The sequence below is a fragment of the Canis aureus genome, chromosome X (genome assembly GCF_053574225.1).
Source record: "Canis aureus isolate CA01 chromosome X, VMU_Caureus_v.1.0, whole genome shotgun sequence".
Classification (NCBI taxonomy): Eukaryota; Metazoa; Chordata; class Mammalia; order Carnivora; family Canidae; genus Canis; species Canis aureus.
In genome coordinates, this window is record NC_135649.1 from 22,956,576 (window position 1) to 23,244,933 (window position 288,358).

Consider the following 288,358-nt stretch of genomic DNA (forward strand, 5'->3'; position numbering starts at 1 on the left):
GTCATTTAAAGCTTTTTACGAAGCAATTGATTTAAGGACATTCTGGTTAAAGGTGGGATTCCTACTAAAATTTGTTTTATATCCTTGGTGGGTGTCTTCTAATTTTATCTACTTCTGAACACTTTCGGGACTTTTTAGCCAGTTTGCCTTTTTCGAAAATCATTGTTTCCTGCAATAAGTACACTTGGTAATGACTTTGTATGTATCATTTTATGTTTCACAATATAGAGCTGCTTGATGAATGAGAAAGTCTGAAAAATAAAACGCAAGGAGTTCAATACAATTCTGCCCCATCTGTCTCACTTCTTCATGTTTGCTATCGAAAGGCCAGTATCTTGCCGAACAGAGAGGAGCATGGGCACATGCTAATTTGGTTAATCAACTCATTAGGTGCACACAGTCATACACAATGCAGAGTACAACCCGGTGAGGAGACATAATCATCAAAAAGGTGCATTTGATAAATCTTGTGGGATATTCTACAGATTTGACAAGTATTTGGGGCTAGAAAGACATAATTTAAAAAAATATATAAAGACATAATTTTAAGGAAAGGTCTGCAGACAAACTTGCCAAAAAGCCATAAAACTGCTCAATAGGAAATAAAATAGAAAAAACAACTCACAAGCATACAAAATAATCTCATCATTGACAAAATGCTGCAGATTGCAACATATGATTTAAAAATATGACATTATGCTGGAAGTGCCTCTTAGGAAAATTGGTACAAAATGCCTTCTTTCAAAATTACTACTTTGACTTTCAGGCAAACTAGTCGTCAGAGTGACTGGTTAGGCAAAGAGGTTTTAGGTGGGCTGGCTTCATGCTGATTGGTCTGTTACCTCCCTAATCACCCCCAAAGCTCTAATTTTCCATGAAACCAAGGAGAAGGGGGGTGGTGGCAGGGCCGGAGAACTTAATACTGACCCAGGAGTGTGCAACCCTTCAATAGCTTTCAGAGCTCTTTTTTTTAATAAGGAAATATATATTTTAATTTTTATTTATTTATGATAGAGAGAGAGAGAGAGGCAGAGACACAGGCAGAGGGAGAAGCAGGCTCCATGCACCGGGAGCCCAACGTGGGATTCGATCCCGGGTCTCCAGGATTGCGCCCTGGGCCAAAGGCAGGCGCCAAACCGCTGCGCCACCCAGGGATCCCTCAGAGCTCTTTTTAAAAATAACTCATTTTATCATCCTAATGACTGGATGACACAGTCCCCCAACTCCTGTTTCACAAGTGAGAAATGAGAAAATGGGCTCAGAGAGGTGAAGCCAGCAAGTGAACCTAGAATCTGGACTTTGAATTCTAGAAGGCAAATTCTTTCTATGGCACTATAGAAGTTTCCCCAATTACAGGGAAGACTTAAGTACAAAATGTGTTTGGTATTCTCAGTTTAAGTGCAGAAGAAGTAGGTGGCATGGTGTAGACTGGTGGCATCACTCACACTGCCTCCAGAGGTCCAATCGCATTTGCATAAGTTGGCAGGAGGACAGTGGGCAGTGGAGGTGAGGACAGGACAGGGAGCAGCCACCTGGGTCCTCTGGGCATAGGTAACCCACTGGATGCTGGTCACAGATGACTGCCAGTCTGATCTTCTTGGGGCAGAGAATGAGGGAAAGGTGAGCTGATAGCCTTCTGGGAAGGTAATTAGACATCAAATCAAAAGAAAGCAGGACATATGGGTTGCCACCCTTTGGCAATATCTTGACCAAATAAACACAGCAAAATCAGAATAGAGGGTTGTTTTGAAAATGCAGAGGTAAAGAGAAAAAGGCACTCATTTAACTGTTCCTGGACCATGAGTCCTAGACGAGGAGGTTGAAGGGTGGGGGTGGGGGACAGACAACTTGAGAAACAACAGTACTTCAAGTCTCCCTGGAAATGAGGTGGCTTCCAAAGTGCCAGAGATTCGGGGGGCAAACAGACCCAGGCCCAGACACACGACTTCTTAGGCACCCAGAGGTGGTGTCAAATGAGCCAGAGCCCTCCAAAGCCTAACTTCTCAGACTCTCCCACAAGCCCTGGCTGACTCAGTACCACCAACTGGGGCTGGGCTCACCCACTGTGGAGGGAGCTATGGGGCCTGGCCCATAGCAGCCATTCTGAAGTACTTCTATAACTTTATTGTTCGGGCCCAAAAGTTCTTCAACTGAATTGCTCAATCCAACGTTTCTTTCTGACCAGCGTGAGCTCAGGCCAGCTAACCATGAAAGGCAACAGCAGAGAAGACTCACTATGTTCCGCAACCCTAGAAGGGGCTGCAGACTCAGCCAGCATTTCCCTGGAACCCCCAAATGGAAGGCCTCTCCAGAGCCCCTTTGAAAAAGCCATTTTTCCTGATATAACTGGCCAGTGCCCACAAAAGGAGCCCAGCAAGGGGCTTCCCTCCTAATGGCCCCCCGAGGTCTTTAGGCAACGACCAGAGCCGTATCCAGAACATGTCGTTGAATGTTTCAAATCAGGGGTCAGCAGACTTTTTCTGTAAAAGGCCAGGTAGCATTTTCGACTTTGTGGGGGCCATTCCATCTCGGGCTCGACTACCCCAGTGAGCAGTGCTAAAGCAACCACGGACAAAATGTAAATGAATAGATGTAGCTGTGTTTCAACCAAACTTTATTTATTTTTTTTCCAAACTTTATTTATAAAAACAGGTGGCAGGTCACAGTTGGCCAAATCCTGTCTCAACTCTGCCCTTGAACCTTTGCCTGGGGCCTGAAGAGAAGACTTACATTCTCCAGTAGGATCTAGAATGAAGGGAATTTCATAAACTGATTATGAGCTGGCCTCTGCGCCATGCTAATCTGATAATAATCGTACTGACAAAGGGCTTTCAGTGGAAGGGGAAGTCTGGGTCAGATCAGGGTTCAAATCCCAGTGCCATTGTTCACTTATCTGTGAGAACTTAAAAGGCAGTGTCTTGATCTCCATGAGCCCTGTTTCCAAATCTGGCAGGATGCTCTGCCTACTTTTCAAGGCAGTGGTCAAGTTTGAATGAAATGATGCGGGGAAAGTGTTGGGCAGCGTGCCCGGCCCATGGTACAAGCTCACTAGCAGGATCTAATGTTATCTCTGCTAAACCTGCCTCTAAACCTGAGAAGTGGACAGGGCAGTCATCATTATCTCCAATTTATAGAGGGGGGAAACGGGCTCAGGGAGGTCAAGTCACTTGCTCAAATTCACAGAGCCACTAATTGACCAGTCAAGCCTCAAATCTGGCTCTGTTCTCAGCTGGGGTCAGCTGTCACGCTCTCACTAGGGGTCTGCTTCCCCACTGTGAGTGTGCCTCGGCCCCTGGAAGCTTCTGGTGTCCCAGACAACACATCGGGCCTCCCTAGGGACAGACTGGGCCCTCAGCACTTTCCTCTGTGGCAGTGATAGTTCTTGAAGCACTTGGGATAGGATTTCAAAGCCAGGCTCATTCTCTGGGAGGCTGACCTGGCCCTTTCATTCCTCTCTACACAAGGCCAGGGGCCCAGAAACCCAAGTCCCAGTTTTGAATCTGCTTCCGCCCAGGGTTTGTTGGGTAGCTTGGCAAAGTCTCTCCTTTGCCTTTTCTGGGCCTCTACCTCCTCACCTGCCCTTGAAGTGAGGTCTCCTTGAAATGAGAAGCACCTGCTTGTTGGGTCCCAGCAAACAGCGAGGATGCTTCAAGCCACTCTCCAGAGGGAATCCAGGGCCTGGCTCAAGGACCTGTACTGGGGAGCTCTTGGAGATGAAATGGACATATAGCAGGAAATGGGAACCTTGGCCAGTGAGGAAGGCCACCATGGTGTTATGCAGGTCCGTACAACCTTCCCTTGGTCCCAAAGGCTGCCATAAAGTCCATTTTGTACTTTCTTTAGAATGAAAGCAAAATGCTTTCTAATCTCCCCTGGGTGCAGCCTAGCCAGCCCAATGGCCTGAAACTAGAGGTTTAGCACTCTGGAGCCTAACATCATCTTGGCCAGTAACTGGCTGTGTGGCCCTTAACAGGTTAGTTCATCTTTAGGGAGGCTCCCAGTCCCCCCTCATCACCTATTATCATAGCTCAACAATCTCTGCTTACCCTACCTCAGACACACAGAATCCTAGAAGAACAAAGCTGGCAGGCAACTGGGAGGTCATTCAGTCCCCCAGTGGGACTCAGAAAACGAAAGTGGCTCATTTAAGGGCCACAGATAGGTGGTGCAAGCAAACATGCTGGAGCACTTCCTACGGGCCAAGCCCTGTTGGGACATCACCTGTCCTGACTTCATCTCCATCACAAGTCGATTTTCTAGCTGAGGAGAACCTAAGTCTATCTGAGGATCCTCTGTGGTGTGTATAAACGAAAGAGAAGGCACTTTATTTTTTTTTTGATACTTTATTTATTCATTCATGAGGCACACAGAGAGAGGCAGAGGGAGAAGCAGGCTCCCCATGGGGAGCCCGATGCCAGACCGGATCCTAGGATGCAGGGACCACGTCCTGAGCCCTGAGCCGAAGGCAGATGCTCAAGCACTGAGCCACCCGGGTGCCCCAGGTGGCTTTATTTATTTATTTTTTGTATATTTTGTATTGGAGTTCTATTTGCCAACATATAGCAAAACACCCAGTGCTCATCCCGTCAAGTGTCCCACTCAGTGCCTGTCACCCAGTCACCCCAACCCCCCGCCCACCTCCCTTTCCACTATCCCTTGTTCGTTTCCCACAGTTAGGAGTCTCTCATGTTCTGTCACCCTCTCTGACATTTCCCACTCAAAGGCAGTGTTGAAATGCAAAGCATTCAGTCAAGGGCGGCTGTCACCTGTCACCTCTGGGGAGGACTTCACTCTAGCGCCCCCAGGCCCTGGACAGCAGAAGTGCTGCATATGCAGGACCAGGGGAGATGTGCCTCCTCCCAAGTCCAGGTTTCCATAAAGGCAGTCTCTGGCTCCTTCCCCAGCAAGTGTGGGGACAGGGGCCAGTGGTTGGGACACAGTGATGAGGTTTCATCCCCTGTCTGTAGGCATCCAACCTTGCTCAGAGCCTAGAGTTCTCTCACCTCCTTCAGAGAACTCCCAACTCCTCGGGTGTGGGCAGGGTGGGAAGCTAAGGAGAGATACACAAAGCAGAGGCAAGGATCCCATGGGTTAGAGAGAAGCTGGAGGAGGGGTCTTGGTGAGGGGGCTGGTGAGGGAAGCTCACCACTCAGCCCCTTCGCCTCCACCAGAGATCTCAGACACTGCTTCAGCCAGAGTCCCAGGCTGATTTCCCTCCTTCCCCACCTGACTGTGGACCACCTCCCACCTCAGCTCCATCTCCTTCCCTGCCCCATCCCCTCTCCCAAACTGCCAACAAGCTTCAGGTCCCATGGCTTGTGCAAGTTTCCCCTCAACTGAGGCTAACGTTTTCAGAACTCAAGCATAAGAAAAGCCCATCTTTCATCTTGCCTGCCCTTATCCTGTGTGAGTGTGAGTGATCGTTGAGGAGGGACAATAGAGGAGACTTGCTCCTCTCTTTGTCCCTGGAAGGCTGAGGGGAAAGATGCGTGGGGTAGTGTGACAGCCCTTGCTGCCTGTGGCTTCCACTGTGCCCTCTGTACCCCTTGCTGCACCCTTGGCTCCAGCATTTGCTGTGCAGGAGTGGGTTTTCACCCACAACTTTCAGGAAGCAGAAACTGCGAAGGTCTCAGCCTAAGGTACCTCTTTCCCCTTTCTTGGAACTCTTCTAGTCTATCCAGGCTTCCCTTCCCTAGCCACCCCCCACCTGCCTCTCCAAATCCTCCAGGTGCCAGCCAAGTCAGCCTCCCCCAGGAAATCTTACAGGATGCTCCTCTACTCTGAAGGTCATGGCAGGTGATGCCCGGATGGGAAGCTAGGTGTGTCTCCCTCCTAATCCTGTGTGCTTGCCAACCATATTCTTGCCAGACTGCTCATGGCTGTAACCACAGTGGAGGTGACAATGCCCACAGTGATGATGACCAGGGAATATAATGGTTGTGCCTTCCAGCATGGTATCTGGAAAAAAAAAAAAACAGCAAACCCTGGCTCCTCTAAGTACTAAGCCTGGGCCAGTTGTATTGTATCTAAAATAGAAATTGTTTGACACTCAACTCTATGGTCAACTAATATTCGACAAAGCAGGAAAGACTATCCACTGGAAAAAAGATAGTCTCTTCAAGAAATGGTGCTGGGAAAACTGGATATCCACATGCAGAAGAATAAAACTAGACCATTCTCTTACACCAGACACAAAGATAAACTTAAAATGGATGAAAGATCTCAATGTGAGACAAGAATCCATCAAAATCCTAGAGGAGAACACAGGCAACACCCTTTTTGAACTTGGCCACAGCAACTACTTGCAAGATACATCCAAGAAGGCAAGGGAAACAAAAGCAAAAATGAATTATTGGGACTTCATCAAGATAAAAAGCTTCTGCACAGCAAAAGGAACAGTCAACAAAACTAAAAGACAACCTACAGAATGGGAGAAGATATCTGCAAATGACCTATCAGATAAAGGGCTAGTTTCCAAGATCTATAAAGAAGTTATTAAACTCAACACAAAGAAACAAACAATCCAATCATGAAATGGGCAAAAGACATGAAGAGAAATCTCATAGAGGAAGACATAGACATGGCCAACATGCACATGAGAAAATGCTCCGCATCCCTTGCCATCAGGGAAATACAAATCAAAACCACAATGAGATACCACCTCACACCAGTGAGAATGGGGAAAATTAACAAGACAGGAAACAACAAAGGTTGGAGAGGATGTGGAGAAAGGGGAACCTTCTTGCACTGTTGGTGGGAATGTGAACTGGTGCAGCCACTCTGGAAAACTGTGTGGAGGTTCCTCAAAGTGTTAAAAATAGACCTGCCCTATGACCCAGCAATTGCACTGTTGGGGATTTACCCCAAAGATACAGATGCAGTGAAACGCCGGGACACCTGCACCCCAATGTTTCTAGCAGCAATGTCCACAATCGCCAAACTGTGGAAGGAGCCTCGGTGTCCATTGAAAGATGAATGGATAAAGAAGATGTGGTCTATGTACACAATGGAATATTACTCAGCCATTAGAAATGACAAATACCCACCATTCACTTCGACGTAGATGGAACTGGAGGGTATTATGCTGAGTGAAATTAGTCAATCAGAAAAGGACAAATATTATATGGTCTCATTCATTTGGGGAATATAAAAATTAGTGAAAGGGAATAAAGGGAAAAGAGAGGAAATGAGTGAAAATATCAGTGAGGGTGACAAAACATGAGAGACCTAACTCTGGGAAATGAACAGGGGTAGTGGTAGGGGAGGTGAGCGGGAGGTTGGGGTGACTGGGTGATGGGCACTGAGGGGAGCACTTGGTGGGATGAGCACTGGGTGTTATGCTATATGTTGGCAAATTGAACTCCAATTAAAAAAAGAAAAAATAATAATAAAATAAAATAAAATAGAAATCGTGAGGCTCTTGGGTGGCTCAGTTGGTTAAGCATCTGCCTTCAGCTCAGGTCATGATCTTGGGGTCCTGGGATCAAGTCCTGAGTGGGGCTCCCTGCTTGATGGGGAGCCTGCTTCTCCCTCTCCCTCTGCCATTCCCCCGCTTGTGCTGTCTCACTCTTGTTCTCTTTCAAATAAATAAATGGATAAAATCTTTAAAATAAAAATAAATAAAATAGAAATCATAATCCATAGCTTCCTCACAGGCTTGTAGTAAAGCTCAAGTGAAGTTAAAATGAAGTTAAAATGTTTGGTACACTGAAGAGTGCCATATTTGTGTGAACTGGGAGAAAAATGCACACTTTCCAGTTTGCCCAGGAAAGTGCTTTGTCACATGCAAAGTGCCATAGAAATTCATTTCCCAACATTCAACAAATGATTGAGTGCCTACTATGTGCCGCTTTTCTTACAATCTGGTGAGGAAGATCGATGTTATTAAAAAATCACAAGGAATTTCTGACTGTAGCTGTGGTAAAGGCTCCGGGAGAAAGCACAGGGCTCCAGGAAAGTTTAGTATAGAGAGACCTCTAAGTCTAGTGTGGGGAGGGGGTTCAGAGAGGCTTTCTTGAGGAGAAGTGGCAGCTGAGACCTCAGGGTGAGTAGAGGGTAAGCAGAAGAATGGGAATTTCTGGCGGAGGGAGCCTGCGCCTGAATCCAAGCGCCAAAAAGGGAGTGAGCAGGGGTGATTTATTCTTAAACCCATTTCACAGACAGGGCGTGGGTCCTGGCAGGGGCTATGACTCGAAGAATGAGAGGTTCCATTGAACTCCTTTGTGCCCGCTGATTCTCTTCCAGGCCTTGGGCAGAGCTAGAGCAGGGGCCTGCCATGGCACCTAAGACGTCCTCTTCCAATAACTTGCCCAATGCTCTCTCAGGTTCACCAGCTGGATGGGAGGGACCGAAGCTCCCACCCACAGAAGCGGGTGGCTAGGTGCACCTGGGCCAGCTTGCAGGCTAGAGAGGCACTTTGAAAACTTCTTAGACGCCCCACTTTCCCTTCTCTCTGCCTCCCTTTCTCCTCCAGTTAGTTCCCTTAGTCTCTGGGTGAAATTCATGGGGAGAGAGCATGAGAGGCTGCCCCCTGCTGGCCGATACTGGGGACTGCAGGGACTTCTTTCTGCCTGAGCCGGGCCTTGATCTGGACCATTGAAGGGAAAGAAGCTCCTGAGGTCAGCTCATCTGTACTATTCTGCAGGAGCTGTGAGAACAAGCAGACCGAGGTGGGTGCAGAGGGGAGGCTGATCGAAGTTATTCGAAGCTAACTCTCATAGTTGCCTCCGCTGCATAATTCTGAGTGTGAATGATCTTCTGGGTGTGAATGTATGTGTCATGACTTAAGAGATCGTTCGGGTGCAAGGGTGTGTCTACATCATGAGTGTAGATGGGCTATGTGTGTGTGTGTGTGTGTGTGTACACTGACTGGGGCAGGTACACATCTTTGCTCCAAGATGTGTACTGTATTACAGTGTGTGTACACGTTAACTATGGTTGTGCATGACGTATGGTGTGTGTGGGGGGAGAAGTTGCCAACCAAGGGTACCAGGGGTGAAGTTATCCAGCTTGTGGTTGAAAAAGGCAGCAGCTGTTCCTCTAAATCCAAGCCAGGCTCTCTTTGCATCTGTACCAGACGGTCCTAGGCTATCTGGCTCTTGGGCTGTTCCAAGGAATATTTTTTGTCCCAGCCAGAGTGCCTTGCTAGCAGGTACACACCTACATCCTCACAGCTACTGGGGGAAATCTTGCTGCTTTTGGAGGCAATAAACAAATTTGATTTCTGCATGTGCTCATGGGAGAGGCTTGAAGTGATAGTGCAGGCTTCCTGGATATTTTTGGCCTGCAAACATTCTGATCAGTCAGTGCTGATCATGCCATCCTGCTTCTTAAAGATTTTTAATGGCACCCCTGTCCACTCCCCACATTGCCAATATACATATATATTTTTTAATCTGGAGCTTCAGGAGACCATGACTTGGGGTATTTCTCTAGTTCTCAAGCCTGACAGGAGGGTGTTTTAAGCCCTTCTTCCTAACCCCTCCAAATGTCAAGAAAATGTTAGTTCACCTTAGTAGACTCAGCAGGCAAAATTCCTTGGTGAGGCCATCAGCCATCAGTTAAATACTGGAGTCATTAGGTTGGGTTCAGAAGTATCAGATCAGAGTCTAATGACTCCCTTGGGCTTTACCCAAAGGCCCAGCTTTCTGAGTAAGCTCAGAAGTAAGGAAGCTCTGGAGGATTCAAGTTCAGGTTCAAGTGAATGCTCAGGAGCAGGCCTAGCCTTGTCCTTTGTCCATGGGTGAGGCACACTGGCCACACCCACAACATTTCTAGGAAACACCTTCTTCTGCTCCCTGGGCTTTGGCCTCAGCTCTTCCTGAGAGAAATGCAAACTGGGGGAGCCGATTTCCGATTTCCGCAGGTGACTGCTGGGCGGAACCCCTCCTCTGTGGCCAGCTGGTGACTTGCCCTTTCCACCTTCTGTCCTCCCCATATGCCCTAAGGATTGCTTGATGTATGATCCAGGGGAAGCTGCCCTCCCAGTTCTACCACTTGGTAGCTGCCTCACTCTCCCCCTGTAAGCTTCACCTCCCTTATCTATAACATGGGGGTGATAATTGTATCTCCTGAGTTGTCTTGAGGCTCAATTAAGACACTGAATCCCAAAGCGCTTGGGAAAAAAAAAAAAACATTGCTGGAAGCATGCAAGGGATGAATGCAAAGCTCTAAGGTGCTCTCCTCAGTCAGCTCCCCAGTGGGGCAGTCTCACTCTTGCCAGAATCCCTGTTTTCACCTCCAGCGTGCTCAGGTAGATTTGCAAACAGCAATCATATAGGATTCCAGTGTTGGCAAGAACCTCTGTTGAGCCATCATTAGATCCGATAAGCTAATATTTGTTGAGGACTTATTATATGCTAGGTACTGTTCAAAGTGTGTTACATATATTATTATACTCACTTAATTCCCACAACCCCATGAACTAGAAACTCTTATTATCCTCATTTTATAGATGAGAAAACCAAGGCTCAATAAGCTTCAGTAAACTGTCCAGTCACGTAGCTAGTCAATTGGGCCAAGATTTGAAGCCTGGAAGTCTGGCTCCAGAATCCATGCTCTTAATCATTGTGCTCCATGAATTCTATGCGGTCTTCACTGAGCAGTTGTTTTTGCCTCTGCTTGCATACCTCCAGTGGTGGGGCGCTCATCACTTCTCAAGGTAGCCTGTTCTAGCTGTGGCTGCTAGAATCTTCTTGCAAGCCTTTGGTGATCCAGACCACACAAAGATCTCAATTCCCTGAAGACTCAAGCAGGAGGAAGGCTACAGACAGAAGACTACAGAAAGCAAATATTCTTCCTGTACCCCAACACACCCAGACCCTCTGATCCCATTTCCTTTGGCTTGCCCACACCTTCTCCTCAAATGGAGATTGAAGCAGGAAGTAAGGTGGTTCCCTTCGCCTCACTATCCATCTTTCAGTTGAGGAGAGTGAGTGAAGTATAGGCATTCCTATACTTAGAGCCCAGGACATACACAGTGCTCATTGTATTAATAGGCAGTCAATAAGGGGTGCCTGGGTGGCTCAGGTTAAGCATCTGCCTTTGGCTTGGGTCCTGAGATCAAGCCCCACGTCAAGCAGGGAGCCTGCTTCTCCCTCTCCTTCTGCCTGCTGCTCCCCCTGCTTGTACTCTCTCTTACTCTCTCTGTCAAATGAATAAATAAAATCTTTTAAAAAACAGGTGGTCAATAAATCCTGAATGAATAAGTGGACAAGTGATGAAGAACAGATTCACAGCCTCCTTTCCTGCCAACCTCAAGCTCCTGGAAGAGTTACTTTTGCATTGTGCTTTGAGATCCTTAAAAGCAGCATTTCCATGGTAACGAGGCATAGCTTGCCACTCTTCAGGGCCAAATTCTTTCCTGTCTCATTGACTCTGAACTCGCTCCAGAAAAGATCCTAAAACTACCTTCGGTGTCTGTGGAGTGGGTCACTATCAAGTGGAAGACCTGCAGAGTGTGCACTGCCATGGGTGGATCCCCCAGTGCACATCTCCTCCGGGAAGTTCTGGGCTGATCAACCTTGGGGGGGGGCGGGGGGGGCGGGGGGGCGGAGGGGGGTTCCATGGTAACAACACTAGGGTAATGGGTTTCCAGGGTGATGGTGTTCTACTGCTAAGATTGCACGGGACGGGACCACACAGGGCCAGTGAGTTGAAAAGATGCTAATAACACCTTTCTGAGTCTCCATGACAACAACATTCAAGCACCAGGGTAGGCTTTGTCCCAAATGCAGATTAGACCCCACCATCCATACTCAGCAAGAACACCCTGGGAGGCAGGCCACTGGCCCAGTGTTCTGCTGTTCCCTCCCAAGACTGAGCACTAGCCAGGGCTTATTCCCCCATCCAAGCCCCCCTCGCCATACTGTTCTTCATGGTGTTTGGTTGAAGCAATCTGAGTTCAGGCAGTTAAGACTGTCGGGGAGAAGGGGTGGGTAGGAAGAGGGCTCGGGCTGGTTGGCATGGAATAAAATGGAACTTTGGGGCCACTTTAGGGTCAGGAAAATCTCTTGATAGGGATGCTCCCAGGCCACAGGGCTCATGCACTCTGGAGCTGAGGAAGAAGCCAGGGGCCACCTCCCCCTAGCAAAGCCAGAAGCATGGGGCCAGAGTTTTCAAATCAAACTACTTTTAAAGCTGTGGCACATATGAATTCCATCAAAGCAGTGTCTGGAGGCCTGGAGTTTCATCCATTCAGTCTTATCCCTCTCCCTACCAGTGTCTCCCAAAGCCCTAGCCTTCTGTGAAGCACAATCTGAAAAACCTCTGGCCTAGGCCAGTCCCTCACAGTCAGGACGTAGAGGCTAACTGGGGACCAGAGGGGACAGGAGACTTGCCCAATGCCCCACAGCCAGTCACTAGTATAGCCAGCGCTAAAATCCAGGACTCACGCTGGTGGGGTCACTCCCCATAAACCAGGAAGTTATGAACCTTCCGAGTGGTGTCTAACTTGGGCTCTTCGAATTCCCAAAGGCCACTAGGGTTTCTGTCTTCCTACCTATTCATGGGAGGCTATGATAAGGATCTGGAGAGGAGAGGATACATTGTAGGGGCAGGCAAAATGTTTAGAATGGACCCTCCAGATTGACATATTTGAGCACCTACTATGTGTCAGACATTTGGTTAGAACATGCATTCTGTGCTAGACATCATCCTATTTCTTCCTCGTAACAAGCTATTTAGATAGGCATAATGACCTTCATTTAGCAGGCAGGAAAATGGAAGCTTTGAGGGTTATCTGAAGCTTGGATCTACTAAACATTGAGCATCTCTTCAGCAGAGATGCCTCCTTACTGATCCAGCAGGAGATTCTGGGATAAATGCTGACCCATAACCTATCTCTGGTGACGTTGAGCTGAAGCAGATGGATGAATTGGAAACATTAGAGACCCCTTCCTGGCTACCCACCCCCACTAATATCCATATCTAATTGCCCCATCAGAGACGACTGAAGGGTAAATTCAATCTTGAAGGCCAGGCGTGTGATTTCTTCACAACACAATGGGCAGAACATCTTGAATTGTGATGGGGCAGGGTGGAGGGGTGATTCCTAGTTGCCATGAAAACTCAGGGAAAGGTGTGAGGGACACCACATCTGTCATGTGGAAAGTCTAGGGCTGCAGCATACAAAGCTCCGTCCCCAGGTGGTGGGCCTGGTGGGGGTGGTCGTACTTTGGCCACCCCCAGGAACTGGCCAAGTGTGTGGGCTTGGGTGAAAAGCTTGCCAGGACTTCACTGGGACTCAGGGGGCACTGAGCTCCCTCAGGTCGCTCCTCTCTCTAGACATCTTTCCCCTCCTTTAGAATCCACCTCCTGTGGGATCCCTTTCCTTCTCAGCCTGCTTGCCTCACACCTTTCCTCCATTGCACCACCTCCTGCCTCCACTGGAGCTTCTTTGTCTTTACTTGGTCTGCTGCAGTGGGAAGTGCCTGTGACAAGGAGTCCAAGTGCTGACCCTGGCTCCTAGCTCAGTGACTCATTTACTTCACTGGGCCTCAGTTGTCTTCTCCGTAAACTAGGCTGTGGCAAGGATCGGGCAAGACATCCACTGAAAGAGTTAAGTTCTCGGGAAGACTATCCCTGGCATCCTAGACCAGTTTGGATTAAATGTCAATTTGGGCTCTTTTTGGGCCTCCCCAGGCCTCTGGCCGCCCCCTCGATGGCCCCCATGACATGGAAGAGTAACCGTTCACTAGTTGCTCTCCTTCCTTAGACTCTGTGGGCTGTGTGACTGCAGAGGGCAAGCCCCCCACCGGGCCCCCAGCATGCCCACAGAGTAGGTGGCTAGGAAGTATTAAAGGAACAGAGATGGCGACAGGTGGCCGGGTCCACTCTTTCTCCTTTGCTTTTGGAACTTTCCTACCCTAGTATAGTTTCCTTAGGGCCCCTCAGACACCTGCAGAGGTCTGAGAGACTTGAGTCAAGGCCCCCATTGGGCCAATGGCCTAACAGGCCTTTGTTGGAGCGCCTCTGGCCCCATGGCACGTACAGGCCATGTGGAATCACATGGGACTTTGGCAACCCCAACTGGTGCCCTGTGATGCCACCGCCAGGCCAAGGTGGCTTTGAATGAGCGGTCTTTGGCTGGCAGGGCCAGTGGCTCCACTCTGAGCTGCCCTTCTCAGACAGAAGGCAGGGTAGTCTCATGGTTAGGAGCACAGACTTTCGAGTCAGATGGCCGCTTCTCAGCTGTGACTATGGGCGAGCTACTGAACTTATCAGAGCCAGTTCCCTGATCTGTAAAATGGATGTGTTGATGGCGTCTGCCTCATAGGGATCTTGTATGCCGGTCCTCTGAGCGTGTGTGTGTGTGTGTGTGTGTGTGTGTGTGTGTGTGTTTCTAATACTGCTTGGCACCAAGGAAACATGAGTAAGAATTGAAGAGGAAAGTAAGGGGGAAGTCTCCATCCCAAGTGACGGTGGGGCTTCCCTCCTTCTAATACCCCCTCATCGCCACCACCCCAGTGTCTTGTCAGAGTTAAGTCCCATGGGAAGAAAGCTTAGTCTTTCTGGGCTATTCCAGTCTCACTGATTTGGAATCAGGGAGACCCTGAGCAGGGCAGCGTTTTCTACCCCCATGGCATGGTCCTTCCCCCATCTCTCCAGGAGCAATCACTTTCACTTATTTACAATGCGTTTGTTAAGCACTCATTGCATGCCACTCCCATGCCTTCTCAAGCGTGGGTTCATCAGTTCCTTAAAAGAAGTTCTGCATCAGCTGCCTAGCCATCCTTTCTTCCTTAGCTTCGAGTCTCCTTCAAACCGTGGTCCTCCCCCTCCCCCTCTCAGTAGCTCTGTGACCTTGGATCAAACTCTTCCTTATTCTGCTCCTTAATTTCCCTATATAAAAAATTAGGCCCAGGATGCCTGGGTGGCTCTGTCTGTTAAACCTCTGCCTTCAGCTCAGGTCAAGATCTCAGATCCTGGGATTAAGCCTCACATCGGACTCCCTACTCAGTGTGGAGCCCGCTTCTCCTTCTCCCTCTGCTTGCCGCGCCCCCTGCTTGTGTTCTCTTTCTCTTTTTGTCAAATAAATAAAATCCTTTTTTAAAAAATGAGGCTCTAGAAGGTCTCTGAGAACCCTTATAGCTCAGGTGGTTCCAGATGACCGGTCATCATTGTTTCCTTGTCCCAGGGTCAGGGTGAGTTGTGTGTGTCCTGGGCTCACGAATGGCAGGGCTTGGGTTCCCTGCCAGCTGGAAGAGACACAGCCCCTAGTGGTGGGGTGCTCCTGTTCTCCTGGGGAAGGGCTAAGGCTGTGGTGAGGGAGAGGGTGTGGCCGGAGACAGGGATTCCCAGAGGAAGGCTGCCACCTCTCCAGTGAGTTCCCAAATGTTGCCTAAAGCTGGCCAGGCTCCAGCTGAAAAAGGGGAGGATGGGCGTTGGCAAAGCTCGATAAAAGCAGCTACTCCCTGGTCTCTACAGGTGGTTGGAGAGCCGGTGGCATGGAGGGGCTAGAAGAGGAATTCATGGGGACAGCTCCTCCACAGTGAGGGATGGCTCCCTGAGCCATGAGCCTCCCCCAAGGGCCTTTGCTTGGCCCATATAGACTCAGCATCTCTCCTGCATGTGCTGCCTCACTGGGCCTGATCAGAGTCCTGTGGACCGTGATGCATACACCTCACCAGACTACTGAACAGGGGCTTCCCCATGGCCCCCTCCTCCAAAGTCACTCAATTTGAGCTACAGCCCCTTGACAGTCAAGGAATTCTCACTCCTTTCCAGCTGTAGTCTGCCTTGCTTTAACTGAAACTGTAGCCCCTCATTTAGTTCCCTTGGGGTGAAGAGAAGTTCCTCAACTTTACAGGCACACGGGAGCCAAGGTTGATTCTGGAGCAGTGGAATAGCATGCTACAAGTGCTGGGGCTTACTGAGGAGCCAGCCCCGGACTTGAAACACTTGGAGATGGAATACCCGACTCTTAGTCCTGACTCAGACTCTTACTGGCTGTATGACCTTGGGAAAGTTACTTCCCCTTCTCTGTACCTGTTTCTTCATCTGTAAAATGGGGATGATACCATAACCTGCTCTGCCAACCTCACTGGGCGGGTGTGAGGATCAAATGAGAATGTGTATATTGAAGTACATGTTATATAAATGCTCAGTGGTGGATGAGAAGATGCCCTGCCTCTTTCACCAGGAGTCCGGCTCCATGCTTTACCTTTCCCCTCTACTACCTGTAACGTTCACCTCCCTGCTGGCTCTGGCTCCTTGCCTTCCCCTTGGCTTTCCTACGTCCTCGGAGCTTCTGTCCACTGACATACAGCAGTGAAGTTGTGAGACAAATGGTCTCTGCCAGCTGCCTTTATCTTCTGTCCATAGCCCATCCTCCTGCTCCTGCTCTCTGCTTTCCACCCTCCACCCACTTCACCCTTCATCCTCCTTGATGTTGCTGCAGACATTTGATCCCACTGATCCTTCACCCATCTAAGTCCTCTGGCTTCTGTGGTAGGCAGCTTCATGATGGTCCCCATGATCCCTGCCTCCTGGTATCCCCACCCTCATTCAATCACTCCCTGAGTGTGTGGTGACACCTAGTGACTCGCTTCTCATGGACAGAATGTGGCAAATGTGATAGGCTATCATTTCCAAGGTTAGATCCTAAGACTTTAACTCCTGTCTTTCTCACACTCTCTCTTAGCATCTGTAGCTTGCTTGCACTGAGGAAACTGGCCACCATGTTGTGACCTGCCCTGTGGAGCATTACACATGGCCAGGAACTGAGGGTGGCTGACAGCAGGATCCTTGTACTTGCTACTTCTTATCCCAGAATGTTCTTCTCCTGAATATCAGCATGGTCTAGTCCCTCACAAACTTCAATATTTGCTTAAATGCCACCATCTCCATAAACTTCCCCCCCCAAACAATGTTCTACCTTTGACTTGTTTATTTATTGCTCTCCTCTCTGCATGCTAGAATGTAAACTCCAGGAGGGCAGGGGTTTTGTCTGGTGTATTCTATAAGCCTGGCAAGTGGGGGCAGATTCCATCCAGAAAAGTGTACCTATCATCAAGGAAGAGTTCTGGAAAAGTCTCGCTCCACACCCACAGCAAAAGTAGTTTCTGATTCTGTCCCATATGATATCTTCCCTGGAAAAATGGGCTGCGTGCGGGCCTATGTATGAGAGCATGTGTGGAACTATGTGGAAGTGGGTAGGATTGGGAATAGGGAGTGTATGTGTGTGTTAACTGTGGAGTAACTGTGTATGTGCTCAGGAGGGAGGGGGAAGATGACCTCCTGGGGCTTTTAGGGCGAGTCCAAGCCCCCCCAGATTCCATCTCTGACCTCCAGCAGGTGTGCTTATGGTACAGCCAGCCTGGCCAGACTCTTTCAAGAGTGTCCCTTGAGGAGCCAAGAATGGAGGTGACTATTTGGCCAAGCATCTCGGAGGAGGTGGGGGGAAGCTTCAGGCATTTCCCCTCCTGAGCCAAAGGAATGCCGGAGAAGTCCTGAGAACAATGGGGAGCGGACAGCCGCTCAGCGGACCTGTGACGTGCGGACCCCCGAGAGGGTGCACAGCTGCCTGCCAGAACCTGGGGCATGGGGGGTGGGTGGGTGGGGATCCGTGAAGGAGGAAGCCGGAAGCAGCTGGGGATGACACCAAGAGGCATTTCCCGCCTCAGGATGCCCTCCCGCTTTCTTCACTGCCGCTGCAGCTGCAAAAGCAAAAACTGCAGCTTCCCTCTGGCTCCTAGTGGCTGTCCTACAGGTTGGGAGCCCCGGGCCCCTGGCCGCCTCACTCCCAGCTGCCATCCCTGTCCCTGAGGGAGGCAGGCAGCTCCCCTAAGCCATAGTGAATGGGACCTAATGGGGCCCTTTGTGAGTTTAAGGTGATTGTCTAGAGCTCTCTCCCTGCCGACCCCAGGCTTATAATGAGAGAAGCTGGGGCTGAGGGCACTGGGGTCTGGAAGATCGCACCGGGCCCCAGATAAGTTGAGGCCGCTCTTTGGAGAGCCCATCCCACCACCAGAAGTTCCAGAACTTCTCAAACTTCTTTGCACCACGACACACTCTAAATGTGCTCCCATTGCCATCCTCAGATTGCAATAACAACTACTTCTCCACCCCGGATTTGTAAGACGCACGGCCACATGTCTTAGGGATGCTTCATGGCAACTCCAGGGTTCTGCCTGGGGGAGACAGGCCAGGCGGGGGCCATGTGCCATCCCTGCATGAAGCTAGAACCTCACCCTTCGTCTCCCATTTAAGGCCTGCTGGAGTGAAAACGACCTTGTCCTAGGGTAACCCAACTCCGTTGTTATATGTAAGAATAATCCTGAATTCAACCTTGTTTATAATAAAAAGTCACTCATTGGCAGACTTTATTATTAGTAATATACCTCATAACCGATCTGCCATAACTCTGTGGTCGACAGAAATGGCTCCCTCCAGAGCCGGCTCTGGAATCGATTGCCTAAGAGGGGCTCCAGGCAGTGGCCCCCTTTGGAATGTCTCAGTCAGGATGGGGAGGACTGTGGGTCCAGATGGCAGGCTGCAGTAGGGTCCAGATGGCAGGCTCCAGTAAGTTCCTGGGCTGTGCACACAGCAGCAGCACTTGGTTCCTGCCACCTTGAGCAGCCTGCTCACCACACCCTAGGTACACAGTGCACAGCCCAAAGACTTAGGGACAGAAACACTGTAGTCCCTGAAGACCGAAGGTGACGACACACTTCAAGAAATGCACGGGAAAGGTGCAGACATGGGGAGCCCTTCAGTAAGAGAGAGGGAAGGGTGCTGAGACATCCTATGGAGCTCCACTGTCAGCAATGGTCACCAGCAGCCCCATGTCACTATGGAGCCCTTGAAATGGAGCTATTGCAAAACAAGACACGTTGTCAGTGTAAAACGCATTGGAATTGAAAACTTCACATAAAAAAAAGGATATCAAATAGCTCATTAATAACTTTCATGTTGAACTTATATATAAATGGCAATATTTTTGATATAGTGAGTCACAAAATATATTATTAAACATATCTTTACAAAGGGCACAAAGACACTATCTGGATCATGGGGAGGGTTTCACAGATGTATGTATATGTCAAAACTTTAACTGTACACCTTACATATGTTGCAGTCATGTCAATGACTCCTCAAAAATGCTGTTAAAATTTAAAAATGGGTAGCTCCCCCATTGCTACCCCAGAGGATAAAAAGAACAATTTCACTTGTTTATTTTTTAATGTGGCTATTAGAAAATGTATTTATTTATTTTTAAAGATTTTATTTATTCATTTATTTATTCATTTGTGAGAGGGAGACAGAGGGAGAGCACACAGGCAAGGGGAGGGGCAGAGTGAGAAAAATCTCAAGCAGACTTCCCTCAGAGTGCAGAGCCTAATGTAGGGCTCAATCCCACAACCCAGAGAGCGTGACCTAAGCCAAAACCAAGAGTCAGACGCTTAACTGATTAAGCCTCCTAGGCACCCCAGAAAAATTATAATTACATGTGTGGCTTGCATTATATTTTTATTGGACAAGACTGATCTAGTGGTTATAGTCCATTTTACAGACCATGAAACTGAGGCCCAGAGAGGGGAAGGAGCTTGCTCATGTAATGAGGTAGAGAAAATTTCCTTACTTAGTGGCAGGAATCCACAGGGCAAGAACTACCTATGTTGGTAAAAAGGACTCAGATAGGTTCTTGAGGAAAGTGATCCCTACCCCTGACCTTCACATACTTACTAGGCACCAAGGCTTCAGAAGTGGGGGATGAATTTGTAGTAACCTCAGAAACCTTTAAGGGAAAGGGTAAGCAGTGGAGGGGAAGAGGGACAGAGGAGTCAAAGAGGTGAAGAAAGTCTGTGATCTGCGTGTGATATCACTTCTTCCCCGGGAGTCCACCCACCACAGACCTTCAGCAAATTCTACTCTCCTTTACTTGGTGAAAACTGAGGAAGGGTCAAGTTTTTTCATGCATTGGTCAATGCAGTGTAAGTACAGATCATGGCCCAAGCCACAGAAATCTAGGTGGCAGAGGAAGCTACAAGGTTATAAATCTTCCGGGGTGCCTGGCTGGCTCAGTCAGTAGAGCATGTGACTCTTGAGCTCAGGGGTTGTGAGTTCAAGCCCCGGGCTGGGTGTGGAGCTGACTTAAAAAAAAAAGAATATAAATCTTCCCTATTCCTCCACCCCAAGAAATTTACCAATACCTTGGACAGGGTTCTTGACTTGCACAAATCATGGGGCAGGGGTGGAGGCAGCTCATAATAATGTCATTTAGATCTCAAGGGTCATGCAGGACTCTGGTAATTCATGGATCCACTAGCATGATCAGAGTGACTGTAGTTTTATTTCCCTCCTCCCACCCTTTAATTCAGCAACTGAACCAAATAGGATTAAGGAAGCCTCTAGTACATGCAAGGCCAACTTCCACCCAGCCATGCTAGGTGCTGTGAAATATACAAAGAAGCTATGGTCACTTGAAGCCCAAAGAGAAATCACTTCAGCAAGAGGTGGGTAGGCAAAGAACAAATCAGAGAGTAGAGTAGTTAAAAGTATATAAGGGTGCTTGGGGTATCAAGGAAATAGCTCAGTACCCCAGTAGGACTCTTTTATGGGCCTGACTCAAGGAAGTGCTGGATATGTCCATAATCCCTGTCAAGGAGGGCAGGAAAATGGGCAGACTCTGGAGGTCCAAGGTCAGCAGAAACCAGGTCAATCATATGGGAAGAGGAGCAGCGAGCTGCATTTTGGGGGAAGGAAATATGTGGCATTTTGCTCTGAGTTCTGGATTGACAGAGAATACCAGGATCAGAGTGGGCATAAAGCAGAGCCCAGATCTGATCCAGTGTGTTTCATGGCTACTGTCAGGGGACAACATGGAGGCAGCTTGGTGCATCCCTTTGCTCTGTCCCATTGACTGAATCCCAGCTTTACCAATGCTCACAAGGAAGGCCTGATCAGGCGGTAGAGGTGGATCCATAAGAGCTGGCCCATTGTTATGCACATGACTGGCTGGCAATGGGTCTCTCACCCTCCCCTAGGGAAGCCAACCATGGCTGAAGAGCAGCTGTACTATCCCTCTGGATCCTTCTCAGCTCCATTCAATCATTCACCAAGCATCTACTGAGCACCTGCTGAGTGTAAGGCCCTGTGGAAGTTACAGAATGGGTGCCAGCCCTCCGGTAGCTGATACCTGTGCATACATTGTTACAACACCCACTAGTTAAGTTTCCAGGACAGAATCAGCTAAAAAGCTATGGAAAGTTAGAGGAGGGAGAGAGAATTTCCACTTGGATGGTCAGGAAGACTTCATGAAGGAGGTGGCATTTGAATTGAACTTTGAAAGAGGGTAGGATTTGGATTTCAGTTCCTAACACTTTATACAGTGCTCACTATGTACCAGATATTCCTCCAAGTGCACTAAAAATAGTAACTCATTTGGGCTAACCATTATCTTATGAAGTAAGGGCCATCACCACCCCCATATAACATTATGGAGATGGAGGCACAGAGAAATTGATTTGCCCAAGGCCACACAGATAGTGAGTGATGGAGCCCAGAATCAAACCTAGATAGTCATGCTCATAACCACATACTCATAATCCATAGAAACGTAGGGGCCCAGTGATCCAAGGAATAGAATGAGCAGAGAGTCAGGGATGTAAGAAAACATGGCCTCCTCATGGAGAGCAGAGATGAGTCTGTTAGGGCTAGAGTATTTGGTGTATGGAGATTGAGTAGTCCAAGGTGAGGTAGAAAAGGAAGGTGGTTTCAAACAAGATTTTCAGGCCCTGAGGATAATGGGTCTTGGGGAGCTTTGGGGTGCAGTAGCAGCCGTCACCCTGGGCCTGACTAGTGAAGGGAGGCATGACCCTCTGAATCCAGGCCCAGCTGAGGCAGTGCTGCCTGTTTCCAGGGGGCTCGCTGAGCCCCCACTGGCAGCGATGAAGCTACAAGGTGGGTGTTCATTCTGGGACAAGAATGGAAAATCCATCCTGTTCACCACAGGAAATAACACTGCATCAAGAGCCACCCCCCTTGGGAGGCAGGTCTCATTCCTGTTTTGTTTGTTTGGGGACTGAATGTTGTTATTCCCTGCTCAGCCTGTGTTTATGTTTATGTCAGGGAACATTTGCTATCAAAAAACAAAGTCCAGGCAGCGCCCCTACCAAGGCAACAACCACAGAGCCCTTCACTCCGGCATTTCCGGGCTTGCTCCCACCTGATGGATTTCTTGATTGAACAACATCAAAGACCTCCTCTTTTGGTTTCCCTCTCATCTTAAAGGGACTGGTGCTGAGAGGAAGTCATTTGACTCTGGAAGAAAAGCAATTTCTAGACTTGGCATCCTTGTCTGTCTCTAACCTGGGTGCAAAGTGAAACAGGCTTGTTCCCCAAACCCCAGCATGCAGGAGCAGAGGACCCCAGGCCTGGCTCTTCATGCCTCTCCACCACGGGGACACATCCGCAGAGCCTGCAGGGCTCAGGCCTGGGAGAACAGCCCTAAGGAAGCAGGTCTTACTAATCAAATTTAACTACAGAAAGCAGGAGAGGTCATACCAGAAGCCTCTAATATGAGCACCTTTATTGTGCAGATGAAATAACTAAGACTCGAAGAAGGGAGGACAGTGATGACAAGAAGAGAAGGGAGAGAAGGCAGGGGCAGTGGCACAGAAAATCATTCCTTCAAGCCTGAGTCCTACATCCTGTGCTGTGGTCCTCACTGCTCTTCCCTTCTTTGATGGCATAAAGTACAGTAAAGTGCAGTATGGGCTGCATAGTTTCACACTGGGCTATGTATGCAATACCCCATGGGCTCCTTCCCTCCCTCCTGCACAAGATGACACTCTCCATCAGTCAGGGTGGAGACCGAGGACTCATCTCTCCCCTCCCTTCCCCTCCTCTCCTCTTCCCCAAAACACCCAACAATGGGCCATGTCCTGTGGGCCAGTAAGACATATTGATATGATCCAGCAAGCCTCCTCATCGACATGAAGGATCCACTGATCACTGAGGCCAGTAGTGACTGAGGACAGGAATTGGAGAGTGGGCAGGTGGTGAAAGGAAAAAGACACAAAAGATAATAGGCAGAGTCCCTGACAAGGAGGGGAAGCCATTTCTCAAGAAAAGGGAGAGACTCGTGACACATTGCCAATGGCCAAAAAGCTGAGGAGGGGAAGCAGAAAATTGGTGATCCAGTCATGATCTCCACAGCGCTGGCACCCTACTCTGTGTCTTACGTTGCCCTGCTGCTGGCCTTGAACTGGCACTCAGCTGTGGCATGGGTGTGGGAAATGTTAGTGTGATTCGTGCATTGAGCCGGTGACACACTCTGGCCTGGACCTTGTGGGATGCACAGCAGGTGCTCACACATCCGGCTGCAAGGTCTCATGCCTGAGGCAGCTGGATTGGGGGCTAGGTGAGGAACAGAGCTAAGTTGGCCCTTGTCTGACTCATTTTTAAATTCCTCCTCCACACTCTCCTGCGCCTAGCACAGTGTCTGGCACACACTGCATGCTCAGCGAGGCCTCGCTAGTTAACAGTAATAACAGCTGCCATTTACAGAACACCTGTTATGTGCCAGGGACTGTGCTAGGCACCTGACAAAGATGATCTCATTTTGTCTTGACAATCCTATGAGGAAGATGCTGCTTTTTTAGCCCCATTTTATTTTATTTTATTTTTTTTAGCCCCATTTTATAAATGAGAAAATGCATGCTCAGAGAGGTTAAAAGTGACTTGTCTGAGGTCGCAGAACAAGTGTATGGTTGGACTAGTACACAAGTCCAAGTCTATCTCATGCTAGACACAGGCTCTTAACTGTATGATAAACTCGTGAATGAAAGAAACCAGAACCTACAACTATGACCTCATTAGTACTATGCTGAAGCAAAAGACACGAATCAATGAAATGTGAGGGTTCTGAGACACATCCCTCCTTGCAGTGCATACACCCACACCCAGGCTTTGAGAACATCTCTTTAGTGCAAATGTTACGATCTCCAACAGGGAAGTGATTCTGTGGAGCATAGGCTGCTGAGGGTTTGGGGGAAGGGGGAGAGGGCCTATCCCAGGGCTGCTCTCACACTAACAGTACAAAGGCAAGAGGACAGATAGCAACTGAGGTCTTCAGCAGGGAACCAATAAAATGCTAGGGAAAGGGTTTGCCCCTTTGAGACTTTGGGGGGCCTCAGGGTTGTCCAGATGTCCCTTCGGTGGAAGGAGGGGCATGGGGGCAGGGTTATTTTAGCATAACAGCCTCTGAAGGCCTGGCTGGGTGGACAGGTGGGTGATCTTGGTCTGAGCTGCTTATGCCAAGCTCCACTCGACAAATGGAGAACACAGGAACAGACTTGAAAAGAGTAGATCCAGGAGCACCTGGGTGGCTCGGTCAGTTAAGCGTCCAATTTGTGATTTCAGCTCAGGTCACATTCTTAGGATCCTCAGATCATGATCTCAGGGTCCTGGATTCAGCCCCATGTCAGGTTCCTGCTCAGTGCAGAGCCTGCTCGAGGATTTTGTCTCCCTCTCCCTCTCCCCACTGGGCTCTGTCTCTCCCTGAAATAAATAAATGAAAATAAAAGAGGAGCTCCATCTCCAAGGCCTTGGCAAGTCCCAATCCCAATGATGTCCAGGATTTTGTATATACGAGGGCATTGGGCTAGTCTCCAGGAAACAGGAATTGCCCCACCCCTCTCAGGTCTCTGCTCACTGGTCGCTTGCTCAGTGAGGCCTCCCTTGGCCACTCTCTTTAGAATTGCACCCATCCCCAGCTCTCCATATTCCCCTTCTAATGCTTTCTTTTTCTCTGGTAGCATCTATCATCAAATGACTTTTTTTTTTTTTTTACTTATTCATCTTTGCTGTCTAGCACATGATATGGACAATAGAGATGGGGGTTGGGAGGTGTTGGCTGTTTTGCTTACTGCTGTGTCCCAGTACCAAAAATAGTCCTTGAGAAGAATTTGTTGAATGAATGAATACACTGATTTCAATTCTTTTTGAGCACTATGTAAAACGTGATATTTCCATTGTCATGCATTCTCAGCCATCCCTGAGCGGAAGGCATGGCATTTGGGAGCACAGCCATTAAACTGGCCAGTGTGAGATCCTAACTTAGAACAAAGAAAAACTTGTATAAACATGACTTCCCTGCCAAGATCGGTTACTGCAACAGTCACTCTTGAGGAAGGGCCTCAGTGACTGAGGTTCAAAGCTATTCAATCGCATACAAAATCAATGAGAAAATTCAGTAGTGCTCTGGGTGCACACAGGTCTCCTATAGCATTGTTTGTTTACCATGACTATCAGCAGATGGGATCTAAACTGCAGTAGGGGTTGATGTAGTGCTTCCTAAGCAACCTGGTTCAACAATGACCACAACAGAAACAGGGTAATTCCCCAGCTACTGACTAATAACTCATTTCACACTCAAAGGCTGTGTGACCTTGAGCAACTGACTTGACCTCTCTGAGCCTCAGTGTCCTTTTTTGTAAAAATGGGAATTATTAGAGTGCCTGTCGCATGGGGCCACTGTAAAGTGTAAATGAGTTAATAGACGTAAGGTACTTGGAACAAGGCATGGCACAAAATAAGCACTATATAAGTGTCACTTATTATTTGTATTGTTAGTTCTAGATGGTGAGCATTTCTAGGAGAGGATCTGTTTCCCCATCCCCCCATGAACAGAACAAAATATGTAAGCACATTACAAGTGTCAGCTCTTACTACTGACATCAGGATGATGATGATGATGATGATGATTAGGAGTAGGACTGGTGTAATTACTTGATTTGTCTGTCTTCCATAAGAACTGTGAGCTCCATGAGTCAGGCAGAAACAGTGACTTTCTAGAGTCCTAGAACATAGTGAGTACTAAAATTATACACAGTAGGTGCTCCAGTTGACTCTCATGCGACTTTCACCCAGGGCTTGGGTAACTCATATGCTACTTTAGGACTCAAATATTCTTAAATACGAGTCAGCAGGGCCCCTCCCTCCTGTGGGGTTGGGGGGAAGAAGGATATAGAGACCGCAGTCCCTATTTTCCCTGAGGAAATCCAGTCTAGTTGGTCTCGCCCTCAGAAATCATGTCCAGGTCATTCATAAGCAAGTAACTGAAACAGATAGGTGCAGATTGTGACCACTGTTACCAAAGAAATAAACTGGGTGATGATAAAGAGTATATGTATATATGGGTGGCCAGGGGAGACGAGGGGAAACTTTATGACTTTAAACAACTAGTAAGACTTCTGTGAAGTGGTGGCATTTTAGCAGAGACCTGAAAGATGGAAAGGAAGCAGACTGCAGTGATCTAGGAGAACATTTTAGGCAGCAGAAACAGCAAGTGCAAAAGCCCTGAGACAGTAAAGGGCTTGGGGTCTATTAGAACCCAATGAGGGCCAGCAGGCCTGGGCCATTAAACAAGGGGTGAAGTCACAGAGGCAGGTGTGGGCGTAAGCCACAGTAAGAAAAGCCATTGGAGAATAATTCCAGATGATTGATGCAGAGCTTTCCCTAAAACAACCTGTCAAAACATATTGCACAATCATCCACATTTTATTGGAAAAGAGGAATGATGTGGTGCCCAGTCACGTCACGCATTTCCTCATCGTGGTTATAGACATTTCAGAGCAGCAAACCCTATCTATTTTGGAATTCACCAATTCAAACTTTGAACTAGTCCACATGGAGGCTGGGCTATGAGGTAGTGGGTTTGCTATACTGCCTCCCAAATGCCACCAAATGAAGCAGAGCTGATCTGTTTAAAAGAACAGACTCTCCAGCAAATTAGAAATCAACTATGGCTGTGCAGCTCACAGAGCAGGCTTATCTAGTCATTAAAGCAGGTTTCTGAAGACTCTGACTTGGCCGTACGTTGTCATCCTTTTTCTTATTGACATGTAGTGGAAAATGATTTTTTTTTGGGGGGGGGGCGGTTTAAGTAGGCTCCATGCCCAGCGTGGAGCTCAACATGAGGCTTGAGCTCACAACCCTGAGATCAAGACCTGAACCGAGATCAAGAGTTGGATGCTTAACCAACTGAGCCGCCTAGAGGACCCCCAAATGATTTTAAAAAATAAAAAACAGCTTTGGTGGGAGGGCATTCAATATATCAATTTTTAAAATTGAATCAAGGGATGCCTGGGTGGCTCAGTGGTTGAGCGTCTGCCTTGGGCTCAGGTCATGATCCCAGGGTTCCAGGATCGAGTCCCACATCGGACTCCCTGCATGGAGCCTGCTTCTCCCTCTGCCTGTGTCTCTGTGTCTCGCATGAATGAATAAATGAAATACTTTTTAAAAATTGAATCAAAGCTTGCTCTCTGCCCAGTTCATAACTTCCAGAGCATCTATTGATATATCTGTGATGAGACATTTTGTTCACATCCTGGGCAGGACATAGTAAAGCTCAAAATATACCAAGCAAGGCACAAGCTTCCTACCTACCCTCTCCTGCCCAACCCCCAAAATCCTATTCAGAATCTTGGCTCTTTGAACCTGCCTGGTAGACAGTCCCAGCCATGTGCTTTCCCTCCTTATATCTCAGAGCTGTTCTGACCTTCAAGACTTTCTTTTTCCAGCAAAGCTCAGCCCAGAAGAGTGTGTCAAAGATTGTGCTCAACAAATACACATTTGCTGCTCTACATCCCCAGCCTCCCTGACAGTTAAGTGTGAGCCACATAACTAATTCTGACCAAGGGGGATTTATCAGAAGTATTGTGCACCATTTCTGGGCTAAGGTTGTTATGAGGTGGTATGTGCTCAGACTGAACTGCATCCCCTCCCCGAAGTTCATCTGTTGCAGCCCTAATATCCAGTCCCCAATGTGGCTGTATTTATGTTAAGGAAGTAATTAAGACCAAATGAGGTCATGAAAGTGATCTGTCTCTCTCTCTCTCTCTCCCTTCCTCTCCCCCCCTTCGCCTCCCCCGCTCCCCCACCCCCCTGCCATGAGGATGCTATGAGAAGGTGACAGTTTGCAAGCCAGGAATACATTCCTGTTGTTTAAGCCACTGCATCTGTGGTATTTTGTCATGGCAGCCCAACCTAAGACACATCCTTCTTCATCCCTCTTTCCCTGCTATGATGATCTCAAAGATCACATGTTCCAGATAGCTTGGCTTGTTGTGTGAGCCAGAAATAAGCCTGTCCTGTGTTAAAGGTCTCTGTGTTACTACAGCATAACCTAGCTCACCTAACCAATGCACGGTGGCAGAGAAAAGGACATGTATATATCATGTTTATCCAAACAAGGGCCAAAGCAGATGAGTACCACCAGCACCAGTGACTCCTAGATATTCAGACAGATGCAAACTGTGCTTCCTGGGTTGTGGGATTCAGCCCACGATGAAGATGTAAACAGCTCAAGGAATCCATTGAGGTTTCACATAAGAAAGCAAGAGCTCCAGCTGCAAAACAGCTGGGAAACGTGAGCGATAAGGCATTGTCTCCAGGAAGCCCCCACTGAAACACATACCAGTTCCCTGCAAGGGCTCACTCATTCATCCTCTGACAACCAAAGGGCACTTTCTTCTTTTTATGGTGAAAAATTTATATTTAGATTTAGCCAGCTGGACTCAGTTTAGATGATCCCAATTTTGTTGGCAACATCCAAAGCATCACAGGGGCTAAACACATGCCTTCTTTTCTCCATCGGGCCTGATTGGGGTGTTGATCTTGGCCACGTCAATGTCATAGAGCTTCTTTACAGCCTGTTTGATCTGGTGCTTAATTGGCCTTGAAATCCACAACGAACACTAGTGTGTTGCTGTCTTCTATTTTCTTCATGGTTGAGTCGGTAGTTGAGGGAACTTGATGGTGGCATGGTGGTCAGGTTTGTTTCTCCTCCAGGTGCTCTTTGGAGGATATTTGGGCCGCCTTCAGGAATGTAGTGTCATGGGCCATTGGAAGATAGGTGATGTGCGGATCTTCTTTTTTTGTGTGACTGTGGATGCCTTTCAGCAGCACTTTCTTGGCCTTCAAAGCCTTTATTTTGGTTTCAGCTTTGGGAGAGACTGGGGCTTCCTTCTTTGCCTTTGGCAACATCTTAATGAAAAAAGGAGGGGGTACTTTCTTAAGGATTGATTTCTCAGGGAAAGGGACAGGCCTGGGGGTCTCAGGGCCATCCCAAGTCACAAATCGGAGACAGACTACACAGCTTGGCCCAGGGTTATCCATCCTCTGTCCGTGAGGGGATTTGAATTTCATCAGGAGCAGAAGGGTCATCTCACTCCTCCCGTTTCCCTATGACTTCTCCCTGGTATGCCCCTCTTGGTGTGGGCTACCCGTAGGACCATTTCTGTAAACCATCTAGGAGAGGGGATGGAAGTGAACTTTGGTGTCTTGGCTTTTTTTTTTTTAATGCTTGGCAAGCCTTACCTACAAGTATCTTTACAAGTATCTTTTCCCATCTGACCTCCCAAATTCTCCTTTTGCAAAGCCAAGCTCAAGCCTAATCTCTCCCATGAAAACTTCCCTGACACCCCTTCCCACCATCATGCTTGCTGATCTTTTAATAATAACTATAACATTTATTATTATACCACGATGTACTAATCCCTCCTGTAGCTCATATTTCTTGTGTGGTATCTCATCTGATCCTCCTACATCCCTAATTTACACCCAGGAAAACCGAGGTTCAGAGAGGGGAAGTGACCTACCCAAAGTCCCACAGCTCCTACGTGGCAAAGCTGGAACCCAGGCCTATCAGATTCTAAGACCCCCTCCTGCTCTAACCACTGATATCTCCTGCTCCTGACAGCTCAGCCTCCATTATCATAGATTTTGAATTGCTCTCCAATCCCCACAAGCTCTTTGAGGGTAGAAAGTGTTTCCTCTAACTGGTTAATAATTAGTGTTTTTCTTTTGACCAGCACTTCACAGTCTATATAGGGCTTCCACATACTTGGTGTCACCTGATCTTTCCTCCATCCCTGAGACATCTGTGTTATTCTCAGTGTACAGGTGAAACTGAGACTCAGAGAGGTCCACGAGTTACACAAGGCATGTATCCAATGAATGACAACCAGTCACTTTTTTGCTACCCTAAGGTGCCTCTCACTGGTGAATTGGGCACTACCTAATCCCTCTTTCCTCTCTTGGAGGTGTTCTATGCCTCATTTCTGCCCAGTTGAGAATATCTGGGACTGATAAAGTCACTCATTTGATTTCTGATCCTGGGTCGCTGAAACAGGTGTACAGAGTCACATAGTTGACATTCAACAGAGGATGTGAGTGGGACCTCTCTTGCAGCTCTAGGGCTGGGAACTAGGGCCTAAAGCTGAGGTCAGACGCCAGATGAGAACTGCTAAGGGACTTCTACCAGTGGGGGGCCAGCATGCTCTGTAGAGTTTCTCAAGAGCCTACCAAACAGGCTCCACTGCTCCCAGTCCCCCCACCCCATCTATGTAAGCAAAAGGGGGGGCATCATTGGGATCCGGAAGTTTTGGACTGGTGCTGTAGCTTCTCTCTCTCTCCCAGGCCCCCAGCCAGGTAAGGAGCTTCCAAGAGAATGCCATCAAGATGGGGGGGCACCTAGGTGGCTCAGCAGTTGAGCATCTGCCTTCAGCTAAGGTTGTGATCCCAGGGTCTTGGGATTGAGTCCTGCATCGGGCTCCCCACAGGGAGTCTGCTTCTCCCTCTGCCTGTGTCTCTGCTTCTCTCTGTGTATCTCGCATGAAAAAAATAAATAAAAATCTTTTAAAAAAAGATTGGGGGGCCCACAAGGAGAGCAGAATGGCATCTCATTCCTGGTTGGACAACTGCTTGCGTGGCAGACTCGTGGCTCTTTCCTCAGGTCAGGTGGATGCCTCAGAAGGTAGTGAGGTTTGAGTTGTTTTACCTTATACTACCCAAGATGACTGGCCACTGGGTGAGGGGACCCTGGGAGCAAAGGCTTTTGGCAATACACTGGCAGCAAGTGTGTAGAAGTGTGGGCATGAGGGCAGGGGGCTTGCTTGGAAAAAGCAGTGGCTCAATAGCTTCTCCCACATCAGGGAATTCTGGAGTGGGGAGGCCTCCAGACCCCTCCCAAGTTGGGGATAGTGACTGAAGAAGAAAATCATGGTATGTGTGGACCCCGCTGAGTTAAGATCCAATGAACCAGTTATGCAGCATGGAACGCTGTCCCCAAACACCTGCCATCCATCTGCCCTGCCTTCAAAGAGCTCCCATGGCCCTTGCCTCCTTGTGGCTCCTCTGGGGTCAGGCGGGCTTGGCAGCTGGATGGAGATCAAGGTCTCTGTTTTGAAGCTGTGCCCAGGACTGGGGCACAAACTGTCAGGAGGTACTCACTGTCCAGCCCTGATCTGGCTGGGTGAGCCAGACCCTGCAGTGGGTGAGCACCTTCCTCAATTTTGCACCCTAGGCACCTCACCTGCCTCACCTTCATCCCAGTCCTGCTTGTAGCTGCCATGGGGCTTGGGCCAGGGCCCAGCGGTTTTCTGGGATTCACAGAACCTTTCAGGTCCACGAGGATAGTCTAGCCTTGGGTGCTGAGGATCTAGGGATCTGCGGCTAGCACGGCACCGTCCTTGACTGGGATGGACAGGCCCAGATCAGACAGGCTCTCCCATAGGGGAGAGGGAGCCACCAATGCCAGTGAGGCGGCTTTCTGTACCACTCCCCAACAAGCCAAACAAAACTAAGGCAATTCTGCCCCCTGGTGTCTCCTTCTGTCACTGCAGTCACTGCCACTGGTCCATCTAGGTTTCAGATTTAGTAGCATTTACGTTCATTCACTCACCATTTATTCATGCCCCACACGTTTACTAAGTGCCCCACTCTGGGCTAAGCGCTGTGCCATACACAGTGGCTACAAACATGAATAGTACAGAGACCCATCCTTGAAGGGTGCTGTAGTCTAGTGGGGCAGATAAACACACAAAAAGATCATTTTGATGCATTTAAATAAGGTCGTTTATTTTGTTAAAGGTCATTACGTGGCAAAAGAGGGACTTCTTGGCTTAGGTGAGGCAGGGGACATGTCGGGAAGAGCGTGGCAAGATGAGGTGGTGGTTGAGTTTGGTTGATTGACTTTGAGTTCTTTAGGAGGGAAAGGTCTTCTGGACAGAGATGGGTATATGTGAAGGCTTGGGGACACATGTAAGGCCTGTAGAATGTTTTGTTTGCTGCAGCCATAGTGTGCATCTGGAGAGACAGCAGGAGATGAACTTAAGAGACGGCTGGTGGTCAGGTCTTGGAGGGCCTTGCGTGCCATGTGGAGGGCTTTGACCTGATCTCTAGGTCATCAGGAATCCTTGAAAGGCTTTGAGCGGGGTAGTGACATTGTTAGATTTGAATTTTTGCGAGTTTCTTCTGGCCACTTTGTAGAGAATGAGTTGTAGAAGGGTAAGCCTGGGGGAGGCTCTTGGGTGGGTTGCCAGATGTAGAAACAAAAGAAAACAAACAAACAAAAGAAAGAAAACAGGATATCCACTGGATTGGCATTTCAGATACACAAGTTTTACTATAAGTCTATCCCAAATATTGTATGAGATATACTAAAATTTATTCTTTGTGTATTCAAAATTCAAATTTAACTGGGCATCCCATATCTTATCTGGCAACCTTATCTTAGAGCCATCAAGGAGAGATGATGGGGACTTGGACTAGAGTGGAGGTAGTGTGGTTGGATAGAAGTAGAAAAATTCAAAGGGTATTCAGGAGATAGAAATGGAAGAAGTTGGAGATGACATGGATGAGAAAAAGCAAGAGGGAGGTGTCAAACATAACACGAAATCTCCTGTTTGGACTGCTTATTCTGTGTTGGGTCCTCTAACTGCACCTCACCCAGTTAACACATAACCTGAGGTCAAAGATCTTTCCTAAAACACCCCAGAGAACCTCTGAACCCAGGAGCCAGGACAGCCTCCATACCCCTGTCCTCCCCTGCTCTGGCTGGCCTCCTACCTGGCTCCTTTTGGTTCTACACCTGCTTGCTTCTGCATTTTGATCTTACCCCTTACTCGGTCCAGCTAATTGGTCAAGGTCTGGTGCCTGGAATCAAGCTATGGCGCTTTAGGCCTCTGTTCTTTGCCTCACCTTTTGCAACAGCTAGCATGAGATGCTCAGGACAGGCCTCCATGACTGACTAGAACAGATCCTTCCTGGCAGGGAGGAAAATCCCAAACATTCCCAGAACACCACAGGTTTCCCTAGGGGCTTTTTCACCTCCAGAAGGCTGGGGCTAGGAGGTGGCCTGGTTTCTCAGAGCTTTTGTGACCCAACAGTGCCGCCTAGTGGTCACACAGCACACTGCAGGCCACGGTGAGATGTGAGACTGGTGTGCAGACCACTGGAAGAGCTTTACATTCCTCTCTCTCCCCTGGCAGGGCACATGGGTCCTGCTTCTGCTGGTGGCTATCCATCCATGATACTCCTCGGCTCTTATGAATCTGAACAACACATCTGTGTGGTGGATCTGCTGGTAGAGAGGTGGCCCAAGATGGCATCCAAAGAACTAAACAACTAGGCCTTGAGGTCTCTGTTCTTGGTTGAACTCAGGAAGTTGGGCTCCAGGTTGAACTGGCCATAGTCTTCAAAATTCCCAGCCTTCCATATCTGGTAGATACACTCCTGATATCTATCTAAAAGTAGTTGTGTTTGAGGTCCATTCCACAACGGCTTGTGGACATTCCCACTCAGAAAACTAGAGTGGGTCTCATAACTGCACTCCCCATGGTAGACATGTTGCTAGCCAAACAGTGGACCTGGGCACTCTCCAGCATGCCATTACCTTCTCTGGGGTTATAGCCAGAGAGAACCTACCTAGTCAGAAAGAACCTACCAAGTGCCCCACCCTCTCTGCCCTCCACACCAGAGCTTGTGAGTGTGTGGCCAGAGCCCACATTCTATGCCCTAATCTGGGGAGCTGAGAGACATCAGATGATCCTGTGCTGTAGCATGAGGCTGGCCTGGAGTAATTGAAAATGTCTTCTAAGGACACTGGCTCAGGAAATATAGCCCCCTTCCTTGCCTTCTGACTCCAGGAACTTGCCATGAGGGTCTTCAGACACCCCAGGCTGTATCCTTGATGCTGAGGTGATCACTGACCCACTCCTGGTGTCTCCTGCACCGTCTGGCTAGAGATGGTGAGCTATCCCCAAGAAATGGCATTCCCTCCCAGCAGGGTTTAGCCATCAGCCTTTGTCATGGCTCCTGGGGGCCATGGACTCTATTGTCCTGGGTCTATGACTTTGAAGAAATCTACAATTTATCATGTGTCTCATCTGTAAAATGGGAATAATAATAACACTCACCTCATAGAGTGGTCACCCAGGCTACATGAGTTAATATACATAAAATGCTTCGTTGTTTGTTTGTAAAGATTTTATTTGAGAGACAGAGAGAGCACACGAGTAGGGGGTGGGGCAGAGTAAGAGGGAGAAGCTGAGTTCCCACTGAGCAGGGAGTCTGATGCGGGGCTCAATCCCAGGATCCTGGAATCATGAGCTGAGCTGAAAGCAGACACTTAACTGACTGAGCCACCCAGGTGCCCCTAAAGTGTTTTGTTGTTTGTTGTGATTAATACTTCTCAGGGTCTGAGATTGAGCCCCTGCAAGGATATTGATGTGGCTTGGGTACAAAGTGACTCAACTTTCTCCCTTTCCTTTCCCCTTTGAGTCTCCGGTTGTCGACTTGAAACAGGAATTGCTTCATCTTTTGCATGGGCTGTGGCTCTTCCAGAATGAGGACCTCTGGAGGTTCTGTGGATCAAGGTAGGTTGGGCAGTTGGAGAGACCAATCATCATGGTCATTAAGTTGTGCAGGACTCCAGCAATCTTTTGGTAACTAATGAACAAGAATTTGCCTGACTTCCTGGGCTGAAGGGCTATGGTCTACTTAGGACAACAAGATATGCTCCTGAGGCCAAACTTTACATGAGCCACCGGCCTGCTCCATCCTAGACTGTCTGCTATAGCCCTACTTCCTGGCTGTCGCTGAGACATACACATTTGAGAAGCCCAGGTGGGTGTTTTCTGTCCAGCCAACGGCTCCACCTGCTGCAGACCAGCTCCATAATACCCAAATTCCTTGCAGTCTCTGAGTTGCGAGGTGTGCAACCCGACCATCCTGCCAGTGGCCTCCTTGGGCAGGGGAGGAGTTTCTCAGTCCCTGATTAAGGGGCATTTGCCTTGTCTAAATGTAAGCTTTGGATCCAACTATATTTTCTTCTGGAGTTGTCTCAATGTGGTTCGTTGAAGAATAAACAGTCGAATCACACCCAACACAGGCAGATGCTCATGCAGGGAAAAGCACGTAGGGACAGCGACTGAGGGAACAGCCAATTCACAACCCCCATGAAGCTCATGCTCTTTTTAGGTATGTGCTCGTTTAGTGGTAGGAGACCTAAATCCCTGCACTAAATCATCTTTTTATCTTATTTTTGGTTCTGAGCATATACATATATTCTAAATTATACATAAATTCCTAAAAGTTAAGTTACATGATATGTACTTACTATCAAGGCCAACCTCCAGGTTTGTGGGTGCTCTGTTTTAAGGAGCCCAGCCTCCGTTCACGGGAGGTTCATACTACCAGCCTAGAGCAGGGGTCAGCAAACTTTTTCTGTGAAGGACCAGATAGTAAATATATTAGACTTTGCAGGCCATATGGTCTCTGTTGCAAACATTTTTGTGTGGCGAAAGCAGCCATTGACAACATGTAAAGAAGTAAGTATGGCTGTGTTCCAATAAACTGTATTTACAAAAACAGATGGTGGGCCATAGTTTCCCAACCCCTGAGAACACCTGAGACATAATTCTACAAGACTTCTCCAAAGGCAAATTACACATCAATCACACAGGACAGTGCCATATCAAACATACGGTCATTGAGAGTCTTCATGGACATCTTAATTAGAGCCTTACTGGCTGGGTAGGTGGACAAGGCATTTGGCTTAGGTTCCTCAATAGTATGTCCTGTGCCAACCCTCATAGAGCAGGCCATCCTGGCATCCTGGGTCTCCTAGATTATCACTGAATTAAGTCTAAATCTCAACCAAGACCACTACACATAGGTATTGGTCCATTGCCTGCACCAAACCATTTGTGTTAGCTCACTGGCTGATGCCAAGCACACCACCAGTCAACCTGGGCCACCCCTTTCCCTGCCTAAAGACAGAAAGGACGTGAGGATTGCGAGTGGGATAGTGCTGCCATTCATTGCAAACACAGAAGATAAGGAGGTTTATAGGGGTACAGTGACTTTGGTTTGGGCTATGTTGAGTTTAATATGGCTGTGGGATGTCCCAATGGAGATGTCCAGGAGGTGGTTTCACACAAGCACTTGATTTACCTGAATTCAAGTCTACTCATGCTGCCAAAAAAAAAAAAGAAAAGATGACGACAGAAAGTATTCTAGTGATCCCACCTGCCCTTTGGCTAAGTAAGCCTAGACTCTGGAATAAAGTGAGACAAAGAAGTGGGTCTGCTGCTCCTTCAGTGAGTCTGTTCTTCCATTCCCGCCATGGTATGACCATCTCTTTGGGTTGACAGGGGTCACGTATTTAAAACTGTTATTGTGGGGTGCCCAGTCAGCTCAGTTGGTAGAGCATGTAACTCGATGTTGGGGTTATAAGGTCAAGCACCATATTGAGTAGAGAGATTACGTAAAATCTTTATAAAAAAATAAAGCTTCTCCGGCAGCCCCGGTGGCGCAGCGGTTTACCGCCGCCTGCAGCCCAGGGCGTGATCCTGGAGACCCTGGATCAAGTCCCACGTCAGGCTCTCTGCATGGAGCCTGCTTCTCCCTCTGCCTGTGTCTCTGCCTCTCATTGTCTCTCTGTGTCTCTATGAATAAATAAATAAAATCTTTAAAAAAATAAAGCTTCTCGGGGCACCTGGGTGGCTCAGTGGTTGAGCATCTGTCTTAAGCTCAAGGCGTGATCTCAGAGTCCTGGGATCAAGTCCTGCATCAGGCTCCCCAGAGGGAGCCTGCTTCTCCCTCTGCCTATGTCTCTACTTCTCTGTGTCTCTCATGAATAAATAAATAAAATCTTTTTTAAAAAAGAGGAAAAAATAAAGCTGTTCGTGTATGTGTGTGTGTGTGTGAGAGAGAGAGAGAGAGAGAGAGAGAGACATACTTCCCGGGAGCATTATTTCACTTTGGGGGTACTTAAGGGATTTTTCTGGGTATATTCAATTTTTGCCTGAAGTAATTGTAGAGTGTATCCTGAATGGGATATGATGCCACTGTAAATGTGTCTGAAGTAGAAGGCAGTAGAGAGGGACACTGCTTCAGAGTTTTGGGATTCACTAGTGGCTAGGTGGCAACAGCAGACAGAAGAGTGAGTGGGGTTTACGGAGCAAGTATAGAGTATGAAGAGAAGTGGCCCAAGCCAGAGGCCTAGGGGCTAGGATGTGCTGTCATTTAGCGATAGGACCAGGGAAGAAGATGAGCCTGAGACAGAATGGTGGGTGAAGTGGGAGAGAAAGCAGGAGGAGTTTGGGCCCTGGCAGCCTAGCGGAGGGGGTGTTCCAGAAATGGTGAAGTGCTGAGAAGTTACAGAAGGTGAGGGCTAAGAAATGACCTTTGGCTTTGGAAACAGGGAGGTTGCCAGTGAATGTGACAAAGTGGGGACAGTAAGTGGAGACAACTCTTTTGAGAAGTATGGCTGTGGGAGACAGATTGGTAGAGCAGGAAGGCTTCTCTCAGTCAGCCATCACCCCTTCAGACCAGGGCATACAGTCCTGGGGGCGAGCAAAGCAATTCCACCATTTTCTGCCATCATCCCAGTTTTCCTAGAACCTTGTCCCCAAGAGCCTAGTTTTCAAGGGCTACCATAACAAAGTACCACAGACTGGGTGACTTCAGCAACAGACAGTTATTCTCTCACAGTTCTAGAAACCAGAAGTTCAAGATCAAGGTTGGCAGGGTTGGTGCCTCCTTAGAGTTGCAAGGGAGACTCTGTTCCAGGCCTCTCCTCTGGCTTCTAGTCATTTGCTGGAAGTCTTTGGTGTTCCTTGACTTGTAGATGCATCACCCAGATCTCTACCTTGGTCTTCACATGAGCTTCCCCCTGTGTATGTGCATCTCTATCGAAATTCCCCCCCCTTTTAAGATTTTATTTATTTATTCATGAGACACACACACAGAAGCAGAGACACAGGCAGAGGGAGAAGCAGGCTCCACGCATGGACTCGATCCTGGGTCTCCAGGATCAGGCCCTGGGCCGAAGGCAGCACTAAACTGCTGAGCCACTTGGGCTGCCCCGAAATTTCCCCTTTCTATGAGGCCATCAGTCATACAGGATTAGGGCACACCCTACTCCAAAATAACCTCATTTTACCTCACTAATTGCATCTACAATGATGTTATTTCCAAATAAGGTCACAGCTAAGGTACTGGAGGTTAGGACCCTAACATATTTTTGGGGGGGTGGGGGGAATCCCTGGGTGGCTCAGCGGTTTGGCCCCTGCCTTCGGCCCAGGGAGTGACCCTGGAGTCCCGGGATCGAGTCCCACATCGGGCTCCCTGCATGGAGCCTGCTTCTCCCTCTGCCTGTGTCTCTGCCTCTCTCTCTCTCTCTGTGTTTCTCATGAATAAATAAATAAAATCTTTAATAATAATAATAATTTTTTTTGGGGGGGGAGCACAATTCAACTTATAAGAAGCCTTTTGGTCTCTTTTCTTTCCACTTCGTTTCCAGTTGTCTGGCCAGGGATTGATTATTCTGTTCTTTCCCATTCACATCAGTGCCTCCCCCTCCTCTAGCTGCCTCATCACTTCCATCCCTCCTTCCCTGCTTACCATTCTCCGGAGAAGATCTAACTCATCAACTTTTTGCAGCAATATGACCTCCCACCTTTGTTGAAACTTTCCAAATAACCTGCAACATTTGAGGGATGGTGAAGGAAGCAAGAAAGGAAAATGTTTTTTAATTCTGCCTGTTTTCACTGAGAACGGGCTGAAAGTTCCATGGCCTTTAGATAATTTCCAAAAAATGGTTTTTGTTTTTGCTGACTTTTTAGGCCGTAAGTAAGAGATTGTAAGGGGAACAGTCCATAAAGTTCCTCAAAATAGAAATAAATCACGAAACCAGAAAACTGCGGCTTTAAATATGTTTTGCAACTGGGAACTCTCCTCTGCCACCTACTGGCCACAGCTACAATCAATAAATGACCCTTGCTCTTTCCAACCAGGGTGACTCACCACTGGAGGTAGAGGAGTGGCCCATGGTCACCAAATGGCCCTTGCAAGTGTGCTTTGTGTCGGGTTGTGGCTTGGAGCATCATGCCCCAGAGAGCTGCGAGGCTGGCGGGAGAGCCCCAAGGCTGCCGGGGGTGTGCTGCTCTGCCTGCAGAAGCCAGAGAGGAGAAGCTTGCAGACGCTAGGGACAGAGCCGGTCTGGGATGTGACGGAGTGGTGTGGGGTGGGCCGGGCTCCGTGCCCGAGAGGCCCTCTCCAGCTGCCTACAAGCCTGAGCAGGACACTGTGTCTGTTCATTCCAAAACACAGACGTTTCTTTCTTTTATGAAATAATGTTTTTTTAAATCTTTTTCTGAGATAAAAAGTAGTGCATGCTCATTGTAAAATATTTAGAGAAGCAGGCAAATATGAAGGTAAAAAAACAATTTAGGTTGGCATCAGAGGGTGGCTTGGGGGCTTTACCTTAACCCCTAGCAGCACCCCCAAAGAAATTCCAAATATATATGCAATTTAAGGAAAAACTCTGCTTGCTATGCAAATACAGCTTGCAGTTTCAAGACAAAGTTTCTAGCCTCCTTCTGAATGGCTTCTAAACTTTCCTTTATAGACATTCTGGAGCCAGGGCTGCCCACAATGGTGGCCCACAGGGGTGACTGCTATTTACATAATGCAGCATCGACTTCCACTATTTTTGTGTCTGTTATCTTTTTAAATTTTTACCTTTTTATTGAGATATAACTGATATATAACATTATATTAGTTTCAGGTGTACAACATAATTCAGTATTTGTATATATTATGAAATGATTACAGTGAGTGTAGTTAACCTCCATCACCAGAGAGTTACACATTTTTTTCTTGTGAGGGGAAACTTTTAAGATCTACTCTTTTAGTGAGGCAAACCATAAAAGACTCTTAATGATACAGAACAAACTGAAGGTTGTCAGAGGGGAGGTGGGTTCGGGAATGGGCTAGATGGGTGATGGGCATTAAGGAGGGCACTCGTGATGAGTACTGGCTGTTATATATGTGATGAATCCCCAAATTCCACTGTTGAAACCAACATTACACTATATGTTAACTAATTTGAATTTAAATAAAAACTTGGGGAAAAAATCTACTCTCTTAGCAGTTTTCAAATATATTATACAGTATTATTGATTATATTCACCATGCTATATACATTGCATGTTTATCTTTATGTATTGTCTTTATATCTGACTTCTTAAATTAGGGACATTTGGTACAGACCAACTTAGAAGCCTGCTTTTTTCGCTCAATGTTACCTCAGCATTTTCCCTGTCACCATTCCTCAGCAACACTATTTGTAAAGGCTGCATGATTTTTTGTCCATAAAATATATAATGTATTTACCCATCTTCTGGTCCTGAAGGGTATGTAGATTGTTGCCAGGTTTTTGCTCTAATGAATAATGCTAGGATGAACTTCTGTGGATTTACCCTTTTTGCTCCTCTAGGGTCATCTCCTAGAAGCAAAATTGCTACTATGAGTGTTTCTAGGCTCTTGATACATATGACCATATTGCTTCTAGAAAGGTGACACTCATTTACCCTTCAACAAGCAGCAGACACACGTTTTCCCTTGCCTCTACAAACACTGAAGTCGTGGATGACACAAATTACTGGGTGCCAGACCGTAGGCTAGGCGCTGGGAATACCATAGTAAGGGAAATAAACCATGGTCTCTGCCTCCACGGTTCCTGACCCAATGGGAGAACGGCCTGATCTAATAATGAATAAGTACACATTGTGATGATGCTCCGGGGGACAGCGTAGCATGGGAGGAGTTGGCTCTGTGGTGAGAAGAAGCTGAGAGCAGTCAAGGAACAAGTCCCGTGTAGCTGAAGCAGAGAGTGGAGGTGGCAGGATGTGGGAGGAGGGTTGAGTCAGTGGTACTCAGATCTACAGGGCCTTATGAGTCCCAGTTCTGGGAAGCCACTAAATGGCTTTAAACAGAGGGGTGATGTGATTAAATTTGCCCTTTGAGAATCACTTTTTAAAAAAAATTTGGGACACCTGGGTAGCTCAGCGGTTGAGCGTCTGCCTTTGGCTCAGGGTGTGATCCCAGGGTCGAGGATCATGTCCCATATCCGGGATCGAGTCCCGCATCTGCTCCCCGCAGGGAGCCTGCTTCTCCCTCTGCTTATGTCTCTGCCTATCTCTCTCTTTGTGTCTCTCGTGAATAAATAAATAAAATATTTAAAAAACCCATTTTAATTCTTAAAATTGCGGTAAAAAGGTAACAAAATGTACCACTATAGCCATTTTTAAGTGTATGATCAGTAGTGTGAAATATATCCATATTGTTGTGCAACAGATCCCCAAAATGTTTCCATCTTACGAAACTGAAACTCTATACCCATTAAACAACAACTTCCCATTTCTCCCTCCCCCCAGCCCCTGGTAACTACCATCTACTTGCTGTCTATAAATCTGACAATGCTAGGCACCTCATGTAAGTGGGATCATACAGTACTTGTCTTTTTGTGACTGGCTTATTTCACTGAGCATAATGTCCTCAAGGCTCTTCTGTGCTATAACATGTGTCAGAATTTCCTTCATTTTTAAGGCTGAGTGATACACCACTGCATGCAGATACCACATTTTGTTTCTCCATTCAATTGTCAACGGACACTTGGGCTGCGTCCACATTTTAGTTATTGTGAATAACACTGCTAAAAGTGGGTGTGCAGATATCTGTTCGAGTCCCTGTTTTCGATTCTTTTGGGTCCTATATCCAGAAGTGTGATTGCTGGATCATACGGTAGTTCTATTTTTAATTTTTTTTGAGGAACCTTGAGCATTCACTTTTAAAAAGCAAATTCAACAAGGCCGATTTTGTTGGCTACAAAACAATAGAAAATAGTATTGGATGGCTGTGAAAAGCTATTAACTTCTTGGATGCCATTAATATAATTTACTAAGTACATACACGCACAAGTGAACTCCTCTAAATAGAGCTCAGTGTGAATAATTAAATGTATTCACATTTCAGAAATACCTATTTTATACAGGCTTGTGTCTTTAAGTGCTTTGAAGGACAATCTTTATTTATTAACCAAATATTGTTGAGTACCTACTCGGTCTGAGGTATTATGGGAAAATCCAAAATATGCCCAGCTTGGTTCCCACTCTCATGATGCTTCTAGCCCTGCTTCTAGTCCCAGATGGGCTAGAAGCATCACTTTGTACCACTACTTTTAGGTTTTAAGAGTTCAGAGGAAGCAGGAAGTGTTAAAATAGTGGTACAAAGGGAAGGTTCTAAGAGTTCAGAGGAAGTGAGAGTTGTGGGAAAAGACTTCCTGGAGGAGGTAACATTTGGTTTTGATAGGGTTTGGGCAGGTGGAGTAGTAGGGGCCAGGGAGTTCCAAGTGGCTGATGCAGACTGAGCCCAAGTGGAGTGTATGTGAGTTTAGGGAAGGTAAGGGCATGACAAGGTCAAGAGTGGGAGTTTTGGCCAGAAAGGCGGGCAGAAGACTCTAAGGAGAGCTCTACTATGAGGCTGGACTATCTTACTGGAATTTCTGTGGTAAGTGGAGACTCAGGACTCTGAGGGGTTTTGATTAGGGGGATGACATCAAAGCTGTGCACTGAGAGGATTAGCATGGCAGTGACGTGAGTAGAATACACTGAAAGGGAGCTGAAAAATTAGTTGGAAAGGGATTAAACAGAATATGCCAGGCCTGAGGTAATGAGGGTTTGAATTTGGTGGTAGGGCGTGGGAAGTGGGCAGTGGAAAGGAGGGGCCAGATAGACGAGACCATGAATGACCTGAATTTGGCCCCCTTTCTGACAATGTCCCATCACATCTTTTCTGCCCTCTTCTCCCTCTTCCTTCCTTTCCTTTCTTTTTCCCCCTCTCTCCTTTTCCTTCCCTATTTTCTTCCTCCTTCTTTATAAAAAATATTATGTATGCCTTATGATGTTCAGCGTTACTCATTTTTATTTCCTTCAGAACCTTGCATAGTGGCCTGCACTTAGCAGGTACTCCATAAATATTTGTTCAACTGCAATTGGTGACTGATTAGAGGTGGGGCAAGGACCAAAAATAAGCAAAGGTCAACCAATCAAGCCTGGCTGATGGGAGAGAGGAAGATGCCAAGAGAAGCTGGTGAGGGTTAATGTTAGGTTAACTAGAGCTTCTGGCAGGTTATCTAGTTAACCTGAAATCTTGGGGTGTAGCCTAAAGAGAGAGTCCAAGGAGCACTCCCATTTTTATCCCCACTCCAACTTGGGAGATGCTGGCTATATGAAAGAGCACAAATTTTGGTCTGGGGTTATGGTCTAGTTGGCCACTAACCGAGTACCAAGTTAAGTAGTCTCTCTGAGCCTGTTTTATACACCTATGAAAGGGGGATGAAAGTAGTACTTAATAAAGTGGTTGTCAAGGCTGAAAGTGAGGTTCAATATATTAGTTACAGAGTCTGGGGTAAATGATAGCTGTAGGTATTAGTGACTATTACTAAGATTAGGAGAAGCATAAATTATGTCATTTCCAAGTAAAGTCATCCACAGCTTCTTGTTGCATGTGGCATAAAAGGCAGCCTCCTTCCCCGGGTTCCACAGGCCTGATTGGCCTCTTGTCCAGCAGCCCTACCCCTGCCCCCTGGGTTCTGCCTGGCTGTTCCCTAAACCAGCAAGCTGCTTTGGTGCCTTAAGGTCTTTGCATTTGCACTTTCCTTTGCTTGGAATGTTCTTTGCCTGGGACACCTGGGTGGCTCAGCGGTTGAGCACCTGCCTTTGACGCAGGGAGTGATCCTGCAGTTCCAGGATCGAGTCCCGCATCGGGCTTCCTGCATGGAGCCTGCTTCTCTCTCTGCCTATGTCTCTGCCTCTCTCTCTGTGTGTCTCTCGTGAGTAAATAAATAGAATCCTTTTTTCTTTTTTTAAGGAATGTTCTTTGCCAGATCTGGTATAGCTGCCTTTTCAGGGGGAGGCAGGGGCATATATACTGTATGATCATCATTCAAATCAAGATATGGGAAATTCTGGCCTCCTGAAATTTAGGTCTCAGCAAACGTCATCTCCTCAAAGCAACCTTCCCCTGACCGAGTCTGTTTGCTGGGCACATTGCCCTACTTTATTCTCTCCAGACTGTTTGTCATGCTCTCTAGTTACCCTGTGCACTATTTCTGTCTGCTTATCCCACCCCACCCCACCCTCCTAGTGAAAGCACTGTGGCACCTCTATCATCAGCACCGTGAACAGCGCCTGTCACACAGGAGGCCTCGATAAATACCAGTTGAGTGAATGGCTGATATTGAAGATGCAATGTGGGGTGGTGGCAGTGATAAATGATGGGAGCAAGTCCACTGAGGGTGGGAAGAAATGGGCCCAAAGCACAGTGGAAGAATTAGCCTAGGTAAGAAGGAAGACCACTTATTTCTGACACAGACAGGAAGGAGAGGGATGAGGTAAATCTGTGACATTTTGATTTGTGGAGCAGGGCTTTGAGGACTGCTCCTTCTACCGATTTGAGATTTCCACAAAGTAAAGTGTGTGGCCACCTCCTAAGAGCCAAAGGGCTGAGATAGAGAGGCCTGGGCCTGAGGCCAGTGGAAGGTTTTGGAATAATTATACTCGCTGCCATTTGTTTAGCACTTACACACCAGGCACTGTTCCCGGCCCTTGAAACGTACTAGCTGATACCATCTCATGACGATCCTATGAGGAAAGGTACTATTATTACTTCCATTTTAAGATGTGGTAACTGTGGCTCCTGGGTGGCTCAGTTGGTTGAGTGTCCAACTCTTTATTATTTTTTTAAAAGATTTTATTTATTCATGAGAGATACAGAGAGAGAGGCAGAGACACAGGCAGAGGGAGAAGCAGGCTCCATGCAGGGAGCCCGACATGGGACTTGATCCCGGGATAACGCCCTGAGCTGAAGGCAACCGCTCAACCGCTGAGCCACCCAGGCGCCCCTGTCCGACTCTTTATTTCAGCTCAGTTCGTGATCTCAGGGTTGTGAGATGGAGCCCTGAGTTGGGCTCTGTGCTTAGAGTCTGCTTGGGATTTTCTCTCTCCCTCTCTCTTTGCCCCTGCTCTGTCTCTCAAATAAATAAATAAGATGTAGTAACTGAGGCCTAGAGAGGTCAATTAACTTTTGTCCAAGGCTAGACATCGAGAAGTGGCAGAGCTGGGATTTGAACTCAGGCAATCTCGCTGTTGGAGCCTATGCAAAGAAACACAGCAATTTCTTGCCTCTCAATCCCTGAGGTGCAAGTCTATGAAGGGTAAGAGAGGAAGAGGAGGACTGTGGAATGAATGATATATGCAGCCCTAGGAGCAGTCAGCCAGTCACCAGGCTATGCCAGGAAGCCCAGGAATGGGAGCAAAAAAAAAAAAAAAAAAATGAGATGGAGGTGCCAGGGGTGGTGGTGACTTTGTTAGGCATGGCAAAGATGGAAGCTGAGCTATTCCAAGTGCACGAGAGAGGTGGTTTCTGGGTAGAGGAAAACAGCATGTGCAAAGGCCCTGAGGTGGGGGAAGAGCTTAGCTAATTGGAAGGAGTGAAAGGACAGTGTCAGAGTATAGTGGTGGAGGCAGGCAAGCATTACTGGTGAGCATTCAAACACTCTAAGGGGGATCCCTGGGTGGCGCAGCGGTTTGGCGCCTGCCTTTGGCCTAGGGCGCGATCCTGGAGACCCAGGATCGAATCCCACATCGGGCTCCCGGTGCATGGAGCCTGCTTCTCCCTCTGCCTGTGTCTCTGCCCCTCTCTCTCTCTCTGTGACTATCATAAATAAATAAAAAAAATTAAAAAAAAAAAACACTCTAAGGTAGGGTGTGTAGGCACTGGTATTTTTTTTTAAACCTTACGTCATGTGGCCAGGGTTAAGAACCACTGATTTAGACCAGTTTCCAGGTGATACTCATTTGGGGACTGCACTTTGAGAAACATGCTCTAGATGATTCTGAGTAGCCAGGGTTGAAAATCACTCATCTAAATTGAAGATAGGCTATTAAATGGCAGAAAAACCACCACTTCAAAGTGTGACTGAAAGAAAAGGCAAACCCCTCTTCTCCACTTGGGGAGCTAGGGGATGGGAGGAGCTTCCACGGGACAGGCGAAAGAGAAGGTAAGTAGCATCAGCTGGGTAAGAACCAATTCGGGTAGGAGCAGCTAAGGTGGAAACTAGCAGGCAGTGGATTTATCTACAAGGCAGAGAGAGGAAAGAAGGGCTAGGAACCAGGCACAGAAGCACAGGAAAGAGCAAAAGGAGCCTGCTGGTGGGGATGGGCAGAAGAAAGGGGGTGTGGTTCCTGGGGCTCAACAACAGCCAGGTGTTACATGCTGGTGATGGCATCTCATTATTCATCCTTCAATGTACACCTCACCCCTACTCCCCAAACACAGAAGTGCAGCAGAAGGGCAAAATAGAGAAGTGCAGAAGGTGGCATGGTGGTGAGTCTGTGCTGGGGGAAGGATGGCAGTGGAGTAAGCTGAGCATGGGGTCTGATGGTGTCTAGTTGACAAGGCTAACATCAAATGAAAGCCAGAAAGCCTCTGGCAGCGCAAGAGAGTCCATGAAATATAGGGAAGAGCTAAGGGGCACAGGGCATAGGCTAACATCTACATAGCAGCCACTACGTGCCAGGTACTGTGCCTGCCACTTCGTTTCTTTCTCATTTAGTAATGCAGGGCTTGCTAGGCCATGGGAAGTGTGGAGTTCCTTCTAAAGGCACTGGGAAGTCACTGGGGAGTTTTTAAGAGGGAAGTGAGATGTAGTTAAGTCATCCAAGTGCGGTACTATGCCCGTTCAATTTTATAGGCCAGGAAACTACAGGGTAGCCGGTGCGGGGTCACACACGAGGAAGTGGCGGAATCCAGACTGAAGATCAGGCCTCTCTGAGATGAACGGTGGCAAAATGTTAACAGGTGGCGAGTTAAGGGTACCGGGTGTTCACTTTACCCTTGTGACTTTTCTACATGTTTGAAAGATTTTGAAACAAAAAGTTGGAAAAAAGAACTAGGTCTAACACCAAAGTTTAGACTCGATTTTTCCACTCTGTCATGCTGTGTCCCTGACCTGGGTGACCTTGAATCCCTCATTGCCCCCTTGAGCCTGACTGCCCATAGGAACAATGAGATTGGATTAGATCATCACTAAGGTTGTCTCCCTAACACTTGGTAATCCCACTCTGGCAGTGCATAGCTTTTAATTATTAGGATACACCAAGAGCAAGGGCTTCCACTTGCCCTGCGGTCTGGAAGACCCTAGTGGTTGTCCTGTAGCAGCAGCCACGGAGGCGTTTGTAACCTCTGGAAAGGTAATCACTGAGGCTATTCTGCTACACTGCCTGTTCTGTGTAAAAGCTGCTGGGTGTCAGTCTCCATCCACTGGGGGGAATCTCTCTCACAAGGAAACACCTTCTTCTGCCAAGGCTTCGGGTGGGGCTAAAAAAACTGTTCATGACAACACTGAATCAGCACATTCATCAGGGCCAAGCTCATAGTTAGGCGGAACTGGAAGAGGGCCCTGGTTGCAAAGAAAGCTCTAGCTCAGGCCTCTTCGGCCTCAAAGGGAATTAAACCAAAATGGAGACCGGCAGCAGAATAAAAGGCACCATGCTCAAATTAGGGGTTTCCTCTTAAAATACTAGAGTTCAAATCAGACCCCTCCAAAAGTACTGAATTTATGGACTTCATCCCCTCAAGAGGTAGTAAAAGTTCAAAACTGGCTTTCAAAAGTTGTCAAATGAATCCTGTGGAAACAGGCTCTTTGTGGGGGCATGTCTAAACTGCTAAGGCTACACTGGCAAGAACACTGGGTCCTCTCAAGATGTGTATGTTGGGGTTTGTCGGATTTCTGGGGGTGGGATGATCATGGATCTGACACAGTGTGACATTTGCATGCATAAAGAATCAACATCTCTTTTCCTAACAGTGTTATTTTGTTGCCTGGATCCCCAGGGTTACAGTAAGAATCCTGTGCTGGCCTCTGGAAACATGTGACTTCTTTCTGAGCCTCTGAAAATACGTGGCTTCTTCTCCCCTCCAAGGGCAAATATAGTGAGAATTCTTATATTTTATTGTTAAGACAGGAAATGACAGTATAGTTGCATCTGTGAGGACTACAGTCAAGGGGGACTCAGTGACATAAGCCTCCCCCCTCAGTTCCTCCTTACCAAGATCACACTTATTTTTCACACAACATATATTTATTCAGAAAAATTGCAATAAATTATAATAAAAAAGATGACACAAAATACAGAATCCCACTAGCAGCTTTGCTTAGTGACCAAGACATTTCTGGGAAATATAACAATTACAGAATAAGAATCAGAAAACAGTGAAAGGGAAACTAATGCAATATCACCACATGGGTTCAAACCATTTCTTCCCTAAAACAATATAGATGCAGAGTTCTTCTCTATCAGATGGATCTGAACTCCTTACTTCAGAGGAGCTATGAAATAAATAGCACATTAGAGTTACTCAGGAATTGGAGGTTGGCGTGATGGAGTAGGCACAGTGGGGGAGCAGACTTCTTACATCTACTCTATTTCTATCTCCCCTACCTAGAGATTGTCTCAAACCCTTAATGCTGTGTACATCCCAGGACCAGAGCTGGAAAAATGTAGAGGCAGTAAACAAATTTAATGCATTTGCTTTATGAACAAAGAGCTAGGATGCTGCATACATTCCCTACCAACCCTATCCTTGACAACCCAAAGGTCCCAGGTTGCAACATACTAGACAATGTGCCCGGGACAGGCATCTCCCTGTCTCTGTGTCATGACCTTGCCCCTGCTTCTATAATCTGCCTCTTCTATGATCAATTTCTGGCCTAGTGGAGATGGCAAAAGCAGTCTTCTCATAATCTTCCATTAACGAAGTTCTGATCTAGCAGATCTGCAACTATTTGGCACTAAGACCTAGACTCTTCGTTCTAGAACTCCCAATCAGGAAAGGATTTAACCAGTATATCACAGGATACATACCTTTTCTTCCCCCACAGAACTCAACTTACGAGAGATGGGGGGAACCGAAGAACCATTCAGCAGTTGTGTTTCCCCTGGCCCTCTCCTTCAATATGTTAGAGGAGTCAGGAGTCAATACCCAAGACCAGACACAGAGTCCATATGTTAGGCTCCTTGGATTTAATGTTAACAGTCAAGAACGAGTTGACTTAGTGTGGTTTTAATGAAAGAAACCCAGGAAGAAGCCAACTGCAGCAGGCAGTTTTGCAGTCAATGGCTGGTGGCTGGTTTGCCGACCAACACACAGAATGATTTAAAAAAAGAATGCTGCCCCACAGAACTTGAGTAAATGAAAAGCTCAGAGGGTTGTCTTGGGTGGGAGAGAAAGGAGCTTCGTTGGTCCCACTGCACAGTCTCTTTTATATAACACTGGGTAAGGTGACTAGGAGCCAAGGGGAGCTGGTCATAGAACCCAGAGCCAGCCCTGATGAGGGAGGGGGCATCATCTACCCCCTGGTATTTCAGGAGACCAGAGAGGGTGTTCTAAGGATTATCCACAATACCCTGCTGGGGGAAGAAGCAGAATCACCAGAAAGGCCCAACTGAGGTCCAGACTGCCTTTCTGACTGTGATGGAGGTGGATTTTGCTCTGGAGGTGGATTTCTAAGTGGGGAATGGATCCTCCAGACAACTAGTATTAGTTCTCACGTGAAATTTGAATAAGAACAGAAAGGGATGGTAGAAAGCAAGACCTGTCAAACATAAATATTCTCACTTTTAAAATGCTCAAAGTGCTTCCACTCTGATCATGATTCTCTCACATCAATGGGATGTCATCTCTAGTAATCTCTAAAGTTCTGCTAGTAAACATGGTCTGAGACAAAAGAATACGGTTCCACCCAGTGCAGATCCATGAAAAGGCCAATGTTACAGAGACATACAAATGCCACTGTAGTAGAAATGCACAAATGCATGTCACAACCACATGAAGATGGTAAACTCACTGTTGGGGACATCCGAATAGTTACTAGCTTCACTCAGACTTCCTTCGATGTAATAGAGTTAGTCGAGTAGAGTGCAAAGGGGTGATATGGGAGGGGGTCGGGCAAAAGTGCTTTAGACGAAGGACTACAGACAAGTCTGAGCTACAGCACGTAGTGCATGTAGGCCTAGAATAGGAACATCTCAGAATCTAGGCCTAGGTGCTAAGGACAATCATGACAGCTGGGGAGGAGGGCAACAAACACATCCCCAGATAAAGGAGTGTAAATACAGATCTCTTTGCCTTATAAAGAGAGAACACAAAACCACCAAAATATGGTACCTTTGGCTTGGCAATATAAGTCTAAAAGTATTTTGCTGTGTAGGATATGGTAAGGGAGGGATTAGGAAACTCTCTTCCTCTTGTACTAGAAATAACCTTTTCATGCCAAAAGCCTCAAAATTCTGCAACTGACCCTTCTCGTGGCATGACTTTTCATTTCATTCTGAAATACTTAGTGCCCAAGATTTTCCACCTCTAGAATCTCGGAGAGTAGTAAGAGGAAAAGGCTTATTAGTCTTCATCACTCTCAAGAAACCCCAGAAGAAACTGGATAGCACGCTGACGGTCACTTGGAGTCTGTCTTGCCATAAGGTTGGGTGGAGGCCTTAGGAGAAGACTAGTGAAGAGAGTAGCTAGAGGGTGAGAAAAAGGAAAGGGGAAAACCCTTTGTCAGATACAATCTATGCAAAACTTCAGGAATGGGAACTGGGGGACCACTGGATGAGGGCAGTAGGCCATGCACCTGGACAGGAAGGCTGTCCCAACCAGCCCACCCTCCTGCTCATGCTGTCGTTTTAATGAAGTACTCTTACCGATCATGTTTTCGCTGACATTGTTGTACTTAGAGAATTTTAAGAGTTCTCGAAGGAATGCCATCAAGTAATGGAAAACATTTTTATGGCATCTTGGAAGCTGGGAAATCACCTGTTTTTAAGAAAAGGGGGGTGGGCAGTAAGGAGAACAAGTGAAAGAAGGGAGTAAGAAGAGCTCATAGCTGCCACAGTACTTTATAATTCAACCCATACAGGACCCCATTTATCTGACACGACTCTCTTTTATTTCCTCATGATTAACAGAGTACATGCCAAATGATAACTTCCAAGTCAGAATGGTCATACTGTTTGGCCCCTGTCCACTCAAAGACCAGGCCATATTCACATGTGTGATGTGGTCATCACACATTTACACAAACACATCCCACCTTACAAGCAGGTTACTATTAATCTGGTCTTTTTCAGTCTCCTCAGACAGGTAGCCATGGCATCTGCCAAGCTCAATGGTTTTCTCTGCAATGTCATTTAACATAGATGGGAGCTCCTCCCAATACTCACTAGTCTGACTGAGAGGTATTCTTAGCTACTGTGCATCAAAATTATTTCAGAATTAAAAACAAACACCGGGACACCTGGGTAGCTCAGCGGTTGAGCGTCTGCCTTCGGCTCAGGGTGTGATCCTGGGGTCCCAGGATCGAGTCCCACATCGGGCTCCCTGCATGAAGCCTGCTTCTCCCTCAGCCTGTCTCTGCCCCTCTTTCTCTGTATCTCTCATGAATAAATAAAAATCTTTAAAAATTAAAAAAAATAAAAGAAAAACAAACACCAAGGATGCCTGGGTGGCTTAATTGTTGAGCATCTGCTTTTGGCTCAGGTCTATTCCTGAGATCTAGTCCTAGTTAGGGTTAGGTCTAGTCCTGGGATCGAGTCTCTACCTATATCTCTGCCTCTCTCTGTGTCTCTCATGAATAAATAAATTTTTAAAATCTTAAAAAAAAAAACACCAAGAAGGGACACCTGGTTGGCTCAGTCAGTGGAGTGTGCAACTCCTGATCTCCGGGTTGTGGGTTCGAGCCCCACATTGGGTGTAGATTATGTAGAAATAAAATCTTTAAAAAACACCAAGGGGGCGCCTGGGTGGCTCAGTCAGTTAAGCAAGCATCTGTCTTTGGCGCAGGTCATGATCTCAGGGTCCTGGGATAGAGCCCTGTGGCAGGCTCCCCACTCAGCAGGCGGTCTGCTTCTCTCTCTCTCTCCTTCTGCCCTTCCCCATCAGTCATGTGCACATGGTCTCTCTCTCTCTCTCTCAAATAAATAAATAAAATCTAAAAAACCGCCAAACCAAACCAAACCAAACCAAAAAACACCAAGAAGACAAAAAGGAGAAAGGCTTACAAGCATCACTGACCCTTTCTGGTAATTCAGCCAGAATTCTATATATGATCAGCTTCACCAATCCTATGCCAGAGCAGAGGTATCTGCCCTATTCAATAGGCCAACTAGAAAAGTGTGGCAAATATAACAGGAAATAACACAACCTAAAATTTAAAAGTCCCAACTCTCAATGCTGGTGTCCTGTCATGAATAACAGATTCAGATCCACCCTACCACACAGCTAGATATACACCTGGCCTTGTTAAATTGATTTCTCTATGGGGGCACTTGCCTCAGACACACAGGACAGTAAAACTCACCTGTCGGCAGTTCTGGGGATCCTGAGCAGAGTCAAGGCATCGCTGATACAGCTCATAACATATGACAGGCTCTGGCAGGGCTTCCAGGAAAATGAGCAGTGCTTCAGCCACAGAGTGATTACTGCCAGCTGGGTTACCTTAAGTCAAGGGAATGTGGCTCCAGGAAAAAAACCACACAGAGACCCGATTTGTTTTCTTCCTCCAGCTCCCTCAGGGACAGTTTCCTTCCTATTATTCAGGGCAGACTAATCCTAATTGGGGTTTGATATTTTAGTGGTCCAGGTATGCAGCTGAGCTGTTACAGAATTTATCAACCTCTTGGGAGGTTTGGCTCAACGTGTGAGAATCAGGGGAATATGGCATATAGAATGATGTTCACACTTGATCAGTCCTTTAAACTAGTCACCAATGTTTCCCATCCTCTTCTGTGTCCTAGTGACAACACATGTGGTGGCAGGAGTGATCAATGGCCTGAAGCAAAACAGTGCCAGTGCTGTGGGTCCTATGTTCCATGTTTATTAAAAGTCGTTGTTACCTACCCCTTGATTCCTTTCAGTATGAGTCTGATACAGAGAGAAGTCAAAAGTTCCTAAAAGGAATTGAAAAACAACTGCAGAGTCAATGATTACCTTATAATAGAAGACAGAACGAAAGTAAAGACGGAAACACAAAACTCAAATGCAGGTGGAAAGGAAAGTTTGGTAAAGAATTTATCCGGCTTCCTAATAAGCCTTTGTCAAAAAGGATACGGATTGTCTCGGGAATGCTAGTATCCAGACAATCAATGATCTGCTGTAACTCCTCCTGCATTCCAGGGGTTTGGAACAGGTCCTCCTACCAGAGAGGTCACAATGAATGGAACAAGGCAAGATAATCGGCCCTACAGTTCTGAAGACCACCCAGGGATCGAAAGAGTAGCAGGATGCAAATGGAAGGGTAATATGCATACTTGTGATTAGGAACGGAGGTATGACAATGGCATCTTTTCCATTTATCATCTGTAAAATCCGCGTGAAATTTTATTTCAAGCCAGAAAATGATCTTCAAAGCTTTTACCCTATACCTTAGATGGCAGAAGACCAGCTGTCTAGGGAGATGAGGTGTTCCCACTTCTAGCTTCCTGACAAGTAGAAGGCAGAGTCCAAACAGCTGAATCATGCTCAGATACTGATACTAGGGAATGCTAGGGCAGGAATAAATGGCATGCCCACACCAAACCTTGCTTTCAAGTTCTATTACTCTTCAGTAGGTAAGAAAACATTTTCCTTCAATTTAGTTCCAGGAATTTCTCTATCTGGGGAGTTGGGTTGGAGGAAGCTAGCATTTTAGATAGGATTAAAAAATGAAAATCAAATTAAAGAAGTGGGCTTGAAGTTTGCTTTGGACTTAAAATCTTCAATGTCTATGTGAGACTGAAAGCAGGCATTATAGACTGAGGTACACAGTAGTCCAGGGGAAAATGTGGTAGCCAGGAAACAGGCATGCTCAGTTTGGGCCTCACTCCACCATTACACTTAGGCTGTGGTATTAGCTGAATCACTTAGTTTGCAGGCTTCAATTCTCCTATCTGTAAAATAGGGATACTTCCATCTGCCAGATAACCTGATAGTGTTGCTCTGTGAATGTAGCTTGGGAAAGTTATAAGCCCTATTACTGACATGAAGTATTATTATTTCCCACTGGATTCACACACCTTCCAAGTTGCAAGGCAGGCCACAGTTACTTACCTGGTGACAGGCATATTTGAATAAGTGATCTACCAGGAGCCAGATCTCCTTGGGGACCTGAAGGGGTCTTTCACTGGCACCTTCATCCAAGGGAACCATCTGCAGAAGGGATTTCTCCTAATAGATAAAAAAGGAGGAGAATCAAAGCGGTCTCAATAAAAACTTGTGTGTAATTTAATCTCCTTCATATTCTGCTTATGTAGGTACAATTTGGTCTTCATCTTTTAGGATTTTTTTTCCTTTTTTTCTTACTGGAGACACCCCTGGTCAGAAGGCACTTGATACCGATTGTCACAGTTAAGGCAGATCGCCTTCCTCTTCCAAATGCTTCACTTAATAGTTAAGCACTCCATTTGGGATCATTCTGTTTACCACATGGATGCACTGTGTGTTGTAAATCCTTTCAGGGGTGATACTGAGAACCAGTGCTGCAGTAGCATGGTCACATGCCACTCGAAATCTGGGGACTATTCCAGTACAATGGACTATATGATCCTCTGAGAGGGCAGCGTCTACTTAGGATTCAGTTGACTTTTAACTTACTATTCTGTCAGGTCTTACCACAAATATTACAGTTTTCACTGCTGATTTAAGTGAAGGCTCTCTGGTCCTCAGAAACTGAAGGCAATTCTCCACATTATACCTACGTTTGCAAATATTTTGGGCTCAACAGAAGACCTAATCTTAAGGCTCTAAAACTCATAACAATTAAGATTCAAAATTAGTAAACCAGATACAGCATACCAAGGGCCAGAAATACTGTGAGAAGTTCAGGGTCTGAGTCCAGAAGTTATTCTTTATATTAATAACCCAGCAGAGATTTCTCAGGGCTGTGACCCCTTTCATATTATCTTTCTACTCTGTTAGATTCTCCTGAAAGTATCTCAGGGAAAAACCCAAAAGTGACAATGACTAAATCTGAACTTGTAAATAGCTGGGGAAATAAACTCAATTATCTTATGTTTATATAGTCAAATAGAAATTATATCAAAAAGGTGCCTGAAACAAATTAAAAGTCATATGAAGGCAGCCTACAGAAAAATCCCAGTGTCGAAAACAGTGACCCAGTTTTTCATTTTCCTCACTTCTCCACTTCCAGCTTAAGGTTATATATATATTGTGTACTTTCAACTTTAGGAAGTTCTATAGATTCCATCCCAAACCCCAGCCATGTTGCTTCATGGGAAAGAAAAGAAGTGTTTCACTACTTCCAGAGACTGTACACTAGAGCCAAGCTGAGGGCTCTGCTTAACATTATGTTCTTCAATAAGCACTGGTGACCTTTTAAAGTCACTGTACCTTTCTAAGAGAATAAGGAAAAGAGCATGACAGTTGATTACCATTTCAAATCTCATTTCTTCACATTCATTTTGCTTTCTCTCTTTCTTTCCCTGGGATTCTATCATTTGATATTCATGTTCCCTATAGCTGCCAGAATTTCTATCAGTGGCTCATCCACTAACTTCTTTCCAGTTGCAAGTGTTAAATCCAGGCATCCACATGGTATCTGAACCAAAGCACTGTCTATAATGCACTCTGCTCACTTTCTGAACCAAACACATGTATAGATTTAGCAGATGCCTCCAAACTTACCACATATAAATTATTCAGCACTGATTCATGTACTTTTTTAAAAATTTGACATCCAACTGGCGCTTTTCCTGTACTAAGGCATTACAGCAACACAAGTCACTGTCTGAGATGAAAAGACAACATGGCCTGCTATTAACAAGGAAGGGCTGGGAAGCAGAACCGTCCCAATCCTTAGTGGTTTAAAAAGGTTAATAAAATGTCAGTAGGTTATATACATCATCCACTATCCATTTTCAAATTCATGTGTGATCATACGAAATGTCATACTTGTGTCTCTGAAGTCTAGAGAAAGATCATGCACAAGAAACAATACTTTCTCAAAAGTCCACAAATTATCCTGAACTCTAATTATCAAAGGGAAATCAGGCACACTTTGTTTTCTTTTAATGAGACACATCTGGTGCCTGATAAGCCCACACTTTGCAACCTTAGTGCTGATAACTAATACAGAAAACAGTACATCATTCCATCAAAATGCATTAAACTCCACCAAAATGGGGAGATCACATTACACAGTATGACAGTGCTTTAAGAACGTTTCTCAAGCCCACGTTTCTCTACTTGAGAGCCATGTATGGAGTCAGACACCCTCCAGTTTGAAGATGGAAGGTGGCCAAGCACTGCAGGAGTGCTTTACTAGGTTCCTTCACTAGATATTCAGAAGAACTGGGTTCTAGTCCCTTCTGTCCCACACCTCTGATATCAGGAGCAGTATGACTTTAGTGAGTGTTTCAACCTTCTCGGGCCTTGGTTATCTTGTCTATTAGAATGGAGAAAACACCTTACCCTGTATGAAGGCAGAGTGCTAGAACAGATGACCCCTTATGATCTCGTTCAGCATGATAATTCTATGTTCTATTTCTTAACCATATATCTATGCATTCGTTCGGTAATCAATATGGTCACTAACCCCAACTTACTCTTAAAGCAACAGAAATCCACTTCAGGTTTTACTATCATTGGAAATGTAGGACAGCTGAACAGTACCCTCCTCCACCTCATGAGCTTTCAGATAAATCAAAGTAGCTCTTTAGTTACTTCTCATTTCAAAAATACAAATCTGGAACCTTGAGTACTATTGCTTTTATGTACTAGGTCTCAATGATGACCAGTACAACAAATACTTTTCCATACTTCAGACACGCTTAAAAACAGCTGGCAGGACATTGGTAGATTCTCATGGAGTCAGAGGTATCTGATACGGGAAAGACTAGGGACAAATTCCAGGGACCAGTTAAGTCTTAATCAGGCACATGAAACACATAACCACCAATTAATTGTATTACCTTTTCTAGGAAGCTGTCTTCTTCCTGAGAGCAGAGCAGGAAAAGAAAGTCATTGACAGACAGAAAATTATTAGAATTTACAGAATTAGAAACAGATCAGTATTAATAGAACTCACTAGCTTACTAGATACATCCACTTTAAACAGCTTTATATTTTTCAAGTAAATCATTATTGTTGAAAACGCAACATGTTCTCATTTGCAAAGTTCTCTATTGTACATATTAATTTTCATGCAGTTTATTTATTGAGATTATTACTCAAGAAACATACATGTGTAGTCCTAGACTTCTGTGTCCTTTGGCAGCTGCCAGCTGACCTGGCCAAATGCCCAGTGACGGATCCATGTTGCTTGGAGGCAGGCTGTGCTGCTACACTCTGTAGCTTCCTACCTCATCCTAATGCCACCTGATGGGCGAATGTGAGTCTGATAGTGGCCATTCAAAAGGAGACGACTGGCTTCTCCCCTCTCTACTGCAATTCCTCTCACCCTAGTTGGCCCCCTAAGCAGTATCTCACACTCTTTGCCCTTGCCCCATACCCACTCACCTCTTCAAAGGACCCTAGAGTCCCCAAATATGGAGTCCCCACTGAAATGTAAATTTATTTCATTCCAGACCTTTGTAGACCAGAATACCCATCATTATCACCTATTGTGTTATATATGGTATAATGGGAAAAGGAGAAGCAAGGGAGAGGGAAGAAGGCACCTTCTTAATGGTCTCTGTCTTTTGTGCTCTTATTAAAATCCAGTAACAACCACCACAACAATAACTACTGACATCATTTAGCATATACCATGTAGTGGAAACCATGTAAAGTGCTCATATACAGTGTTATTCAGTCTGCACAAGTGTGTAACGTAAATATTATTCCCATTTACAGATGAGGAAGCTGAGGCACTGAGAGGTGAAACTGTTTGCCCTAGGTCACACTATTAGGCATTAAGTGGCAGGATCAGGATCAGAACTCAGGTCTGAGACTACAGAAATTACCACTATAGTCCCCTAGACAACTCAAAAAGTACAATCTGGCTGTTTCCTGGACAAAGGCAGGGAAAAACTGAAAAAGACAGTGAGAAACAAAGCACCATGGTTAGCAGGAGAGAGCACAGGCAGTGGTGGTAGACAGACCTGGTACAAATCTTTGTTCTGCTTCTGTACAGACATTAGGAAAGTTACTAAACTTTGTAAAGTCTCAGCTTCTTCATTTCCAAAACAGAGAGAATAATATCTACTTTGTAAGGTCAAGGAAGCAGCCTAAAATCCAGGCATGGTAGGGCAGTGGTAGTATAGCATGCAAGCACCTCCCCAGCAACTCCCAACTGGAATCCTCCCAATTCTGCCATGGGCCACCAAGAACCTGAGTATAAATCATACTTCTCAGGTCTGATAGTAAAAGGAGAAGTCCTATCTTACTATGAAATATGTGCAGGAGGCTGGAGGCGGAGGAGTGTGTTCCCTCATGTTTCAAATAGCAATGCTAAATGCATTTCCTATAAATGACTCTTATATATATGGTGGATAGATTTTTTAGTATTATTACATTTTGAATTAAATAGGCTCTTGTAGGTTTATTTACACTTTTATATATAACATAGGAAATGAAATAAAAATAATCAGAGTAATATTGCTTTACGAAGTATACAATATTTATAGTATTGTAATTACAATATTTTTTAATTTAAAAGTTAAATTCTGAGCACCAAACATCTAATTTAACACAATTTTGGAGTATGACCTTTTTTAAAATTTAGGACTACTTATTATTAAGAAATAGTAGAAGGCAGCCTGGGTGGCTCAGCAGTTTAGTGCCACCTTCAGCCTAGGGCCTGATCCTGGAGACCTGGAATCGAGTCCCATGTCAGGCTCCCTGCATGGAGCCTGCTTCTCCCTCTGCCTGTGTCTCTGCCTCTCTCTCTCTGTGTCTCTCATGAATAAATAAATAAAATCTTAAAAAAAAGAAATAGTAGAACCTGCTTGCCTAACAGACTTCTCTATTTTTCCTTCCATGAATAAATGCCACATGACACGATGAATAAAACTAGGTAGAGTTTTCATATACTAACCTATCAAACCAGGCCCTCAAGGAAGTTTTCTTCAGTGGCCATCTACTAGTAGTGCAAAGCATGCCTTTGGGGAGTGTTGGGGTGGAGGATGAAAATGAGGCTATATAGAAGAAACAATATGGTCCCTGACTCGGGTTTGCAATTGAGTTGGAGTAAGAAGTCTCAGAATTTATAGCCTGATATTGTTATAATTCACACATATGGGTTCTCAGTAAATGGCTAATAGGGAAAACAAACAAAACTGGGGTTCAAAGGAAGAAGATGGCTTTCAGCTGGGGCTATCAGGGGACTTTTCACAATAGAAATGGGACCTAACTAGCCTTTAAAAGATTCATAGGATTTTAAAGGAGTAGAGATGGGATGGGCACACTACAAGTGGAAGGGGCCAAAATAAATAAAGGTTCAGAGAAGGTAAATCCCAAGATGAGAGTAGAGAAAAGTGGTCATCTATTCTGCAGGGAGCATGGGAGGATGTTGAGAAAACTATTGGGAAATAGAGGTGCCTGAGTGGCTCAGTCAGTTAAACGTTTGTCTTCGGCTCAGGTCATGATCTCAGGGTCCTGGGGTCAAGCCCCACATTGGGCTCCCTACTCAGTGGGGAATCTGCTTCTCCCTCTGTTTCTGCCCTTCCCTCTGCTCCCTCTCTCTCTCTCTCAAATAAAAAAATAAAAAAATAAATAAATAAAATCTTTTAAAATAAGTAATGGGAAATAAATATGAAAAGGAATGTTGAAGTCAGACTTTGGGGGAACTTGAATGACAGGTAAAGCAATCCAGATTATATTTAGTAGGCATGGGGGAGCCACACACTACCTTTAAGGAAGTGATAGGCCCAAAAGCTGTATTACAGAAAGATCAGTCTGACAGCCCTGAAGAGGAAAAATGAAAGGGTAGTGATAGAGTCAAAGGGAATTGTTAAAAGGCTATCAAGGTAGGTCAAAAAGGAGAACACTTTAATGATGGGAAAATAATATTTTTTAAATGAATGGATAAAAGAAAACAAAAAAGAATCAAAAGGACTTTGATTAGATACTGATGGAGGAGCAGCACATTTACATTGAGAGTTTACTTCTCTGGCTACAGGCATATAGTAGATGTAAATATTTATTTTTAACAGTAGGCTGGATTCTGAAAATAAAAACACCACTTAGCCTCCACTAATAAACAGCATACTCCTAAGGTAGTCCTAAGGTTGCTGATAATCACTTAGTTCAACTGACTTGCCTACTCTGCAAAAGGCTGTGTGTTGATCACATTCAAAAAGGGAACCTAATTCAGGATTCCCTGGTGGAGCAACATAGGTATGCTACAAATGCACTGCAAATCATTATTCACTCCAACATTCATCCATAAGAAATTTTGCCAGTAGTAAGTGCAGTTAAAATAATGTAAAAGAGTCATTTAGAGGCAGATTCAAATTTAAAAATAAAAAACAGAAAACTGAATGAATATCAAAGTTCTAGAAAGGATTAGTTCATGTGAACTATAAAGAGAAGAAACACAAACCATACACCTAACAGGATAAGAAATGAGTGGTTGGATCAGTAAGATGAAGTAAATACTTAGTGAAAAGATCACTGGGGACGAATTAATCACCAAGCTGTTATTTTTGTTATTTCAAACTTTGATATCATCTTGAAATAAACAGGTCTCCAAGCAAATATAGTCTGTCCACCCATCCCTCAACCTCTTTTTTTGTTCCTGTATCTACCAGCAAAACCTTTAACCAGATCTGGTAAATTCAAACCTGGCCTCTCCATTAGGTCCAATCTATAAGCAACACTAGACTATTCCTTCAAATGTCAATTTACAACCTCATACTACTCATAAAAGCCTTCTGATAGTTGTTGATGCCTCTGGATTTGGCACAAACTCATCTGTTGACTTCAAGACTCTCTATCCTTGCTCCTAACCTACCCAATCAGCCTCACATACTCTTTTTTTCCTTAATCTTCACTCTTCCTAGGGAAATCTTAAAATTTTTCAAACATGGTCTTTTTTACTTTCACCTAGCCTTTATTCATTATGTCCCTTATACCTGGAAGAACCTGCTCACCCAATATGTTAATACATATTTCTTGAGTACTTGGACTTGACTCAAAACACTTCTATGATGAACCCCAAATCACTTTTCTAGTCCACTTTATTCTTATGTGCTGAATTTGTTTCTAGTTGTTAATGTTACATAAAACAAATATTCAAAAAGCCAAAATAGGCTGGTTCTGAGGTTGATTGTTACAGAAATTAGCTGGTCAATAAGCTTTTATAGCATATAAGGCTTGAGTAAACAAGCACAGGAATCTATTGTTAATACAAATTACAAGCTCCACGACTCTCATTCTAAATGCCTTTCCAAAATACTGACTTACCAAACACATTGGACATTAGCCAGTAAAAGTAGTTATATGTTTAGATTACCTTTAACCAAATTCCCTATTAACTTTGATTTAGAATTCAGCCACACTGTATATATAAGTAAACTTTTATCACCACTAAATTCCAGGAACCCACATAAACTCCATAATACTTTGTATTCAATGTGTAATGAATAAATATTGATGATTATGTGCTGGTTAATATGCTAGTTAACAACCAGAAAAATCAATCTTTATTCTGGAAAAGAATAAAGATAATTGCAAACAAATTCTCCTCTGCTCACCACTTGTGCTAATTCCAACTATTCTAATAATGGCAAAGTCACTGTCATTGAGAAGGACAAGAAGAATGAAAAGGACATATGCCAATTATTTCACTCCACATTTGGTGGGAAGATGGTGTTACATAACAATCTTTCTCAAACAGTACATGGAAAGTCAACATAGGCACTGAACTCATTTCTGGTTTCACCAAAATTTTAGAATGAATAATGCAATCAAGGATAACAGGTATCATTATTAATAGCATCATCTCATGGTATCTGAAATACCATTTTAGGTCTTGGAACAAATATGAACAAATGTAATAAAGCATTGCAGAAAGTCAATATCAAGTCAAAACAGAGTGAGAAGATATTATAAATGGCATACAGATAATCTTTGATTTCTTGTTTATTGCCCTATGCTAATATGGATAACTTCCTCATCAATGAGATACAAGAATTTAGTAATACTAAAATGTGACAGGCTTTGGAAAAAATCAGAACCCTATACCCTACCGATAATAGCTTAGTTTAAAAGAATCAATGATGACCACAAACGTACAATTTAATAAGAACTCAGCAATTTCATAATGAAAAATTATCAGGGTTCTATTTTTTAAACCTTCAATCATTTGTGCACAAAAAAGGAAAGAAAAGCGCTTCCTACAGATCCATTCTACTAACTCCATTAAGGATTTTGGCTACTTCCTATTCATGGTCAAACATTGAATTATCTGATAATATTTCAAATGAAATGAAACGTTTTCACACTGGTTGAGCCTCCTTCCAATCACTCTAATTAATACAGAACAATTACAATAAAGGGTATCATAATGCCTCTGCCAACTCTGACCAAAAATAAAACTAGTTTCCAGTTTACAGGAAATAAAGCGGATGGAAGGAGTATGAAAGGATTAAATTTAAACAGTTACCAAGAGGAAACAGGCAATGTTAGGAAACAGGATCCTTCACTGGGCAACTATTCTGGATTCTTAAAAAGTCAATGTCATTAAAGAAATAAAAGATGAGAACTGTTTTACTCTAAAAGAGACTGCAGAGTGGCATCTGGGTGACTCAGTCGGTGAAGCATCGGCCTTCAGCTCAGGTCGATCTAGGGGTCTTGGGATGGAGCCCCGTGTCAGGCTCCTTGCTCAGAGAGGAGTCTGCTTCTCTCCCTGCCCTCCCCCCACTCATGCTCTCTCTCTCTCTCAAATAAATAAAATCTTTAAAAATAAATAAATAAATAAATAAAAGAGACTGCAGAGACCTCGCCAAAGGTATTACATGAATCCAGATGAGATTTTGGCTTCAAAAAGCTATCAAAAAATTCCTAGGACAACTGGAAAAATTGAAATATGGAGTGGCTAGTTTTCTTAGGCATAATAATGGTATTGTGATAATACAGAAATTGTCTTTTTTCTTGAGAGGCAGGCTAACATGTTCACCAGTGAAATAACTTATCACTACTTCATTGCAAATAGTATAGCAAGAAAAAAGATACACGTCTATATATGTAAGGCATATAGGAGTTCATTGTACTGTTATTTTCCACTTTTCTGCATATTTGCCACTTTCATAATTAAAATTTGGGAAAAAGAAAGCTGGAAAATGGTGTTTAGGATGGAGGGATGGGGGTAGGGAAAAAAAGGAAACTTCATTTAGAATATATCCTAAATGGTGAAATAGTAAATTTGAAAGACAGAATATAGTGGTAAGAGAAAAAAAAAAGTATAAAAATAATAGAATGTAAGGATGTGAATTTCTGAAGAAAATGGTTCTCTTTTAAATAGAGGTAATACACCCAGTCATGAGGGCTCTAGGGAAACAAGTATAGTTCCAAGAAAGAATGCTGGGACTGGACTCAAGTGTTTTAATCTGCCATTTGAGTCATAGCTAAAACAATTCCATGGCAACAGAACAGATCACTCTCAGACGAGCCAGCAGCTTACCCGCTGGTCTAGCCCTCCTTGCTAGATGATAAAGTCACTGCTCTGGTGAGGCTGAAAGGATCAACATGAATACTAATACTAATGATAAAGTATGGCTGTCACATCACCTCATTTTCTTTGGTAAAAGACCAAAGAGTATGCTTTTATAGCTCAAAGAGGTCCACATACAAACCCAGCAATGTTTTCATTTAGAGGAAAAGTTCTTAATAGAATGAACTTGTTACTCAATCAGTTTATGTTACTGAAGATAATAAGCATTTCTTCCCTAAGGACACTGATATTAGAGGTTGGTGTCAGGGAGGGGAAATCCTACTCCTTCCCTTTTTAAGTGAGTCCCATTAAACATGCAGCAAACTTCAGTGCACATTATAATAATCTGGGATGCTGATAAAATGCAGGATCCTAAGCCCTGCACCCCAAGACTGTGATTCCATTGCCAGAGGTGAGCAGGGGGAGGGGGAAGGATCTGTACTTGTCCAAAGACCCCTGGGGGATTCTGACACAGGTACTCTGAGGTTCACTTACAGGTCTGGGCTACAACATGCAGCCAAGTTTGGGATTAGATATGATGAGTACTCTGAGGTTCACTTACAAGTCTGGGCTGCAACATGCAGCCAAGTTTGGGATTAGATATGATGATACAGTGAGGAGTTGACTGGGAATCAGAAAGTCTGGGGACAGGGCAACCCCGGTGGCTCAGTGGTTTAGTGCTGCCCTCAGCCCAGGGCCTGATCCTGGGGACCCTGGATCGAGTCCCACATCGGGCTCCCTGCATGGAGCCTGCTTCTCCCTCTGCCTGTGCCTCTCTCTCTCTGTGTCTCTCATGATTAAATAAATAAAATCTTTAAAAAAAAGAAAAAAAAAGAAAGTCTGGGGACAGTTTTGTCACTAACTTATTCCACTTTGGGCAAGTTACCGTCTCCATGCCTCAGCTTTCTGATGTGTTTAATGAGGATAATATTGCCCCCTGCCACTTACTGTTCCTTGCATACATGCTAATTTTTACAAAAGTATGAAGAGCATAACAAATAAGCATTAGACCTTTGAGAAGGGAGCCTTTAATTCAGTGAACTTAGTATTATATATTATATTCCTGACAACAGCCAATTACAGATCACTCTCCTCTTTCCTTTTAGGCTTAATCTAATGAAAGTAATGCTAGAGTAAAGCAACATTCTTGCTATTATTCACCTGACAATTCCCCCCACCCTGACAAAAGAGAAAAAAGCACAGAGACAATGAGGACATTCCTTAAGTATTGTGAAAATTACATCCAGAGGAGGTTCCATGTCTTAGGATGTTTCTTACCAAGTCTATGAGTTTGGTGACGGGAACTTCTCTGATCGGTCTTTTCATTCGGCACAAGGCCTCCAAGGATGTACCAAAACAACTTGGGAGGTAATTTCCACTAATGGTCAAGAAGTAATCTTTGCCTCGGTCCAGGTGAAGGACTAGAATATCTTCAATCTTATCTTCCCCTGAATTCAGGATGGTCACAGAGTCTTTACTGACATACACATCAAGGGAAATGTCCACTGTCTCATCTGAAATGTAAGAAATGACACATGGTAACAGAAACTTCTGGTGGAAAAGGAAAAGGGAGAGAAGCACCAACAGAAGTAGTGTCCTCTAAAAATCACCAAGTGATGGAAGAGAGACTGGACACACAAAAGATATCTCCCCAATATAATGACAGTGAAGGTAAGAGACATGTGGTTAGAAAACAAGAAGTTAAAAAAGGGAGGGATGGGAGTCATGGGGAGATGGAACGTTGCAAGCAGAGACAATGGTAAAGGGACAACTCACTTGGCTCCAAGTAGCCCTCAAAAGGTTCAGCCCGAAGCCATGGCTTGCAGTACTGGCTGTCATTAAGTTTAGGGATGAAAGAAAAATGGCAGGGAACCTGTCCATTGTTGCTGATCTGGAACTTCTCCTTTTGTAGTTGCCGAAACTTCACATTCTCAAACACAAACTGGGGAATAACAGACAGACACAAACATGCATCACTAGTAGGGGAGGTATGTCAGTTGGATTATTCCATAGAGAATATGAATAAAGAATAAGGTAATTATTAACCAGGTGTGCAATTGCTATATGCATTCACCAACTGAGCCAGCTGTACACCATGCCCTTTCATTTATTACTGTATTCACACCAGCAGAGACGGAATTTGGCAGCTCTTGCTACTTCTCTGACTGTTCCTGAGATCCTAAGAGGGTAACTGAACCTTAGGGTTCAGGACATTCATCCCATGACCAAGTCCTAGTTCCTGAAATATGAATTAACCAGCAAGTCTGAAATATTAAATAAGAGCTGCTAACATCTGAGGGCTTTGTATCAGGAGCTGTTTTAAGAGCTTCACATATATTAACTCATGTAATCCTCACAACCACCCCTTTAACCAGAAAAGGACACTGTGGCTCTGAGAGAGTCAGACATGTACCTGTGATCACACATCTACTAAATGACAGTGCTAGAATCAGAATGGAGGCAGTCTGACTTCAGCACACATGGTTTTTACCATTTTGTTGTGCTGCCTCCTCTAACAAACATGATTTCCCCTGTACTAAACATGATGGCCAGTAAATGGGGAAGCCATGTATTTTTGCTCACCTCCCTCCTGCTGAGTTCTAAGGAAGGAAGGAAGTCATTTTCCATCCTGTCCATAATGCGTACAATATCCTCAAACACTTTCCGATACCTCCGTTCATCCACAACCTTCACCTGAAAGAAAACAAACCCTCTTTTCAGTCTTATATGTTCCTAGCTCATCTTTTTTTGAGATTACCTAACAATTTAAAATGGGTTGTTACAACAGTCATTTAAAATAAACTGTGGTGTAAATAACATCCTCAAATACTCTCTTAAATATCATTCCATACATAACTTTTACCTCAAAGAAAACAGATCCTTATTTTAGTCTTGTGTGCTCTCAGCCTGAATCTCTAAGAGTCTAACAATTTTTAAAATGTCACTAAAACAAATATAAATTAAAGTAAATATTACAGCATTACTCACTTTATGGTAAAGGTAAGGTTAATTGGGTAACATCCTGGGAAAGTTAAACCTCTGTGCTAGCTTGGCAGTCATATTTGGGAAGAATATTATCTTGATCCAATGTTAAGTTATTTAGTGGTGGGGGAAATGTGACAATTGTGGTAAAAATTATTTCCTGCATTGCACAAAGTAAGTGTCAAAACATACCTGATACCATTTCTAACACTGAACACAAAGCATTGAAACAGCAGAAAAAAATGATTAAAGTATTAAATTCTATTAGCTGCTATGCATAATGCCAAAAATCATAATGTCAATGCACAGATTATATAATGATAAAAGCATGTTAGTAAATAGATCCTGTGGCCATTTTAGAAAACAGCCAATACAAAATGCCCTAGATTAGAGTAAAAGTATGACAACGGACAAATCATTTCAACTAATAGATCAAAAACATCTCCCATCTGACACAGCACTTTCAGCTTCCCGATATAGCTGTGGTTTTTTCACTATTAAAGCTTCATACAGATCAATGCAAAAAAAGGGTCATAATTAACATAGCATTTTAACTTATTGAAATCCCAGTTTCTTTTGTGAAAAGGAAACTTCACAAATTCAATGCCAAAAGAAAAGGACTGATGCATTTAGAAGAGGTTGTAAATCAAATGTGGAAAATAAGAGTATCAAAGCTGAGCCAAATATCTCAAAGATTGGAAAGGTTTTTACATATCTAAACCATAATGCCTGGAGAACTGAGAAGTAAGCAATCACTAGTGTCATGAGAGTCTATACTATAGTGTTAGGTTATAAGAAGAATTTTATACTTTCAAGTATTTTTATAAAATTTTGCAACTTGTGGGACGCCTGGGTGGCTCAGCAGTTGAGTGTCTGCCTTTGGCTCAGGTAGTGATCCCGGAGTCCCGGGATCAAGTCCCACATTGGGCTTCCTGCATGGAGCCTGCTTCTCCCTCTGCCTATGTCTCTGCCCCTCTCTCTCTGTGTCTCTCATGAATAAATAAATAAAATTTTTAAAAAATTTTGCAACTTGTGTTTTTTTTTTTAAGATTTTTTGGGACTCCTGGGTGGCTCAGGAGGTTGAGCATCTGCCTTTGGCTCGGAGATGATCCCTGGGTCCCAAGATCAAGTCCTGCATCGGGCTCTCTGCAAGGAGCCTGCTTCTCTCCCTGCCTGTGTCTCTGCCTCTCTGTTTCTAATGAATAAATAAATAAAATCTTTAAAAAAATAGATTTTTTATTTATTCATGAGAGATGCAGAGAGATAGAGAGGCAGAGACACAGGTAGAGGGAGAAGCAGGCTCCATGCAGGGAGCCCGACATGGAACTCGATCCCAGGTCTCCAGGATCACACCCTGGGCTGAAGGCGGTGCTAAACTGCTAAGCCACCCAGGCTGCCCAAGAACTTGTGTTTTCATAAAGTATTTTACATGTGTCATCTTTTCACAAGAACCTGCAAAGCTACCAAAGCTACCAACGATTTCTTCTGATTGTTGAAAATATCAAGATACAAATAGATCAACTAAGTTGCTCACTGCCACAGTTAATACCAGAAGTTGTATCTGGACCTCTAGTACAAGATCCAAAATACCAGGTACACAACAGGATTAATTCAAGTAGGCAATACAGATGACTTGGCCTACTGCATTTTTTAAAAGCTCTCTAGGCAATTTCTATGTCTACCAAAGTCTGAGAACCAATGCAACAGATCCTATTATCAAGTACTGGGGTGGAAACTCTATCTCAGCTTAATCTCAGCCACCCCACAGAAAGTCTTCTAAAGTTAATTGGCCATTGAACATTTGGTCTCTTTTTTAACAGTCACTGATGACAATGGTGGTAAAAATATAATGTGATTTTTAAAACCTCTAATCATAGCATGCCAAAGAGACCAAAATATGGGGTGGTTACTCAATAAACTCAAAGCCTTTTCTCAATGGATTATCAAGATCACACTCCTTAATGGTACATCAAGGATAATGAAGGGGAAAAACACCATAGAATGTCACTACCTGATATAACCCTTTAAAAAAGGAAATTACCAACAAAATTAGTATTTAAAAATGAGCTAGATGATCAATGAACTAGATCTTTTTTTAATGAGCTAGATATTTATGTAATAACATGGATAGTTCTCCAAGCCACACCACTGAATTTTTTTTAAAAATGCAAGCTGCAGACCAATACATACAGTACGAGACCATTTATAATATATGCACCAAAACACAGAACAATACTCTAATGTGTATGGCGCAACAGAAAAGCATATGCAAAAGTCTAGAACTGTGTTGTTCATGATAATAGCCAGAAGCCACATAATGTACATTTAAATTTACACTACTTCAAATTAAATAGAAAATTCAGCTCTCTTGGATACACTAGCCACACTTCAAGTGATTAAGAGCCACCTAAAGCTAGTAGTATTATACTGGACAGGACAGACCTATAACATTTCCATCATCACAGAAAGACCTATTCCTATTGGACTGTTGGTCTAGAGAGACATAAATTCATAACGGTAGTCGGCCTGGCTGGGAAGTAGGGGTTTGGGACAAAGGTGGGAGTGGGGGACAGAACAGGGATTAAAGAACTCCAGCCTTATCTGTAGATTTTGCTTACATTTTTATTTTAAAGAAGCAATTTTGAATTCCTAAGGAATTTAAATAGTATTAAAAACTAGAAAGGTAGACCTTTATCAAAGATATACAAAAATACACAGGAAACATGAAAATTTTTTAAATATCCTGCTAGGAGCTCTAGATTAATATGTAATATTACAAACATTCCAAGGTTCTGAAAAGAAATACAAACAAAAAAGCCAAGCATAGCTGATTAAACCAAAATGGTTAGTGTCTGGGGAAAGACATCCTTTTAAAAATGGATTAAGAGAACTCAAATGAAGAATACAGGGCAGCCCGCCAGTACAAATGAGAAATTAGGTGGGCTAAAATTAGTATCTAAAGGTTTATCTAGCCTATAAGTTCTTTGGATCTTATAGAGGCATTATAAGGTTGGTGGAAAGAACCTCAATAGGCTTAGGAGTTATTCAAGATTTGAATCTAAGCTCTCCTTCTAGTTGAATGCTTGTAAAGAAGTTATTTAAACTCATTGGTTTTCCATTTGCTCATCTGTTAAATGAGAAATATTTAACCCAAAGCACTGCTGCAAGGAGTAAATGAGATGTGTATAAATTCTCTATCACCATCTCTGGTACATACTAGCTATTATTTGAGAAACAGTATTATTTACAATTCTTTTAAAATTTCAAAATGGACAAAAGTCATGATTGCCTCGGTAAAATTTAGATTGTATTCTAAGACTAAGACCTACTTTTGTAAATAAAGGAAATACCCCAAAGTCATCCCCCTTTAAGACAGGAATAGCACAAGATATATCGGCGAAAATCTATCTGAAAAGCCAAAAGAATCAACACATACACCTAATACGTTCTTTGCATGTCTTACCTCATTAATCCTCATAAGTGGTACCATTGTCATCCCCATTTTATAGAGGAGGAAACTGAAGCACGGGGCTGTTACATAAATTTCCCATGGTTACATAGTTAGAAAGTGGTTGAACTGGGATGCAAGCAGTCTATCAAGTCCACCTTATTAAGCACTATATAGATTCTGACAGATTACATGACTGTTGGTCTGGAAAATCTACACAAAATAATCTAAATGGGGGATCCCTGGGTGGTTCAGCGGTTTAGTGCCTGCCTTCAGGCCAGGGTGTAATCCTGGAGTCCCAAGATCAAGTCCTGTGTTGGGCTCCCTGCATGGAGCCTGCTTCTCCCTCTGCCTGCGTCTCTGCCTCTCTCTCTCTCTCTCTCATGAATAAATAAAATCTTTAAAAAAAACCAAAATAATCTGAATATACTAGCTGTAATAAATCAATAAGATCTCAAGACATAACCTGCATACTATTAACATACTATTAATATGTAGCTAGAATATACAATGTGAAAACGAAAACTACTCACAACAGACACATAAAAATTCAGTAACTGGCCATCAATCCAGCCCAGGATGAAACAAAGTTAAAGAAAAATTTAAAACTTGTACTCTCGGGGGCACCTGGGTGGCACAGTCGGTTGTGTCTGACTCTTGGTTTTGGTTCTGGTCAGGATCTGAGATTGAGCCCCACATCAAGCTCCACACACTCAGTGTGAGATCTGCTTGGGATTCTCTCTCCCTCTCCTTCTGCCCCTCCTGCTCATGTGTGCACGTGCTCTCTCTCTCTAAAATAAATAAATCTTAAAATAAATTTTAAACTTATGCTCCAGGACAGGAAAATTTCACTAAAATTACGGCTAACAACATGCCTTTTTATTTTTTTAAAGCTTTTATTTATTCATGAAAGACAGAAAGGGAGAGGCAGAGACATAAGCAGAGGAAGAAGCAGGCTCCCTATGGGGAGCCCAATGTGAGACTCAATACCATGACCCTAGGATCATGATTTGAGCTAAAGGCAGATGCCCAACCACTGAGCCACCCAGGCACCCCAACAGCATGCCTTTTAAGGTAAGATACAGATTTGGTTGTATGTTCATCAGTCTATGCCTTTACTCCTGCTGTCCCCACCCCTCCACCTGAAACCTCTCTCCCAGAGCTTCCCCTCCTTACTATTTATCTAATGAGAGGCTACTCATTCTTTAAAACCTAGCTTCTAGGGGCACCTGGGTGGCTCAGTGGTTGAGCATCTTCCTTTGGCTCAGGTTGTAATCCTGGAGTCCTGGGATTGAATCCCATGTTCAGGCTCCCCGCAGGGAGTCTGCTTGTCCCTCTGCCTATGTCTCTGCCTCTCTCTCTGTGCCCCTCATGAATAAATAAAATCTTTTAAAAAATTAAAAATAAAAAAAGTAAAACCTAGCTTCTAATTATTCCTTATGTATAACAACTTTAGTAGGCTAAGGTTACCACCCAGCCATTATGCAACATGAGAAACATCTGTGTCATTAAAAGGCTTAGCACATTAAGAACCATATGGACAGCGTTTGGGAGGTTTCTCATTTCTCAATGTTGCAAATGATTATTTGGTTATGGTAACATTTATGGCTCAGTGAACTACTGATCTGAGTCTAAATGATGTTCTAAGAATACTTAACACACAAATAAATGAACAAACAAGTGTTTACCCCAATATGGAAGAGGGCGCTAACAGGCTTGTGGTCACTGGTTTTTAGTTCCATGTGACTCCGGTAATGAAGCTGATTAACATTTGTTCCTCTCCAAAGAATCCGGTCACACCAGGCTGGAACCCGACATTTCCCACTGCAAATAAAGAAAGGAAGTATAAAGGGAACATACCATACAAGAATGTAATACCTACCATACTGATTCAGACTGGGTTAGGCTATCTTTTATATGCTTCTTCCCTAATGATTCCAACTATAATATTCCCTACTATATTTAAGAAAGGATCTGTGTCTGCTTGTTTGCCACTGAATTCCCAACCCCTAGCACATTATCTTGGGCAAAGTAGGTGCTCAATGAATAGATATCTAATGAATGAATAAACAATGCTCCCAAAATTAGCATTACATCTTTAACAACATTGCCCCAGGGAAAATATAATAGCCCCTTCTTAAAATATCCTCAGAAGGTCAGGATTATATTCAGCACACTTTGCTCAATGAACTGCAATGACATTTCACAACAGACAGACAACTAATAAATAATCTAAATATCCAGGCAGCCTGGGTGGCTCAGCGGTTTAGTGCCTGCCTTCAGCCCAGGGTGTGATCCTGGAGACCTGGTATCAAGCCCCATGTCAGGCTCCCTGCTTCTCCCTCTGCCTATGTCTCTGCCTCTCTTTGTGTGTCTCTCATGAATAAATAAATAAATAAATCTTTTTAAAAAATCTAAAAATCCAATCCTATATTCCTAGACTGGGCTTAATTTCTGGAAATAATAATAGAGATTTCTCCTTTACACCTGGACTTTCATGACCAGTCTAGCTTCTTTAAATAGAGATGAACTAACATTTAAACAGCATGCAAATCTGAACATATAACAGCCCATAGATTACTAAGGTAGGGTAAAAAGCCTATTCATCATTCTATTAAAATAAGCAATACCCTGTACACCTGATCCAGAAGGTGACACAAATAAGTTCTTATCAGTAGCTCTTCAAGTGACTCTCAAGTCAGGTGATGGAAGAAATAAGGTGAAGTGTACAAGATATATCAGTGTCATTTTTCACTTGCTGGCCAACCAGCTCCCTCAGGCATAGGGACACAGACTCCTCTCCACCCCCACCCCAGTGCTCCGAGTCTAAAGAAGTTGAACATGCCCAGAGATTTTCTTTCTCTTTCAAGCTTCTGGGCTCAACCAGCTAGGACACCATAGGAAACAAGAGATAGTAGGTACAAGACTGTTACTAGGAACATACTGACAGGGGTGCTTTACTAGGGGTAATTAAGAAATCAAAGCCCCCCACCCTTAGAGAGTGGTTCTTAGCTTTCTCTGGCAGTTGAGAGGTTGGGCCCAGGCATCAGTATTTTTTAAGAGTCCCCCAAGAGATTCTAATGTGTAGTTAGGATTGAGAACCACTGTGCTGGAAGAACCTTTCTTGGATCACTTTCTGGTGTTCTGAGTTAAAGAGTTGCAAAGCAATTTGGAAAAAACAATCAGAACAGGATAATTGGTAAGGAAATAGGGATGGGATCAGGAAAGTAAAAACCTAAGTAAGTCTATTGAGATGATAGAAATAAGGCATTGCAGGCAGTCCATAAAACTTCAGTATAATTAATCACATAAGTAATACTTTCTTAAGATAAGCTCACCTTTAGTACACATGAATTAAAAACTCTTCTGTAATAGCACTGAGCCATTAAGTTTATGTCTCCTTCTAGCATGACTGAAAAAATTCCTAGCCCTTTACCAACACAGAGGGAAAGAAATAAGACCAGGCCTGAATCCACTCCAGAAGGAGGTTTTTGTTACTTTACCTGGAATCCCATCGGTCTGTTTTAGAATCATATTTATAAGTGGGGATAAACTTGATTTCACCTTCAGTGAAGTCAACAAAAGCTTTTTTCTGTGTGCGCTGAATATTTAGCTAGAGATAGAAAGAAGCATCATGTAAGCAGGGTAACACCATCTTAATACAAGTGATAATCAAGTTGATCAGCCATTTCTAACTATCTAGTTCCATAGCTTTTGCAAATGTCAGAATACATAAATAAAATCTCCGTACCTTATGAATTAAAATCTTGCCATTCCCAAGGCATCTAACTCATTCACAGATAGGATGCTCATTATAAGCACACTGCTAATTTTTTATTGCTAATAGTCATTGGGTAAAATGGAAAAATGAAATATGAATAATTGTACATTCTCCAAATTTGGGCAGAAATCATCGAGCACAATTTTAATTAAAAAAAAAACAGGGATCCCTGGGTGGCGCAGCGGTTTGGCGCCTGCCTTTGGCCCAGGGCGCGATCCTGGAGACGCGGGATCGAATCCCACGTCAGGCTCCCGGTGCATGGAGCCTGCTTCTCCCTCTGCCTGTGTCTCTGCCTCTCTCTCTCTCTCTCTCTCTCTGTGACTATCATAAATAAATAATAAAATCTTTAAAAAAAAAAAAAAAAAAAACAACACACAAATGTTGAATGGATAATTCCAAAAGCCAAATTCAGTGAATTATTACGGATCGTTCTGAAAGTTATGCTCACTCAAATACTTTGCTAAAATTACCTAAACTCAGAATTTATTGCAACTGTACCCCCTTTGGAAGCATGACAGAAGAAGAAATGAAAAGAAATCCACCAGCCAACCTCAATATGAAGAAAGATACAGCCAAAAAAGGCTCACTATGAAAAACCATTCTAGTGCAAAACTCCTAAATTTTTACCATGTCTGAAGGTCAAAAAGGCTTACATAAGGATTTAAAGACATTAAAATCAAGTTGAAACATTTTCTTCCCTTAAGAAGCATTCACTTTTAGCAACTAGTATGCACAAGCTGAAGTAAAAATTCAAGTCATGTGCCAGGTTCCAAAGCAAATTTACAGAAAACTAGGTTCCTGAATATCAAGTTTTATATAAATGTTACCTAATCAATGCTTTCCCCACAGGTTTTAACATCTATAAGCCATATATCCCCAACTTCTTAATCAGTTCCCATTAGGCCACAGTCTGTGTTATTTGCCCCACACTTCTCTTCTGTTCTTCCCAATCCCCTCCCAGGGCCTCCCTCTGTTACCTTCATCCACACTGCTGCTAAGCCTGCCAAGTAATCACAGAGCAACTTTCCCTGTTCCATCTGCCAAACCACATCAACATAGCTGAAGGCCCACTTCCTCCAGGAAGTATTCTCCAATTAACCCCACCCATTCTCCAATTTATTGGATATAGATCTCTGGAACCTTCTTGAAAAAGACAATGAATAAATATTATATTTACTTTTTATCTCCCCTATTTCTATACAAGCACTTAATAAAAGCACTACAAACCTTGTGTGTATTCACTGCATCACCAGTCACACTGTTTTCCCAGGACAATGAGACCTTTCCATCTATTCCTAGAGTAAGACACAGCTCCCACACACATATTTCATAAACCTAACAATTTTATCTGCTATCTAGGAAAGTACCTATAACATGAAATTTACTCACCTGGTCAAATTTCAAGAGTCTCTGAAGGTCATTCTTGTTAATAAGACTCTTTACTTCATTGGCATCAGGCATGCAAAGTCTATAGTTCAAATCTCCCAACCAGATGACAACACTGAAAAATCAAGAAAAACATGAACAAAGTAGCAATAATTAGCATAAAAAGTCAATCAGGGAAAATGGAGAGAAGAGAACTAGGTATATTATTGATAACGATTTATTTATCACTGAGACAAGGGGTTTAAGCTGTAATTTACCCTTCAGAGGGAAGTACTATCAACACATGAGAAAGACTAGGGATTACCAAATAGGTGGGAAGATAGGCACTCCATACATAAAGAACAAAGACAGGGAAATACAGCATATGTGTGGGATTCAGAAGCTAAGGAGTTAATTGCCTAAAAGAAGCATGTAGTTTATTTGCTGAACTAGTGCCAAAATTTTGTCTGGCTGCCTGCCAGGTCTCCAGGGGAAGAGAATCTGAACATTTTCTGCCTCTTTGAGCCCAGACATTCTGCAGGCTCTCTAATAAGGTCCGTGTGGTCTGAGTGACAGCTCTTCCCAGTCAGGACCCTAGCAAGCCAAACTAGGTCCACAGCTCTCTACTATAGCCAATCTCCCTACCCCTGTCCCAGATCCACAGTCCAAGTCCCAGGCAGGAAGGAGACTGGCTTGCCCCAGGATTCTTAGGCTCCCAATCAAAGCAACAGGCCCCTAGATGTCTTGAGAACCCCCATAGGGAAGACCCTGAAATTACTACACTAAAAGGGTTTCTCCTTGTGAGCTCTCTCAAGTTTTGAATGGGTCTCTTTGCTCATTTTAACTGCAACACGAAATTTCTGGAATTCTGAGGAAACAAATTTAAGGAATTTCAGGGCAACTTTATGACCATTAATGTCAAGGCCTTGACTTTGCTACCATGAAAGAGAATTGTACATGATCCTAATTGTTGAGACAATATGGTAACAGGCCAATATTACTACCCTTCCATACTCTTTCCTCAATTACCCTACTCTACTGATTCTAATATTCTAAACTATCTTTTGTTTTCCTACTAATTGTCATCTCAAACCACTCTCAGAATTTCAATTATGAGTATTAATTTCTTGACAACTAATCATTTTCTTCCACCCAACCCATCCCTCAACTGATTTCTGCTTCTATCCTTATTAAGTCCTATTCTCCATGAACCTTTCATATTATTCTATTGATCCATCATTGTCTAAATCTCCATTGCCCCTATTATTAATGACAGCCACTAAAAAGAATATAGATATATATAATATATATACATAATATATACACTAATATATGTAATATAGTACACACACACACACACACACACACAGGCTTGAAAAGAGATCCACAATAGGATAATATAGTCCTATATAGTAAAGTGCATGTGTTTGTATGCATATAGAGAAAGGTCTAGAACAGCACTATTCAAAGGAAATAAAAAGCACATCACAAACGTAATTTTAAATTTTTTAGTAGGTACATTTAAAAAGTAAAAGAAACAAGTGAAAATCACTTTAATGATAAATTTCATTTAACTCAATATATCCAGATTATCATTTCAACATGTAATCAATATTGAAAAGCTGAGATATTTTAATTTTCCCACCAAGTCTCTGAAATCCAATGCACAGTTTATGTTTATAGCACATCTCAATTTGGACTAGCTACTTTTTTTAAAAAAAAGATTTTATTTATTTATTCATGATAGTCACACAGAGAGAGAGAGAGAGAGAGAGAGAGAGAGAGAGAGGCAGAGACATAGGCAGAGGGAGAAGCAGGCTCCACGCAGGGAGCTCGACGTGGTATTCGATACCGGGTCTCCAGGATCGCGCCCTGGGCCAAAGGCAGGCGCTAAACTGCTGCGCCACCCAGGGATCCCCTACTTTCAAGTATCCAATAGCCACCTATGGCTACTAACTGTTACATTGGACAGCATAGTTCCAGGATACACAGAGAACTAACAGGTTCCTTTGAGGGACTGGCTGGGGAGAGCAGAGTAATTTCTACATTTATCTTTTATTATGTTTACAATGAACATTTCTATTTTATAATAAAAAACAATAAAACCGACTCCAGTTGACAGGCACCTCCAGCATTACTCTCTGGTGCCCACTAAGAGAACTTATCTTACCTCCGATAACAAATCTGATTTCTCTGCCTCAAGGAATCCGCTATTCCCCCAAAACCCTCTTTGTGACCACAATCCTTAAATGGTAATCCTTCACTCTTCACAGTTCTATAATTTCCTATTTAATCTCTTCTCAACCCCACTATTCAAAGGCCAAAGGAGAGTTAACCACTCACTCATGTTTCATGATGTTCAGCTGTGGGAGGGTCTGATTTGGGACCACAAAACTCATGCGTGCACAGATGTCCTTATAATCTTGATTCCTTCTCTCAAAGTCCTCCACATGGGCAGCCAGGTGGGAATTGACAATGCAAAAGGTAGTGTTGTGAAACACAAATCTCACTGCTACCCCACCTTTGTTTCCCTGTTAGCAAGAGTAATTATTCACGGTTAGTACAAAGATGCAACTAGCAGTTGAACTTCACATGGACATAAATAATAAACAAGCTCATTTCCAAAGTAACTTGCCATTTTCCCCATGATTCCAGTGCCAACTGTTTCTGTAGCAACATCGCGGATATATCGCCACTGGTCCTTTCTGGCAAATATGAGAAGCATCATCCCAACAAGGCGGACTAGTTGAACCTATGAGTTTCAGGGAGTTAGAAAAGGTTCATGTTAATACCACTCTTTGCCACACATCTAATCCCACAACTAATTTTCCACCAAGAAGATATTAATAAGGTTCAAATCTGAGTCCAAATTCTCTAATTTCCTAGTGGACCCTATACAAAGGAAATAAAATCTCTCTGGGGAAGCTCTTATCTGACTCTGACCAGTAGAAGTTAAAAGTCTTTGGGGACAAGTTCTACACTCAGCTTTAGGATCCATTATTTTAATCACGTCTTTTTTTTTTTAATTTTTTTTTTAATTTTTATTTATTTATGATAGTCACAGAGAGAGAGAGAGAGGGGCAGAGACACAGGCAGAGGGAGAAGCAGGCTCCATGCACCGGGAGCCCGATGTGGGATTCGATCCCAGGTCTCCAGGATCGCGCCCTGGGCCAAAGGCAGGCGCCAAACTGCTGCGCCACCCAGGGATCCCAATTATTTTAATCACGTCTAAACCTACCAGGATATACTACCTCTATCCCAGCTTGCTCCTTTTGCCTTTCCTTCCTAGTTTCTGATTTCCAATTTCTCAAGAAATTAAAATTTATAAAATAGCAATCTTTTTTTAACTTTGACTATTTTAAGTCTGAGAACTAGAGCTAGAAATATGTCTGAAATATGTGTTAGTCAGGGACCTTTATGAGAGTAACACCTTCAGGATTTTTATTACCCATATCCACTGTTAGAAGAAGTAGATGAAAATTATTCAGATGACTGCTTTTAATGGGCTTACTACGGTAGCCATGTAATTAAAATAACTCTTCTGGAAACTTCTATCACATGCTTTCTAAAGACCAGCAAACTGGCCCACCTTACTAAAGTCAACCCTACTTTTAATTTAAAACAAATTTTAGAACTCATTTAAATTCTACAATACTTCTTGCTTATTCTACAGCATACCCTATGCACCCACATGCTTCAAACTGCTTTTCCATAAAGCATCTCATTCTGACCATGTCAGTGAACAATTCCAATCTTAAACTCTTAATGTTACCTTACAAGTAATTATTTTAAGCTAATTGTCATTCTGAGAGTAAAATTTTTTTCTCCTAAAAGCTACCTAAGCAATGAAAATATAGGATCAGAAAGCTCAGGAAAATTTTTTTTCTAGAAAATAGGTATAAAGGATTAGTCTGGCCTATTGCAGTATTACACACAGGGAAGAAGTCAATTAAACCATTCTTTTGGAATAAGTTCTAGATAACAAAATAACTTCTAGTGAGTTCTATTTAGGTGTCTATTTAAAAAGATAATTAAATGCAGCTTACTTTCTTATACTTGGCTTTGGAATGCAAACTCCTCTCCACAGCCATGGACCACTCTTGTTCTTTCACAGATTCAAAGTAGAAAAAGGCTTCCGTGCTCAAGTCTAGCTCTTGGAATCTGCAAAAAAGCAAAACAAGAAAATGTGAGATCTATACATATCCCATAATTACCTCTGACTACCTCCCATTTTCAGAGACATTAGGTGAAAAGGAAATGGAAAAAGAGATAAAATTTTATAGAACTGCTCTATTGACCCAGATGATCAGTAAGGACAAGCAGGTGTCTTATTTAAAAGACCTTCTATAAGTATATGCACATGTTATGCAAAATAAATCTTTAAAAAGTGGGGGAGAGGCACCTGGGTGGTTCAGTCAGTTGAGAGGCTAAATCTTGATTTTGGCTCAGGTCATGATCTCAGGGTCCTGGGATCCCTGCTCAGTGGACAGCCAATTCAAACATTTTTCCTCTCCCTGCCCCTCCCCCTACTCAGGCACTCTCATTATCTCTCAAATAAATAAATCTTTTAAAAAAGCATATGCACAGACTATGCAAAACATAAACAAAAAAAAAACAAATAAAAAACCTCCACAAATGATAACAGTGGAGCTTTTTTAATATATCCTAGGAACAGTCACTGTTGCAATTGACCTCAAGTCTCAGTTTGTATTAAGAATGCAGTTTTCTTTGCATTTTGAGAGGACTAGATGTTTCTTTTCACCATTGCAGGTATCATTCCTTTCTTACCTCACAAATTTGATCCACAAGTAAATTCTCACATATAGTCTTACAGTGGCTTTTTACCAAATAGATAAAAAAGAAAAAAAGGAGGGCAAAATGTCATATAAACTAATACCAAACATACAGCCAAAGGAAATTCCAGATGTATTCTTTACCCAATGCAGTAGATATCAGGAGGATTTGAATCACAGTTCAGCCAAGGTTCCAACTCACTATCTGGAGACTGGCCATTCACATTCCACGTTCCAACAAAAAATCTAATACACAATACCAAAAAACTATTTTAAAATGAAGCTCAAGTATGAACCAATGAAGTTCTCTCTTCACTTTTATACAAGGGTATGTTCACAATAAGCCAACATAATTTCTCAAAATGTTTTGCTATGCACATAAGAAAAACCACTTGCATGTAGAACACAAAGGCAGTAGGCTTATTCTCTAAATTTTACATTAGGTGAATCCACAAAAAGGACCAAGTCTCCATTCAAAAAATACAAAGTTGATGGTTCCACCCAAACTTATACTTGAAGGGAGAGCTTGTAGATGGGAAAAAGGTATCTTCATGCTGTAAATATACCTAATGTGGATAACTGTTCCATAAGGAGCTATAGTTGAATCCAAAAACTCATTTCCTGAAGGATTACAAGGACATCTGTGTAGGAAATTCTGTTGAGGCAGATATAGTATTAAGGGGGAAAGCAGAAGGGAAAACTCATAATTGTCTTAACTGTTTACATACAAAAATAAGCATCATGGGGAATATAAGGAACTACAGGTTTTAACATAGGGATATAATTACAATTGAATTAGAACAAATGAGGCATAATGGGATAGCAAGCAGATGGGGCTGGAATCTTAGACTATTAAGGGTACATGCTGTTCACAAATAACAAAGAGAAGTGTTGCTGCTTTGCACACCGGAATATGCGCCATGCCACACCGCACACACCTGGTCCAGAAAAGATGCAAGAAGTAAAGGTGAAATGAAAAATATGATACAAAGAATCTAAGATCTCTCAATCAAGAGGACTGGGTAAAATTTTCTGTACTAAGTCAGTTAAGCTAGTGGTAATGGCAGACATTAATCTTCCAATATTAGTAAAAAAAATTCAGCAGACCAGAAAGATAAACACACTTGCTTAAGGAATGTGCTAGGAGACAATTCTCTAATCCATGTGAGCTTGATTTAGTTCTGAGTGGCTAGTACCATTAGTAGACACAGTATCATTAGTAGATAGAAAATCCAAGGGAAATTGTAGCATTTGCATTATGTTGAATATGTATATTATTGACCAATATAGAGACAGGGGCTTGAGCTAGTTGACCATTCCTATTATTAAGCTTTGATTCTTAATTAAGCTAATTAAATACCTTGAATAACAAATGGCCATTGTTTGCCATACCTCAGTAGGTAGAAAAGAGACTAACCTGAAAGTCTGAATGTTGACATACTCTTTCTCTCGCTTTGCCAGGATATGTTTGATGAGACCCTCCCGCTGCCCAGCCTGGGTATTTGGTACAAAGAGCTTTCTCATGGTGTTGGTCACTTTGGGTTGTTCCTTGTTAGAACCTTCTTTGTCACGTGGAAGCCTAGCAAATAAATGAGAATTTCAAAAGTGAAACTGCCTTATAATAAAAAGGTCTCCAAAATGAGAAATATGTTTTGACATAGGACTTACATTCTGTTCACTGAAGGGGGTGGGGGCGGGGGTTCCCGATGAATTGCTGTAGGATGATTTTGTGAAATAATTTTCTTGTCCAAATTCATAGATGAAAAATTATCCTCAAATCCAAGAAGCCCTAAAGTACACATAACCCAGAGTCGAAGGGGGAAAAATAAAAATAATATTCAACTTATTCAAGATAGACAGAGCTTTACTTTGATCAGTGGTTTTATTTGATCACTATTTGCTCAATGGCATTACCAAATATAAGGATATCCTGAAGGACTTGACATATTAACTAGAACAATAGCAAGTTACATAAATTCGTAATCTGAATAATAACAGCTAACATTTATTGAAAACTTAGCATAATGACTGATAATAAGGGATTTTATCATTATCTCTTTTAATCATCACAAAGACCCCACAAGGCCAGCATTATTAAAAAATCTTCCCAAGTTACAGAAAAAGACATGGAAGCTCAGCATTGTTGAGTAAATTGACCAAGGTCATACATAACTAGCAAGTTGTAGAATTGGGGTTTAAACCCAAGCAGTTAGGCCCTGGAGCCTGCAATTTTTACCACACTGCTAAGCAGGCTCCTGAGGAGCTAACATGCCACAGAAATGATCAGAAATGAACAGTAGTCAGTGGGCATGGACTCAGTAAAACCACTTAACAGGAGAAGGTGTCTAGGATTGACATTAATCCATTTTATCTTATCTGTCTAGATAAAATCTATTTACTCTTCAATGATCATAGCAACCAGGCAAAAGAGAATCGTCCCAGTACCTGAAAAAACAGGTTTGTCCTTAGTGTCTAATTTCTGGTACCAGCTAGATGAGTCCTTTTGCTCTGGAACAAGAAGTTGTGACTGAGCTAGAGAGATAAGAGTCATTGTCAGAAACAGGGGAGCCCTTCACTGAATGGAATTTACCATAACCAAAATTCACTCAGCACTCCTCAAATGCAGGGGCCAGCAGCATTCTTTCTTTTTTTTTAAGATTTTATTTATTTATTCATGATAGTCACACACACAGAGAGAGAGAGGCAGAGACACAGGCAGAGGGAGAAGCAGGCTCCATGCACCGGGAGCCCGATGTGGGATTCAATCCCGGGTCTCCAGGATCGCGCCCTGGGCCAAAGGCAGGCGCCAAACCGCTGCGCCACCCAGGGATCCCCCAGGAGCATTCTTGAATATAAAGGAAGAGACTAAGAAAATGAGGGCAACTCTGGGATCATCTGGGATCATATAGTCTTCAGTAAGTTGTCCATGCCATGACACTGAAGATTCTGGAAAATGGCTCAGTGTCCTTATAGCTGAGTAGACTTGTTTCCTAACCTAATCCTGGGTTCATTCCTGAAGGCAGAAAGTTCAGCACCGAAGACTGAAGGGGTAATGTACTTTGTTAATGGCTGCTTGCCTTTGTGTCAGCATGTCAGCATTTCACTGCCACTCAAAGAACAGAAAGAAAACTGCTGAGTCTTGAGTTACCTTCCTGAGCAGCAAGGACCTCTGAGAGGAACTTCAAGCAGTGTTCCTCATCAGGAATTTCAAAGCACCGCTCTCTGATCCGGTCCCCCTGAATCCGAATTTTGCAGCCACCTAAAAAGAAGTGAAATTCACACACATATATCTATGGAATACATACTTTCTTGGGGTCATACTCTCAACTTATCAGTTTAACAGGAAAAGGTCCAGATCACAAATATTCTAAGATCTCTAATGTAGGAAATACGTCTACAGGATCAGGGGATTTGGTGTGGGGGTGGTGGAGGACACAATACAGGGAGAAAAATCTAAAGGGCTGATGAACTGGGTCAAGGAGCTGCCCAATTAGAGTGGTATGATACATACTAAAATCAGTGTTCCTATGTTCTGATATCTTTCTCCAATGTCAATGTAGGGACTAAATTCTAACAAAAAGGCAATTCCCCAACCATCATCCTCCCATCTCCTAGCTGGATATTCCTACCATTTCAAATCCAGATCACATAGTAAGAGTATCTGAAGCATAAAGGAAATAAAGAAAACAAGATGGTTTGCTCCTAGGTACAGACTGTATGTAAGCAATTGAATTTACAAACTAATTTAAAAAGAAAAGAATGGTGGGATTGTTTTGAGTTATTCTTTTTTTTTGTTGTTTTTTTGTTTTTTTGTTTTTTTTTTTTGTTTGTTTGTTTTGAGTTATTCTAAAAAGAAGCATCTATACCTCATTACCTCAAGTAAAAAATGCATGTCTTGGAAAAATGTACAAAAGCAATATAACGACCTATGATCAGGAGTGGTCTGGTTCAAGCACAGCCAATTGGAAAACAGTGGAATTAGCAGCAAAGTGATCTAGGACTTTAGTTTGTTATGTATATAACATACTGTATTCCTTTTTCTGATGCCCTAGTTATGATTTGTATCAATCATCTGGATATGGTGATCCAGGAAACCTACATACTTGTTTACATTCTTTTTTTTTTTACCGACTTAGTACCTATATTGCTTTCTCATGCCCCTGGAAACCATAAGCTCCTTGAGAGCAAGAGCAAGAGGCAGGCTGCACATACAGGTAATCCAACACAATACTTTTGATGATCTCCCAGGGTTGTCTGGGACTGAAGGGCTTCTCAGGACTTGGGACTTTCAAAGCTAAGACTGGAAAGTCCCAGGCAAACCAGGATGGTTGGTGACTTTACTGGTGACAATGCTGTCAGACTTCACAGACAGAAGGCATTTAATAGGCGACTGCTGAACCGGACTCCCTCACACTTGAAATGACAAAGAGATGAGAAAATGAAATGAAAATCCTAATTTCTTATGGTGGAAATCAACTTCTGAATCTCTCTTCGTCCTTTGCATTTCCTTATGTTTCTACCTTCACAGATTTAATGATTAGAAGAGAAGAGATAAAAAAAATAGAGAAAAATATGAAAAATACGGCACTCAGGTAGATCACAGATAAGAAAATTAGTGAGGGAGAAGAAAAAAACGAAGGGCATAAATAAAGGCTGTCAATTATCACAGCCTTGAAGATACAGGGAAAACCTCCTTCATGGTACAAGTAGTCCTCCCTTTCTCAGATAACTTACATTAAAAAGAAAAGAAAAGATCAGTTTCTGATAGAAACTTAAACAAGAACACATATTCTCTTTCTCCCACAATCCTTGAAAGATATATTTTAGCAAATATAAAAAATACACTGACTCATTTAAAGGAAAATTCCAGAAATTGCTTACAAAATAACACTGGATGTTCTCTCACCATGCTGTGTGGGAAAGAGGACAAATTACTCCATGACCCAACTTTCTACTATTCTTCCTTCCAAAACCCCCTAGCCTCTTTGTGATCAGCAAACACTCCTATATCCTCAAACTTCTCTGATCATTCCCTGCATCTCTCAGTAATTGTCAACTATGAGTGTATTAGAATTATCAGAGGCATTTTTAGGAAATAGACATTTGGGTCCCACCCCAGCCCAATAAAGCAAAATCTCAGGGGGTGAGGCCCAAGTACTGGTAATTTTTAAAATACTCCGCAGGTGATTCTAATGTGCATCCAAACTGAAAATCAAAAAGCCACCTGTCAAGTGGCTGGTCCCTGGATGCTGTTTATGGTCTCTCACACCCGATGGAACTGAAGACTGGTGTCCTTATTTGTCCTAATGCCATCTCCAGACCATTCTCTTCTCCTCCCTCAGGACAAATCCTTTCTCCTTTTAGGTTCATCCATTGGGCTATACTGGCTTCTTCCCTTCCCTCCTTCCATGAGATCAGTACCATCTTCCCTAAAACTTCTGAATCCAGGATTCTATACCTGACTCATAAGACTTCCTCTCTACTCAAACTCTTGCCTTAAATTTGGGTCCCTTCCAAATTAGCACAGAAAACACAGTCAACATCTTAAACTTCCTCATCCAATGACCCTGCCCCACCATCTCAGCCACTAAGACCTGCAATCCCTACTGGGATTCCCTTAGATATACCCTGAACCTTTTCATCACAGAAACACCATCACCTCATAAATCTCTAATCCAAATATCCCACTCTGACTTGTTACTTCCAGCTTATTTTCCCATATGGGAACCTCCAGCCCATTGATCCCTCTACTTTCTCAGTATCCATTTGCTCACTCCTGCTTTCACTTCATATTCTGTCAAACAGATGTCATCATTAAACTCTGCTGCAAAAGCCCAGAAGTGCCTTATCACCCTACCATTCCTCCACAGTGCCTACCTGGTTAACTTTCAACCCTCAGAAATCCAGCTTACTCCAGAGGGAGTACACACACACACACACACACACACACACACACACCTATTATTATAAACTGATTATAAACTTCAATTGGGCCCTCTATGATAGAAAGTCATCTAAGTTTCTACAGTCAACTAGTCTCCCACTACTATCTGGAACAACCATTTCCCATCTCCTCATTTATCCTCAATTTTTGGATCTCTCTTCTCAAATCCTCTCATTCCAAGTGGATTGTTTCACTTCATGCTTCAGAAAAAATGGAAGCCATCACATGGAAACCTACCTGTATTTGTTCTCAACTTCTCCTTTCCCTTTTGATATAAGGAAGAGGAGTCCTTCTATGAAAGGCCACCACCTCTTTGACTTATAACCCCTCCGATTATTTCAGGAATCTTAAAATCATAATCATTCCCTAGACACCTCCTTTCAGTATCTTTAACCTCTCCTTTTCACAGACTCCTTCCCATTAGCATTAAATTAAATTGTGGTCTAAATCTTCCCTATTTTAGGGGTACCTAGGTGGCTGAGTCAGTTAAGTTGTTGCCTTCAGCTTGGGTCATGATCCCAGGGTCCTTGGATTGAGCCCAACATCAGGCTCTCTGCTCAACAGGGAGTCTGTTTCTCCTTCTCCCTCTGCCCCTCCACGCACTTGTGTGTTCACTCACTCTCTTTCTCTCTCTCAAATAAAAAATAAATAATAAATCTTCCCTATTTAAAAACAAAAAACCTTCCTAGATCCCATATTTCCTTCCAACTCCAGTCCATCTCTACATACCCCTCCACGGTAAAGCTTTTTTAAGAAAAACAGTCACTACTTACCTCCCATTTCTCTCGTTAATCTATTCCAACATGACTTGGCTCCCATAACCCTTCTAAAATATCTTTGTTTTGGGATCCCTGGGTGGCGCAGCGGTTTAGCGCCTGCCTTTGGCCCAGGGCGCGATCCTGGAGACACGGGATCGAATCCCACGTCAGGCTCCCGGTGCGTGGAGCCTGCTTCTCCCTCTGCCTATGTCTCTGCCTCTCTCTCTGTGTGTGTGACTATCATAAATAAATTTTTAAAAAAAACTGTTTAAAATATCTTTGTTTTTTAAATTTTTTAAAGTATTTATTTATTTATTATTTATGCTAGACATAGAGAGAGAGAAAGGCAGAGACACAGGAGGAGGGAGAAGCAGGTTCCATGCCAGGAGCCTGACGCAGGACTCGATCCTGGGACTCCAGGATCGTGCCCTGGGCCAAAGGCAGGCGCTAAACCACTGAGCCACCCAGGGATCCCCTGTTTTTTAAAATTTTTAAAAAGATTTTATTTATTTATCCATGAGAGACACAGAGAGGTGCAGAGAGAGAGGCAGAGACACAAGCAGAAGGAGAAGCAGGCTCCATGCAGGGAGCCCAACCTGAGACTCGATCCCAGGTCTCCAGGATCACGCCGTGGGCTGAAGGTGGCGCTAAACCGCTGAGCCACCTGGGATGCCCTAAAATATCTTTGTTAAGGTCACCAATAACCTCCAAGTTGCTAAATCCAACGGATCCTCTTCAGTCATCTTAGACCTATCAGCAGAAATCAATTGTTGACCACTTCTTGAATAATCTTTCCTGAAAGCTTCTATGATATTGTACTTATTTAGTTTGCCTCTCTCTTTGATCACTAATTTTTTAGTGCCCTTTGAGGTATCTTCTCCTCTAGCTAACCTTTAAAAAGCAGGGTTCCTTACAATTCAATCTAAAACCTTTTACTCACTTGGTATCAGCATTGTCCAATATGGTAACCAATAACCATACGTGCCTAATGAGTACTTGAAATGTGACTAGTGTGACTAAAGAAGTGAACTTCTAATTTTATTTCTAATTAACTTAAACAGGCACATGGAACTAGTAACTACCATATCTGATGCCACAGCTCTATTTTCTTTTTTTAAAATATTTTATTTATTTATTCATAAGAGAGCAGCTGAGACACAGGCAGATGGAGAAGCAGGCTCCCTGCAGGGAGCCTGATGTGTGGCTGGATCCCCAGACATGGGATCCAAGATCATGCCCTGAGCCAAAGGCAGACACTCAACTGCTGAGCCACCCAGGGGCCCCAGCACAGCTCTATTTTCAATCACTTCATTTTTCATGGTTTTAAATACCATCTATGCGCTAGTGGCCCAGACTTTTCTTCTGAGTTTCAAATGCATACATTCAACTGCCAATTTATTATCTACATTCAAATGTCTCAAAGCAATCTCAAACTAAACATAGCCAAAACTGAATTCATGACTCCTTCAAAGGAAAACTCATTCTTCCTGCAATGTTCTTATTTTTGCAAATAGTACCATCATCCACATTCATGCCAGTAACCTAAGATTCACCTCTGACACTTCTCTTAAACTCACTCTCATGTCTAAACCAATCCATTGATTTAACCTACAAAAACATTTATCAAATCTATCCATTTCTCTCCATTTATACTGCCACCATACCCCTATTCTCTAGCTTAAACATTTTTAAAAAAAAAAATTTATTTATATTATAGAGAATGAGAGAGAGTGTGTGCACAAGCTGGGGGGAGGCAGAGGGAGAGAGAGAGAATCTCCAGCAGACTCCCCACTGAGCCCACAGGCTATGCAGCCAGATCCTGCTACCCTGAGATCACAACCTGAGCCAAAATCAAGGGTTAGACACCCAACTGACTGAGCCACTTCGATGCCCCCCTAGCTTAAACTTCTGACAGCCTCCTAACTGGCTTCCATGCAAATGATGACATCCTGGTATAAAATCCTTCATATTCTTCCCATTTTTTAAATGTAAAAATCGAGGTTCCTTAACATGGCTTATAAGATCCCACTGGATCTGGCCTTAGCCCATCCTAACTTGATGCCTAAGCTTTGTTCCAACCACCCTGACCTTCTTTCATTTCAAAGAAAGTACCAACATCTTTACCCAATTTGGGATCTTTATACATGTGTTTCCTTTTACCCGGCATAGTTTTCTCTCCCCCCATTTTTACCTCTCTCTTACTTAGCCCCTCTGGTCTCAATTTAAATGTCACTTAAAGAGGCCTTCCCTGACCACCATCTTACAAACTGTATTTCTCTTTGATAGCATTTACCAAAACTGCAATTATGTAAGAATCTATGCCTATCCGTTCAAAGCCTGTTTACTGAACTGATTCATGATGTAACATGACTACATTGCTTTCTGATATATGCCTAGAGCCTAGCACAGTGCCTAGTATATAAAAAGTATTTATATTTTATAGTATTAATTAATGGATTATAGACATCTAGTACCAAACAGCACAGAAGCAAGAACAAAAGCAGGAGCATCAATCTTATTTATGTTGTTCTCTACTGATTTTGCAGCACTTAGAACAGTCCCGGCAAAAAAGGCACTCAACAAATCCTTGTTAAGTAATGAATAAATAATGAAGGATTTAATATTAGGAAATTAGTATAATACATTCTATCAACAGGTCAAATAAGGAATAATAATATAACCATCTCTATAAATAGTGCAAAGACATCTAATAAAATTGAATATACATTTATGATTTTAAAAACCACACAAATTAGAAATAAATGCAGTTTCTGAATATGGTTCTTAAAATACTCTACCAAATCAACAAGCAATCATGTCCTCAACAATGAAGCATCACCTGAGGCATTCTTACTGAAAATAGGAGCTAAACAAGGATTATCATCAATATTTAATACTGGTCTTAAAATTCTCATTGGTATAATGAAACATGAAACAAAATTAACAGTTATAGGTACTAGAAAGGGACAAAATTATTATTTGCAGATGACTAGGGCTGTCTATCAAAACCAAAAAACAAACAGCACCCCCAAAATTTAAAAATATAATTCTATAAAGTGGCTGGATAAAAGATAAATATCTAAAACTCAAGGACTATGAGTAAGTTAGTAGACCATGTTCCTTGACAGTGTCTTAATTTTATAAAGGCCTTAATTTGGCACATACCTATGGTGAAATATTAGTCATTAAAAATTATGTTTTTAGGGACGCCTGGGTGGCTCAGCGGTTAAGCACATCTGCCTTAGGCTCAGGGTGTGATCCTGGAATCCCAGGATCGAGTCCCACATTGGGCTCCCTGCATGGAGCCTACTTCTCCCTCTGCCTGTGTCTCTGCCTTTCTCTGTGTCTCTCATGAATAAATAAATAAAATCTCTTAAAAATCATGTTTTTAAATAATTTTAAATTACATGGAAAAAGGTCACAATATAATGTTAAATGAAAATATAGCACAAAAGTTACATATAAAGATTCCAAACATATAAAAATATAAATAAAAGACTTGAAGGAGATATGTAATAATGTTAACTACAGTAGTGGTCTCTAGATTACAGGAGCTTAATTTTAATTTGATACTTCAAACTTTTCTCAATTTTCCAAATTATATATAATGAAGATATATTTATTACATCAATAATCAGAAAAAAAAATTTAATGTTTAATATCAAGATCCACACAAAAGAAAACACATATTTACATTAAAATCAGGCCTGCCTAGCAAACCCAGGGCCTTCCTCCTGCAACATATCATGTGCTTTAAAGGTTTATGTATGAAAAAAAAAGGTTTATGTATGAAGCCCCAGGATCCAGATAAAATCTGGTTTCACTGCAACCATTACTAAATGGGGAGAAATAACAAAGGATTGTATTCAAGTGGCTACTCAACTATTAACCTGCTATGATCCAGTAACTCAAACTCTGGCCAATTTCTATGTAGTAGAGACCAATAGAACTAATGCCATAAATAGGTGTTTATAAGAGAAAAGGCACAGCTCAGTTTAACTTTTCGGCTCTGGATCAAATATCCATTTCTAGAGCAAGAACAGGACATTTTGGCATCTTATTTCGACAGCAATGTCAGTCACCACTGAACTGCTGGGGCTCAAATTCTGCTTTTTCAGTGCTGTTTCTGCCTTCTTTCTAAGCACAGTAAGACATAGATAATAGCAAGTTATTTGCTCTCTTGGATACCTGCACAAGGCAGCAGCTGGGTTTATTTAGCTTTTCAGAATCAACCCTTAAGACTTCAAGAATCCATGAGCAAAGAAAAGAATAATAAGACCCAAACCAGAAAAATCCTACCTAAACTGTTAAATATAAATGAATGGTGGCAAGGATAGGGACTGTTTCTAAACAAAATTATGTATAACCCTTGGCCCCAAGCTAAGGGCTACACCCCACTCATCCAAGGACTCAACCAAGAGATAAGCAAGCAGTTTGATTTACATTCATGTGGTCACAAACTCTTTTCCATAGCAACTACCAAGTAGTCAAGGTAGCATTCAAGTGCCCATTTTCTCCTCTCTGTAATGCAGTACAATTAGATGATAAACAGAGAACAGCTTGCACAAAAAGTCAATAATGATTTGCTTCAAACAGATAAAAAATAAGAAAACTGAAACAGCGAGAAAGACCATGTTCTGTCACCATGCCTGAGGTGACAGAGTTAAATAAAAGACCAAAATTATTTTAAGGAAAAAAAAGTAGTCTAAGATAAGCAAGGCATCTCTAGTACAAGAGGGACTCTATAGCCTCCCAAAATGATATAATGAATAAAGGAAAACATTATGATTTAATATGCAAAAATAAAAAGTGAGTGAGAAAAAAATTTAAATATAACAGTTTTTAAAAAACATAAAACCACTCATAAACCTTATGTGCTTTCAACATTTTCTGGCCCTTCCTACAATTTCAATTCCACAGCAATGATTTAACTAATGGCAAAAATACTGATGGCTCAAAGAAGTTCAGCTTTAGAGAAGCAGATCACATCTTCAACTTCTAAAGGTTCTTGCCAGCCACCTGCTTTTTCTTATGTTTAGTCTAAATGTTTTGGGGGGACAAAGTTAATTTGTATGGCTGCCTTAAGAAAATGAAGAATACAGGATAAGATGGTAAAATAAAAACGTGCCAAAAGAGTTCTTAAATATAGTGGGTATTCAATTAAATATGTGTTGAGTGAAAATAAATTCCATTCAGAATAGTACTCACTGTTTGAAGCTATATCAATCAAAAGAGTTTCTTCTGCTTCTGAGGGAAAAGAAGAAAGACCAGAATCAGGGAAGAGAAAACCACTCATTACAACTAAAAGAAGTATATGCCTAAGTAAATAACTGCTTCTCTCAGTCACCAGTCCTAGGTCTTAGAAAACATTTAAAAAATCCTTTCCTTTTTTCTTTAGCATTTTTAAAAATGGATTTTGAAAGTACTGGCTTCTAAAGATTAGGAGCAATTCAACTATAAGAAAACTAAACTGAACGAATAACCAAATGGAATACCTCAAAGCAAATCAAGGAATGACAATAGTAGGCAATGTAAGAAGATGTTAATCCAAGTGAAGGTGAGTTTAATTCCCCTCAACTATAATATACTGATTTAATATAGTCTAGCTGTGTCATTTAGTTAACTCTTAAAAAAAAAGATTTTGGGATGCCTGGGTGGCTCAGCAGTTGAGCATCTGCCTTAGGCTCAGGGCATGATCCCAGGATCTGGGATCAAGTCCCACATTGGGTGGGCCCTCTGTAAGGAGTCTGCTTCTCCCTCTGCCTATATCTCTGCTTCTCTCTCTGTGTGTCTCTCATGAATAAAAAAATAAATCTTTTAAGAAAATATTTTATTTTTAAGTAATCTCTACACCCAACATGAGGCTCGAATTATAATACCTAGGGACGCCTGGGTGGCTTAGTGGTTGACTATCTGCCTTTGGCTCAGGGCGTGATCCTGGAGTCCTGGGATCAAGTCCCGCATCGGGCTCCCTGCATGGAGCCTGCTTCTCCCTCTGCCTGTGTCTATGCCTGCCTCTTTCTCTCGATCTCTCTCTCTCTCTCTCTCTGTCTCATGAATAAATAGATAAAATCTTTAAAAAAAGGAATTATAACACCAATATCAAGAGTCACATGCTCTACCGACTAAGCCAGCCAAGTGCCCCTAGATAATTCTGAAAGAAAGCCACGGGGCATCTGGGTGGCTCAGCTGGTTGAGCATCCAACTGTTGATTTCAGCTCAGGTCATGATTTCAGGGGCATGAGACAGAGCCCAGCCAGCATCCAGCTCCACACATAGGGCTCCCTCCCTTTCTGCCCCCTCCTTTAAAAATGAATAAATTTTTAAAATCTAAAACAATAAAAGCCAAGGGAAGTGACCCCAAAGGCCCAGAGGTGAATTACTTTCTTAACTCCAGATCTCGTCTCTGAAAACTGCCCAGTGATCTCATTTCCTCTGCCTCTGCCCTGTTTAGGATCAGAGAATACCTAAACTTCTTGACCTTCAGGTTACGATTAATATGTGAGGTCGGGCCTATCACACCTAACACGGAAGCATAAAACAGGGCAAAGCACAGTCTCTGAGCTCAGAGTTCTCTTTTCTCCCAGCTGGCTCTCCTGGACTACCTTCCTTACCTCCAGTGTCTACATGCAACCCATCTCTTCCTCTCTGACTTCCCTGAATTTGGCCAACAGCACCTGTACGACCCTCCTGGCCAGATGAACTATGGGTACTGGCTCATTAGGATTAGCCTGGATCTACCAGATGGAGTAGTCTCAACCTTTTCTACCTCCCTCACAAGCCTGGATTGTATATTTGGCCCCATTATTCAGTTACTACAGTAGCAACTGGCAAGGAGTTAAATTGTCTAATATTTAAAAATAGCCTCAATATTCTCACTAGCATGATGAAGCAAGGGACAACAGTGCATCAGTACATAAGTACTATAAGTTCCCTACTGTTCTTCAGTAACTTTAATTCTTTAAAACCCAAGTATTTATAGACTTATCAAAATAGATGCACAGGTTGAGAAACAGAAAGGATGTGAAAATTCAAGGAAGTAAAAAAAAAAAAAAAAAGAAAATTCAAGGAAGTAACCATTTCTTTTGTTATGAGGAACTACTATATGTACACACATTTTCTTAGATTACAATCTAACAATCACTATCTATTTCTTATTAAAAAGAATACTAAGAGAAATAGGGTAAAGGAGACTGTAGAAATAGTACAAAAAGGTATAGTTAATAGTATACTAAAACCTAAGGTTGTGTTCTTTGGCTTTTCTCTTTCTTAAAGAGCTAGTATGTAATAAAGGGTGCTACCACCATGAAAAGTGAAATGACCACAGCAACTTACTATGGCATGCAGGTGCCTCATTCAACATGTCCCTTTCACACAGGGGAAGCTAAATGGCTATAATCTCATTCTTCTATAAATGTGGATGCTATTCATTACAAGTATTTTAAATTCTTAATATATATTGTATTAAAAAGTCATACCCATTTAGCATTTCTACTTACAGGAATAAATCTTAACGAGAGATGTGCAAGAAGATTTATGTATAGAGATATTCATCACATTACTATTTAAACTAGCAAAAAAAAAACCCAAATGTCAAACACAGGAATAACTATATTATGGACTATTCATAAAATGGCATAATATATGCCTATCAATAGCATGGAAAAGCAATCATAATATGAGGGCATGCAGAACACACAAAAAACTGCATATTGTGAGTTCTACCTGCCCTAAAAGTTACATGTGTAGAAAAAAGGAAAATGTTCAGTGTTTACCTCTGAAGGATGGGAATGTACTTATTTTCTTTATACTTTTTCTGTTCTTTCCAAACCTTCTACAGATATATGTATTACTTTTGTGATAAAAAAAAGTTCAATGTAAAAAAAAAAAAGTCTAATGTAAATTAACAAAAAATCCACACAAGGTAAGATTCAAGTTTTTCAAGAAGCTACAGCTGATACAGAATGTTTCTTTCTGATGAAGCCAATGAACCCACTAGAAACATAATGCATTTGTTCTCCAATTATCAATTCCCTTCTAGAGCAATGTGAGATAACAGAAGCAATACCTCCTACACAAACCTCCCAAATTTTGAGTCTCATTGTAGCAGATGAAACAACAGATTTTCTGTTCTTTGTCCCCAAATTTGGGGGCAGGAAGCCAAGTATTTCCTCCTTGGAGTCTATTTTCTTATGATTCACCAATGTCAAGGTCTGAGAATCAGCACAATTGAGTGTAAGGTATTAAAAGCTAGTAAAACTTGTTGCCAAATGTTTTAATTTCAAATAGTGTGGGGAGAAAATGCTGAATGTGTATGAATCCAAGTGACCTTGATACTTTACAATGAGCAGTGTGTTTGTTAAACCCAAGAATGTCATTTAAATCCACATTAGGTCCATAAGCATAAAAGACAACCTAGACAGATAATAGACTACATACATCTCTAACTCCCAGTCGGGGAAGTAGATGAGACTATATACATATTTCAATGCAACGCTTCAACACTTACAAAGCATTTACCATCTTCTCAATGGTAGCTTAGTATTGTAATCATTTTATGCAAAGGGTAATACATTTCATGTTATGTGCAGTGACAAATTTAAATATGTATGGTATTACATAATGTAATAATGACCAAGGAAAAACACTGTAAAACTAGCTAGGCAATTAAAGCTAGTACCTTGAACACATTTGAAGTTGCTATTTATAGGAATGACCTCTTGAACACGCTGTTCCTTCTCGTGCAACTGGATTATTAGCCTAGGAAACAGAAGAATGCATCAACGAATAGCTACTGAAAAACTCAAACATTTAGCAACAAAATATATTGCTGTGTTGTTACACATATCTAGTCCATATTCATTAGACTTACTGTATCTCATTCCCTGGATCTGAGCATCATGACAGCTAGAAATTACTCTAAATCTAAGAGGATATTAGTAATGATCAATATCTGAATACCGACATTGTCCTATGCCATATATAGCAGTCTATGTCCTAAACAGTTTATGATCTTAAAAGCAAGAATTACAGTGCATTCATCTTTAGAGTATGCATACCAGAGTGAAGCGTAGTTAAGTGTGAACTCCATGAGGGCAGACTACAGTTGTCTTTTCACCATAGTATTTCTAGCACCTAACACAGTGCCTGACACTTAGCACTCACTAAAGTTTGTTGAATAAATGAATTAGAAATTTCATAAATTAGTTTTCAGATTATATTCCCATGACTTTTACCAAAAAATGATTCTATCTCTTCAAACAAGTATAGAGGTTCATGGAGAAGTAAGAAGAGGGTGCCTGGGTGGCTCAGTGGTTGAGCGTCTGCCTTCAGCTCAGGTCGTGTTCCTGGGGTCCTGGGATCGAGTCCCACATCAGGTTCCCCGGAGGGAGCCTGCTTCTCCTTTTGCCTCTCTCTCTGTGTCTCTCATGAATAAATAAAATCCAAGAGTGTCTATTCTTTAAAAAGAGAGAGAGAGAGAAGTAAGAAGAGGTGCACAGCCAGCTGGATCAGTTACAATAACCCATGACCAACAAGGTAGCAGATATCATAACTAGTGCCTTTATATTCCTTGTGTTTTTACTCTGGTTTCCAACTTCATGCTGGTATTTCTAGGTAAACATGACTGAATTTGCCCTCCCCACACAGTATGAAATAAAAGACTTCTAAATTCCTATGTACTCCTGAAATAATTTTTTAAAACATTTTATTTATTTATGAGACAGAGAGAGAGAGAGAGAGAGAGAGAGGAGAGAGGAGAGAGGGGAGAGGGGAGAGGGGAGAGGGGAGAGAGGAGAGAGGGGAGAGGGGAGAGGGGGAGGGGAGGGGGGGTGGGGAGGAAGAGAGAGAGAGAGAGAGAGAGACATAGAGGGAGAAACAGGCTCCTAGCAGGGAGCCCCATGTGGGACTCAATTCCCGGACCCGGAATCACGCAGAGCCAAAAGGCAGATGCTCAACCATTGAGCCACCAAGGGATCCCATGAAATATTAATTTTCATTTAGTACTTATCCTTAGTGGCCCAGATTCGAGATATGACCTACTGGTAAACAACCATTCTGAACATCTCCTAGCTCCCCCAAATCAAGCAGTCTTCAGGTGGTTCTTTTTGCCAGGAACACTCTTCTTTTCTCCCTGAGACCTAGCTCAAATATCACCTCCTCTTAGCAGCTTCTCCTAATTCCCCAAAGAGGAACCAGTACCCTGATCCTCTTTGTTTGCCCCTTTAATAGAGTATTTATACCCTCCATTGCAGTTATACTTATTTCCCTCACTGATTTGAGCTCCTTGAAAACAAAGACCCTACTATACTGTTTTGCCTCCTGCTAATAGATGCTTGATAAATATTGGTTGAATAAATGAGCCAGTTTAAACTATAAAGAGATAAATTTCTTAACATAATTTGTTCAATCTGACATTAAAAAATGTCACTGTTTGAAGGGTTTTATTTCTAGTTTGTTGTCTATAAACTTCCAGTTATAAAATAAATAAGTCATGGGTGATTAAAATAAATAAATAAGCACGGTGATTACTGTCAATAACACTGTATTGTATATTTGAAAGGTGCTAAGAGAATAGATTTTACAAATTCTTACCACAAGAAAAAATTTGTAACTGTGTGGTGATGGATGTTAACTAGATTTATTGTGATCATTTCACAATATATATATTTATGAATGAATTTTTATGAATTATTTATTTAATAATTTTTTCAGCTTTATGAATTTTAGCTTAATGAATTTTTTCAAATGTGTTAACTTTAAAGGAGATATCATGGAGAAAGTAATTGCTTAGACAAACTAAGGGAAATAAAAATATTAATGCTGTCCTTCTGCTCTGATTCTGCTTATCTAATTTGCATGAGTTCATATTTTTAGGTGACTAGAAGAATATGGGGCAGGCTCCTTTTTTAAAAGATTTATTTATTTATTTTAGAGAGAACATGTGCACATGAGTTGGAGGAGGGGCAGAGGGAAAGAAAGAGAGAGAATCTCAAGCAGATTCCCCCGCTGAGGGCAGAGCTGGACATGGAACTCAATCTCAGGACCCATGAAATCATGACCTGAGCTGAAATCAAGAGTTAGATGCTTAACCAACTGAACCACCCAGGAGCCCTTGGGCAGGTTCCTTTCAGCCCACAAAGTTCATGAGTTGAGCAAAAAGTTCTATAAACCCAGATGAATATCAGAAACGAGATAAAGACTGACAAGGCAAGAGTGAAGGAAGAAGAGCTTACTTTGGAGAAAAAGAACACAAAACAATATAAATCTCAAAGAAATGAATATGAGAAATACAGTATTGGACATTAGCAGTAAAACATCGACTGGATTGTACTGTTAAAAGCCATCATGACGGATGCCTAGGTGGCTCAGCAGTTGAGTGTCTGCCTTTGGCTCAGGGCGTGATCCTGGAGTCCTGGGATCAAGTCCTGCATCGAGCTTCCTGCGTGGAGCCTCCTTCTCCCTCTGCCTGTGTCTCTGCCTCTCTCTCTCTCTCTCATGAATAAATGTATAAAATCTTTAAAAAATAAATAAATAAAATAAAATAAATAAAAATAAAAGCCATCATGAAACAGACAACATGGATGGACCTTGAGGACATTATTCTTAGTGAAATGTGTCAGTGAAAGACAAATACCATATGATCTCACTTATATGTAGAATTTAAGAACAAAAACAAAATCCCTGAAATCACAGATACAGAGAACAGATCAGTGGTTGTCAGGGGGGGATGGGTTAAATGGATGAAAGAGGTCAAAAGGTGCAAAATTCCAATTATAAAATAAATAAATCATGGGGATATAATATGCAGCATAGTGACAACGGCCAATAACACTGTATTGTATATTTGAAAGGTGCTAAGAGAGTAGATTTTTAAAATTCTTACCATAAGAAAAAAATTGTAACTGTGTGGTAATGGATGTTAACTAGATTTATTGTGATCACTTTACAATATATACAAATATTAAATCATTATGTTGTACACCTGAAACTAATATGTCAATTATGCCTCAATTTAAAAATGCAACTTCCCCAAAATCCATCACAAAACAAAGATAAACTTGGAATTTAAGTCAATTCCCTAATTTCTGCTATGTGTTAGTCACCAAATAAATTGCAACAAGAATAGGGCTAAAAATAAGTATAAAAATTCTTCCTAAATGTAATCATTACTTTCAGAACAGGAAGATGAAAAATAATAGGTATATGGCAAAAAAAATAGAAGTTAGAATTTGGTAGTTGTTAAACAGAAAAGAGTAACAAATTGTGAACGCGGACTCAGCATTATCCATAAGAAATACTTTACTTTGTTCAAGGAATGTTAAAGATGAAACAACAGGTGGCATCAAAATCCATTTTCCTTAGAAAAAATGAATACTGTTTGACTCTCTATCTCAAAAAAACCCTTATTTTTAATTATAATTTTATTCCCTCAACCAAATTTCTCCAATGGTTGACAGCAGGAACTACAGAACCAAAGATTATAACAGGCTTCAATTTCTGGGATAAAAAGACCAAAAGTAAAAAAAGTTCTGAGAAGAACCCAAATCAGGGAAGGTATCCATGAGACAAGAATCTGAGGATTATAGACAGTATGACAGTATTAGGTGTCCCCAACAAATTATTTCAAAAGAAACTTCTCAGTGTAATTCTGAAATTTTACATGGCTTCGAATCTCAAGTATGCTACTTCCTGTGAACAAGTGACTTAATCTCTCTGTGCCTCAATTCCTATATCTAGAAAAGGGGGATGATGATGAGAATATTATAATTTCACAGTAACCCTCACAGGAGAGTTAAATGAAGTGCTTAGAAGCAAGTGCTTAGGGATCCCTGGGTGGCGCAGCGGTTTGGCGCCTGCCTTTGGCCCAGGGCGCGATCCTGGAGACCCGGGATCGAATCCCACGTCGGGTTCCCGGTGCATGGAGCCTGCTTCTCCCTCTGCCTGTGTCTCTGCGCCTCTCTCTCTCTCTCTCTCTCTCTCTGTGACTATCATAAATAAATAAAAATTTAAAAAAAAAAAAAAAAAAGAAGCAAGTGCTTAGAAGAGTACCTGGCAGATACCAAAGCCATTAAGTCTTAGTAGTTGATATACCCTCGTGCCTTAAGCAGAAATGGAACATAAGATTTTGATTTCTTTGTGAAGAGGACACAAATAAGAGAGCTACCACTCCAAGTTTAAAAGTTCTCCAAGTACAGGAGGCCAGATAGAACCAAGCATTTATCTCAATGCCAGCTGCTCACTTCTGTAATAGCTAACTAGAGCTCTAAACCTATCAAATCAAGGAACCACATCCTAGGCTGCGGTCTTCTCAACCACAGAATTTTATTTAATACTCCTCGTTTTGTTTTTACAGAAGAGGAAACCAAGGTGCAAAAAATTTACTGATTTATCCAAGGGTCACATCTCTCCATCTCATTCTAGCCTTTGGAAGTGGCATTGGTATTCCACTTTTCAATTCACTTTTCTGTTGCATTTACTATTAAACCAGTCTTCCAGGGTTTGATGAAATCTGGGGAAAACAACATGAATTTACCACGCTAACAACTGACAGAACAGGACCTAGGGAAGAGCTACTTCATAGGCCCAATTGGCGTCCAGGTAGAGTCGGATCAAGAGTCTCAGAAAAGGGCAGGCTAGGTTAGTTAGTTAGGAATTTCTTCTGTGTTAATTAGACAGCATAGACACACTCAGTCTGGACGATCTAAAAGCAGAGACTGAGAACAATTGCTTTTAGGCCGAATCCAACGTTGGGAGAAGACGGGATATAAATGAACAACGATTTTTAAACTCTGATGTCGAGAAATCAATCAACAACCAAGGCAGGTGGCTTGGGCACACAGGAATAGGGTCTGTGATATGTAAGTGGTCACCATGGATACTTTCAGGATAAGGCATTAGTGGAAAGGGAGTGAGATCAGCAGCTAAAGTGATAGCCTTTCAAAATAATCTTTTATTCAATCAGTCAACAGTATTTACTGAGCTTCTGTATGCAAGGCAGAGTGGAAGATAACACACACTGATAAAGTGCCAAAGGTTGTTTATATTTCTACACATTTCATTACTTTTTCTATCAGTCAAGTCAGTAAGTGAGGCAGTTACTGGCCTACACTAAACCATTACTGAATTAATATAAATGCCTTCAAGCAAGTGTAATAAGGGGGTGGGGAGACTGGAGGAACCAGTTGAATGGGGTTAAGGCACTTCTGTAAGGTTAACAACCAAGGGTTTCTATAATACTTTTACTTTTTGCAAACCACTTTTGCATTTCTTATTCTTCCAGTTAAAACTTCAAAGCCTGTTAAGTCAAAGGCAGTTAATGTTTTTATTTAACTGATGAGGACACCAAGGCCCGAAAGCATTACTGACTTGCCCAAGGTTACACAACACATGTCAGTTGCAGAGACAGGAACTAAAAACCCAGGCTTCCTGCTTCAACGCCCGCCTGTTGAGTCCTTCCACTGAGCCACACTGCCAGGAGAGATCTGGCGACTTGGAAGTTGGGGACAAAAACCCCAAGGCTACAGCACTCGCACTTCACACCTGTGCCTGAACCTGTTGCCCACAAGGCTTCAGGGGGAGGAGGATGGGTGGCTTGTCGCGGTTTGGGGTTGGGAGGTAATGGCAGGCTCCCCTCCTCCGTGGGAATCAGGTGGTTACTTACTCATATTGCCCGTTCCTTTGGGCTAGCGTCAGGGCGCAGGGCTCCCGGAGAGTACCCTTCATCTCCATACCCTCGATAGTATGCAGGCACTAGTCAAGGGTCTCCTCCAGATGCGCGGCCAGGGAGAAGTGGCGCGGTGCGGGGTAGAGGGAGGCTCCCACCCCCCTGCCTGCCCTCCCCACTGCCCAAGGCATCGCCTCCCGCGCTGGCCCCCTTCCCCCGCTCGGCTGGTCCTCTGGGCCCGACCGCCCCCTAATCACTCCACCACGTTCTGCACTTCCCCCCGACCCCCACTCCACCACCACCACCCCACCTTGCTAGCTTCCCCTCCCCCTTCCCTTAGGCGGATACTGCAAGGGGCTGGGCTCCAACCGAGAGCGGCGGCTCCATCCCTGCGGACTCCGGGCTCGGTGGGGCTGCGGACTGCGGGCGGATCCGACGACTCTGCCTCCAGCGTCCTCACCCACCGTCCTCGGCTGCGCGTCGTTTGGGGGAACAGCTCCGCGCAGAGCAACGGGAGCCTGGAGCCGGGAGCGGAGCCGAGAGCCTAGAGCCCGACCCGAGAGAGAGCGGCGCCTCGCGCCCGCGCCGGTTTTCCAGGCCGCCGCAGATTTCGCCCCCTGCGGCCAACCTGCGGAACTGCAGGGAGAGACCCGACGGACCGGGGGCGTCTCGACCACGTCCAAGGAGGAGTGCGTTTTAAATGCTACCCTGTGACACCAGAATTGTTCTGTGGGCTTCGAAGATTGCCACAGAAACAAAACACAGCCATACCTATGAGAGAACTCAAATGTTTTGGGTCAATAGGACCCACATCATACGGAAAAAAAAAAAAGTCCTTATTAAAGTTATAACCTACCGTACTGGTTATCCTACCTCTCAGATGTTTTCCCCTTCTTCTTCCTTCCACCAAGTAAATAGAAAAATCCCCAAAGCTCAGATCTTTGCTCTTCCTTTGTGCCCCCCCCCCAGGTCCTCTCTAAGCAGACAACGACCAACTACACTTCCCAGGCCCAGCCCCCTTGCTTAACATATCCCACTGTGAACACAATCCTGAATGACAAAACTAACTCATCATTTACCACAGCCACTCAGGCTTGAAACTTCGAAGCCATGTGCTTTCTTCCTTTCTCCGAATTTATCTGTATCTAATTGGTCAACAAACGTTATTAATATTTTCTTCAGAATTACTTCCAGATTCCCTGTTTTCTCTCCATTTGCACCCCCATCACTTTACTGGTAGCCCTTGTGATCTCTCCTTTGACCATTTTGCTCTGTTGATAATCATAAGAACATTCTTCTCATAGTAATGTTTCAATTGTGTTTTTTACTTGCACGAGAATCTACAGTGGACTAGAAAGCAAGACTTCTTTCAGAAGAAAATAGAAGAATATGCTTATGAACTTGGAATAAGGAATAAGAATGACTACTTAAGACACCAGACAGTAGGAACAATAAAGGAATTGATAGATACATTTAACTACATTAAATTTCAAAATGCATGTACTTCAAGACAATGCAAAAAAGTTAAAAAACAAGCCATAGATTGAGAGAAGATATTTTTGATGCATTTAACTGATGAAGGATAACTTATGAGGTTCTACACTTCTAGCTGTCATCACCTTACAGAATTCTCTCCCACCACTCTTGGCAACTCACTCTGCGTAGTCACACTGCTCCTTGTTATTCCTAGAACTTTCTAGGCACACTCTTGCTTCAGGTCCTTTGCATTTGCTGTTTACCTGTATTCTCTCCACCTTTGGGTCTTTGCTCAAATGTCACTTTCTCAGTGAGGTCTCCCTAGACAACTTTATTTAAAATTGCAATTCAGGGCAGCCCAGATGGCTTAACCTTTTAGTGCCGCCTTCAGCCCAGGGCCTGATCCTGGAGACCTGGGATCAAGTCCCATGTCTGGCTCCCTGCATGGAGCCTGCTTCTCCCTCTGCCTCTGCCTCTGCCTCTGCCTCTGCCTCTGCCTCTGCCTCTTTCTCTCTTTCCGTGTCTCTCATGAATAAATAAATAAAATCTTTAAAAAATAAAATAAAATAAAAATAAAATTGCAATTCAAAAAAATGCAATTCAACAATTTCCTTATCCACTTCCATAAAAACATGCCTCTTCATTCATCTTCCATGTTCATTTTTTCCCATAGGATCTATTACTCTCTATTGTTTTATTTATTTTACTTATTAATTTTGTCTATTGTTTACCTTCCCCCACTAGAATGTAAATTCCATGAGGGCAGAAATTTTGTCTGTTTTGTTCATAGCTGCATTCCCAGCACGTACAATCATTCTTGCAACTAAGTATATTGATTTGTTAAATCCAATTTAATCAATATTAAAAATATTGATTGAATTAACAAATGAATTAGTGTCCAGAATATATAAGAACTCCTATAAACTAGTGAGAAAAAGGAAGAAATCTAGTTTAAAAATTGACAAAATACGTGAATATTTTGAATAAGCAGTTCATAGTCAAAGAAACCCAAATGACCAATAAAGACATGAAAAGATGGGGGCACCTGGCTGGCTCAATCTGAAGAGTATGTGACTCTTGATCTCAGGAGTCATGAGTTCAAGCCCTGTGAGCCCCATGGTGGGTGTAAAGATTACTTAAATAAATAAAAACTTTAAAAAAAGACAAGAAAGGATGTTTCACTTCATTACTATTTGAAGAAACTGAAAACTAAAAGGATGAGATAGTTGTGGTGATTTCACAACTATTGGTTTGGCAAAATTTTAAAATTCAGATAACACCAAGTGTTGTTGAGGATGTAGAACTGATGAAACTGATCTGCTGCTAAAAGGAGCATAAGCTGTTAGAACTGCTATGAAGAGAAATTTGACATTGCCTAATAAAGTTGAATATGTAATATGCTTCAACCCAGAAATTCCATTTCTAGGTATAGACCCGGGCAAAACTCTAAACTTGATGCACAAGAAGACATGTAAAAGAATGTTCATTGCAGGGGCACCTGGGTGAATCAGTAGGTTGGGCAAAGGCCCTTGGTTTCAGCTCAATTGTGATCTCAGGGTCAGGATCTCAGGGTTGTGGGATCGATCCCCACATCAGGCTCCACACTCAGTGCAGAGTCTGCTTGGGATTCTTTCTCCCTCTGCCCCTCCCTGATCGCTCCCCCCAATTGTGTACATGCACACACACACACACACACACACACACACACTATCTCTCAAATTTTAAAAAAAGAATGTTCATTATAGCACTACTTTCAAAAAAGGGAAGCAAATTAAATGTCCATCAGCAGGTGAATGAATAAATAAATCACAGTATTCATGAAGTTAAATACTATTTGGAAACTAAAATGAATAATTTGAACTATGTATTAACAGAGTTACATCTCAAAATATAATGTTGAGCAAAAAAAGGAGAACATGTGCAGTAGACTACTTATATAAAGTCTGAAAATATTATCTGTTGCTTATGGCTACATAGATATAATAGTAATAGTATATAAAACATGAAAGGGCATAATCATCACCAAATTCGAGGGAGGGAGTAGATTGAGACTAGGGAGGGGCAGACAGGGTATATCAACTATATCTATAATATTTATTTCTTTAAACAATCTGAAAGTTGATGTTGTAAGATTTGATAGAACTGGGTGGTGGGTATATATATTGGTTATATTATTTTATGCAGCTGTCTGAATTTGAAATTGTAATTGATGAAAATGAAAAAGAAAGAAGTAATATGTAGGGGAGGGTTAGCAGTGTCAACTGCTGCATGGAAAAATGAGGATGAAGAGTCTTTTTGGATGTGTCAAGGAAGTCACTGGAGACCACTAAGCAAGTAGTTTCAGTAAGTAGTGAGGATGGAAACAAGATGACAGGGAATTGAGAAGGGACTGTATTGTGAGGAAATGGAAACAAGATCCCATGTACTGAAGTGGCTTGGAAATACAAAGGAGTGAAATACAATTTTAATTAAATTAATTAAAAGAGTCAAACAGAAATTCTTGACAAAACTTGAAGTCATTTATTTTATTTATTTATTTATTTATTTATTCATTCATTCATTCATTCATTCATTCATTTATGTATTCATAAAAGACGGAGAGAGAGAAAGAGGCAGAGGGAAAAGCAGGCTCCATGCCAGGAGCCTGATGTGGGACTCGATCCCGGGACTCCGGGACTCCAGGACTCCAGGATCATGCCCTGGGACAAAGGCAGGCGCCAAACCGCTGAGCCACTCAGGGACCCCCCTTTAAGCTATTTTAAAGCAAAGGGTAAGGAGCCAGAGAAGAGGGAGACATTTAAGATACTAGAAGAGAAGCTGAAAAGTTACAAGAAAAATCCCCCAGGGGTGCCTGGGTGGCTCAGTCTGTGATGCATCTGCCTCTGGCTCAGGTCATGATCTCAGAGTACTGGGATCAAGTCCCTGTTCTCCCTCCCTCTCTCTCTTTCTTTCTCTCTCTCTCTGCCCACCCCCCACTTGTGCTCCCTCTCCCTCAAATAAAGAAATAAAATCTTTAAAAAAGAAAAATCCCCTAATGATTGGGAAGGATAAGGATCCACAGATGGAGGAATCAACTTTAGGGAGGAGGAGAGAGATTTCTTCCTCATCATCTAAAACAGTGCTCGGCACATAGTGTGGTACTCAGATATTTGTTGTAAAGAATAAGAAGTTGTGAAGAAATGGAAATATATTGAAGTGAGGACACTAAAACTGGTTTCTCACAAGGGGGATGATGAATTTCTCCAGAAAAAGTAATAAGTGGATATTACAATAGGAATTTAACAGTAATAATCTTGTGGTTAGGGACACCTGGTGGCTCAGCTGTTGAGTGTCTGCCTTTGGCTCGGGGCGCGATCCCAGAGTCCCAGGATCGAGTTCTGCATTGGGCTCCCCATAGAGAGTCTGCTTCTCCCTCTGCCTGTATCTCTGCCTCTCTCTGTGTGTCTCTCATGAATAAATAAATAAAACCTTTTTAAAAAATCCTGGTGGTTAATGTTGAATATTCATATGACAGACACTCTCTGCATGGATTTACATACATACTTTCATTTAATCCTCACTAAATCCCTGTAAAGTAGTAATATTATTGTTTTCCATTTTAAAGGTTAGAAAATTGAGACTTGGAGAGGGTAAGCAACTTGCCCATTAACTAGTAAATGTCAAAATCAAGATTCAAACTTAATGTTTGTCTGAGTTCAAAGTCGAACTATTTGACCAAACACATTATGCTGTTCATTCAGTATTAACAGTACCAACAGTGTTTATCAAGAACCCTCTTTGTGTCAGGCATTATGGTAATTGCCTTACCTGAATTATCACATTTAATTTGATGAAACTGAAGTTGAGAGAGAGGGCTTGGGAACTTGAATAAGGTGGAGAAGGAAGGAACAGGTACTACTGAATCCAGAAAAGTTAAGGGATTTTTTAAAAGATTTTATTTATTTATTCATGAGACAGAGAGAGGGAGGGAAAGAGGCAGAGACACAGGAGAGGGAGAAGCAGGCTCCATGCAGGGAGCCTGACGTGGGACTGGATCCCTAGTCTCCAGGATCTGGCCCCAGGCTGAAGGCGGCGCTAAACCGCTAAACTACTGGGGCTGCCCAAAAGTAAAGGGAATTTTAGAGGAGCGCCTGGGTGGCTGTCTGTTAAGTGTCTGACTTCAGCTAAGGTCCTGATCTTGGGGTCCTGGGATTGAGCCTCATGTTCAGCTACCCACTTATTGGGGAGTCTGTTTCTCCTTCTCCCTTTACCCCTCTCCCCACTAACGCTCACTCACTCTCTCTCTCTCAAATGAATAAATACAATCTTTTTAAAAAATAAGGGGTTTGAGAGGAACAGAGAGAGTCCAGTTGGAGGCAGATAACATGAATTTCTATGGCTGTCCAAATCAGCAAAGGTCTGTTATTTTCTTTGTCAATGCTTGGGAGATGAAAAGCAAGACTAGAGAAAATATACCAAGAAGGTACAATAAGCTTGGGAATTAGTATAGCAGGCAAAACAGAAGTCGTGGGGTGAGGGAGTCTAAAGTAGCAGTTGTGATACATTGGAATAGCTGATCCTGGAATCAAAGTTAGGTAAACACATGTATCTCTTCAGCCTAGGGCCAGCAGAAAGAATGAAGTCAAGCTTAACCAATGTGATCATTCCCTATGTCTGATCCTGCAACAAATTATTGTATTTTTTTAAGAATCACTTCAGGGACTGTGCTGATGTGCTTCTGTAGGTGTTAAGTAATTTTTGTAACTTGGTTAAAATCATAATTTTTTTATAGATTTCTTTTTTATTGGTGTTCAATTTGCCAACATATAGAATAACACCCAGTGCTCATCCCATCGAGTGCCCCCCTCAGTGCCTGTCACTTTTAAAAAAGATTTTACTTATTTATTCACAAGAGACACACAGAGAGAAGCAAAGACATAGGCAGAGGGAGGAGAAGCGGGCTCCATGCAGAGAGCCCAGTGTGGGACTCAATCCTGGGACCCAGGGACCACACCCTGTGCCAAAGGCAGATGCTCAACCGCTGAGCCACCCAGGTGTCCCTAAAATCATTATTTCATCTACAACCACCTTCTGACTTAGCTATGGTTATGAATAATACCACTGTTTAGTCACCCCAATTTGAAACTTCAGGTTTATTGGTGAACTGCTCACCTTCATCGATAGTATTCAAGAACTCCAGTTTTGTTAGTTCTATAGTAAATTCCTTAATGTATATCCTTGATCATTCTCACCTATCATCATCAGCCAGCATTTTGCCTAACTAAATAAAAGTCTTATGCCTTATGCTTTTATTTACATACTAGAAACATCCAACGCAAAGAGTTAAATCAGGTTGTTAAACAAAATTCAAATAAATGAAATTCTAGCTTCAAGAAAACATGAGTCTCACAATCTTCACCACCATCACAAACAAACATACACCACACACACACACACACACACACACAAATCAGTGCTCAGTGCCTATCTTTTATCTATTAGGCAACTGTAACTAAGAGCTTAGAATGTATAGGCTTTTTAGAGACAAAATAGTGAGACCTTAAGAAGAAAGTATAAAATACTAAATGAAAATGGGAAAGCTCAAAAATAATAATTTAATTAAATGGCTACAAAATATAACATATCATGTTCATTAATTATTAAAATTTCTATTTATTAAAAAAATCCACTGTCTTCAAAAACAATTTTTAGGTTAGATCTTCTCACTTCCCAAGAATTTCTGAGTATGCATAATGATTATGGAATAATCACAGTCATTATAAATTGAATTAGTTATGCACAGGCAAATAATTTCAAGAGCAAAATTACAAAAGCTCTTTCAAAAATTTATAGCAAAAATATAAATATTTAATGAAGGACATGGATGCATTTTAATATGTTTAATATGATACTGGCTGAAGCCTTGACAAGTAAAAGAGCTTAGGGCCTGCAAAGGCAGAAACAGGCCTGCTTAACATAAATTGAGGCTGGGAAAGATTTCGCATAGGTGAGTCAGCAGCCAGAGGCTGAAAGGCAGGCTGAGCAGAAATATAAATGATTCACAGATTTTTAAATCACCACTAGTTGAAAAGCCTCACTCTTCATATACACAAATCCAACATAGATACTGCTTTTCAGACAAAGCAGCACAAGAAGAACTCATTTTTATTTACATATTTCCATTTATACTTTTCATTCCTTACAGAATTTGGTACTTGCTGATTAATTCCCACCCTAGCTGGTTTCATTTCCTTTGCCCACCACCCCTATTTCATTCTCTAAGTCCAGACTGTCTTTTCTGCTTTGAGAATCCCATAGCCAGGTCTGGCATTGCCCACCCAGGCCTATTTTCCTTCTCCCCTCAGAAACTGGAGATGCTGAACTGAAAGAATATGAAATTAGCCTGGCATTTAAGGTTCCAAGGATTCTGTCCTGAACATATCTTTCCAGTTACTTCCCAAGACCACTCTTTACAAATCTTATGTTCTACAGGATTTTCCTTAAGAACGGAACATGTGCAGCAGTTAGTGGCAATCAGATGGGTGTACTCATGATTCAGGGATTCCATTGATCATTCAGCTGAATATTGCTAATTTGTCATCTTGGTCTTGACCTTTATAGAGTGTTAAATTTTTTTAATGGTAATAAGCTGTTTAATATATATCCATAAAAAAATCAAAGAGATGTTGATGTTGAAATACAGACCATAAAAATGATAAAAATTCTACAAATTTGCAAGGTGATACTCATCAGACCCATAAACTGCATTTATCTGATCAAAATTCTTACATGGCATGTAAAGCTTTCTCTTTAGTACATACTTCAAAAACTATAAAAGAGAAAACAGAGTTATGGCTAAACTCAACTGAGTTTTTGTCTATTTGTGACATTTAATCTACACTATGATAGATGTAGTGCGATGATCTATGGAGATTACCTAAACTCCCTTCTATCCTCAACCCTGTGACCCTCCTCGAGGCAGGGCAATGACACATGAGGCTGGTCTCACTTCCAACACAGGTGTCATGAAAGAAGGGCAGAGCATACTCTTGGTTTTTAGGTTATTGTTTTATGTCTCAGTCTAAGGTATAAGAGATTTAGGAAGAACACTTGCTGGGCAAGATGTGTTATGTTACTCCATCCCTCCACCCTAGTATATTAGAGCCTCAGAACTGAGAAAAAGGCAAGTAGTAAAAAGAAACTTAGAAGATGGGATCTTCTGGCTACTATGAGAGTAAGCAGCATCGGGTAGCAGTAGGGACTATTCCACTAGAGGCCTGATGGGGAGTTGGCCACCTTAATAAACAGCAGTAGGGATGGATAAGAGGGTGACTGTATATCCCAAGGAAAGCTGGTGCAGAAAATATCAAGAGCCCAAGAAGTAGACATCTCCTCCCCACCATTACTATTTCAATCTTGCATAAATTCTGGAGTTCCAAATCAACATGAGGGCCATAAAAAGGGAAGAGGTAACTTTTAAAAAATTATTTATTTATTTATTTATTCATGGGAGACACAGAGAGAGAGGCAGAGACATAGGCAGAGGGAGAAGCAGGCTCCATGCAAGGATCCCAATGTGGGACTCAATCCCGGAACTCCAGGATTACACCCTGAACCGAAGACAGACACTCAACTACTGAGCCACCCAGGTGTCCAGAAAAGGTAACTTTTAAATCTGATTGAGTTTAACATGAAATCATATACACACACACATACACACACACACACACACACACACAAAACATTGAATTTCATTTACATGAATAAGGCTAGATTGTTTTCTGCTCTCAGGAAGAATGATGCCTTAGAAAGAAATTAAGTCCAGATACAGGCAGTGTTAGCTCTAGAATCTTGTCTATCTTGGTATAACTGTGTACCCAGCACCTAGCACCAAGCTCAGTAGCTATTTAATAGGTATCTGTGAAACGTATAATTATCCCTTGCAGAAAATAACGGGTGATTTAGAATTTTCCTGAGGGTGTTAAGCATCAAAACAAGTTGTGAAGTGCTGCCTTAATCAATTTGGCTATTTAATTTCTTATTAATGGTGTCTTTTCCCCAACTTTCTTTGCAACTATACCTGCTGGAATCCTATTTATTCTTCAATGCTTACCTCAAATGGTCCTTCCTTTTTGAAGCTTTTCCCCTGTCACCCTTCAGCTGGAAAAGAATACTCCTTCTTCTCAACAACAGTGTCTCTGTGTACCTCTTATAGAACTTCTTGGAACTTTTCAAGGCTTATCATGTATCATAATGTTACAGGACAAATAAGCACAGGATGAGTGCTAATAATTTTTATCTTCACTCCCCCACTATCTCTGCAGCACGTTGCAGTTATACTTTTTTAAGTAAATGTTTATAAAACATGTAGTTACATTTTCCATAGAATGCCTATTTCTCTTTCTTTAATGAGCATAAAACATATATGTACAGGTTAACAAATGATTATAAAGTGAACGCCCATGTAACTTCTAACCAGGTCAAAAAATCAAACACTGTCGGGGGGGCCTCACTGGCTCAGTTGGTAGATCATGTGACTCTTGATCTCAGGGTTATGAGTTTGAGCCCTATTTTGGGTATAGAGATTACTTAAAAATAAAACCTTTAATAAAAAAAGGAAAGCAAATATTGTTAGCACTTTGGAAGATGCCCCCAAAGCAGATGCCTCTCTCTCTGACCACCCTTTCTTCTTCCACCCAGAATTAAACAAGGGTTGGTAGTGAGCCAACATACTCTGATGAGGTGTAAAAGCTTCTGTCTATTTGGATTAGTCAAGGCTTGTGCCATACCAGCTAAAATTTTTGAAGATCACCCCTGTACGTAGGTAGCCACTATCTTGACTTCTGTCATAATAATTTTGTTGCTTTTCTTTATAGTTTTCACACTTACAGATGCAGCCATAAATGCCTTTGCCTGTTTTTGAACTTTCTATGAATGACATAATACAGTATTCACTCTTTTGTGTCTTGCTCATTTCACTCAATATAATGTCCTGTATGTAGCTGTATATAACTGCCATTTCCATTGATGTATAATATTCCATTGTATGAATACATCATAATTCATTCATTCTCCTGTTGATGGACATTGGAATGGTTTCAAGTATTTGGCTATGTAAATAAAACCTGCTATGGACATTTTTGTATATGGATTTTGGTGTACATAAGAATGATTATTTTCTAGGATATATTATCCTGGTAGAATCACTAGGACAAAGGTGTTGCAAGTTGGGCTCTCCAGAAGCAAAAGCTGAGATAGAGTATTGAGTGCAAGATGTTTATTAGGCACTAACACTTGTGAAAGAAAGGTGAAGGAAGTAGGATTGAGCAGAAGAAGAAGATAAACTGTGATACAAGTAAGACAAAGCTTGAGCTGACTTGACTTGGAGCTTTGGAACAAGTAGTGTCCATCCATGTGTTCTGTGTCAAACCTCTCTCAGTTACTCTCCTGCCTTGATCACTCACCCTGGGATGAGCATGACCTTGGGCAAAGCAACTCTCTATAGCTAAGGTAGACTCTCAAGGAATTGGCAGCTGGAGGCTATTTGTTGTTCCATTCCCCATACCTATGCAGAATGTCCTTCCTTGAAGGGCAATCTGGGTGACATATCTCTGCTTCTCCACCACAACCTGTGATAGGGTACATAAGTGTTCAGTTCTAGGTAATTATATTAAACTGGTTTCCAAAGTGGTTGTACAATTTACACTTTCACCTGTTCTATATGAGAGTTTCTATTGCTTCTCATCCTCATCAACTCTTGGTATTGTTAATCTTTAAAACATTTTAGCCATTCTAATGGATGTGTAACAGTATCTCATTGTGGCTTCAATTTGCATTTTCCTGATGACTATTGAAGTTAAACACCTTCTCATACATTTACTGCTTTGTTATGTCTCTTTCTTCCATTTCTCTTCCTTAGATAATGAGCGTTTTTCAGGTAGGAATCAGTGAGCACAGCCTGATGCCAATATTTGTATGCCCCTCAACCTAATGATAGTTTCCATATTTTTAAATTGTTCAAAAAAATCAAAAGAGTAATACTATTTCATTATATGAAATTCAAATTTTAGTGTCCATAAATAAAGCTTTATTGGAACCCAATCATACTCATGTGTTTACCTATTGTCTATGGCTGCTTTCATGCTACCACAACAGAGGTTATTGTGACAAAGACCTCAAGGGCCATGAAGTCTGAAATATTTACTATCTGGCCTTTTACAGAAAAAGTTGGCTGATCTCTATTCTAGGTCACTGGTTCTAAGTTGTTGTCCCTGGGCCAGCAGCTTCATTATCACCTGGGAACTTGTTAGAAAGGCAAATTCCTAGCCATACCCCAAACCTATTGATTCAGAAACTCTGGGAGTGGGGCAACCCACCTGTGTTTTGACAAGCCCTCGAGGTGATGCTGATGTGTTAAAGTTTGAGACCACTGGTCTAGGCGCTGGACAAAGATCTAATCCATTTTCTTTGAGAGCCATCATAGTCTTTCACATTTTGTTCTACTCGTGGTGGGTAAGCTGTAAAAGAGCCTTCAAAAGTGTTCTATAAATATATTTTTATGCGTGTGAAATCTGGCCAAAAGAGACACCTAGGTCAAAATTAGAGGAGGAAAAGTGGGAGAAACCACAGAGGGCAACATAAAATCTGAAGGATATATGTGGAGGGTGGAGGGCACAGTGAAGGCTGGGGAGCCAGCCACTTAGCCCTCTTCCTTCCACTTCATTTCATGTAGCCTTTTATTTCTTATTTTTTTAAAAGATTTTATTTATTTATTCATGAGAGATGCGGAGGGAGAAGCATACTTCATGCAGGGAGCCTGATGGTGAGACTCAATCCCAGATCCAGGGATCATACCCTGAACCAAAGGTAGATGCTCAACTGCTGAGCCACCCTCAGGCATCCCTCATGTAGCCTTTTAACAAAGGCGAATCAGACATGGTCCCTGTCCTCAAGGAGGTCATATTCTATGTAGAAAAGTGTCCTGATCCTCTTCTCCCTCATTTGCTGCTTCTCTTCAAATCTTATCTTTGAGGAAGTGTAATTGACCCTAATAAATGATAATGAACAAAAAAAAATTAACTTGGTAAACAACAGTTTTGCTTTATTCTCACTTTAGTTCCGGACTTACTTTCTTATGTTCTGGCTTTTCCCTTGGCTCAGTCTGATGCTCAATGCATCATCTTGCTTTTTATCTTTTTGTTAACTACCATCCATTGAGTGCATATTACATGCTGAGACAATGCTAAATGTTTTACATTAAATCCTTATAAAGCCACTCTGAGTTAGTTTTTTTTTTTAAAGATTTTATTTATTTATTCATGAGAGACACAGAGAAAGAGAGGCAGAGACACAGGCAGAGGGAGAAACAGGCTCCATGCAGGGAGCCCAACGTGGGACTCCATCGATCCCCGGTCTCCAGGATCACGCCCTGGGCTGAAGGCGGCGCTAAACTGCTGAGCCACCCGGGCTGCCCTGAGTTAGGTTTTTTTTTTTTTTTAATTGTTATTTTAATTCCAGTTAGTTCTGAGTTAAGTATTATATCCATTTTACAGATGCAAATCTGAGGCTTAGAGAGGTTAAATAATCTGGTAGCATCTGAACTCCAAGTCTTTCTGACTCTAGAGCCCAAGTTGGTAATAATTATGCTGCTCTGACTCTAATAATATTCACAATGTTCTTTTAGCAAACCCAATTCAGAGTACTTACATGTGTTACATGCTTTAGGGCACACTTTGGTGTGTAGAATTCCGGGGTGGGAAGTGTTTAAAAAACTGGCTATATCTTTTTTTCACAAATAGTCTTTTTTTTTAATTTTTATTTATTTATGATAGTCACAGAGAGAGAGAGAGAGAGAGGCAGAGACACAGGCAGAGGGAGAAGCAGGCTCCATGCACCGGGAGCCCAACGTGGGACTCGATCCTGGGTCTCCAGGATCGCACCCTGGGCCAAAGGCAGGCGCCAAACCGCTGCGCCACCCAGGGATCCCTCTTTTTTTCAGAGGTAGGATTTGTGTGATAATTTTTAAAAGTAGAAAAATCCTTTTATATACACCTTAAAATGATAATGTCTAAAATGGCTCCTTAACCAGGTAACATTATTGTAAACAGACCAGTAATTTATATTTCTTCTCTTATTTTACATATTAAATGACTGCATTGTCTCTTTAGTATGAAACTGTTCTTTCCCTTTTTTGGCTCATCCTGTCTACTAGCTCCTACTCCATCTGTTAGGGATTATCTCAACCTGTCTAGTTTTGAGCAATACTTTTCAATTAATCTTTTAAAATGCTATGTATTCATTATATAAGTATAAACACCTTCATCAAGGAAAATTAGAAATAATAGAGGGCTAAAAATAAAAAAGTCACTCATAATCCCATTACCTTCCTACAACTACTATTAACGTTTGGAGTAGAACCTTTGAGATCTTTTCCTTTGTGGAAATCTATTTATGTAAACAGTTTCTTTCTTTATTCCTCTCTCTTTCTTTTAAAAAATAGGATCATTCTATTTTTGTTTGCCTTTTTTCATCCAACAATATATTAGGAGCTTCTGTGATCATGACTGCAACGGAACAGGGAACAAGAAGGTCACAAATTGGCTCTTACACAGTTGGCCTAGGAGTGAGACATCTATTCTACTTTTATCTTATTAAGCGGAATTTGTTATATTGACTTGCCTTGACGAAAACGACCTAGGAAATGAAGGAAGACACATGATTATATAATGAACTAAAAAATATCTGAGAAAGACTACTAATCTAATTCTCCACTACATGTGGAGAATATGGCATAGTCACGTTTTGGGTGTAAAAATGGGAAATACAACTGAAAAGAATATTGAAGTGCCTACTGGTTAGGGGCAGGAAAAAGATAAGGCAGTGTTTAGCAGAAGTTCTCTGAGTATATATTTTAACATAATCTCAACTGTTGAGACTCAAATACTTTATATACATGTAATGAAACAAATAAAAAAACTTGAAAAGTGGAAAAGAACTATATCTATTAGCAGCATATTTCTAGGCCAACAGGTGCATCCTTCCATAATCATTGATAAAGATTGCATAGTATTCCATTTATGAATGTTTTGTACAACATTTTGCAAACCCTTCCTCTTGCACATTTACATTGTTTCATTTAGGTTTTCCCCCACCCTGCACTCTAACTGTCCTGAGTCCCATTACCCTTCTGAAAATTTACTTTGGGCACATGCCATGCAAGAATCCCAAATTATCCTCTAACCTCCAACTTATAACAACTTTATGTGGAGCTAAAGCAATTATCTAGCCGTGCATACTACCAGAGCCTTAAGAGTGACAGTGTCTTCTCATAAATCCAAAAGGAACACAATGGAGATAGATGGCAGAAATATTTTTCAATAATTTTCTCAATATGATTTCTACTGTCAAGGAGGAAGCCCTGTGAAGAACAAAGAACTTAATAAAGGTGAAGTGGAAAGATGAAGTTTGGAGCCAGACAGTCTGGGATTTGAATCTGGCTTTTGTCACTCATTAGTTGGGAGACCTTAGATGAATTATGTTGTCTCCATTTTCTGATCTGTAAAATAGGGATCACAACATTTATTCCATAAAATTACCAGGAGGATTAGCAATATCATATGTCAGGAACCTAGCACAGTGCTTGATTCAATAGTGTGCGTTCAAGAAATGGTTGATGCATACTAGCCATTATGATGACCTTTTCCTCAATATATGGAGCACTGAGGAAATACCACATTTTCAAAAATGCCACCAACTTAAATGTCTTCAAGAAGAGTGATGAGAGGGGCGGCAGGGTGGCTCAGTTAGTTAAGTGTCTTCCTTTGGTTGGGATCTTGATCTTGGGGTCCTGGGATCAAGTCCCCCATTGGGCTCCTTGCTCCACGGGGCGATGGGGAGCCTGCTTCTCCCTCTCCCTCTGCCTGCTGCTCCCCTTGCTTGTGCTCTCTCATGCTCTCTCTCTCTCTTTCTTTCAAATAAATACATTCTTTAAAAAAAAAAAGAATGGTGAGAAAGCTTACTGCTATGAACAGAATGGTTACTATAGTTGTAAGTGAGATACTGTGACCAGAATCCTTTGTACCGGCTTCTGAAGAACGTTGATCATGGGATCACAATGTAGTTTTAAGTCATATTGTGGCTTCAATGATAAATTACAGATACAGGATAAGAGAATGAACATCAAGTCTTTGACCTTGCCTTCATGAACTTTATAAACGTACTTAATAACACCATTGGACATGCCTTCTGGCAGCTACTGAACAAGTTTGGCTACATAAAAATGACTATTGGATAACTTCTGCAATATTCACAATCTGCCAAAATGGATGTATTGTTCAGTAGACTAAGATTAGTCTTGAAGTTTCCAAATATGGCCCCAAGTTCCTCCATAAAAGTTTGCTTTGTTCTTCTACCTTACTGGAGTATATCAATTAAAGACCATTTCAAATGAAAAGACAAAACAGGAGGAAGTAGTAGCAGATAGAGCAAGGTGTTGAGAAGGCTCAGAAACGAAGTGACTCTTGTTGAACAAAGTCTACAGATCATGAATTTTAGGCAGATTTGCAAATAAGGATAGCACATGCTCTGTAAATAGCAGCTGTTGCCACAAGCCAAAGGGCAATATTTACATGAATCCTGAAGCAAGGTCTATGGACCAAGCATTGACCTTTCCAGCCAAACTCATTACTTGGTAGCACTTTCAGCCATGCCATTCTGAAAAAGGAAATATCACATTATATATACATGGAAAATTGCCAGTGTCCAAACATATTCTGTCCCCCAAATTAATTTCTAGATTATTTTTTGGAACTTGGAATACGTTTCCACAGAAAAAGTGTCATAAAGGGATGTGAGTTTCCCAGATGTCCTCACAAAATTGCATTTATCCCATGACATAACTGAAATACTGGACATTGGCAACGAGAAATACAATGTAACAAAGTATCTTCACAAGCAGGAACACACCAACAGCTAACAAATATTTACTGACCTCTTTTCCTTTGAAGCCCCAGACAAGGAAAGAGGAATTCTATCCTCCTATAGCTACAGTTTGGTGAAAAAGAAATCTTCCATTCAGCTTGTCTAGAAGGATCGTTTTTAAGTCAGGTGGATGCATGCATTGCAGCATCCTTCTCTTTCACTGCTTCCTGAACTTCCCCACCAAACAACTTTTAGTGACTGAGAAGATAGAACAGGTGGTAGGGAAGGGATAGGATGTGTAACCAGGAGTCTCAAGCTTTTCTTTGGAGACAGTTCAAAATCTGTAGCTCATTCCTTAGTATGTCTGCACGTTTAATAGAAATAAATGGTGTTTCAAATGATCACTTAAGTGCCTTAAGTCTGTCCCACTTTTTGACTAAGCTTGATGCTCCAGAAATATGAACCATTGTTATACTGAGACTCCCTATACCTACTGCATAGTACACAGGTTGTACTTCAGGATGAGAAACAAGGGCAAATGATAAGCACATAATGAAAGTAAAATCAGAGCAAAGCTAGCACCACCAGTCTCAGTGGCACAATCACCTGTGTCTTGCTCTTTTCCTCTATAAACTTGTAAGTCTCTATGTAAAACCAGTCTCTGGACAGGATCTCACAATCCTTCGCAGAAAGGTGTAAATGACCAATACTAGCTAAAATGTCACAAGGATTTTGCATACTAATGAGTGGCAGCTTAAAACAAAAAGGAATCTAGGCTATTATCCCCAGGAAAAAGAGGTATCTTTGGGGGGCCATTGTGTGCCTTCCTTCCATTCACAAAAATCACTTGATTTTAGTTGGTAATTTAGGAAGGTGTGTTGAGGGAAATTAATCATGATTTCTTTACATTCTCAAAAGCATTTGCTTCATTTTGGAAATCGCAGATTTTGTGATTGTAGTTTGGAATACTATTTTTGGTATGTTTTGCTGACTTTCCTCCCTAATGACTGAAATTTAAAAACTAAGATGTAAATCTTCCCGTTATTGATCAAAATAAGTGGTAAGAAATAGAGACAATAATATTTAATGATTGACATTGTATGCAGTTCCAACCTTTACAGAATGCTTTTATATCCACGATCATGCACATTACTGGTGTTTAATTACTACTTAATAACAGAGGTACAAAAAGAACACGCTCCAAAAAACTCACAGTAATTCAATCCAATTACTAATATTGGGTACCGACCAAGATTAGCCTTAGGTTCTGTGAGGCCCTTGACCTCGTCCTCCTGAAGGAGTTTTAAAATCCAGTGATGAAGGCAAAAGAAGGGCCCCTGCACATTGGCCATCCGAGAAGTACCAGAGTTGCAAATAGAGCAAATATACATACAGCCCAAGAGTCACGCTTTGCCTTGTAAGAGAATGTTTGCAGCCGCAATCAAGAGATTCAAGGAGTGCTTCTCCTTCTGCAGAATTTGCAAAGGTGCAAAGAGCACTACCAATTCCCCTTCGGGACCTGGGAAAGGGCAGTCCCCAGAGGGGTTCTGAGCTTTGCAAATGGTGAGAAAGACCTTTCACAGTGCAGTTACAGGCAGAGGAAAAGTTCTTTGTGCAAGAAGGGGAGAGCGCCCCGAGGTACAAAGAGCAGATTTAAGGGAAAGAGGATTCCTTCTGCACACATCTGCGAGGGGAGCTCAGGCTGACTGTTGGGGGCGTGTGGGAAAGGAGATTTTTTAGGGAGCCGCGGGCTTGTGGGTTCCCGCCTCCACCCTGGTCCGCGCCCCACACTCAGGCAACAGTTGGTCGTGCGGGGCCGGCCCGGGCTCTGGGTGGGGAGGGGGAGTCTCGCGATCGTTGAGGGGGGGGTGGAGGAAGGGGGGAGGGTGACGGGGGGAGGCCATGACGTAGGGTGGGTGGACGGAAGTGGGGCAGGGTTGAGGGTTATTTAAAGAAGGGGGGGCTGAGCGAAGGGGTTGGAAGCGGAGTGATTCCCCACCCTGCTCCATCTAGCTCTTTCCAGTGCAGCCACTGCCGCCGCCCAGGAGCCCTCGTCCCCTTCCTCGTCCCCCTTCTCGTTCCCGCTCCAACGCCATGGAGCCGGACTCCGCTGCAGTGGCAGCCACCGTGGCAGCCGCTAATGCGACCGCCACAATCGTGGTCATAGAGGACGAGCAGCCGGGGCCATCCACCTCTAAGGAGGAGGGAGCGGCCGCCGCGGCCACCGAAGCCACCGTGGCCACAGAGAAGGGCGAGAAGAAGAAGGAGGTAAATAGGAAGGGGGTGTGTGTATGGTGAACAAATCCTGAGCCGGGCCCCTCTGAGGGGCCCAAGCCCTGACCTTTCGGCGCCGACAGGTACCGGTGGAGCTCCGCGGGGCTGGGGGCCGAGGGCGCGCTGGGGGGTGGGGGCGGCGAACAGTCTAGCACTGGTTCCCCTCCCCCTTTCCTCCGGGCCGCCTGGAGGGCGGGGGCGGGGCTGGGCGCGGGCGCGGCGCGGGGTGGAGGGTGCCCGTTATCCCGGGGATTGGGGGTTTTGGAGCCCCTAGACAGCCCCCGGCCCCATTCACATTCCCGGAACTGGGGTAACGGGGTGGGGGATGGGGCTGTGCAGGAAAAAGCCTCCGCCTCTCCCTCTCCTCTCGCTCGCTCCCTCTCCCCCCCTTCCCGTCGGCCTCTGCCTGGGAAATCTGGGCCCTTCAATCCCACACCCGCGCAAAAGGGGTTCTGATTGGGCTTTTTTTTTTTAATTTGAATTTCGAGGTGCTGATAGTTGGGAGGCGGAGGACGATAGGAGAGACTTTTGTTTTTTTGAATGACAATGTCGACCTTTTAGGTGGCAGCAAAAAAAAAACAAAAACAAAAACAAAAAAACATCCCTTGTTCGTTTGGTCCCCTCCTGCTGAAGCGGGGGTGTCACCCCGAGAAAATGAGCTCTCCGCGTCCTACTCGCCCCCCCGCCCCGGCCGCAATCCAAACCCCAAACTGTGGAACCGTGGACGCTGGCTTAGGAAAATTTCCAACGTGTGCACCCTCACCCGCTCCTGCCCCGCCCCCGACGGTATAGTGTTTCACTCCAGGGCCACCCAAATGGTCCCCCAGTCCGGCCCCAAGCCTTCCAGGCTTCCGCCTCCCTCTCCTAGTGGGCGCTGCTGGCTCCTGGACACACGCAGGGTTTTTATTTTTTTATTTTTTATTTTTCTTTAACCCAGCGTCGCTAGGATGAGCTGCTGCTAACATACATAAGGAGACCTCTCAGGCACCTTATTGAAACCAAATCCAGAAAATATGTATTCTCTCCATAAGGCACATTTCATATGGACGAGGACATGCAAATAAAACGAAGAATTTGAAATAAAAAATAGGATGGGGTATAAGGATTCTTGATGTATAATAAAATTGTAGAATGGATCATTTATGGGTGGATTTGTTTCCGTGTACCAGTAGGCATATCACAATTAAAAAACGGTAGGTAATTAAAATTACGCTTTAGATATCTCAAGTGGCTTTGTCTGAATCATTATCGGATATGATACGACCAAATTAAAAGCTTTTGAAGGAAATTAACACCTTTTTGCCGTGAATTAGCGTAATTGTAAATGCAGCAGTTGTTTAAGTGACATCTTTTACTGTTTCAAGATTGACTAAACAGGAAGACAATTGTAGTGGAAGTGAAAACCATAGAAAACATGCAATTTTTAAGATCTATACAGTACTTGGATCAGTAAGACAATATTGTGAAGATGGGTCAAATACCAAGTATCAATATAAAATCAATTAGTGAGGAATTCAGAAATGAATCTAGGTGTCTTTTATTTCCTAGACTGGGCAAATGTAAGGGCTAAACTGTCTTTTGTATGGCAGTACAGGTTGCTGAATTTACAGATTCTGTAAATTTTTTGAATTGTGAAAAGATTCAGAATCAATGAAAAACTTATGTAACAAACATTGACTTGATATCTATCTATTCCTGAATTCTGTATCCTCATCAGAAATTCCCCTAAAAGTACCTGATTTGTTTGCTCAGCATAGGGAAATGAGGTGTTGCATGGCAGGAACTTTTTGAATACCAGAAGTTTTTTACTCTAGTCACTACATCTTTTTAATTTTTCCTGAAAAAATCTAAAGAGGACCAAAACATCCACTTAAGTTCTTCTGTTTGTTTCATTCCTTCAAATAAAGTTATTTGGCACCCCTCCAAACCTAAATAGATAGCTCACTCCCTTGCCTCCTTTAAGTGATGTACTGAAAGTACAGATTAACCTGTTCCTCATGTTCCTCAGTTATGCTCTGCAAATGATACAAAGGCATTTGAGATGCAGGAGACTGTTTCTCCTCAGTTTAATAACCACTTCTCAGACATTTCCAGTATTGTGTTGATTTTTTAAATGATATTTATCCCTCCTGCCTCAATTGTCAGGCTATTAGCTATCATTTTTTAGACACTTAATCTACTTCCATCAGAAATAATTTAGGATAGAGGATATAGATGTTACAAAACCGTAAGACCATTTACAATGACTATGAAAATACAACCCCCCCCCCCAAAGTACAAGTAATGCAGTGGGCAGAGGGAAATAATTACACCTGAATAGTAAGCAAAAGAGATGTTGCTGCAGAGAGACTCATGTCTTATCCTGGGCTTCTGCCATCCTTTCTTTGTGTTATTTTTGTGACTTCTAATGGTCTTTCTCATGTCATTTGCTGCTGCTTTTATTCTCCGTAGTATGGCAAGCCAGATTATCAAACTTGCTAGAATTGTGTATCAAATAAAAGAAAATAGGCCCTGAATAAGAGCATTTTGTGATGCATAAAATAGATGAGAGTAGATTGACTTGTGACATTTAGCTGTAGAAAGATACTTTGGCTTATCTTTTGGTTCTTGAACTTACTTGGTTTAAGTGATAATTGGATAACCTGATGCTGGAAGTTGGAGTTGGTGTATTTGGTAATGAAAACATCAGAAAAAGGGTCATGGTCTTTAAGACAAGGCATCTTGATGATCTTGTGCTGTATGCTCATGGCATCTAAACTACCAGATGATAAAATCCATAAGAAATTAGAATATCTTAGTCACCTTTTATCTTTTCTTGTATGAGAAGTGTATTTTTGAAAATCTACAAAGGAGGTTTAGAAGGTAGGTATTTTAAAATTTGTTGTGGAAGATAGTGCCAATTAAGTAATTACCCACAGCTTTTAATAGCACTGCTCAAGATTAGGAATTTTAATTAGCATATAATTAAATTTTATGGTATTCTACCACAAGGTAGGCAAGAGTATTGAGTGAAATTTTTTCTAATTCAAGCTTTAATTTTTCTGTAAGTGAAATCTATGTCCCACATTATTAGATATATACTTGTGCATATGAAGTGAAGTAATTTTCACTGTTTTGAAAGTTGAAAACTAGACTTCATGTAGCTTTTCAAGTAATGATAAAAGTGATTTTTTTAAACACAGTTTTAACTTGTTGCTTTGAAAATAAAAGTGGATTTATAGTATATGTGATAGTTTGAAAGTATGGGGTTGAGGGGATTTTAGCACTTTTCTTGTCCATCCAGGATTATATCAAAACATCTCACATAGATGATACATACATATGACATGCTTAAAACAAGATGTCTATTATTTAAGAATAACTGAACAGTATCTGATCAGTGCTTCAAAGTATAACCCTGACCAGGGTCAAATTCCATAATCTTAGTTTGGATTTTCTCAAAATAGAAATTTCAGTAAATGTTGGAAGACCTATTAATTAACTATTGGAGTCATGTCTTTCTTAGGTTTAAGATCACATTCTGTTGTTGATTTAGGACCTATGTTTTCAGGAACTGGTTGACAAAAGCTATTATAAAATGGACATGATTTCTTTAGTTTTCACCAACAGATTTGAGTTTTGACTAACACGAAGTCTGTGTTAAAACAGAAATACTCAAAAAAAAAAAAAAACAGAAATACTCTTGGCTCGAGTGCTAAGGGGTATATTTGTGTTTTTATTATTTCTCCATTTCTTAGAGAGAAGGAGGTGTATTTTATATACCTATTTAAATTTACATGTACAAGCTTATCTTTACAAAGGATGGCATGCATGAAATATAACCCTCCAGATAATTTCATTATTTTTAAGAAGCTGATTTATATTCATTTTAATTAAATTACAACTTTTTACATATCAAAAGTTAATAATAGTTGATAGCTTGAGAAACTGCTTCCACAAAATGTTTCTGTGATATGGTTTAAAATTCTTTTCATTCCAGTTGGAGAAAATTAGCATAAACCAAAAATTTAAAACTGTACTGTTTTATTATTTAAATAGAAATGAACACATTGCATTACACTAAAAAGTTTAAATGTTCAGATTAGAATATGGAAACAATGAAAAGTGTCTTTTCAGGAACAAAAACCACAGTCTTCTTCCGAAAATCTGGCTTGTTTCCATTACATAAAGAAGTGTTTCTGAGAATTATTATTTACTTTCCTTGGGTTTTTTGGTTTGTGGTTGATAATATTAACATATTCTAGATTTTAAATCTATTCAATGGTTATATCTTCTTTATACTTTAAATTAAAAAATAGGTGAAAAGGCTCAATGTCTCACCTTTTGGTGTTCATTTGAATTAATGTTATTTCTCTGGCTTTCACAATTCAGATTTTTTGTTGGACCTCAGGTGCACAGAACTGGACTAATTATAAGCCCTGCTTCATGACATGCTCTCATCATTGGTTTATGTGTGGCTCATGTTCATTTATTCATTTAGTATTTAATTACTTTTTACTTTTTTCAAATGAGAATGCTGACTACTTTTAAGATCTTGCTTTGTAATTTGATAGCTTATTTTTTTGAAATTCTAGAAAAATGTTTCTTCATTTCAACTCAAACTTGCTGCTAAAGCTTCCAAATCTGAGAAGGAAATGGACCCAGAATATGAAGAGAAAATGGTAAATATATTCTTGGGTAGGACAGTGAATACTATAGTTGATGTTTTTGATATTGAAATATAGTTGATACTCAGTCTTACATTAGTTTCACCATAATTGATTTTTATAGAGGAGATGTGAAAGAGTGAAAAAATACATGTGTATATATAATGAATATTGGATCATAGATTTTACAGTTGGGAAGTAATTTAAGATATAATTCATCATAATAGGTTTTAAAAAAATTATTTATTTGAGAGAGAGGCAAAGAGAGAGCACAAGCTCCAGGGAGGAGCAGAGACAGAGTCAGAGGGAGAGTAACTCAAGAAGACTTCCCACTGAGTGGGGAGCCTGACTCTGGGCTTGATCCAGGACCTTGAGATCATGACTTGAGCCAGTCAGACGTCCAACCGACTTAGCCACCCAGGTGCCCCCCTCCAATCATAAAAGATGTTTGTTGAATAAATGAATCTTCTTGTTTTCAGATGAGAGAATAAGGATCAGAGAAATTTTATGCAATAGTTGGGAACAGACATCCTATCTCTTCACTTTTGTTCTGTGCCCTTTAACCCATAATAAGATTTTTTTAAAGGTTTTATTAATTTATTTAAGAGAGAGACAGCTTGAGAGAGAGTGTTGGGGAGAGCCAGAAGCAGACTCCCCCGCTGAGCAGGGATTCCCTACCCTGGCTCAATCTCAGGACCCTGGGATCATGTCCTGAGCCAAAGGCAGACAATAACTGAGCCACCCAGGTGCCCCTAAGATTTTTTAAAAGATTTATTTATTTATTTGAGAGACAGAGACAGGAGAGACAGCGTGTGTGTGAGAGCTTGAGTGAGCAAGTGGTGGGGATGGAGGTGGTGGGGTGGGCAGAGTTAGAAGGAGAGAATCCTCAAGCAGGGGCTCCAAACCAGGACCCTGAGATCTTGACCTGAACTGAAATCAAAAGTCAGATGCTTAACTGACTGAGCCACCCAGGCTCCTCAGATGATTTTTAAAAAAGATTTATCAATTTATTAGAGAGAGAGAGAGAGAGAGAGCAAGAGCATGCACTCATGCACAAGCAAGCTGGGGGGGGGCAAAAGGAGAGGGAAAGAATCCTTAAGCAGACGCCCCACTGAGTGCAGAGCCCAAACTTCAGTGGAGGGGTGGCTGTATCCCAGGACCTCGAGATCACGACCCAAGTGAAAACCAAGAGTCAGATGCTCAACTGATTGAGCTGCCCAGCTGCCCCCACGTAAGATGTTTTATGCTATAGATACTGTATCCACTAAGTGAAAGTATCAGTGGCAACATCAGTATGGCTGAAAGAAAGCAGGTTACAAAGTAAGACTGATATATTTTTTTCTCCTCTTCTTGCTTTGGATATATTAATTAATGTTACATATTGTGAAATGTAGCATAGTAATACATTTTCTGAAGGAAAGGACATTTGCCCAGTACATGGAAATATTACATATTTAAGCAGTATAATCTCAGTTATGCCCACCTACTGCTTTGTCATATATTTAATTTAATTTTTATACACCAAAGTTCATATCTTAGCTTTCATTTTAACTAGACTTCTATGCCTTGGGATCTTTCAAAACTAGTGAATTTGGTTAACTCAAAAGAGAAATTAACAGGTAGTTGGAACTGATCTTTTTTTTGAGGGGTTGTTTTTGCAGGAACATTATAAAAATAAGTAGAGATGAAGGATATTTTTTAGTTGTTCATAGTGATTTTACCAAACTCCCTGCCTAAATGTCTAAGGTCACATCTAACGTAGACAGTTAATGTTTTAACAACTCTAAAAACAACATTCCAGTGAGGATAACATAAAATGGAAAGGTTTTGGCCTCCTTCCAGCTTCTGGTCTGAATATATTTGTCTAATTCTTGTGTTTATGTTAATGAACCCTTGTACATTTCTGGTGTTATTAATTATGCATCCTTCATTAGCAATCAAATATTCTCTACCCTGTGGTCAGAAAGTGATTGGGAATTAAAAAATCATTCTCATTTTTTTAAATCTAAAATGATGTATATATCTTTTGACCTTCTAAGGTTCTATAGTGAAGTTTTATTTTATTATTATGGTACAAGTTATATGCCCTTTTACAATTTATTGAGAAATTATTATATGTGCTGCCGAAGTGAGCAGAATTGAGAAATTATATAATACATACCAATTTTTAGTAGTTAATATATATTAACTATTGTACTTATATGTGTATGTGTATGTTTTTCCCCCAAATCCTGCTTGCTTTGAAGACAAACTTTTTATGTTATTAGCATAAGGTGCAGTTTTCCAGGGGCACCTGGGTGGCTCAGTCAGTTAAGCATCTGACTTTGCCTGACATCATGATATTGGGGCCTAGGGATCAAGCCCCATATTGGGCTCTTTGCTTGGCAGGGATTATGCAAGTCCCTCTGCCCCTCTCCCCACTCTTGTGTGCTCTTTCTCTCTCAAATAAGTAAAATCTTTTTAAAACGTGTGATTTGGGATGCCTGGGTGACTCAGCGGTTGAGCATCTGCCTTTGGCTCAGGGGTCCCAGATTGAGTCCCGCATCAGGCTCCTTGCAGGGAGCCTGTTTCTCCCTCTGCCTGTGTCTCTATCTCTGTGTGTCTCTCATGAATAAAAATCCTTAAATAAATAAAAAAGTGCAATTTTCCAGATCATTGTAATTGAAGAGAGAAATATTTATTACATTATTGTACCATGCATTGACAATATTTATAGACAAGATGACACTGTATTCTAAGGTGTTAATTGTATCTAGATGCAATTTGAAAATTCTAAGAGTTCAGTTAATGGTATATGTATATCATAGCTAATAATTTATATTTCTGTATTTAGGATATATCGTATGTTATGATGCTTTATTTTGTTCACTTGGGAGAAGAAAATCATTACATTTTACTTATTTATTTAAAGATTTATTTATTTATTCATGAGAGACACACAGAGAGAGGCAGAAACACAGGCAAAGGGAGAAGCAGGCTCTTCGCAGGAGCCTGATGCGGCGGGACTTGATCCCGGATCCTGGGATCACGACCTGAGCCGAAGACCGCCGTCTAACCGCTGAGCCATCCAGGCATCTCCAAATCATTACGTTTTAGAAAAAGTTTTTGCTTTTTGACCCTGACTCTTTAAGCAGGGTACTGCTTGTTGGGGCATTTACTACTGTTAGATCATTTGGCTTCTATTCAAATTATCTGAAAATGCCATTTTTGAATTCTGCTGTTTACTAGCTATGAGAATTTGGACAAGTTAGTTACTCTCTCCATATTTTACTTTTATCATCTGTAAAATGTAGATAATATTAGTACCTACCTCATAAGTTTATTAAGACCATTAAATGAGTTAATATGTTGAAAGTGTTGAGAACATAGTACAAAGTAAGGGCAATATAAGTATTTGTTAAATAACTTTGAGTAAAAAAGAAAATCATTATTTTTTCTTTTGTTTTGTATGTTAGAAAGCAGACCGAGCAAAGAGATTTGAATTTTTATTAAAGCAGACAGAACTTTTTGCACATTTTATTCAACCTTCAGCACAGAAATCTCCAACCTCTCCTCTGAACATGAAGTTGGGACGTCCTCGAATAAAGAAAGATGACAAGCAAAGCTTAATTTCTGCTGGAGAGTATGTTGGCATCTCTCTCTACTTTATTCCCTCTTTTTTCCCTCCCTTCCTTCTGTCCCCACTTCTCCCTCTCCTCTCATTCCCTCTTTGCTTACTGAGTATAATTTTGTATTAAAAATGGGGTTATTGTCAATGTAAATAAGTTTTGGAGGCAACAATTTTTTCTCACTAGGAATCAGTAAAAATGCAGGCTGGTTCTACCAACTTCTAAGCAAGACCTTAGATAACTCATTTTTTTCATGACAGATATACTGACTTAATTGATAGCTTAGTATTTGAGTTGAGTATAAAGATATTTCTTTTCAATTCAGCTACCGTCACAGGCGCACAGAACAAGAAGAAGATGAAGAGCTCCTCTCAGAGAGTCGGAAAACATCTAATGTCTGTGTTAGATTCGAGGTATCACCTTCATGTAAGTATCTCATTGCGTTGGTGTTTTTTTTCAATTAGGTTTTAGAAAAATATTCTTGATTGTATTAACAAAAGTATGAAACGCCTTGATCTCTTTTTCAGATGTGAAAGGAGGACCACTGAGAGATTATCAGATTCGAGGGCTGAACTGGTTGATCTCTCTGTATGAAAATGGAGTCAATGGTATCTTGGCAGATGAAATGGTAAGGAGTTGATAGCTAAAAACACAATCTTAGTAATGATTTTTATGTAAATTTGAAATACCTGAGCTGTATTGCCTTAGGCTTAGAGTCTAATTGCTTTATTTAGTTAGAATGTAAAGGGCATTTGTAAACTCTAGAACTGTTTCTTTAAATAACCTTGAGAACATATACTTTCACAGGCTACAAAATTCTTAGTGTGATTTGCTTATAGGTTTAAAAAACCTCCCTGTAATTTTGATTTTGTTTGCACTTTGGCTTCCAGGAAACTCAGAGCCAGAATTAATGCCAAAATCGAGCCCCTGTGGAATGTAATGGCAGGCCCATTGTGTCTTTTGTGCCTTTTTCTATTCTATATCTTCTAATCTTTTCTTGGCCCTTCTTTATTTCTATTTTACCATTAATTTATCTTCCATGTTTTCATTGTAGGCTACCTGAAACATATTTTCTTTGTAGGTGACCTGAAATCCTTTTGGTAGTAAAGTGGGGGTATATAAAGCAAATACTAAATGTGTGAATGAATAAATCGAACAATAAATGATGAAAGCATGAATCAATGAATGTAAGAACCTCAATGCGTGAGCAGTCAGAAAGTGAATAGATAGATTAATGAAAAAAAAGTAAAGAGCAATGTTGAGTCCTGATGTAGCATAGTGCCAGATAGAACCTGAGAAGTAAGCTAAGGAATGATGGTCATATAAATAAAATGACCAAATAAAGAAAGAAAGGCTATTTAAGATGCTAATTCCACCAGATCAGGGAGTATATGAAGGCTTAGATTGGTATTTTAAGACCAAATGAATAAGATAGGATTTAAGAGAGGGCAGGGGGGCAGTTCTAGATCTTTATGACCCAGTGATATTCATATTTATGTGACTCTGGAGCCATATTTGCTATCACTCTTACCCAGAAGAGCCACATGACTATTTATGTTCTATAACATGTAGTGTAGTAGTTGGTCCCATAGATGCTGGGCAACCGTTAGCTGTGTGGCAAGAGGTCCTTTATTTTTTTTTTTAATTTTTTTTTATTTATTTATTTATGATAGTCACACAGAGAGAGCGAGAAAGGCAGAGACACAGGCAGAGGGAGAAACAGGCTCCATGCACCGGGAGCCCGATGTGGGATTCGATCCCGGGTCTCCAGGATCGCGCCCTGGGCCAAAGGCAGGCGCCAAACCGCTGCGCCACCCAGGGATCCCAAGAGGTCCTTTAAATCAAGGGTCTGTAGCTCCTTATATTTAGTATTCTGGGCTGGAGACTACAGTTAACTCAGAGGGGGAGGAGCTTGGTTAATTGGATAACAGAAAGATCAGGAGGATTATTGGCCCCAAGCTCCTCTTGGCTGCAGCCTAAATATGAAGGATTTAAAGATCCTTCATATTGAATTTGTGCTGACACCAGATACTTTTTAATTATTAAAAAAGGGAAAGATACTTTAAGGAGTGTAGAAAATCTGGAAAAAAGTCAAGGAAAAATTGGAAGTATTTTTTTTAATTTTTTAAAATTTATTTATGATAGTTACAGAGAGAGAGAGAGAGGCAGAGACACAGGCAGAGGGAGAAGCAGGCTCCATGCACCGGGAGCCCGATGTGGGATTCGATCCCGGGTCTCCAGGATCGCGCCCTGGGCCAAAGGCAGGCGCCAAACCGCTGCACCACCCAGGGATCCCGAAAAATTGAAAGTAAATTGTAATTCTGCTACCTAGAAATAACCATAGTTGACATTTTGGTATATTTCATTTTAGTATTTTAACTCCAGATGTATTTATTTTACATAGCTGAGATCATATTGTACATATAAGTTGGTATTCTGATTTCTTCACATTCATACTTATTTTCTACATAATTCAAATATTTATTTATTTATTTTTATTTTTTTAATTCAAATATTTATAAAATAATTACTGTGTAATAATTAATCTGGGGGAATTACCATAATTCATTTCCTCCCTTATTGCGGGTCATTTGGGTTGATGTGTAGTATATATATAGTACATATTGTGTGTATTTAGCATATATGGGTTGGTATATGTGTGTATTTGGTACATAATAATACTGTTTTGAGAACACTTGTAATTTACTTTTTCTGCACCTTTCCAGTTATTTCCATAGGATTCCTAAAAATGGAATTACTTAAAAGAAATTTTAAGTATTTTAAGTTTTTTTTTAAAGATTTTATTTAAAAAAATTTTATTTATTCATGAGAGACACAGAGAGAGAGAGAGAGAGACAGAGACACAGGCAGAGGGAGAAGCAGGCTCCATGCAGAGACCCCGATGTGGGACTCGATCCCGATCCTGGGGCTCCAGGATCACACCCTGGGCTGAAGGCAGCGCTAAACCACTGAGCCACCAGGGCTGCCCTATTTTAAGGTTTGGTGCATCTCCTTAAATGAAATATTAGGATAAACCCTATATAATAGTTTAAACCTAGGCTTATCAAAGCAAATATATAGCTTGCATAGAGATAAAGCCAGAAACTCTTTTAAAAGCCACACAGTATAGGATATCTCTTGTTGGTTAGGTGGCAAGTTCATGGTGTTCAATATGTTATTTTTTAAAAAGTTCACCAGACCGGTTGATCTCTAAGGCCCCTTCTGGCTGCAGAGTTCTTTTATGTTCTGGTTCTTTTATGGTTCTGTAGGTCTTCAAGGGTGTGAGATGCAAGTACAGAGAGCCACAAGTCCCTTGAGATGCATAGTCTGAATATTTCATGCCTGGGCTGTAATAATGTTGGGGACAGTGGGAAATAAAGATCAGTGTCTGAGCAGGCTGGTAAAGGGAATGAGTGTGAAACACATACATACAAAAGTACTAATTTTGCCGCTAGAAGAAATGATAAAGTAGACTGCTTGTTCCTTTAAGAGGAGCAACATGGGCAGCCCAGGTGGCTCAGTGGTTTAGCACTGCCTTTAGCCCAGGGCCTGATCCTGGAGACCTGGGATTGAGTCCCAGGTCGGGCTCCCTGCATGGAGCCCGCTTCTTCCTCTGCCTGTGTCTCTGCCTCTTTGTCTTTCATGAATAAATAAAATCTTAAATTAAAAAGGAGGAGCAACAAAGCAGCTTTCTACTTGCAAGTTCCTGGTTTCTTTTTGTGCACACAGTAAGTACGAATTGCAATGGTTATTCACTTAAAAAAACAAAACAAAACAAACAAAAAAAAACAAAAACAAAAAAAACAAAGATCTTTAAATTTTTCCCTATGTGACATAGTTGGCAAATGTCTTTTGTAATGTTACCACTAACAAAATGTTTCATTAAATAAATGTTTATGGATTTTTTTCTTTGTAATGGTAATGCAGGGTCTTGGTAAGACTTTACAAACGATTGCTTTGCTTGGTTACCTGAAACATTACCGAAACATTCCTGGACCTCACATGGTTTTAGTTCCAAAGTCTACTTTATACAACTGGATGAATGAATTTAAGCGATGGGTCCCATCTCTCCGTGTTATTTGTTTCGTTGGAGACAAGGATGCGAGAGTAAGTAATAGGTTTAAAGAGGCCATCAAGAACAACATAATTTATAGGGTTAAGTTGCATACTATTACCTTAAAAGGCATTGATGTTGACTGCTACTAGTAAATAACTCTATGTTAGGCTCTGTTTTAAGTGCCTTTTATATATTAATTAATTCTCACAACACTTCTGTGAAGTAGATATGTTACTTATTAATAACAGACGATCCGTTACTATGCTTATCTGCATTTAATTTCAACTAGGTCATTAACCTCAGTATTTTTGAGTTGCATTTTAAATCACTTTTTATAAAAAAGTCTTTATTAAAAAAAAAGTCTTTATTGACAGTATATCTTTTCCATGACACTATCAGTTATGCTGTTTGACACCAAAAATATGTAAATTTGCATGACAATATTTTTGTTTAAATTTTTTACTTTGGACTTTGACTTCGTATACGTGTACACACACATGAATGGAACCTTTTCTATTACTATGGAGAGCCTTCTGTTTTGTGTTTATGCATAGACACAGCTTTCAGTTTTGGTCTTTGAATAAAAAAATACATATCTGCATACATTCTTAGATATTAGAAGCTCTGGGCTCTTGCTTAAATTAGCCATTTGTCAATCTAGTAGGCTACAGTTACTTAGGACTGTAGAATTAATCTAAAAGAAATAAATTATGCAAAAATGTAAAAATGAATAATCAGCTTAGAAAGCATATTATTAAACTTTGCCTTTATTTTGCCTCCAGAGGACATAGTTTAGAGTAAAGATTTATTCTATTTTACATATTTAGATAGGTTATCAAAAGATATCCTCAAAAGAATGGTAGCATAATGAATTATGTAATTTTATTCTTATCATTTTGCTTGAAGAAAAATTACATAAATTTATTTAAATTTAACTTATAAATAATTTAAATGTTGAAATACTGAACTCATAAATTTCGAATTACAGACTTGATTCTTCCATATGCCTGGTATTTCCCAGTGGCAAATTAGTCATTTAGAACTCTTTCTTACCACTGTTCTTTTCTTTATTTTAAGGTTTTATTTATTTATTTATTAGAAGGAGAGAGAGAGTGCATTTGCAGTGGGGATGGGCAGAGAGGGACAAGCAGACTTCCCGCTAAGCAGGGAGCCGGACAAGGGGCTCTATCCCAGGACCCAGGGATCATGACGTGAGCCGAAGGCAGTAGACGCTGAATGGACTGAGCCACCCAGGCACCCCTCACTGCTGTTCTTTAATATAATACCACTCTTTATAAAACTTTGCATTTCTAAAGTATTGATTTTTGGCTGAAATTATTTCTTGAAGATCATAAGCAAAGAAGAAATATGTATGCTTGCATTTTCTTATGTCTCAGTAAAACTGTCAGTGGTTTTCCACTATATTATATGGAATCCAAGGATTTCATGAAGTATATCTGGGAGTTTTAAAGAAAGAGTAGATGTATTTAATTTGTGACAACCTTATCTCTACCCCATGGAAGTTGGGATTCTACTGGTGGCTTCAAAACTGTTTTAATCTTGGGGCACCTGGGTGGCTCAGTCATTAAGCGTCTGCGTTCAGCTCAGGTCATGATCTCAGGATGCTGGGATCAAGCCCTGTGTCGGGCTCCCTGCTCAGCTGGGAGCCTGCTTCTCCCTCTGCCTGCTGCTCCCCTCTGCTTGTGTGTGTGCATGCACTCTCTCTCCGTCAAATAAATAAGATCTTTAAGAAAAAATTTTAAAATCTTGAAAACCAATCTTCAAAGTCCGTGTTCTTCATATTGGCAGTCATTAATACTGGGAATTCATGTTGGTGGTGATTTTAATTTTTTAAAACATTGAGATAGGGATCCCTGGGTGGCGCAGCGGTTTGGCGCCTGCCTTTGGCCCAGGGCGCGATCCTGGAGACCCAGGATCGAATCCCACATCAGGCTCCCGGTGCGTGGAGCCTGCTTCTCCCTCTGCCTGTGTCTCTGCCTCCCTCTCTCTCTCTGTGTGACTATCATAAATAAATAAAAATTTAAAAAAAAAAAAAAAAAAACATTGAGATATAGTAGAATGGAAAATAGAGTTTTTCACACATGGTGGGGATATGTATTACTCCTTTTTTTTAAGGATTACAATCTAAACTATAATTTTACTGTGAGCCATGGGCAATAGAATTTGCAAACTGGTAATTATTAGTAATATGAGTAATGTACTATATTCAACACTTAATTGACTTGATTGATGTCAGTATGTATAGAGAAAATCCAGATCATTACTCCTAGACGGATTTGAACCTTGGTATCATATGGGATAGATATATTGGGTCTTTATGGTTTCCTGGCCTTTTGTAAACATTTTATGAGGTCAATGTGTTATCTAAGAATTTGATTTAGATTATATCAGATACTTGTTTGAGTTGGGAAATTCTCAGTGATAGTCTGGATCCAGTTTGATGCTAATGTAGTCCTGGAGTATATAGAAATGTGAATCCCAAGTAAGGTTTTTTAGTTGTCTTTTTTTTAAAGATTTTATTTATTTATTTATTTATTTATTTATTTATTTATTTATTTATTTATTTATGAGAGAGAGAGAGAGAGAGAGAGAGAGAGGCAGAGACACAGGCAGAGGGAGGAGCAGGCTCCCTGCATGGAGCCTGACATGGGACTTGATCCCGAGTCTGCAGGATCATACCCTGGGCTGAAGGCGGCGCTAAACCGCTGAGCCACCTGGGCTGCCCTAGTTGTCTTTTTTTAAGTAAGCTCTGCACCCAACCTGGGATTTGATTTCACGACTCTGAGATCAAGAGTTGCATGCTCTACTGACTGAGCCAGCCAGGTGCCCCACCAAACTTGATTTTTTGACCCCTTCTTTTTCCACTCCAGAGGCATCAAAGATCTTGGACATGGGAACGGGAGATCTGGTTTTAGTTCTAGATTTGCTATTGACTCTGTGATGTTGAGTGACTTTTGAAGGGCCTTAATTTTGTCAACTATAAAGTGAGAGCTTTTGGATTATGTGATATTCAATATTCTGTTACACAAATTTCAAAGTAGGGCTAATTTTAATTGAAAAATATGCATATGTTTCATGAAACTGCAGGAGAAATCATTAAACTTAGTGTTTCATAAAATCAAAGATAGGGTGTTTGTGAGACCAAATGGGGTCTGGCACCCTGGTTCTCTTTATGTTGCCTCTAGTTCCCTAATGTTTTAATTAACTTTTTAAATATGACCACTTTCCAGAGTGCCACTGAAATCTCTACAAAGGACTTTTTTCTGTCTTCTATTTTAGTTCAGGCAATTCTTTTATACATATGGGCACTTGGTAAATATTTGTTGAATGAGTAACAGTGTGTTTGGTCCATAACTGAGAATTTATGAAATAATGAGTTTGCAGTTAACAATTACTTTGTTTATGCTTGTAATTTTAGATTTACAGTGCTAATTAGAACCTTCTCAATATAGATTTGGCTGCTCCCTGTAACTTCTATGGTTTTATTTTGACCTGTAACACCTAAAATTCAGTTCATTCAAATTAAAAATGCTCTCCGTAAGCTTGGCAAGTATGTTGGCCACTGCCTGTGAAGATTTAAAAATAGTTCTAAATAGTCTCACTGTTTTAAATAGCCTCCTGTACTAGATAGAGCAAGTCCCCTTTATCAAATCATATTTGTAGCCTCACATCAACATCAAGAAGTTCACAAAAACATGAATAGGCTTTTCATGACCCCTTAACAAAATATGTGACTCATTCCTACTAGAAAGGGAAGGAACATATTAAGAGATCCCAAAAGTTGAAATCATTCATGTATAATGATTTCTTTTCATTTGGTAAAACTGTGTTTATAATAGTTGGTAATGCTTGGATCTTGGTAAGAATATAGTTTTCAGAAAGTAGTTATCTCACCTATGTCTTTTGGGATCATTTGTCTTATGAAGAGAGCTTAGTGATATAGTCATCTAGTGATAAGAACTTCGGTTTATTGGATATACTGTATGTGTTTAAGGGAAGCCTTTGCTTCTCTTTTGTTGATGAATATATTAACATGTCATCCAGATAACTGCTCACAAATGTGTCTTTGGGCCTTGGTTTTCCTATCTTTGAAATGGATGAGACTAAATGATTCCCAGGTCTCTTAGAATTATTGATATTCTCTTGATGTTTTAATTCTGTGACCATCTTGTTAGTGTATTCTAATATAAGGAACTTTATTTTGCATTAGGCTGCTTTTATTCGTGATGAAATGATGCCAGGAGAATGGGATGTTTGTGTTACTTCTTATGAGATGGTAATTAAAGAAAAATCTGTATTTAAAAAGTTTCATTGGCGATACCTAGTCATTGATGAGGCTCACAGAATAAAGAATGAAAAATCCAAGGTAAGCCAATTTTCAATGTCATTGTTTTCTTTTAACTACCATGTCTGTTTACCTTTGTGTATTCAAGATAAAAATGGGTTAGAAGGTTGTGATTTTATTCACAGAATGTAAATGAAAATCAGTTCTAAAAATGGTTTTAGGGGGATGCCTGGGTGGCTCAGCAGTTAAAGCATCTGCCTTCTGTTCAGGGTGTGATCCTGGGGTCCTGGGATTGAGTCCCACATCAGACTCCCTGCATGGAGCCTGCTTCTTCCTCTGCCTGTGTCTCCGCCTCTCTCTCTCATGAATAAATAAAATCTTTAAAAAATAAAAATGGTTTTAAAGTTTAAATTGTTGAATATGAGACAAATGAAAATTGAACAGTTTTTAATATAAAGAAAATTAAGTGTTCATTTGCTATACCTGTTGCAGCCTGACTCTGTTATGCTACAGTATTTAAATATTTTGGTAATATTTAATATACAAAAGTCATTTGCATTGATTTGTCTTTTATTGAGGAGCCTGCCAGCTTATGTGTGTTCATAAGGATTAGAAAAAATCATTTCCTGGAATTATCTGACTTGTGTGAATTAGAGTGTGGTATTAACTTTGAAAAATATCAATATTTCTTGCCATTCAACTCCATCAACAGTAGGAAAAGCATCAATTATTATGATGAACCTCTCTTTGGATCACTGGGCTACTTTGGGAGAAACAGGGACAGAACTGGAGCAAAACCACCAGGTGGATCATACTAATTTCAGTTTGAAACTAATACCCAATAAAAAAAGACGCATGTTAGAGAATAATTATTTAAGAGTATTATAAAAACATGCATTTTTATTGACAAAGGTTACTGTTCTTTTATCCTTTTGTGCTTTAATTTTTATAGTCTTATATTTAGAAAGTTAATACAAGATAGGAAAAATGGGTGCAACTCTCATGCTTAGAAATTGTCACCAGGCCAAGTTAGAACTTGGCTAGGTATGTAGATGAACATGATTAGCAGGGAGAAAGAGATATTAGTATGTACAGTGATTAGCCTGGATTCCATGGAGTTCTGACTGTTTCTGTGGACCCAAAATGGAGAAAATAAGTTTTTTTGAAGTGAGGGAGGAGTCTCAGGTATGACTGTAATTTGCATTCTTGTAAGCGTAGAAATGCCTAGAAGATTTTATTTAGTTGTGATTCACTGTGGCAATATCACCTGAGCTAGGATATTTTTCTATAGAAAAATAATTTTCAAGTTTTATTTTACTCAAAACATGTATTGGTTGGATAAAGAGCTGAATTTTGAGCATTCTGATGAATAAAGCAATGTTAACATAACTATTATTTTTCCAGCTTTCAGAGATCGTTCGTGAATTCAAGTCAACTAACCGCTTACTCCTAACTGGAACACCTTTGCAGAATAACCTGCATGAACTCTGGGCATTACTCAACTTCTTATTGCCTGATGTCTTTAATTCTGCAGATGTAAGTTTAAGTCATATGTTTTAAATGTAATTTTCTTATGTTCACAGACATCTGTTTTCAAAGCATAGAATGTAGTTTGAAATTTATAATTCTTTTTCATTTGTAATTCTTTGTGTATTTTGGTTTTCTCAGAAAAAAGTTCTTAAGTGCACAGTTTTCAAATGGGGATATTTAGAGAAATGATTCTTTTCTTTGAGATTATTCTGCCTGTTAAACTTTGCCAATATTGCATTGTTGTCAAGAACTTATGATATGAGATAGACTGAGTTCACGATTGTAAATTCAAAATTTTCTTCTAATTAAATTGGAAGGGCTTTCTACATACTAGTTTGGCAAGTGGAGTCTTTAAAATGGTGTTTGATTATTATAGTCATTAATATTTGGTAAGTACTAAAGACCTCATGATGTGTGATTCGAAAAACAACTTATTTTGTGAATGTATGATTTACATTGTTTTTATCATTAACACAAGGTTATGCTAGTGCAGCAAACTGAATTGAATGATTTAAGGACATTGGAGCTTGATTTTTCTCATTCCTGAAATTAATTGATAATAAAAAGTACCAAGTTCAGCTATCCATTGGTTTGTATACCTTATCTTGCTTTTGCTTATTTTTATTATTTAGAATTTTCATTATCATTATGTGCTTTCAATTTTATATTCTGACTCTTACTCTACCTCTTAACTGGATGTAATGCTACCATGGTATGAGGAAGCCTAATAAAAGTCTTTTAAGGAAACACTGCTGGTGGAGTTCAAATTTTAACTCCTCTGGTATTTTAGCTATTTTGAAAAGTAAATAATATTGACCATCACAGTGAACACATTTTTGAAAGTGCTTTAAAAATGAATTACTGCTGTATCATTGGATAAGAATTTATATGACATAGAGTTTATTAAAAAAAAAAGCCAACCACCTGTGTGCTTACTGCAGAATTTTCACCCCTCTACAGGACTTTGACTCTTGGTTTGACACTAAAAATTGTCTTGGTGATCAAAAACTTGTGGAAAGACTTCACGCAGTAAGTAATAGACAAGAAAATTTAATAATTAAATACACATACTGAACCAGAAAACAAAATGCCATAGAATCTGTTTGAACTTGTTGGTTTTACCTCTTGGCTCAGTGATACTGTTTCTCCCTCCCAGTCTTTCTAGCAGCACCTTTGGGAAATCAACTCAACTCTGTTCTCAGCCTGTCTAGGGAATAGCGTTTTGCTTTGGCTCTCCTGCATGGATAGTGTGGTCCTCTCCAGTAGAAGCTGTTCATACTCCCATACCCCACAGGTCCTTAAGATGGCATCAGGATTTTCTGGTTCCCTAGTGCCATTTCTAAGCCACTATTTCTCCACCCTCGTGTATAGAGTATAGAACTCTTTCTTTAAGGTGAAGTTATCTTGCAAGTTCATCTTCCACCCATTCTCTTCTCTGTTATCCACTCATCACCAGATAACTCCCTCACATTCATTAAATACCAGTCTTCCATTCTTTGATAACAACTTCTTATACCTTTTTTTCTTAGCTCTTTCACTTATGTTACTCCTTCTCTACTTATTCTGTTACCTTACAGAGATCTCCAGTCCTTGGATCCCTGATTTTTCTCATCCATCACTTCATTTCTGTTGTTACTTTTTTCTTTAAAAAAATACTTTATTTTTAAGTAATCTCTACATTCCACATGGGTTCAACTCATAACCCTATTATCAAGAGTGTGTAGGCTCTACTGACAGAGCCAGCCAGGTGCCCCTGTTGTTACTTTTTTCTGTGTCAAACAATAAGCCCATTTTTTTGTCACTTAAACCACCGTTTTTATTTTTTATTTTTTTAAAAGGTTTTATTTATTTATTCATGAGAGACAGAGAGAGAGGGGGGGGCAGAGACACAGGCAGAGGGAGGAGAGAGAGAGAGAGAGAGAGAGAGAGAGAGGCAGAGACACAGGCAGAGGGAGAAGTAGGCTCCATGCAGGGAGCCCAATGTGGGACTTGATCCCAGGACTCCAGGATCATGCCCTGGGCCAAAGGCAGGCACTAAACCCGCTGAGCCACCCAGGGATCCCCCTTCAACCACCTTTTACCAATACTTCAAACTCCTTCTTTCTTGTCCCATCTGCCATTTCTGCCCTGGAAGCCCTAAACTGGAATAGTATAACTGTCTCTGTCTTTGGGTTTGAACTCTGCTTCTACCACTTATTTTCAGAGTGACTTGCTCTGTACTGGGGCTGTTCAATAGTGATAAAGAAGGTTATACAACTGTTCAAATTGGAACAACTCCAATTTCATGTTCTGTAACATAAGCTGAGATTTGATGATGTCAGTAGTCCTTCAACATGGCCTTGTATAGCATTCCTTTCCATTTCCTATAACAGCTATTTCAGACTTTCACTAATCTCCCTAAGACTTCCATTCCAGATACTGCCTGATCTCCTCCTTTCTCAGCAAGTAACATCATTATTTTCTCAAAGAGAACAGAGAAGTTGTTAGATAGGAACTCCTTCAAGGACATCCAGCTTCCAAGGATATCTGCATCTGTGTTACAGATGTTTTTCCTCTGAAATGAATGGAAGAGACTTAGCCTCTGGTCAGTGGCTAAGTCTTCCAACATGAACCCTGGATCTCATCTCTCCCTGTTTCCTTATGGATCTTTCTCCATAATTTATCCTTTATATTGACTGAATTTTCTTTTTTTTTAATTTTTATTTATTTATGATAGTCACAGAGAGAGAGAGAGAGGCAGAGACACAGGCAGAGGGAGAAGCAGGCTCCATGCACCGGGAGCCCGACGTGGGATTTGATCCCGGGTCTCCAGGATCGCGCCCTGGGCCAAAGGCAGGCGCTAAACCACTGCGCCACCCAGGGATCCCTATTGACTGAATTTTCTCTCTCTCACTCTGTATTGGCTCTTTTTCCTAACATGGAAACATGCTCAAGTATCTTCCTTCTTAAAATCCAAACCCACACCCCTTATGCACCCACCCTCACACATAAACAAAATAATACTCTCTCAACACTGTATAACTGTAGCTGTGATTCTAATTTCTTCCCTTGATAGCTAAGCTTCTTGAGAAAGTGGTTTATTTTCTCCATCTCTACTACCTAATCTCCTGTTTACTCTTGAATCCATTGACCACTGGCTTCTATCCATTTTACACAACTGAAACTTACCTTGTAAGGTCTTCAGTCATTTTCCAGTTGCTGAATTCAGGGTACACCTTTTGCTCAGTATTTGGCTTCTCTGTACTGCTTAGCACTCCTAACCACTCCTGCATAAAAACCTTTCCTACCTGGTTTCTGGGGGTACAGAATGGATTTTCTTTCTTTCTTTTTTTTTTTAAAGATTTATTTATTCATTCATTCAGAGAGAGCGAAGAGAGAGGCAGAGACACACAGGCAGAGGGAGAAGCAGGCTCCATGCAGGAAGCCTGATGTGGGACTCGATCCCGGGTCCCCAGGATCACACCCCAGGCTGCAGGCGGCGCTAAACCGCTGAGCCACTGGGGCTGCCCCAGAATGGATTTTCTCTTACCATTTTGGCCACTCCTTATCAGTCCCTTTTATGGTCTTTTCTTTCTCAGTCTGTTCCTGAGAGTTTAGTATTTTGTAGGACTTTGTCTTTGACTTTATTTTTTATATGTGCTCTCTTTGGGGACCCGCTCCTGTGTTTTCAGCTACCTCTTATCTACTTATAACTCCCAAATTTATCTTTCTAGATTTCTTACCCAGTTCCTGCATATCCCACTGCCTTCTGAGTCTTTCTGTATAAATGTCTCACAGGCAGTTGAAACTCTTAAGAATCTGTCTCAGACAATTTTTTAAAGATTTTATTTATTCATGAGAGGCAGGGAGAGGCAGAGACACAGGCAAAGGGAAAAGCAAGCTCCATGCAGGTAGCCCGACGTGGGATTTGATTCCTGGTCTCCAGGATCATGCCCTGGGCTGAAGGCGGCGGTAAACCGCTGAGCCACTCAGGCTGCCCTGTCTTAGACAATTTTAAGAGGCTCAAACCAGAGGCCAGAAGTTGTCTTTTACTCTTTCCTTTTCCTTAACTCCCATAAATCTCTAATAGTAATAGCTGTTGTTTACTAGTGTCTGCTGTGGTTAAGCTCTACACAAGTACTACCATAAATTTTCACAGCAGCTTTGGAAATAGGTTTCATTATCCTTATTTTAAAATGCTTGTCTTGTACATATACCATAGTTTTCTTTGATGAATGGATGAGGAAACAGGCTCAGAAAAGTTAAGGAACTGGTCCAGGCTTACAATAGCTGATCAGAGGCCGAGGTGATTGTAGAATCAGCTTGATCTGGGTTTGAATTTGGCTTCTACCACTTACTAGCAAAATAACTTCAGTTAAGTTAATAAAACTGAAGGCCAACTGGGTGGCTTGGTTGGTAGGGCATCTGGCTGTTCGTTTCAGCTCAGATTTCATATTTGAGGGTTGTGAGATGGAGCCCCGAGTTGGGCTCTGTGCTCAGATAGAATCTACTTGGGATTCTCTCTTTCCCTTTCTCTGTTCCTCCCCCTGCTCTCTCTCTCTCTCTCTCTCTCATAAATAAATAAATAAATAAATAAATAAATAAATAAATAAATAAATAAATAAGTGTGGTAACCGAGGGCTAGCTGGGTGGCTCAGTTGGTTGGGCATCTGGTTCTTGATTTCAGCTCAGGTCATGATCTCAGGGTTGTAAGATCAAGCCACTAAGTGCCAAGTGTGATGGATGGACTCCATGCTGACACAGAATCCACTTGAGATTCTATGCCTCTCCCTCTGCCTGTGCTATTTCTCTCTAAAATGAATAAAATCTTTTTTTAAAAGAAATTAAAATAATCACATTTCCCTTAAAGATTTATTGTAACGATTTTTAAGAGATTTTATTTATTTATTCATGAGAGACACACAGACACAGAGAGGCAGAGACATAGGCAGAGGGAGAAGTAGGCTTCCCTTGGGAAGACCGATGTGGGGCTCAAATCCAGGACCCCAGGATCACACCCCGAGCCAAAGGCAGATGCTTAACCACTGAGCTACTCAGGTGTCCCTATTGTAAGGATTTGGTACTCTTTGTTTTAAAGTTCATGGTGCACTGTCTGGCACATTACGAGTACTCTATAGATGATGGTAGCACTATTATTTCTTTGTGATAGAATCTGTCTTGCAGGTATACACTGATTATTTCAATTATTTTCTCCCTTTGTCCATATATTCCTTAACATTGAACCATTTTCTCTTCATTCATATATTTAACTGTTTCGAAATGGCCTGCATTTTTATCTCACTTATAGAGAGTCTCTGATCCATACTTTGAATTAAGATTTTATCTAAGATTTAAAAATCTTGTTTCTGGGACACCTGGGTGGCTCAGTGATTGAGCATCTGCCTTTGGCTCAGGGTGTGATCCCAGAGTCAGGGGATTGAGTCCCACATTGGGCTTCCTACATGGATCCTGCTTCTCCCTCTGCCTGGGTCTCTGCCTCCCTCTCTGTGTGTGTGTCTCATGAATAAATAAATAAAATCTTAAAAAAAATCTTGTTGTTTCACATAGTGTAATACCTTCTAGGTCCATTCATGTTGTCACAGATGAGAAGATCTCATCCTTCTTTTATGACTGAGTAACATTCCATGGTGTGTCTGTGTGTGTGTATGAGAGAGAGAGAGAGAGGGAGAAAGAGAGTATAGACCACATCTTCATTATCCATTCATTTATCAATGGACACCTAAGTGTTGCTTCTGTAACTTGGTTATTGTAAATAATACTGCAATAAACATAGGGGTTCATATATCTTTTCAAATTAGTGTTTTCATTTTCTGTGGGTAAATACCCAGTAGCAGAATTAGTGGATCATGTGGCATTTCTATTCTTATTTTTTTGAGGAACTTCCATACTGTTTTCCACAGTGGCTACATCAACTTATATTCCTACCAATGTTGTATGAAGGTTCCTTTTTCTCCATATCCTTGCCAACACTTGATAATTCTTGTCTTTTTGGTACTGGCCATTCTGATAGGTGTGAGGTGATGTCTTATTGTAGTTTTGATTTGCATTTCCCTGATGAATGATATTGAGCATCTTTTCATGTGTTTGTTGGTCATCTGTATGTCTTTTCTGAAAAAATGCCTATTTATCACCATCAAAATTTATTCCTATACAGAATAAAAAAACAAATGTATTAAAGCAGCTTTTTAAAAATAAAAGATTGGGGCAGCCCAGGTGGCTCAGCGGTTTAGTGCCGGCTTCAGCCCAGGGCCTGGTCCTGGAGACCCAGGATTGAGTCCCACATCAGACTCCCTGCATGGAGCCTGCTTCTCCCTCTGCCTGTGTCTCTGCACCCCCCCCCCCGTGTCTCTTATGAATAAATAAATAAAATCTTTAAAAAAATAAAAATAAAAGATTGTTTCATGCTTATTCAAAAGTCTGTGATCTTGTTATCTTATTTTTTAATGTATTTTGTGCCATCAAATAATGAATATCTAATTTAGGTCCCCTATTCTGATTTTTTTTTTTTTTAGTGTATGTGTTGCTGAAGTGAGCACTATTCTGACTTTTTAATGGGCCATTACTTTGTTTTTACTGAAAAGATGGCAACTGGCATTGGTAGTGTTTTTCAGGTTATGCATTGGGAAGTAAATTTCACATTAGGGTGTTGTCAGTGAAAGATTTGGTTTACAATATTAAATATTTTATAAACTTTTGTAAAAACTATCACTTTTTAGGTTTTAAAACCATTTTTGTTACGTCGTATAAAAACTGATGTAGAGAAGAGTCTGCCTCCTAAAAAGGAAATAAAGATTTACTTGGGACTGAGCAAAATGCAACGAGAATGGTGAGCTATTTATTTAGAATAAATAAATTTATTAGAATATTATTGGAATTTATTTACATATAAAGATTTATTAAAATTTAGCTTTGTAGTGGTTCAGTTATGCCTTTATTTTTTCAGTTATGCCTTTATATTATAATCTACATTTTATGTTTAAGTGGCAAGTTAAGTAGTTCAAATGTTTTAATAGAAAATTGATGAATATTTTTGTAGCCTTTGGGAAAGAACATGGGCCTTGAGTCTATAGATCCGTATTTGAATCCCATGCTTTGCCTCTTAGCAGCTATTTAGCTTGGGTAAATTATATAACCTCAGTTTCCCTTCTGTAAAATGGGGATAATAGTATTTAGCTTATGAGTTGATGAGAGGGTTAAAGAGGCTAATGTCACTTACATATTTGTTTGTTATTCTTGCTTTTTTCATCAGTGAAAACAGTAATAACAGTAATAAGTAATAATAAGATGGATGAGAATAGTGATTGTGAATATTAAATAAAAGCTGAATTGGTTTGATAAAGACAAGCAAAGCAGGAAATTGACAAGAAGTCACAAGGAATCATAAATTGGACATACTTAATGTAATCATGCTGCTTAGAGAAGCAAAATGTTGTGGGGCATCATTTTGCCCACAAGTGGTTCAGTAGGTTAGGCATCTGACTCCATCTCAGCTTAGGTTTTGATCTCAGGGTCATGAGTTCTAGCTCTGTGTTGAGCCCACTTAAAAGAAAAAGCAAAATGTTGCTTATATAAATAAAGTTAATAATATATAATATAATATATAATATATATAATATATATAAAAAGATATATATAATATATAATGACTTCTCTACTACTGAAATCAGTATAGGGTAGTGGTGAAGAGTACATTTCTCTATTTTGAAATATAAGATCAAATTCTGACTGTCCCTTTTTGTGGCCCTGAGTAGGTTGTTTTCAATTCTCTTAGCCACGTGAATTTCCATTTGTAAAGTGGGGGTGATTCTAGTACATACCTCAGAATTTTTGTGAAGATTTAACAAGATGATTTATATAAAGCCTTTCACATGATACCTGGCACTTTCACTCAATACAAGCTGGCTGTTATAATTACATATTAATTACTGTTCAAGCGGATACATAGGTCTATATTCACCTGGTAAAGGTCAACAAAAGATAATTAAGAATGTTTACAGATCAGAAAAAAAATGCCTTAGGAAGATTAGGTATAAGAAATCATGATTGTTTTTAGCTCAAACAAGTAAAAGTTGGATGCCAGCTTTTAGCAAATATTGTAGTTATTGAATAATTATAATAGTTATCTGGATAGTTTTCAGCTGATGGCAATTTGTAGCAATGGCTAAAGCAGGAGGAAACATGTTTGTCGGCAGCATAAATTTAAAATCTTCAAAAGTTTCTTGTTTTTGCTAATCAGATTTAGTCTCAAAATTGAGTTTGTTGTTTATCTTTAAATAGGACTCTATGCTGGTCACCAAAGGGATGTTGCTTGATGGCATTAAACTCTTTTTTTCGGTAGTTTTAAGTTTTTGTTATTACAAACAGTGCTGTGATGAACACTATTCCACATATATTGCTATCCACAATGGACAAAATTGCAGATGTAGAATATTCACATTTTAAAACTTCTCTATCTTGTCAGATTGTCCTTCAGAAAGAGTGTACTAACATATCCATATCAGTTTATAAGATCCTTCTATTTCATCACATATTCACCAAAATTGAGTATTTTTTATTTTTTTCTTTTCAAAATTTTATTTAAATTCTAATTAATTAGCATATAGTGTAATACTGGTTTCAGGAGTAGAGTTTACTGATTCATCAATTACATATAATAAATGACTAATTATAGTTAAAAATTTTAGGTATACAAAAATCCTGATGAAAGATATTGATGTGTTAAACTCTGCTGGCAAGATGGACAAGATGCGACTCTTAAACATTCTGATGCAGCTTCGAAAGTGTTGTAATCATCCTTACTTGTTTGATGGTGCTGAACCTGGTCCACCTTATACCACTGATGAGCACATTGTCAGCAACAGTGGTAAAATGGTAGTTCTTGATAAACTATTGGCCAAACTCAAAGAACAGGGTGAGTTACAAATCTATACATTAACATAAAATGACTTTATTTTAGTGACTTGTGTATGAAAAACATTTTACATCTTTGCTCACCATTCATTCATTCACTCATTCAGCAAACACTGTTGAGTACTTCTTATTTGCCAGGAATTGTTCTATGGGCTGGGTATACAAAGATGCATAAAACAACAGTCTTTGCCTTGGACAAACAGTATAATGAAGAGGGATAGTTGCAGTTCATTTTGATAAGTGCTATGATATGTTGAGAAACTGGGAGTTGGGGAAATCTTCACAAAGGTGACATTTGAAGTGAGCACTGGAGAATGTCTAGAAGTAAATCACGGGAAAAAGGAGAGGGAAGCATTTTACAATGAAACAGAAGTGTGAAGAACGGGAATGGAGAGCTTATAGTATTTGGGTTAGAGTGGCAATTGATGAATCTGGAAAGTTGAATGGGGCCAGATTATGAAAGGCCTTTTACACATGCTTAAAGGAGTTTGGACTATTTGGAAGGCAGAGAGGGAGGTGTGTCATAGAAAATTTTGCTGTGTCAGCTGACACAATCAGACTTGTGCGTTTGGAGGAGAACCTTTGAAGCAGTATGGGGGCTCTACTGAGGGATGAGAAATGAGAAACAACACTAGTTGGGAGACTATTGCAGTGGTCTAGTGAAAGGTTGTAGGGACCCATCACTCATCCTTAGGACAGAGTAAAGGCAGACTTTAAATCTTCTCAATATGTGTGGAGGGCTTTGAAGTTCTTAAATATGTATAATTCAGCAGTGCATAATTCTGTATAGCATTCCTTGAAAGTGTATGTGTGTGTGTTTCATGAAGGGTTCATGTACTGTATATTACATGTGATGTTTACTTATATTTTTGTAACTTTCAAATTAGTTTTACACAAGTTGAATAACTTGCTTTTTGGGGGAAATGTTTTAGGTTCAAGGGTTCTCATTTTTAGCCAGATGACTCGCTTGCTGGACATTTTGGAGGATTATTGTATGTGGCGTGGTTATGAGTATTGTCGATTGGATGGACAAACCCCACATGAAGAAAGAGAGGTGAGGAAAATAAAACAAAACAAAACTTCAAAAATCAGAGTTCAGTTAAGCCATGTTTTTCATCATTAGGTAGTTTTGAACTTTGGCCTTTTTTAATAGCTTGTTGCATAAATTCCTCACTAACACCTCTCTGTCTCTCTGAGATCTTCAGTTTGGCTTGTATTACAGTGGCTCCTTACAAAGCATCCTTTTCAAGGTCTTTAAAGACATCCTCACTTATCTAAAGGATACTTTACCATTACACACTTACCTCCTCTAACCACTGCTCTCTCTGACCTTCTGATTACTGTTTCTCATCCTACTCTTTAATCTCTGATTCTGCCATTTTCTTCTCTTGATTTACTTCCTACAGTAGACCCTCGCCATTTGTGGAGTTTAACAGTTGAGATATTTCCAGTTTATGAGCAATCCTAAAGACTCATGAAACATAGTAATTGCTAAAGGGAATAATCTCCATGTTAGATTATTGTAAAACTGAAATTGAACAACATAGGTGTAGGTGCTTATGCATTTGGATCTTAGAATACTAAAAGGTTGGTGTATGGGAATGAGTTACTTAGCTAGTGAGGAAGCTTACCTAGCACCCAGTGTTTTTCTCAAATTTAGGAATTCTTACAGATCTTTAGATTAGCCCTCACGAATGTCATGGGTCTAATGTATTTTAAACCCTTTAAATACTTTTTTTGAGGGGAGGGCTTTGCCAATTTATCTTCTCTTTTCTGTGGTCATCAAGGCTCTGTCTTTGGTTGCTCTTAAGTCTTTTCTCATGCTCTGGGCGGAGATTGTGATTTCATGGTATAGTGGAAAATGCATTGAACTTGGTTTCAGAAGACCTAAATTTTAGCACCAACTCCACCATTTTTAGTGTATGCAAGCTGTTTAATTCTCTGAGCCTCAGTATCTTTAACTGTATTATTGGCATAATATTAATACCTAGGATTTTTTTTCTGACAATGTTGTGAGGATCCTTGGATATGATAGATATGAATGTGGTTTTTAAGCTGTGCAGTGCAGAATATATTATGTGTCATGAAATTACACACAGGCCACAAAGACTTTTAGTCCATGTTCCTGTCCATCCATAGATTCTGTGAGTGCTCTGTCCCTTGTGTGCTTCCTTATTGAAGTTTGGCTGTAGCATAGGATAGGGTCCATAGCAGGCACACAGGCCCTTTTCATATTAAGGGTTTACCTGCCACCCAAAAAGGCAGGGAAACCTTTTTGATAACGTTTATAAATATGAGGATGTTTCAAAGTTTACACTGGCCTCTACTCTATAATAGTTGACTTTTTCTGAAGTGGTAAATTGAAGCTTTATTGGGCTTTTGCTGCTTTATTCCTCAGAATGGGTTTCTTCAAATCCACATTAAGCATAAGCCATATAGTGCTATTCAAAATGACCCTTTTCCCTGGAATGAAGATGATACTAAGGCAGAAAAGTAGGTGCTTTCTGACCTCAGATAGCCAATTTGCATTTCTTAGTGCTCTCCCTGATTATGAACAGTGTGGACTTTACCTAATTATACCCAAAATATTCTGGTTTCTTAAAATTTCAAGTAATTTCTCCCTTCAGAGGCTTTGAATTACATGTTGACTTTAGATACAACAAAGAACTGTTCTGTTCTTTTGTTTTTGTTTTTGTTTTTTTTTGGCAATGTCCCACTTTCCCATTATACAGTTTGTTCACATAATCATTTCATCTATTTTCCTAGTAAGAAGGGAAAGCCACATTTGATTCTTTATTCTAATTATTTGCCGGCTGTTAATAAATAATTCTTTTTCTGTAGTTCTCAGATTTGCCATTTCTTCATTCCTGCAGCTAAATTCAGCTAGCTGGTCTCTGGTCATCCTCTGACTCAGTTTCTATATAACCTTTACTTAATTGGCCTTCTTACTTTTATAGGGAAAGGATCTAACATTTGTTAAGCAACTACTCTAGGCTAAGCGATGTATAGTTCCAACAGAGTTCTTTTAGCAGCCCAGTAAAGTATAATTTACTGGTATAATTTTCTCCACTTGAAACTGTCTCAGAGAGGTTATATGCTTGCTTAGAAACACATATGTAACAAATGGTAATGATTCACACCAGGTTTTTGCTATTTCCTCTACGCCAAATTGCCTCTCACTACACCATGCTGCTTTCTATACTGCCCCCTCTACATGCTATATGGACCGCAGTAGTGAGTGTCCCCTTCTCTACTGCAACTTTTGATCATGCCATTCCATTAATTAAAAATATAACTTCCTGTATTTTCTGATTATAAAAGTCATATATGATTGCTGAAGGAAATTTACAAAATAAAAGTATTTCTGGTCAGTATCTTTTTGTATATATAATTTATATAAGTAATTGATATTATATTATATATAAAGTTTGGTAACATTTTTACTCAGCATTATGTTGTAGTTTCCTATATCAGTAATTCATTGTAAAAATAATTTAAGTATAATATTACATCCAGTGGACGTACTATAAATAATTTATCTCCCAATTGTTGATCATTTAAGGTTGTTTCCAGTTTTTCACTATTATAAACAATGCTAAAGCAAAAGTCCTTATACATAAATCTTTGTGCACATTTCTGATTATTTCCTTAGGATAAATTCCTAGAAGTGGAATTACTGGGTCAAAGGGTATGAACATTTTTAAGACTCTTGATGCATATTGCCAAATTGCTTTCCAGAAAGGTTGTACCAATTTCCATTCCCTGCAGCAATGTATGAGAGTGCCCGTCTCACCGCCCCCTCGTCAACATTGAGTATTATCATTTTATTAATCTTCAAAAAATGGTATTATGTTTTAATTTGCATTTACTTGATTTTACTAGTGAGGTTGAACATTATTTTTGTATTTATTAGCCATTCATATTTGTTCTGTGAATTGTCTGTTCTTTTTCTCTTTTTTTTGGCTCATTTTCTATTGGGGTCTTAGTGTTTCTTTCTAATTAATTTGTATGAGATCTTTATATAGGAAGGATATTAACATCCCATTAATTTTTAAGACTCTTGACTAAATATCCCTGGATTACCTTACCGAATTTCCTCATTACTTCCCTGTTTGCTCCTTGTCACCATATGGAAATAAATCTACTCAACCTCTCCTTTATCCATTGCTCTCATTCACATTACTGAACTTTTTTCTCTCTTGGTCTTCCACACTATACCTTCTTTGTTACTCCTATCTAAACTAATGGGAATGAAGTTGAGATAGCTGACATTTTACCTCCTAGATATTTTTCAGCTCTCACTCAAAACATTTTCACCATTGTTGCTTTAAACGATTTAAACAATTTATTGCTTGCCTAGTTAAATTTGTGTATGTGATTGCTCTAAGTTTGTCTCTATTGATGTAAGCTTCTAAAGACTAGGAACTGTATGTAATATGTTTTCTACAGCAATTCACACAGTACAGTATATAGGTATATGCTTAAGTATTTTTGAGATGGAAGAATATCATAAAGTGGGCTTTTGAATATGCATGTTAAAAATACTTATTTCTTAAGGACTCTGGTAATACAGTTTTATTTTTCTCTCTTTTTTCCATATTCTGTGTCATTTAAAAAAAGGAAGCAATAGAGGCCTTTAATGCTCCTAATAGTAGCAAATTCATCTTTATGCTGAGTACCAGAGCTGGAGGTCTTGGAATTAACCTGGCAAGTGCTGATGTGGTTATACTATATGATTCAGACTGGAATCCACAGGTTGATCTACAAGCTATGGTTAGTAATCTTTAATGATGTCAGAAATTTATCTTAGCTAGGAATACTGTTGTTATTTATGCAGCACAGATGTAATTTGTGAAAAAAGGGCAACAACAACTTTTGGGAGGTTTTCTAAATGTTATAATAGATTACCTTGGAAAACAAAGATACTGTGCTAATTGCAAAAACAGAAAAAACAAAAACAAACACACACACCCCAATCCTTATTCCTGAATATTGAAGAAGACATATGTCTTAATGAGAAAGGTTAAAAAGTTAATCTGTTGATATTAATTTTTGTGAACAACTAAATATATTAAGATCCTTAGCACTGAAATTGGGGGAGGTATGTTTTCGACTTTTGTAATAAGATATTTGGGGTGAGGAGGTAAAAAGGTAACAAAGAAATATTCTAGGAAAACGTTTGATACCTAAGGACACATTGGAAACTATCCTACTGTTTTAAAAAAGAATTCAAGGAGCCATTTCTTTTATCTGTCATGATGTTGTCATTTACTGAGTTATTGCTACAACTTCTGGCAGTATGACTCACATTTTAAGATAATGTAGTCTCAGAAGTACAAATATGCAAAATAGCTATGCACTCAAAATCCTAGTAAATTACTGGATAATTTGCTATATTTGGAAGCAATTAAAGTCATATGTCAATGAGGCTTAGCTTAGAAGTCCTTCCTTTTTTAAAGATTTTATATGTTTATATTTTTTGGTGCTGAAACCTGAGAGTGAACTCACCACCTTCTGTTTTAAATTTTTTTTATAACAGAGAACTGAAACATATTGACTATCAGGGCATTTTTATTTTTATTTTTTTTTAAGATTTATATTTTTAGGGGCAGAGGGAGAGACTTTCAAGCAGGCTCCCTGCTAAGCATGAAGCCTGATGCGGGGCTTGATCTCATGACCAATGAGCCTCATGATTAATGAGATCATGACCTAAGTGGACACCAAAGAGTCAGGCACCCCAGGATGTTTTTAGATTGAAATGCTTTTTTATCATCACTTTAGCATGGTACTGAGCTACCTGTTTGATATGAGCTACCTGTTTGATATGACTCCATAGGAGTGAGCCCCAGTAACTTACAGGGTTATTAAACTGGGAAACCTGTTGATAACACTTCTTTTCCTTAAAATTGTGATACTATAGCTGATCTTTCATGATTGACTGATTTGAGTTTGAAATTTTAAGTTTGTATAGGGGTGTTGTATTCTCATTCAATGTGCTTTGTTGAAATTGTTGCTGAACTCTAGTGTTTTTATATTTAATTCAAGGGCTGTTTTGAATCTTGTTTCTTTGATTTTTCTCGACTGCCCTCCTCCCTTCACCTGTTTGCTCTAGCAGCTTCAGTGTTCTAAAGATAATTACCCTGGCTGTTTTTATATTGTTGGAACTTGCCATCTGTCACCTTTACTAACTATAAACCATAGGACCAATCCTAGACCACTGTATAGTAAGGATATTAATATACCACTAATTTTTATTACCTTTTATTACACATCCTTGAATTGCCTCCATAAGCAGAAAGAACTGCTTGATCATGAAATAAAAGTGACTTGCCACCATAGCAACCATTGCTAACTACTTTGGCCCTCACAAAACTACTTTCTAGTGTGGAAGGTGTTTGCATCTAGTGACTTAATGTTACTTAATAAACTCTGTATAGTCCTCATCTTAAAAGGGCTTTGACTTCTGTCCATTAATGGGACAGTATAATAATATGGGCAGATATTTTTGGTCCCAGAGACCTCTAGATATATATTTTTTAAGATTTTATTTATTAGAGAGAGAGAGAGCACGAGCAAGGGGAAGGGCAGAGGGAGAGAGAGATAGAGAGAAGCAGACTCTCCACTGAGCCGAGAGCCCAACATGGGGCTCAATCCCAGGGCCCTGAGATCATGATTTGAGCCAAAGGCAGACGCTTAACCAATTGAGCCACCAAGGCGCCCCATAGATATTCTTAATACTCATCATCTTCCTTTAAAAAGTGGCAGGTCTAGAGAACTCAAAAACTAATTTAATATTCAGAATTTTATAGCATATGGTGGCTGTACTATATATTTTATCCAGAATACCCAATATATCTTATATTAGGATTCTTTCTTCTAGGATCGAGCACATCGTATTGGTCAAAAGAAGCCAGTACGTGTGTTCCGTCTCATCACTGATAACACCGTTGAAGAAAGAATTGTAGAAAGAGCAGAGATAAAACTGAGACTTGACTCCATTGTTATACAACAAGGTAAACTTGTAAACTTAATTAGGTGTTTTTTTTTAATGCAATTATCTTTAAAGGAGATTACTTTTAATGTTGACTAAAATTCATAGACTTACAGGAAAGAAGCCATTTTAAAAAATGCTAATTTAAAAAAAATGCTAATTTAAATCTATTTAATTTAAATCCTTGCAATCAATATATAGAGTAAATCTAGTTGAACATCACTAGCTTATAGTTGAATGCAAGTGGCAGTCTTCTGAAGTACCTGATATTATTTAGCAGTTCAAATGTCTAGTTAAAATTTTCTTAAAAATATTTCTTGACTTTATTTATTTATGAGAGATAGAGCGAGCATGCGCACAGGTTCATGAGGTGGGGAGGGGAACTGCCGAAGGAGAGGGAGGAAGCGGGCTCCCTGCTGAGCAGAGATAGATTCAGGGCTCCATCCCAGGACCCTGGGATCATGACCTGAGCTGAAGGCAGACACAACCGACTGAGCCACCCAGGCGCCCCTAAACGTTTTGTAAATGCATATTGGAGAGTGCCTGTTGATACAAAGAAATTTGAACTGAAAAATGAAGTTTGAAAAATGAATAAAATGTTTCTGTTTTTCTGAGTTTTAACTGAGTTTTACAGAAGAAAACTCATTGAAATAGAAGGTATGGTAGAAGAAAAACTTGTAGGTGTGTTCATTAATATAACTGTAAAGCTTTACTTACAGTTAAATGTACTAGTGTCTGATTAAAACTATTATGCTATGCTTTCTCTGGAATATAATTGAATATACAAAACTTCTATTATTATTATCTTTATTATTATTAGGAAGACTCATTGACCAGCAATCTAACAAGCTGGCAAAAGAGGAAATGTTGCAGATGATACGTCATGGAGCCACCCATGTTTTCGCTTCTAAAGAAAGTGAGCTGACAGATGAAGATATTACAACTCTTCTGGAAAGAGGAGAAAAGAAGGTTAGTTAAAATGTCATTTGTTTTCATGATGAATTGCTTTAAAATCAACATACTTCAGCATGCTTAATTGGATTTGTGTTGTTTCACATGACTCATGTTCTCTCTAAGGATTTGTGGATTTATATCCAGAGGTAGTTTAGGGTTTTTTAGTTTAATTTTTGTTAAGAACGACTAAGAACTAGAGTTTAAAAATGAGTGATCTTACATCTCACGTTTATTGAAAATAATGTTGGTATTTACTTAAAAGCCAAATAAATTTCATGTTTAGTCACATATCAGGACTACATTTTTGCAACCTTTTTCTTGCACTGGATTGGAAATTATTTTCTCACACATTGTGTTAAGTGAAAACCTTTTGTGAACATTTCATGAAATATTAAAGCATTATTTGTTAAAGTCTAATAAACTATTTCAGAATATTGCAATTTTGTGTTGAATTTACCTTTTTTGGTGGGGTTCTGAAATAGTTCTATTCTAGTCCTACCTTCTTTTTTTACAAATTACTTTGGACAATTTCAAATACACATAAAAATAGGTATTATATGACTACATCTTCACTGATAAAAGACTTTAAAGAAAGCCTGAGAATACTTGAATACCTATTTAAATATTTAAAGTACTTGGAGCAAGTAGAATTTATATTCATTTAGTATTAGCATTGCATTCTTACCGTGTAAATTAACAGATTGGATATTTCATGTCAAACCTGACTTTTAAAAAGCTAGAGAGCCCACAGATTTTTTTATAAGTAATTCAGCAATAATTTTCTAATTTCAATGCATTGAACTGTAGACTGCAGAGATGAATGAACGCTTGCAGAAAATGGGAGAGTCTTCTCTGAGAAATTTTAGAATGGATACTGAACAAAGTTTGTACAAGTTTGAAGGAGAAGATTATAGAGAAAAACAGAAGGTAACTTTTTATTCTCAGCCATTAGCCTCTCAAATTAGCATTTCTTCCCGTAACCATTATTAAAAAACACTGACGGGGTGCCTGGCTGGCTCAGTCTGTAGAGTGGTGACTCTTGATCTTGGGGTCGTGAGTTCAAGTCCCATGTTGGGTGTAGGGATTACTTAAAAATATAAAGAAATAAAATTAAAACAATAATAAAATTTAAAAGACCCTACTGACACTCTCCTATTACAATGCTCTGCTATGGAGTGAAATTTGATGTAGGTCAAATCTCCTGCAAGTGCTATGTTTAATAAACTTAAACTTAAGCTGGATGATGATGATTGCCATCATGCTCATCATCATTTTTGCTGCTTTTGATACTGTTGTTTTCAAGAAGCAGTACAGTACTGTGGTGGAGTTCCTGAATTCTGAAGCTGAAATCCCAACTGTATCACTAATTCAGTAACTTTGGGCACTTATTTTTCTCCTGTCAGATGGAGGGTATAGTAATATATGGCATGGACAGCAAAAGTCCTTTGAGGAAATAGAGGAGTTTTATTTATTTTGTTTCAAGTTATGGCTATAACTAAAAATTTTTAGATTTAGAAATGATTTGTACAAAAAATATAGAGTTCTCATATATCTTTCAGCTAGCTTCCCTTAATATTAACAATTTACATAATCATAGTACAATGATCAAATCCAGGAAATTAACACATTTTCTCCTTAATGTTCTTTCTCTTTTCCGGGGGATACAAACCAGGATCTCACATTGCAATTTGAAAAATCTCTATTTTTAAGATCACTTTTAGATTCACCACAAAATCAAGTGAAAAATACAGAGTTCCCATATTCTGCCTCTCCCAAACATCGCCTACTACACTATCAATATCTCACATCACAGTGGTACATTTGTTACATTTGAACCTACACTGACACATCATTATCATCCAAAGTCCATCTTTTATGTTAAGGTTCACTTTTTGTATTGTACATTCTGTGGATTCAGATAAATGTGTAATGACACGTATCCACCATTATAGTATCATACAGAGGAAATTCACTGCCCCCTAAAAGCCCTCTGTGTTCTGCCTATTCATTTCTCCCTCCTTCTGTAGCCTCTGGCAACAACTAATCTTTGTACTACCTCCATAGTTTTGCTTTTTCCAGAATATCGTATAGTTGGAGTCCTATAGTACATAGCTTTTTCATATGGGCTTCTTTCATTTAGTCCTTTGCCTTTAAGATGCCTTTGTGTTTTTTCATGGCTTCATAGTTCATTTCTTTTTTAGTACTGAGTAATACTCCATTGTCTGGATGTATCACAATTTATTTATTCATTCATCTACCAGAAGACATCTTGGTTGTCTGTAAGTTTTGGCAGTTCTGAATAAAGCTGTCAAAATCTTTGTGCAGGTTTTTGAGTGTACATAAATTTTCAGCTCTTTTGGGTAGATGCCAAGGAGCATGACTGCTAGAGCATATGGTAAGCTTATGTTTAGTTTTGTAAGAAGCTGCTAACCCTTCTTCCAAAGTGGCCATACCATTTTGCATTCCCATGACCAATGAATGAGAATTCCTGTTGCTCCATATCCTCACTAGCATTTGGTGTTCAGTGTTCTGGATTTGGCCTAATAGGTGTGTAGTAGTATCTCATTCTAATTTGCATTTCACTGACATAAGATGTTGAGCACCTTTTCATTTATTTCTATCTGTATATCTTCTTTGGTGAGACATCTATTCAGGTTTTTTGCCCATTTGTAAAACAGGTTGTTTTCTTAGTGTTGAATTATAAGTTTTTTGTATATTTTGGATAACAGTCCTTTATAAGATGTGTCTTGCAAGTATTCTTTATGTGCATTTTTCTTATTCTCTTGACCCACATTGCATTTTTTTGCTGTGTCTTTTTAGGTTCCTTAATTTGAATTAGTCCTCAACCTTCTTTTGTCTTTCATGATCTTTACACTTTGAAGAGTATTTGTTAGTTGTTTTGTAGTTTTGGGGTTTGTTTGACATTATCTCATGATTGGATTGAGATTATGTATTCTTTGGCAAGAATGCCATGGCAGGGATATTAAGTCTTCAGTATATTTTACCAGGGAATATATGATGTTGTGTCCTATTACAGGAAATATTAACCTTGATCACTTAGTTGAGGTGGTGTCTGCTTTGTTTCTTCACTGTAGAGTTACCATTTTCCCCTTTTACTTGATAAATGTCTTGGGGAATATATTCCTCAAATATATACCCACTGATTTTAGCATGTATTGGTGGAGTTTGCCTGCAACAGTTATAATTGTGTTTGTCTAATAGTAATTTTGTATTTCTTTCATTCCAGCTACATTTATTAGCTGGGATTTTTCTGTAAGGAATATCTGTTCCTTCTCATTTGTTTTCTAATCATTTATTTATATCAGCATGGACTCATGGATAGTTAATTTCTTGAGTTATAATACAGTTTTATCATTATTTTGTTTGCTGAAATTGTTCTGTAAGCTGTTATATTTTTAACTCACAGAAATGAATTTTGTTAAAATAAGAAAGCTTATTTTTGGATATTGATTTTACTGAAGAATGAGATGTGAGCCATTTTAGTTTGCATTGCAACTAGTATGCTGATAATGTCATTATTGCTGTCATTATTTCTGGTAGTTTTTTTTTATTTCTGGTAGTTTTTAGTGTCATGACATATCTATCTGGTTGTTCTATCTATAACCTTAATTAGACTCCTTACATTTTATTCTGATGAGATGAACATGATGACTAGCATGAATAAGGTAGAAATTGTTTTTAGATCCCATTATGTGATATGAATTTTTAAAATTCTACAGTTACTTCTATGGGCTCATTGGTATTAGGGGTGTTTTATAAAGTGGAAAAATATTAAACAGCAAAGAGTCCAAATATCAGTGGAGTGTCTAATCTATATTCTTAGAGTAAAATTAGACTAGTAAAATACTTACCTATTTCTAATGCAGCAGGTTTTCTTGTGCTTCCAATTCTAGCAAAATAATGTACAAATACAGAGAAATATTAGTAGTAATTATGATTACTTATATTTTTATAGTTGAATGAGAAAGTCAGATTTTAGAAATATTCTGATTGGAGATTATCTTTTATTTCTGGATTTTCATATTTTCTAGATAGATTCTTAAAATATGTTCAAATTATCCTTTGAAGAGAATTGAAAACCTATAAGAATGTTGTTTTTACATAAATCATGGGAATTACACAATGAGATTTTCATATGTGATTCGTTGAACCAGTTGTATTACTTTACAACCATACCTGGTAAATTAAATCATTATGACTGACATTGATCCTGAAGAAATTAACCTGAATTACTTTGTATTAGTGTACTCTTATCTAAAAGAAACGAATTCAGCATGATTTACTTTTTTTGAAAGTTTGGGAATTGGCTCTTAATACTTATTCCACATTTGAATACCTAGACCTGCATATAAGTATGGGTTAAATGGCCAGTACATTACTTTTGACCAAGTTAATTTAAATTATTATTTATTTTCATTCCAATTGGGACAAATAACATACTGGTTATTTATAAAATATCTTTTCTATCAAAGGGGGAAAACAAAACTACTTTTATTGCTTTGGGTATTTCTTATGTAAACTCACATTACAGTGTCTATATCTCATAGAATTTTAGAGTTAAAAGATAACCTCAAGATCATTTAGTCTAACCTTTTTGTAATTAAGAGATCCCATTTATAGCATGTGGGGCAGTTATTCAGCCTCTATTTGAATGTGGTCGTATTGGGAATCTTCCTCTTAGGAAAGTTCATTTTACTGTTTTATATTTTTTGGTTCTCAGAAAACTTCTAATTTGACTTAAAAGCTCCTTGATGAAAGAGATTATTTTATTCATCTTTGTATCCCTGACACTGACTTGTAAATGATACATTAGGTACCTAACACATACTTGTTAATTTATATAGTTAGCAGTCTACTTTCCACATTGGTTTTAACATATGGATCAGCAGAGAACTGCATTCTTTTCTAGTTAATAAGTTTTTATGTATATGAATGCTACCATTATGTCTGTCTTTAGTCTTTACTTCTTTGGATACTGTGAGAGTTTGTAGATCTCTAGCCATCTGAGTCATCTTAGTTTAGTATCCACTTTTAACCTGTGATACCAAGGTTGGTTGGAACTCAACCCTTTGATAAGATCAAATAGAGTGGGATCATTAATTGGAGATTAATGGCTTCTTTTGTGTGCAGGCACTATGAAATCAAGAAAAACACCTGAACTGTAAAACCGTCCCTATAGATTCCAGAATTTCGTATTGTCAGTTTTGCCTATTGGCTTTTAAATTGTATTTTCTAGCTGATATTGGGGTAGAGTTTTGTAATGCTACCTAACCATCGTTCACCCAACTTTGGGTGTTTAATAATAATTTAGGTTTAACTCCTGGCAGTTCATCTAATGCCTTCACTTATATGGTCACATTAATACTCAAGGTAGGTGTTACTATTCCCACTTCACAGAAGGGGGAATTAGTTTTCCCGAAGTTATACAACTGGTAAAATGGTGGAACCTGGTTTCAAATTCAGTTCTTTGCTGATTCCACTGACTCCCCATGGCTACCTTACCAAGACCTTATTTTATTTTATGTTTTTAATATTTTATTCATTCATATGAGAGAGAGAGAGAGAGAGAGAGAGAGAGAGAGAGAGAGAAGCATGAGCAGAGGGGAGAGGCAGAGGGAGGGGGGAGAAGCAGACTTCTTACTGACCAGGGGAGCCTGATGCAGGGTTGGATCCAAGGACCCTGAAATCATGACCCGAGCAAAAGGCAGACACTTAACTGTGTGAGCCACCCAGACGCTCCATCTTACTTCATTTTAAAATTTCTCTTTATTTAAAGGGATATATGCCTATTGTGTTGATATTCATCACTTACCTCTTTCAGCTACTTTTTAATTCATACAGTTAACACAGTTACCAGAATCAATTTTAGTTTTCTATATTAGATATAAATACTATGTATTTTGACATAAAATACTAGCTCGATTGTGCAAATTCTCCTCAATTACTAAGGAAGAACTAAATTTTTTAGTGAGAACTAAACTTACTTACAAAAAGAAAGAAACCAAAAGCATTCTTTTACCCAAACGTGGCATAGACAGTTCAAGGGTTTGGAATTTGAGATGTATAATTGTGAGACTTCTAAATTGCAAGTTTTGATTCTTCTGAATGGCTGTAGTTTTCTCATGCTTCTGCAATCTTGATGTATTTGAGTTTCATAAACATTTTTGATTTTTTGATTTTGATTAATTAAATTCCTTGTTCTTGTGTATAGCTTGGGATGGTGGAATGGATTGAACCTCCTAAACGAGAACGCAAAGCAAACTACGCAGTGGATGCCTACTTTAGAGAGGCTTTACGTGTCAGCGAGCCAAAGGTTCCAAAGGTAAAACAGTATAAGACCAGTTTTTATGTTCTACAGCAGAATTCTCTTGTAACATGGTATGTAATTTACATTGGCTTGTGTCAGTGCAACAGCATTATAATCCTTAAAATATAACAACAGTGTAGAAAAGTACTTGATATGGCCCAGCCATATAAAGGCATTCCATTATATTTTTCTATATATAAAAGAAAGAGTAAAAGAAGTATGTTCACTTCATGTACTGAAAACAAATATATATGTAATCCATTTTCCCCCATAGGCTCCACGACCTCCAAAGCAGCCAAATGTTCAGGATTTTCAGTTTTTCCCACCACGTTTATTTGAGCTCTTGGAAAAGGAAATTCTTTATTACAGGAAGACAATAGGCTATAAGGTAATTTTTCAAGTTCTTGTTTATTTAACTTATTTTTATTTTTTAAAGTTCTTAGATTAGTATAATGTAATCTTTTAAGTGAATATAGTCTATTAAATTAGACTGCAAGCATTCCATTTTAATGTGAGAGAACATAAGAGTACATCAAAACAGTGGTGTTTCTAAATCCAAAGAGGAGGTTTAATTGGAAGTAAAGCATCAAACTACCAAATCACCAGCAGGATCATCACAAGATGAGATTAATGGAGAATTATTCAGTATTTCAAAAATAATGATAATAATATATATATTATTTTAATAATGCTGATGTTTGAGTGGTGAAAGAATATGTAGAAAGAACAATAGGCATATGTTTAACTAGAAGTGAATATATGAAAAAAAAAGAAGTGAATATATGCTAAATGACAGGAAGTTTTTAATCATTTTCCTTACTATGACCAAGAAATAGTTCTTTTGTATTTATTGTTCTTTGGTTGATGGAAGCCCTGTTAGTAGTTATTAGATTGTTGTCACTTAGGTGTTAAAGATAATGATAAATGTGATAACAAATTCTAACATTTTAAAATGGTCTCTTGGAAAACAAGATTCTTATTTATATAGGTAGATAGGAAGGAACCCATTTTTAGTGAGTGAAATGTTTATCACCCTATAGCTAACACACTGAGAGATTAAGCATAACTCGTTATTCTATATGCTGAAACTGACTTTCCAGAGAATGGAAAGGGATACCAAAGGTATAAAATTCAGTAGTATAAGCAAAATTATAGAAATATTAACACTATTATAATTTTATGAAGTTTTCTCTTTTATGAATTGGAAGCTATGTTTTAAAATTTATTTTGTGAATCTTTATCACAAGTGGAACTGTGGCCGATTATTTTGATCAGTAGCTGTAATGTGACTAGAAAAGCTCCATGGATAATAAGATAGTTCATTTATATTTTGGAACTACAGTGGATCCCTAGAGTATTTCCACTATTTGTCCAAAGTGAGAACATTACCATTTGAAATGGACAAAACAGGGTTTGCTTGCTATTTGTGTGCCGAATTTCAATATATATAAACAGGAACAAGAAACTGAAGGTGAATATAAGTAGTTAGTTATAATCTGACTAGGGAAATATTACATTTGAATCTATTTAACTAACATGACTGGATAAAATCTGTCTTAGGAAATTGTCAAAGAATAAAAGTACCATGGTTGAACATTCAGACCAGGAATAAAATCAGTTTCAAAGAAAGTGAAAATGGTGACATACCAAAAGAAACCGGAAATTGTAGATTCAAAATAAAAATGAAAATAGTTAAATTAATAAAGTAACAATATTTCATGAGGTAAACAAATATATCTATTATCCCAGTAAAAGTCAAAAAAGTTTAGGTTTAGATCATTATTTTGTTACTTTTGTGGACTATTATTAGTGAGACTTGAAAAATAATTGAAATGTTAAGCCCAGTTAGTAATCAGCCAAATATCTGTGTAGAGCATTTTATAATTTATGAAATGCTTTATCACATACTTTATTTGATTTCTAATAGCCCTCTGAGATAGATGTTATTATAACCTCCATGTAAGAGGTGAGGAGACTAAAGTTCTGAGAGGTCAAAAGACTCATTCAAGGTCATATAGCTAACAGAATTGCCAAGGGTGCTGGTCTCCAGTCCGGGTCCTCAGTGTTCAAATGCTATGCTCTTTCCACTCAGACATTCTGCGCTATTTCTGCATGTGACATAACCCTGCTGCTTTTTGCAGCCCTAAATAAGGACTGTGTTTATAGTGGTGTGACATGTTGTTTGGGAGGTGAGCCAAGTGGTAGTCAAATAGCAGTAATAAAAAAAATTTATCTCTGCCAATATAAGTGTTTATACTCCTTCTTTGGAGATCCTGAGATTCTGTTCCCTGCAATAATATAAGCACCCACCACATCCTCACCACAACTCTGGTTTTGATGCAAGCAGTGCCTTTCATTACAGGCAGTTTGTGGTTAGGGGTGAGGTCTCATAATCACAGTTGGGTGGTGGCCAACTGGAAGGATATAGAGGAGAGAGAAACATTAGAGGAGGGAGGAATGAAGGGACAGCTGCAAAGAGTGATAAGAAGGAGGCAGGTGGAAGAAGGGATGACAGGGATGAATGAGGAATGGGAAGATGGCATGGAATCCATGCTATGGCACCGTACTCTTTTCCTCACCTCCCAGGGATAAATGACAGAAAGAAGTATGAGTGAAAGGAGGGTTGGTTTTCATTTAATCCATACTTGTTGAGTACTCCTCTGTGTCAGGTCCTATGCCACATATTGACAATATAGTGAATAAGACAGACAAGATCCTTCAGTCCATGCAACTTGTGTTCTAATAGAGCAGGCAGATATTAAGCTGATACCACAGAGTAATGACATTATTTGTTTTCTGTGCTTACAGAGGGTGCTACAAGGGAACACGATAAGGGTATCTAATATGGTTTGGGAGATCAGGGAGATGGTTCCTAAGGAAGTGTTACTACATTGAGATCGGAGAGATACACAGGAATTAGTCAAGTGAGGTGTGGGGGGAGAAGAGCTCAGGCAGGGAAGCCATAAGTACAGAGGTGTTGCAGTAGAGGAAGGATGACGGTTCCTTCAGAAACTGAAGGCAGGAGTGTTGGTAAGGAGGGAGAGGTGCGAGATGAAGTTGGTGAGTGAGTAGAGTCAGATCATGTGGAGCACTGAAAGTTAATTGTAGGTCACATTAATTAGGTTAAACTTTAGCTTTAGAGCAAGGAAAACCACTGAGGTGCTTTTAAGGTGGAGGGATGGGTGGGTGGTAAAATACTAATAGCAGATACTTATTTAGTCCTTACTTATGTTCCTTTCTGTTCTTAGTTCTTTTAAAAGATCAGCTCATTATCCTCATAACAGCCCTGGAACTATGCATCCCTGTTTTACAGATGGGGAAACCAAGGCACATAGAGGTCAGGTAATTTTCCCTAGGTCAAACAACTTTTAAGCGGTAGAGTATGATCAGATTTATATTTTAAAAGATCACTCTGGCTGCAATACAGAGAATGACAAGTTTTTCTAGGGAAACCAGCCAGGAGGCTGAAGTGCGAAAAGATGGTGGTGGCTTGGAGTGGTGGTGATGGTGGAAGGAAAATCCATCCCCTACCACTCTTCTAGCCTTGTCATCTCTTTAGCTTCATTTTGGATTGCCTTTGTGTATCATCTTAAGACTTGCCTTGATCCTCCATAAATGCATATTTAGCTGAGGATTTATAAGACAAATAAGAGTACATTCTGGATATTGGCTCTTTCTGAACCTTGTCTCTTCCATTCTTTACCAGGGGATGCAGACCTGAGCTAAGGTGGGTGCTTTAATTGGGTAGGTGTTGTGTTTGAGTTCAGAGTATGGACAGATGAGCATGGCATGCTAGTCATCTGCAAAAGCTGTTTTTTTTTTTTTTTTGCAAGGATGATGTGATATTGATAACTGTTATACATATCTTCTCAAAGATACCTAGCATTGTTTTTTCTTCCCTTATAGCTCCAGAAAACCTAGTAGAGCCACAAAATGAGTGGAGCAATAGCTTATTCTCAGTTGAAAAGAATTGCTACAGTGCAGTTACCTGGTATTCTCTGTGTATAGTTAGGTTCTCAGAAAGGGACTCCTTTCCTCCTTCTGCTTATAGGATTGCTAGCTCAGGGGAGAGAGGTGTAGTCTTATAGCTGAGGGTATTGTACACAGTACTGTTCTGTCCATTTTGAGTCCCCATAGTTTTACTCTGTAGTGATTTTGGGTGGGACCAGTAAGGGGCTCGGTACTTTTTTTTTCAAATATTTTATTTTTATTTATTTGAAAGAGAGAGAGAGAGACAGAGAGAGAGACAGAGAGCATGAGCAGGAGGGGCAGAGGCAGAGGGAGAAGCAGAGCTCAATCCCAGGATCCCAAGCTTATGACCTGAGCCAAAAGCAGACTCTTAAAGACCCAGCCACCCAGGTGCCTTGGGCTCTGTACTTTTGAAGCAGTTGGTAAGGAGCATTTTGCTCCAGAGCCTACTTATTTGCATTTTTATTTTCTATTTTGTTCCCCCTGCCCCCGATATTTACGACAACAAGGTCACAACAATATTGCTCATGATAAGATCTGGAATTAAAGAGTTTTGTTTTAGTTGAGACTGAGAAATACTATTTGTTTTGCCCTAACCACTTGGTGGATAGCAGTGCATTGTGTGCTAATTCTCCCTGCTGTCTAAGCTTTGACCTTGTTGCAAGTTAGACACATTCAGAAGCTTTATTGCTTTTGCAACTTAAAGGAATTACTTAATGTATTTAATCACTGTGTTCCCTGAAATCTTTTTATTGGTAGTGGATGACTTAATTGAAATTTCAATTGCAGAATTAAAAATATCCAGAGAATCTAGAAGTCTCGTTGAATCTAAGACCTGGAGTGAAAGACTTTTGCCATATTTGAAGCTGAAGAAAGCTGTAGAACATTCTAACATTTATTTTTCATAAAAAATTCTTTAGAGACAGTTACAAACATTTGACAAATGAAGGAAGTTCCATAATCTTTGTGAGTTTTGGTAATGTGCCATTGTGAGCCACCTGTTTGCAGTGGTAGAACAGTACAGTGTGCTGATTTCAGTTTGTGTGCCACCACATTTAATTCATTATTCCATATTTCTGTGAAATGCTTGCTAAAACTCAATCTAGCCAAGACCAGAATTTTTTTTTCTCACTTCTCAATGGAACACAGCTCTTAATTAAAATGCCTTAGTGTGTCTGACTAGAAATCTAAGTAATAATTGAGATGTTTCCTTTTGAAAGATAACTTTAATTAAATTGTGGCTGTATTATGTGTTACTGGGGGCCAACAGTAAGACACACAGTATGAATGCTTGGGTTAGCTTCTAGGTATCCCTTTAGTATTTTTGGTCTATAATTTGTCTACTTAATTCTTACATAGCACTTTGAAATCACTCCAGGAAGTTTAGTGCTGATAAGAACCTCATAAAGTAAAAAATGAATAGCTTTTAAAAATGATGAATATTAAGGACTTTTTTCTTATGGGAGGAGATATAAGAATGTAGGAATTTTGAGTCATTTCTAATTCTAGAAATTTTAGCAGTATTTGAATTAAATTTTATGTATTTGAATTAAAATTAGTAAACATAACATGGATGAAGTCATTCTAAAGTTGTGCTGTATTAAAAATATGAACAGTGGATATGGAAGAAGTAGTCTGCCATGGAGCCTAAAATCTAAAATCTATTGGTATAATATAATATGATTTTACTTTTATTAAAGTTCAGGTGGAAATTTTTAGTACTGGGGATATCTGCATAGGAATAAACAGTTTATTTTGTGTGGGTATGTTTCCAGGTATGTTTCCATTTTCTGGCATAAAATTTGGTGTTTATGAAATACTTTGTTAAAGTATGGTTTGTTGGACATGGAAAATTCGAAGCTATTTGATAGAGAAATGTCTTAAGATTAAAGAGGTTTTTCTTGAGTTAAAATTAAAATTTGAAGCCAAAGTAATTTCACATACCAGCAAGGATCTGTTAAACTTTTAAAGCTATATCTGTAATTTTCCCCAAACATTTTGTTATGAAAAAATTGTAAACACACAAAATATTGAAATAACTATACAATGAAGTCTGTGTACACAACCACATATATTCTCCAGTTTACATCTTGCTGTGTTTATCATCTGTTTGTCCATTTGTCCAGCCTCTAGCAAATGGATATCCAACTTATTTTTTTTATGCACTTCAAAGTTGCAGATATAAGTATATTTTACCTGGAAACACTTCAATATGCGTATCATTAATCAGAGTTCAATATTTACTCAATTCTTTTTTTAAGGTAAGATTTGCATACAATGAAATGTATAAATCTTAAGTGTTTCATTCAATTTATTTTGACAAATGTATATGCTGACATAACTGAAACCCCTATAAAAACATAGAACATTTCTGTCACTCCAGAAAGTGCCTCTTCCCAATTTCTATACTCACTTCCCAGAGGCAACCACTGTTCTGATATTATTTTCCTCCGTAGATTAGTTTTTTTCCTTAGAATTTCACATAAATGGAATCAAACATTATGTGTAAGGTGTCTTTCCCTTAGCATAATGTTTTTGAGTTGCATTCGTGTCCCATTATCAGTTACTCATTCCTTTTCATTGCTGAGTACTATTCCATTGTAAGAATATATCACAGTTTGCTTATCCATTCTCATGTTGGTGGACATCGGACTGTTTTCTGGTTTTTGGCTGCTATGAGTAAAGCTGCTGTGAACATGTGTGCAAAGGTCTTTGTATAGATATATTAGGAATGGAATCGCTGGTGTGCCTATAATTTAAAACTTGAATTTAGCTATTGTAAAAGTTATTTTTTATATTTATTTTTGATAAAAGTTACTTTTGACCATGCTTGTCACTGAAATGCATCTCATTTTTAACTTATACCTTCTTTTCTATTTCCATTTGTTACCATCCTAGGCCAGATGATCATACCTCATTTCTAGATTATGACCATTCAGCTGGTTCTTTTACCTCTAGTTGCTTCCCTCCTTCAATCCATCCATCACAAAGCTTACAAGTGAGAACACTACATTTTGGCACTTTAGTCTCTTCCTGAAAAATCTCTAATGGTTGCTGTTGTCTACTGTATAGTTTTTGTTTAAGTAGGCTCACTGCCCAGCATGGGGCCTGTCATAGGGTTTGAACTCATGACCCTGAGATCAAGACCTGAGCTGCGATTAGGAGTCACATGCTTGGCTGAGCCACCCAGGTGCCCCACTACTGTGTAGTTTCAAAAGCCCTTATAAATATATCTCAACCTGGCCTTGTTTCTTATCCCTTTTTAATATAAACCCTATATGGTCTTTCCTGGCCTTACTTTCACCACTTTTGCCCATATTGTTCCAGCCTAGAATGTTTCCCTCTTCTTCCCCATCTCCCCAAATCCTTAGAATTCAGAATTCCATAACTAGGTTGTAATCTTCCTGTAGGCAAGGACCATATCCACTACTTTTATATTTCAATGAATACCTATCATAGTGCTATGGACATAATAGACATTTATTTATTTTTAAAAGATTTTATTTATTTATTCATGAGAGACACAGAGAGAGAGAGAGGCAGAGACCTAGGCAGAGGGAGAAGCAGGCTCCCTGCAGGGATCCCGATGTGGGACTTGATCCCAAGACTCCAGGATTACGCCCTGGGCAGGCGCTAAACCGCTGAGCCGCCCAGGGATCCCCCCATAATAGACATTTAATCAGTACTTATTAATCTGATTGTCTGGTACTGATGATTGCACACGAACATGTTTTTTTTTTTTCAGTAATTCTTTTAGACCCAGTTAGTAGAGTTTACATTTAAAAAACCATTGGATGCAATTGTTTTAAGAAATACATAGTTCAAGTTACATTGCTATAGTTTTAAACTCTATGAGATATGTATAACAATTAGAAAAATACTTTGATATGTATTATAATTACATTGTAGTAAAACCATGATTATTTGATATCCCTAGTGAATGAGTTATTTATGGTAGGTGTGCATATCAAACAGTGGAAGGCTTAGTGTCAACCCTTTTCATGTTTAATGGAATGCTATAAATTGTACTTCATGTGTTATGTACCTGTCCTCTTAAATTATGGTGCTTACAGTTGTTACTGCAGGTGCACACAGACATGGTGTGAGGCTTTGGCCTGAGTGACTTAGTTTGTCACTCCATACTGTGACTGCTGCTCTATACTGCTGAACTGTCCTGTTTGTCTGTGTTCACTCTGATACCTTGAACATAGAGGCCACAGTTTTGAGGTACGAGTGAATGGCTGACTGCTTACTTCCTTGGAGAGCTGAGCTTCTTTCCTCAGTCTTTTGGACTTGAGCTCTCTGCTTAGTTGTCAGTGTATTTGTAGCTCTGTATCTAAAAGACTAGAATTTCTGTTGGTTACTGCTACTGTAACTTTTTCTCTTGACTGCAGGTTCCATCATAGCTATTTGTGTGCTCTGCTACCCATTCCCTCATATATATTCTCTACTTTTTTTGGTTCTTCATTATCCTCTCACTTCTTCCAGTCTTTGCATTTTATGTGAAGATGCTCTCCCTTTCCATACCCTGGCAGGCAGTAAAAATCACACCTTTCTTTTTGCATTTTGAACTGATCAGAGCATTGAATGCAATCTTCAGGTGCATTGTACTTCTCTACCCTGGTCTGTATTGCCAGGTGAATATGGACTATTTCTGTTTTTTTTCTGGGCTTGAGATTTTATTGTATAATGTTGATGTTGGCATAATATTATTGTTACTACCATGTATTACAGTTTTATAAGGATGTATTTTGTTCCACAGTTATGATTAAATCTAGAACATAATGTGGCATTTTAGCAAGGGGTTTAATTCTAAAATATGCAGCACATTTAAGAATGGTTTTTATTTTAGTAATATCATGGTAGTAAGAACATGGAGAGGATTATATGTCATTCTGGTATGACTTTAAATTGTTTACTGTTGAAATAACTCTAAGATTGATATGTGTATATACATCCTCAATTACCTTTTCCCAATAGTTTACTTATCATTCATCTCTTGGTTTATAGGTCCCAAGGAATCCTGATATTCCAAATCCAGCTGTGGCTCAAAGAGAGGAGCAAAAAAAGATTGATGGAGCTGAACCTCTTACACCAGAAGAGACTGAAGAAAAAGAAAAACTTCTCACACAAGTAAATTATTTTAAGTGCCAGAAGTGCTTCTAATTAGCTAGTAGAAAAAAGAAAAAACAGATCACATTTACCTTTTATTGTATGGGCTGATTAGACACATCAGCAACACTCAGGGCTATATTGTAAACATACATTAAGATCAGCTATTCCTATTTTTTATTGTTTTTGTAGAATACACCCATTCAGAATTGCTAGAAAATACATAAATGCAAAATATAAGTGTCAGTTATTACTAAGAAGACATGTATTTTTATCAGTCAGTTAATCCATGTATGAATCCTGATAGATAATAATTACTAGCATATCCTTGGAATTTTAAATTTATTTTATCGACTGTGAACTGTCCTCTGAAATTATACTCTACTAATATTTTATTTATGGAATAATTTCATAATTCTCAAGATGCCTTTCATTCTTTCTTGGAGAGAACTTTAATACAACAATGAGAGATTTCTGAAACTTTGTAAGATGATTATTGTATAATTAGAAGTTAATAGTTATTAAATAGGGAACATTTTCATTTGAACAAAATATTAATACTTTCTGGTCATCGTTGCTTTAATGAGTTTAATGAGTGTAGAAACAATATACAAATAATTTATAAAAGATGAATAACCTGTAGAAGCTAGAAAAAGTTACAGCATAAAAGATCCTTGCAAGATAATAAACAAAACGTGTACTCTATGTTACCACCTTAGTATAGAAAGTTGTCAGCAAGATTTATTTATTCAATAGATTCTTTTGAACAATATGCAAGGCACAGTGATAGGAAAGCTGCCACATTAATTACTGAAAGATAGTTTTTATATTTATATCTTATTTATTATGTAGGTCTTTTCTTTGTTATGTTGTGTAAATCTTTACAAATTATATTCATAAGCTTTTGAGCCAAATGCCTGAAAGTCATAAAGTTAAGTTTGAAAATGTAATTGCAGTTGTCTGAATATTAGGACTTAACCAAAGAATAAAATAAAACATTTAAATCTTCATGTTTTATTTTCACAATTTATTTCCTGAATGTGAAAATAAAGTTATGGTCTTAGAATGCTAATTGGTTTATAGTATATGGTGAATGTACACTATATTGTGAATATACAGTATCAATTGAGAAATTGCTTTAGTTTGTAATTAGAAGTAAAATAATTTTTTTGCCCCTTCTAATAGTTGAATTCATCTTTAAACGTCCTTCTCTGGTACCTTAGATAATTAATCTTTTTAAAAAATCATGGCAAAGAAAATGTGGAGTCACCTGAAATCTTCACCAGCTAAAGACTAGGAATAGAGTTTTGAACAGCCAGGGATATCACATTGTTACGGGTTGGGATATAAAGAGTAGAAAACAAATTCTTTGTTTTATGACATCACAGAGCTACTAATAATACCAAAGAGATTTAAAACATTGATTAGTTCAACTGTTCTGTCTTTTAATAAAGAAATTGAATGGGACCAGTAATCTATTTATAGAAATTCTATTTATGAATACAATTTTGAATAGAAATTATGTATTCACAGTATAGTTGACCCTTCAACAATGTGGGAATTAGGGGTGCTGACTCTCCATATAAGCTGAAAAATTTCCTATAACTTTTGGCTCTCCCAAAACTTACCTCCTGATTGACTGGAAGCCTTACTGCTGACATAAACGTCAGTTAACAAATATTTTGTATGTTACATATATTACATACTGTGTTCTTACAATAAAGGAAGGTAGAGAAGAGAAAATGTTATTAAGAAGATCATAAGGAAGAGAAGATACATTTATAGTACTGTACAGTATTTATCAAAAAAAAATCCATGTAGAAGGGGGCCCACACAGTTAAACACATATTATTCAAGGGTCACCTGTAGTTTGGAATGATGTAAAGACCTACAAAATTTTTTTCTACATTCTTATATTTTCCTCTCTGTTTTTTAACTAATACAATCACATTCCTTTCTTAATTTACATGGGAACAGATCTTTGGAAAAAAACTGTTGAAGTACTTGAGTATGAAGACTTCATTATTTATATTAGCATTTTTATATCATTGCATTTGTATTTTAATGTGGGCATCTGTAAAGTATAGAATTAAAAACTATACAATATCTAGGAACTAGAAATAGGTTTGTTTTACTTGGAGAGAAGTAAAGCATATCCAACCTCAGTCTCTTCATGATAGAAAAGCAGTTATTTTTAAAAAATATTTACTCATTCATTCATTCATTCATTCGAGACAGAGAGAGAGGGAGAGACACAGGCAGAGGGAGAAGCAGGCTCCATGCCCGGAGCCCAATGTGGGGCGTGATCCCCTGAGCCAAAGGCATATGCTCAACTGCTGAACCACCCAGGCGTCCGAAAAGCAGTTAGTTTTATAACATTCAACTTCTGATTCTAAAAAAACCCCTGGGATTTTGTAAGGAGGAACATTTTAAGTCTTTTAAACTGTTTTTAATGTATCATTGTATAGAAATAAGTAGAACAATAAATGGGTTTGCTAATTTAACTTGAATTGATGATGCTTAATTTCTGTTCACAGGGATTTACAAACTGGACTAAGCGAGATTTTAACCAGTTTATTAAAGCTAATGAGAAGTATGGAAGAGATGACATTGATAATATAGCTCGAGAGGTGGAGGGCAAATCCCCTGAGGAAGTTATGGAGTATTCAGGTTTGTGTATAATTTTAGAGATATTGTTTAATTGTATCCTTATTCATTTCTTTAGTGTCAATTTAATTGTATCATTGTTCAGAGATCTTTTAAACTTTTTCGAATAAAGTGTAGGTGAAAGTATAAAATATAATTGTATCTCCACAAAAAGATTATAAGATTTATCTAAAGGGACTGCTCTTGTCTTTAGTAGTTAGCTAATAGAGCCAGATAAAGCCCTAATGAAACGAGTGTAGCCATTGAATGAGCATTGACAAAATTCGTTTCCCACTTTCTCATCTCTGAAATTTTGGTCCTTTTCTCGGCAATTCAAATCTGAGACCAGGTTCGGAGGATTGAATTAGTGTCTTTCTAGGTCATCCTTGAAGTAGAAAACTCCTCTCGGGCCCTTTTATATCCTCAAACACCCTCAGGGTTCCAGTCAACTCTAGACAGGTCATGTGCATTCCATTAACTCGGGGCAAGCTGGAATAGATCTAAAAAGACTGGTTGAATAAATCTTTTGATTTGTTCTAGAATCATATCCCTTTCTTTCTCAGCTGTGTCTTTTGTCTTGAAGCATATAAAGTTAATACTAATTCCCATATCATAGCATATCCAACCTCAGGCTTCTGAAAGAAATCTTACTGGGATGCTTGGGTGGCTCAGTGGTTGAGCGTCTGCCTTTGGCTCAGGTTGTGATCTTGGGGTCCTGAGATTGATGCTTGCATTGGGCTCCCTGCAGTGAGCCTGCTTTTCCCACTGCCTGTGTCTCTGCTTCTCTCTCTCTGTGTCTCTCATGAATAAATAAATAAAATCTTAAAAAAAGAGAGAGAGAGAGAGAGAAAGAGGGACACCTGGGTGGCTCAGTGGCTGAGTGTCTGCCTTCAGCTCAGGGTGTGATCCTGGAATCCAGGATCCTGTTCTACTTTGGGCTCCCTGTGAGGAGCCTGCTTCTCCCTCTGCCTGTGTCTCTGCCTCTCTCTCTCTCTTTGTGTCTCTCATGAATAAATAAATAAATCTTTTTTTTAAAAAAGAGAAAGAAATCTTATTAAAAATATGTAATTATCTCTATCAAGTTTTCCATATGTAGAATAGTAAGTTTCTAACTTCCAAATAGATTGAACTTTCTTTTTCTTTAAAGATTTTATTTATTTGTTCATGAGAGACACAAAGAGAGAGAGAGAGGCAGAGACACAGGCAGAAGGAGAAGCAGGCTCCCTGCAGAGATCCCAATGTGGGACTCTATTCCAGGACCCCAGGGCTGAAGGCAGACGCTCAACCACTGAGCCACCCGGGCGTCCCATAGATTGAACTTTCAAATTTAGTCTCAATATGAGCTGTATCTAGAGCATTTTTTTCTTATAGAAACAATATTACAAAGTAGGTTTAGGTTTCTATGCTAACCCCTCAAAGCCTATTCAGCTTAACAACTGAAATTCTGTGTTTTTGCAGTGAAAAATAGCAGAGAGGAAACATTATAGTACTAATAAATACACCAAAAATGGATATAAACTAGAAACAGCTTTTAATTTATCTAGAGTGTTAGTGCTTAGAGAAATCCAGGTTCATTAGAGAAAAGACACTTTTTTCTTTTGGAAATCTGAAAAGAGTTTCTCTGGTGATTACCAGGGAATTTAGAGGCTGATTATATTGAGTTTTAATTTTTATTTTTATTTTTTTATTTTTTTAAAATTGTTTTTCCAAAGGTCCTGAGAAAGGAGCTTGCCTTTCTTTTTTTTTATTTTTTATTTTTTATGATAGTCACAGAGAGAGAGAGAGAGGCAGAGACACAGGCAGAGGGAGAAGCAGGCTCCATGCACCGGGAGCCCGACGTGAGATTCGATCCTGGGTCTCCAGGATCGCGCTCTGGGCCAAAGGCAGGTGCTAAACCGCTGCGCCACCCAGGGATCCCGAGTTTTTATTTTATATAATATCAGATTTATGAATTTCCTTTTCCTTGATTCCGGCATAATATCACTATTTCTCTTAAGCTTTATCACGTAAGTTTTAGAGCATTTGGGGGCTTAGGGTAAAAATAGATGAGAGAGAAAAATTCTAGCAGCATGAATAGAATGTAGAGTATAAGAGATTTTGTGCAGAGGGATTTTCTGAAGTAGAATTTTCTTCAAAATAGCATCAATGTGTATGAAATTGTGGGAAAACAAGTGATTAAAAATACAGTGTCAGGTGTTCTGGTGGCATGTCTAGCTCAGGACAGCTTAATTGGGGCCCACGTCAGAGGGTAGGGAGATGGAATGCTTTATGTAGTTTGTTACAATAAAAGAAGAAATGTATACAATTGGCTACTTGTGAGCATATTATACATAGCAGGCATTTATATGTTGAGCGAATAAGTGAGAGAATGAAAAAATGAACAAAGGTGCTTATAAAAGTCAGAGTGACAGTTTCTCATGTGATGCTGAGATGGGTGGTTAGTGTCCAGTGCAAAGAAGAAAATGGCCCACTAATGTACCTATTTGTGCTATGGGATGAATGCTTTCCCCTTAAATTCTATGTTGAGATCCTAACCCCCAACATGATGGTATTAGCAGGTGGGGCCTTTGGAAGGTGATGAGGTTGTAAGGGTGGAGCCCTCATGAATGGGATTAGTGCCCTTATAGAAGAGACCCCAGAGAGCTCCCTTACCCTTTCCACCATGTGAAGACACATTGGGAAAATGGTCATCTATGAACCAGGGTATGAGATCTCACTGGACTTGGAATCTGCCAGCACCTTGATGTTGGGACTTGCCAGCCTCCAGAACTGTGAGAAATAATGTTTGTTGTTGAAGCCCTACCCCCACAAAAATAGATAAAAATCAGCACTAACATTCCTTTTGTGATAGGCTCTAAAAATGAGAAATTTGAGAAGGTAGAATATGCCATTAAAAGGTCTTTCACTGAAGTCATAACATGTGACATAAAGCTGCCAAATTTGGGTGACTTTGTGGGTTTTTTATGTTTTTTGTTTTTAAGAGAAAAGACTGTTTCAAGTAAGTTTAGAAAACAAGATATGGGTCATTGGAAATATTGTGTGAGTGGTTCCAAAGGTAAAGTAAGAGTTTTGGTAGAAATTGCTGCTTCATAGGAAGTCTGAGTGACCTCTTGATAATGGGTTTCATTTTTGTTTTTGCGTGCTAGGGAAGCTATGTACTCAAGTTTATATGGCCACCCTCTCTTCTGTTTTACTTTATTTATGTGTATGGTCGCTTCTATATCCTGTTTCAATGAAAGCATAGCTTAAATTAACATCTGTAGTATCTTTTGAAATTCTAGTAATTTATGATTGATAATTAAATATTCCATAATATTTCACGAAAAGAGATTCACTAACCTAAAACCTTCTGAGGCCTTACTTTTAAATAAGAAGTTAAGGGTATTTGATAATTGAATATATATATATACACACACACACAGATGAATATGAATCTTAGTTTTAAATAGTATAAAGTTCACTGTATCATGTCCTGTTAATTCTTTATTCTACAGTTCCTTGGATTCATTTACTTAAGATGCTAGTACACTTATTGAAAAGTGATAATTCTGTTTTTCAGCTGTATTTTGGGAACGTTGCAATGAATTGCAGGACATTGAGAAAATCATGGCTCAAATTGAACGTGGAGAAGCAAGAATTCAACGAAGGATCAGTATCAAGAAAGCCCTGGATGCCAAAGTACTATATTTCGTAATTTTAAAATTATTATCAGGTTGTTTTAATTGACATGGTAATTAGCTTTGACTTATTGCACATTTAAAGTGGCTATTTTGTTTAAATTTGCAGATTGCAAGATACAAGGCTCCATTTCATCAGTTGCGTATTCAGTATGGGACCAGCAAAGGAAAGAACTATACTGAGGAAGAAGATAGATTCTTGATTTGTATGTTACACAAAATGGGCTTTGATAGAGAAAACGTATATGAAGAATTAAGACAGTGTGTACGGAATGCTCCTCAGTTTAGATTTGACTGGTTTATCAAGTCTAGAACTGCCATGGTATGTATTCTTTTCTTATTTTCTTCAACTTTTTATCTTGAAAAATTTCAAATATCATATATTCATTTAGATTCTCTAATTGTTAACATTTTGTCCTCTACCCATATATGCACTTGTATATACATACATAGCATCTATATATACATATAGAATTTGTATTTTGTATTCAGAAATACAGGAACATATCTATATTTAGAAATATATCTGAATCTGATATTCATAAATATATATATATATCTAGATTTCTGAGCTAATTGAAAATAAGCTGTGGACATCATGAGTATTCACCTCTAAATACCTAAGCATTTATATCCTAAAAATAAGGACCTTTACTTACATAACCACAGTACCTATATCCTACCTGAAACTGTTAACATTGATTCAGTAATGTCATCTGGTACACAGTCCATGTACAAAATTCTCCAGTTGTTCCCAGAGTGCCTCTCATAGCTCTTTTTTTAAATTGATGTTCCAGGCAGGGTTCACATATTGCATTTGATTGGTGATTCTCTTCAGTCTCTTTCAATCTACAACTTTTTGTTTTTCATGACAATGGCTTTTTAAGGTGCCTAGGCTTATTGTTTTGGAGAATCCCACATTTATCTCATTTGCTCATTGTTAGATTTAGGTTAAGCATTTTGGACAAGAATGTCACATAAGTGGTGTGTATTTGTTACTGTATCACATCAGGAGGCACATTGACCTAGGTTGTTCTAAGCTTGGTGATGATGCTAAGTTTGATCAGTTGGTTAATATGATGACCTCCAGAGCTGTCCTCTTTAAAGATACCTTTCCCTCTTTGTAATTAGTCAGGTGATATTTGAGACTGTGTGAATAACTTAAGGATTTTTAATGAGAAGGAATTGTTGCCTAACTTGAGTCTTTAAAAGAATATGATGAGACAGAGAATAATTAAGTAGAAGAGATATTTTAGCTTCATGCAATTTACTTTGTTACTTTCTAACATGAATTGTGTGTGTGTTCCTCTTAATTTCTAGTGCTTCTTGACAGTGTTCAAATTGATATTGAACACTTTTTTATTTTTATTTTTTAAAATATTTATTTATTTATTTATTTATTTATTTATTTATGATAGACATAGAGAGAGAGAGAGAGAGAGAGAGAGAGGCAGAGACACAGGAGGAGGGAGAAGCAGGCTCCATGCCGGGAGCCCGACGCGGGACTTGATCCCGGGACCCAAGGATCGCGCCCTGGGCCAAAGGCAGGCGCCAAACCGCCGAGCCACCCAGGGATCCCCTGAACACTTTTTTAAATATAACACATTTTTAATATTAGCATTGTCAGTCTTTTGTCAGCTGAGGTAATTAAGACAAAAATAGATTTATATAGCCTAAAAATTAAAAGCACCAGAAACTAACAATGCAAACAATAGACCTTTTTTTTTAAGAGATGGAGAGAGGTGATGAGAGAGCAGGGGAGAGGGAGGGAGAATCTTAAGCAGGCTCCACGTCCAGTGCAGAGCTTGATGCAGGGCATGCACTCACCACCCTGAGATAATGACTTGAGTTGAAATCAAGAGTTACTTAACTGACTGAGCCACCCCGGTACCCCCAAATAATGGACATTTTAAAGTAGTTGCTGTTTATCATAAATGTTTTCTTGACCTAAAGTGCTAATAGGGGTGTGAAGCAATGCTTAATATTTTGTTTGATTCATTTTGTATTATCAGTTCAAGCCGAATAAAAAGAAAAATCTAAAAAAAAATCTGAGTTGCTATATCGAAGACACTAATTTTGGCAGATGTTTTATAAGATCAGATATTTCTTAAAACTTTAATTTAGGGATCCCTGGGTGGCGCAGCGGTTTAGCGCCTGCCTTTGGCCCAGGGCGCGATCCTGGAGACCCGGGATCGAATCCCACGTCGGGCTCCCGGTGCATGGAGCCTGCTCCTCCCTCTGCCTGTGTCTCTGCCTCTCTCTCTCTCTCTCTCTCTGTGACTATCATAAATAACAAATAAAAAAAATAAAAAAAAGCAAAGCATCCATTTAAAAAAAAACTTTAATTTAAATTTTGAGTGTTCTTGGACTGTTAGAATGTGCCTGTCAAGTTTATGGAATACGTAATATTGGAGAGCTAGCAAATACTTTGGATCAACCCAGATTCAAAAGGAAGGAACTAGAGAAATTGGAATGATGGATTGGTTGAATTTCACAACCTGAAGCTTAGTAGAAATAAATTTAAAGTGCTGTGCTTGCACAAAAAGATATGAAGAGGTTTATATGTTAATAAGATAAAAAAGTTAAAAATAAAAATGGTAAGAATTAATCTGGAGCATGAAAGGCTTAGGTTTGAGGTAGGAAAGTTTGACAGGGTTCTTTGGATCATTGAAATATATTATTGAAGGACAATGTAAATAGCTTTTCTGTTAGCTTTGAAAATGAGATTCTGTTTTGACTCTGAAGACTTTGGCAGTGAGTTAGTTAGCCTTTTAAGGTGTCTTCTAGCTCATTGCATCTATGACCATGTTTAGCAGAGAACTCCTTTCAAAAGCCATGATTTATAAATTTTTAGCTATTTGGAGTTTTATGTGTATAATGATCTCATGTAGGGCAGCATCAACACCTTGTAAGAGACATCTGTCTACCTGCATTTGTCAGTGAATCATGTTTAAGATCATAAATGCCCGTTTATGCGATAAAGCATTTGCTGATTTTTGAGTATTATTTCAGTGGTACCTTACTAATTTTTTAAAAGGTTGAGATTTAATGCTCTTTTCAGTTTCTATAATCGTTAAACTAAAGCAGAGTATGAAACAGATTCAAAAGTGAAAGAAAAACCTTATATTATTTGTAATAAGAACATGGCTATAGAAGTCCATAACCTTATTTTAATTTCTGAGAAAAACCCGGCATATTATTAACAACCACTAGATGTCTCTGAACACCCTTGTAAAGGTTCTTATTTTCCTCCATCTTCTTTCTACAAGGCATTTACTTCTTTCTTTACCAAGAGATTTAAATCTCCGATGTATACTTTCCGAAGAGCAGATATTAACGAATTACATGATTGTGAAGTGAAACCTTTATTTTGTCTGTTAATAACGAAGATACCTCTGTTCTCCTGGGAGGTGGAATTTATGATTTCTAAAGAATCTTTAAGAACATATAGTAGTTTATTTCATATTTAAATATTTTAATCCAAAGTTTTTTGTTTGTTAACTTTTCTATCATACTGTTTTTATTTCCCTCCTAGCTAGTGGATAATTTTTGTTTATATTTCTAGATTTAGAGTATAGGTAATATATTTTAGAACATGCATATAGTTAGGCTGTCTTTTTGGAATATTTCATGGCATTATCAATCATTAGGGAATTAAAGGAATGGATTATTAATAATTTTAGGTGATCTCTTTGCCTCCTTATTTTAAATAATTGTTCTTGTATAGTGAATCACATGCACAATCTAGGAAGAAAACTTCTTGAAAAAGGCAGTTGGAGGGGGGCGCCTGGGTGGCTCAGTCTGTTGAGTGGTTGAGCATCTGCCTTCAGCTCTGGTCGTGATCCCAGGGTGCTGGGATCCAGCCCCGTGTCAGACTCCAGGGAGTCTGCTTCTCCCTCTCCCCGCTCCCATCACCCTACTTGTGCTCTCTTTCTCTAACTCTCTCTCTCTGAAATAAATAAATAAAATCTTAAAGAAAAAACTGTTGTTACTTCCAAAATTAGTTTCATTGAAAAATCCTATCTTAGAAATACAAAGGATGTAATTTGATTCATTATGTGAGTGTGTCACTGTGTTCAAATTAAAATCTTAATGAGTAAACTTTAAACTTAGCTTACTAAAGAAGCTATCTTTAAAAACATAGTTTTGTTTAAAGTTGACTTTTCTTTCCCAGAGACACCAATAAATAGTGTGAAATACTTAGGAAAAAAGTGAAAACCTTGGTAGTTATATTTTATTCAGACATTTCAAAGTGTTGGATTCATGGCTTTTGACTTAACTAACAGTCTTAAAGTGCTTAAAGGCATGAACCTCCACTTTTAAATATGCCTCAATTTGAAAGCCTTCAGCTAAAGTATGAAGATTTCTTTGAGGCTTTTCTTCATTTAAAACTGCTGGCTATACAAAAGAGGAAATGAGTTTCAGTTCTATTTCTATGTGCTAAAAAGATTGTGATTTTTTTCTCTGAGAACTTGTGTGGTCTTTAAGTAAGTAATCAGTTGCTATTGAACTACATAAACAAGTAGGAAGGATATGATCAATTTAGATTTTTAAGCTCAGAGCATGTGAATTGCCCTCTCATTTTCCTGCTAAGAAATATACCATGTAATAGGGTCTTAGTCTTAGGACATTCAAAGATGATCAGATTTTTTTTTTTTTTTAGATGATCAGATTTAAAAGGACCTTTACCAAGTGACTATAAGAGGAGATGATAATACTGTGTTTGTATAGTACCTTTTATGTAATACCTGCCAATTTGTTTACTAACATCAGCTCATTAATTTTTTGGCATTACCTTTAGGGAATGAGTTTCAGGGTATTACCTCCATTCATTTAGTGACAGACTAACGTGAGCGGGACATTTGAGAAGAATCTGAGAGATTCAAAAGATCTAGCACATTATTCAAGTTTACTGGAAAGGACATGTGGAAAATACCCAAGTTTAATCAGTAGTTCCTTAGACTTGCTTAGTTCCTTTTAAGGACTTGTAGGAGAAAAGACAGAATTTAACTTTCTAAGATAAAGGACATTTCTTGATGTAACCATTTATTGCATCCTTGGTGGGTTGCTTTGTCTCAATTTTAGTCAGAAAGCATTTTTATCTTTTAGCCTTTGAGGAACTTTTTTCTTTCCTCTCAGGCACCTCAGGAAGCTGTGTGGGCACTGCTTGTAGCCATGTACCTTGGAGTTGAATCAAAGTATTAGTAATGAATTGCTTACAATTGCCCTGCCTTAGGTAGTTAAATGAATTTTTCTGACAGCATCTCAGAGGAAGAATCGTGCACTATTGTATACAATGTAATAAAAATTCTGTGTTATCACTGTTTGTTTTTAAATCACAGCTTTATTATTAATGAAAGTCTTCCCTATTTAAAATTAAGGCAATGACATTCTTCATTAGAATTGTAGGAGAAGAAAATACTTTTTAGAAAATATTGCTATTGCTTTTTTATGATTTTATTTATTTATTCATGAGAGATGCACAGAGAGAGGCAGAGACATAGGTAGAAGGAGAAGCAGGCTCCCTGTGGGGAACCCGATGCAGGACTCGATCCCAGAACCCTGGGATCATGACTTGAGTAGAAGGCAGACACTCAACCACTGAGCCACCCAGGTGCCCCTTGCTATAGCTTTTTCTTAGCTTGCTTCACTTTTTATTGTTTTATCAGTGATAGTAAATGTTCATTAAGCTATTTGGTACAGGATATTTTATAAATCATTTGTCCAATAGAGAGGATTTTCTTTATACATACTTTAGAAAAATGAGTGTCAAATTCAAAAATTTTCAACTTACTCTATAGTCGCAATAATACTTCTGTTTGTTGTTTATGCAGCATAGTCTAGGATATTTTGTACAGAATGCTGCTTGTGATTTTTTATTTTATATATTAGTACTTAATTGTGTGATAATAGCCAATATTGTTATTTTAGAGCATTACAATGAAATGTGAAAATATGAATTAATGCAATATTGGTAAAATTGGTAAACTAAAATGTATTGATGGGTTCTTCTTGAGTATAATATTATTAAAATATTAAAAGCAAAATATTTATGCTCACAGGGATATATTTCCGGTTGCATTTAAAAGACTAAAATGTCCCTTTTCACCCTTAATTAAATTAATTAAATTAATTAATTTCAATTTAAATTCTATTTGCCAACATATAACACCCAGTGCTCATCTCATCATGTGCCCTCCTTAATGCCCATTACCCAGTTATCATATCTCCCCACCTACCTCCCCTCTGCAACCCTTTGTTTCCCAGAGGTTGGAGTCTCTTATGGTTTGTCTCCCTCTCTAGTTTTTCCCCACTTAGTTTCCCCCTCCCTATGGTCCCTTTCATTATTTATATTTCACATATGAGTAAAACCATATGATAATTGTCTGTCTCTGATTGATTTATTTCACTCAGCATAATACCCTCCAGTTCCATCCACATCAGTGTAAATGGTAGGTATTCATCCTTTCGGATTCAGCCTTCAGAGGTACGTACAGGAGACGTAGTGCTTAACTTTGCCTTGAAGGTTAGATTAGAAGAATGGCTTCCCAGAAGAGGTCCTTCTTGGATCCATGTCTTGAAAAACTAGGAGTTGGCCATGGGACTACATTCTGGGTTGTGGAAACAGCCTATGCAAGGGTATAAACAAGCACAGCATATTCAGAAATTGCAAGTAGGTTAGTATGATAGGGTGAGTAGGGAAGTACTGAGAGATAAATAAATAGCTGGCATCCAAATTATGAAGAGTCTTGTATACTGTATAGAAGTCTTCTGTCATTAGTCTATAGCAAATGAGGGGAGTCATTGAAAGACTTTAATAGGGCAGTGACAATGATAAGATTTACATTTTAGAAATACTGTTCTAAAGGGTTGTGGAAGGGGAGGTGGGTGGGGGATTGAGGTAACTGGGTGACGGGCACTGAGGAGGGCACTTGATGGGATGAGCACTGGGTGTTATACTATATGTTGGCAAATCGAACTTCAATAAAAACAAATGAAAAAAATAAATATAATACAGAACAAATTTTCAATAAAGAAAGTAAAAAAAAAGAAATACTGTTCTGTGGAAGTGGGCAAGTGTCTACCTCAGTCACCACATAAACTGATAATTCCCAAATTTATATCTATTTTTCCTCTGTTCCTCCTTTTTTCCCCTTCCCTTGGCTAAAGTATCACCATCTACCTCAGAGTCCTTTTTTTTAAAAAAAATGTTTTTTTTTTACTACTCTCTTAAACTTAAAGTGCAATTGGTTATATCTGAAGGGACCAGCATAGCACCTTGCACAAAGTAGGCATTCAGTGAATAAATGAGCATGGAACTGTAGTACTTCAGTTGGCTTCTATATCATAAACTCCTGCATTTGGATCAGATTTAGATAGAAAGCAAAGAAATGTAGCAATGAGTTTGAGTTATTTTCTTTTCATCTACCTTTTTCTAATGATAGACTTTATTTGGCTGTTATCCGTGAGGCTTTTATTTTTTCATAAGTTTGAATAGCCTGTTATAAATATCATGTGTTTTATTAGCAAATATAGTGTTGGATTTAAGACTGATCTGTTTTAATAATCTGAAATACAATACATGCACTAACAGGAGTCCATTTTATGTATTTATACTTATGTTCTATCTTGTGAGGAAGTGACAGTAACATTTTATAAATAATGCTGTTTAAGCAGTAACAGGTAAGTAAAAGTATAACATTTGATACTTGTTTGAGAAATATAGGATATAGTTATTGGAATATTAATTCCCATTTAACTGCCAATACTTGGGCTCTGAGATTCTAATATAGAATGCTGTTGCTTTTTAAAAGTATGATAGAGATTCAGAAGTGGCAAAGAACCTGGAGAATATACCACAGAATGTACAGCTGAAGGTCCTGATTCTGAAAGTAAAATATAGGGAGTTAATAAAAGAGCAAAGGAGGAAAATACCCATTTTGTTTTACTAAGAACTGTAGAAGAAATTTCTGACTTTATAGAACTACCTACAAATTTAGAGGTGCAAATGTCGAGTGCAATTTATTTTTTTGCCCTTGTTCATTCACCTGCTTTTGACTTTGAACTATAACAGGCACAGACCTTCTGTCATTCAGACTTAGATAGGCTTAATGTCTAGGATTTTAGTACATAGGAAATGTAATGTGGAGCCTCTTTAATCTCTTTCAGTAAGTCACTTCAACTCTACTGATGCTTTCTGTGCCTTTTGAGTTGATGCTTTGAAGTTGAGTATTGGGGCAAAGGATGTTTGAACTTGGTGCCTGGCATGATTGATATTCACCACACAGTAAGGGGCAGCGCTGCTCATTGCAAACATTCCATTATTTATTAAATAAAGGTAGAGATACATATCCTAGTATTCAAAACTTGAAACTTGGATGACTTTGCATTGAATAGAATCACAAACCATTTAGAAAGGTATGGAAAACCAAGGCAGCATAATTTGTTTAAAGTAAATCTAAAGACTAGTTTAAAACAGGGTTTGTCAAACTGCAGCTCCCCCCACCTGTTTTTGTATGGCCTGCAAGCCAAGAATTATTTTTATATTTTCAAATGGTTGGAAGAAAATTAAAAAGCTATTTTGTGACATGTGAAAATGATACAAAATTCAAATTTTAGTATCTGTAAGTAAGGTTTTATGGGAACACAGCCATACTCACTCATTTATATATTGTCTACAGCTGCTCTCATGCTACAGTGGCAGAGCTGAGTAGTTGTGACAGAGACTGTTCTGCAAAACTGAAAATATTTACTATCTGGCTCTTCACAGAAAAAATGTGTGCTCTGGTTAAAAGAATGTGTAGGAAAGATGGAAAGAAAGAAATTATATAACCAATGGTAGATATAAGTGCTATAATAGTCCTTTAAGAAAAGTGTTAAATGAAAGATGGGTAAAAGGAGAGATACTTTAGCCTAAAAGAGGGGTGTTTGGGAGGTCTGGTGGTGATTGTTATGGAGGCATGAGAGCTGCCTTGTAGTATTTGAAAGATTGTCGTATAGAAGAGGAAATCAGCTTGTTCTCTGTGACTACAAAAATTAGACCTAGAACCAGTTGTTGGAAATATAAGGTAGCATTGTATTAGTTAAGATTTTTAACTATTCCAAAAGTGGAATAGACAACTCTGGGAGGTAGTCTATTGGTAGTCTCATCGGAAGAATTCAGACAGGCCAGACAACTAACTAGCAAGGACCTAATAGAAGGGCTTTCAGCATCAACTCGAATGATTTTTAAAGATCCTTTCTAATCTTGAGAGTCTGTAATTTTATGAACTTGCACTATTGTGGATCTGTATCAAGGGAAGATTTCCAAGTACAAAATACACCTTTGATTACATCATCACTTCTGCTCAAAAATCCATTAATGATATCCTTTTGTCAGCTAAATTAAGTAAAATTCCTAAGTTCTTCACTGTTAGTGTCTAGGTTCTTTGTATTTTGATCTAAACTTAGCTTTATCTGTCACTCTTACCCTGCACAGCATTTCCCAAGTTGGTTTCTACCAAACATTGTTCTAGGATATGCAAATCTATGATATGCAGAACAAAGCTTCTGTGTTCAATTAGATTTGGGAAGTGCTGATACTGAATCTTGCCCTTGATGCTTCCAATTTACATTAAAGTACTAAAAGCTCTCGAGAAGTCCTGCCCTGAATAAATTTGTTTAACTTTTTAAAAATCCAGTATCTCCCACACATGTATGAACACAGAATACTTTTTTCTTTTTGCCACAGATACTAACACTGTAGACCAATTTTCCATTTGTCATTTTCTTTTTATTTGATAAAGATTTATTTATTTTAGAGACAGAGAATGAGAGAGAGAGCATGAGGGAAAGAGGAGCAGAGGGGAGAGGGAGAGGTAGAGAATCTCAAGCAGGCTCAATGTTGAGCACGGAGCCTGATGCAGGGCTTGAAGTTATGGCTCTAAGATCAGGAGCCAAAACAAAAGTTGGAGATTCAACTGATTGAGCTACCCAGGGACCCCTCTTTTTGTCATTTTCTTATTCTGTCTCTCTTCTGTTATTTACACATCCTCTCTTTTCCTCTTGTGTGCTGTTTCTCTCCTTCCAACTTCATTCCTAAATCTAGTGTTGGGAAATGGTGAAGCAGATAATTAGACCACAGAATTGTGTAAACAGTTTGAGACCACATAAAATATTCCCTATAGCCCCAGGGAAATAGGAATATAAAGAGGTACAATAATTTAGGAGAATATGAATGTGAAAGGAGAAATTATATAAGATGAAGGTGCTTTTGATATCATGAAATTTTTCATAGTCACTTAGTTATTCAAAAAGCAAATCACTTTTATTGGTAATTTGGCCTTTTGCCTTGTAATTTCTGGTTTTAGCTAGTGTTCTGTTTACGATACCATCTGTTTAGGCAGTGTTTAAGCATGTGAATAAAAAATGAGATTGCTATCTGTAGAGAAAGTGACACCACCTATTCTAGGAAGGTAATGTCCATACTCTCCCATTCCTTGGTGCCTTTCTCTAAAGACAGTATTTTTCTGTGTCTGGAGTAGTTAGTGCCATGTTAAAAGGAATGAAGGTAAGAACTTAATTATACAGTCTATTTTATAATCATTTGGAGATATTCTACTTACCTGCATATGAGACAGTCTCAAAAGTATTAGTTTTTTTCCCCTGAATCACCCATATGAACCATGAACATGTATCTAAAGATATCTGCAGTCACTGGTAACTATTACTTATTGAGAATAATAACAGCCAGAGGGTACGCTTAATGATTCAAGAATCAGCTTCACATAAAGACTCTATCTAGTCTCCCTAGAAACCAACAGTCAAATCTCATCAGGGTCAACTTAGCCCTTTTTTTATAATAGATAAATTGAATAACATGCTGTTTAATTTGTATGTGTGTTATTGAATGAAGCTATGAAGAGTATATGGTCTGCATATTAAAGATACAGCTATTGTTTTGGTAAGTAAGGTTGTTATTTTTCCTAAATTATTTAACCGTGGGTAATTGAGGGTGCAAAAGAAATTAGAATGCACCAGTGTTTTGTAAAGTTATTTTTAATAAATAGTAATATTTTCAAAACATTATGGAGGATTTGTTTTTGGTTAGATTATCTTTGGTTTTCTGCCTCTTTTTGGGCTTGAATTTTTAGGAAGTAGAAAATGCCTGGATAGTTGATCATCTTTCTGTACATATCATTTCCTATGTTATATGTCACTTTCCTGACTTTTATTTAGACAGTTAAAATATACTAAAAAACCATTTGACGTTTCTTAAAAGCATTATAGATGGCCCAGGACCTAAATGTTCATTGCAGAAAATTTGGAAGATACAGTCTAGTGTGAAAATGAAAATAAAAGTTAGCATTGGTTCTACTTTCAGAGATAACTTCCGCTGGCCACTTGTAATTGCTGTAGTTACTATTCTCTTATGTATACAGTAAGATGTGTCTGTATTCCATTTTCAAATGATCAAAAGTTTAGTTTTCAGTATTTCCCTACTAAAAATAATACTTCTCCAAAGATTCTTTTGTAAATTTTTGTATACATCTCTTATTTCCTTACATTAACTTCCTAGGAGTGGAATTGTTTGTTCAAAAGATAGGAAATTTTTAAGATGCTTCATTGATATTCTCAAATTGCTCTCTAGAAAGGTATAGTGTATTTTTTAAAAGATTTTATTTTCAAGTAACCTCTACACCCAACGTGGGGCTCAAACCCACAACCTGACAACAAGAGTCACATTCTCCACCAACTGAGCCAGCCAGGTGCTCTGAAAGGCATAGTGTATTAGTCTCCTTGGCATGCCATAACAGAATACCACAAATGAAGTGGCTTAAACAGGAGTTTTTCACAGTTTTGGAGACTGGAAATTCAAGATCACAGTGCCTGCAGGGTTGGTTTCTGGTGAGGTCTTTCTCCCTGGCTGGTAGACGGTGCCAGCTCACTGTATTCTCACGTGGCTCTTTCTCTGTACAAGTGTAGAGAGAGGCATCTCTGGTGTCTCCTCCTCTTCTTATAAGAAGACCAGTCCTGTTGGATTAGATCCCTACCCTTACAACCTCATTTAACCTTAATTACCCCCTTAAAGGCATTATCTTCAAAGATAGTAATATTGTGGAAGTGTTACGCTTCAACATGTGAATTTTGGGGTTTAGGGAACAATGCAGTTTACAGCAGGAAGTAACATTAGCATCCCATCATCAATGAATGAGAGTTCCCATATCCCCATCTTATTGCCAGCACTGGGTATGTACACCACATACACATACATGCACATATCACTGGCAATTTGATAAAGATGGCATTGTTGTACTTTGCATTTCTTTGATCATTAGTTTCAGTGGAAATTCTAAAAATATTTGGATATTTTAAATTTTTGTGAGTTTTCTATTCTTATACTTTGACCATATTTTTTGTTGGGGTTCTTAATTGCCAATAAACCTACATCTTCATTTTTGTGTTTAGCTATTTGCATGTATCATTTTTGCTTTTTACAGAAAAGAAATTATACTTTAGAATGGTATTTATCTATGATTTATCTTTATTTTATTTATTTATTTATTTAATATAATAATTTTTATTGGTGTTCAATTTACCAACATACAGAATAACACCCAGTGCTCATCCCATGATTTATCTTTAAATACAGCTGAGCATACAGAGTTAATATATGTATCTATATTAATGAATCATATGTTTAATGCTCACTATACATTCATAAAAACCATTTATAGTTTGGATGCATTGATTTGCTGGCAATGAAATATAGGTAGTGGCAAGGTTAATAAAAAATCTTTTCAGGTATTGTTTACTTTGCATTAACAAATACAGCAGTGTTTCCTGAGATACGCTCCTCAGAACTCTAATCCCTCAAGACATCCTGTGAGAAGACATTTCTCCTGGTTGAATAGCTTTGGGAACTGCTTGCATCCTCTGTCTCCCACCTAGTGCTTGACAGAGCTTATCAGGAATTTAAGTCTTTGAGAAGCCCTGGCATAGAGAAATCTGTTTGTTTGTTTGTTTGTTTGTTTGTTTATTTATTTATTTATTTAGAAATCTGTTTGACATTTGTAACCCGCATACCTCCAAAACTTATTTTGGCATAGGACAATACCCCGTTTTTTGTTTATGTGATTTTTAAAAAGATTCTATTTATTTATTCATGAGAGACACGGAGAGAGAGAGGCAGAGACATAGGCAGAGGAGAAGCAATTTCCCTACATGGAGCCCGATGTGGGACTCGATCCCGGGCCTCGGGATCATGCCCTGAGCCAAAGGCAGATGCTCAACCGCTGAGCCACCTAGGTATCCCATGTTTATGTGATTTTTGTTAACTTTTTATTTTGAAATGATTCACAGGAGGTTATAAAGAAATGTATAGGAAGGTCCCATTCACCCTTCATCAAGTTTTCCCCGATGGTAACATCTTGCATGACTATATGGCAGTGTCAGAATCAGGAAATCCATATTAGTATAGTCCATAGAGCTTATTCGAATTTCACTGGTTATATACATGTACTCGTGTGTGTGTGTCAGTGCAGTTTTACCAGATGTAGGTTTGTGTAATCAGCACCACAAGACTCCCTTATGCTAGCTCTTTATAGTCACACACACTCTCCCCCCCCCACCCTTTGCTAGCTCCCAGCCACCATTGATAAGTGCTTTATTCCTAAACTTTCATCATTTCAAGAATGTTCTATAAATGGAGTAATATGGTATGTAACCTTTTGAAATTGACTGTTTTCACTCAATGTAATTCACTTCAGGTTCATCTAGACTGTTGTGTGTACCAATAGTTCTTTCCTTTCTGTTGCTAAATAGCATTTCATGATATGGATGGACCACAGTTTGTTTATGCATTCATCCATTGAGTGATTTTTACTGCTCCCCATCTTCTTAGTGGAATCTCTTAATACCCTGTATGAATTTTGTTCTGAAGTGCACCAACTTGAGAAATTTTGTACCACAGAAATGATACCATTAAATAATTACTACTTTTTAAAGATTATACCTGAGTTGCAGAAATTAAAAATATTTTATTATTTGGTTTAGGAATTCCAGAGACGCTGTAATACTCTGATTTCATTGATTGAGAAAGAAAATATGGAAATTGAGGAAAGAGAGAGAGCAGAAAAGAAGAAACGGGCAACTAAAACTCCAATGGTAAAATTTTCAGCATTTTCCTAACTTTTAGGTAGATCTCATTTTTTTTACATAATTAAAATGCCTATATTATGTTTAATGCCACATGATACCTATTATAAAAACTGTTTTTATGAAGTGCTAATTTGTTTTTGACAGAAAAAGAATACACTACAACCGCATTCCCTATTTGTTTATAGAACATATGGTTAGGAACTCCCTCATAACAGGGCTCAGTATTTTAAAAAAGTTCCTTCATGCAGAAGTATAATGCAAGTAAAATCCTTTAAATTGAGACTCTGGTTGTCACCGGGGAATAGGAGAAAGGGTGGGTGGGATGGGATGGGATGGGGCTGAGATTGAAACTGGGAGTTCTGATTTGATCAAATAAGTTTTCTGATCTTTGTGGAACCATGAGTGCAAATGAGAACTTTGAGCAGACAGCAAAGCTTTACTTGGTTTATTTGGTAATAAATTAACTGTTGAATAATAAGGTGACTTGATATTAATCTAGTCAGGATGCCTTGTATAGCTACAATTTAAAATATTCTTTAATAGATCATATTATTTGAGTGTGGTTAAGTAAACTACCATATTTCATCAAGTCTAAGATGCTTCCTATTGTAAAACATAGCATTATTTTTTATGTTTCGCCAAGTAAAACTGCTGCCAAGTAATTAATTTTTCATCAATTGTGAAATGCATCTAGATTTCAGAGATGCTAAAGTGAAAAAAAATGCGCATCATAGAATATGTGAAATATGGTATTTTAATATCTATCATATGGTTTTAAAAAATAATACATTCATAAATAGCATTTTGCCCAGAAAACTTTAAGTAGTACGTAGTTCTTTAAAATGAGAGTACATTTATAGTACCATGTGTAAGTAGACATTTGCTGACTATTTTTGATGGGTATTTTATGTCTTTTCTTAAAAAAAATCTTTGAAGGTTATTTTACATTGGGTTATATATTTTGTTGGGCTATATAGAACATTAACTGTGAGTATAACATTTAAGTGAATATTCATGTTAAAATTTTTTTTTAATGCATTTACATCCTAGATTTAACATTGTTGGGCCATTTAAAAATGTGCATATTGGAGCAGAACATTAAATCTGTTTCCATTTTAGTCACAGAAAAGAAAAGCAGAGTCAGCTACTGAGAGCTCTGGAAAGAAGGATGTCAAGAAGGTGAAATCCTAAAGCCTAGAAATAAAGTTTTAAATGGGAAACTGCTATTTTCTTGTTCCCATCTTCAAATGCTAATTGCCAGTTCCAGTGTATTCATGGTACTCTAAGAAAAATCTCTTTGGTTTTGATTTCTTGCATATTTTATATATTTTACAATGCTTTCTACCTGAAATGTGTAGCTTTATATTTTATGCATTCTAGCAGTTTTGTGTACTGTATTTTGTGCATTTCATGTCTTCATCAGAATCCTCTCAGTCCTTGTTCCTTTGAAGCTTGTGCTGAGGTTTTAGCTTTTCTATGTTTTATATGCCGCTGCTTGGAAAGAGAACCGAGATTCTATAGCTGTATTATTGTTGTTTCATACTTTAAATTTATATGGCTGTGGAAAAATGAATTAAAATGATTTGAGGAGAAAGACTTTTTCACTTCTTTGTTGCTTTCTTTTCTATTGAGTATGGGCTTGTATGTGTTACTGCATACTGTGATTAGCATAATAATTGTTGCTTTTGAGGTCATCTAAATATTTTTTTCCGAAAGGAATAAAGGGTGAGAACAGAAAAATATTAAAAAACCCCTAATATTTGATACTGTGCTTGCTGTCAGTATGCATTACATTTAAATTATTCTCTAAATATTCAAGTGGGAAAATATAATAAAGAAATGTCTATAAGAAATTTAATTATTTCCTGTGTTTTGTGCAGTAGAAAAAGAGTTGTGTTATTGAATTGTATGGCTCACTACTATGTATTTGGTTGAAAGTTAAAGCTTTGCTTGCTGACTTGTGCGTGATCTTCTGTCCCATAGAGCTGGTTCAGAGGAGTCTGGGTATGACATGTAGATTTATTAACAACTAAGTTAAGAGTATGAAATAAGTGCTATGCATGTAGAAGAAGGGAGGGCTGGCTTCTATAGGAATACAATTATGCTCAGATAACAAACAATCTCAAAGTGTCAGAGATTTTATACACCAAGAGTTTATTTCTTGCTCACACTACAGATTCCATGCAGATCATAAGGATATGAGAATGGGAGGGGATCTGTTCCATAGTCACTCAAGATTCTGGGCTAATGGAGGCTCCAATGTAGCTATACCATTTGGGATATGTGGCCTTTGCACCTGCTGCTGTAGGAGAAAGAAAGGCTGAAGAATCTCATGTAGGTTCTTCATTACCTAAACCCAGAAATGATACATGTCCCATCCACTTATATTTCATCATCCCAAAGTAGTCACATGGTCCTGTGTATGTGAAAGGGCTGGCAAATGTAGGTGAACAAATATAATGTTTTACATTACTGCCTCTGCCACAAGGGCCTGTTGACTCAGGAAAGAACCTGTGTCTCTCACATGGAACTTAGCATGTGATTAATCAGAATTGAGGTCAGGTTATAAGGAAATAGGGAAAATGGATTGGAATCTAGTGTGAAACACATAGCAAATAAGCAAAGTTGGGAATGCAGGACGGTGATTTTAGTTACTAAAACAAGGTTTGCATCACTAAAGAGTTGTTCCCTGCCCCTACCAAAATCTTTTGCATTTCCCATCAGATTCTATCACCTGTAAAACTTAGGTAGCTGTGAAATTCACACCCTCATCTTCTCATAGGGGTTCTGAAACCTAGGAATTGATCTAGAATGACAATCCACTGTCTGTTGGACTCTTCCAAGTCTTCATTCATTGTCTAGATTTCATATTTCTTACTGCCATGCTCCTGATTGGATTCTTTTACTGTTTCTACTCTTAGGACTTAGAGTTGTGTACTATGTTGGAAGTTGGGGTGAAATTGAAGTGCTAGTAAGTGATGAAATTAGGACGATATTAAGTCAAGGGACCAAGAGATAACCCAAATCTATTCCTTGAGTTAACTACCCTTTCTGTAAGGTCCACAAAGAGGTGAAGGTAAGCAAAATAATACTTCAGTAGCTGGCGCTTTGGCTCCAGACTTCAGTCCAGTGCTCATAAGCCCAAAATAAAATCTTGGAATTTTTTACTCCAGTGGGATTTAAATGCTATAGTTACTTGGGGTAAAGAAAATGATATCTGAGAGTGTTTTACTTTTTTTTTTTAAAGATTTTTATTTATTTATTCATAGAGACACAGAGAGAGAGGCAGAGACACAGGCAGAGGGAGAAGCAGGCTCCATGCAGGGAGCCTGATGTGGGACTCGATCCCAGGTCTCTGGGATCAGGCCCTGGGCTGATCCACCTGGGCTGCCCTGAGAAGGTTTTACTGAAACTCCCACGTTTTGTGTACTGAAAAACAGCGTCCTAGACTATGATCTATCAGTTCAGCATGTCTTTTCTTAGGAAATTAAGATGCAGGGTGGGAGCAAAGTTAGGATCTTTAAAGTCAGGATCTTTAAAGTTCTTTCATGGAAATTTAACAATCTCTGCTTGTTCTTTCTCTGTTAACCCAGAGGGAGTTAATAGCTAAGCTGTATGTGACTATCTGCTTTAGGGGAAAAAATCTGCAGGTAAGTTCTGCCAGCCTTTTCATGGGGCCATTTTCCTGATCCATATTATGGCTCTTGTAAGACTTTCTAGGACCAAAGAGAAGTGAAATTCAGCTCTCCAAGATGTTCAATGAATACCTCTGGTGTCATCCTCAGAAACTTGTGAAATGTTTTTATCCAGGACATTAACTTAAAGACCACACTATATTTAGTGAAAAAATCACCACCTGCTCTATTCCTCATCTTAGATTATATACAGGATTGTTGTCGAACATAGCCTACCAAGGAGGCCCATACAGTGACCACCAGATGATAGCACAGTCCAAATAATACAATGTTGGGGGTACAAAATGCCCTCTGTCTGTATTTGAAACCTCTCTTACTGTCAGTTTTCCACAGATAAATTAAGGTATGCTAGAAAATTCAAGAGTCCTGAGAAAGAAATCCCATTTCAAACAAGGGGCTGAGTAGACTGATGGGGTAGTAGCCCTAGACCGGGCTGCCCTGTTGGGGAGAAAAAAACAGGACAATAAGTTTACCAGCTGCTTGGAGGCCAGAGGAAGCAGAGGAGTGTGCTGTTTTCATGAATACAATCTTGTAAATGCACAGTTATCTGGCCCACCAGCAAAAATGGTACAGTCAATTGACCTTACCTGATTTCTGATTTACCGAGTGTGCAAAGAGGGAAGTGAGCAGAACAGGGAGCCTGAGTGGTTTTCTTCACTCAAGACCTCTGTAGAAGATAAGAGCTGAATAGGTTTTCCAATAATCTTTGGGCTCCCACAGAGGCACTTGGAAAGCATCTGTCTGATCCATTGCATACTCAGGCTCTAATTTCCTTAGAATCAAAAGAAAGTGGTGAGCTCAGTAATCTCTCATTTACATAATGGCCATTTGTATCTCAGTCTTTATTGCACAACTCCTTTTTCTCCTGGCTCCCTGGCCTATGAGTGGTTATGCAATATGGAAAACTTGGATATGTGTTGGTATTATTACACAATTCCCCCATGAAATATGCCCTCGAATTTGGTCCATTATCTGAGACCTCCCAGTTAAGAGAAGTTATTGCAGCTATCTTAGTGGCTGGGTGTTTGGTTTGAAAAGCCTCTACTCAACTGGTGGAACTATCTACTGTCACCAAAATAAAATGCTATTGTTTCCCACATACTGACAAAGGTCCCCACTGTGGTTTATTGTTCCTCCTCTATGGTGCAGTAGCCAATGCAGCTATTTCAGATTCCTGTGTCAGTTTCGAGGCCCATGATCATGCTGATGTCCACGTTGCTTTCTCTCTAGCTGTTATCAACTCCTGAAATCCTCAAGTTTTCATAAAATTTCAAACTTCTATCAGTATTCTATTCGATGTCTCTCCTTCATTTAGTCTGCCTAAGCTACCCTCCCCCATTGACAAGGGGTAAGATTTTCCTGTGGTTGAAATACATGTAGCTAATGCTATTTGTCATGTCCCCTCTCCCTCAACCTTATCATTTCTGTGTGCTCCAGCTAATTTCTAACTGCCAGTATCTCTTTGTCTAAGGGCTTTGTCTGAGGACTTTATCAGAGGCCTTGGAAGGCTTTTCTACCCTTTGCATGATAGGCTGGGAGGGCTAGAGGGTTAACACCTCTGAGTGGCTCTCAACCAAAACCTAATTGAGGTTGGCATATAAGTACCAAAACTCACTCCTCAAGGAAGGTCTGTCTTGGGTGTGTGATCTCTATGGTTCTCCAGAATTTACTCATGGATTTAAGCTCCAGTAACTCAAAGTAGTGGCTGTGTTGATGACAATTTTTATTGACTTTATTTCTTTTCTTTTATCACTTATTCCCAGTGGGTATTTTCGGGGGTCAACTCCTAAATAATACTACTTGCATGAGAATCTTATCCCAGGGTCTGCTTCTGAGGAAACCCAATTTAAGACACTCACCTTGTATACACAGTTCTTCTTAGACCTTAGTTATGTCATTAAAATGTATAGAGTGTTTAAAGAGAGTAATGCCTGGATAGTATATCCTTGATTTGTTCTTAGAAGGTCTACCTCGCTGTGGACACTTAGTAGGTGATATGATTGCATCAGGATATTCTGCCCTGGCACAAAGTGCTGAGTTCTGATGTCTCTCCATAAACAAAGGAAACCTTCTCATATAACCAATACTTAGGGCACTGGGAATTATTAGGCAGGGTTAAAGGGTTCCCGAGGTTTTGGTAAGGCTGAAGCTAGTGCCCAAGCTGTGGTCTCTGGAAGTGTTCTCCATGCTTGTTGGTGCCCCTTTCCTGTAGCAGTGGTACATTCAGATAACTGAACCAAGTGTTGGCCTTTCTCACTGTACTGTGATATATAGCCATTACAACAGCCTGGTGATACCAGGCTTTTTCAGCTGTTGGCCTGGTCCCCTGATGATTTGTCCATTTCCTGATACACTGCTTTCCCACTGGGGAGACTTTCATCTAGGCCATTGTAGTCAGATTCAAGGTATCTATTTCCATTGGCTTTTAGCCTTGTCTTCTGTAGTGCCAAGACATGCTTGGTTAATTTCTCATCTTCTTCCCATGAGATAGATATTAGAATTTGTCCATATAGATAGGACTACGAAATTTTGTGGTCTATTTCTGAGGATCTCCATTTATCTAGGGAAGGATGATGGTGAGTACCATGTATGTGCAGTTTTTCATTTCCCATCATGACTACAGTTTTGAGCTAATGTATCTCCTTCAGTGGTAGAGACCAAAACCTGTTTGCTGTATCTAAGATAGTAATATCTTTGCATAAGGTCTTATTTTTTCTAGAATATTTGGTATCTGACCATCATCATCATCAATTGGGATTGATAACTTACTCAGTTCTCCTAGAATCAACTATAAGCCATTTAATTTTTGTATTGGCCATACGAGAGCATTGCCAAAATACGATAATTTACCCATTTTCTTTTTTTAAAAGATTTTATTTATTTATTCATGAGAGAGACCCACAGAGAGAGGCAGAGACATAGGCAGAGGGAGAAGCAGGCTCCATGCAGGGAGCCTGATGTGGGACTTGATCCCAGGACTCCGGGATCATGCCCTGAGCCAAAGGCTCAACCACTGAGCCACCCAGGCGTCCCTACCCATTTTCTTTTGATCACCAAGAGTATTCCATCTAGTGTTTCTCAGTATGTGTTAGTTATATCATTCACTGTTAGGTAGATAGCCTCCCTTACCTTCATGAGAGATCATTGCAATTAGGTCTGGGTATATCTTTGTAGGCATGTTCTTTTTTTCTTTCATAAGTCTATTCTGATTTCTAAGATCTCAAGCTTTATTCTTTCTCTTCATTTCCTAATTCTTTTCTAGCTTGCCTCCTATCACAACTAAAGCTCACAGTATCTCCTGGATAAGAGTTTTAAAATATCCTGTAATTATTGTACCTGCTAAGGGCCTTCTACTATTTCCAGGCATTTCTCAAAGCCAAGACATTCTGGGTACAGGCATTACTTAGTCTCTTCGTGACTTTTGGACTTCTCTTTTCTTTCATTAAATTTTCTCTCCACCTCAAAAATCTACTTTCCCTGTGCAGTAAAGGCCTCAGTTCTTTTCTTATTAGTGAACTCTACCTGCAGTGATTGTATCCACACTCTGAAGCCTCTGAAATCCACAACCATGATTAGACATCTGACCTTTACCCTCTTTCCACAAATTTGAAGATTAGGAATTTAGATAATGCCCAAATCAGAGTCAACATGAGAACATGGGTGGAGAAGGGACTCAGAAAACATTAGAGAAGACATATGACACCCCAGAATTTCATCTTGCCATCATTCTCTCTTTATCCTTGGATGCAAGTTAAAACAAGATGAAGAGAATTAGAGTTTGGGCCTGCCATCTAGTTTGCCACGTGACTGTTTAGATCTAACAATCGAATAGGCCAAAAATGTCACACTGCTTATTTTAGGAAGACTTAGGTCATGTTGTGGACCTTGCTGCTCTTGTAATTTGAAGCTTACCTTAGCTCCTAAAATGAATATTTGTGCCAATACCAGCACCTGCCTGTTCCACATGGGAGATTATATTCTGGGCCTACAGAAGCAATGCTTCAAGTTGGAGGACTGAATCTCAGTCTCTTTTGTGGGACTTCACTCTCCAAATGTCAGTTCCTGGGGCATATATTTGCTTTGCTGAGATGACGCCTGTGTTGGGGGTGGAGGTGAGATTCAAGTATTATTAAGGCATGAAATTAATGATGGTAATAGGCCATGGGGGGCACTCAGGAATACTTAAATTTTGCCTTGGCCTCACCACCTCTGTGTGTTCCATAAATTCCATAAGGGATGTATGTAAATAAAAGAGTGGTAAAAGAAAGCAAAGTAGCATTTTATTAACTGAGGCTTTGGTTCCAAAGCCCAGTTTAGTATGCTACTGAGTTGGGCTTGAACACAAGGAGGTTTAGGGTAGAGGCTGCCTAGAACTCAGAACCAAAGCAAGGTGAATAGTAGCATTTCCCTTAAGCCAAAATCACATCTCAAGATTTCCCATTTTCCAATGAGAAAAAAAAAAACCTTACAACACTAACTCCAGAGGGAATGAATCCAGAAAGAGGCTTTCTATCCATATGGCATTGTTTAGATTTCCATGGCTTAGAGATTCTGGTTCAAAAAGTATTTGAGAATCTTACCCATCAGTTCAGCAGTCCTCCACTACTTGTGTAGGAGGCTAGGGAGAGGACCACAGAGGAGCTTAAAAGCCCTTCCCCTGGAAGCTAATATGGACACTATGCTTACACTGCTTCAATGCTCAGCTTCTGTAGCCAGGTCAAGTCCTACAGCTTGTGGTTGATACATGTTGGTACATGGCTGGAACATTGACTAATACAAAAGGTATCACAAGAGGTACCATTACAAAATGCAAACTTGGTAACTTCTAACAATTGTATCATCTATTTGGGATTTCCTACCATAATTTGTGATTATTGATGAGATGAAGTTTATCAGTGAACAATAATTTACTGTACAACAAGACTCAACAGTATTTTGAGTCTTCTCTTCTGGGAGATGGCAACAATTGTCAGTTATAGTAGGGGAAAAAGTGGTGCTTTTCATATGCTATTATAAATGGACATTTACTGCTAAAATTTGAGTATGCATGGACTATGTTTTTAAAACATGTTTTTATTTTGTAGTTTTTTTTAAAAAAACAATGTAAACTATATGTGAATAATTTGCATGCCATAATTTTCCTCATGTGGAGATCTTCCACAATGCTAAGTAGATGCTGGAGCATACCAAGCTACACTGCCCAAGCCTCGTAGAACCATCACTAGTGATTGTATCTCCCAGGATGCAGAGTTTGGATTTCATATGCTGAAGGAAACATTTGGAATTAAATTCAGAATTGTCAGCTTCAGCCTTTGAAGAAAACTAATCTTGTGATTTGGTTTGGTTTTTTTTAGGTTCTGTATCATTTAACTTTTACTGCATAACAAACCACTCCAAAACTTGGTAACCTAAAACAACCATTTGTTTTTGTTTTTATTATTTATTTATTTATTATTATTTTTAAAAGATTTTATTTATTCATGAGAGACACACATGGAGAGAGAGAGATAGAGATAGATAGATAGATAGATAGATAGATAGATAGAGAGGCAGAGACACAGGCAGAGGGAGAAGCAGGCTCCACGCAGGGAGCCTGACATGGGACTTGATCTTGGGTCTCCAGGATCAAGCTCTGGGCTGAAGGCAGGGCTAAACCGCTGAGCCACTCAGGCTGCCCTTATTTTTATTTTTTTAAAGTAATCTCCATGCCCAACATGGGGCTCAAACTCACAACTCCGAGATCAAGAGTTGCATGTTGTACCGACTGAGCCAGCCAAGTGCCCCAAGACAACACTTTATTTAACTTGCAATTCTGTGGGTTGGCAATTTGGATTAGGCTCAGGTAGGTAGTTCTTTTGTCTTGACTGGGCTCACTCATGTGTCTTTGGTCAACTTCTGGTCAGTTAGCTGACACGGGTTGTGGTGGTTGACTGATTGTTGGCTTGGTCAATGGGGGTAACTCAGCCACATCTCTCTTATCATCTAGCAAGTTAGCTTGGGCTTGTTTACATGGTAGCTTGGCATCCAAAAGAAAGAGTAAAACTTGAAAGGTCTCTTGAGACCCAGGGTTAGATTTCACACAACTTCTACCAGATTCTATTGGTCAAAACAAATCATCAAAGCTAAACCAGATTCAAGGAGTAGAGAAATTGACTCCACTTCTAGATGGGAGATGCTGCAAAGTTACATTGCAAAAGGCCTGGATATAGGATGAACGTGGAGGTCACAAGGTCTTCCTGTTGAGGTGTCCTAATTTATAGTTAGTGTGTGCCTTACAGTCCTCTAGTTGTATCCCAAATTATAACATGAGTCGTCATGTACATAGCACAGTGGAAAGTCCAGAGTCTATCATAACTTAGAGCCTTCCTTCCTGATATGTTTGTGAAGGGTACAAAGATATTTTATTTTCAGCTGCCATTTTGAATTAGTAGTCTTTTTGATCCAGCGGTTTGGACCCTCCATCTGTTTTGTCTCCAAGAATATTTTGACTTCCTGTTTCCAAGTATAAGCATTTATATCACAATTATGTTAATAGAGACAGAGACTGCTAATTATTTTCCAATATACATCTTCTGCTTCTTGCTTAGTAATAAGAACATCTATTTTTAGCTTTTCCACACTGCCACTTGGCTAAAAGACTACATTATCCAGCTTCCTTTATAGTGAGGTATGGCCATGTGCTAAGTTTTGGCCAATGATATGTAAACAGAAGTGGCATTGCAACTCCTAGAAAGTGTCCTGGAAAGGAGCAGTTTCCTTCATCCTTTCTTCTTTCCTTCTGGTTGGGAGGTGGACTTGATGGCTAGAGTTCAAACAATCATCTTGAATTATACGGATGCACATCAGTGATGATGTAGCAACTGGTTAAGAGGAACCTGGGTCCCTGATGACCATAGAACTGCCTTCCAGCCCTGGGGTGTCCCCACTTCCAGAATTCTTTATCTTGAGAGAGAAATAGTTTTCCATCTATTTAAGCTACCGTCTTACATTTTGTTGTTATTAGTATATGGAACTGTATCCTAACACCCCAGTATTGATTATTTTATATTGAGCAAATTTTTGCTGAAACAAATTCCCTTTAAGTCAGCCAAAGTCCTTGATGAATTTTCTAAACTGTAAGATAAACCATTTCTATTTTTTCCATTTGTACTTTTATTCTACTGAACATTTTCTTTGGGATTGGTTAGTTTCATTTTAACTTTACAGTAAGGATTTATCTTTTTATAGTAAAATTTACTTGGCATTTAAAGTTTTTGATTTGTGGACATGATTTTCATCAAAGTCTAGTTTCCCTGAGTCAAATTTTACAGACCTAAATTTTTCAAGAACATGTGATTTTTCTGTAAAATTATAGCTATAACAAATTTTATCATGTGCAGTTTCACCACTTTTTATGTTTTTCTATGGTGGTTATTCCCACCAAGTTTACATTTTCTCAGGTCAGTTTTCAGAGTTGCCAATGTTACAAATGACATAGAGTTTTCAGTTTTTTAAAAAATATTTATTTATTTAAACTTATTAATGAGAGACATAGAGAGAAAGTCAGAGACATAGAGGAAGAAGCAAGCTCTTTGCAGGGAGCCCAATGTGGGACCTGATCCCCTGGACCTGGGATCACGCCCTTAGCTGAAGGCAGATGCTCAACTGCTGAGCCACCCAGGCATCCCTAATTTTTTGTTTTTCATAAATTTTACTATGTGTATTTTTTAGACCTTTACCATTTTATTTGTGTTGATTAGTTCTACCTGCTATATATTTTTTAAAGATTTAATTTATTTATTATTTAAGAGGTAGAGAGAAAGAGTGTGTGAGTGCCAGGGGGACGAATAGGGGGAGAAGGACAAGCAGACTCCACGCTGAGCTCAGAGCCTGATGCACAGCTTAATCCCAGGACCCTGAGATCATGACCTGAGCCAAAATCAAGAGTCCGATGCTTAACTGACTGCACCACCCAGGCGCCCCTCTACCTTCTATTTTTTTATGACTTTGAAATTGATACAAATTTCTTGGTGATTCCATGAGGAAATTGTGAGCAACTCCCCTCAGATGTTCCAGAATTTTCCCATTCAGACTGGATCTATGCTATTGCACATCCATCTTATGAATATAAGTGATTTGTTTATGGCAATCTTCTTTAGTGCAGATCCTCCTAAGTTAAAATTTCAATTACCATTACTTTATTTTTAAAAATATTTTATTTATTTATTCATGAGAGACACAGAGAGAGAGGCAGAGACATAGGCAGAGGGAGGGAGAAGCCAGCTCCATGCAGGGAGCTTGATGCAGGACTTGATTCCAGGGCTCCAGGATCATGCCCTGGGCCAAAGGTAGGTGCTCAACCACTGAGCCACCCAGGCATCCCAATTACCATTACTTTAAATGGGAGAAAATGTTGTATATCCCCGAGCCCCCAAAATGACACCAATTTTGTTAAAACACCACCAAATTTCCCCTAAAACAGACTCAAGTGGTTTAATAATTAATGTTACTTATCATAATACAACCTAATTAGGCAATTTCTCCTAATATAAGTATAGCTATTTACCTGTTCTCCTTAAACTCTTTGCAGCTCTTGTATGCTCTACGTGTAAAACCTTGTTACCAGACCCCCAATCATCAGTATGATTCTGAAAGTTTATGTCCTTCAACATTTTTTAAATTTTATTTTATTTATTTTTAATGTATTTATTTATTCATGAGAGACACAGACTGAGATAGAGGCAGAGACATAGGCAGAGAGAAGCAGGCTCCTCGCAGGGAGCCCAATGCGGGACTCGATCCCAGACCCCGGGATCACGACCTGAGCCGAAGGCAGGCGCCCAACTGCTGAGCCATCCAGGCGTCCCTCCTTCAACCTTTAATGCAACACACACACCCACATAACAATAAAGACAAAATAAATTAATTAAAAGAATACATTTTAGGGGCGTGCCAATGACCTTCAGCTCACGTCTACCAGAAACACCTGTATATGAACAAGTTGGGTTTATTACTTGTTGCAGGGAGAGAGAATACAAACCATGGGGAACCATGGGGTCTCTCAGTGAGAGGATAGTAGAAAGAATCTATTATGGGATTTGAGCTTTGGTTAGGTAATTGAGGGAAGGTCTAAGGAAATGAGGGTTCCTTCTAGATTGGATGCTGTCAGAAATTAGGGATGATTCTATAACTGGGTTTCTCAAAATCTTATCTATAGAGATGACAGGGTAGAGACAGAATAAAGCTATTAAATGGTAAAGAAGTAGTGGTTACTCATTTTAGCCAAGAGGTAGTAGTGTTTGATAGTTTGTTGGGGGCACAGTGACCTTGACTTGGTGCTTAAGACAAAATTATGAAGTGGATTTGTTTCATTTCACATTCTCCTGTTCTCAGTAAAATTTTTTGGAATTCATATGTGAAATTGTTAATGTCCAGTAAGAGAATAATGTGACTTAGCTGTGACCATCGGCCAGCTTTTGGATGCTTTTTTTCTTAAGCACCATACTTCAGGTTGTCATTGCTATAAACTAGCAAAACAGGAGTACTCTAAGAAGAGAACTGAATGCAATGTGTGCCAACTCTGTAACTGGGAAGATCAGCATCTTTCCTCTCATGGGCTCGGCTACTTTCAAGGTGTCAAATCCCTATTTGTACATTCAACGAAATTTCTTACAAGTTGAAGAGGTTTTAAACTAGCAAAGTTGAGTTCTTCTAATGTGAATGGCTTCACTCTGGGTGGAGAAAAGAGCAAACATGAACAGAACAAAAATGTTCTTGGGGTCAAAATAGTCAGTGAGAGCAAAGTGTTCTCTGTGTCTGCGAATGGCCCCAAGGTACTGTATGTTTATCTAGGTTCAGGGCTTGGTCCTGCTATTCCTCTCTTGGCATTGGGTCTGAACTCAGACAAGTCCTTTTGAGTCTGGAGATTTCTACCTTGGCCACCCTAAACTGTTTGCTTCAGGAAAGACTTTCATGCCACTTTACTGCCATTGAAGTTGGCAAAGTTTTTGATCCCTTGATGGCTGCTATTGTCATTGCTGTGCTGGACTGTGCATTATCAGTTGATATGACTCAATTTATGGGTCTAGGGCAGAAAGCTCCCACTCACATCACTTCTCTGGCCCCTTCCTGAAATCCCACCCAGGTATTGAGCAGAGGTGCTCTAGCAAAAACTGATCTGGAATTCAAACACTTGGGCTCTTGAGAAACATTAGCTTTTCTTCAGGACACCAGAAGAACCGAGGTATGATTGGTTACTGGGTTTGCCGCCTCACAGATCCAATCCTGTTCTTCTCTGACTACCTGGCATGGGGCAAGAGCTGGGTCACTAGTGCCATCTCTTTCTACTCTCCTAGTGATTTGATCTCAGAAACGTTGTTGCTTTCTGCCACTGGGCCTTGACCAGAGTCACCTCTGTCTGTCCTGACAAATGTCATTAACTTAATGTATTTATTTAAAATATATTTGTTATTTATTCATTTGTGCATTCATTCGTTCATTTATTCTTCATTTAATTGGACTTTAGGATAAATTCCTGGGAGAAGGGGTTGTAGCCATGACCAGTTTTCTGATAGAATGCCCTTCAAGCTTTGCATCACTAGGACTCTCATTCTCTGTCTCCTTTGATCTATATTTCTCTATCATTATCTTTGTCTCTCTCATTGACTGTGTTTCTCTCATCCTGTTAATCACCTTCACCTGCTCTTATACTCAAACTAACTTAAATAGACCCCTCAGGCATTGTAAGGACACCAGCCAGCAGGAATCCAGGCAGTTATGCTTTCCATCTCTCTTCAGGACTATATGGATGTCTCTCAATGTCCTTGTTATTGTCATTCCCTCTCAGTATCTCTACTTTTCTATGTGTAGTCTCAATGGATGGCCTACTGATTTTGTTTCTTGAAACACCATGCTGTTCAATGCATTTTGCTTTTGTTGTTACTTTGCCTTGCCATGATCCTCCAAAGATCCTTCTCTTCATGGCATTTTTGGTAAGCGAAGGTTGTCATTTCTAACTGCTACAATCTTCAGATTTTTAAGTGAGAGAATCATAGAGGTATAGATTATCTACTGCATCAGGTCACATTGTAGGTAAGTGGTTTGACTGACTTGGTTGCACCTGGTTCAGGGTACACTCTGTGGCTACAGGAACTTGGCAGCATGAGCAGCAGAGGTCACAGCAATTGATATCTCCCTATGGTCTGGTTCTTTTCCATTAGTATACTAACCTTTCTCCTGTATGCTGTACCAAATTTGTCTCTGCCTAAAACAATCTACCAATCGTGCCTCAACCACAAACACCTGCTCCCCTACTTGCAGGAGGAAGATAACCCGGTTTTATCTAGAAATAATGTGAAAAGATCACATTAAAAGCTATTTATCAGACCCAGTGTTGATTAATTTTTAGGTGGCATCTTCAAATTTTCAAATCCTAAGCCTGCCTATGGTTGTTTATTCAGAGTATATGTTGCATCCTGTAGCTGCTTGGGTATGGTGAATTATATACTGGAATCAGTAGGCATACATTATTGCACAAAAGTGCATTCCTTGGTCAGCAAATCTGACCAACTGGAGAATCTGCCTCTGGGAGAATTACCCTTGACATGCTCTAATGGCAGCAGCAGTCCACTTCCAGGTAATATTGACACTCTGGGCAAAGCCAGCTTGGAGTGGTTAGTTCTCAAATTTGAGCTTGGATTGGAATCACCTGGAGGACTTATTAAAACACAGAGTGCTGAGCTCCAACCCTAGACTTTCTGCTTCAGTGGGAATTTGCATTCTAACAGGTTACCTGGTCTAGGAACCATACTTTAAAAACCATTGTTCTAGGGTGAGTGAATCAGGCTTTGGTGGTCAAGTAGAAGTGGGGTTTTGTTGGTAGTTTCAATCCAGGAGAGTCTCTCTAGGTTATCTGTCATTTGCATTACTGGGAAACCCTCAATTTTGTTTTGGCTTTTTAAGTTTTTTTCTTTAGGTTTTAATTTTAATTCCAGTCAGTTAACACAGTGTTATATTAGTTTCAGGTGTCCAATATAGTGATTCAACAATTCCATACATCATCCACAGCTCATTGCAACAAGTACACTTCTTAATTCTCATCACCTATTTTCCCCATCCCCCTACAGCCCTCCCCTCGGGTAACCATCAGTGTGTTCTCTAGAGTTAAGATTCTGTTTCTTGATTTGCTTCTCTATCTCCCTCTTCCCCCCATGTTCATTTGTTTTGTTTCTTAAGTTCCACATATGAGTGTAATCCTATGGTATTTGTCTTTCTCTGACTTATTTGACTTAGCATTATATTCTCTAGTTCCATCTATGTTGTTGTGAATGGCAAGATTTCATTATTTTTTATGATTAATATTCCATTGTTTATATGTATGACATACTCTTTTTTTTAAAGATTTCATTTATTCATGAGAGACACACACAGAGACAGGCATAGACACGGGCAGAGGAAGAAGAAGGCTCCTCACAGGGAGCTGGATGCAGGACTCGATCCCAGGACCTCAGGATCACAATCTGATCCAAAGGAAGATGCCCAATCACTGAGCACCCAGATGCCCCTATATACCACATATTCTTTATCCAGTCATCAATCAATGGACACTTAGTCTTCTCCCATATCTTGGCTATTGTAAATAAAGCTGTAAACGTAAGGGTGCACATATTGTTTGAATTAGTATTTTTGAATTCTTTGGGTAAACAGCCAGTACTACTATTGCCAAACTGTAGGGTAGTTTTATTTTTAACTTTTTGAGGAACTTCCATACTGTTTTTCCAGAGTGGCTGCACCAGTTTGCATTCCCACCAACAGTGGAAGTGTCTGCCTTTCTTCACATCCTTGCCAACAGCTGTTATTTGCTGTGTTTTTGATTTTAGCCAGTCTGACAGATGTGAGGTGATATCTCATTGTAGTTTTGATTTGCGTTTCCCTGATGGTAAGTGATGATGAACATCTCTTCATGGGTCTGTTGGCAATATGGATATCTTATTTGGAGCGATGTCTGTTCATGTCTTCTGCCCATTTTTTAATTGGCTTATTTATTTTGTTATTGAGTTTTATAAGTTCTTTATATATTTTGGGTACTAACCTTTTATCAGAGATGTCATTTGCAAATGTCTTCTCCCATTCAGTAGATTGCCTTTTAGTTTTGTTAATTGTTTTCTTTGCTGTGCAGAAGCTTTTTACTTTGATGTAGTCCTAATAGTTTATTTTTGCTTTTGTTTCCCTTGCCTCAGGATACATATCTAGAAAAAAGTTGCTTTGATTGATGTCAAAGAAGTTCCTACCTGTGTTCTCTTCTAGGATTTTTATGGTTTCAGGTCTCACATTTAGGTCTTTAGTCCATTTTAAATTAATGTTTGTGTATAGTGTAAGAAAGTGGTCCAGTTTATTTCTTTTGTATGTGGCTATCCAGTTTTCCCAACACCATTTGTTGAAGAGACTGTCTTTTTTCCCATTGCATATTCTTTCTTGCTTTGTTGATGATTAATTGACCTTATAATTGTGGATTTACTTCTGGGTTTTCTATTCTGTGGGAATCCCTCAATTTGTAAACCCAAAACAGAGGTCTCTCTATGTTCTGTCTCTCCTGGCACCTGGATTGCCATCCTTCTTCATGTGCTGATTGTGGTATCCATACTCCCTTTTGTGATTAACCACTGCCACTTGTGTCCAACCCTAGTTTCCCCCTTCTTTTGTATTTTTAGTGATACCTTTGTTATCATATTTCCCATTCTTATTTCCTGTCAGGAAAGGACTTGCTGCTACTAGCATCAGTCTTTTTGTGTTTCTGAACTCAAAATCCTAAGACTGGGAATCTAATTGGTGGGGCTAGGTTATCTTTTTATGTTAAGCAAAAAAGGGTTGCTGGCTGGCCTATGGATTTTCAGCCTTTGGATTGTGAGTTCATACTGAGTCCTATTGGCTATGGCCTGTCTTGGTAGCTGAAGCCAGTGAATGTCTGAGTCATATGGTATATAACATGGCAGCCTAGGCAGCAGGTTTTAAGGGTAGGATAGTTAGAAAAAGGGCTTGAGTTGTGGCAGGCACTGATGGACATTTTAAGTAAAGCATATTGACTGGCAGGATTAGTTTTCAGATGGTACCTACCATACTGGTTAATTTTAATAATATAGTAATATTTAATATAATACTAAAATATAATATACATTAAAACATACTAATAATAATTATCTAATAGCTAGTACAGCTGTACTGGTTATTAAAATATTGAATACCTCTTAGTAAGTAATTCCTTTCCTGAGCCTCTTGAGTGCCTTTGCCACCCCAATTGACTTGATCTCTCTCTCAGAACCTCAAGATCTTCTTACTATCCAATAATCAAATAGTTAATTTGTGGTATAGGGGAAGACTCCAGGCTTCTGACTTAGGGTTAGGGTTAGCTTCCATTTTTATTGGCTGATGTGTGTGCCATAGTGATTGCTAAATATTTTGAATGCCACTCCTGTGACTTGCACAGAAAGAGGATTCAAAACCCAGATTACAGAAGACATATGTACAGTGTACTTGTGTCAGTATAGTTGTAAGTAACACATTTTGTAGTTTGATTTCTTCTAAAGCAATTTCAATGTGCCTTTCTATAAATTTTGCATTTTTTAAACATTTACCATTTATTCTGTAAAGAAGAAAAAATCAGGTTTTAAAAAGGCATTTTTATTTTATTTTATTTTTTTAAAAGATTTTATTTATTTATTCATGAGAGACACAGAGAGAAAGAGGCAGAGACACAGGCAGAGGGAGAAGCAGGCCCCATATAGGGAGCCCAATGCAGGACCCAATCCCAAGACCCTGGGATCATGCCTCGAGCCCAAGGCAGACGCTCAACCACTGAGCCACCTAAGTGTCCCTAAAAAGGCATTTTTAAAGTGATAATCTTTCCCTAGGTTCACTCTTCTATTGCCAGAAAAATTAATTTTGGTCACAAATCAGAATGAGTTGGTTACCTGTAAGTTGGTATTATATTCTAATAAAACTGACCTAAGGGCGGGGGGGGGGAAATCCCCTTTCCTTTACAGAGAAGAACTGATTTCATAGTAGAAACAAATTTATTAGAATCTCTTATAGAGCTGTAATGGAAAACAAGCTAAAAGTAAACCAAACATTGTTGAATGTTTTCTTTCCCAGTAGGGATTTGGCATAATATATAGTGTCTGGCCATAGTGCTATGCAATGGCTGATCCAAGGATTGAGTAAATAACAGGATCCAGAAATTAACATATGTTCATAGAGCATATGAGGCCTTAAAACAAGGTAGAGGGATCCCTGGGTGGCGCAGCGGTTTAGCGCCTGTCTTTGTCCCAGGGCGCGATCCTGGAGACCCGGAATCGAATCCCACGTCGGGCTCCCGGTGCATGGAGCCTGCTTCTCCCTCTGCCTGTGTCTCTGCCCCTCTCTCTCTCTCTCTGTGTGACTATCATAAATAAATAAATAAATAAAAATTAAAAAAAAAAAACAAGGTAGAACTCATCAACTGATACAAAAATGTGTAGGATGCAAAGCATTGTCCTGAACTTTCACAGAACAAAATTACATTTGGTGTATCTTCAGTAGTGGAAGTGTATTTGCTGAAAGGATCTCCATTGTGTAGTTCAAATTCAAAGAATACAGACTTTTAAAAATGCAAAGGGAGCCAGGAGCATTATTCAAGAATTGTCTCCTTTTGCTAGGAGACCCCTTCAATATATAAAGTAATAAAAATGTCTCACTCAGATTTATTAAGATATGAAACGTGACTCTAAAGCAACATGACTGTTGTGTGTGACTTGCGGAATGAGAGTCATTACTTTAGAGTCATAAACAATGGTTATTCCTTTTTGAGGGAGTAAGTAGTCTAGTGAATAGACATTTGAATAGACATCAGGAAACTCAGACTCAGCATCCCACATTCCTGCTGGGCTAGAGGCCAGGGAGAAGCATCATGTATAGTGGGAAGGGCATTGGTTTTGGGACTCAGACTCATTCAAGTTCTAATCCTAGCTTCTCCACTTACTAGCTATGTGCGCTTGACACATTATCTAACCTCTCTGAGTGTTAATTTGCCCATCCGTACTATGGGGCTGACATTCAGCGATACTTACCAACATGAGTGGAGCAGCTGTTTACAGCTGGGCTCTGTTCTGATTGGGCCAGTGTCCACTCTGATTGATGGATGCCTATGCTGTACTTGTTAAATATTTTGGTTATTGCTCTGAAAAAGATTTAATGGGTAGAGTTATTGGGAACATCAAATGAGATATATGTGAACTTCTTAACACACAGTTGCTGCTTATGAAATTTCAGTTTTATATTCTTTTTTTCTGTAGAACGTTTAAAAACATGTTTTTCAACCTAAATAAAGGAAGAGAAAATGCCTGACACTTGTTTTTACTGTGATGTTAAGAGATTAAGAGGAACTGTGGTTCCATTAAGGAAACATTAAATTCATACTCTATGCAGGATCCTTGAGGAGTTCACAGTCTAGGAAGAATAATAGATGAGTAAATTCTGATTTTAACCCAACAAATTTAAAAGTTAATGTGAACCTATAAGGTGTCTTTGTTCAAATTTAATTTAAAAAGACTTCCTCCAGGTGAGTACAGCTTAGCTTGGTAGCTGAACTCAGGATGGATTTCTAGTAGTAACTAGGAGTTACTCCCTCATCTCTGTGCCTTTGTGCAGTGCACAAGCTGCACAATTATACACTGTGGCCCTGAGAACTGTTATAACAGAGTATATACCAAGTGCTATATAGGCTTATACTGGTAGGAAGGACTGAGTTTTGCCAGGTGAATGTCTTTTGTCCAAATTTACAGATGAAGGAGGAAGCATTAGGGTATATATATAGAGACACAGATGTATGAAAGAGCTGGGAGGTTAGGGGAATAGTGAATGTTCCCAACAGATATTATATTTGGACTCCTTGTTTTGAAGGAAGGATGCCAATGTACGTTATATTTACAACCTCTCTAAATAGAGAGTCCATCATCATTACAATTAAATATTAGAATGACTTTATGTGTAAGTTAATGTTCCTTCATTATTCTTGGATTAGACAGCATGCTTTGTTTTATTTTTTTTATTTTCTTAAAGATTTATTTAAGTAATCTCTACACCCCATGTGAGGCTCAGACTCATGACTCTGAGATAAAGAGTCACATACTTTTCTGACTGAGCCAGCCAGGTGCTCTGCCTGCTTCCTGTTTTAAATTTTTCATTTGTATTCAAAATTTTTTTTTGTTTATGAGAACACACTGTCTTCTAGGATTAATTATTTGAGGTCCTCTAGTGCTTTTCTATTTGACTTGAGCCTAGACAGAGATCAGTGATCAAAGGAGGCTAGAAGATTCAGTGAAACATTATTTTTTTAAAAAAATCTGGAGACTTTTATCATTGAATTATGGATCTGGGGATCCCTGGGTGGCGCAGCGGTTTGGCGCCTGCCTTTGGCCCAGGGCGCGATCCTGGAGACCCGGGATCGAATCCCACGTCGGGCTTCCGATGCATGGAGCCTGCTTCTCTCTCTGCCTGTGTCTCTGCCCCTCTCTCTCTCTCTGTGACTATCATGAATAAATAAATAAAATCTTTAAAAAAAAAAAAAGAATTATGGATCTGTTTTGCTTCATACAATATTAAATTATAGACTTACAGAGCTTGGAGATTTTTGGAGTCCTTTGAGTCTGCTCTCATTTCAAAATGACTTTATTGTTCTTCTATAAATGATACATGTTCGTTAGTTACAAATTCAAGCAGTTCAAAGTAAAAAGTTGAGAGCTACAACCACCTGAATTCCCACCACCCTGATACCAACACCATTAATGTGAGGTTAACAGCATTCTAGATATCTCATTGCAGAGAGGTGACAGGTGTACAGAATTGTTTTTGTAAATAAAATTTGCATCATATTATACATATTTTAATCAAAATTACTCAATATACTATTACCAGAAATTAATGCAATAAAGAGAAAATAAGGTCAAACTGAAGAAACTACATAATTTGGAAAAATATTTATTCCCCACAAGGCATATAAGTTTCTAATAGATCCCTGTGAAGTTGAGGGGAAAAATTGATGTAAAAAACATTAAGAGGTTGTTCTTTTTTCCTTATTGTTTCAATTTTAATACTATTGATTGCTATGAAAGATGAGAAAATCCACTTCGGTTTTTTCTTCTGTCCTTCCAATTTAATGTTTTATATAATAGTTTATGACAATGTCAAAGTTTATAACATTTATTTCATGTTCTAATAATTGGTTAGAAATTGTGTTTGACTCCCAGTTAATAGAGACCTGACTATAGTGACTTAAACATATAAGGATTTAGTCTCACACCTAAAGGAAACTGAAGGTAAGAGTCAGGACATGATCAGGGCTCCGTGAACTCCTTAGGAACTCAGCTTTCTCTGTCTTCCTGCTTTACCATGTTTAGTGTGTGATTTTCATTTTCAAGGTCATAAGGTGGCTGCTGGACTTCTAGTCCTTACGTCTATACTCCAAGCAAGAAGCAGGAAGAAGAGAGAATAAGGTAAAAAAGACTTACATATGCTTTTTCATAGTCTTAATTTTTTAAAAGTAATCTGTATGTCCAACATGGGGCTTGAACTCATCAAGAGTTTAAGAGATCAAGAGTCCCATGCTCTAATGACTGAGCCAGCCAGTTGCCCCCAAAAAGACTCTTTTAGAAGCCCCAAATGCCATTTATATTTCATTGCCTGCCCCAGGCCCTGCCATCTGTAGGGGAGGCCAGGGAATATAGTTTTCACCACATCACCTAATATGGGAAGTTCCTGTAACCTCAGTTTCCATAGTTGCTTGATTTTAGTTTTATATTTATATTGATTTAATGCCTGGACTACCAGTCCATTTTATCAAACAATATCTATAAGATTTTATTTTATTTCTTGCCTGAATTTATTATATTCTTAAGTAGTTCTTTCCAGAAGAGTCTGTGGGTGTTGTATTACTTAACTTATTGCTAGCTTGGTTGCTTTCCTAATTCCCAGGCATTTGTTGCCTTTGTCATCTCCTTTGGTTGTTCAGATTTTTAAAGGATAGTATAATATCTCTTAATTCCATGAATACCTCACTCCTGGAGCACTCCACCTTACTCAATCTGACCTGATTGCTCCCAAGTTCTAAAGAACAGAAGTCATTCTAGGACTTCTCTTCACTGCAGTTCTTGGGTGGAGCCACTGGTTCTTGGATCTCAGTGTCTTTTGTTGTTGTCGTTGTTTTGGCTTAGTACTTTTTCTTGCTGGAATAGATCCTCAAGTAACTTCCTAAGAAAGAATGCATGAGATATAAACTTTCTGAATTTTAAGTATGTGAAAATGTTTTCATTCTATTCTTACACTTGTTTGATAACTTTGTAGATGTGGAAAGTCATTTGAAAGTACTTTTATTTCAGAATGTGGAGGCATGACTCAGTTGTCTTCTTCTAGCATCTGATGTTGCTGATGAAAATTATAATGTCACTCTGGTTCTTGTACCTTGGTAGATAACCAGCTTTGTAATCTTTGGAAGCATTTAGCAACTTCTCTTGATTTTTTTGCATTCTAGAATTTCATAATGATGTGGCCTGTTGTGGAATGTTTTTGATTCATTGCACCCAACACTGGGGATGGGGGTGGAATTCATTAACATAGAAACTGTGTTCTTCATGGAACTCCATAAAATTATCTTGTATCATTTGTTCTGATAATTTCTTTCCCTCTCCTTTCTCAATTCTCTTTTCTGAAGCTCCTGTTAATCAAATTTAGAATTTCTGTGTTGATTCTCTGTCTCTTGTCTTTTTGCTCAGATTTCCCATCTCTTTGTCTCTTATATTTTCTGGGAAATTTCCTCAGCTTTATGCTCAACCTTGTCAGTAAATTTTATTTTAAAAGAAGCATTTTATTTTTATTTATTTATTTTTAAATATTTGTTTATATATTTTTAGAGAGAGAAGAGAGAGTGCGCAAGAGGGAGAGGTTGTAGGAGAGGGAGAGAGAAACTCCAAGCAGACTGCACATAGTGCAGAGATTGACATGGGGCTTGATCCCACGACCCCAAGATCATGACCCGAGCCAAAACCAAGAGTCAATTAACCAACTGTGCCACCCAGGTACTCCTGGAAATAACATTTTAAGTTTATACAAGCTTTTTCTCTGATTCGTCCTTTGTCATAGCATTTTGTCCTTGTTTTAGGGAGGCAATATCTTGAATCTCTCTGAGGATGCTATTTAAAATTTTTCTTATTTCTGAAACTTCTTTTGGCTATTTGGGGTCTTTTGTGGTTCCTTGTGAATTTTGCGATTATTTTTTTCTATTTCTGTAAAAAAAATGCCATAGAGATTTTGATAGAAGTTGCATTGAATCTGTCAATTACTTTGAGTTGTTTGAACATTTAAACAATCTGAAAAACTCAGGCAAAGACATCTGAATTCTCTGGAATCCTTGGTGTCAAAATTACTTGAAATCATTGAATGAACTGAAAACAAGATTTTGCTCTGACACCATGATAAGAATTGAGGACAACACTCCCTTCCCACCAGATTCTTGTGGCTAATTTCATAACATGACTGGGTAGATTGGATTCTTGATAGGAACAGCTTGAATAGAGACGCTCAGGATTTACCATCAGATCCTCACTAGCTATAAATAATTCAAGTTCTCAGAGCCTTGTTTTTCATCATCTAAAAAATGGTGCTAAATAACACTTTACTTCACAGGGTTATTGTGTAGATGGATAGGTTTGGCACTTAGTAAGTCCTCAATAGATGTTAGCTGGTTAAACTCCAGAGCCTATATTTTAATCACTGTGTTACATTATCAGTAGGAAAAAATGGACTGTTGTGCACATTATCCCTATAGGTACTTACTACCTGGGAACATTTTTTTTTTTCAGACAGAACGTCATGTAAGTATTTTATTATTTATTTAAGGAGAAAATACTTATTACTTATTGTCATATAATGTTATATTACTTTTAGGTATACAACATATTGATTCAACAATTCTATACATTACTTAGTGCTCACCATGATAAGTACAGTCATCATCTCTCACAATACAATGTTATAACAATATTATCAATTATATTCCCTGTGCTGTATTTTTCATCTCCATGCCTTATTTATTTTGTAACTAGAAGTTTGTACCTCTTAATCCCCTTTGTCTATTTTGCCTATCTTCCCATCAATCTCCCCTCTGGCAACCATCAGTTTGTTCTCTGTATTTAAGGATCTGTTTGGGTTTTTTGTTTGTTCCTTTGTTTTATTTCTTAAATTCCACAGTCTTTTATTGAAAAGACTGACTTTTCCCAATTGTATATTATTGCCTTCTTTGTTGTAGATTAATTGACCATATAAGTGTGAGTTTATTTGTGGACTCTCTGTCCTGTTCCATTGGTCTATGCATATGTTTTAGTTCCAGTACCATACTGTTTTGATTACTGTTACTTTGTAGTATATCTTGAAATCTGGAATTAGGACACCTCCAGATTTTTCCTCCCTTCTCAAGATTGCTTTGGCTATTTGAAATCTTTTGTGGTTCCATACAAATTTTAGGATTATCTGTTCTGATTTTGTGAAAAATGCTGTTGGTAGTTTGATAGGGATTGCATTGAATCTATAGATTGCTTTAGGTTGTAAGGACATTTTAACAACATTAATTCTTTCAATCCGCAAGCATATCTTTCCATTTATGATGTCTTCAATTTGTTATTGTTGTTGTTGTTGTTATTGTCTTCAATTTCTTTCAACAGTGTCATACTTTTCAGAGTATAGGCTTTTCACCTCCTTGGTTAAGTTTATTCCTAGTTATTTTGTTCCTTTTTGTTGCAATTATAAATGGAATTATTTTATTAATTTCTCTTTATGTTACTTCATTAGTAGTATATGGAAATGCAAGAGATTTCTGTATATTAATTTTGTATCTCACAACTTTACTGTATTCATAACTCTTCTTTAAAAGTTTGGTAGAATTTACCAGTGAAACCATCTGGTCCTGGACTTTTGATTGTTGGGAGTTTTTGGATTATCAATTTGATTTCACTACTATAATTGGTCTGTTCAAATTTGCTACTTTTTTCTAGATTCAGTTTTGGAAGATTATATATTTCCAGACATTTATCCATTTCTTCTGGATTCTCCTGCTTGTTGACATATAATTTTTCATAATATTCTCATAACTATTTGTATTTCTGTAGTGATAATTATAATGTCTCCTTCATTTCTGTCTCCTTCATTTTACTAATTTGAGTCCTCTTTATCTTCTGATGACTGTGGCTAAAGGTTTATCAGAGTGCCTGGGTGGCTCAGTAAGTAAAATGTCTGCCTCTTGATTTTGGCTCAGGTCATCTCAGGGTGGTGGGATCGAGCCCCGAGTTGGGCTCTGTGCTCAGCGGGCAGTCCACTTGAGATTTTCTCCCTCTCCCTTGGCCCCTCCCCTTACTCACATGCATGCTTTCTCTCTCTCTCAAATAAATAAATGAATCTTAAAAAAAAAAAAAGGCTTGTCATGAGGCGGGGCAAGATGGCAGAAGAGTAGAGTCCCCAAGTCACCTGTCCCCACCAACTTACCTAGATAACTTTCAAATCATCCTGAAAACCTACGAATTCGGCCTGAGACTTAAAGAGAACAGCTGGAATGCTACAGTGAGAAGAGTTCGCGCTTCTATCAAGTACAACTTGTTTTTAGCCACTCTACAGTGAGCAAAAGGACTAGAAGGAAGAACTCACAACAAAAGAAAGAATCAGAAACAGTCTCCTCTCCCACAGAGTTACAGAATTTGGATTACAATTCAAAGTCAGAAAGCCAATTTGGAAGCACAATTATAAGGCTACTGGTGGCTCTAGGAAAAAACATAAAGGATTCAAGAGACTTCATGACTGCAGAATTTAGATCTAATCAGGCCAAAATTAAAAATCAATTAAAAGAGATACAATCCAAACTGGAGGTCCTAACGATGAGGGTTAACAAAGTAGAAGAACGAGTGAGTGACATAGAAGACAAGTTGATGGCAAGGAAGGAAGCTGAGGGAAAAAGAGAGAAACAATTAAAAGATCATGAGGAAAGATGAAAGGGCTAACCAGGAAATGAGAGCAGAATTAAAAAGATTCATGGAAACTAATGAGAATGAAGACACAACCGTTCAAAATCTTTGGGATACAGCAAAAGCAGTCCTGAGGGGGAAATACATCGCAATACAAGCATCCATCCAAAAACTGGAAAGAATTCAAGGGAAATAAATGACAACCTTAGAAGGAAAAATCTACTTTTAATTGGGGTTTCAGGGGGTGCCGAAAGGGACAGAGGACCAGAAAGTGTATTTGAACAAATCATAGCTGAGAACTTCCCTAATTTGGGAAGGGAAACAGGCATTCAGATCCAAGAGATAGAGAGATCCCCCCCTAAAATCAATAAAAACCGTTCAACACCCTGACATTTAATAGTGAAACTTGCAAATTCCAAAGATAAAGAGAATATCCTTAAAGCAGCTAGAGATACGAGATCCCTAATCTTTATGGGGAGAAGTACTGGGTTAACAGCAGACCTCTCCACAGAGACCTGGCAGGCCAGAAAGGGCTGGTAGGATATATTCAGGGTACTAAATGAGAAGAACATGCGGCCAAGAATACTTTATCCAGCAAGGCTCTCATTCAGAATAGAAAGAGAGATAAAGAGCCTCCAAGATAGGCAGAAACTGAAAGAATATGTGACCACAAACCAGCTCTGCAAGAAATATTAAAGGGGACTCTGTACAAAAAAAAAAGAGGAAGTCCAAGGAAACAATCCGCAAAAACAGGGACTGAAGGGACTGAATAGGTATTATGATGACACTAAATTCATATCTTTCATTTTCTTTACAAACATTTCTTTTTCTTTTTTAAGATTTTATTTATTTATTCATGAGAGACATACACAGAGAGAGAGAGAGGCAGAGACACAGGCAGAGGGAGAAGTAGACTCTACGCAGGGAGCCTGACATGGGACTCAATCCCAGGTCTCCAGGATCCCACCCTGGGCTGAAGGCGGCGCCAAACCACTGAGCCACTTGGGCTGCCCAAATTCATATCTTTCAATAGTAACTCTGAACGTGAATGGGCTTAATGATCCCATCAAAAGGCGCAGGGTTTCAGACTGGATAAAAAAGCAAGGCCCATCTATTTGCTGTCTACAAGAGACTTATTTTAGACATAAGGGACATAAGGACACCTACAGCCTGAAAATAAAAGGTTGGAGAACCATTTACTATTCCAATGGTCCTCAAATGAAAGTAGGGGTAGTCATCCTCATATAAGATAAATTAAATTTTATCCCAAAGACTGTAGTAAGAGAAGAAGAGGGACACTATATCATACTCCAAGGATCTATCCAACAAGAGGACCTAACAATCATGAATATTTATGCCCTGAATGCGGGAGCTGCCAAGTATATCAAACAATTAATAACCAAAGTTAAGACATACTTAGATAATAATACACTTATACTTGGAGACTTGAACACGGTGCTTTCTACAATTGATAGATATTCTAAGCACAAAATCTCCAAAGAAACAAAGCTTTAAATGATACACTGGACCAGATGGATTTCACAGATATCTACAGAACTTTACATCCAAACACAACTGAATACACATTCTTCTCAAGTGCACATGGAACTTTCTCCAGAATAGACCACATACTGTCACAAATCAGGTCTTAACCGATACCAAAAGATTGGGATTGTCCCCTGCATATTTTCAGACCATAATGCTTTGAAACTTGAACTAAACCACAAGAGGAAGTTTGGAAGGATCAAACACGTGGAGGTTAAGGACCATCCTGCTAAAAGATGAAAGGGTTAACCAGGAAATTAGAGAAGAATTAAAAAGATTCATGGAAACTAATGAGAATGAAGACACAACCGTTCAAAATCTTTGGGATGCAGCAAAAGCAGTCCTGAGGGGGAAATACATCGCAATACAAGCATCCATCCAAAAACTGGAAAGAATTCAAATACAAGAGCTAACCTTGCACCTAAAGGAGCTGGAGAAGGAACAGCAAATAAAACCTTCACCCAGCAGAAGAAGACAGTTAATAAAGATTGGAGCAGAACTCAATGAAATAGAGACCAGAAGAACTGTGGAACAGATCAACCCAACCAGGAGTGGGTTATTTGAAAGAATTAATAAGATAGATAAACCATTAGCCAGCCTTATTAAAAAGAAGAGAGAGAGAAGACTCAAATTAATAAAATCATGAATGAGAAAGGAGAGATCACCTCCAATACCAAGGAAATACAAACGATTTTAAAAACTTATTATGAGCAGCTATACGCCAATAAATTAGGCAATCTAGAAGAAATGGACGCATTCCTGGAAAGCCACAAACTACCAAAACTGGAATGGAAAGAAATAGAAAACCTGAACAGGCCAATAACCAGTGAGGAAATTGAAGCAGTCATCAACAACCTCCCAAGACACAAAAGTCCAGGGCCAGGTGGCTTCCCAGGTGAATTCTATCAAACGTTTAAAGAAGAAACCATACCTATTCTACTAAAGCTGTTCAGAAAGATAGAGAGACATGGAATACTTCCAAACTTGTTCTATGAGGCCAACATCACCTAAATTCCAAAACCAGACCAAGACCCCACCAAAAAGGAGAATTATAGACCAATATCCCTGATGACCACAGATGCAAAAATTCTCAACAAGATACTAGGCAATAGGATCCAGCAGTACATTAAGAAGATTTTTCACCATAACCAAGTGGAATTTACCCCCGGGATGCAAGGCTGGTTCAACACTCGTAAAACAATCAGTGTGATTCATCATATCAACAAGAGAAAAAACAAGAACCATATGATCCTCTCAATAGATGCAGAGAAAGTATTTGACAAAATACAGCATCCATTCCTGATCAAAACTCTTCAGAGTGTAGGGATAGAGGGAACATACCTCAGCATCTTAAAAGCCATCTACAAAAAGCCCACAGCAAATATCACTCTCAATGGGGAAACACTGGGAGCCTTTCTCCTAAGATCAGGAGCACGACAGGGATGTCCACTCTCACCACTGTTATTCAATATAGTACTAGAAGTCCTGGCCTCAGCAATCAGGCAACAAAAAGACATTAAAGGCATTCAAATTGGCAAAGAAAAACCAAACCCTCCCTCTTTGCAGATGACATGATACTGTACTTAGAAAACCCCAAAACTCCACCCCAAGATTGCTAGAACTCATACAGCAATTCGGCAATGTGCAGGATACAAAATCAATGCAGAGAAATCAGTGGCATTTCTCTACACTAACAATGAGTCTGAAGAAAGAGAAATTAAGGAGTCAATCCCATTTACCATTGCACCCAAAAGCATAAGATACCTAGGAATAAACCTAACCAAAGAGGTAAAGGATCTATACCCTAAAAACTATAGAACACTTCTGAAAGAAATTGAGGAAGACACAAAGAGATGGAAAAATATTCCATGCTCATGGATTGAAAGAATTAATATTGTGAAAATGTCAATGTTACCCAAGGCAATTTACACATTTTATGCAATCCCTATCAAAATACCATGGACTTTCTTCAGACAGTTGGAACAAATCATCTTAAGATTTGTGTGGAATCAGAAAATAGCCAGAGAGAGATAAAGAGAGGCAGAGACACAGACAGAGGGAGAAGCAGGCTCCATGCAGGGAGCCCGATGTGGGACTCATTCCCAGGTTTTTCAGGATCACAACCCGGCTGCAGGCCGCGAGAAACCACTGCACCACCGGGGCTTCCCTAGCCAGGGGAATATTAAAAAAGAAAACCATAGATGGAGGTGTCACAATGCCAGACTTCAGGTTGTACTACAATGCTGTTGTCATCAAGACAGTGTAGTACGGGCACAAAAACAGACACATAGATCAATGGAACAGAATAGAGAATCCAGAAGTGGACCCTCAACTTTATGGTCAACTAATATTCGACAAGGCAGGAAAGACTATCCACTGGAAGAAAGACAGTCTCTTCAATAAATGGTGCTGGGAAAATTGGACATCCACATGCAGAAGAATGAAACTAGACCACTCTCTTTCACCATACACAAAGATAAACTCAAAATGGATGAAAGATCTAAATGGGAGACAAGATTCCATCAAAATCCTAGAGGAGAACACAGGCAACACCCTTTTTGAACTTGGCCACGGCAACTTCTTGCAAGATACACCCATGAAGCCAAGGGAAACAAAAGCAAAAATGAATTATTGGGACTTCTTCAAGATAAAAAGCTTCTGCACAGCCAAAGAAACAGTCCACCAAACTAAAAGACAACCTACCGAATGGGAGAAGATATTTGCAAATGACCTATCAGATAAAGGGCTAGTACCCAAGATCTATAAAGAACTTATTATACTCAACACCCAAGAAACAAACAATCCAATCATGAAATGGGCAAAAGACATGAACAGAAATCTCACAGAGGAAGACATAGACATGGCCTACAAGCACAAGAGAAAATGCTCCACATCACTGGCCATCAGGGAAATACAAATCAAAACCACAATGAGATACCACCTCACACCAGTGAGAATGGGGAAAACTACAAGACAGGAAACAACAAATGTTGGAGAGGATGTGGAGAAAGGGGAACCCTCTTGCACTGTTGGTGGGAAAGTGAACTGGTGCAGCCACTCTGGAAAACTGTGTGGAGGTTCCTCAAAGAGTTAAAAATAGACCTGCCCTATGACCCAGCAATTGCGTTGCTGGGGATTTACCCCAAAGATACAGATGCAGTGAAATGCCGGGACACCTGCACCCCGATGTTTATAGCAGCAATGTCCACAATGGCCAAACTGTGGAAGGAGCCTCGGTGTCCATCGAAAGATGAATGGATAAAGAAGATGTGGTTTATGTATACAATGGAATATTACTCAGCCATTAGAAACGACAAATACCCACCATTTGCTTCAACGTGGATGGAACTGGAGAATATCATGCTGAGTGAAGTAAGTCAATCGGTAGAGGACAAACAGTTATGATCTCATTCATTTGGGGAATATAAAAATTAGTGAAAGGGAATAAAGGGAAAGGAGAGAAAATGAGTGAAAATATCAGTGAGGGTGACAAAACATGAGAGACACCTAACTCTGGGAAATAAATGAACAAGGGGTAGTGGCAAGTGAGGTGGGCAGGGGGTTGGGGTGACTGGGTGATGGGCACTGATGGCGGCACTTGGTGGGATGAGCACTGGGTGCTATTCTATATGTTGGCAAATTGAACTCTAATAAAAAAATTTAAAAAATTTAAAAAGGCTTATCAACATTGCTTATCTTTACAAAAAAGAATTTCTCATTTTCATTAATCTTTTCTATTTTTTTAGTCTCTGTTTCATTTATTTTGCTCCTATCTTTATTATTTCCTTTCTTCTACTAGCTTTGGGCTTTGTTGTTTTTTTCTTACACTTTTAGGCTTTTATTTGAGAGATTTTTCTTGTTTCTTGAGGTAGGTGTGTATTGCTGTAGATTTCTTTGTTAGAACTGCTTTTGCTGCATACCGAAGATTTTGGACCATTGTGTTTTCATTCTCATTTGTATCCATGTATTTTTTAATTTCCCCTTTGATTTCATCATTGACCCACTTGTTGTTCAGTAGAATGTTTAGCCTCCATGTGTTTCTGTTTTCTCCAGTTTATTTTTTCTTGCTTTTCATTTCTGTTTTCAGAATATTGTGTTTCGAAAAGATGCTTGATATGATTTTAATCTTCTTAAATTCATTGAGAGTTGTTTTGTGGCCTAATGTGTAATCTATCCTGGTAAATGTTCCATGTGTACTTAAAATGAATGCATATTCTGCTATTTTTAGATGGAATTTTCTCCGTTACGTCCATCTTGTCTAATGTGTCATTTAAAGCCACTGATTTTTTTCTTGATTTTTCTGTCTGATCTATCCATTGATGTATGGGGATGTTAAAGTTCTCTACTATTATTGTATTACTGTCAATTCCTCCTTTTATGTTTGTTAATATTTGATTTGTGTATTTAGGTGCTCTTTTTAAAAAAGATTTTATTTAATTATTTGAGAGCAAGTAAGAGAGTGAGCACAAGCATATAGGGACAGGCAGAGGAAGAGGGAGAAGCAGGGATCCCGACGCAGGGCTCAGTTCCAGGAACCTGGGATCATGACCTGACCGGAAGGCAGATGCTTAACCCAGGTGCCCCTATTTAGGAGCTGTTATGTTGGGTGTATAGATATTTAAAATTGTCATATCCTCTTGTTGGATTAATCCCTTTATCACTACAAAGTGCCCTTCTTTGTCTCTTGCCACAGTCTCTTTTGAAGTCCCTTTTGTCTGATATAAGTATTGCTTGCCTCAGCTTCTTTTTTTAAACTTTTATTTGCATGGTATATGTTTTTCTGTCCCTTCGCTTTCAGTATGTATGTGTCTTTAAGTTTGAAATGAGTCTCTTTTAGGCAACATAAAAATAGGTCTTGTTTTTTTTTTAATCAACTCAGTCACCCTATGTCTTTTGATTGGAGCAGTCAGTTCATTTACATTTAAAGTAATTATTGATAGGAATTTACTTATTGCCATTTTGTTAATTGTTTTCTGGTTGTTTTTGTAGTTCTTTTCTATTCTTTTCCTCTCTTCCCTTGTGGTTTGATGGTTTTCTTTAGTGTTATGTTTGGATTTCTTTGTCTCTCTTTTTTATATCTATTATAGGCTTCATTTGTGGTTATTATTGGGTTTATATATAACATTTTATGTGTATTAAGTGATGAATCTACTACCTTTACTTTATGTTTGCTTTTATCTATAAAATTTTTTTCCTCTCATGGTTTTCTTCTAGTTATGGACTTTTCTTTCCTTTTTTTTTTTTTTTTTTTGGACTTTTCTTTCCATTTCATGGAAGTATTTTTAAAATGCTGTATCTTTAATTTTTTTTTATTTTTTTAAGTTTTAATTCCAGTTAGTTAACATACAGTGCTATGTTAGTTTCAGGTGTACAATATAGTAATTCAGCCCTTCCATATATTACCCTGTACTCATGACAACAGGTGCACTCCTTAATCCTCATCACCTGTTTCACCCATACGCCCCCCACCCCCACCCACTCTGGTAACCATCAGTTTGTTCTCTATAGTTAAGAGTCTGTTTCTTTGCTTGTCTCTCTCTCTTTTTCTCTTATTTTTTCCCACTTGCGTTTCTTAAATTCCACATGAGTGAAATCATATGGTATTTGTTTTTCTCTGACTGACTTATTTTGCCTAGCATTATACTCTCTTCTGTCCTTGTCATTGCAAATGGTGAGATTTCATTCCTTTTTATGGCTGAGTAATATTCTATTGTATACTTCCTCCACTATTTGGAAGTGAAAATGATGTGCTCTGAAAAATTGTGTTAGGTGATGCAAAAACTGATCCAGTGAGATGAAAACAGTGATTTTATTTCACAAAATGAGAGTAGATAATCAACACATGTAACTTAAAGTTTAAATAGGCATGTATCTAAGTTAATAAGTAATATAAAGTAGCTTTTATTTTCATTGTTATTATTTTAGCCACACTATCTTTTTTTTTAATTTTTATTTATTTATGACAGTCACACAGAGAGAGAGAGGCAGAGACACAGGCAGAGGGAGAAGCAGGCTCCATGCCGGGAGCCCGACGTGGGATTCGATCCCGGGTCTCCAGGATCACGCCCTGGGCCAAAGGCAGGCGCCAAACCGCTGCGCCACCCAGGGATCCCTAGCCACACTATCTTTAAGTCCCAAACTCTTTCATTTCCAAAAAGCAGTTAACTTAAGCTATCAGACCTATAAGCAGAAACCAACTACTGTGCCCCATTGTTTTTTTAAAAAGCTTTTAATACATATACAAACATGTTTTTTAAAATGGAGTCCTATGATATAACATTTTGCTATATTTATTACATATAGTTTTTATATAGTTTTATTGGAGTATAATTTAAATGCCATGAAATTTGCCATTTTCAGTGTAGAATTCAGTGATTTACAGAGCTGTGTAACCAAAATTCAATTTTTGAACACTTATATAATTCTAACAAGTTCCCTCATGTCCATTGTAGTCACTCCCATTTCTACTGTTAGCCTCAGGCAACCATTAATTGACTACTTTTAAAAAATGTTTTAATTTAAATTCAGTTTACCAACATATAGTATAACACCCAGTGCTCATCCCACCAAGTCCCCTCCTTAATGCCCATCACCCAGTCACTCCATCACCCCACCCACCTCCCCTTCTGCAACTTTTTGTTTCCCAGAGTTAGGAGTCTCTCATGGTTTGTCTTCCTCCATAATTTTTTCCCCACTCAGTTTCCCTTCTTTCCCTTATAATACCATTCACTATTTCTTATATCTACATATAAGTGAAATCATATGATGATTGTCCTTCTCCAATTGACTTATTTCACTCAGCATAGTACCCTCCAGTTCCAACTATGTCAAAACAAATGGTGGTATTTGTCCTTTCTGATGGCTGAGTAATATTTCATTATATATATATATATAATATATGTATATAATATATATATATATAAAATATATGTATATAATATATATATCACATCTTTATTCATCTGAATTGACCACCTTTTTCTATAATTTTGCCTTCATAGATAATTTTTAAAAAGAAAAATGTTGCATGAAGCCACTTAAGACCCATTCTACTTCCACTCACTATGTCTTTCCCCTCCCTTCTTTCCTCTTCAGAGCTAATCATCTACAGGTTTGTGCTTATCCCTCTGTTTTTATGTTCTCCAACGTTATATTTGGCAGATATTTTTATTATTTTCAAGTTTTCATATTACAAACTGTGTTGTTTTCACCTTAAAACTATAATGAACATTTGTGGCAGACACAATGCTATGTATTTACCAAATTCTGTTTTATATTCTTCCTTCCTGAACAATAGAAAACTATACTTTCCAGTCTTCTTGCCAGGCTATATGACTGCCTCTGGCCAATATAATCTGAGCAAAAGTTATGTGAGCTACCTCCTGGCTAAGGCAGTGAAAAGTCCCTGTGATTCCATATTCATTTATTCACTGTCTCTCCTCCTCCCTGTCCTTTCCCTCTCCCCCTCCCCCTCCCTCCTTTTTCCCCCCTTGCATCATGGGCATGGAGTTGGCTTTAGAGCTATTGGAGCCATATGGTCATAGCAGCCTTAATTTCTAAGTCACCTTGCTGAGAAATGCTGCCTTGGTGAGTTGCTTGATCTACAGTCGACTTTTTATGAGTGAGAAATAGACTCAGTGTTAAGAAACTCAAATCTGGGGATGATTTGTTACTGCAGTGCAATGTTAGCTATTTGGATTTCGTCTTCTGGGAACTGCCTGTTTATTCCATGTCTATTTTTTTTTCATATAGGCTGTTTGTTTTTTCTTTCTGATTGGTAGGAGTTAAAAATCAAATACTGTGGGGGCGCCTGGGTGGCTCAGTTGGTAAAGCTTCTAACTCTTGATTTTGGCTCAGATCATGATCTCAACGTCATGAGATTGAGCCATGTGTGGGGCTCCATGCTCCATGGGGAGTCTGCTTGAGATTCTTTTTTTCCCTCTTCCCCTCCCTGTCACATGCACATGTGTGTGTGCTCTCTCTCTGAAATAAATAAATCTTCTTTTTATAAATCTTTAAAAAATAAAAAATACTGTGGTGGAAGGGGAGAAGGGCAGGGGGTGGGGGTGACTGAGTGGCAGGCACTGAGGGGGGAACTTGACAGGATGAGCACTGGGTGTTATTCTGTATGTTGGCAAATTGAACACCAATAAAAATAAATTTATTATTAAAAATAAATACTATGTATTAATTTATCATTAAATTCATTGTAAATGTCTTCTTCCTATCTGTAGCTTATCTTTAAAGTTTATTTAATGATGTCATTTTTCATAAAGAATATTTTTATTTGATGTAGTTAATTTTGTCAATATTTTCTTTCTTGTTTGTGCTTATTGTGTCCAGTTTAATAAGTTATTTTCTAATTTATGCAACAAAGACATTCTCCCATTTCTAATTTTAAGGTTTTAAAATTTTTTTTTGCTTTTCACACTTAGGTCTTGAATCCATTTAGAAAATATTTTTTTGCATGGTGTGAGGTAGGGATATAATTTTATTTCCCCCTACCTGTGGAAATAAACTGTTCCAACACCATTTATTGGATAGTCTATTCTTTCCCCACTAATTTATAATGCCATTTCTGTCATATACCAAGTTCCTATATGTATGTGAATCTGCTTCTGGGTACTAATTTGAAGCACTGATCTATTTCAGGGGTCAGTGAACTATATCCCTCCAGTCACATCTTGCCCATAGGCATTGGCTCAAGCCAACTAACAATGTAAGTGGTGAAGACGAAGCCTGAGCATACTCCTCTGCCCCTATTACCTTTTCCACTTCCAGTGCTTGTTTCTCCCTCTGGTGACTGCACTTCCCTGGTACCCAGAGCCCACAATTGTCTCTACCTACATGTTAGAGGCTCTGCTATTGCCAACTGCCAGCATGAAGTGGTAGAATGTCAGTTTAGTGGAATCTAAGTCTGGAAGTTGGTGACTTGGTAAGTTTCTTCACCACTGGCCACTTGCCCAAGTTAAGACAGCTGGGCTCTCTGGGAAATGTAAAGGGTGTTACTGGGGCTAAAAATATAATTGTGGTGGCTGCCACTCTTCCTTCCTCCAAGCCCATCAGGTCTTTCTCCTTTAGGCAGAGTGACCAACCATCCTGGATTTCTGGAGATGGAGGGGATTCCTAGGACATGGAATTTTCAGGGCTAAAACAAGTGCAGCCTCAGGCAAATTGGAATGGTTGGTCAATGGTCATCTTACCCCTTGGCCAGTAGCTCTTCATCTAGAGAATGTCTTCAACAGACGGCACAAAGCTTCCTCACTGCCTGGGATGGTCTATCCCAGGCAAACTGATGTATTTGTTTATTTTTGTATTAATATCACATTGTTTCAAGATTAATATAGTTTTATAATAAATTGATATTTGGTAGGGTAAATCCCCCCTCATTTTTATTCAAAATTTTCTCTTTTTTTTTGTTTATTTATTTATTTATTTATTTATTTATTTATTTTTTATTCAAAACTTTCTTGACTGTTTTTGGCCTCTTACTATTCCATATCAATTTTAGAATCAGCTTGTCAAGTTCCATGAAAATAAATACTGTTGGAATTTTGGTTGGAATAGAATTCAATAATAATTTTCTTAGTTATGATTTTACACATACTTCATTAGTTTTATCCCTAAGTGTATTATAGGTTTTGTTACAATTGTGAATGATATTTTAAAAAAATGTACAATACATTTTCTAATTGATTTTTGCTGGTACTTTGAATTTTGTATGTTGATTTGATATCCAGAAACATTGCTGAATTATCCTATTATTGACAGTAGTTTGAAGATTCTTGGGTTTTCCTATGTTGATTATATCATTTGCAAATAATGACAATTTTCTTTTTTCTTTAAAATATCCCCTTTCATTTCTTTAAAGATTTTATTTATTCATGAGAGACATAGAGAGAGAGGAAGATACATAGGCAGAGGGAGAAGCAGGCTCCCTGCAGGAAGCTCGATGTGGGACTTGATCCCTGGACCTAGGATCACACCCTGAGCTGAAGGCAGATGCTCAAGTGCTCAGCCACCTGGGAGTCCTTCCCCTCTCATTTTTTATACTCTTTTACTTTTTTTGACAGATCCCTTCAGTCTTATAGAAACAGCCATGAGGATCTTTGATTTGTTTTCTGATTCTAAAGAGTATGATTCTAATATTTCTCTATTAAGTATGATGTTTATTGCAGGTTTTTGATAGCTACCTTTTATAAAGTTAAGGAAGTTCCTTTTTGCTCTTATTTGGCTAAGAGTTGTTTTTTTTTTTAAATTTATTTTATTTTATTTTATTTATGATAGTCACAGAGAGAGAAAGAGAGAGAGGCAGAGACATAGGCAGAGGGAGAAGCAGGCTCCATGCACCGGGAGCCCGACGTGGGATTCGATCCCGGGTCTCCAGGATCGCGCCCTGGGCCAAAGGCAGGCGCCAAACCGCTGCGCCACCCAGGGATCCCGGGTTTTTAAAATATGAATAAATGTTGAATTTTACTAAATGCTTTTTTTGTGCCTAGTGAAACTCGATGAAATTTTCTCCCTTACACACTTAATTTTGTGAGTTACATGGATTTTCTAATGTTAAATTAACCTTGCATAGCTAGGATAAATACCACTTGGTCATAATATATTAAAAATTATAATACAAAAAATTATAATACAATGTTTGTTGTGTATTTAAAAAATTTTGGTTAAATTTGCCTCTAAAACCATTGCTTCTTTGGGCCTTTGGAAGCTAAATTTTTAAAAAGATTTTATTTATTTATTTGAGTGACAGCAATAGAGAGAGAGAGAGAGAGAGAGAATATGGGGAGGAGCAGAGGGAGAGGGATGGACAAGTGAACTCTGTGCTGAGCATGGAGCCTGATATGGTGCTCCATCCCACCACCCTGAGATCATGACCCTAGCTGAAACCAAGAGTCAGATGTTTAATGAACCTTGCCATCCCAGCAACTAAATGTAATCAATTATCATTTATTGTGGCTACCAATAGATTTGGGCTTTCTTTTTTTTTTTTGTTTAGTTTTTTAATAACCTATTTATTGATATAATTTGCATACTATAAAATTTGTGCTTTTAATATGTCAAATTCAGGGCAGCCCGAGTGGCTCAGTGGTTTAGCACCGTCTTCAGCCCAGGGCCTGATCCTGGGGACCGAGGATCAAGTCCCAAATCCAGCTTCCTGCATGGAGCCTGCTTTTCCCTCTACCTGTATCTCTGCCTCACTCTCTCTCTCTCTCTGTGTCTCTCATGAATAAATAAATAAAAAATCTTTAAAAATGTCAAATTCAATGGCTTTTGATATATTCAGGGATTTGTACAATTATCACCACAGTTTTTTTTCAAAGATTTTATTTATTCATGAGAGACATAGAGAGAGGCAGAGACCAGCAGAGGGAAGAAGCAGGCTCCCCACAGGGAGCCCGCTGTGGGACTCAATCCCCTGACCAGGGGTCATGCCCTGAGCCAAAGCCCAACTGCTGAGCCACCCAGGTGTCCCTCACCACAGTTTAATTTTAGAACACTTTCATCATCTACAAAAGAAACCCTGTATATATTAGCAGTAATTTATAGTCTTTTTCTTCCCACAACCCCTTGCAACTACTTATCTACGTATTGTCTCTGTGAATTTGCCTATTCTGGACATTTCATATAAATGGAATCATGAAATATGTGGCCTTTCATGTCTTGCTTCTTTGACTTACATAATGTTTTCAAGATTCATCCATGTTGTAGCATATTTCAGTACTTCACTACCTTTTATGACTAATATTCCATATATATAACATTTTGATGGACATTTGAATTGGGTTTTTTTTTTGCTACTGTGAATAATGCTGCTATGAACATAACATTTATTAAGTTTTTATGTGGACATGTTTTCAGTTCTCTTGAATATATACCTAGAAGTGGAATTCCTGGATTCTATGATAGCTTTATGTTTAACTTTTAGAGAAACTTTCAATGATGATTCTTCTTAATGATCAAATTTTCTTTATTTGTCTATCTACCCTCTACTCATTTGGAAGTCATACATGTTATTGCTACATTTTTATTTATTTTACAATTTAAATGAATATATGACCCCTTATTTGTGAATGTGACTTAACAAAGTCTAATATTAATCACTATATTTTTCTGAATAATTCAAGATCAGTAGCACAGAAATAGTTATCACCAACACCCTCTTCCATGTTATTTCCTAGTACATTAAGTAACTTTATTACTAACCACCCTCAACTATTATTATTGCTTATTTTTAAACTTGTCAACATGTTTTTCAGTTTTTCTGCTCACCATTGTTTCTTGTATCCTATACTTTCTCCTGAAATTATTGTTTTTTTCCTTACTGAAGTACATATTTTCATTGTCTTTCAGTGAGGGTTTGTGAGTGGGAAATGCTCCTAGACTTATTTATCTGAAAATGCTTTTGTTTATTCCCACTTAGTAGTAGTTTAGCCACGTATATGATTCATTGTAGCAGATATTTTTCAGTTTGAAGCTGGCATTCCATTTTATTTGAGTCTCTATTGTCAATATAATTGTCATTGCTTTGTAGGACTTTCTTGGTTAGTTTTACCTTTGGTATTCTCCTATGCCAAATCACTATAATATGTCTAGATATGCGTTTGCTTTTATAATACTGCTTAAGATCAATGTGCCTCTTTCATCTGAAGAGCTATAAAATCTGAGAATAGTTCTATAAAATTGGCAGCCATTATCTCCTCAAATATTGCCTTTTCCCCCATTCTTTTTCTTCATTTTTTAATTTTTTTTTATTTATTATTTTTTCTTCATTTTTTTAAAAAAGATTTTATTATTTATTCATGAGAGACACGGAGAGGCAGAGACATGGGAAGAGGGAGAAGCAGGCTCCATGCAGGGAACCCGATGTGGATCTTGATCCCAGGACTCTAGGATCACACCCTGGGCCAAAGGCAGCCGCTCAACCGCTGAGCCACCCAGGCATCCCTTCTTCACTTCTTTAACTCATTTTTTATCTCCTGTGATTGGGATCTTTAAAATAATAGTACCTCTTTAATTATATTTGCTTATCCTATCCCTAGGTGTTTTAATCACTCGCACCTTCCATTTATTTTTATCTTCCTGTGTTGGTAATTTTCTCAGCTTACTTCTACTATTTACAAAGTCTCTCTTTAGCTGTGTCTAGTCTGAAGGTTTACTTTTCTTTTCAGTTTGAATTTCAATGACTGTTCTATTTCTAGAAGTTCTTTTTGTTCTGCAAATTGATTTTTTCTTCAACAATCCTATTATCTTTTAAATCATTTTATTTTTTAATTTTTTAAAAATCATTTTAAACATACCTATTTTATAATCTTCAACTGTTTACTTTGTGCAGTTCTTGAGATGCTAATCCTGCTGTTTATTGTGACAGCTGACTCTTCCTCACAGTGATTGATTTTCTCATGTGGTTTGTATGTTTTTATTGCAAACTCGGGTTGTCTTTTCTTGAGTGTTTCATACCCTGGGGTGTGGAGGCATTTCTAAATAATTGGTTTGAATTCCACAAGAACCTTAGGAATCATACCAGTTCTGGACCAAGTTTTATGTTAATTTATTGTCCTAATCAATGTGAGTAATGTTTATGGGGGCACCTCCATGCAGAAATATGCCACACACTCAGAATTTGACTTCTTATGGAAGAATTAATTTTCAGTCTGTAACCCTCAGGAGCCCATTAAGTATCCTTGATGTTTCCCTGAGATGATTGGTAAAATCGTTCTAATCTCCTTTACATAGAATGGGTAGATTTTGAGGGTCCTGATTTTAAATGGGAGACTCAATTCCAGTTTTCTGTCTTAAGTGGGCTTAAGACCACATTTGTTGCTCCCCCTTAGGAATATTAATGTTCTATCCATGTTCAACTAATAGAGTCCTTATTTCAAGTAGATTCAATGTAAAATACATCAAGTTAGAGGTATCTCTTTGCCAAATAATTATTTACTTTACAGAAGGATCCACTCTAGATTTCTTCTAAATAACCACTCATCGAGAGGGAGACAAAACATGAGAGACTCCTAACTCTGGGAAACGAGCAGGGGGTAGTGGAAGGGGAGGTGAGTGGGGGGATGAGGTGACTGGGTGACAGGCACTGAGAGGGGCACTTGATGGGATGAGCCCTGGGTGTTATACTATATGTTGGCAAATCGAACTCCAATAAAAAATATACAGACAAATAAATAAGTAACCACTCATTTATTGTATTGAAATGTGGTTAAATTTGTAAAAATTGTATCTATTTATCTTTGCACAGTACTCAACAAATACTTGTTGAATGAATGAATGGCTGAATGAATGTAAAACTAACTACCCTATGATGAAATTAAAAATGCCATGTTATAAAAGCCTACAGGATAAAAAGTTTTGATACAAATTAGCAGTAGTAAGTTAGAAAATCTTAAGTTCAACACGCAGGCTATTAAATAGAAACCATAATGAGTTGCCAAAAAGCCAGTGATTGGCCTCTAGAAGAGTTTGTTATTTTGAAACTAAATTTAAAAACTGCTTTCTGAATATTCAGCCTATGAAAAAGCATTCTGCTGGTTTGTGGTGATTTAGGAAGTTAATTTAAACTTTACATGAGGCTATGTATTAAAGAAAAGACACCTTTATGGCAGGGACACAATTCAGCAACTGATGCATACTCCATTTCTTGAGCTACAAGAGTTTGCCAGTGTCAAGAGGGTCAAATGACTTTTCTTGTAAAGAGAAAGGATTACAGGAGATATTTTAAAAAGTTTAAAAAAGCAGAAAGGAAACATAAAGGAAAGCTTTTTATGTTCCAAATCTTTAAAACATAGAAAGGGGATTGCAAAACCATTTTGAACACTTTCTGTGTTGTGCAAGTATGCTGTACATTTTTAATAAGGAAGGGAAGGTCAGCATGAGATTACTTTAATGTATATCAAAACCAATGGTTTACAAACTACATAAAGCATCTTTAAATACAAGGCAGAATAAGAACTAGGACAATGCTGCTTTTTTCTTTCTTTGGTTAAATGAAGCTTAGTTGTCGGCATTACATAGGTTTTATATTAATACAATGCTGGAAAGGACGTTCTGTATTTATAAAATGTAAGAGAAAGAACAAATGGAGTTTAATTCACAACTGTATTGTGTTTTAGAAACTATGTTATGTCCCAGTTTATAGTCCCTACAAGGCTTGGGGAATGATTTCATGTTCCTATATGAATTAAGAAGAAATGGGAGTGATTTTAGTTCCAGCAAGATTTCATGATGAACAAAAGAGTTTTAAGATGGAAAAAGTTAATTTGATTATAAAATATTTCCCTAATTTATTGGTATTATTTGAATTTGGGGCCCCATGCTAACATTTTCAGAACTGTAAAACAAATCAGTTCTATTAATTGGGAATGTCCTCTTTGAGGAGACCTTAGTGATTATATAACTCAATTCCTGCATTATTTTATAAATGGGAAAATTTAGGCTCAGAGAGAGCTAGTGACTTGCCTTAAGCCATACAGTGAGTCAAGAGAGAATTGGAACAAAAAATTTAGGTCTCTTAATTCTTAATTATTTTTGAAATCTCATATAAGTTGAAACACTTTGGGTTGTTTTATTTATTTATTTTTAACAGCTGTGTTATTTGATATGGCTATCATAACAAAATCCCACAAACTGGGTGACTTAAAACAATAGCATTTTATTGTTTCACATCTCTAGAGGCTAGAAGCCTGAAATCAAGATGTCCGTGAGCCATGGTCCCTCTGAGATTCTAGCTAGAACTATCCCTTGACTCTTCCTAGCTTCTGGTGCTGGGTATCAATCCTTGGTGTTCCTTGGCTGGCAGCTGCATCACTCTAATCTCTGCTTCTGTTGCACATGGCATTTTCCCTGTGTGTCTTTGTTTAAATTCTCTTTTTTTTATAAGGACACCAGGCATATTTAATTAGGGATCAATGTAGTGACTTCATCTTAACTTGATTAAATATTGATTAAATTTATAAATAAGGTCATGTTCACCAATCCTGGGGGTTAGAGTTTTATTTTTAAAATATTTTATTTTTTATTTATTCATGAGTGACACAGAGAGGGAGAGAGAGAGAGGCAGAGACACAGGCAGAGGGAAAAGCAGGCTCCATGCAGGAAGCCCGATGTGGGACTTGATCCTGGATCTCCAGGATCACACCCTGGGCTGAAGGCGGTGCTAAACCGCTGAGCCACCTGGGCTGCCCGGGTTAGGGTTTTAATACATATTTTGGGAGATACAGTTCAACTCATATTATCAGCTTTATTCAGATATAATTCACACATCATACAACTCACCCATTTAAACTGTACATTCAATGATTGTTAGTAAATTCACAGGATTGTACAACCATCGCCACAATATAATTTTAGAATTTCTGTTCCCCCTAAAAGAAATGCCATATCCATTAGTAGCCATTCTCTACTTCCCTCTTCTCCCTGCCCCAGACCTAAGCAATCACTAATCTATAATATGCTTTCTCTGGACATTTTACATAAATGGAATCATATGGTATGTCCAATGTAACTGTTCTTTCATTTAGAAAAACGTTTTCAAGTTTGATTCATGTTATAGCATATATTAATGCTTCATTCTTTTTTGTGGCTGCATAATATCCCCTTCTATGGATATACTAATTTTGTTTATCCTTTCATAAGTTGATGAACATTTGAGTTTCCACTTTTGGGATATATGTGTAATGCTACTATGAACATTTGTTTGCAAGTGTTTGTGTGGACGTATGTTTTGGTTTCTCTTGGGTATATAATTATGAATTGCTGGGTCCTATTTAATCATTTGAAGAATTGCCAAATGGTGTTCCATAGTGGCTGCACGATTTTATATTTCCATCAGAAATGTATGAGGATTACAATTAATCCATGTCCTCCTCAACACTTGTTATTAGTTATCTTTTTTTTTCTTAAAGATTTTATTTTTAAGTAATCTCTACACCCAAGGTGGGACTTAAACTCCCAACCCCAAGATCAAGAATCATATGCTCTACCAATTGAGCCAGCCAGGTGTCCCTATTCATCTTTTTTATTATATCCATCCTAGTGGGTATGAAATGAAATCTCATGGTTTCAATTTGCATTTCCCTAGTGACTAATGATGTTGAGCACATTTTCATATGCTTCTTGGCCATTTGTGTATCTTCTTTGGAGAAATGTCTATTCAGATATTTTGACCATATTTTAAATTGAGTTATTTGTCTTTTTATTGGTGAGTTGTAAGGATTCTTTTTATAGTCTTGGATACAAGTCTTTATTCAACATATAATTTGCAGATATTTGCATTCTCTTGGTTCTCTTTTCCACTTTCATTTCATGATGCCCTTTGAAACACAAAAATTTTTAATTTTGATGAAGTCCACATTATCTATTTTTGTTGTTGGTCATGATTTTGATGTCTGGTCTAAGAATCCCCTGCAAAATCTAGGAATGAAGATTTACTTCTGTGTTTCCTAAGAGTTTTATAGTTTTAGCTCTTACATTTAGGTTTTTGGTCCATTTTGAGTTAATTTTGTGTAATATGTGGGGTAAGGGTTCAACTTCATTCTTTTGCATGACTATTCAGCTGTTCCAGCATGATTTATTGAAAAGAATATCTTTCCCAACTGAATAGTCTTGGCACCCGTATTGAAAATTAGTTGATCTTAGACACATGGTTTTTTTTTTGAACTCACAACTCTATTCTTCTGATCTATATGACTATCCCATGCTACTACCATACTTTTCTGATTACTGTTGTTTTTAGTAAAATTTTGAAATCAGGAAGTGTGAGTCCTCTTACTTTGTTCTTTTTCAAGGTGGTTTTGACTATTCTGGGGAAGTTGCAATTACATATCAATGTTAGCATAAGCTTGTCAATTACTACAAAGAAGTCATCTGGGATTCTGATAGGGATTATGTTGAATCTGCAGATTAATTTGGGGAATACTGCCATCTTTATGATATGAAATGTTCTAATCTATGAACGTAGGATGTGTCTCCATTTATTTAGATCTTTAATATCCTTCAACAGTACTTTGTGGTTTTTAGAGTTATAAGTTTTTCACTTCTAAATTTTAAAACATTTATTTATTTATTTGAGAGAGAGAAGAGATAGTGTGAGTGAATATGAGTGGGAGGGGCAGAGAGAGGGAGAGAGAAATTCAAGCAGATTCTATACCAAGCATGGAGCCTGACAGTGGGCTCAGTCACACAACCCTGAAATCATGACCTGAGCCAAAACCAAAAATCAGATCCTTAACTGACTGTACACACACCCAGGTGCCCCAGTTTTTCACTTATTTTAAAATTTGTTCCTAAGTATTTTATTCTTTTGATGCTATTGGAAATATACTTGTTTTCTTAATTTCATTTTTTGATTATTCATTGCAAATGTATAGACATACAATTGATTTTTTAAACGATTTTATTCATTTATTCATGAGACACACACACAGAGAGAGAGAGAGAGACTGAGAGAGAGGCAGAGACACAGGCAGAGGGAGAAGCAGGCTCCACACAGGGTGCCCAATGTGGGACTCGATCCTGGTTCTCCAGGATCAGGCCCTGGGCTTAAGGCAGTGCTACTGAAACCACTGAGCCACCCGGGCTGCCCTACAATTGATTTTTGTATATTGATCTTGTATCCTGCATTTTGCTGAACATGTTTATTAGTTATAATAGATTTTTAGTGGATTCCCTTTTTCTAAATATAAAATCATATCATATGCAACTAGAGATAGTTTTACTTCTTCCTTTCCAATCTGGATGCCTTTTATTTCTTTTTTCTTGCCTGATTGCCTGGGCTAGAACCATCAGTACAATGTTGAATAGAATTGGTGAAAGTGAGCATTCTTATCTTATTCCTGAAATGACAGGAAAAGCGTTCAGTCTTTTACCATTAACTATGATGTTAGCTGTGGATTTTGTTTTTAAAGATTTATTTATTTATTTATTTTAGAGAGAGAGTGAGCATATGTTGGGGGGAAGGGAGAGAGAGAGAATCACAGATGACTCCCCACTGAGCATGGAGCCTGACACAGGGCTCGATCTTATGACTCTGAATCATGACCTTAGCTGAAATCAAGAGTTGGACATTTAACTGACGGAGTTACCCAGGCACCCATATTTGTGGGTTTTGAAGCTCTCCTTCAACTTGTCTTAACTGATCTATCCAACTTTTCCCCCACTACCAACCTTTGCATGCCTTTTGCCCAACTCCACAATCCCAGCCTTGTTTACAAAGACCCAGTTATCTAAATAACTTGGATATTTTTTATGCTTTACATGCACTATTTTTTAAAAAGATTTTATTTATTTATTTGAGCGAAAACATGAGCAGGAGCAGGGGGAGGTGCAGAGGGTGAGGGAGAAGCAGACTCTCCGCTGAGCAGGGAGCCTAATGTGGGGCTCGATCCCAGGACCCCAGGATCATGACTTGGGATAAAGGCAGATGCTTAATTGACTGAGCCACCCAGGTGCCCCCTACATGCACTTTTTATTTTTGATTCTGTACTGCCTTGCTCATATAGGTACAAAGAATGCCCTATTTTCTCCAACAATCTAATTCATTTACTTCCTCTGGATAAAGCTCGACTTACCAAATCATTGTACCACCACCCCCTCAGCAGATACAAGTGGGTACACATACACTGGAGATACACACACATTGTGTGATTCCCTGACTTCCCATTTCCTTGGGTGCTTGAAGCTAATTTACATTTTGTTTCAGCTCATACCACTTTGTAACTGTTCATTTGTTATTTCAGATATCTTTGTCTTGGTTCCACCAACTGTGGATTTCTATAGAGCAAAAAGCAGAAACCTTGTATTTTAATATTGCTCACCACAGGGTGCAACACAAAGGCTTATAGGAACAAGAGGTGCTTCATAAAAGCTGTCTGACTTCAGTCAAATTTTGTTCTCCCAGAAGGACCTCCACTTCCTTGTAGGCCACTATGAAAATCAGAGACTGCCTAGATGCTACTCATACCTCTATCAATGCCCCATTTCCATTTCCAAGCTATTTCTCTTCTCCTTATATTGGCTGAGTTTCAGAAGGAGATAATTGGCTCCATCAATTTTTATACCTTAATGAAAGTCTCAACCATGTTTACCTGCTTTCCATTCAAAGTAGATGTATCACAAGCCAAGGCAAAGTCATTCCCACAGCCCTTGTTTAGAAAATATATGATTTTTTATGTTGTCCCCATTAAAGAAATATAGTCTACTAGCTATGACCTCAAACATGACCTTCTTTAGAAAAGAGTGCCTCTTAGCATGAAATATTTATTCTTAAGGCAGGCCCATGCTGGGGTTTGAAGGTTTGTAACAAATGTCCCAGATTCCTGAGCATAGTGCTTGCTGTTGTTTTCTTTCCTGTGGCATTTGCCTGTGTGTGTGTGTGTGTGTGTGTGTGTGTGTGTGCTTTACTGCAACTAAAATATTGACATCTCCCTGCCCCACCCCATTAACTATGGCAAATGCCATAGAATGGAACTCTTTTGCAATAAGCATACCACAAATATCAGAGTGTTGGGCTTAGTCTTGCTGTCTTAACACCTAAAACGGCAGGCTGCATACCAATTTTAGGATAAAAATGTTTTTTATTAGGTACTTGCTGAGCATGTAGCCTGTGTCAGGCATGGGGGGATAGGCAAGAAAATACATTGTTGCTGCTCTAGAGGAGTTTACAGTCTCACTGGGATGATAAGACTAATATACCTCAAACAGAGAGCTATTAATTTAGAGATAGTGTGTGATAATTGCTAAAACAAGGGCAGAGGAGCATATGGTCAGTGTGACTTGGAGTCAGTGAAGGCCTTGAGAGAAGGCAAGCTCTTACGTTTGACTTGGAAAGATTTCGACAGAGAGACGAATGAAAGGGAGGCAAAGGAACTAACAGGGGGTTGACAGTATAAGGAGGCTGACTAATAGAGTTGAAAATCTATATCAGGAACCATTTGGAGACAATGTAGTAAAATAAATACAGATTGAAGTACATCTTAAGTAGATAGAATCACAGAATATTAGAGCTGGAAGGGCTAATGTTGCTAATATTCCAGCTGGAGCTGGAATTCCTAGTCCAGTGTCTAGTCTCTATAGTTTTCATTAGATTCTTTTTAATCCATGGATTTTTTCTTAAAGTGGAATCTTATTTTTAAAATTAATTAATTAATTAATTAATTAATTTATTTATTTATTTATGAGAGAGAGAGAGAGAGGCAGAGACATAGGCAGAGGGAGAAGCAGGCTCCCTGTGGGGAGCCCGATGCAGAACTTGATCCTAGGACCCTGGGATCACAACCTGAGTCAAAGGCAGACATTTAACCCCTGAGCCACCTAGGTGCTCACAAATGGAATCTTATGTAAAGAAGCCCAACATGTAAAGCATATAAAAGCCAAAGCACTTTGATTGAATTGGAGTGAGACCAAGATGAACCCAATTACTATATTTTAAGAGTGAGACACCTACGATACAGAAGAGAAAATTATCTCCATGTCATTAAATCCAGTGGACACTTCTTAGTCCACATCTTACTGGCTCCTCAGCAGCATACTGCATTACTGACTACTCCCTTTTGCTCAACACATTCCCTTCTTATTCTTCTATGACACAACTTTTACATTTTCTTCTTACATCCTGGCCTCTCCTTCTCAGTCTCATTTTAAATGTTGAATTTCTTAGGACTTGAGCATCAGTCCTATTGCCCTACATTCTCTGCCTAGGCAGTCTTATTTGATAGCTTCAAGTAGAATCTAAATGATGGCAACTCTCAGGTTATATTTCCATCCCAAGCTTCTCCTCTATTACTGATTAGTTATCTCTATTGGGATATACTTACATGTACTGCAAACTCAAAATTTATGAAACTAAACTCATCTGTCATTCTCTACAGTCCTTCAAGTTTGTACCTTCTCCTGTGCATTCTTTATCTCCATGAATGGCATCACCAACCACCTAGTTTCTTATGCCCTAAATCAAAGACTTATTCTTAACCCCTTTTTTCCTCCTCTCTTACTTTCAATCACCAAGTCCTGTTCATTTTATCTCCTAAATATCTCTTGAATCTCTCCACTCTTCTGCATTTTCTTCACTGCACCAGACTACCAGTTCACTCCAGGCCACTGTTATTTCTCTGTTGAACTACTGCAATAACCTCATTGTCTCACTGCATCTACCCTTTCCCCATCCTTCAGTCAGTTCTCTACATTACAGCTGGAGTGTACTTTTTAAAAAAGATTTTATTCATTCTTTTGCCTTCGTGGATGTATCTTGCAAGAAGTTACTATGGCCGAGTTCAAAAAGGGTGTTGCCTGTGTTCTTCTCTAGGATTTTGATGGAATCTTGTCTCACATTTAGATCTTTCATCCATTTTGAGTTTATCTTTGTGTATGGTGAAAGAGAGTGGTCTAGTTTCACTGAGAGGGGTGGGCAGAGAGAAAGCACAAATGGGGAGAGGGGCAAAGGGAGAGGGAGAAGCAGATTCTCTGCTGAGCAGGGAGCCTGGCACGGGGTTCAATCCTAGGATCTCAGGATCATGACCTGAGCCAGAGCAGACGCTTAACTGACTGAGCCACTCAGGTGCTCTTGGCGTGTACTTTTTTTTTTTAATTTTTTTTTTAATTTATGATAGTCACAGAGAGAGAGAGAGAGGCAGAGACACAGGCAGAGGGAGAAGCAGGCTCCATGCACCGGGAGCCCGATGTGGGATTCGATCCCGGGTCTCCAGGATCGCGCCCTGGGCCAAAGGCAGGCACCAAACCACTGCGCCACCCAGGGATCCCCTGGAGTGTACTTTTTAAAGCATAAATCTGATCATGTCACTTCCCTGCTCAAAAGCCTTCAGTGGTTTCCCATTGCCTAAGGAAAATGTCTAAATTTATTACACATTTTAGAGAACCTTTTATGATCTGGCATCTGTCCACTTGCTCAATTTCATTTTTTGCCTTACTTCTTTCTCTTTTACAATAATAGCCTCACAGTTTTGGCCTGCTGTATGGGTTTCTACTGACCAGAACTATAATGTGCCCACATCCCGCCAGTCTAACTTATTCTTCTAATTTTAGCTAAAATTTCACCACCAGTGGAAATTCTTCCTAACTCTGTTCCCACTCCCAAGTCCAGGAAAAGTGTCTCTTCATTATAGTCTCACAGCAACTTGAAAGGTCAACCTCTTACAGAATGTACCACACATTATTTTAATTGCTGCTTTAATTGCATATCTCCTTAATTAGCCCATAAGCTCTGTGAAAGCAAGGTCTGTGTTGCCTATGACTATATCTTCAGTGTGTAGCATGGTACCTAAAATATTCTAGGTTCTTAAAAAATATCTGCTGAATGAATACATGAGTGAATGAATCACACCATACATCAGAGCTTATACTACCTTTCAAAAAGCTTAATAAGATATAGTGACAATGTTATACTTTGCCATAATTTCCCCCATTTTACTTTGTTTGATGTCTTCCTTAAGGGATATACTTTTAGATCTTGAAAAATCTTTGCAAATGCCAAAGGCATTGATGATTACATATTTGGTCAAGATGATTATGGTTGCAAGTCTTACCAATTACTCTGTAGGGAGGGCCTTCTTTTTCACTTGTAATTATGGTTACCTAACTTCTGCAAAGATTCACTGGGGAAATTAAAAAAACAAAAGATAATTTAAAAATAGAAGATGGCTCATTTTTAACTTACATAGCCAACTAAGGCAGGCTCTCCCCATTTTTGGCTTTGTCATTTATGAACCTTAAGATATTTTGCTGAGCAGGGGCTATTTTCTTTATGTTATGGACATGCTGACAGGAGTCTGAATATAGGAAGACACAGATTAGAAGTGAGAGACTATTAAAGGCCAATACAAGTGAACGTTTCAACCTCATGAACTTCTAAAATCTGTGAATTTCATTTTTAATGAAGAAGGGGAGCCAATTTCAAGCCCTGGGGAAAGAATCTTGCCTTTTCAACTGCCAGGCAGGTCAGCAGGGTTACAGGGCAGCTTTCTGGTCAGGACTCTATAGTCTCAGTCCCAACTCTTAGACAACAGCTGCTGGCTGAAAGATCTTGGATTTCTGAACCTGAAGTCTATAGTAAGGAAATCACTCAATGGCTGACAAAGAAGTGGGCATTGCCTTCATTTCTTCAGAGAAAGACAGATTGAATATCCCAACTCATTCCAGATACCTTGTCTTCAAAACTCCCTCCTACCTAATAACCAGGGTAGCCTGCTTCCCTTTAAAAGACAAAAATCAGGGGGATCCCTGGGTGTCTCAGGGGTTTAGTGCCTGCCTTTGGCCCAGGGCATGATCCTGGAGTCACGGGATTGAGTCCCGTGTCGGGCTCCTGGCATGGAGCCTGCTTCTCCCTCCTCCTGTGTCTCTGCCTCTCTCTCTCTCTCTCTCTCTCTCATAAATAAATCGTTAAAAAAAAAGACAAAAATCAGCCTCCATTCCAGTTAAACAACATGTGAGTTGAGTACTAGGTGCTTCATGATGCTAGACTGAGCAGCTTAGAAATGGGAGAGCCTGCCTCCCTCTGATGGTTTCCCTCAAGTGCCTTTCTGCTCCTAAGCAATTTTCCATTTAGATGAACAAAAAATAACACCAAAAAGGGGAAATTATGTATTATATGGCACCAGGAAGTCATCATATAGGTTCAGAAAAAGTATTTTTGGAAACACTAAGAAAATGGTCATAAGCACACTGGCTTATATAGACATATAGACATGAGTCTTCTATGAAACCAGGACCTTTATAATCCCTTCTGTTGTCCATAGCTCCTAACTTTACCTAAAGCTGACTCTCCTTAGAAGTGCCTTGTACTCTGAGTAATTTGTTACCTGCAGCAATAGAATGCTAATACACTCCTTCAAACTTCCTTATCCTATTTTCTTGAGTAGGGGACTATATTAGTTCCTTAGTGCTGTTGTAACAAAGTACCATGAACTGGGTGGCTTGGAAAAACAGAAATTTGTCTTAGTTCTGGAGGCCAGAAATCTCAAAACAAGGTGTCAGCAGGGCCATGCTTTTTCTGAAGGTGCTAGTGAAGGATTCTCTTCCAAGCTTCCCTCTTAGCTTCTGGCAGTTCCTTGGCTTGTGGCAGCAAAACTTCAGTCTTCACATTGCATTCTCCTGTGTATGTCTGTTTCTTCACTTGATGTTCTTATTAAAAGGATGCCAATCGTATTGGATTAGGGGCCCACCTGATTTCCAAATAACCTCATCCTAATCTAACTAATGACATCTGCAACAGTGCTATTTCCAGATGAGGTTATAGTCTGAGATACCAGGGAGTGGGCAACAAATAAGACTTCAACCTATGAATTTTTGAGGAATATAATTCAATCCGTAACAGGTTCTGAATAGCTCAGTAAGACAGGCAATGACTTAAAATGGTCCATTATCTCTAAGAATATTTATATTTCAATGAAAGCAGCCTTTCATTGGAAGAACTGACTGGGGAATGGTCAGGAGACCATCATTCTAGAGATTTGGGAACCTGGGGGCCGCCCCGTCTAGAGAACTCCAGAGATAGTAGGTGTCCTTGGAGACAAAGGCTTGGTATTTTTAGGCAGGGAAGAAGGAATTTCAGGAAAAAGAGACTCCACAATGGGGAAGTATTGTTTAATGAGTACAGAGTTTCAGATTGGGATGTTAAAAAAAAAAAAACTCCATTCTGGAGTTGAATGGTGGAGATGGTTGCACAACAGTGTGAATGTACTTAATGTCACTGTGCTGTGTACTTAAAAATTATTCTAGTGGGAAATTATTCTAATGGTAAATTTGATATCTATTTTACTAAAATAATTTTAAAAATAGAAACAAACAGAAGAGGAGACATCATGCAATTTTCACTAAAGTCAGAGTTGTGGGTGAGGAGGGAGAGTAAGGCTCATAGTTGGGAATGAAACTAGAGGGCAGAATCTCAAGGGGGTTCCCAGTCATCATTGACTCAGAAGGGAGTCAGGAATTACAGACTATGGATGGTGACAATGGATCCTGTGAGTTTCTGTAGCCTCTGTAATGCCCTAATATTGTTATCTTATTAATAAATAGTAATGGTGATAATGAACAGTTGTTGAATACTTACTATGTGCCAGGCACTCTGCTAAACACTTTTCATTGTCTAACTCATTTAATTTTATTTTTTAAAAAAGATTTTACTTATTTTTATTTTTTGAGAGAGAGCATGCACATGAGTGGGGCGGGGATGGAGGGGCAGAGTAAGGGGGAGAAGCAGGCTTAATCCCAGAACCCTGAGATCATGACCTGAGCCGAAGGCAGATGCTTAACAGACTGAGCCACCCAGGCGCCTCTAATCTTAATTTTTATAACATCTATAAGTACAGTACTATTATTACTCACCATTTATTTGAAGAAATTAAAGCTCAGAGATATTAAATAATTTGCCACCAACTTCAAACAGCTAGGAAGTGGTGGATTTTGAGTCAGTATTGGTAATTTATATAGGAAGTTGTCCATTTCATTTAGGCCTTCAGTTTAGGTAAATCAAGACTTTTTTGGTCATTAAGTTGTAGAGTAACTCTTAAGAAATTATAAATTAGACAAGTAATATATGAATACATTCTACAAAAATAAAAATATTATTTATTGTTTATTTTCTCTTTGTTACACATACTTTCTACCTCCTTTTTTCTGGAAGCAACCGTTATTATCAGTTTGGTTGTACACTTCCATACATTTCCGATTCATTTCCATGTAAATATTGCTTTCTTGAAGCTTTGATAGAATATGTCAGTAAAACTACTGGGACTTTTTTGGGGGATTAGAAAATTTTGGCTACTAATAAAATTTCTTAAGTGTTTTCTGGTCTATTCAACATTCTTTGTTATTCTTTGGCTGATTTTGGTAATTTGTATTTTCCTTGAATGTTGTCTTTTTTTTTAAGGTTTCACATTGTTATTAGATTGTACATGATATTCCTGTAATTGTTAAAGTCTCTACTTTATTTCTAGTTATGCCTCTTTTGTATTCCTGGTATTGCTTATTTTGCTATGTCTCTTATTTAAATGATCATATTTGCTAAATTTGTATGTTATTTATAATTTTAATATATAATATATATTATTTATACTTCTATAAATTATTTCAGAGTACTCATTTTTGGTTTCTATGTAGTGTTTTGAGTTTTATTTTATATTTATCAATATATATTTTTATCTGTATAATTTTTTCATTTAGCCTTCAGTAGACTTATTTTATTGTTTTCTTTCTTTTTTCGAGTTGACCGTTAGTTCGTTTATTTTCAATTTTTATTTCTAATGTGCACAATTAAGGCTAAATTTATTTTAAATACTATTTGGCCACATCCCTAAGGTTTTTTAAAATATTTTTATTGAAATATAACATATATATAACAAAGTGTTCAGATCAAAAGTGTATATCGTAATAAATTTTCACAAGCTGAACACACCTGTTATCTAACACCCTGGTCAGGAAACAGGATATGACCAGCATCTCAGAAGCCCCCTCTCATGCCCATTTCAGTCATCACCAACCCTCACCTCCAAGAGTAAACATTATTCTAATTTATAATGCTGTACAGATTACTGTTGCCTGCTTTTGAACTTTATGTGAATGGAACAATACAGTATATATACTTTTGAGTCTGGATTTTTTCACTTAACATTATAAGATTCATCCATATTGTTGTGGGTAATGGTTCATTATCCTTGCTGTGTAGTATTTCATTGTGTAAATATACAATAATTTATTTATGCATTCTAATATTGATGGATATTTGAATTGTTTCCTGTTTTTACCAAAAACAAATAATACTGCTTTGAACTTGTCTTGTACATATGTTTAGGTAAACATAAGCATACATTTCTGTTGGGTTTATACATAAGAGTGGAATTGCTGGATCTTAGGTTATGTATACACTCAGTTGTTTCATGCCAGTTCCCCTAAGTATTTACACTCGATGTATGAGATTTTTATTTGCTCTGTGTCCTCACTAATATTTGCTATTTTTGTTTTTTTTTTTCATTTTTTCCATTCTGGTTATTATGTAATGGTATTACATTGCTGTTATTATTTGTGTTTCCAAAATGATTAATCAAGTTGAGCACCCATTCCTAAAATTTTGAGATTAGTTCTATTTTAAGTAGTTTATAATTTCTGTTTTACTTATACTTTAGTCTGAGTTATTTAGAATTGTGTTCTTTAAATTTTTCCAGGTATAAATAACTATCTTTTTTGTAGTCAATTATCAATTTTATTGCATTGAGAATAGTGAATGCAATGTAGGATATTATGTTTTTGGAATTTGTTATCTTCTTATGATCAATTGAATTACCATTTTTGGTGAATAACTGTGTATGTTTAAAAGAAGATATATTCTGTTGAGTACAAAGTTCTATATATTGTGTTGCTGAAATTTTCTTTATTAATTTTTGTCTATTGATCTCAATTTTTTAGAGAGGTGTGTTAAATCCTTTTACTGTGATTGTGATTTATATAAAACACGATGTCTTATTGTACATTTATAAGTTTATGTTTCTATATTTTAATCTTCTGTACATAAGTACAGAAAGGTTCATAACTGTTTTATGTTCTTGGTTGAATGTTCTTTCTTTTTTAAAAAATATTTTATTTGTTTATTCATGAGAGACACAGAGAGAGAGAGGCAGAAAACACAGTCGGAGGGAGAATCAGGCTCCATGGAGGAAGCCCAACGTGGGACTTGATCAGGGGTCTCCAGGATCACGCTCTGGGCTGAAGGCGGCTCTAAACAGCTGAGCTACCCAGGCTGCCCAAATGTTCTTTCTTTTTATCAAAATTATGTTTCTTTCTTGGTCTCTGAATTATTCTTGCCTTGAATTTAGATTTTGTCCACTCTTGATACTGCCACACTGGTTTTCCTTTTGTTATCACTTCTCTGGTACTCTCTTTTCTAGCTCTTTATTTTCAACTTACATGAGTCATTTTGTTTTAAGTGTGTCTCTTACACATAACATCTAGTTGGATCATTTTTATTGCCTTTATTATTTTATTATTTTTAAAAAGATTTATTTGTGAGAGAGAGTGCAGGTAGGGACGGGGAGAGGGAGTGGGAGAGAAACTCTAAGCAGACTCTGTGCTGAGCACAGAGCCCCTTGTGGAGCTCGAACTTACGACCCTGAGGTCATGACCCCAGCCAAAACCAAGAGTTGGAGGCTTAACCGACTGAGCAACTCAGGTGCCCCTTTACTCTCTTTAAATAGATAAGTTTAATTCATTCACATTTATGGTGATTACTAATGTGAATAGTTATTCCTTTCCTATTTCCTGTTATAAACCTATCATACTGCCACTTTCTTAACTTTTTTCCTTCTTTTTTTTTTTAAAGATTTTTACTTTTTAAGTAATCTCTACACCCAAGAAGGGGCTTGACCTGACAATCTCAAGATCAAAAGTTGCATGCTCCACCATCTGAGCCTGCCAGGAACCCCCTTTCTGCTTTTTGTTGAGTGGATTGAACTATTTTGTCCCCCCTTTCAAGTTAGAAAATTGTACATTTTATTTCTATGTTTATTAATCACCCTTAAAATTTTAACATATAAAGATATATTTTTAACACTAGAATTAGTAGGCATCTAATTCATCTTCCTGGAAGTTAATAACCCTAGCATGCTTTTCCTACCCTCTGCTTTCTATCCCCAGTTCTTATATTGATAATTTGAAGTTTCAGTCTCACTACTTCCTCCTGGATTCAATTTTCTTTTTTTTGTAATTCATCCACCAGTAATTCTTTCAGCATGGGTTTGTGGTTGGTAAAATTTCTGAATCTTTCTGTGGCTGAAAATGTCTTTATTGATAGAATTTTAGGTTCAGAAGCATTTCCCACTGGCAATACAAAGTGCTCCTTGTTTTCTTGCACCCTGTGTTGCAGATGGAAGTCTGATTTCAAACTGATTGTCATTCCTTTCTGATAATCTGACTCTTCTTTCTGTTCATTGGTAGTTGTTAGCACTTTAAATTTGGCTTCTGAAATTGTACTACAGTGTGTGTAAGGGTCTGAATGTGTGTGTGCGCGTGCGTGTAGTTTATATCCTGTTTGACACTTGATAAGTCTTTTTAAAGACTCATTATAATTCCTTATTGTGGGAAAATTTTGGCAATTATTTATTCAAATATTGCCTCCTCTTGGTTTTGTCTGTTGTCTTTTTTCAAAACTCCTCTTAAACTGACTTTAAAACTTCTGGGTCTGTCCTCTGTGTCTTTGTACTTTCACAGTTTCTGTCACCTTAACTCTTTGGGTTCTCCTGGATAATCTTGCAGTTTACCTATTTGCTTTTCATGTAAATCTAATCTGATATTTAGTTTGTCAATTGAGCTATTTATTTCAATAGTTCTATGTTAATTATCAAGATCTCTAATTAGCTTTAAAAATAATTGTGTTATTTTTTTAATATTTTATTTATTTGAGAGAGAGTTGAGCGAGTGAGAGAGAGGGCACAAATAGGCAGAGCAGCAGGCAAAGGGAGAGGGAGTAGCAGGCTCCCCGCTGAGCAGGGAGCCTGATGTGGGGCTTGATCCCAGGACCTTGGGATCATGATCTGAGCCAAAAGCAGATGCTCAACCGACTGAGCCACCCAGGCACCCCTAATCTTCAGTTCTTGTTCAAAATCTTTTATTTTTGTTTTATGGAAGTAATATCCTTCCACATTTCTCTGAGGGAATAAACTGAGTTTATGTAAAGGTTTTACTCTGATTTCCCTTTTAATTTTGTTTCCTCTAACTGAAATTCTTTCATATATTGAGTTTGTTGTTTCTTTTCAGTGGTGTGAGTTTTCCTTAAATGTTTGATGGTTCTTGCCTCAGTTTGTGCAATCTGCTTGAGGGACTAGATGGAATATGCTACTGTTTGTTGTGACTATTTAAGGGATAGTAGAACATATTGCTGGCTAGAGTACATGGGTGGTTATTCTTTTGGATGTGGATGTTCTCTAGGGGTTGTTAGCCTCTCGAATACGGTTGCCAGATTTAGTAAATAAAAGGATTACTGGTTAAATTTGAATTTCAGTTAAGCAATGAACTTTTTGTTTGTTTTAAAGATTTATTTATTTATTTATTTATTTATTTATTTATTTAATTCATTCATGAGAGAGAGAGAGAGAGAGAGGCAGAGGCAGAGACATAGGCAAAGAGAGAAGCAGACTCCATGCAGGGAGCCCGATGTGGGACTTGATCCCGGGACTCCAGGATCACTCTCTGGGCTGAAGGCAGGTGCTCAACTGCTGAGCCACCCAGGCATCCCAAGCAATGAACTCTTTTGTGTAAGTACGCCCCATATATTGCATGTTAAAAGTCTTAAATGTTAAAATCTTTACATTTTAATTTCAATTAAATTTTGTTTTTAGACAAATAATGTTTTTTTTTAGTATAGTGTGTGCCATGCAATATATGGGAGATAGTTATAGAAAAAAAATCATTGCTCATTTAAAATTCAAATTTAACTGGGTATCCTGTAATTTGTCTGATAATCTTACACCTAAAGCATTGCTGTCTCCTTGATTTAGGTTCTCAGACTCTGCTCCCACCTGGAGACAGACACTATTGCTATTATTGCTACTACTTGGCCTATAGAGGGAGGAGGTGGGAGGGATGTACAGAGCTGATTTGTACAGATGTACAGACTCTGTTTGATCTCACTCAGTCACCTCATAGTTATCCTTAAGCTCTTTCTATTTCTACCACCTGAGGGCATGAAGCATCCTTTTAACAGCTCTCATCTCTACTAGAGCAGAATTTTACTGCCTATATTGTGGGCTGTAGTTTCTCTCTTCAATACTATCCTACCTGCTTTATGTCTTTCAAGGATTCCTCCATATTTCAGTGGTTTTGTTGCCAGATGGAGAGACTGATGCATATATTAGGTCTTTCATCTTGAAATTCATAATTCTGTGTCTTTATTTACCAGGTGATACTATCATTAATTATTTCCTGATATGATCATTACTTTCTGGTTGTTTGAGGTATTTTGCAAGGGAAAAACTGGGTAGTTTGTATCACCCTTGTAGCCAGGCTGTGGGGGGTGAACAGAACTTTATGAAATAGAATAGAATGTGGCATTTGTGGAGGGGAGGAGCAAGCCATCTGTGGCAAAAGGCCTATACCAAAGGAAGTAAAGAGATCATACTTCTATGGGCAATGGAATCCATGATCTGGGTTTGAACTCCAGTCACCACTTACTAGCTCTGTGACCTTAGATGGGTTATTTAACTCCTCTAGATTTCAGTTTCCTCATATGTAAAAAGGTATATTACCTATTTTCCTGATTCTAACATTTTAACATCTCTGTATTTGATATGTATCTTACAATTAGTATGTATAATTTATCTAGGATTTGTTAACTTGATAGTGAATCTTAAAAACCAATGGCATCTTAGAATTAGGATTAGGGTACTGTTATCTGTTTCATAGAGTTTTGTAAAGATTTAGCGAGGCAATGCTGAATGTGAAGTACCTAGCTGAGTGCCTGGCACATAAATAAGTGTTCAATGAGTATTATCCACTGTTTGTGAGAGCATAGGAAACTGATCTGGGTCTGAAAATGGATCCTGAGTCTTAAGAGGGGAAGGCCTTTGGGTACCCTGACAGTGACAAATAGTAAGAATTTTAGAGTTGACTTTAGGCAAGCTCATGGGGTAATCTTCTGATTACATCAGTTGTGTTTGGGATTTATCTGTATGGTATAAAGCCTACAATGTCAGGAATGATTAGTTTGCTTTTGGCTTTGTGTGATTCCAATCAATAATTACACCTATTGATCAAAGGCATACGTTAGAAACATTAATTTACATTGAGCACCTTAACTTCATAAAATAGCAACACTGAATTGGCTGAAATTGATTTCCTTTTTGTTTTCAAAAGAAAATTCTCAGTGCTTTGGATATCCTCAGTATGATTCAGAGCTCAAAGGTGGTTAATTATCCACCAATATCACAGAGAAGAAAGCTTTGCAAACAGTATTAGTGTGAGAATTGGAATCCTAGTAGAGGTTGTTTGTCCTTTCTAAAGTTCATTTCCTGAGGTGGGGACCTATTTCTGGCCTTGGAAGGAGTTTGGACATGAAAAAAGGTGCTCCAGTCAGTAAGGAAAACACCTTGGCTTCACAAGATAGCTGAGCTGGAGGGTGACTTTTTCCCAGGCTTAGAGTGCTTGTACTCGAAGCTGAATTCATTATGCTTGCCTTAGGAAGCTGAACACAGATAGGCTAGGTCTGCTTCTGGGGCCAAGGATGCCATGCAGTAGTTTTCCAACTGTATTTGCTAGAGACATGGGTGACACTCAGGAGATTCTGGGTATAGAGCTGGAGGAGGCTGAATTTATGGGATAATTGGCTCTATCCCTATTTCAAACAATGATTTTGTGTTGTCATTGTCAACATTGTCCATAAATAAATTGACAGATATAGTCTAGCCTGGTTCTGTGTTTGCTGATGGAACAGCCCACTCAAACACACACATACAGTCTTTTTGGCTGGTTCTCCTCTTTCTGGAGGGTCTCTCTTAGCTAGTAACCAAAGCCCTCCTTTTTTAAACCTACGTATATGAAGCCTATTTGTGATAGATTGATGGATCTAATTCTTCATCTCTCCCATCATAGGCAGTATGTTTTGTCCAGACTCTGGGCTTAGCCATATCATGATTTGCCCAACAGGATGTTCACAAACATAGTGGAAGCAGAGGCTTCCATTTCTTTCTGCTCACTCTTCTGTACTCTTGCTCCCTTGCTGTATCCATGAGAACATGCTTAGGCTAGCCTGCTGGCAGCATGTGAAAAACTATCCCTCACTCAAGTTGAGGCCAAACTAGATCAACCAATAGCCAGCTGATCTTTAGACATGAAAGAGCTTAGCCAAGGCCATTCAGCTGACTTCAGTTAACTGTAGGCATGTGAAAAAAATCCATCTTAGACGATTAGAACTTCCTAGCTAAACTATATACTTGAGAGCAATAATAAATGATTGTTGTTTTGAGCAACTGAGTTTTGGGATGATTTATTGCACAGCAATATTGTGGGAATAGGTAAGAGATATACTCCCAACCACTGAGGCTTGGCTCTAATCAGCACAGAGTCTTTCAGAGCAACTTTTACAGAAGAGGGCACTCTTTCCTAAGAATTGTAGCACTTACTGCTTGCGCTGCCTATTTAGACTTCTAGTTTTTCAGAATTATTTTGGAACCATATTTCATTGGCTCCAAGATGCCATTGATGGAAAAACACACCATTATCTTGTGAATCACTAGGAAAAATAAAACACCACCAAATATACTACAACATGCCACTCATTAGAAGACAGATCCTAATTTTAGAACATTTAAAATGTGTTTTTTAGGATCAGCGAAATATGGTAATTGACTCTTCAGAGTTTTATGTCTTATTTCTCCAACAAAATTGTCATTGAAGACAAATACTGGGCTTTCGTTTTCTTTGAGGAGCAGCACAGTTAGCATAGCTTCAGAATAAGGCAGACCCTTGTTCAGATTCTTGTTCACTCACTTACTTAGTGTGAGCTGAGGCAAGTAACCTAAATTCTCTGAGCCCCAGTTTTCTCTCTATAAAGACAAAGATAACAATTTTTATCTTAAAAGATCACTGTGAGAATTTATTAGATCATGCAAAGAACATGGTGGGCATTTAAAACAATGTTTAATTTATTTGATTAGGTAATACAGGTACATGGTAAAAATTTCAAAATGTACACAAGGGAATGTAATGCAAAATGAGCCTCATACTCCCCTGTCCTTCTGTCAGTCACTCACTTTCCCTCCCAGGAGACAACCACAACCTCCAGTTTCTGGAAAACCTTTTCGAGATGTTTATAGTAGTCATTTAATAAATACTCTTTTCTTTCTGCCTCTTCTGAACTCCACAACACCTCATAGAAAGCTGGGCTCCTTATAAAGGCCAGGGGGGTGATCACTTATTACTGTATAGAACTCTAGATATAAATAGGTAGTACAGGAAATTGGACTGAATAGATCCGTGTCAGATGTTTCTGGGGGAAAAACGTTCGTCAGTCCATCTTCACATGCTCGCCTTTTTTTCCCCATGAGCACTGAGTGCAGAAAATTTTCAATTAACAGAGGGCTCATTACTTGGGTGCAAGTTAATATAAGTTTTACTGGAACTGCCACTTCTTTAAAAGTGCTGAGACAGGGAATGCAGACTTCACTTACCACAACTGAAAAGCTAGCCAAGCAGAGGAAACCAAACTAATAACGTGGCTGATATTGTCAACTGCTATACATACGCAGATAGAGGAAACCCGTATTGACATAATAATAATAAATATGTAAAAAAAAGTTCATGGTTTACCAATAAAATCATTTACCATGTTGCTGACTTTACTGGAAAATGATGCTTTATAACCAGTCCTCCATTTGATTGATACCTAATTAAAAATTCACTAGGCTCAACTTCAAGCACCTCAAGCTATATTAAAGTCACTGCTATGCCAGTGGAGGTATAATATCATTTAAAACCAAAGCAAGTATGATCATTTATTTAAAGCTCTGAAAATTGCAAAGTTGCATAAAATCTGTGGCCACATACAGAAAAACCACAGTGTGGTTTAGTGGAAAGAACTAGGGACCCAGAACAACCTGGTCTCATTTCTTGCTCTATAGTGGTCACACTGCATGGTCTTGGGTTAAGTCACTTCTCTCTGGCCCCCAGTTTAATCACTGATATAATGAAGACAATAATACTTGTTTTTTTTTTAACCTTACAGGATTTTTGTGAGATTCAAAAAGATGTGATATATAAACTAGTTCAAATGGTATAAACTAGTACCCAAATGTAGTTCCAAAAACATTTAGTGAGCTCTTAACATGTGCTAAGGACTGCATGGTGCTAAGGATATATAGGTGAACAAGCCAAAATCCCTGCCCTCAAGGAACTCATAGATGAGCTGCCAGAGAGAAATGCTAGTGTGATGTCATTAGAGTTGCTAGATTAAATACAGCAAGCCCAGTTAAGTCTGAATTTGAGATAAACAACAATTTCTAACGTAAATTTTAGAAATTAGCACATACTTATACCAAGAATTATTTATTATTCATCTGAAATTCAAATTCAACTGGGTGTCCTATATTTTTATTTGCTAAAGTTGGCAACCCTATTTATCACATAACAGCAGAATTATGTATAGTAGAGTAGTAGGGACACTGTGCAGTGGAGAAATTAATGAATTCTGTCTTGAGGTAGCACAGAAGGCTTCATGGAGGAGGTGAAGAGAGATGAACAAGCATTTGACAGGTGAACATGATTGTTTGTGATAAGTTAAAGAAGGAGAGGGCATTTCAGGCAGAGAGAAAAGCAGCAGCAGCAGGCAAATAACACCTGGGAAAGTGTAAGCAACTTCAGGCTTTTCAGTGTTGCTGAAACGTCAAATGCAAGATAGGGAGTGGCAAAATTTGAAGTCCTTCAAAAGGGATTTATATGGACTTCATGAAGAGCCTTATGTGAACTTTAAAATGTTTCATCTGTAAACCATAATGAAGGTAGAAAGAGGAGCCAAGGAGACTATGGCATTAAATTTTCTAGGGATTCCTGGGTGGCTCAGAGGTTGAGCATCTGCCTTTGGCCCAAGGCGTGATCCCAGAGTCCCGGGATGGAGTCCCACATCGGGCTCCCTGCATGGAGCTTGCTTCTCCCTCTGCCTCTGTCTCTGCTTCTCTGTGTGTCTCTCATGAATAAATAAAAATCTTAAAAAATTTTTTTCTGTATGGATGGGTGGGTGGATAGATTTGACCAAAAGGACAGAATATTAGGCTTTCTCAATGTAGAGAAAGGATGGCATACAGGATAGAGATTTTTGTTAACAAGAGTGGGGGTGGGAGGATTTGGAGAAAGAGAAAATGGAGCTGTTGTCTATGTTGAATCCTAGAAAGGGTCAGGTTGGGGCCCTTTCTGAAGTTAGAAGACTAGTGAGATCATATTACAATAAATAAACTAAGGAAATATAGGTTTTACCCAGTGGAGAGTACATATAAATTTTATTACCCCAAGGGGTAGTATAGGCTGAAAAGATAAATAGAAGTTTAAAAAGTGCTGATATATGGGCAGAAATCCCAGGATGTAGCCTAAGCTCTGAGTATTCAGTTAACTCATACATATCTGCAGGGCTGGATGGGTGGGTAGCTAGGTGTTGGTTAAAAGAAGGAAGTGAGAAAAAAAAAAAGGAAGTGAGGAGTTTGATTGGCAGGTCAAATGACTGGATAATTGGACTATGACCTTTAGCCAAGGGTGTACTAGAGCCAGCTCCTTCTGGCTTATAAGAGCTAATTGTTAACTTTTCAGGAAATTTTGCAAGCTAATTTTTAAACAGAGCCATTATAAAAAATTAAATTGTATAAACTTATAATTAAAATTATATTAAAAACAAATACACAAAAGTCATTGCTTCCTAATTGTTTTACTACATTTTGTTTATATATTTTCTTGAGATTATTTACTCATATTTGTGTGTGAAAATACTGTAATAGTGTGGTTTTACACTCTGTGTTCAGTGATGTCAAGATAAAGGTCTGAGATTGGCAATAGTAGGAATATTTTCACTATGAAAATCAGCAAATATTATAAATAAGGGCTATTTTTCCTCAGAGAGCTGGTTGCTAAACATTTAGCATTTAGTCATTGGGCAATAAATGGGCCTACTCCTCCATTAGACAGAATAACGGTAAGGTTGTATTAGGTTGAACCATATAAAATCACTTGTATTCCATCATTTTGGTCTATGAAAATGATAATTTTATATGGTTCAACCTAATACATAAAGGCACCCCTTCTTTTAGGTTTGATAGAAACTTGATCTAGGGATACTGGTTTGGCTAGTGGGCACTGGCCGGATTTCATTTCCCATCTTTGTCTCAAATCTTCTAAACCCACAAAATGCAAAATCATATGTGGGAGCCTTGTACCTACCTGTGGTTGTGATTGCTAAATGTCCCCCAAATATATTGTCCTTTCTTCATCAGCAATAGAATCCCAGTTCTTCAGCTGACTACAGAGTCATCAAGAATAAGAACTACATGGGGCACCTGAGTGGCTGAGTCACTTGAACATACAGACTCTTGATTTTGGTTCAGGTCATGATCTCAGTGTGGTGAGATCAAGCCTCACATTGGTCTCCATGCTGGGCGTGGAGCCTGCTTAAGTTTCCCCCCACCCAGTCCCTGTCTACTCTTCTCTCTCTTTCTCTAAAAAAACAAAACAAAACAAAACAAAACAAAATAAAAAAAAAATTCATTTCCTACCCACTTTTGCAGCTAGGTATAACCATGTAACTAAATTCTGGCTAATCAGTTGTAAGCATTAGCAGAATGTGCAACTAGTAGGAAATGTCCTTTAAAAGGAGGGGCATGCCTTTCCCATTCCTTTTTTTTTTTTTTAAAGATTGATTGATTGATTTATGAGAGAGAGAGAGAGAGAGAGAGAGAAAGAGAGAGGCAGAGACATAGGCAGAGGGAGAAGCAGGCTCCCTGTAGGGAGCCTGAGGCAGAACTCAATCCCAGGACCCTCGGATTATGCCTTGAGCCAAAGGCGGACACTCAACTACTGAGCCACCCAGGTGCCCCTCCCATTCATTTTCTACTTTCTGCTGGATGTAATGGGATCAAATCATGACTAAAACCCAGCAGCCAACCAAGACTAAAATGACAATGGGAATAGAAGCAACACACAAAATGGAGTAAAGAATAGGAATCTAGTTCTCTGACACAGTGGGGTTATCATACCAGTCCTACCTTGAACATGAGAGGAAAACTGCCCCATGCTATTTAAGTCACTATTAGTTCCTTTTCATTTCTACATATCCATAGAAAACTAATCCTAACCAGGAACTGTCCAGTAGAGTAATTTTGAGAATTCAGTGTGACAGTACAATTATCACAGTGCTTGACCATAAAGCACTTGCACAATAGATATCTAATTGATATTGATAGATATCAACGAAGATATCACCTTCGTTGCTGAGTTAGGATCTACTAACTTGGTTTAGGGATAATGCTAAGGTGTGGAGAGAGGGATTATCAAGGGCATTGTGGTGGGTTGACACTCATATAGGATCTTGCCATATATTCCTTTGGGACAAATGTCAGAGTCTAAGGGAGAGGGGGCTCCCAAGTAGTATCTGGAATGTATCAGCATATTCTGGTGTGGTATTTCTGTATGAGACGGAGTGTCGATACAGAAGAGGCCTGCTGCAATACTGGTGACAATACTAACAGTATCATGGAGGTGGAGTGCTGTGACAGCAAAGAGCAGTAGAATATTTGGACAGTGACAGTGTGTTAGGCCCCAGAGATAATGACCAGGACCTGGTCTCTGGGAACCATGTGGTTTTATAAGGCCTAAGGCAGACATTGCAAACCCCCCCAAGGACTCCAGGGACTCTTCCTTCTCTATCCTTCACCATAGCTAAGTTGAGCCAGGAGAAATTTCAGTGGGGCTAGCATTCCTCCAACTCTCCAAGTGGGAACTGAGCCAGAGAAGAGCAATTTTGTTACTGTTTTGTGTGTGTGTGTGTGTGTGTGTGTGTGTGTGTGTGTGTTTGTGTGTAACTGTATTCTGTCCTAGGCTGGTGGTCTGGACAACACCTGTTGCTCATAAATCCAGGAATGACAAGCTGAAAATGAACCATGGAAGGTCAGGATGTTTATATATAAACCTATAATCCTTGAAGTCAAGGGCCTGAAGAGTAATTTCCTCATGACTACGGCCTGCCGAAGAGGCACCTACTCCCACCCCCTGTTTGGAATTCTGATTTAACTGACTCGCTTAGGAATATGAAGTTACTAGGGGTATTAACGGGTAAAGGGCTCACGTGTTCTGAACATTGGTTCCAACTTTGCTTTGTTGAGTTCTTTTTATTCATAATCTTCTGGTCCTTTTCGGTCAGTCAAATTTAGTCTCTTGAAAAATTCCAATTTCATATCTGATTCAAAGTTTGCTCCTTATCCTGTTGCTATCTAGATGAGTGGATTAGAGAACTAGGAGAAGATGCAGAGGCATAGTATTTTTCTCCTCCATTCTTCTTACTTCTCCTGCTTGTAATTTATCTTCTCTGGTATTGCTTTATAGCTGTTGGGTAAGGGTAGTGATATATCCCTGGCCTCACCTTGGCTAGATTTGCTTCTAGCTCTTGTTGGTAATTTCTGCTGCTGTGTTTACCCTCTGTGTACATAGGCAGTGTATATGGCTTTCATGGGAGTGTTAGCTACCTTCACTGAAGCATCCTGTTACTAAAAACTCTCAGAAAAGAACAGTCTGGTCTCTTGCAGGCATTCCCAGAAGTCCATGTGCCTAACCTCTTTGCCGGGTGGGTTGCCATGATTATTGGCCCCGAAGCTGCCTGGGTAACACTCAGGCTCCTACTCTCCTACTTCATGCTCCTTCACCTGGAGCCACAGAACTGCAGTGGTTCTTTTCTTTGACTTTGGATCTATGGTGGGAGTATCATTCTGTTCTCCAGGTTACATTATGCTACAATCATTTCACATCCTATTGGGATGGACTACTCTAGCAAGTTGCCTGCCTTCAGAAATCTCCAGGTGAAGAGCAGGCCCCAGCCTCCATATTCACAAGCACTCTTTGCACTTAGAGAAGCTATATTATATTCCCTTAAGGATTCTCACCTGGTTCCACCCAAAGATATGAGGGTAAGTATACAGGGTCTACATGCTTCAAGAATCCTCCTGGGGAACAAGATTTGAGTCCACACTTCTTATAGATTCTCTCCAAATCTATGAAAGATTTTCTTGGAGACCTCCCCATATTTCACTTGGCTTTGTTGGAAGGGAGAGAAAAAAATGCTTCTTTTTTTCCAACAGACTGAAAACTCCAAGTTGCTCTTTCCCTACCTCCAGGCCTCAGGGGAGTAGACTGGAAGTGGAGGGTGGTTGAGGATGGTAGAACACAGTATATACAGTAAGCCCTGGGGAAAATATCTGGTTCCATCTGTTGGTGGCTCTCTTTAGACTAGAATGTAATCTAGGTGACAAGACCCTTCAAGTCCTGAGCTGGAGTCCCTGAGTTCAGATCCTAGCTCTTGCAGTTACAAACTGTGTCTGTCACTGAGCAGCTCACTTAAATTTTCTCTGCCTCAGTTTCCTCATCTCTAACTAGGGGTAATAATAGGGTCTACATTATAGGGTTATTGTGAGAATTAATTGGGTTAAGGTTTGTATAGTGCTTAGTATGGTGCCTGGTTCATAATAAATGTCCTGCAATTGGTCATTGTTGTTATTATTATTACCTATCCTCAACTTTGTACCATAGTCACCAATTTAGGGACGATAATAGAAGTCCCCTTCAACATTCTGTTATGTTTGATGGATAGATCATGAAACTGACCTAGGAATAAGGAAGGACATTTGGAGTTGCTTGTAGTAACACTTATTAAATTCAGGCTGAGCAAAGAAATGAACTCACTGTATCTGCTAGAATGTTCCATTAGAAAGATCAGGAAAGTAATCTTGGGTGGGTCATTGGTCCATGTATCCCTAGTTAGTAAATCAAGCAGACTTCCCTTCTGGCAGAAGAGATGCTGTGTCAGAAGAATATATTCATTCAAATTAGGAGCCAATGGATTCTTAATAAATGCTCCACATGCATTAAAGTGAATTATATGCTGCATAAACTCTGGCAGGATTTTTCAAAGTTTCCACTGGATAGAAAAACTTGTTTTATTAATATATTGAATAATAGCATTCTGTAAACAACTCATACTTTTTAGATTTACTCCTGTTAAAGAATACCATACTTAAGTGCTTGGAATTGACACTTGAAAATGAAATACTGCTGCAAATAATGTGGAAATTGTCGATGTATTTTATACCTCTCTTTCCCAAATCAAAAGGTCTCATAAATACAGTCTCTAAAAGTGTCGGTGGGGGAGTTAACATAACTGTACAAGCAATAAGCCTGACCTTTCAATGTAATTTATTTTCGATTTGTTCAATCCTTTTTTATTAAAACTAGCACATCTGAAGCAGAATTAAATCCTATTATAGCAGGTGTATGATCATATCAGGCTCTCCCTGCCAGCGATCCACTTTATTAAAAGTTACTTTGTTTCAAGGAGGATAACCTGATCAGGGCAGTGGGATGCCTTTGGAAGACTGAGGACAGGAGGGAAGGATGGTTTTATTTTCCTGTGAGCACCTGCTGTTATGAGAGAAATCAGAGAATATTTATGAGCATTTCTTTTGTGTTTGAAAAGCCATGGTGGATGTAAGCTTTCCTCTGTGTTTATAGAGGTTATTTCTCTCAGGAGTTATTTAGATCCAGGGACAGGTGGGTCATCATGCTGTCCTGTATTGTGATCCACACAGTACTTAGCTTGCAATCATTTTCATGTGTAGTATTCTTAAACTCTAGTGACCACTGGAAGGGGAAAAACCTTTGAAACACTACTTAGATACAGGTTCACTTGGTAGAAACTACCTTTTAGTATTTCCCATGTGTTAGGAAACCTAATTCTACTAGATCTTTGTTTCTTTTTTAATTTAAATTCAATTAGCCAACATATAGTGCATCATTAGTTTCACATGTAGAGTTCACTAATTCATCAGTTGCATAGAACACCCAGTGCTCATCACATCTACTAGATCTTTAGAAAAAGGTTTAGAATTTTAAAAATTCCATCCATGAGTGACTCAACTATTTTTCTCATGGTTTAATCTTTTTGTTTCTATATCCCTTTCTCTGCCTAGCTGTCTTACTATTCAGTTCAATTCCCACATTTTCTAGGAAGCTGCCCACAGTGACCTCTTCCCTCCTCCCAAATTTGGCCACTTATAGTTTATATTCATCAACTGGCCACTGATCTGAATGGATTTGTCATAACTCTCTCATCGATTTGAGAACTCCTGGAGGGCAGAAGGTCAGGCCAGGCTAATTCCTCTTTGTAGGGAGTTTGAGGGGATATAGAGATAGAGCAAGGAAAAAATATATGGCCACAAGGTGGCAGTAACACACAATAAGATTTATTTGGTTGCCAATTTGATAGGTTTTCATGGTAGGGAAGGGGTGGGTGTAGAGAACTCCCTACTGGCATGAAATCTTTCAAAGGCTACTATAGGGGACACTACCCAGAAAGGAAGATGGGACAACAGCAAAGAACTTCTAGAGGAGAAGGGAATTGAGAAGGAGGTGACATGTCTAGGTAGTGTTGCTCAGCAGTATAGTGAGGATCCTCTCAAGAGAGCTCTGAAGGGCAGCAGTGGCTTGTGGGTATACAAGCAGGTAGGCTCTAAATGGCAAATATCTGCCTTTTTGGACTGTATTTAAAACAATTGAATGTGTAAAGGCGTGCCTGAGTAGATCGGTCAGTTAAGCATTTGAGTCTTGGTTTGGCTCAGGTTGTGATTTCACAGTTGTTCGGTTGTGGGATTGAGCCCTGCCTTGGGCTTCATGCTCAGTGGGGAGTCGGCTTGAGATTCTCCCTCTCCCACTCCCTCTGGCCCTCTGGCTGCTTGCACATCTGCTTTCTCTCTCTCAAATAACTAAATAAATCTTTAAAAAAACACAATTGGATATGTAAAGATTTGAGTTTGGTATTGGCTTCTGAACTAACAGATCCCAGCCTGCTATGGATAAGTCAACAACATAGGACTCATATACAGAAACCATCTTTGGTTCATTTATATAACATCTTTTAGGACTGTTAAAGCCTATTACAGAAAGACTGAAACAAAAAGCTGAATTTATTACCTGCTTAAGCAAGGGAGCGCTTCACTTTAAAGGTGTAGATTATCTGAGAAAAACAGATGATTTACTTTTTGAAGGGTTTTGGAAAACATGGAATGCAGACATTGGTGCACTCCAGAAGCAAAAGTATTTAGGGACCTTACATCTTTCCCTATGGCAACATGGTTACTGGAGTCTATCTATTGTTGACTGGATGACTTTCCCAGGCATGAGGGATTTCAAAAGCATGATTATCAGTACAAAGTATCACTGACAAAAGGTTTAAAACTGACTCTGGGGGTTACTTGTTGCTACAGCCAAAGAAAAAATCATTTTCTTTCTTAGAAAACTTTTATTCTTAGTACTAGCACAGTATTTTCTTTTTTTAATTCTTTTTTTTTTAATTTTTATTTATTTATGATAGTCACAGAGAGAGAGAGAGAGGCAGAGACAAAGGCAGAGGGAGAAGCAGGCTCCATGCACCGGGAGCCCGACGTGGGACTCGATCCCGGGTCTCCAGGATCGCGCCCTGGGCCAAAGGCAGGCGCCAAACCGCTGCGCCACCCAGGGATCCCTAGCACAGTATTTCCAAGCAAGGAACACTCAGTAAGCACTTGCAGAATAAATGAGCAGCATATATGTATGATTTGAAGACACACTGGATTCTAATCTCCCCAGTATTGAAGCGCCTTCCTGAGGTTTAAATGTGAAAGAATAATAGCATCTATCATATGTCCTTATCTTCTTTATTTCCAAACAAAGCATTTTCATATCCGTCATCTTACTTCATTCTCACTTTGTCTCCTGCAGCGGGGAAGGAAAGGAATATTGCTATCTCTATTAGTAAATAAGAGGTGAAGTGAAATGTCCAAGGTCACAAAGTGTTGTATCTTTGATTCCACATTTCTTGGCCTCTTTTAAAGACAGTATAAGGCGAACAGAGCAGAGAATTCCATTTGGTGTGCAGAGATATTGGTCCTCTCACCCTTAGATGGGCAGGGCCATTTTCATTTTATGTGTGTGTCCTGATGTGGATATGTGGGAAGCACTGAATGGAAGTGCCATTTAGTGCATATGTGTGTCTGTACAGATTCTATATAACTCTATGAAATAATAACAGTTTACATTAGATCATTATGTGAGAGTTTACAAAGTACTTCCATAAATGGTCAGGTCTCATTTAATCCCCACACTAAGCCTGTTATGTAGACAGAGCGGGGATGAATATTATTTAAATAAACAACTTAGAAATAGAAGAATAGCCAATTTAGAAAATAGAATAAAACTACTTGTTTTCAAAGATTTATTTGCTTTAAAGAGAGAGCACGAATGGGGGGAGGGGCAGAGGGAGAGGGAGAGAGAATCTCAAGCCGGCTCCAGCTGAGTGTGGAGCCTGACATGGGGCTCGATCTCATGACTCTGAGATCATGATCTGGGCCAAAACCAAGAGTCTGACACCTAATCAACTGAGCCACTTGAGCACCCCAAGACTAAAGTTTAATTTTGTCATCTCAGTCACTTATAATTTTGATAATTTAAAAAAACCCAGAAATATAGTTTTCTAACATAATTATAACCAAACTTTACATGTATTTTACTATCTGCTTATAGCATAAACATTTTTTCCATGTTACAGTATCACCTTTATTACTATCATTTTTAATGCCTACAAGATATTCTACCAAGTGGATATACTATAATTTACATAGTGGTTCTTCTATCATTGCTTCCATATTTCTATTATTATAAATTCATTCACAATGACTATAATTATGGGAAAATAATCCTCCAGCACCAAATTGTTCGTTACTTCTAGAGCTATAGAAATTTGACTTTAGTTCAATTTTGAAAATTAAAGATTTGTATATATAGAGACAAATTGTTTTTCAGAAGGCTGGCTCAAATTTGTACTTTCACCATGAATATATGAGGCAGAATTTAACCACAATTTTGCAGGATATATACTGTCACCCCATTGTCCAGATGAAGACTTTGAAGCCTAGGTCAAACAGTAAGTTTCCCAGCTGGCAATTTATTGTATTTAACAAACATATATAGTGGATACTGTGTTCCAGGCCCTCTTGCAAGCACTTTAAAATATTAACATATTTGGAGACTTCAACATGGCACTTTCTGCAAATGACAGATTTTCTAAGCAGAACATCATCAAAAAACAAGGGCCTTAAATGATACACTGGACCAAATAGATTTCACAGATATATCCAGAGCTTTCCATTGGAATGCAACTGAATACACATTCTTCTCCCAGAGCTTTCCATCGGAATGCAACTGAATACACATTCTTCTCAAGTGCACATGGAACTTTCTCCAGAATAGACCACATACTGGGTCACAAATCAGGTCTCAACCAATACCAAAAGATTGGGATTGTCCCCTGCATATTTTCAGAATACAATGCTTTGGAACTTGAACTAAACCACAAGAAGAAGTTTGGAAGGATTTCAAACACGTGGAGGTTAAAGACCATCCTGCTAAAGATGAAAGGGTCAACCAGGAAATTAGAGAAGAATTAAAAAGATTCATGAAAACTAATGAAAATGAAGATACAACCATTCAAAATCTTTGGGATACAGCAAAAGCTGCCCTAAGACGGAAATACATCACAATACAAGCATCCCACAAAAAAATTGGAAAAAACTCAAATACACAAGCTAACCTCAGACCTAAAAGAATTGGAGAAAGAACTGCAAGTTAAAACCTACACCAAGAAGAAGAAGACAGATAATAAAGATTTGAGCAGAACTCAATGAAGAAGAGACTAGAAGAACTGTAGAACAGATCAACAAAAACAGGAGTTGGTTCTTTGAAAGAATTAATAAGATAGATAAACCATTAGCAAGCCTTATTAAAAAGAAAGAGAAAAGACTCAAATTAATAAAATCACGAATGAAAAAGGACAGATCACAACCAATACCAAGAAAATACAAACGATTTTAAAAATGCATTATGAGCAGTTGCCAATAAATTAGGCAATCTAGAAGAAATGGATGCATTTCTGGAAAACCACAAACTACCAATCCTGGAACAGGAAGAAATAGAAAACCTGAACAGGCCAATAACCAGGGAGGAAATTGAAGCAGTCATCAAAAACTTCCCAAGACACGAAAGTCCAGGGCCAGATGGCTTCGCAGGGGAATTCTATCAAACGTTTAAAGAAGAAATAATACCTATTCTACTAAATAGGTATTTATTTCTATCTACTACTACTTTATCTACTAAAGCTGTTCTGAAGGATATAAAGTGATGGAATACTTCCAAACTCGTTTTATGAGGCCAGCATCACCTTAATTCCAAAACCATACAAAGACCCCAACAAAAAGGAAAATTATAGCCCAATATCCCTGATTAACATGGATGCAAAAATTCTCAACAAGATCGTAGCCAATAGGATCCAACAGTACATTAAGATTATTCACCATGACCAAGTGGGATTTATCCCCAGGATGCATGGGTGGTTCAGCACTCATAAAACAATCAACATGATAGACCACATCAGCAAGATAAAAAATACTAATCATATGATGCTCTCAATAGATGCAGAGAAAGCATTTGACAAAATACATCATTCATTCCTGATTAAAACTCTTCAAAATGTAAGGATAGAGGGAACATACCTCAGCATCTTAAAAGCCATCTATGAAAAGCCCACAGCAAATATCATTCTCAATGGGGAAACACTGAGAGCCTTTCCCCTAAAATCAGAAACACGACAGGGATGTCCACTCTCACCACTGCTATTCAACATAGTACTAGAAGTGCTAGCCTGGGCAATCAGACAACAGAAGGAAATAAAAGGCATTCAAATTGGCAAAGAAGAGGTCAAACTCTCCCTCTTTGCAGATGACATGATACTGTACATAGAAAACCCAAAAGACTCCACCCCAAGATTGCTAGAACTCATACAGCAATTCGGCAATGTGGCAGGATACAAAATCAATGCCCAGAAATCAGTGGCATTTTTGTACACTAACAATGAGACGAAGAAAGAGAAATTAAGGAGTCAATCCCATTTACAATTGCACCCAAAAGCATAAGATACCTAGGAATAAACCTAACCAAATAGGTAAAGGATCTATACCCTAAAAACTACAGAACACTTCTGAAAGAAATTGAGGAAGACACAAAGAGATGGAAAAATATTCCATGCTCATGGATTGGAAGAATTAATATTGTGAAAATATCAATGCTTCCCAGGACAATGTGCATATTCAGTGCAACCCCTATCAAAATACCATGGACATTCTTCAGAGAGTTGGAACAAATCATCTTAAAATTTGTGTGGATTCAGAAAAGGCCCTGAATAGCCAGGGGAGTATTAAAAAAAAAAAAAAAAAAAAAAAACAGAGCCGGTGGCATCACAATGCCAGATTTCAGGTTGTACTACAAAGCTGTGATCATCAAGACAGTGTGGTACTGGCACAAAAAGAGACACATAGATCAATGGAACAGAATAGAGAACCCAGAAATGGGCCCTCAACTCTATGGTCAACTAATATTTGACAAAGCAGGAAAGAGTATCCACTGGAAAAAGGATAGTCTCTTCAATAAATGGTGCTGGGAAAATTGGGCAGCCACATGCAGAAGAATGAAACTAGACCATTCTCTTACACCAGACACAAAGATAAATTCAAAATGTTTGAAAGATCTAAATGTGAGACAAGAATCCATCAAAATCCTAGAGGAGAAAACAGGCAACACCCTTTTTGAACTTGACTACAGCAACTTCTTGCAAGATACATCCATGAAGGCAAAGGAAACAAAAGCAAAAATGAACTATTGGGAATTAAGCAAGATAAAAAGCTTCTGCACATCAAAAGAAACAGTCAACAAAACTAAAAGACAACCTACAGAATGGGAGAACATATTTGCAAATGGCATATCAGATAAAGGGCTAGTATTGAGGATCCATAAAGAACTTATGAAACTCAACAGCAAAGAAACAAACAATCCAATCATGAAATGGGCAAAAGACAGGAACAGAAATCTCACAGAGGAAGACATAGACATGGCCAATAAGCACAAGAGAAAATGCTCTGCATCACTTGCCATCAGGGAAATACAAATCAAAACCACAATGAGATACCACCTCACACCAATGAAATGGTGAAAATTAACAAGACAGGAAACAACAAATGTTGGAGAGGATGTGGAGAAAGGGGAGCCCTCTAGTTCTGTTGGTGGAAATGCAAACTGGTACAGTCACTCTGGAAAACTGTGTGGAGGTTCCTCAAAGATTTAAAAATAGAACTGCCCTACGACCCAGCAATTGCACTGCTGGGGATTTACCCCAAAGATACAAATGCAGTGAAATGGCAGGACACCTGCACCCCGATGTTTATAGCAGCAATGTCCACAATAGCCATACCATGGAAGGAGCCATGATGTCCTTTGACAGATGAATGGTAAAGAAGATGTGGTAGACATATACAGTGGAAATTAACTCAGCCATTAGGAAGGACGAATACTCACCATTTGCTTCAACATGGCTGGAACTGTAGGGTATTATGCTGACTGAAGTAAGTCAATCAGAGAAGGACAATCATATGGTTTCACTCATATTGGGAATATAAGAAATAGTGAAAGGGATTATAGGGGAAGGGAGGGGTACTGAGTGGGGAAAATTAGAGAGGGAAACAAAGCATGAGAGACTCCTAATTCTGGGAAACAAACAAAGGGTTGTGGAAGGGGAGGTGGGTGAGGGATTGGGGTAACTGGGTGATGGGCACTGAGGAGGGCACTCGATGGGATGAGCACTGGGTGTTATACTATATGTTGGCAAATCGAACTTCAATAAAAACAAATGAAAATCTATTAACTTATTTTATACTCAGAAAACACTATATAGTAGGTATTACTATTATATCATTTTTTTAAGGTAAGGAAACTGAGGAACAGAAAAGCCCAGTAACTTGCCCAAGTTCCCACAGCTAGTAAGTGGTAGAGGAGAGATTTAAACCCATTAATTCTGACATCATAAATATATAGAGAGAACTGACAACAAAACTGTGAGGTAGTGTACCTTGCCCAACTCACAGGGTTTTTGAGAAGAAGAAACAAACAAACAAAAAAAATGGAAGTGAAAGAATTTTGAAAATTCAGAAAGGCTGTACCCATGAGGAAATATTACTATTTAAATTTTGGAATATAATTTGCAATCAGTGACTCCACATTTCCCTCCAGGTCTTGCCCCTCCTGTTCCTTCCTTGCCGTGACTATTGTCAAGTACATACTCCATATCCAAGAGCTTTCTATGCCTTCTCCTTCTTGCAATGCTCTGAGGCTGCCCTCTCTAGCAGTGTAACACTCCTCGTAGGAGCTGGCCTTTTCTTGTCCTATAATCTAAGTTGAGGGGTAAACAGTAGTTGCAATATGTTGTGATCTCTACCTCTTTAAAAATCTCTTTAAAAAATCCATGTGAAGGCTATTATGCTGAGTGAAATAAGTCAATCGGAGAAGGACAAACATTATATGTTCTCATTCATTTGGGGAATATAAATAATAGTGAAAGGGAATAAAGGGGAAAGGAGAAAAAATAAGTGGGAAATATCAGAAAGAGAGACAGAACATGAGGACTCCTAACTCTGGGAAACGAACTAGGGGTGGTGGAAGGGGAGGAGGGCGGGGGATTGGAGTGACTGGGTGGTGGCACTGAGGTGGGCACTTGACGGGATGAGCACTGGCTGTTATTCTGTATGTTGGCAAATTGAACACCAATAAAAAATAAATTTATTAATTAAAAAAAATAAAAAATCCATGTGAGGTTCCTTTGGAGCCAGCAGGGCTTTTGTTAAGACTAAGAAGGCTAACATGTGTGAGGTCTCGATCACTGAGGGATTAGTGTGACACAATCTTCAATGAAGTAGCAATGACCAATTTTGATGCAACTTACTACCAGTCTTAGAAATTTCCTTTTTAAAACATGACTTCTGAGGACTTAATGCTTTAGGTCTTTAGTTCTCAATCTATAGTATGCAGACAGTGGAATCTGAGGTGGAGGCAAGGAGCCTACATTTTTAACAAGTGCACAGGTGTGTATGATGCTATTGGTCCAGGAATCATACATTGGTAAACATAGTCTTAGTCAAATGCCATAGGCCTCTAAGGAATATGGTCTGCATTCCATGGAGTTTTGTTTACTCCAGTTCTCTGAAGATTAAACTGGATTAATCTGTCTCCATGATCCTTGTTCCTTGAATGAAAGAAAGGCTGAACAAAGTTATCTATACAACCAAAGTATTCTGGAAATTGACCAAAGCCATGCCCATTGAGAAGCATTTATTCAAGAAAGTCTATTGAATCTTGGTAAGAACAATGGGAATCTGTGATGTTTTAACCTGGACTACCATCTTCTTCCAGCTCCATGGCAGGGAAGTTCTACCTGAGAAGGCAGGAAAGACAATGAATGCTGTCAGAGGGAGCTGACTTTGCTTGGAGTATAGTGTGGAAAAATCCATGTCCAGGGGTGTTGTCAAAGACAATAGCAATATCAGTGGCAAATAATTGAAAAGGTCGTTGACATTGTGGTTAGCTTGGGAAATTGTGATACTGGTTGGGGAAAATCAACAAAACATCAGCCAGAGATTTAACAGGAAGATTCAGGAATTAGACAACCAAAGGGGTCCTTTCTAAAATCCCACTTATCTCTGGTGGACTGCAATGCTGTGCAAATATGCAAAGTTGTTCCCACTTAAGAGAGACCAGAAGGGTTCCTGGCAAAACACTCATCCCTGGATAAATGTAAAGCCTTGTAAACCAGGCTGTAAATTGTTTGAATTTAGAAAGTGTTCCCCAAGCCACACACAAATCCGCTGACAATCGTCCTTACTGGTTAAAAGGGGTTAAGCACAAGCTCTGAGCAATTATTGGCTGCCCAGTAAGTTATGCTTATCCATGACCAACCCTCAGGAAGGCAGGTTTAAAATAAAAACAGTAAAAAACTGAGCAGAAACATCAGAGGCCATATACAGCAGGGGAAATAAGTTCCAAAGAATGAGTCCAGGCACATCAAGAAACAAACAAACAAAAACAGCAACAGCCACCTCTGGGGGGTATTAGAATTCAGAGTTGCTATAATATCTAATCAAAAACAGTTTTTTTAAACAAAAATTTATGAGACATGAAAGAAACAGGAAATTGTGAATCATACATAGGGAAAAAACAGTCAATAGAAATGGTCTTTGAGGGGACTCAAATGTTCAACTTAGCAGACAGATACCTGAAAGCAGCTATTTTAAGTATATTCAAAGAGTTAAAGGAAAAGCATGATTACAATAATTCATCAAATAGAGACTATCAATCGAGATAGAAATTATAACAAAGAACTAAATAAAAACTCTGGAATTGTAAAGTCTAACAACCAAAATGAAAAATTTGCTAGAGGAGCTCAACAGCAGATTTGAATTGGTAGAATAAAAAATTAGTCACTTTGAGGATAGATTAGTGGAGATCAGGGAATTTGAGGAACAGAATGAAAAAAGGACAAAGGAAAATGGACAGAGCTTCAGAAACCTGTGGAACACCATTAAATGTACCAGCATACATATGATGAGTATCCCAGAAGGAAAGGAGAGAAAAAAAATAGAAGGAAAACATTTGAGGAAATAAAAAGGAGATCACTAAATCCCAAATATGATAAATAGGAAGAGCCACAGCCAGACACATCATATTCAAGCTGTTGAAAACCAAAAAGAAAGAGAAAAATGTTGAAAACAACAAGAGAAAAATTACATACTATATACAAGGCAACCAAAATAAGATTAATGGCCAACTTCTCACTAGAAATAGGACAGACAGCAGTGGGAGACATTTTCAGAGTGTTAAAAAATATAATTGTCAATGAAGAACTCTACATGCAATAAAATTTCTTTCAAAATGAAGGCAGAATGAAGAAATTCCCATATAAATATAAAAGTCTTTGTTGCTAGAAAATTGGTCTCAAAAATATTAAAGGAAATCCTTCAGACTGAAAAAAAAAGTGAGACACTTTTGTTAACTCAAATACACGCAAAGAAACAAAGTACATATGTATAAATGTATATATACACACACACATATATTTATATTCTCGGTTTCTCAACTGATTTAAAAGATAATTGCATAAAAGACCATTTATAAAATTGTTGGGGTTATAACATATAAACATGCAACATATATGATGCCACAAAGGAGAGGAGAGGGAATAGATCTATTTTGGAGAAAGCAAATGACAACAGACATTAACTCAAATCCATAGGAAGAGATGAGAATGCCAGATACGATGAATATGAAAGTTAATATAAGAGACACATAAAGTGTATTTTTCTCCTTTTTTCTCTTAAGTCTTTTAAAAGGCAAAGATTTATAAATCAATAATCATTACACTGTATTTTTGTGTTTATAGATGTAATATATACTCCAATAATGGCACAAAGGAGAGGGGAAGGAAGGGAGCTATATTGGACCAAAGTTTCTATATTTCAATGGAATTGAGTTAGTATAAATCTGTAAGTAGATTCTGCTGTGCTGTGATGTATATTGTAAACCCTAGTGTTACGCTATATGTTGGCAAATTGAACTCCAATAAAAAAATATATAAAACCCCCCAAAAAACAAAAACAACAACAAAAATAAACCCTAGGACAACCATAAATTATGTAACTAAAAAACATAGTTAGAAATCATTAAAGGAATCAAAACGGTATATTAGAAAATACTCACTTAAAACAGGCAATGAAGGAGTCACAGAGAAATAAAAAAGATATGACATATAGAAAACAAATAGCAAAATGGCAGACATGAATCTTACCCTATATCTAATTAAACATTAAACATTCATGTAAGTGAATTAAACATTTCAACTAAAAGGCAAAGATGGTTAAACTGGATTTAAAAAAAAACAAGATCCAACTATATGCTGTCTATAAGAAATACAATTTAGATTCAAAGATACAAATAAGTTGAAAGTAAAAGAATGGAAAAAGTAATACAGAAATCATAAGAGAGCTGGGATGGCTTTACTAATATGAGAAAATGGAATTTAAAACAAAAAATATTACTAGAACAGGCAACACCCTTTTTGAACTTGGCCACAGTAACTTCTTGCAAGATACATCCATGAAGGCAAGAGAAATAAAAGCAAAAATGAACTATTGGGACTTCATCAAGATAAGAAGCTTTTGCACAGCAAAGTCAACAAAACTAAAAGACAACCTACAGAATGGGAGAAGATATTTGCAAATGACGTATCAGATCAAGGGCTAGTTTCCAAGATCTATAAAGAACTTATGAAACTCAACAGCAAGGAAACAAACAATCCAATCATGAAATGGGCAAAAGACATGAACAGAGATCTCACAGAGGAAGACATAGACATGGCCAACAGGCACATGAGAAAATGCTCTGCATCACTTGCGATCAGGGAAATACAAATCAAAACCACAATGAGATACCACCTCACACCAGTGAGAATGGGGAAAATTAACAAGGCAGGAAACCACAAATGTTGGAGAGGATATGGAGAAAAGGGAACCCTCTTACACTGTTGGTGGGAATGTGAACTGGTGCAGCCACTCTGGAAAACTGTGTGGAGGTTCCTCAAACAGTTAAAAATAGACCTGCCCTACGACCCAGCAGTTGCACTACTGGGGATTTACCCCAAAGATACAGATGCAGTGAAACGCCGGGACACCTGCACCCCGATGTTTCTAGCAGCAATGGCCACAATAGCCAAACTGTGGAAGGAGCCTCCGTGTCCATCGAAAGATGAATGGATAAAGAAGATGTGGTTTATGTATACAATGGAATATTACTCAGCCATTAGAAATGACAAATACCCACCATTTGCTTCAACGTGGATGGAACTGGAGGGTATTATGCTGAGTGAAATATGTCAATTGGAGAAGGACAAACATTATATGTTCTCATTCATTTAGGGAATATAAATAATAGCGAAAGGGAATAGAAGGAAAGGGAGAAGAAATTGGTAGGAAATATCAGAAAGGGAGACAGAACATAAAGACTCCTAACTCTGGGAAATGAACTAGGGGTGGTGGAAGGGGAGGAGGGTGAGGGGTGGGGGTGAATGGGTGACGGGCACTGAGGGGGGCACTTGACGAGATGAGCACTGGGTGTTATTCTGTATGTTGGCAAATTGAACACCAATAAAAAATAAATTTATTATTAAAAAATATATTACTAGAGATAGAGGGTCATGTGCCAATGATAAAAGGGTCAATCCATCAGGAAGACATAACAATTATAAACATATATGGACATAACAACAGAACTCCAAAATACAACTAGCAAAAACTGACAGAATTAAAATGAGAAATAGACATTCAGTATTAATTTTTAGAGACTTCAACATTCTACTCTTAATAATGGATAGAACAACTAGGCAAAAAATCAGCAAGATTATAGAAGACTTAACATTATTTACTAATCTTGCCTAAATGACATCTGTGGAATAATCTACCCAACAATACCAGAATAATTTTTCTATGCTTAATATTGGGCGCCTTAGTCTCAGTGCTTTGCAACTCACTAAGATCAGGCCTGTTTTAAAGCAGTTGAATTTTCAACACTTATGGCTCTCAAACAGGCAATGTTCCATTCGTTAGTAACACGAGATAAATTTTTCTTTTGTTTGTTTGTTTATTGTTTCAGAGACTGTTTACATCCCAGAAATCAGTACTCCTTACAGTTACAGGGAAGTGACTATGACTGACAGATTATTCACATATGCTTTCAATTTAGGGTTGAAAAGTAGAGAAAGCTTCTTCAAATCCAGTGGAAGCCAATTAATTACAGTTGATACTTTGATTTAGAGTTAGAATCTCATTTTTTTGTTTTTGATTTTAAAACGTATTAATGATAATTTCAGACTAATACAGAACTAATGGGAATAGTACCAGAACTCCAAATACCCCTTATCTGCCTCCAGCAATCATCACCTCATGGTCACTTGTTTTATCTGTAAACCCTACCTACTCTTCCCCACCTCAACACCAGATTATTTTCAAGCAAAATTCTAGATATTATGGAATCCATTTGTAAATTCACCTAGTCAAGGGATAAAGATGAAAAGGTAGATGTTAGCAACATATACTGGGTTATGATTTAGAAATCCCAGATCCAGCCTCATTATTAAAGGATGCTGGGAATTTTTTTTTTTTGATTTAGTTTCTTCATCTGTAAAATGAGGAGAATTGGTCTCTATATCAGTGGTTCTCCACCCCGACTGCACTGCTTATTGGAATCACATGGAGAACTATTAAAAATTATGGAGCCTCTTGGGAGTGAGGCTTGGCTTTAGTATTTAAAAGAAAATAAACCTCAGTTGGTTCTAATGTGAAGCCAAGGCTAAGAACCAATGACCTAGAATGGTCTCTGTGATGGTTAGTTTCGTGTGTCAACTTGGTTGAACCCAATGTTATTTAATAATAATTTAATCAAATGCTAATCTAAGTATTATTGTGAAGGTATTTGGTAGGTGGGGTTGACATCTACAGTCAGCTGACTTGAAGTAAAAGAGGTTATGTTTGATAATGTATGTAAGACTCATCCAATTAGTTGAAGCCCTTTAGAGCAAACACTGAAGTTTCCTGGAGAAGAAGAAATTCTGCCTCAAGACTGCAACATCCACTTATGACTGAGTTTCCAGTTTGCCAGACTGCCCTACAGATTGGGACTTGCCAACTTTCACAATCATGTGAGCTGATTCCTTAAATAAGTCATATATATATATGACAGGATTATTTACAGTGCATAGTGCTCAATAAAAAGCATTTCTGTATAATGATAACATAGGGTAAAAAGCAATTGCTATAAATTCAAATTGCACCATCCCTCTGAAATCTCAAGGGCAGCCCATAAGGACTATCAAAATTGAGAGTGAACCCAGGAGGTAAGCATTAGTGGGAAAAGATCTAGATCTAGACCCTTGCTACTCAATATGTACTCTTTGGATTAGCAGGCATTGGCATCACCAGAGCACTCCTTAGAAATGCAGAATCTTGGGTGCTCCCCATAGACCAAATGAATCATAATCTGTGTTTTAACAAGATTCCCAAGCAACTCATATGCACGTTAAAGTTGAGGAGTGCTGGTCTATTTTGCATCTTTCACATTATTTTAGCTGTCCCATTTGTAGCCAAACACTCACTTCATGACATGACTTTTGGGGTTAGGGCTCTGATTATAGCCTGGTCTGGGAACTTAAGAAAACTTGGATCAGGGCTCAGTATAGGGTTGTAAAACAGAACAACAACAAAACAAAACTGACCTTGGAATCATAGGTACTGGCTTCCTGAAAACAGTTTTGTTTTTCTCTAATTCATCCCAACTGGTTTTATTTTCCCCCAGTGGAACAATGATTTTAAGTAATGCCATCCATGCCCCTTTCTTTTTAGGTTGTTTTTGTTCTTTCCTTATCTGCCAAGTACCCTTACCTTTGGTCAAAGTATGGTCTTATGACACACTCAGGCCCACTGTTGTCAGAACAGATACTTTTGAATGGGGCTAGTGACTAAACTACTGAAGCTCTCCAAGTCTGATGCAAAGCAAAATACCTCTAGGTAGCCAGCCCCTCCTATACTATCCCTATTCCCTGACCCTCCTCCCCCAGGGAAGGCTCTTTTCCTGCTTCTGGGATGCTGCCTAGCTTATCAATTGGAGTTTGACATTTGAGGGCATTCTAGATCATTTTAGATAAAATCCAAGTACAATTCTTCCTTACAATTCATTCTTACTCCTAATTGTGCCAATTAGCCTCAGGAAAGACCAGTTCCTTCATCAAGCCCTCTCCTGGGCTGGATAAGTTGAATATAGAGCATCTTACCTACTTAGATGGGTATTTGAGTTAGCACTGTATAGGTATCTTTCTGGATCATACTTTTACTCAGTGCTAAGTAATTTAAAATATTTTTAAAAGCATAAATGGCTGTATTGTAAAATATAATATTTATATGAAATTTTAAGGTAGAAAACAAGACTTCAAAGAAAATTTTGCTTCTGAAAGGAACTTTACACTAAGTTCCCATCCATATTCTTTCAGGCATCTGTATCTACCCTACCATTAAGGGTGCTTTTTTGGGCCAGCCTAAAAAGTACGGGTATGCCAAGAATTATGTGAGGTGATGGGTTATGGAGATGATTAAAACCCAGCCACTAGTCTCCAGGATCTTATAATGGGGGCTGTAAAACATTCCTAAGTAAAAAACAAACAAACAAACAAACAAAACAAAACAAAACAAACCATTCCTAAGTAGACATTGAGCTCCTGGAGAGGAGGGACCATTCTCTAATTGTTGAATCAAAAAAACAGTTATATCCTTGTTTTTTTTAAAGATTTATTTATTTATTCATGAGACACACACACACACACACAGAGAGAGAGAGAGAGAGAGAGAGGCATAGGCAGAGAGAGACGCAGGCTCTTTGCAGGGAGTCTGATGTGGGACTTGATCCCGAATTCCGGGATCATGACCTGAGCCGAAAGCAGTTGCCCAACTACTGAGCCACCCAGGCGTCCCACAGTTTTATCCTTGTGTAACGATGATATCATTTAACAAATGTTGGCTTAGCTCCTCACCCTGTGGGCCAGGCTCTATGCTGGGTGCTGGAAATACAGTGATAAATCATATACAGGCCTGTTCCTCAGGTAGACTTTCTGGTGGGAGAGACAGTCAGGGAAGCAGAGATAAGACTCACCAGAAACAAAGTATTGCAGAAGGAAGGAGTTTCATATGGGGGTGACATTTAGGATTGAATAACTCCAACTTTGAGATATAGATCACTTACAACAACATGACAAAGAGTGATGTTATCAACTATGAAAGGAGATGCCCTTTTCTTTGTTAGACTGGCCTGAGTTTTACATGTAAAGAAAGTTTTTCATGGGATCCCTGAGAAACCCAAGACAAACAGCTCAGACTGAACAACCTAGTGGTGGGGAGAGGAGGAGGAAGAGGAGAAAAATATTCTCTCTGGGGAAACAAAAAAGAAACTGCTCTCTCTCCAACCATGACTACCAAGAAATATATTCTTCTCTACCAGAAAACTGTTCTGGATTAGAGGGCAAAAAACCCTTCAGTTCTGGCAAAGTGACTCAACTTTCTCAGACCCACATTTCCTAATCAGTGAAATAAAGTTTAACAGGGTTTGCCCTGTCTCCCTTAGGGGTTGTTAAAATGATCAAAAGAACTAATATATATGGAAAAAATCAAAATGTTAATACTATATACATATAAGGCCTTTCTTTTTTTTATATATGAGGCATTTCTATATGATTTCAGAGGAATAGGAATGGTCTCTGGATCCTCTCATTTTATGGCTTAAAACCAAAACTTAAATCATTCCTTTGTAATAGGGGAAATATTTACTTAACATGAACTGTTTTACAGGGTCTGAGTTGCGTATTTTAAGAGAATGGATTCTGTCAATCCTTACAACTTTGCTATTTGATGTATGTATATTACTATCCCCATTTTACAGATGAGTTAGTCTGAAGTTCAAAGCGATAACTTTCTGAAGATCACACACCTAGCAAGTGTTGGAGGCAAGACTGAGTCTTAAATTCAACCCCTTAATTATGAAGCCATTCTGCTTCCTAAATTTGATACACACCAAATTATAATTTTCCCTAGGAGGCATACCAGAATCTGAGTCAATGTCAGACAACTGAGTGTGAATGAATTTGTTAATTCTTTTTCTCAGAGCTGGTTTTGACTAGGGTTAAAAGGTGGTAGGTAGCAGAGGGCACTAGATATCACTCAAGGTGGGTGGGTGGTATTAGAATGTACGATGTAGGGGAAAGGGCAAAGGCATTGGGAATCAGTCAAGACTGGCTTTGAATTCCAGTTCTATTATTACAGCTATGTGACATTGGGAAAGGTACTTAGCTTCTTTCTTTTTTTTTTTAAATCCTTGATCTTCAAATCTTTGTTTTATGTTTATCATAATGATATGTGCCCAGAGAACAAAATAAATCCCAATAATACTGCATGGGGTTATTTAAGGACCCCATAATAGTTACAGGGAGTATGCAGAGTACTTATCACTTTCTATTAGTTAGGTATTTAGCTTATTTCAATTAAATGAGAATAAATTGAAGAATTTTAAGGATTGAGGTGATGTTTGTGAGGTCGATGTCTGATGTTTTTTGTTATATCTAATTCTCTATGTCCTTTGAGGTACTGTCCCTTCAGCCATTCCATGTGATCCTGGTGGGGTTGTTAATCATAATGCCCCCTCATCCCAATCTAGCTACAGCAATAATGGCATAATCTAGGATAAGACTCTTGCTTGTAGTGTCCTATTCATTGATAACAATAGTGTAGAGATGGGCAACAGATCTAAGCAGTGCTAAGCATATGTCTTCTCTGGATTGTCTTTTGAGTGCTGGGGTGGATATAAACATTTTTCTATTTGGATTTCTGAACTGGGAGCATATAAACCTATGCAGGTCTGAGAAAGTTGAGTCACTTTGCCAGAACTGAGGGCAGTCATCTTCCATTGCACATGGAGAGAGTCTGCAGGATGAACCCAACACATAAAGAGACTTGAGAGGATAGAGCATGTGAGTTCTTCAGTTCACCTGAGGCAGGTTACCCTTTGAACTTCCCAGATGATGAGTTACTTTCTTTCTCTCTCTCTCTTTCCCTCTCTTTCCTTCCTTCCTTTTTTCTTTTTTTGCTTAAACTGTTTGAATTGGGTTTCTTTCACATATTTCTGAAAGAATCATTATTTATATACTGTTGTAACATATGTAAAATGCACATACCATGAATAGTGCTGAATAAATAATATATGTAATAGAGGAAATAGTTTGAAAAATATGTGTTTTCCTTATTTGCATTTTGGTGTACTGATTTTTTCTTAGCTTAAGACATCCTTGTACTGCTAAGGAAATAAGATTGAGAGCAAAATATGAAAGAAAACATTAACCTTCAGCTTTTGACATTCATAATAGAGTTCTATACCAGGAATATAGCTTGAAAGCTAGACATTATTGAGAGAGGAGTTTCTAAATTCCCCAAATTTCCACTTTTGGCATATTAATAGCCAGGTGTGAACATATAGAAGGCATAAGGGAAAGAGTTCTTCCCTTCTAGTTCTGTACCATGAGAAAAACTAAGAAGAGTAGGAGAGGTCATATGCATGTCCTAATTTCTCTTCTTCACTGTGGAAAGTGGGTGGAAAATGTAGTAAGACAGAAATTCTACTTTCTTGGTTCTTTGTGTTGTAGGCACTGAGTTTAGTTACTACACCTGCAAATGGGCTCTTTTTAGAGGAGGGGAAACATGCAATATACTGTGTGGACCAGAGAGCTGGACGAGGACATGAAAGATGTTCAGAAGAGTGTATAGCCCACTGGGAGCTACAGACAGCATTATTCATATTACATGTGTCAGAGGCTTTTACTTGTTAAGCATGGTTGGTGCTGTGGTTTGGGCTGTGAACAGCTTGGCTTTCCAGTAAACTGATGAAGATGCTAGAACAAGCAAAGAGTAAAACCATTGGCACTGTCAGCCTGGTCTGCAATATAGACTTAATTGGAAGCTTAGATGATTTTTTCCCCTCTAGTGTCCTATACTGTGAAGTTTCTAAGAAAAAACTAATGGTTTTATTTGCAGCATCCCAACTCTTCTGCTCAGAGATGGATTGTTCTTAATCTAATGGGCTCAAAGAGCCAGAAGCTTTGCAGCCAGAGAATTGAAGGTCCTGGGGTCTTGTGGAAGCATGCCACTTTAAGGCCCTGACTCCCAGACTCTGTGAGTGTACTAAGTCCTAGGGGGGAGGGTAACTCTGCAAATGGGTTCTTCTATTCAGAAGATTTATCCTACCCTACTTGGTTCTCATTTCATTTTCAGACAGCTGTAATTATTTGAGAGTTATTTCTTTCACTGAGTTGGATTCTGTTTTCTTTTTCAACCATTCCAATAACCCCATCTTTGTTCTCTGGAGACACCCAGACTGAGTAATTTATTGAAAATAATAACCCCACCAAGGTTTGAAGACACTCCTAATAGTTTCCCACTAAATCTTTTCCTGACTAAACATCTTTAGGTTTCTGAACTAGTTCTCAAAGGCTAAGACTCCAAGTCCCATAATCATATTGGTAGCTCTGGACACACTACAATTTTGAAGGTTGCTTGTTACATATGGTGCCCAGAAATGAAAACAGATACTTCAGGTGTGTATTCCCAAGTGCACGGAGACTATCATCTCCCTTGATCTCAACACAAGTCTTAAAGTAACTTATGAAACCAGAACAAGCTAATTCTGCTGAAGCCAGTAACAGATGGCAATGACTTTTAAGTCAGCCCTAGGGTTTTGGAAGCCTAGAGGTAGGGGATGACGGTGGAGGCTAAGGGTCACACTTAACTTTATTCTGTGTTTGACTTTTATATGCCAGCATATTTCTGGTTATGAAAAGAGCTATGTTTTCTCATACTGTGGCATGATTTGCATACAAAAGAAATTAATAAGTAGATTTTTCATTTATTCAATACTTGCTCTTGACTTTCTGAGCCAGGTTTAATGAAACCGATCCAGAAAATATATTTAAGTCCAATTAACTTTCTTACTCTGGGACTATTGTTTTTATCCAGATTCCTCACAAATACAAGAAGGTCTATCAATAATCTGGGTTCTATTTTTATACTCTGGATAGTTCTTATATTCCTCCCTCACCCTTTGTCACAGTTATGCTGCTATGCAAATTGAGAAGGACAAAAGGTATACTTAGATAAAACAAGCAGTGTTATTTATAGCACTTGAGAATCCAGAGAAAGTAGGAAAGTACAGATAGGTTAGTAGACAAAGACCTGTGAATCCTTAGATGGCTTCACCAGATAGTCATTTCAATTATTGCCCTTAGCCTTCCAACCCTGGATTACGATGCTTGCAGTATGATTTATAGTCAGCACTGTATCATGACTTCACAAGTTTCCTCTTTGTCCAAAGTGGTCTAGTCAGAGACCTCCTACAAATGGCAGGCATTAAATATATCACGATGTTAATTCTTTTGACCAAAGTCTGACTTGATTTGGTGGAAAATGACTTCAGTGTATTGTATTTATGGTTCATTTAATAAGTGCTGTAGATATCAATACATTAGTGTAAACCTGGTGCAGGTAATAATTTTATTTCTAATGAGGTGGTCAACTATCATCCTACTATGAAAAGTAGGACATTTTTCAGTGGGCACAGAATATACTCATCTAATCATACCTAAGAAACATGCTAGTTATACATCACAGTGATATTAGGACCAATTGACTTCTCTGGGACTCTCTCCATGACTACAAAATACGTATTGAACAAAGGCCTTTGCAGCCTGATTTTTTAGGATTTTTTGAGCCATTTCAGAAAAATCTCCTTAGGACATGTTTTGTTCAACAATGCGTGTTCTTTGCAGCTCTGATTTTTTAGGATTTTTTTAGCCATTTCAGAAAATCTCTTTAGGACATGTGCTTTGTAATGGACATCTATTTATATGAGCCATTTGTCCTGTGATTTGCATCCCCTCCCAAAGCCATGATTCCATGAACTTGCCTAACTACTGAGTCTCTTATGTATCTGACTATCTTGCAAGTGAGGGCACTGACTGCTCATTCTATCAAACTATTTTTCTAAGAATGTTTGTATAGAGAAATGCTTTGCAATACAGAGACAGTGTCCCCGTCTGGAAAAAAGGGCAGACATGCTTATTGCCCATTGTAAAAGATTCTATAAGCTTGAGTTCCCTAAGCTCATGGTTCCTCACCTACTTCATGTGCAGGCATCATTTGGCCCTCTTCACATTATCCTTTGGGAACTAGGAGTCTGGAAACAATGCAAAAATGCTGATACTCTTGCTACTGCTTTTGCTATGAGCAATACATTGTCTGTCGTTTCTAATCAAGGAATCTCATATATTCTACCAGTATCCATGGGACTGTGGCAGGCCAACTTGCTAGCATTTAAGTAAAGTAAAATCTCAGACCCTTCACAGTTCTTCACAAAAACCCCAGTCCTCATTACTTTCTTCTTAATGCCATAGCACTTAGCCTCTGAATAATCCAACTCAAAACACATTCTTTTATTTAATTGTTTTATATGCTAACCTTATCTCCCAACTACACTTAGGCAGCTGAGATCAGGCACCATGCCAATACTTTTTCTGTCTACCCTGTACTGCTGGCACAGAGGTGGACACATAGTGGGGGCTCAATATATGTGTTTTGATTAACATTGACTTTATGTGTGCCAGCTGAGCTAAAATACTTTGCAGTTTTTACCACTGGACTTCTCAGCTTGGGTGTCTTATTATGGATGAAAACTGTAGACTTCCCTAGAAATAGAAGAGCTTTCATGAGAGGGAGAGGATGTTTGTTTTTCAGGCATCTAGGATGCAAGGCATAAGCATTCCTTAATCAATTGGATACCATTTGACTAAGGGACCAATTGCAAAGCTATTCTGAGCCCCACATTTCCAAAGATATCAGAGACAGTTTGTTGTGCTGGGTTGCTAATAATTATCATGGTCTAGCTACTTAACAATTAGAATATAGTTTCTGTGTAGAATTCAAGAGCCTCAGGAGGGTATCTATGCCAGCCCACTGACTTCAGCATCAATGAAAACTCATTTGACATTTGATACAAATCCCAGAGGAGAATTTGAATCCTTATGAGTGCATTCCCCAAAGCCACATACTTGCTGCTTGTATTATTGTAAGTATCATATTATTATGGCCCATTACACCAGAAAGAAATGTCTATATACACATTTCATTTGGCTTATCATTGTTTCCAATAGTCTGGATTATTCAATTAGACTAAGTTCAGTTTTCTCTAAGGGAATATGGAGACACAACAGGCTCTCTGCTGTTAGTGCTTAAAACATTAGGACTTTCTTGTAGCTATGGCCTTGAAAATGTACCCCTATTCCCATAATAAATTTTGCATCTCTCTTTCTCTCTATCTTTGACTTATTGGGACAGTAACACACTCTCAATTCAGTCTTCCTAAGTACAACTGATACGACTTTATAGCTGTGACATAGTTACAATTTTATAAATTTAGCTTTGTATATCTGGCATTTTCTAACTTTAGTTTTGTAAATTCAGGCTGTTCGCACTTAGAAAAAGTTCCTGCTATTTGAATTTGGGTATGCTGCCACCAAGTGGTTGCCAGTTTTTTGATTCACATAGTCTCATAATTCAAACTGTAGGCTGTGCTATTTTTGTTGTTGGTGGTGGTGTATAGGTTAGGATGGAGGTAGTGTGATGACTCTGAATAGGTGAATATATCAGGTGTCAAAGGGAATTGGGGGAGCAAATCTTCATGAAGCAGTAAAAGTGAGTAACAAAAAATGGGCTATAACTTGAGGAGAAAGAAGAAAGGTGATCTGAGCTTCAGGGAATGAGATCAGGGACAGAAAAGTTGTGGGGTGAAGGTGACAAGGAAATAATAGGACAAAAAGGAAAATGACCCAGAGTTGAAATTTGATCACAAAACCTATTTTTTGTCTTTTGTTTCTGTACTTTTCTATGGTTCCTATACTTGTTGGGGAGTCTGAATAGCAAGATAGATATATCTTGAGCAGAATTGTGTCTTGTACATCTTTGTACCCATCTTAGTATCTAGTAGAGTGCTGGGCACATAGTTGGTTTTTTAATAAATGTCTGTTGAATGAATGACCCAAACCTGCAGATGTTGAAACAATATATATGGAGGTGGTGGGTGCTGGTTTGAGGCATAGGGACAGTTCCTGATGAGCGAGTCTTGCTTTCCTGTCTCTATCATTAAACTTCATTTGGCTCCTGTAATCAATCTTCTAAATAATTATAACCTTTTCTAAATCTTTTGGGGAGTAGGGTACCTATATGCCTTCTTTTTTATTCTTTAAAAAATATCAGATCCAAGGCCCTTGAAGTATTTCATACTCTGAACCAGTCTGGGTGGTTGGAAACAGATGATATATGGAAACTCTTGCTTGGAGGACGTAAGATCTAGAACTTCTTCCATTTATAATGTGTGTAGGGAATGACTGTATGGACCTTTTTAAAAAGTGCATATGGAGAGACAACTGAGGACTATTCTAAGTAGGATGTTTGTAGGAATTAACACCCTGGTCAGATACAGTTCTTCTCCAGAAGGGGGTTTACCCCTACATGTCATGTTATCTTTGACATGCATATGGCCAGCATATGACCACATAATTGTTTTTTAAAGATATACATGCTTGGATCTCACCTGTTGTCCAACTATAATTTATGCAAATCTAGTAAAATTGTCTCCAATGCTTCCCTTAATATGGAAATTAAGTCCTTGAGGAAAGTAGTTTTAGTGAGCAGATATGATGACCTATTTGGCACCATAAACCTCCACATCTCTAACACAGAATTCCTCAGTGAGGGGTCCATGTGGAACAGTATAGCATGGTCAATAGCAGCATGGGCTTTGGAGTCAAACATACCTGTACTCAAACTTTAACTCTACTTTATAGGAACTGTTTGACATCAAGTCACTTAACCTCTCTGTGCCTTGGGTTCCTAACGTATAAAATGGTGATGATATTAACTATCTTATATGGCTGTTATGAAGGTTAGAGAAATGACAAGATGCATTTAGTGTGCTTAACAGTTTTTGGCATATACTAAGTATACAATCGCCGGTAGCTATTATATACATTTATTCCTGGAACACAAACTTTAGGAAGTGATGGACCTGGATAGTATCTTTTCTTGCTCACTACTATGTCTTTGCCCTCAGCTTCTGAGACTTGTACTGAAATTTCCTGGGCACAGAATCAGGCTATCTCCTGCCCTACAGAGTGCTAAATAAGTGAAAGCTTAAAAGCTAAGTAGGATGTCATTTTGAGTCACCATTGCTCTAATTTTTTTAGACATTTCTGAAGAACAATTGGATTCCCTTCAGTTTTAATTTCCCTCCCTTCCCAGATAAATTTTCCAAATGTCCACTTCCTATTTCCTCGATCAAAGCCAGAGTTGAAGGAAACTGGCCTTCAATCTTGAACCAGGCTGAGAGCACCATTTGGGCTCAAGAGAAAATTGTATTGGAAAAGCAACAGAAGCACTGAAATGAATTGTCATGAAATGAGGCTTCAAGTGAAAACGTAAGGCAGAGTCTGATCCTAATTGGCAGTGGAGTCACTCAGGTAAGAGGCCAATTCCAAATGTCCCATTACAGAACTTTTGTAATATGCATTCCCCCACCCACTGCCCTCCAATCACCTCCTTCCATCCACAGAAGGTCTTTGGAAGTTGGTGATCACTGGTAAAGGTAATACTGAGTTATTTGACACTTCTTTAAAATCTCTAACCCATAAACTATGTGTAGACATGGAAAATGTCTAAACCATGGTACAGTTTGAAATGTTCTCTTGGTAGGCACCCCAAATATTTCCATGTCCGAATCTCTGGAATCCTTGGAATATGTTATCTTATATGCAAAAGGTACCTTGCAGATATGATTAAGTTAAAGATTTTATTATGAGAAAATTATTCTGTATTATCTGGGTGGGCCCAATGTAATCATAAGGGTCCTAATAAGAGGGACTCAAGGAGACAGAGGCAGAGGAGAAGACAATATGGTGACAGAAGCAGAGATTAGAATGATGTACTTTGAAGATGGAGGAAGGGTTCAAAATCCATGGAATACAGACAGTTACAAGATGCTGATCAAGGCAAATAAATGGATTTTCCTTTCAAGGTTTCCAGAAGGAATAAGCCTTGTATCACTGTGACTTTAGGACACGGAAACTTGTTTTAGACTTCTTTTTTTAAATTTTTTTTATTTATTTATGATAGTCACAGAGAGAGAGAGAGGCAGAGACACAGGCAGAGGGAGAAGCAGGCTCCATGCACCGGGAGCCCGATGTGGGATTCGATCCCGGGTCTCCAGGATTGCGCCCTGGGCCAAAGGCAGGCGCCAAACCGCTGCGCCACCCAGGGATCCCTGTTTTAGACTTCTAAACTCCAGAACCATAAGATAATAAATTTGTGTTGTTTCAAACTAGCCCTCCAAATTCTCTTAGATATTCTGGAGAGCCAGAAGTTTCCAATATTACAATTATTCCTTCGGGAGATCTCACTGAAAGACAGTTGTTAAAATCTTCCACTAAAATGCAAAGGAAAAACATGTTAGGCAATATTCAGTCTGCTATGCCTTGATCTGACTGGCTGGCAGAGAGCATAGAAGGGGACCCAGATTGCAGGGATTTCTGGGCCTTGGGGCATTGTGAAAAGATAGATTTGATGGGTTGGGTCTGTGTGGCTCCATGTAGCAAGTGATACTTGGGATAGGAGGCTGCCAAAAAGGGAAGAGAGAGAACCTAAAAACTAGATTTCATTTATTATGCTTTGAACTGGGGCCAACCAGTGAAAAACTCACCTTGGATGGTAAACATCATCTCTGTGACTAATCCAGTTTCAAACCTATTCCATACAATCCCTGGTAAGCTTAAAGAAAGAAAGAATTTGTGCTTGCCTATACAAATCTACAAATCTCTGACTTTGGGACTGAATACTCTGGTTTACTCCTGTTGGTTTTGGTCTCTCTGATACTCCAAAATCCTACTACCTCTACTGCCGTTTGTGAAGTCCTGGTGTCCTCTAAGTTCAGCTCTTTAGGCTAGGCCTGTCAGACACTTTTCATTCCAAGAGACTTGAGTTTCCCATTCCTAGGAATTTTTTGCTCTAACCTATAAACTTGTGCCACCAGCCCCTGACTCGCCTTGATCAAGGGATCTTCCAGATTACTTGTGAGATGACTCTGAGAGAGAATTCTTTTTCCCAGTTCACCCCTTCGCCTCTCAATTATTTTGGTCTTTACAGTAAGAAATAGCAGATTTATATATGAAGGATCTTGAATCCAAAAACCTACTATCAGTGTCTGTAATCATCACACTTGGTCACTTGCCTCCCCTACCTCTAATCTTGCTCCCAGAGAACTCTAACAGAGGTCTAGAAAGCTGATGAACTTTGAACCCATTAGTAGCTTCACCTCTCCCTATCCACTCCTACCATCTCCATTTGCAATTTGATGACTTCAGCTTGAGGCTCAAGGACCTGATCATTTGGGTCTTAACCTAACAATCAGAGAGACATATCTGATCTACATTGCTAATAAGGTCTTTCAGCAACCTAGGAAGAGGAGATTTCTTGTTTTCCAGGTCTACTGCCTCAGAGTGAATACAATGATGTCACCCAAGTGATGCCTACAGTCTGGGGTATATAACAGATTCACTTATTAAGCTATCAGGAAGCCTCAGACAAAACCACTCAAATGTGAGTGCTGACTTATCAGGA

General features: G+C 39.3%; 3 protein-coding genes across 13 annotated transcripts in view; 2 read left to right on the forward strand and 1 right to left on the reverse strand.

Moving 5' to 3' along the window:
- APLN (apelin) overlaps positions 1-283 on the forward strand; it is a 9,772-nt gene extending 9,489 nt beyond the window's left edge. Inside the window, exon 3 of the mRNA XM_077887413.1 lies at positions 1-283. This exon is cut by the window's left edge and continues 2,273 nt beyond it. The gene's annotated coding sequence lies outside the window, so the exon portion shown is untranslated.
- A 47,976-nt stretch (positions 284-48,259) lies between these two features.
- On the reverse strand, positions 48,260-111,240 carry OCRL (OCRL inositol polyphosphate-5-phosphatase). Of its 6 annotated transcripts, none has more exons than XM_077889160.1 (24): positions 101,929-102,166; positions 101,578-101,660; positions 95,596-95,675; positions 92,124-92,162; positions 83,362-83,472; positions 82,659-82,745; positions 81,882-82,002; positions 81,631-81,792; positions 80,358-80,459; positions 79,467-79,581; positions 78,056-78,172; positions 77,764-77,951; positions 75,445-75,556; positions 73,778-73,887; positions 71,963-72,098; positions 66,428-66,538; positions 65,621-65,786; positions 65,123-65,358; positions 57,162-57,185; positions 54,283-54,399; positions 53,305-53,389; positions 52,556-52,683; positions 50,901-51,012; positions 48,260-50,720 (listed from the first exon to the last, which is right to left on the reverse strand). In XM_077889160.1, exons 1-24 carry the CDS (start codon positions 101,965-101,967, stop codon positions 50,599-50,601), a joined length of 2,703 nt encoding a protein of 900 aa, XP_077745286.1. In that variant the 5' UTR covers positions 101,968-102,166; the 3' UTR covers positions 48,260-50,598. The 6 variants fall into 6 exon arrangements, with proteins under 6 accessions (XP_077745286.1, XP_077745288.1, XP_077745287.1 ...); XM_077889162.1 differs by having other exon boundaries at positions 101,578-101,648; positions 101,929-102,165; XM_077889161.1 differs by having other exon boundaries at positions 101,578-101,657; positions 101,929-102,165.
- An 8,652-nt stretch (positions 111,241-119,892) lies between these two features.
- On the forward strand, positions 119,893-192,954 carry SMARCA1 (SNF2 related chromatin remodeling ATPase 1). Of its 6 annotated transcripts, none has more exons than XM_077889538.1 (25): positions 119,893-120,222; positions 124,803-124,889; positions 128,330-128,496; positions 128,808-128,908; positions 129,010-129,110; positions 132,410-132,589; positions 136,771-136,926; positions 138,250-138,381; positions 139,336-139,404; positions 145,092-145,201; positions 147,060-147,286; positions 148,218-148,339; positions 150,938-150,973; positions 151,906-152,058; positions 154,166-154,298; positions 155,097-155,245; positions 156,038-156,157; positions 161,463-161,573; positions 161,833-161,946; positions 170,538-170,660; positions 173,177-173,309; positions 176,845-176,963; positions 177,072-177,284; positions 190,997-191,138; positions 192,152-192,954. In XM_077889538.1, exons 1-24 carry the CDS (start codon positions 120,049-120,051, stop codon positions 191,129-191,131), a joined length of 3,165 nt encoding a protein of 1,054 aa, XP_077745664.1. In that variant the 5' UTR covers positions 119,893-120,048; the 3' UTR covers positions 191,132-191,138; positions 192,152-192,954. The 6 variants fall into 6 exon arrangements, with proteins under 6 accessions (XP_077745664.1, XP_077745663.1, XP_077745665.1 ...); XM_077889537.1 differs by having other exon boundaries at positions 192,221-192,954; XM_077889539.1 differs by having other exon boundaries at positions 190,997-191,107.
- Positions 192,955-288,358: the final 95,404 nt, after the last annotated feature.

Coding starts and splice junctions, on each gene's coding strand:
- OCRL (XM_077889160.1), bottom strand. CDS start 101,967: ATGGAGCCGCCGCTCTCGGTTGGAGCCCAGCCCCTTGCA. Junction 73,888..75,444: donor GACTCTTGAAATTTGACCAG/GTGAGTAAATTT, acceptor TTCTATCTCTAG/CTAAATATTCAGCGCACACA. Junction 66,539..71,962: donor GCGCCCTCTTCCATATTGGG/GTAAACACTTGT, acceptor GTTTTCTTTCAG/GTGAAGGTTGTGGATGAACG.
- SMARCA1 (XM_077889534.1), top strand. CDS start 120,049: ATGGAGCCGGACTCCGCTGCAGTGGCAGCCACCGTGGCAGCCGCTAAT. Junction 120,223..124,802: donor AGGGCGAGAAGAAGAAGGAG/GTAAATAGGAAG, acceptor TTGAAATTCTAG/AAAAATGTTTCTTCATTTCA. Junction 161,947..170,537: donor GGAAGACAATAGGCTATAAG/GTAATTTTTCAA, acceptor CTTGGTTTATAG/GTCCCAAGGAATCCTGATAT.